The sequence below is a fragment of the Vicugna pacos genome, chromosome 14, assembly GCF_048564905.1.
Source record: "Vicugna pacos chromosome 14, VicPac4, whole genome shotgun sequence".
NCBI lineage: Eukaryota > Metazoa > Chordata > Mammalia > Artiodactyla > Camelidae > Vicugna > Vicugna pacos.
In genome coordinates, this window is record NC_133000.1 from 10,963,569 (window position 1) to 11,251,926 (window position 288,358).

A 288,358-nucleotide genomic window follows, 5' to 3' on the forward strand; every position below is an offset into this window, starting at 1 on the left:
TCATTCTGGGTAAGTCATGGCCACACTTTGTCCAGTGGAGACTGAAGTCTGAAGATTCTCTACATGAGTACTGAGTTGGTAGGATGTTTTGTTTCCTGGCAGGGGCTCTAAATGCTAGACATAGATCTCAGTCCCGACCCAGACTAGGAAGCGTTCTGGAAAACCCAGGCTATCCAGCACTTCCTCCGTCAGGGGCACTGTCAGAACTTTACATCTCACTTCCTTACCCCAGTTGCTCCTCAGAGAACCAGTGCTTTTCAGCTACCCCAAATCTTATCAGGTCCTTAGTGTTACTCTAGACTGAGCCTCCGATGCAAGCTGGACACCTGTGGTCAAGACTGGCATCTTCAGTTTGCTCTTCCTCGGTCTTAAACAGTGTCAGTGACCAGCTTCCACTGCACGGTACAGTGTATTACACTGTCACCACTCGGTTTCTCAGCAGTATGGATTCTCTTCTCTGTTTGCTCTTATCTCAACTAGTCCAATCTAAGGATGATGCTTGTTGAGATCTGAGTAATCAAACTGATCGCCTTCTCATTCTCAGCAAGCAAATATTTTTCTTCCCCTCCTTTGCCATGCAGTAGACTCTTCAAGGCTTAGTTAAGGGCATCTCTGTGGCTCCTTCTATGCTAGCACAAGCCTAGGAATATTTAATTGGTGTATTTGTGCTTGTGTAGTGCTGTTTATTCCTCTGTTACAGCCCGTGGTACACTGCGGATTATTGGTGATTTGTCTCTTTACACTTTGAAGGTAGTAGTTGTCTGATTCATCTTTTGAACCCTCACAATTTAGCACAGTTTCAGGGTTATGTTATATACTCAGCTGATGTTTAATTATTGCTTCATTGTATAATAATTCTTTATATAGCATATAGTTTTAAAAATTCAAAACACACTAGATTCATTCAATTTCCTTTAATGAGTATTTGTTTAAAAAAAGACAGATATAAAGTCCTGTTGACAAGTCCAAACCTCTTATTAACTTAAATCTTGAGTTTTCTGAATAACCCAATTTGAAGTAATTCTCTTTATACCTGAAAAATGGATTTATTGAAATGTTTGAGATAAAAATATGTATTGCAAGAAGCATAAGGCAAACATTTCAAGAGTAAAAAATGAGTTGTAGAAATAGCATAATTTACTGGTAAACCCACATTGTATTAAAAATTGCAAAGCGTTTTGATGTAAAGTTTTGTTTTTGTTATTATTTTTTAATGCTGAGCATCCGCTTTTATTTATCCATTTCCCATGGACCGGTAACTCCTTGCATGCATTTTATCTATCCATTATATAAATTCAAGGCTCCATCTTCTCAGTGGGATAACAGCTCATCACTCTGTGATTTGAATTGTAATGAATCCAGTGACAAGGATTTCCTCTGATGGATTCCAAAGTTAGCCAGAAATTGTAATGTCAGGATGTACAAGCCTGTAAGGTGTTAGGCTCCCCTAACCCACAGGAGGCTAAACCCACAATTTCCCTCATGTTTTTCATTCAGAAAAAAAAAATGCTGTATTTGCATTCAGAATTGTTCAGTGATTGCTTTTTTGTGTTGGCGGTTCGTTTCTTCAGGTCAAAGTGGCTCTCATATTTTTCCTTTAAGATCAGGTTATTGATTTTAGGGTTGCATAAACTTTGTCATCTGGTTTCTGGGTTTTCACTGAGGATGATCTTCCCTTAATCGTCTCCGAGATCCTGATGAGGAAGAAGGGAGAACACATAGATTGTACATGTGATGAAACTTTAATGTTTAAGAATATGATACTCTGTACATAACTAAATCTATAAAAGACCATCATTTCTTGTTCTAATAAATGTTAGATTATGTTTTTAATAATATCTTCTGTTTATGATAATGTTTGGTCAAGTATCTTTTGACCAAAGGTATATAAAAATAATTTGAAGTGATAATTTTAGTTCTTTAGAAAATTTGGATGGATCTGTATGTTTCAAAGAAATTCCTGATAAATCCTTCAGTTAAAACATATTTGTACAATTGAACTTTTAGTTTCAAATGTCTACATTGAACTGGGTTAAACTCAGCCATGCCTATAATGCATTTATAAGCCTTGTGACTTCTTTTGTCTATTAGTATATCATTATCTTAGAAATTCCAAACATGTAACTTATTCTAAGTTCCACAAGGGAAATCTTTGATTTTTGAATGTATCAGAATGTAAAGTAACCTAAGTGGAAGACTACAAAATATACAAGAATGGAGTTATAAAGAAAATAATAGTTCATGCAAGATATATGCCATCTATATAACCTAACGCATTTTTCAAAATTCTGTGCATAGTTGTAGTAACCATTTTCTGTATGTATACATAGAGCTATGAATTTATTTATGTCTCAAACTGTGACCTGATCTTAAATATTTGCAGAGAGTTCATGTCCATCTACAACCTATTTTTACTTGGCTCTGGTATTCAAGAATTTCTTTTCAAATTAACTCTACTTGAGCCTCCCTCAGTGGTTCAAAATGTCTAGCAGTTTACATGAGTATAATTGCCTTTCCTTTAACATTTGTTACTCTTTTTTCTACTAATAGGGAATAACATGAGTAATTTGTTTTCTGACTCACATCATCAAAATACTTTGCTCAAGGTAAAATATATCAAAACACTCTCCTTTTCTTTGGTTTGTCTTAATGTAGCAAAAGGTGTATCGTATATGCAAATTACCATAGTCAGTATATTTACCTTGACCTCTTCTGTTGGCTTGTATCTTCCTCACAGGTGTGTCTGAAATTAAATAGCTGTAGTTAGAAATACTTTGAAATTATGGCTGACATGAGACAGGAGACCACAGTCAAGCAGAAAAGTATAAACTTTTAAATAAACATCACATAAACATGTGAATTTTCTTTTGGAGCAGTGAGACTTTTGCACTGGCAACAAACAGACGTTTCTTTTCCATGTATGAATGTTCACTCTTTGCAAAACATATTGTTTCATTATGGCATGTGGAGCCCTATATGATGTTCAGGTTTCACATGAAGTAAGTGACTTACATGACTTTTTCACCCTTTTTATAAAAAGCATCACTTTATGATGAAGGGATGTCTAACATTCTGTAAAGTTTAGCAGAAGTATCGTCCCAGAGATATCCACTCATTTTTTTCCAGTCATTCCTGCTTGTGATGTGTCAGGCTTCTGCCTCTGTAAAATTCTCATTGTAAATTAATTCATGATCACCTTACAATACATGATGACAACAAAATAGCATTGGCCTAATAACGTTAGAAATATACCAATAAGCAATTGAGGAAGTAAAAGTTAACAGACTCCCAAATTTAATTCCAATCCTACAAGACCATTTAAAAATTAAGTAGTTAAAAATAGTAAAAGCTTTCATATTTTGGAATTTCAGGTGTTTCATAACAATGCAGTTTTTTGTTGTTACAGTCGCAAAATATTTCCCAATCCTCATTTTTCTTTTAACTCATCGACAAGACCACTTAGTTAACCTGTATTCACATTTTCACTCTGTTGTTGGATGTTTGAGATAAAAAAATACATGTAGTTCCTACAGTGATCTCATTTCTCTGCTTATCTTTCTTAATTTTTTTCCAAATTTTGACATCTTGATTTTTATACATTATCTATACTCAATAAGGAAGTCAAAATGTTCTATTATATATATATTCAATTCTCTGAAACCCCATAAAAAAAGTAAGACATGAATCTATCACCAACAGTATTTTGGCTGTCTAATAAATATCAAGATTAAAAAAAGAAGAAGAAAGAAACATTAAGCATTTTTTGAAGAATTCTGTTTCTGTCTACTGAGCACATTTCCAGTATACCTTCCCCCTCCCCTAGAATATAAGATGCATAACCTGTCACATCACATTAATACCAAAATAAAATACAGAACTGTAGAAAACCTCATTAGGTTGGATAGTGGGGAAAAAAAAGTTTACGTGAGATAGAAAAGTCTGAATTACAGAATATGTACCAATTGATATATTTTCCTTAACCTCAGGTTTATTTGGTCACAAAAATGGCTTATCAAATATTGTCAAGAAAAGATGGATGCACTCTTTAATTAGTGAATAAAAGCGTTGTTTGTAATGGACTTAGTAAATTCCAAAAGCCACTTATTATACAATTTAAAAGAAGATCATAGAAGTATTTACAACATTATTTTTCAAAACAAGCACTTAAACCCAGGTTTTCTTGTATAAATTTGGTAGCATCCAATTAAGGGCATCCAATTAACTAACTCATTAATTAATTACTATCTGGCTGTGATAACATCAAAATAAGAAGTGTTTACTGAGGTGAACAAACATCTTTAGAAGAAAAGCCCAATTAAAGAACAGAAAACCAGATTTGCTCTCGGTGGCTCTCTGCCATCTCAAAATGATGGCACATATGTTAGGTCATGTTTAGAGAAGAAAAATGTGGCAAGATAAAACATCTGAATGATCCCACAAAAACACTCCTCTCCACTGCACGTTTCCATTCTCCCAGTTGTTTGCAAGATTTTTGCATTTTTATGTGGCTCTGATTTTGGAAATTTTAAGTCACGTGTACAGTATTACTTTGCTGACCGTGTTAATGTTAACTGACTATAATACTGATAGTGTTACTGAGAGTTTATATGTGCTGAGCATGATTCCAGGCGCTTTTCATATATTCGTTTATATGTAGGTAACGTTATTTATCCTCACTTTTCAGATGAAGAACGCAAAGCAGAAAGAATCAATTTACCTAAGTTGGTTCAGGTTGGAGCCCACATTGGAAGTCAGACCTACAACCGGATCCTCTGTTCTCTACAGAGGCCATAAATCTTTACATGTTATACTGGAACATTTATCAAAACCTTCCCAAATAACCTTTTCTTGTTGTTCCTTTCTCCATAGCCTGCTATTGTCCCTTAATTACTTTAATAGTTTCAGTAAATGTCGTTCTACCTAAGAAAAGCGTGAAAAACAACACGTTTTGTGAAATATTTTTTAGTTAAGGGCTCTGAAGTATTTCAATGACAAATGACAGTATTGGTACTGAAAGGATCACTTAGCCATGCTGAGTCTTGACATTAATGATCAAGGCATACATTCAGTTCATCAAAATGCACTATGTGTCCCACAGCGTGAGCAGTGCAGACAGAAAACTCCAAGCTTTGAGATGAAGACTGTAGTTTAGATACAAATCAGTTATCTATACTCTGGAAGAAAAAAAAGCCAATCTTGCGTGACATAATCTTTATTCATACCAGCTTCTTTGTAAATTGGTGTCTCTTAGGATCTAGACAAGAGGACACCTGTAACTCAGTGTTGACCCAATGGTTTTACAGAGCTGGAAAAAAACCTAAAATGTCCAATTAATGTTCAGATATTAGCACCTATACACTTATATTGTCTTTCTTATGAGAAAAAAAACTTGGAAATGTTTTGATAAAAATTTATGATGTGGTATTGTGGAAACTGATGCTTTACAAATATGTACAGAAATCAAATACTGGGAACTCATGGAATCAACCTCTAGGATGAAGACAAAGCAGAGTTAAAGAAGGATTCCATTAACTAAAGATAGAATACCTTCTTCTTAACTTGTAGCAGGTATTGTCTCTTGGCTGAAGTTATTCTTCAGTACTTAGTTCATTGTTTATAATAGACTTGTTAACAGAAGCTTATTGAAGGGGTGGAAAACATACTTACCTGAAGTTCAAGCCTAAATAAATCAAAGCAATATATACAGGTGCAGCCACTAACTTGGCTCATTCTCTAAAAAGCACTGTCATTCTACAAAGCTGCTTACTATGGCAAGGACTTAAAAAAAAAGAATTCAACTTAATTTTCATAATGTCTTCACCTCTTGCCTCAAATCCCTACCGTTTTTCAGTAGAGAGTTAAGCATTTAGGGGTAAGTGAGTAAATTCTGCGTTAGACCATACGGGAAACTGGTTCTGCTGAGGCTTTGGGTATGTTACCTGCTCCCTGCAGTCTGAAAGGAAATCTTGTATTTTCCACACACATTTTTTTTTTTTCTGTTGAGGGGAAATTCAATCATTGGTTGAATAAAAATTATTTATTTTTACTATCACTCAATAGTCTCAACACTATATAACAAATTCTACCTATATTAAAATAAAGAATAAGGAAATAATAATTGCCAAAAATATATACAGTCTCAAAAGAATTTACAACTTCTTGGACATAGTACTACAATTTTTAAAATTTTTAAGCAGAAAAGCCATCAGGGCCGTACTTTGTATAAATACCAAAATCTTCAGTTGTGTTTCTCAATTCACAGTATATTTCAAGGAGCAAATTTGAGTTTTCTAAACAATGTAAAGACTTGTTTCTCTAAAACAACTTGTCATCTGAGAACTCGTTAAAGTAATGAACTAGAAATTAATTTATTCAAATGCCAATTACTCAAATTATACTTTATTAACATTTGCTATGTCTTTGAATTATTACCAATGAGAGTTTTGGTAAGGTTTTGAATTCTTTTTTTCTTTCTTCTTTCCTTTTAGAAGTAGGTCCTTTTAATGCCATAGACAGAGAACATTCCATATTTTAAAGATTAAGATTAATTTTATATGCAAAATAATTTACAGCTCCAGTATAGATTATCACTCAAACTGTTAGAAGAAACAGATACCCATTCCCAAACATGTAGTTTTGGAAAAGAAAATTACTAAATGCAATTTTTTGGCTACATCTACACACTTAAAAGATTTATAAACATGCCTTATATTATTATTGTAGGAGCAGTGAATACATTTTTTAAATATAAGAAGTATGTCAATTTGCTTCTTTAAACATCTACCAATTTTAAAAATATTTCCCTTTCACATACTTAAAACATCCTTACAATTATCTGTATCAAAGCAAAAACATATTCATTGCTCCCCAAGGAACTTTTTAAAGACTGTTTAAACTACTAATCATTTCTTCACAACTTTCACTACCATTGATCCAATCAGTCTGTTAAGACAGCACATGACATTGTCTTTTTTAACCTAATTAAAAGAAATACCGGAATGCTCAGTCTTTAAAAAGCTGAAGAACTCAGTTATCAGAACCTGTTAAGTGGGTTAGTTGTTTCTCTTTTACTAACCTCCCTGAAGCAGTCTTTTAATTTCTTCATCTTCAAATAAATGACCATCGCCACCTTCAATGAATTTGGTGACCTTGGTGACCTCTGAGAGGATACATGTTTATAGCAGAAATTGGTTTATGTAATAAATAGGCTGGAGACTTGATGTGATATATAATGGTATCTGCCCAACAATGAATTCCAGACCAACACTTGGTTCTTTCTTGCTTTTTAGTGCTATTTTTTGATAAACCAATTTTCTTACAAAGCGTTGAACAATATTAGCAACTATAACAACCAAAACAATCAATATGACTGTCCTCTGAGCTTCATTCCCAGTCTTTGGGCTTCTTTCTTTGGTTGGTATGGAACTTGAGCAAAGGAATGATTTAGAGTGGAAAATGTTAAAGTCCTCAAAGATTATTCTGGACTTTGATAAAGGTAGCTTAAGTCAAGTCACATTCTTATTTTTCTAGACATACTGACCTTCTTGCAACAATTTCTTCAGTGTTTCTTCTGTTTCTCCACCACTAGTTGAAATCCTAGTGTATTTTATTTCAGGACCTAAAGGAAAGACAATTTTTAAAACAAGAGTAGGCAAACTTTCTCTGGAAGGGCCAGATAGTAAGGATTTTGGACTTTATGGGTCACATGGTCTGCGTTACCGCTAGTCAGCTTTGTCCTTGTCCTACGCAAATAGCCATAGACATCATACACATGAATGGTCACACTGCGTACCAATAAAACTTTATTTACATAAGCAGGTGGCACAGGCCAAAGTTGCTGACTGCTTGTTTAAACAAGTACTTCGAAAATAGCTGAATTCAGAATTTTAGGCTAATTGATTAGTGGGAGACTGACAAGAGGTTTACTGAAATTATTAATTGTTTTATACAAACTTGTGTATATTTTGGTGTGTAGATGTGTAGACCTTAAGATTATTGGAAAATGAAGGGGAGAGTGGTTTTTCTTCTAGGATTTAGTAACTCATTAATAAATAGCAAACTGAAGATACTGCATTATATAATACGTTTGCATATTCATAATAAAAACATATGCTGATAGATCTGTCCAAAAACTTTCCAATTCAGAAAAAAACACAAGTTACATACTTAGTATTAGTATGTCTTCTGCCAAAAAAGAATGAAGTTACTTCAGTAATCCCCATGAAAATGACTTAGTTTCTCTAATGATTCTTAGAGGCATTTTAGGATTAAATATGGTTTGCTCTTTATAATCCAGGCAATTAAAGATTACCTGTAATAATTCGTTCTTCCCTTGTCTCTTTTTCAGTTATTTCCACAGGCACTCCATCAATGATTTTGGTGTATTTTTTAATAATTGGCTCTGAAATAGGGGAAGAAAAATGCGTTTGACTTACCCACAATGGTGTCTAAACTATCATAAGCTAGACATTTTAATGATTAAATGTATTTCTCAAAGCAATACCATCTAGAATTCAGTCATAATCATTCTGGGGACATATCTTAAATAAATTCAGGCAACAGAGGTAATAGTTATATGCTGCATCTTGGGTAAGGGAGAGGGCCAACTGATAAGCCAACCCTTCATGTCATACTTGCTTCCTGACTGTGGAATGAGTGTTTAGGGAGAATCCAGAGAATTGCACATCATGAGAATGGGAACCATGTGATAAGTTCTAACAGTGGCTTATTAGTTAGTCTTACAGAATAGTCATTTTTTTCCTTTTAAGTTAGGTTATTATTTTCATTATTTTCCATAACCATGACTTGCATACGCTGAGTAATGACAGTTTTATTGTCTTAATGGTTAAATTAATTCCAACTGGGTCCCTTAAAAGGTAAACTGTGTTTGAATTGACTGCTAATAAGAATCTATAACTGAGAAAAGTTTTCCTACAACTTATATAAAACGAAAGTCAAGAGAAAAAAACATCAGGTATTCAACATATTCAAACCAACACTGTTTCAAAACGTTCCCAGTGACCCTAGCCAGGCTCCAGGAAACACGGGTGACGCACCTCCGTGGATCACTTCAGTTACTGTTTCACCTTCTTTAATCAGTCTGATTTCAGGTTCACCTTCAATTTTGACCTTTGTTATTGTGGGTCCTGAGGCATCATTTTAGGAGACAAATCATCATGTTAATGCAGTCCTTCAAATTTACCAGAACAGGAAACTGTTTTCAACATTTGGTGTTGCTCAAATGTCACAGTGGTTTCAGGCTTCATGAAATTGGTTTTAAATAGTTCCCATTGTCTTCAAATACGCAGTATTTATAAGAACAAATCACTCAGTCCATCGGTGTGCTACTAAAATAACTTTCATCTGCTCTAGCGTTTAAATGGATGTTTATCCATGTATTCGTATTTGTGAAGTATGATCACACAAAGTATTATATGGGGCTATACTCTGCGAATCATGCTGATGTACAAATTAGAGTTGCTTTAATAACTAGTGTAGGTCTTACTTTACCAAACTGATATTGTCTATTACTCTCTTATTAATTTTTTAATTTAATTTTTAGTCGCTCAGTATCTACATTTTTTAATCTACTGGGCATAAGACAACATTAAAAAAAAAGCCCAACTTTATGCTTACCTTTAAAATATGAGTTTTTAGGGAAAAATGGACTTGAGTACTTCCCTTCTGCATGCGAATGATGCAAAATTTACTAATTAATAATTAAACAGTCCTTCAAATGCAAAAGTTAAACAAGTGTTGCATTTGACTTGCAAAATGATTTTGCTCCCAGAGAAAACCATTTTGAATGTTAGAAAGCTGATTACTATATTAGTTAATCAAGACTATTTCTTAGATAAGAGAAAAAATAAAGTTCAGTACATTTAACTCATACTGTAACAGTATGAACAGTTGAATGTAACTATATTTGCTTATCTTTGAGATTTATTTGCTTGTTCAGAAATTGTCAATGTACACCATTACCCAGAATTAAATAGTCTAGGACAATCTAAAATAATGAAAACAAGAGTACAGTTCTTTCAAACAATAAGTATTTCACACCATAATATTTGATTTATGGGGCCAAGGGACATTGCCTATCAAATAAGGCCAGGTTTTTAAGGTGTGGAAATTTCAAAAGGAAAGAACACCTAAGGAGTTTAAAAACAGGAAATGAGTTAATAAAATATCCCAACAGACATTTCTTTGGAAGAGCTTAAACTGGAATTTCAGAAACATCATCTGTCCTTAAGTTCTACGAAAGCAGGATGTACTACAAATGTTTTTTGTTTGTTTGTTTGTTTTTTGGTATTTACTCCTGGCAGGCACCAGAAGAGTACCTAGCACCTTATGGGGCCCCATAAGTATTTGTTGAATTGAATTTTAGTTGATTTATTCCTAGCTCTAAAGTTTGGTTAAGTACTCTTTATAAGAAACATCTTAAAAATTGTGTCTTGGAGTCTAATGTCTTGAGTAAGAATTCAGGAGTCATCAATGAATCAGCAAATGTTTGAACAGTGAAAAGGAGCTGCTGATAGCAATCTCAGAGCTGGACAATTGTAAATAGCTGTCAAGGTGAGTATTTGTCTCCTTCATTATGTTACACAAAGTTAAACTTCTGAAATTTTTAACAGAAGAGTTATTAATGCGTAAGTGACACGACCCCATTTTTCATCCTATTTCCCTTCATAGGAAGAAGCCAAGTAGCTTGATGCTTCATTGTGTTCCTAATTAGAGAAAGGTTAACACAATAGAATCCTGCTGACAAAGACTGGGAAGATAAATGGGTTGAATGAAGAAGCTTGGGGAAAAAAAAAAAAGAGAGAAGAATCTTTGAAAATAAGAACAGTACATGTGAATGATTTCTACTATGGAAGCTGTGTAAAAGTGATTATTCAAATTTTTAAAGAATCTAATTTTAAAAAATGAGAACAATTTTAAAATCAAATGTATTACCAAGGATCACTTTATCATTTTCCTTTAAAATTATTAAGAAACATTTTCTCAACAAAAATTTCTGTGATTTTAAAAAAGCCACAGATTTCAAAGAATACCTCAATTTTAAATCTCAAAAATGTATAAAAGTAGAGATAACTAATTAGCTAAGAATTAAGCTTTTACATATGCATTTCCAGTGTCTACTGTTTAAAGTGATGGCTCACATTTAGCAATAGACAAAAGTATTCATCAAGAAGTTGCCATCTCAATGCATAAAATGAGAAGAAATACCAAAATTGAAGATAATTACAATAATAGTTTTCTTGAGATTCAATTGAAGATATAATCTATTCCTTTTTTGCAAAACTGTTTCCACTCTTCTAACAGAATAAAGAAGATAACCTGGTCTTTTCTCTGTGGCCAGTCACCACATTAAGATGCTTAGACATGGAAATAAAAAATTTTTAAAGTCTGATCCTTTGGAATGAATTAAAATATGTGAAATGAAGATGTCAGAAATGTTGGAGTTGACCAACCTAGAGAGTAGGGGTAGAAAGAAAAGTGGCTTGATTTAATGTTCTAGTCTAAAACAGCAGGAGATAATTATATATTCCTATTTAATGTACTACATATGTATACACATAAGAATATATTTTTGGTTGATGATTTGATATGGTAATTATTATTATCAATGCCCCAGAAACGTCTTTAAAAGTAATTCAGAAACTAAACATAATATATGAGACACTAAAAATTCAATTTCAAGAAAACAAGGCATTCTCAGCTTACAAATTTGGAGAGGAAGTGGCAACACCATGAGCAAAATAATTTTGTAGTGAAAGAATTCATAGCAACCAAGAGTCAAGAGAGTGGATACCAGCCAATTATTGAGAACGTGACCAGGCATATTGCAGAGAACAAAGAAACCATCATGGATGCTTTTGAATGGATGCGTGGATACAATAAAACCATACCAACCAAGAATATATAAGAATGTATTGTATCTATATGTATATATAGATACATATACACACATACATTCAGGAATGGAATTAAGGATTCAAAGGTTGGCTTTACTGCACCAACTACTTATTTCCTCTGTTTCTGGCGGTCTCATTTAAAAAATCTATCATGTGTGGATGTAATTTTAAAAGCTTTCCTGAATGTACAGCTTCTGTGCTTCCTTAGGTTGTTAAATGAAAAATGTCTGCACTGTTTGGAACACCTTGTAACAGTACCAAAGAGATTTATGTGGGGAGACTGGAAACAAAGCTATAAAAAGTGTACTCTCTGCAGGAGTCTAGGTGCAGTATGAAAAAAAAAAAACAGCTCAGGACTGATTTGTTTGGTATCTGGGTACTAGTGCTAATGCAATGGCGAATTAAGTTCAAATGAAATCAAATACAAGCAAATGTACTGAAAGTATTAGGAATGCACCATCTACTCTGCTAAATAATTTGCATTCCGCATTCTGCCGTTAAATGAGCATGCCAGTGGTATAGAAATATTTAGCATGTTAGTTCAAAAAGAATGTAGATACATTCATAGAAATCAATCTATTACATGGATTTTTAAAGCACCATGTATAACAGTGATTTTTACCTTCCGTTTTGATAATAGGCTGAAGACTGCCTTCAATCACTTTAATTTTTGGTTCCACAACTTTGGTTATAATTTTAGTTGCTGAAAGTATAGAAAGTGGAACATAAATGATGTTTACATAAAAACAACCTCAATAAAATTGGTTTTTTTTTTTTGTTCGTGTTGGGCACTGAGGTATCAGATGTGGAAATATGTTAAGGCAGTCAGTATTCATGGTACATCATCTAGTATCTTCTCATGTCCAGGTGATGAACTCTGAAGTCCAGTGACTTAGATTTGTTCCAGTGAAGTATATACTTGCTAAGTGAGGAACTCAACCTAGAAATCTATAAGTCTGAACTGCACCACTAAAGCTCTTTACCTTCTTTTGTACTTCTTGAAAATATTGGCTGCATAGCAACAAAGACAAATAAACATGATTAATGTCATGCAATTCATAATATCTTAAATTGCATTATTGGATTCTTTCTCATGTAGAATACATTAAAAGAAAAAGTCTCAAAATATTTCCCATGCATTTGATAGCAGTGATATAGGAAGGAAAATACAAAAATAGTTCAGAATATTTAAAAGTGAAAATGAATGTCAGCCAGCCAGACATGGGCTCTACGCAACAAACATGATATGATCAGTCCTTAAGTTATAGGCTAAACTGGCTTTAATTTTCAGCTTTGTCATCATTATTATTTCTTATATTGAAAAGTATGTATTTGGAATGTCATTCACCCAACTGAGAAAATTATATGCAAAATGTATTTAAGATAGCAGCCTACTATTTGGTTGGCTTTTGGTTACATAGACAACAGGATTTGTGCCCCTGACACCATACCCCAGAGCTACTGGCTTTTTATCATTTCTAATTAGAGCCATAAAGGACGGATTTTTTTTTTTTAGATAATGCACTAAAGCTATCTATGCAATCATAACAGATAGTGTTGAAACACTAGAGGCAAGATGTTAGCACAGTTTGGATTTCTGTCCCATTCTCACTTGAGGTTTCTGAGATGTTAGCTGCATCAGCTTTTTGAAATCATTTAGACTCTAGGACTTAATGGTGACTGTGTTTCAGTTATTTCAGATTTTATATCTTGAGATCTCAAGGTATGAATCTCTAAAACATATCAAATCTGTATATCCAGTGATTGATTCCAGGGGTGGCCTGGCCACAGAGGAACCATTCCACGAGGGTCAAATCCACAGAGATCTCTGCTGCTACTATCAGATTGTTAATTACTTTTAGTTTAAATTTTCACTTCATGTTAAGGAACTTGAAGTTTAGAATGTTTAGCTGGTTTGTAGCTTTGTTCCAATCTTGCTTTCAGAAGACTTGAATAGTTTTGACAGGTCACGGGCTGAGAATTAAATACTGATTTTATTTGACAACATACACTAAAGAGCATTTTCCCCCCATACAATTTAAAATGCATGGCATTTGGGGGACATGATTAATACATAGGAAATTAAAGAAATTTTATAGACAAGTCAATAAGGAACAGAAAAATGGAATCTTTGGTTTAATTAGTGTCTACCTCTATTTGAACTATGCTGCCAAAAAGCAGCATACACTTCAGAGAAGAGTTAAAGAAATATTCAACATCAGAATGTAAATCTCAGGGCTGTTTCAAGAGCTGTGAGTAGATAGACGAGATTATTAGACTTGCATAATTTCATAAAATGTAGCTTATTCTTTGTGAGTGAGGATCCAATTTAAATAGAGGAAAATTATAATCTTTTGGCTCCTTGTATGCAAAATATTGCTTTGACATACGTGGACAGTGGTGAACCTATCAGGGATAAAGTAGTGCGGATGCACATTCTTAGTTGGGAAAGATGATACAGCATTTCTGATGAATAGAGCCCACAAGCGTTCCCTAATGTATTATAAGAGAGATCTTTAACAAGGTCATATACTTCCATACTGGAGTTTATACCACATTGAATTATAACTCTTTCAACTAAATCTTTGAGATGGTGCTGAGCTGGCCTGACACTAGGATAGCTTATGTTATTATCACATAATTGAAAATCAGTAAGAGCAGCAGACATTTTGTTTTGCTCCTTGACATCACCTTTGCTTCTTGTCCATATCTAGTGTAAATCTTAAGGAAAATTTTCTTAATTAAATAATAGGATGCTCACGGTATAAAATAGAATAATGTCTAGCCAAGACAAACGTGAGAATTGAAGCAATGCTTTAGCTATGGATACGTTTTGAGTGTTTAATTGTAGAGTCAAAACAAAATGAAAAGAATTTCTGCGTTGAAAGATGCAATGAGAGAAAAAAAGACAAAGGAAGAAAAAGCCACATTGAAAAAGAAATGCGTTACATGTATGTAAATGAAAGACCCTTTACCGTTGTTAAATAGTAAAGGTTTAATCTTGATAATCTGGTAGAATCATGAATAAAAAAAACCCTTGGCATCTAGAAACTCTAGGTTTATCACCTGGCAATTTTTTGTTTTGTTTTGTTCCTTCATCCAATTTTGGATGGAGAGAGTTTTTGACCCACCAGCGCATAGACATTAGAATTCTCTGACAGCCTACCCTTGGACGGCTGAGGGTTTGAGAGTGGAGTGAGCTATATATCTTTCAGCATTGTTATTTCTGTGTCCACAGAACTGAATTTTCAGATAGCTTTGGAGCACCTTTTAGCTATCTCCCCTCTTTCTATGTTTGTATGTCTTCTTTTTTACCCCTGCCTGTTTGCCATGTGAGCTATCTTACTTACTGCTGTTCTCGTATCTCATCATGCCTGTTTTTCAGATAAATGGGGAAATGGTTCATGAGAGTTGAAGGGTATAGACAAGGCTGAGGGGTCAAGCTCTGTTCTAAATGGGATGAGATTTGATTTGCCATTGTTTGGCATTCTAAATACCAGATTATCACTCATCTCTGTAAATACAAGGAAAATTACTGTGTTTTCTTTTTTATATATCTTGACACATATATGTGACAAATATTCATTATGTACTTACTGTAGACAGTAATGGGGATTTCTTTGAAGGTGCTACCACGAACAAACTGAAAATAAATATTTATATTTAGTAACATGAAATGTAGTCATTGTATTAACAAAATCATGGCACCATGGTTTTTAATTCTTAATAAAAAAGTAGTGAAGCTATCATTACATTTAATAGAAATGAAGTCTTCAATAAATCATCTTCCAATTCCCTGCTATTGGGCAAGATGGCATAAAATGATTGGATTTGTTGCTCAAGAGTTTTAAAAATTATAGAATAACTAATCCCAAATTAAGTTTATTAAATAATATTTCATATATTGTCTGTTATTTCAGCTTTACCAATATTCAACCCTATATTTATCCCAAAATACTCCTTTGTCTTTAACTATTGTGATTAATGGCAATTTCTTATATGTAAATACTTCATCTTTCCCTTATATTCTATAGCAAAAATATTTGATGATAGAAAGATTATAGTTTTTTATCTACATGTCTTATCTTCCCTGCTGGACTGTAAACTTTTTGAATAAAGGGGCCATATCTGATTCAACATAATGTTTCTCATAATACTTAACACACTTCTTGGCCCCAAGTAGCTTTTATTAGCTATTTCTTGAATAAAACCATGAAGAGATGATGCCAGCGGTGCATCGACAAAGTGCGAGGCAAGTCCAGTGTGCATCTATCTGCTTAGTGTGCACATTTCTAGTCTCTTAGGTTAAACCTGAAATACCTTCTCAGCACATTAGAAATAGATGCATTCACATCTGTACCTTAATTTGGATGTATTTGATCAGTTTATTAAGTATTTCCAGCAGCTGATCATTTCCAACAGGTGTGTCTATGAAAAGGAATAGTAAATGAATATTGGTAAGAATGGGTAAAATAAAAACCTAGTTTTCTATTGAAAAAGAGTTAGCCCATTGATGGGTTCAATAATCACCAACCTGCTGGGTAGAGGAGTTTATCTACAACGTGAATGACACCATTTGTTGTCATGATGTCAGATTCTTTTGATTTCAACTCATTTACCAGAAGTGTATCATTCACCTGTTAAAACAAGGGATAATATCAATGAGAAATATAATGAAATACGAGCACTAGGATAATTGAGTGACAGATGAACACTCTCATAGAGTCGTTCTAGAGAACTTACTCCTTTCAGATAGATCTTGCTTCCTTGTGTGGTCTTTAGAATGTTAGTAACACCAGGTTCGAATCCCTTTCCAATGAAAACTCCTGGTGTCAGGTGATAGAGGATGATATTTTGAAGAGCATTTTTGTCCCCTAGGGAGAAAAATGTACACTTATTTAATAGCATGTCATGTATTTTGACATTTTGGTACTATGAGGACTAAGGAGAAAAATATTTCTTTGTCTTTATTTTGTTCCATACTGTAATTTCTCATAATGTCATTGTTTTCTCAAAGTGATCTCAGTGCTACGTCCTAACATGCAGTCTCTTCAATCAGTTCAATCAAAATATGATCCAGCTTACTGGGAGAAAAAAATCAAATTATTTTGGAAATTGTGACTATTTGCTTCTCTGTCACCTAATTGTGTGGCCTTTAATAGAAATAACATAAGTGAACACCTACCCTACAACCTGACAGTAGGCAGTTAATTAAGAATATTTATGGGTAGCTCTCTGCATATCCCAAGTGGACTTGAAGGAGACCAAGGCTAGTCATGAAATGAGAGAGGGGACATTTAGGGGGCTGATATCTGGGCAAGAATGCTTGAGGAATAAATGAGATCCTGAAATCAAGGGGCAAACGCCTGGTGTTCATGTCTACTCACGCATCAGAATTTCCTTTTCCTCATTAGTCATTCCCTTAAAGGCATCGTTGGTTGGCACAAATAAAGTCCAGTCTCCAGGTTGTGTGAGGAGCTCTTTCAAGTCTGCAGCTTCAAGCAGGCTGAGGAAGATGCTAGGCAGGAAGGACACATGTTTATTTTGTTGGATTTAATCTAGATGTACCTACCCACCGTGCACGGGATACAATAGAATCCCTGAATCTGGAAGCATGATAAAATTGTTCATACAGTTTCCTGTTTCAAATGCAATTTATTTTAAAGTTTTATCATGGGGAAATAATTTAAATATACATATGATTATTAAATTTCATAAGCTCTTTTATCTGATAAAACTTGATGAAGTCACACTTTATAACAAAATAGAAGCATATTTAATTAAATGTTATACAAAATAGCATTTTTTAGAAACATAATTATAAAGAACTTGCAAGGAGTAGTTCAGTCTATTAGATTTTTCAATTTTTCAATTAAATTTTTAACTTGCCAAATCATGTTATGCTGCACTAGGAAGAAAAATAGTGTTAAGAACATATTTTAATTTTGAAAATATTTACATGGGCTTCTTATTCTAAATTCTGTTCTCAGCAGTACTGAATACTAGATGCATTTTGGAATATTCACTGTGAAACAAAACTATGCCGGCAGGTCTCACTCTTCTGTGGAGGTGAAACTAGGATGCTTACCTGAAGCGTTTATCTTGTTTTAATTTTTCATGGAGGGATTTCTCTGCCGGTTTGATGATCTCTCGGAATATGTGAATGGCACCATTCCGTCCTTGCTTGCTTCCTCTCACCATGCATGAATTTTCAATACAGACAGCCTAGCAAAGAAAAGAAAGATACAGTGGTCCATTTCCTTTCTTGAAACTTCTTCTGTGGAAGAAGCTACATAATTAAATTTCTGGATGGTCTCTTCTAAGAGGTCCCCTGGCTTCTGATGCCAGAGCAAACAGTTTCTCTCTTCTGTCTGGAAGGTCTTGTACAATCTGACCTCATCCTTCTTATTCAGCCAGGCTTTTCACTACTAGTCAAGCCATCCTACGTGGGTGGCAGGTAGTTTCGTCAGTAAATCACAAAAATTCCATAGAATTCCACTTCTACATTTTCTGCCGTTCCTCTCCAGGCTCTAATCATTCTTCCAGACCCTCTTTGGTGAAGTTTAACACTTTTAACTTTTTAGGACCTTCTTTAACCATGAAGTTTCATGACTTTATTGACTTTTGTGATCATCACAGGTATTTACTATATTATCTTGACTGTAAGACCCTATCAATTATAAGTCAAATTACTGATTAAGTTAGAGCATTTTTGAACAAATGTAGTATTTATCTGTGTATAATTTAGTTTTCAATTAACAATAATCACACCTGGCATAAACCTCATTGGCTATGATACTGCCACTGCACAAAGCTTATGTGTGATTTAGGATGAAGCCCATTTTCTGCATCAGTTAAAATGTGAGTCTTGGCCTCGTGGAACGGCAGTGAGCAGTGCAGTGTGTCGTATTCAGTTCTAGGTGATGCTTGACTTGCTGTGAATTCTTTGTAACTCGGGAGCTGCAAGTGTTGCTGGGAAGGAAACTGAACAGCACCGCTAGTAGCACTGTAATTTTGGTAAGCAATGTGTTATGGAAGTTTTCCCTCAGATGACGTACATTAGGACCATCTTCAAAACCCTTATTTGCCTATAAAAGTGTATCTTGAAAGTCGCTTGAAAGAGATTTGGTTGCTGAACAGGGATCTTACAGTAAAAGATCCTCCTAAATATTTGACCCAGTATAAAAATTACCTTGTACACAGTAAAGCATGGTACTCTATAAAGCAAAATCTTATTTTAAAGGAGTTTTAGTGATTTGTGGAATTGAAATAATGCTTTAGAAAAACTTATTTATATTGAAACAACTGCAAATTACTAGATTTATTAACACATAGCACTTTTTGATTACTTCCTCAGTCTTTTCAAACAAGCTACTCAGTTCCCTGATCTTCCTATAAATATTTACTACTGAGAACACATTGATAAAATTCTGAGAAATATTTGTTATAAGAACATTCTTTGACAGGGGCATGTTATTTGACATTTAGGCCAGCGTGGGTATTTTATCTTGTTCTGATTCACTTACTGTACGATACACGAAGACTCTGAGCAGTTTGCCTCCAATGGTCTCAAGTTTTTGTCCATTGTAAAGCTCATTAAGGCCAACTTTTACTTTCAAAATGTGATTCTGCAGAATCAATTTAAGAAGGCGCTGATCCATGCTCAGGGTATCATCTATAGATAAATTGATTATGAAAAAGTATTATTTTATTTAGAAAGCATTGAAGTTTCTCCTATAAAAGAAAATCGTGAAAATGGATAATCCCCAATACTACGGATCTTATTGGTCCTACATTAATATAATATATGAGTTGACTAAGTGCTGAAGGCTAGGAATTCTATGCATCAGTTAGAAACTCCATGAGCCATTTCACCAAATGACTAACATGGTATCAAGCTGTCCATACAATGGGTTTCATCTCTGTGAGGACCACGTGGTTTAATGTGGTCATTGACAAAAGTTAAACTCCAATGTTGGCCAAGGTTTTCTCTGAGAATTTGATGTCCATTAGTCACATGATAACTACTGATATATCATCTGTAAATTTTTTTTTATTATTGGAGAGGGAATTGAAGCACACAACCTCTTAAAGGTGGGTTAATGTCAACATGGATGGATATTATTAGTACAAAAAAGAAAAACAGCATTTCTCAGAATTTGAATTTTCTAATTAATTTTCTATATCATAATTTTCTAAATTTTCTAAATTTCTAAATACAAATAATTTAGTATTTGGAAAAAACATAAAAATGTAAAAAGATGATATTTATTTTTTAATTGCTAAATTTTGCCTAATAATTTAAATTCATCTTTGCCAAGTCATTTTTCTGGAAAATGTGGCAGATTCCATTAATCTAAACACAGTCCTTGAGTAGCAGCTGCTAGGTAAAATACTTGAAATAACAGTTCATCTCATAATATGAAAGTGTATCATAGTCTTTTGTTTTTATTTATTTGTACTTTACTTTCAAATTCTGAGCTGCACAATGCGCCTAAGTGTCCCTAAATATTATTATGTTGGTGTTAAGTAAACCACTCAAATTTATTTTTCTTAAGATCTGTTAATATACCCATTATGTGTGCTGGAAATATGATCCAATTCACAGAATAACTGAAGACTCCTTATCACAAACTTTCACTTCCTGTAGGCTATTGTCTATTGAAAGGAAATGTCTTCAAATGAAGGTCATTTTAATAGCGACTACATAGCGCTAACACGTTGTATATGTAGCCAGTTAAGAAACTGATCAACACCTCTCAAAACCTCGATTAGTTCTTAATGCAAACAATCATGGTGAAGAGAAAAGGTGTGTAGAGGAGGAAAGAGCAGGGGTGACAGTGTCCTGTACATACCAGAAAACGCATTGTTCACAGGTGCCAGCAAAGTGTATTCTCCATCTGGCCTCAGAGCAGATGCCAAGCCTAACTGGGCCACAAGGTCTGTGAAAGTGGTCTGCTGATTTCCAGCCAGCTCAATAACTTGTTTGGCTGTAAAATAAACCATCACCATGCCAACAATGTCATCATTGTTACTACCGTCATCATGACATTAGTCTAACAATTCTTGGCCGTTTTCCGTAAGTTATTGGCTGCACTCACTATGTGATAAGACAACCTGCCTTTCCCTAATGAGAGAATGCCAGCTCTCCTTTTTGGTGGTTGATAACCAAAGAATTTCAGAAGGAAGACATCTTTCTGACTTCTTGCTTTTCAGTTTTCATTTCTCTATTGGTCACCTCTTGTCTCTCTGCTCTTGTGATTGCCATAGCTCTTTCATGTATCCAAAAGTAACCATTTGGTTATGTCTTGCCTTCTGTTTTCAAGAAAAACTCTAGCACCATGATAATCTTTATAAATATTAGGTGTTAGAAACTCTAGAAAGCCAATGATCAACACGTGGGTTGCCCATGACTGCATAAGCTACCTGTTTGGTACTCAGCTCACTAGTTTGTGTTTGTGCTTCATAAGTTGGTCCTTATACTGCACGCTTATTTTCCATGCACTTACTCTTGAAGCATCATACTTGGTAAACGAGTAGGTAGAAGAATATGAAGCTGCTGCTCACCAGAATCAGGAATTAGGACTTGGTCAATCAAATGGATAACACCGTTATTTGTCACAATATCTTTTTTGTTCACCATTTTGATTCCATTTACAGTTATGCTCTCCCCGTCACATCCTATCTCAATTGTGTTTCCTTCCAAGGTCTCGAAGACTGCTCCTCCCATGATAGCCTCAGAACACTGCAGGGTGTTTAAAATGTGGTACTTCATGAGAGCTGGAGGACAAAGCAAGAAGAACAAGCTTTCAGATCAAGGAAAACTGCATTTGACGCTGAAGAGATGTGTTTCCCTGTGGAACTAAGTAGGAAATATAATACATGTATAAGACTTAAAATTCTGTTTGTGTTCTAAGAATTTTTTTTCCCATCAACTCTACAATAAAAATAGCTCAGCATGGTAGGAAGTAGGTAGGAGAGAAGATCAGTTGCATGGAATGATTTGTGCAGTTCTAGAAAATGTGTTAGAGCAAGTTCCCAGTATCATAAGAAAATAATTTCTGATGTGAAAGCAAGAATAATTGCTCCTTTCAGAAGGCCTGGAAAGTCATTTGTTTGAGATACCTGTTCCAAAACACCCAAGCAGTATCTTGCATTAGCTACTCATAGCAGAATAACTGTACCTCATTTCACTGAGCTTCACTTTATTATGCTCTGCAGATATTGTTTTTTTTTTTAACAAATTGAAGGTTTGTGGCAATCCTAAAGACAACCTCCAGAAAGTAGCCAAAATGAAGATGATTTCTTGAAGGACTTCTGAAGGTCTCTGTGCCTAAACCATATCCTGTTTATATCTGCACCAGAAGTTCTCATCTTAAATTGGTTAAGCATATTTGGGGTAGGCTGAGTAAGTGAAATGTGCTAGTCACAACGTAAAATCTAGTTGAAAATAAAAAGGGAGACTGGAAAGAAACCAAATTCTGTGTATCTGTAAGTAATGATCAAAGAGAACCGGGCAATTTTCTCAACTCAACTTTAGGGTAAGTTTAGAATTAAAAGCATTGAATAATGTATACACAATAATAAAATTTGATGATCTAATATTTCTTTTCAGCACCTTCTAATTCTTTTTAATGTTGGCTACTTATATACTTGAAAGCACTGCCAAAGAATGTGATCTTTAAGAGACCCTGGTTATTTAGTTACTTTAATTATTAAATTAACCATTTAATTACTTTGCCTACTCCTTCGAGAACTTTGTTTTTGAAGATTTTTATAGTCCATCTCAGAATAAAAGTTTTTCTTTGCCTTTGCTTATCAAAGCTGATAATACTGGCAGGGCTTAATCTCTTTTTCATTTCCTTTTCTTGGAATTCTAGGATGCTTCTCCTAGAGAAGGACACTTGAGTACCTTCAGAAGCCACTTTGTCTCCCATGATCCTTTGTAGAACACCTCGTGGAAGTTTCTCGAAAGCTTCATTGGTGGGAGCAAAGAGTGTGAAGTGACCATCTCTTCCAAGGGCCTCCAATATATCAGATGTGATGGCAGCTGTCTGAAACACAAATGTGCTTTTTAGAGGCTTGTACATTGCAAATCCAGAAGACAATTATAACACACTCAGACATGAGGGAGTCGATTCTATAGAAAACTATAGACATTTGCTTGTGTTAGAGCTTTAAAACATTAATTTTTGGCACAATCAACTATGTGTTTCAACTTTTCCTCAAACTGTATGTAAGATGGGGAATTTTGCCAATGCCTGTGTGACTGAAGCAATACTCAGCAGTAAATGTAGTAACTGACGGACACATTCTAAATGCACTCGATCCACTACAGTCAGGTGACTAATCCTTATCTATTTTGTCCAAATAAATAGTATTTCATATGAAGAGATGATATCTTCTATGTGAAGTAAAAACCTATTCATTTCAAGAAATACACTGATTACAATTCTGTCAGATTTAATAGCTTTTTATTTGTTTGTTTGTTTTTTTAAGATTCTGACAGGGAAAGAAAGGGGATGTCAATGGCCCAAGACAATCTTCTGGTACTTCTTGTACTTACCCTAAAAGATGAGAGGTCATCTTCCGCTTCAATGAAGTCCTGAATTGAGGTACCGATTTGTGTAAGGACGCGGTCAATGACATGCACAACACCATTTGTTGCAATCTGGTTCCCGTGGATGATTCGAGCACAGTTAACAGTGACTACCTGTAATTATTTAAGAAAATCAAATTGCAGAAATCACTGCTATCCACTGACCACTGAGACTGGTAAGCCCCTTTCCTATTTTTCATTTTCATTGGTAAATGTAATGTGAAAGAACTGACAGTCTGACTGTAAATGCTGAGGACGAAGACTTCACATTGTTTTGTCTAAAAACAAAAATACCTAAGACAAAACAGAACCAGTTGAGAACCCAAGTCCAGTTACACTTAAAATATCTAGAAACGCAAGGCAAAAGCATTCTTTTCACTTGAATTATGGCTTTTATTCTTCTCTTTCTTTTATAGAGATAGACATACACTATTTCTAATGTAGGTCAATGAATTTCATAAAGAAATCTAATTAGTTCCAAAAAACAGTTCTGAGATAAATATAATTATTGCATTAATATAATCAGTTCTATTCCAATGATTTCCTAAATATTGCCTCATCACTGACCCTTTTTGTCCCTTGAAATCTGACTGTTGAAAGAGCCCTAAGACTCTGACAGAAGTTTCCCATAAAGATTCTATCTGAACACACAAGAACCTAAATCAGTATAGTAGCCAGAGGGTGGATGAAGGAATACTCATTGTCTGATCATTCTTTGATAAATTCTCTGATAGAGTCTTATTTTTTCCTCTGATTATTAGTTTTTCAAACACATCAAATATTAAAATTTTCTTTTGTAGAACATCTAAGTCTACTGTCAATGAACTGTCAATTTAACTTCTTCCTCGCAATCTTTGGTAGAAATCAGTCCTTGAATTAGATATTTACATGCTCTAGATGTAGGGCAAAGCCATGACATGGCACTTATACTCACTGACATTTTATTATTTCTGTGAACCTTATATAAATGTACAGAAGAAAACTTAAGGGCAATATTACTAAGAAATGTACTTTTTATTAATGAAACTTACCCCATTAGGATAATGGTTAATGAAGAGTCCCAAATTGTTATACATTGAAGGAATAATCATGCCATTTTTCAAATCCTTGGTCAGCATCCTCTTGTTAACCATGTGACTATGCAAAGCATTCAATAATTCAACATTTACATTGCTCTCCAAACCTCTACGGATATCCTAGGAAAAATTGAAATGACAGGCTTTTCTTACTGTAGTTAATTATTACAATTCTCATAATCACTATTTCTACTCTCTTGTTATTTTCTTGTTGAATTACCCAGAAGGTCAAACCAAACTGACATAAATAACTTAAAATTATATTATTATAATTGATTAAGAAATTTTGTAAGTAAAGGTACTCAGTAAAGTGTTCTGGATCTTATAGAGCACTTGAATATTTTTAGAGACAAAACAGATATTTTAATGAACATATTGATGAAAAGATGATCTTGATGTAAAGGCTTAGAGAATATGAAGTTATCGGATATTTTAAATATTTTGAGTGGAAAACAAAACAAGAATGTCATTATATTTGTATACAACATTTGATTTTCAATAAGCATTTTATGTTTATTCTATAAGAAAATTCAAGAATTCAACCATCCTGTACCTTTTTATTTATCCAAAACCATATGATATCACACTGTACTTGGTGTTATGAGAAATACAATAAGTAAAGTGCAGTCTCAACCTCTGAGACACTTATCATTAGCAGCAGGTAGAAATGAACATATTAAGATAAAGAACAGGAGGAGAAACAGATGCTTTCAGGGTCCAATGAAGGTGGCCATCAATTCAAGGTTTGGAGACAGGCCTTGAAGGGTGGATAGGGTAGGAATGGGGTGATGACCATTCCAAGTCCAGCTGCAGGCTCAGGGTGGATGTTGGGGAAGCAGAAGGTGTCCAGTGTGGTTATTATACATGTCTACATTTCTCCGATAATATTGAAAAAGAAATTTAGAAAAGCATGTGGGATAATAACATAGAAGACTTTAATGCCTGAGTAAAGAATAAATTAAACTGGCAGAAGGGAGTCACTGAAGCTTTTGTGGCATTGGAATATAATGATTACCCTGGGCTTCAGGAAGGTTAATCTGGTGGCAATCCATAGCAGAAATGAGCATATTATGAGGATGAAAAATGAGATGTGGGTGACTAGTGGTAGTTTCTAAGAGTTGGAGAAAGAGGAAGTAAGAATGACTCATAATTTTCAAGTCTGAACTCTGAGACTCTGTACTACCAATTATGGAAAAAAGACAGCAGAAAAGCAGTTATTTATGGGGAGGAAAAAATGGGCTATGTTTTAGATAACATTTTGTTTAAAGATACAGATGGTGTATCCAAGGAGAGATATTAAGATGAACATTAGAAATATTCTCCTGGGGTTCAAGAAACACAATTTCATTGTTCTATGCATGAAAGTGGAATGGGAAGCTCTCAGAAGTGCATATAAACTGCAGAGTATAGTTCTGGATAAGAGTTAATAAGCTCCATTCTTAAGGCAAAGACAAAGAGGAACCAGCAGAAGGAGCCAGGAAGGTGGTTAGCAATGTGGTCAAAGACAACCAGAAGGGGAAAAGTTCTATGGTGCAAGCGATTAATCACACAGTTAATGTAACATAGAACAATCTAGGGGAGTCTACCTAAGTTTTACTAGATATTATTTGACTCTAGTAGTAATTGTCAGCTCATCTTCATACCAAGTAGAAAGTAGGAATATGTTTTATTCCAGTCTTACAGGTTTGGATATTGAGTCATAATTTAGTGTCATGTAAACTGGACTATGCACAACAGAAAGCCTGAAAATGTAATGCATTGTTTACAGCCCTTCATTTCAATATCCACACACATTTATAAATCCATCGATCTCTGAGTGGCCACATATATTTACACATAATAAAATGATAGGTATATAAAATATAGCTTATTATGAATTTTAAATTCCACTCGGCGTCTTATCTTGCCTTTCTATGAGAAAGGTCATCTAAAATTACATATATTTCCTCACAGCCATAAGGGAACGAGGAAAGGAGTCAAACAGAACAATAATAAGTGCTTGTTCAGTCTACTATGGGTTTGCCTTTTTTCGTTAGTCCATGAGATGGGCTGTTACTCCATTTATGGTTGTATTACAGTGATTTGCTCCTTGCCCTCAGTATCTCATCCTTTTATATGTCCTCATACAGGAACAACAGAAAGAGATACAATTTCTGTTAACTTCCAAGTTAACAAACCAATTAACATAAAATAACAATAACAGAAAAAATGTAATTTTAAAAATACTGAATTACAGGATCCAAGTTGTCCCAAGCCTCATTACTCGGTGCGAAGTAAGTGAATGATCCTTTTCCTTCAATCTCTTCCCTCAGTTTTGAGACATCAGAGTAGCGCTGCGTGGTGGTGGCTCCCACGATGCCCAGAGTACCATAAACATGGTCAATGGGCAGAACTGAAATAATCAAGAGATGAATAAGTACTTAGGATAATATTTCAAGAATATTATTTTATAATAGTTTAAACTTTACGCTCAGTTCCCCAATACATTTAGCTGATAATTTTAGCAATAAAATTCTAGAAATCATCAATTTTATAGGAAAGTTGCCTTTGAATGTCAAATAATAAAGTACTACTGAAAAATGTCATTTCATATATCTTTTGTATCAAGGGAAAATAGATTTTAAATTATTATCCTAGTTTAACATTTAGTCTATTTAGGTGTCAAATCTATGTCAATAAACGTTCAATTATAATTATCAGTAAGTATATTTGATTACTTCATTAAAAAAAAAGTTCCTCATTTCTCACTGAAAATGGCAAAAGTAATTTTTATTTCATGTTGGATAAAAGCTTCCACACAGTATAATATGTTGAGTATAGGGATATAATTATAAAGATTTGGGTCCCAGAAAGAAATTTGTAGACCTGCTTCTTTTCATCATAATTTCAGGAAGGAAATAGATCAAATATCTAACACTTCCAGAATATATCTCCTGAACTTCAGAAGAAAGATTCACATATGAATGTCACCCTGAAGGTTGTTGCAGCCAACTTATCTTTTATGACCCTGTCTTATTTGAAATTTATTGTGTTTTGGATAATATCATAGGAGAAATGGTTATTACCTTTGTTAATGTAGCAAGACTAGGTACACAATTAGTAAATTAAATTACAAAATCAAGATTTAAAAACAACCCAACAGAATAGGGAAAATGAGTCAAAATTAACAGGTTAAATGTAACAGATTTCCATAGATGTCCTATGCCTCAGTTGGAAAACAAATCTTAGAGAAAGACTTGATTTGATCATGTTCATGGAAAAGAGACTTGTAATCAATTTTAATTAGTTATAAATTCAACATGACATAATGATATGACATGTTTAGCAATGACATTAACCAAAGTTCAGGAGCCCCCAAAACTGAGTTATTTGTCTTAATATTCTTTCAGCTGCTTGGACCCCCATGAATTATAGACACCAGTCTTGGATCACAATCAGAAAAAAAATGACTGAACTAAAGGCTTTTCATGGTTTGTTGCCAATGATGGTAAGGGCTCCCAAGTCTTTACCACATTAGAACTGGGGATGAGGAGCACAGGGAAGGTTCTGTTGGGGAAGAGAGGGTAACTATAGGAAGTGTGTGATGATTTGTGTTAAATACGTGAATGGCTGTCATTTCAAAGAGGAAATAGATGGATTATTTTTTCTCTAGTTGGCGAGTTATAGGAAACTAACTTTCAATATGAGGAACGTTATAAAATCAGAGTTGTTGAATTAGAGAAGATGATGCCTTGATGAGTAGTCAGCCCATGTTTCTAGATAAATTCTAAGACAGGGATTTTGTAGAGGGAATGTTTGTTCTTGAAAGGAAGTTGAACTAATTTAAATTTAGATTAAGCTGTTGCATTGTCCAGCATCCAGTGTATAAGATATATGTCCTCATACTTTATCACCGTGATAAACGCATAATTAACACCAAGCTGTGGGGGATATGTCTTGGATTTATCCTGGTGCTAAATACACACACACACATATAAATCTGGCTTCTCCACAAGCTACTTCAACTCTTTTTTTCTCACACAAGACAAACTCCTCATTTAATTCAATAATTGAAACTTTACCTGCTGGGCAGCCTTTCATGCCTTCCATTCTCATATAACCAGGGCAACATTCATATAACACAGTCCTATACATTGGAAGAAAATTAATATTAAAATGGGGGAACTACGTAGGATACATTTTGACATAAGCTTAGCGAAACATATCACTCATTGCCATGATTTATCAAGAATTTGAAATCAGGTGTTTTTTGTTTGTTTGCTTGGTTCTAACACTAAAGTATTTATACTATTCGCTTGGCGTCTCTCTGTAGCCTCATGGCATGGTGGAAGAGCGCCAAGATCTTGAGTCAGAAGAATGGAGTTTGGCTCCCAGTTCCACTACTTGGTAGATGTGTTGACCTTGAGCAAATAATTTAATAAATTTGAGTCTCAATTTCCTCAACTATTTAATATGAATATAGTAGCTAAAATACCTACGCACAGGATGGCTGTGAATCTCAAAATGATACTTTGGGAATCATTTTGCAAACCATAAATAGCTAGAAATATTTATTAGCATTAGGTTTTTAGGAACTAGAAACATCAGAAAAATACATTAGCCCATTCCAATCAATCAACTGCTATCCCATTGCTAATTAAATAATACTGTTTTTGGTTTGAATTGACAGTAGAGTTATTAATTGTGATCATATTAAAGACAATCTTTACAATATTCTATTCATTTTTATTTTTGTAAAATTTGGTATATATAAATATAAAAATATAATGTTTAAGAAAAATACAGTATTTAAGAAAATGCTATGCTGTTCAAAGTTAGTAAAGTGTGTTAAGTTATATACAGGCAATAATTAATCAAGGCAACAGCCCAGAAAATTCAAGCAAACAAAGATATAGTCAAAATACCTGTCTAGTTTCCTAAATTTTGAGGTAAAATAATAACCTGAAATCATCTAAATAATTGCTTCTGTTTTTCACTTTATTAAAAATATAACTTTGATCTTAATTTTATCAAATTCCATTTGATATTTTATGGACTTCTTCAGGATCCAGTGTAAGTAGTATTTTTTTATTAAAATTTTCCATAATGCTTTTTTTCCCTCTCAGTAGAAATTTGAAGAGGAATTTATGAAACAACAATTGGAAATTGGGGAATATTACAAGTAAAGAGGAAATATAGATCATCTTGTAATTTTTAATAGGTAAATTCGATGTCCTAGAGCTTAAGACAATTACTTACAGACAAATTATCTTGTAATTCAGTAATTAAACATACATTAGCTAATTCAGATTATTGCTTTGCGGCTTTTTATCTATTTGTAATCATTGTACTCAAGAAGTATGAATGAGTGAAAGAATTTGGACATATTTAGAAGAAATATCACCAACTCTAAGAATAAACAACCATTTTTAGTATGATAAAAATGTATAATAAGAGCAAATTTTCAAAAAGTGCTAATTTTAATGATATAAGATATGGTCTTACATAGGTAAAAGGAAATAAATTAGCTTTTCAGATTGAAGCCACATCCATGAACTGATTATCCATGACTTGTGGCCCTGCTTGTGACCTTGGAAACCTATTTCTCTACTTTCTTAACATAAATTTTAAAAGCACAATGTAACGTTGTTTATGGATATACACACCTAGGTAGTAAAATATTAAAATATAGATGAGAATAACATTTCTGTCATGGAATATTGGCTTAAGGATAATCAAAAAATAAGAAGATGTAAATTAAATGAAGTAGGAAATGAAATTTTTAAATTGTTCTCTAATATTAAAATAATTTCAAGAATTGTTGGTATTGGAAACATATGCAAATTATAGGGTAGCCTTATGCAAATATCATCCCTGAAATAATTTTATTTACACGGATACTCATAAAACTAAAGGCAAATATTTGGATGTCAGGGGATTAAGAATTGTTTATATATTAGCTTTAGCATATATTATAAACAATAAAAATGAGATACATAATTTTTAGTTCAGGACTAATAACACTTTAAGTAAAATAGTGACTAGAAGAAGAAATTGCTAATGTAGCAAACATTTCTGTGACATATGCTAATGTAACCCAAGGATCAGCTTTAATGTAAAGAATTAATGCATTAGATGGGATAGAATTCCCAAATAAGCAATTGCAATTTCAGCTGATAGTTGAACAATATGGTTATCTGAGTTGATCCTTTAAAAACAGACCAAAAAAGTAGTTTTTTTAGGAGAATATTTATGCTACACAAAACTCAAAGTTCCCATATTGTCAGTAGGACAAATAAGAGTAAAAAACAAAATCTTTACTGTGCACATCTCTGATTTATCTACATTTTCTGAATAATCTAAAATCTTGTGGAAATACCAACTGAAAATGTTACTGATATCTTTTAAAGGAAGTCTACAAAATAACTAATTTTGTGAGCCAACATTTATTGTGGGAAATATCTTGAACCTAGGGAACTTCATGTCTTTCATTAGACCCAGTTACCTTCCCCAAATCCCCAAAGCATGCATTCAACCAGAAGATCAACCTTTCTGTCAACTGATACATAGAAAGTCCTAAAGATGACTTTGAAAATTTTATCAGCAGCAAGCAGATGGCACACCAGGCATTCTTCCCATCAATATGATTGATTTCTTTGGTTGTTTGAAACCAACAGCTAGCATTTGCATTTATTCCAGAGCACAGATGTAAATGTGTCTGTGAAAATGCAGTTAAGGGAAATAAGCTAATATAATTAAACAAAGGAGACACTGTTATATTTCTGGTAAAAAGCCAGGCTTCAAAGCAGAGAATGTTTTTAATGGAAAGTAAGAAAGAATCTTGGCATATGCTTTGTACAAGCCTTGGCATCTTTATGTTTACATGATTAAGTAAGATTATATCAGACTTCCTTAACTTCCAGGAAGGATGTAATAAAGATTTCCCCTAAATATTTCAGACAGCAGGTCCTTTCTTATGTAGTTAGTATGCGTTCCAAGCAGGCCTCGTGGTAATCAAGAATAGAAAGGAAAGGGGGAGAAGAATTCAGAGCTTCGGAGTTCCCAGCTGAGGCCTGACTTCAGTCTTGGCCAGGATCATTGTAACCACTGGCTTCCACTGTAGTCGTGTGAATGAGTCACAAGTCTAGCAGATGTCTGCAAACTAACAGGTCAAAAAGTAACAGCAGTTGGAAGTCTGTAAGACAATATGCAGGAACAGGCAGCAAGGTCCTGTGATGTCCTAGACTTGGTTACCGTGGGGAAGGACAGCACAGTTAAGATTATATGCCTTGAATACATGATTCTTACTGGAAATAATGGTAACCCTATGCATTTTAAATAGGCATCTGCTCACACCTCCTTTTCCCACCAGCATATATCCAATTTGCTTAAAATAGTTTAAACTTAAAGATAATTGGTATTGTGGGTTAGAGTTACCTAGTCATTTCGTATTTGTTCATTCATTTTATCTTCAGAAATACTATAACTATTAAATCCACATTTCACAGGTAAAGAAACAGACACTCCAAGGATTAAGCGATTCCATATTTGTAACCAATATTTCTAAGTTAGGAATACATTTTTAACAATCCTCCCCATCTTTCCATCTATTTAGGGGAACTGAAGCTGAATGATGATGTGCTAAGCCGGTCCTCCTTCAGATACTCTGGTTCTCAAGGCGTCCATCACTGAGGGTGGGGTCCAACTTAACAGGATGCAGGTAGGAGCCATTTCCACTGTTCTCTTGACTGAGGATGATGCTCTAACCGTTTTAATCTTCATCTTGAAGTGAAGAATTTGCACCACATGAGTAGTTCTTAACCTTCAGATGCCTAGGGTTTATTTCTTCTAATATTGTATAATTGTATTTCTCTAATACTCATTTATTTACCTTTTCCTAATATTTATTAACTGATTAAACCGATAAGCTATCAAGTAATAGATGATGTTTTCCAATTTTAAGTTAATCAGTAAAATATGTAACTAAGTTGAAGAGCAATCATCTTTTTGGCTATTGAAATGGTACATACAGTCACTGGCTTCCATTATCACCTCTAGGGGTCATTGAGGGTCTGGCAGTTCCCCAGACTAGATTAAGTCAAGAGATGAAACTTAAGTCCTGTCCAACTTTAAGCTTTGGTGAAACATCTGGGGTAAACTGGAGTACTTTAGATAATGTCTAAATGACTATAGGCAAATATTAATTTTCACCTTGAAACCTTAATATTTCATATCAATTTGTTCTTCTGGCCCATTTTTAAACTAAAATGATGAAACTGAGGCACAGAGGTTAATTGACTTGCCGAAGAAAGAAGAGGCCAAACCAAGAGTACAGATAACATAGTCAAACTCTTGCACTGATTGTACACCAGATCACATGGCCATTGCCATAGATTCCGGAATAATGAGCGTTCCACCAGTATAGGGGAGAATACTGGGAAAATGTATTTATTCACATTTGATCCTTTTTTTACGCTTACAATTTTGGAGGATATTTTCAAGAAGAGTGATGTGTATGTCCAAGGAAAAGCATGGATGTGATGGAACTGGCACATTAAGGAAAAGGTGAGACTTACGCTTTCTTTCCGCAGATGGCTCCTTGATACCAGTTCCTACAAGTGCTGAAGTATTTCTTTTTGGTGCCCAAAATCTGCTGAAAGGCGCAGACATTTGGGCTGGAAGATAGAGAGAAGGAAGAGAGTTAATGTCCTAATGGCAATTAGTTTTCCATGTCTACAGATCAGCTGGTTAAAAAAAAAATTAACATGTATTTGGTTTTCAAAGATGCGATTCTAAAAAAAAAAAGATGTGATTCTAATCAAGCACAGATCACATTCTTGATTCAATTCTACTGAATCATTGGGAAAACTAAAGCCTATGAGAGACAGAGAGAGGGAGGAAATTGTACATCACTGACAGTAAAACCCCAGTATTTCAAGCTAACCTAATAGAATATTTAAAACACTGTTACATTGAACATAATGTTATTTTCCTGGGTCTTATTACTCTTAATAGTAGATAACGCACTGGCCCCTTTAAACCAAACATGTGCCTATTTGGGGTGTTGGCGTGGCTTTAGGAGTCTGGAACAATAACAGATCAGACAACAAAAGAGATACATTTCACTAAGTTCAAGGACACTGTACTCTGTAATTTTCTAGGAAAGTGATCACAGAAGTAAATGAGTGCTAAGACTAACTTAAATAGCATGGCTGCACAAAGGAAAATTTATTTCTTTGACTGGAAGCAATTAGATCAAAACATCCTCTGCCAGACTTTTAAGGGTTTTTCTCCCTTAAAGAGATGGAAGTCTTCCTTGCTGTGTAAGGCAAGGAAACTTTGGGGCATTATGCAAATCCCTCTGAGACACAGGGAATAGTGCCAAGATCCATTTCAAGAAATAATAATGAATGGTTGGTTAAGTTACTAAATGATGTCTGATAACAGAAAATGCTAAGCTGTGGTTGAATTTATTCCAAGAGACAAACTTTGCAAATTTTACAGAATGCAGAACTTAAAAGTATTCTTAAATGCTTCAAAAAAAAGAAAATCAGAGACTAGTTACATTACCTATTATTTCATTTTCATACATAACTTAAATGAAATTTTCCCTAACATCATGTAAGATACTTCAAAGCTGTTTACATGAGAGTCTCCAACAAAAGATTCTGAAATAGATTTTGAAAACCTCATTCCAGAAATTTGTAAGAAATAGAAATACAAATAAACTGAGTCATAAAAAGGCCTGTTAAATGTTTTTAATTATACTAAATTATGCACAAGTTATTCTGACAGTAATTCTTAAAGTTTAAAACACATTTAAAAATCACAGAATATCCGTTTTTCCCCCTTTTTCTTGTTACATTGTATTAAATAGAAATAAAAACCCCTGAGGTATAAATAAAGAACTTTATGTAGAATTGTACATACAGCAAGCTAAGGGGAAAAAAAAAAGTTTTATAAAATCAAACCACTGACTTACCCCTGATCCCGGCCCCTGATCCGGCTGTGTGCCAAGATCTTGTCATAATGACCATTGGCATCTGCAGGGTTAACAACAACCAGCAAGAGCAGAGAAACTGTGGGTAAGAAAGGAATCATCTTTAGTCTCTCCGCTGTAGTTAGTCCACGAAGAGAACTGGCAGTGGGCTTTGGAGAGCTCGGAGTTTATATACATGCCAGAGTTCTGGGAGGGAGCGCTCTATCAACCTGGGAATCTGAACTCCCTCCAAAAGACATCAGCGACTTCACGTTGCCAGCTTACGTCCTCTTTTGTGAGTTCTGTTCACCAAGCACATTGAGCCTCTTTTTCTTCTCATTATCAAGAAGATACTTATTTTTACATTATTTATCTTTCTCTTTGTTTTACTACCTGACTCATTTCATGTTCATATTTCTGTTTTAGTCTTTTATAACTCAGACGGGAGGGTTTTTTTTTTTTTAATGGAAAAGGGTTTTATTTAGGTTTTAAAGATCATTCTGTAATCCATCCCTTTCAGAGTACATGTTCTCATGCTCACTGAGAGCATTATTTGATCTTATCACATCTTGTCATAGTCCATTCTCTTCAGAACTGAAAGGTTATTATTTTTCACCAGAAAACTAAAGGTAGGTGTAGCTTTGATTATCAGAAGGCAGTAATGGCTGTTGATGAAAAACAAATATTGACCAGATATAAACTTGCACAAAGTATGAAATAAGAATTTTAACTTCCTGATGAGACGTGTAGGAGGAATCACATTTCCCTTGCACTCCTACCACCCTAGGGGGATACCTCCCATTTCACTTCTCTTTTCAAATATCAAGGTATAGAGAGAGTTAACATAGACCTAGTTCTGGCAAGTTTCCCGAACTTTTGAAATGAAGCAGCAAAAAAAAATATATGTGGTTTATTGTTTTTTCATCACATACAGGGCGTAATGTTGACCATCTCTAGATAGCACATCTATTGACAACCACGGGACCAAAAGCTTCCCCTGTAGGAAACAAGGATTACCAATCTAACTGGAATCGAGTAATTCAATACAATGAAGAAGCAGAAGCATTGCCAGAATTATTCTTCTTCTGTTTTATCACGAGGAACTAAAGTCTCTTAATGTTACACAGTGCAATTTCTAGCCAAGGGAATCTGCACTCTCACCGCTCCACACATGGTATGTCAGATATTCAGAACCCTTTGGATAAAAGAAGTCTGAATGTCAGAAGTCACCAATAAGCTGAAATGATAACGGCAATGAATCTCCCTGGATAAACACGAGACACACTACCCTAGGGGAAAAGTGTAATTCAACTACAGCTTGTTACAAATGCTCCCACCGTAATGGCCCAACAGCCCCATTGGCCATATAGAGAGATTTTAGACTATGTTGTCCAATTGGAAGGGCTTTTAGGGTAGGCTGGATCGGGCCAGAGAGGATTCCAAGGAGAGTTATAGAAAGCTTGCTATAGGATTTTTGCCTTGGGACACGAAAATAATCCTGCAACTTGCTGCTTGTTTATTAAGAAAACATACACTGAAATAATAAATTCTTAAATATGATTCAGAGGCTTCTTTTCAATTTGAAAATCTTGACATTAAGGTATAGAACATGAAAGAGCAATTCAAAAGTAGAGCTGGAGAGAAGATGGCATAAAGGTAAGTTATATTTTTTCCCTGGTCCCTTGTGGGAAGAAGAGATTTAATCTATCATTTATATTTCTCTGAATGGAATTATTCTGACTTTATGGTTATGTCACTAGTTTGCCTTATATAATAGGTTTTTCTATTAATCTTAGGTTGTGCAAAGAGTAGGTGGTCAGTACTTGATTATTGAATAGGATAGAAAGGCTTTTATGAAAATAAGTTCTACCTAAAAGATTAGGTATCATTAGAACATTATTGATAATATAGTTATATAAAAGTCTTCAATTCTAGACTGGCTAGACATTATAACATGGATTGCTTATCTTTTAAGATAATGATAGAACTTTGGAATTACAGAGGAATAAGTCTAACTCAAAATACAGCAATCTCTCGAACATCACCACTATAAATAATCATTTATTCTTTACTAGGATGCTCTTAATAGTAATTAATGCAACCCTTTTCATTTTAGACAGCTGCTATTGTTTTATAAGCTTTTCTGTAATGAAGCTGAAATCTCAAATCCAAAGGGGTTTGATTGGTGAGGAAAGAATGAGGTGCAGAGAGAAAGACAGAGCCTTGGATAATATGGAGCAAGAGTAAAAGTGTTCTTTCAGTCCAGTCCAGAATGGTAACAGATAGACTTGATCATGAGGATGGGGTGAAGACAGAATTAATAACTTCCTGTCGTGTTACCTGCTTTCTTAATAGTGCCTATGAATTGAAAATATATTGATTATTTTCAAGAACAGTTTTGACCTAGTTGTTCCTGTGACCACAGTTTCATCCATTGGAATCAATGGCTTCCACTCACCCTGATTCCTTCTGCGGTACAAATGGGTGAATAATTGCATGGGAAAAGTCATGAAAATGGGAATACATTCATTCTTATCTCAAGAGATGACTCCGTTCTGATAGAAGATTGAGGTTTACTTTTTATAAAAAGCATGATACATGCTCATACTATAAAAAAGAAGGTTCTTAGATTTTTCTTTTCAGAATTTCATAAAATGGTGTCTTAAATGTGTCTATCCTGAGCATGCCGTTTGGAACTTGTATAAGTCCCAAAGAAGTCAACAAATGCTAGCCCTCCGCAAATATTTACACTCAGGATGAATAATGCCATCAAAGAGGATCTTGAAACTGAGGGCAGTTGTACATATACATCACATGCAAATTTAGAGGTTGGAGAACCTTCCAAGAGAAGGAAAATTTTAGGACAAATATAAAAAGATAAAAGCAGTGCAACTTAAAATGCTAAGTCCAGCCCAGAAGTGTGATATTGTAAGATGTAATATGGTGGGAGAAAGTCCAAGTAACTAGTTTAGCCAGGATCCTGGCTTCAGGGAGGCTACTAATTGAACCCTGGTCCATAGCTGACAACTTGGGGTAGGGTGAGGGAAGGAAATAGTTCCAGAGAGTGGGAGGAAAGGACAGCCTAAGCTGTAGCGAAAAGATTTAAAGATCTAAAGAGGGACACAGTTCTCTCCTTTCGGAGCATGCATTAAGGGTTAATCTCTCTCTCTTTCTTCCCGCACAGGACCCCTCTTCTTCTGCTTCGTGAAAAGGTCCTGCTCCTGGGTGGGCTACTTCATTTTCTTAGCAGTTTGGAGGAAGACTGAAATCTTGGCAATTAAATCTGACTTTCAGGATTGCAAAGTCTGACCCCAAAATGTAAGTTATTAATGAAAAAGAGATGGTTTATTATGCAAAGAAAGAAAAATAATATGTCTGAAAGACAGAGACATTTGTTTCTAGCTGTTAGGATGCTAATATACTGGCAGCTTGCAAATTACCCAGTGAGACCTTGGTAGCCAGCCTTGTAACCTCTGGAGACCGTAACATCATCAAAACGTCATGCTTTTAGCCAACGTCAGCATGTAGCCAACACTGAACTTGCCCGACACTCTGTAGGATTGGACATGGCCTCTGGAGTCAACAAACCTGGATAACAAGGCCAGGAGCATTTTTTTTTTAAACATGACTTCCTCAGTTTTGAATGATCCAGCGTGGTTATTTGCCCCCCAATAATTTATAAACCCTTGTTTTTTAACATAAGGTTTGTGAGATCTTCACACGTCTTTTATTTTTTCTCTTATTGCCTTTTTGTAAACTATAGGTGATAGAGCTTATCTGTAAAACACGAAAGGCTTTGAAATTAAAGCCACTCTTTCTTCGGGACAACACTACTTAGGGTCCAAACACCTTGGCCTCTGAAGGGTTCAGTCTTCCCTGGTACCTGGGTTTGATTAGCAGCCTTGTGAATTGAAGTTCTGCCAAAACCCAGAGATCTTCGCTTCCTTCGAATGAGGGAAAACGTCTTCTTAAAGTAATTAGATTATGCTGAATTCAGCCAACAGTAGAAAGAATTCATATTAAGCAAAAATTAAATATTGTGATTTTTTTCTCTCATTAAAATATTCATGCAGCCAAAATAAAGTTGAACATCAATAACCAACTGAAAAGAGGTCAAAAGGACAATTCATAGGCTCAGATGTTTGTGGCTGACACGTTGTAAAGTGTCACCTCCCTGTTCACCCATTATATTTCCAATGGATTTCTTCCTTTACTCCCATAGATCCTGCAGGCGTGCTCTGGTTTAACGTATCTAAGATAATGAAATGTATTCAAAGAAAGATGTGACTAGTCTGACCCCAAAGTAAACAGTAAATGTTAATGTCTCTTTAATGTTAATTCATGTAGAAGCGAACAAGCTTTCCATGGTCAATGTAAGCATTATGCCATCTTTCCTGTATACATCGAGACTGTCATTTTCTTTAAAAGCATATGAAGTGACAGATTTCACTCTCAGATTAAGTTATCAGTGTAACTATTTGTCCTTAGCTGAGCTGGGTACTTTTGAAATTGTGAAACTGGGTGTGTATCAGTAGCATTTCTTATTATCCATATTTACTTGCATTTCTCTGGAGACATCTAGTGGAGAAGGTGCAGTATATGTTTCCAGAAGCACAGATAACCGTCCACTACATTTTGATTAAAATAATAATTCATATGTAATTGGTATGAAAAGATCTTCAACATTTTACGTACAATTCAGGATGTCAGACAACTGAAAATTAATAATGGTCTCTTATGTAGTATTTTAAAGCAGATTTAGATTGACCACAGTAAATGATGTCAAATCCAGTGAAAAAACTGGTCGTGCTTCTGTATGTATGTGGCTGAAAAATGAATTGCTAAGCCCTCCACCTGCTAATTGCTTCATTTTTTTTATGTGAGTTTTCATTGTTGTTCTATGCTGACACAGACTAGTAACAAGAATAAGAAGTTGTGACTGACTTTTGTATGTCAAGGTAATGATTGGGAAGGATCAGTTCTGCAGTCGATTTTCACTGATCAATTCTCCCTCCATTTACACATCCTGTAGTTCTCATCTCTGGCCTGCTTGATGCTGCTGGCATGGGCCTTTTATCTTTCCTCTCGCTTAGATGTGGATAACTTTGTTTCAGAGACAATTAAGACCCTAGTCGTTATCTGTCTCCCACTTACAGAAAACTTCTAATAGTCTTTTGGACCAGATTGTAAGATGAAGGGATGGATAATTGCTGCAATTAAAAGAACTCGGGAGACATCCATCCCTTAAAGTGCCAGAATTTCAACATCCCATCTGGCACTTTGGGTCTGCTAAAAGAATGGGCTGAATTAAGATAACACCATAATTCATAATCATCCACTTATCACCTCCTTGGATTCTATCCCTCAGGTCTCATAGTGAGCCCTCCACCTGCTAATATTTCCTCTGTTTGTACTCACATTCTCTTCATCTTCTATTTCCAACATTTGTCATACCTGGTTTATATTCTCTTCTTTTCCTCACCTGAGAAGTTTCCTGTACTTCTCCCCAGGAAAAACGCCAACCAAAGTTGTGTTACTTCTCACTTTTCAACCATCATCTGCCTGCTAGCCTCAAAGACACTGAATATAGTCTGTTCTAAAATAAACTGTATTCTTTTCTAAAATAAACTGTGTTTCTCCACTTCTCCAAATATTGATCTTTAAAAATTATTTATTGAAGTATAGTCAGTTTACAATGCTGTATCAATTTCTAGTGTACAGCATTATGTTTCAGTCATACATATACATGCATATATTCATATTCTTTTTCATTAAAGGTTACTACAAGAAATTGAATATAGTTCCCTGTGCTGTACAGTTTAAACCTGTTATCTATTTTACATGTAATAGTTCGTATCCACAAATCTTGAATTCCCAGTTTATCCCTTCCCACCTCCTTTCTCCTCTGGTAACCGTAAATTTGTTTTCTATGTCTGTGAATCTGTTTCTTTTCGTAAATGAGTTCATTTGTGTCTCATTTTTTTGGATTCCACACGTAAGTGATATCATATGGTATTTTTCTTTCTCTGTCTGGCTTACTTCAGTTAGAATGATGATCTCCAGGTCCATCCACGTTGCTGCAAATGGCATTATTTCATTCTTTTATATGGCTGAGTAGTATTCCATTATATATATACATACATGTATATATGTGTACATATATATATACCACAATTCTTTATCTGGTCATCTGTCAATGGACACTTAGGTTGCTTCCATGTCTTGGCTATTGTACCTAGTGCCGCTATGAACATTGGGGAGCCTTTATCCAGATACTGATCTTCTAAGATGAATTTCTAATTACAGGAATTCAACATTTTTACTATTAGAGATTCTTTCTTCTTGCTGTCCCCATTTGACATGAGAGTTCCTGCTTTCCTTAAAGTTACTGAAAAATGTCACTTCTTCTCCAAATGCATGCACCTGGTAAAGGTTTTTATTTGCTATAATTTTGTTACATGCAAACTAATCTTGGAGTACTATGTTAGAACTGTGAGGGGACAAAAATGGAAAAGACTTTGTCTTCTTATTTTAACAAATGTCCAACATTCTTCACATTTTTATTCTTGTTACCAAAGATACCCATACTTGTGGAAAAAGTAGAATTAGACAAGTCACAGGACCTAAAATCATGTCTACGTGTATGACCTACACAGGGGTTTGGACATGATAGCCTCCTGGTATGTAGTGAACAACAGAGAAGTGACCTCATTAGAAAGAGTTCTAGGGAGGTAAATCATTCAAGCAGACATAGAGACTAATTCTATGGTTCTTATTCCAGAGAAAAATAAATAAGGCCTATGCTAGTTAATGGAAGCTTTCATCTTAAATGAGGAAAGAATTTTTAGTTCTTTAAATCAGCTTTAAATTTTCATAGAAACACACACAGGCAGTTATATATTTTTGACTTCAGCAAATCATTTTCGGTTTAAGTAAAATTAACTCTTTAGTAAGCATACATTGGTTAAAATAATAATAATAACAGATATCACTTTAATGGGTATATTCATGTACATCAGCAGTGTTTTGAATCCATACACAAAGTAAAATGTAGTAAGAAAACCTTATCTTGGGTGGAAGTTGATGGTTCTGGTACAGTAAAACAACTTTGATAGCCAAGCAGCATAAAACCATGGGGCTGTAAATTAATATTTCTTCAGTGTGACACTTTGGGAACCTCAATTTTGGAACAGATTGTGTTAATTTTGCAACTGTATTTAAGCATCTATCAGCACATATTTTTACCGTGCAGCAACGGCTTTTTCTCCAGCTTTTTCCAACCCCAAGTCTTACAAGGTTAATAGCTAAGGGGTAATTGTGAAGAATAAACAAATCATTTTCTTAGGTTGACCCACATTTTGGATATTTCTGTTTGGACAAAAGCCCAGTTGAAGGGTTGGAGTTCAGTTAACTCCTCTGGGTGGTCCCGTTTCCTGGTGCTGCTGAACACACCGTTCCAAACTTAGTGGCATGAAATAGCAATTGAGTCGTTACACTCGTGATTTCTATGAGTCAGGGATTCCGACAGTGCACAGTGGGGACTGCTTATAATCTGTGCTGCTCTGTGATGTCTGCAGCTTCGGCTGGGAAGACCCGAGTGGCTGGGGTGACTCCAATGACTGCCAGCTGCCACTTGGAACACCTTGTGCTGGAGGAAGCCCCACTTCCAAGACGCTGTCTTTGCTCACATGTCTAGCTCATTGGCAGATGATAGAAAGGCTAAGCGAAGCTGGGACTGTCAGCTGGAGCATCTCCCTGTGGCCTCTCCAACATGGGGGCCTCAGAGTAGTTGGACTTTGTACAGGACAGCTCAGCATTCCCTCTAACAAGCAAAATATGCTTGGTTTTTTAACGAGCTGACTCAGAGCGCACATGGCGATCTTCTGCCGCATATGCTAACAATTCAAACTGTCCCAAGTCAGCCCAAATGTAAGAGGTGAGCTCAGACACTCCACCCCTCAATGACAGGAGGATAAAAATACTTCTGACAATGGGAGAATGGCATTGAGGCTCTGGGACTTCTGGTAGACCTAGAAACGTGTACCTAGTCCTCTAACCTGTGGTTATTTTAGATGATGTATGTGGAAGCACTACATACCTGATACCTTCACTTTCTATCTTATTTTTAGAAAATCTTCAGAAAATCATCATGCTGATCACAGTGCTTTGACTTTCTGTACTCCCAGATGGCATTTCTCTTCAGAATTTTGCAGCTTGGATTAAATAGAGTGTAAAACATCCATCCACAGGCAAGGAATGCTTTGAGGTTTTTGAACCAAGGACACAGGTTTTAACAATGGAAGAAAATTTAGAAAATATTTGGAAAATCTTGATACAGAATTCTAAACTGGATGGCTTTAGTATTTGAGCATCATATTGCAGATTGAAATGTCTGACCTCTAGTGGTTGCAGCTAAATTTTGCAACTATGAACTGTTACACATTTTTAGAGATGCATCTTCACTAAGTATTTCAAGCTGTTCGACACTATCACAAACGGTAGACTTTGTCATTTGTCCATTGCTAGTATATGTAAATAAAATTAACCTTGTGTTACATGATCTTGGATATTTACTTTATATCGTTGTTACTGATTGCTACCTAATTTCAGTTTTGTCATGGAACATACTATGTATGATTTCAACCCTTTGATAGTAACTGTGACTTTTTATGGTCCAGCGTATGTTTTTGCTTGGTAAGTTTTCATGTCAGCAAATGTTAAATTCCTTAATATCCTTTTCAATTGTGTGATTAGTTATATTTTTAACCAATTCTTGAGAGAGGAGTGTTGAGAACTGTTCTGATCAGTACACCCAGAGGCAGTATGATTGTCCACGTAGGAATTTATTTGGATGTTGAGACAGATAACACATGCCATTACCAATAAAAAAAGAGCAAAGTTCACTTAGTATTCGCAACAATGGAGGGATTCCCAGTAGAAAGGCTCACCATGGATCTGATAGGTAGGTGAGCAGATGAAGAAGGGGGTGGATTTTACTGTGTTAGGAGGTAAGATCTAAAGGGTGGGAGGTTCCCCTAGAGAATACTTTATTTGAAATCTCAGCAAGACAGCCCACCTTTGGTCCTTCTTTATAGAGCCCACAGGTGGTCCTGGTGGGGGTAGGGGGAGGTGGGGGAGAAGAGATAAGCATCTTGACTGCCAAACTTCTAACTATTCTGATTTGTTTACTCCTTAATTCAGCTCGCTCCATTTTTGTTTCATGTGTTTTGAAGCTCTGATATTAAGTAAACTTATTTAGGATTTCTGTCCTCTTCATGAATTGACCCTTTGATCATTATGAATTATAAATCTTTATCTCTGATGTTTCTTCTTGTTTTGAATTTTGCTTTATCAATTATTATATTAGCAACACCAGCGTTCTGTTGATTGTGATTAAATAGCATATTTTTTCTTTTCTACGTCTTTATGTTTTTTCTTCTTATTTCCAGCTTTATGTAGATATGATTGACATATAACATGATGTAAATTTAAGGTATACAGTGTGATCTTATATATATGTGTGTGTGTGTGTGTGTATACCTACATAAATTGTACGTTGATTTTGTATCCCAAAATTTAAATGAGTTTGTTGATTAGTTCTACAGGTTTTTTGTGGAGTCTTTAGAATTTGCTGTGAGTTTTATTGATAAAATAACAAATCCATGATGTAGCAGATGAAAATATTTTTGTTAAAGTTTTAGTAGCTAAGATCCTAAAAGGTGACTTTTAACTTCTGTATATAGCCAGTGCTAAACCTTTAAAAATGTGAGAGTTTTATACTTCCATAAGGAAAAAATATTTTGACCATTTGGGCTCTAAAGTACTATTATATGAAACATCTACATCACTTCTTGTTGGCCCTAACTGCACATTAGAATGACCTGAAGAACTTTTAAAAACACAGCTGGCCAGACCACCGCCCCAGAAAATAAAAAATCAATCCGGAGAAACAATAATAAACAGTCAGGATTGAGAATCGCTTGTTCAGGTGTTCTGACCCAAAGTGTATTAATTGAATTTTGTTGTTGTTATTTTAAGTTATCCAAAGAAATGCTTTCAGCTTTTAATTAATAAGCACGTAAAAATCTCTTCAACATATAAAATACTTAGAACTCAGTACATGGACAGTGTTTTTTGAGATTAGGTCAAAATAATGCAATTAGATTAGGTAATTCTTAGGATTGCTTTTGATTCAGACAGTGTTCCATCACTACACATGGTTGAAAGGGATGAAAAGTGAGATGAAGGGTGTTTGGGGTTTCCCTGTGGACTGAAGTGACCCAAACCATCAAATCTAAAGCACAGAAAGGAGTTTAAAAAAAGGCTGAGTAGGAAAATTCATCCCGGGTGTGTTCTCAGAGACCAACAGACACACGCTTTCCTTCCCTTCCAAAATTTTTAATGTCCTCCACTCTTTGACATAGCCTGAAATCCAACTGTATGAAAGTGGTTTTTTGTTGTTGTTGTTGTTGTTGTTGTTGTTGTTGTTGTTGTTGTTGTTTCAAAGAATTTCATCTGTTAAGGTACAGATTCTCCAAGAAGCAGGAGTGAAACTTTAACTGATTATTTTTTAAGGTAAAAATGAGTTTTTTACCTTACATATTTTAAAGAGGCTTCTACATCCTTATGCCTCAATTTTCTTAGCTGACTAATCAGCTAATAATAGCTGCCCTTTCAACCCCTCGGAGATGTTTCAGGAGTTATTTTTTAAAGTAAGAGCGAATTTTAAAGTAAATGTCCAAATGGAATAAATTCAGTGCCTTTTCAAGGTTGACAGAAGTGAATAATACTCAAAATTGCCAACTCTGTATTTATATCAAGTGAGACCTTCAAAAGGCAGTAGGAGATACCTGTTTTTCAGTCTTGACAGACATGGCAATTGACCTCAAGAAACTGCAGTGGCACCAAAAATAACAGTGAAAATGCCCAGCGTTGTTTTTGTTAAAGTGGAATGTGTGTAATTGTACAATTTTTATATTGTGCAGCAGGTGAAGGAAGATTTGGAGTCAGAGGACTAAGACCTCTCTTGGGGGAGGAAAGTGCATAGATGTACCCGCTCAACTGACTCAGATAATCAACTCTGGTGAGATACAGAGAGAGCCCAGCTGTAGAGGAGAAAGGGCAGGTCAAACAGACAAAAGACAGAGTACTTGTTGAATAATTTCACTGTTAGGGTTGCACTGTTAGGTTATGATGACCCTAGGATGCTAAACTGACAAGTCTTCAAAATGGAACATTTCCAAATAAAGAGGAAAAATATCCGTATATACACATAGGAATATTATTCAATAATGCATCAGGATCATATACAAAAATTTTACGTATTTGTTTGTAAATAAATGTGCATTGAGCTTTAAAAATCTCTTTTTAGTATTTTGTCGAGAAAGGTACAAGATATTTTGTTGTCGAGGTACGGTTTGGTTTTTGAGTTTTGACTTTTGGACGCCAGGAGACATAGGTAGTTGAGACCGACTTTAACGTAAGGAGTACCTGACAGGGTTTCTGTTCTGCTGATGTGCCCTGAAAAAGCAACTTTGCGCTATATCCCTTCTTATCATGTAATATGCACAGTCCAAAGGAGTTTCTGATTACTCTGCATGATGAATTTGAGGGTAAAGCTTTATATAACCACGTTATGAGATTGCCTTACATTGAGGCTGAGGTGTTCGCTTAAGGTCTTGGCAGGTCTTCTCCGTCTGCCACTGTGGGTACCCAGAGGAAATGAATCCCAGGAGTATGTCAAAATCAGTGTTGCTAATTTTGTTGGGGATCATGTTACCATAGTAATATATTCCCTGTGGCTTATAAAAGACTTATTTTGCTTATGTGCTATTTCTATTTTATTCAAAATGAAATAGAGATAAAGTTAGGAAAATGCACTTCTTTAACGTTCAGCCTTAACGATAATCTCAGATAGAATGATAAAGGTCATCAATGCCTATCTCTCTTTAGCAACTTTCTTTTACTATGTGTTGCCTCCTCAGCCCAGCAGCATCGTCAGAATGATCATGTGAGTGGGAATTAGTGCCTGTGTATATTTTGTTTGCCTTTTTGATTTGTGGTTTCCTGAAGGGGGTGGGGCCACAGGATCGATTCCACGCCTTAGATTTGGTCTGGATGGCAAGACTGGTGATTCCACACATGCGCAAAGAGAGCGTAAAGACTTGTATGACTTACACAAAGAGGCTTTCTCTGGAAAGCAGGGCAGGGTCCCGAGAAAGTTCAAGAGTGATTTGAAAGAGTAGGAAGGGGAAACTGACTTTGACTTTTATTGAAGTTAGAGTGTGGGGCCAGGGTGAGTGGTCTCACATCAGGTCCTGGGTATGCTCGGTTTGAATTTCCCACCAGCGCCAGGGGAAAGGGCTTGTGCGCTTTCTTACTGGCTTATCTAGATGCCAGTCAAGAGGAAAAAGGGAGGGGCGGGGCTTGAAAGCTGTTAGCAGTGAAACCTCAAAAGTGGAGTCAGACTGTTTATAGTCTTTTAATTGCATCTTTTAAGCAGGCAGTAAAGACATGAGTGGACATTATGTGTGTGTGTGGGTGTAAATGTGTATGTACAGGAATACAAATGTCAATAAATGATAATGACAGTTTGCACTTGTCAAAGATTACCGGGATGGTTACTGTGGAGCCGCCGTAGGATACCTTTCTGTACCAGCAGTGAAGACAGGTGAGGCATTGCCAAATTTCAGGCAGGTCTCTCTATTTTTCCTACTCTTTTCCTGTTCTTCCTTCCTTTTTCTTCCTAGTGGACTGATGAGAATGATGTTCATGAAACATTCTCCACATAGGGAAGGTTAAGGCTCCTACCTTGTTCTGTTTTATTATTGCTTTCTTTCTTAAAAACCTCACCCCACGTGGCATTCCTCTTATTCTTATAGAAACTTAATTAACTGTTAATAGATGGTGTGGTAGGAAAAATGTACAATGTTTTGTTCTGTCTGCAGGTGCGTTATGAATTTACACAAATAGTGTTTTGCAATAGATTTGTGTATTTTTAACTGAATACCATGGTTTTAAATTGATCCAGGTAGCTATATGTAGATTTAGTTTGTTACTTCTGACAGACTTATGCTTGTAAGACAATGAGTTATCCATTCTCTTAGTGATAAACATCTAGAAATCTCTTGCTTAGCCTGTGCCTTTTCAATAATGTCCTAGGTTACCATTTTCCCCCAAATCCTCACTTGAAATTAAACATGTTTTCTTCTCCAAGGCTCTATCAGTGTGTGTGTGTGTGTGTGTGTGTGTGTGTGTGTGTGTGTGTGTCTGTGAGGGAGAGAGAGAGAGGGAGAGAGAGACAGAGAGAGAGAGAGTGCGACAGAGAGAGAGAGCACGCACGCAAGTGAGCACACCAGAGAGACAGAAAGACAGAAAAACAGAGAGAGAGAGATTCTGGCATCTTTCAGTGTCTCTCCTGCTTCTGTGGCATCTGTAGGTTGAGTTCAGACAAGAGATCCACCAGGGAATGTTTGTTGAGCACATTTTTGTACCTCAAAGAACTTTCAAACACTTGACTTCATTTGATTCTCATAATTCAGTAAGTCAAGTGCTATGATTAACTCCATTTTATTGCTAAGGCAACGAGCTCTTGTGAAGGGAAGTTAGAATAAGTCCTAAATGATGGGTTCTGGAGTAATACTTAAAAGCTTCTGACTTTGCACACCACTTTAGATTAGCCAGAATATGTCACTACCAACCAAATTGTGATAAATGGGTCCCAGGTTGCACTAGACTATTAGAGCCCTGGTGCTTATTAGTACCCAGGACAAATTCACCAAGGAGACGAAATACTATAAATTATCACAGAATATAAATTCATTCTTAAAATTCCTGAATTTGACATGAGATCAGTGTTACGCCTATCATACTACACCTGGTGTGATCTAAGCCTGATTTAATTGTAGCCATGAGGTATCAGCCTAGCACGGGGTCACATCAGGTTCTGAGCAACCCCAATCAGATCTCATATGTTTATACAGGAAGCTCTAAAATATAGCATTTAACCGGCATTAGGTTCCATTCAGTAGAATTCCACAGGGCTGGTCATGTGGCTAAGACTTAAGATGCTGGCTTAGGAATCTGGAAACTTGGATTCCAGAGTCACTTCCATCTCTAACCTGCTGTGTAACCTTGCAAATGTAATTTCACTTCACAAGACCTCAGCTGAAATTAGTGCTGGAAATGCTTTGAAATATCCCCTTCAACTTGAAATTCTATAGCTACAGTACCTTGTTAATGTAAGTGCGATAACTCTTAACTATTCTCCTGAAGAAGGAATTCAGAATGATAATTTTTATCTTCACACATATTGGTACAAGTCAGAAGTGCAACTGCTTCTCTAGTTTTTTGACAAATGATTTTTATGCACTTGTGTCTTCACTGAAGCTGTAGGTGAAAAGATGCATCATCTGCTCCTTCATACGTGTCTGAGATTCCTCTCACTAGCAGCATTCCTAAATTTAAGCCCTCGGTTCCCCTCGGCTACCATGGACAAAAGAGAACAGTAGCGAGAAGCTCAAGGCATGTAGGATGTGAAAGAAAGATGGTGGAGAGTTTGTTTTTCACAGCAGAGAGTGTGTGATGCTTTCCTATAAAACCCAAGCATCTAGGACATGAATTCTACTGGCTGTGTGACACTGGCCACTTTTTAACCTTTTAACCCTCAGTTTCACCATCTTTACATATTTACACGTATTATTTGCATATATTTAAAGTGAATATTTTTAAAAGATCTGCGGGATATGTATCCCTTCTTGTAGCTTTTCTTATTCTATTCAGTATTAATATCTCTTATAGGGAACTTCATGGTACTGATTAACAGAGAGAATGGAAAACTCGTCAAAGTCCATCACTGTAAACAAATACATCACCTGAGTTTGATGCCACTGCCAAACGTGTCGCCAATGGGAAGAGCAACCTTTGATCATCTCCACTGAACGGGGAGCCAGGCTGTGGTTATCCCCTGCCTATGACACAGACGTGCAGGCGGCAGTGCACAGACTCACACTCAGACATATGTCCCAGGGTCAAAATCAGCTGGAAGTCATCCTTGCACCACTCTCTTTTCGAGTGGAGTTCACACTTCTCCCTTCCAGACTCACAAACAAAGTGTTTAGGAGCTGGACCCATCCCGTGGTGTCTCTTTTGTGAAACAATTCTCTCAGAGATGTCAACATGCTGGAGAGAGGTTGAAAAGAGACAGAGTGCTATTGTAATAACCTATGGGAGAAGACTTACAGCTGTGACAATCGACATTACGTCTCCACTCGAGTCAGGTCAAGAGAGCATTCCTACAGGAGGAAGAAGCCACCATTGACCCTAAGTACTGGTGGCCGGAGTAGGTGAGAGGATGTGGGAGGATGGCAGAGAGGAACAGACAAAGGGCATCTGTGCCCCTGTTTGTTCTCTTCCAAGCAGCCAGGAACCAATTCTCGTCAATAGCTGGAATCATCCTGCACAGGGCTTGGCGAAACTATACTAGTCGTTTTATTTTAGAGTCAGGCAAAGGCTGTGTATCAAAAATTTCATAACAGAAATCTTCAAAATATGACATTTTAAAAATGCAAACAAAAGCAGCATTTGTTAACTTTGCTCTCAGATCAAGTTTATAGAATAAATTTGTATACCTTCCTAAAACATCATGTCATGATATCAGAATCTGCCTTGACTGGATGGTGAGGCACCTGTTCTCTTTTATTCTTCTCCACACAAAGCTAATTTTGGCTTCTGGAGCTTTTGAGTCTTTCATCTGCTGCTATTACATGTATCACTTACCCAAAAATCAAATGATAGAAACCTTTATCAGAGTCTGCAATTATTGGTGGTGATGACATGAATCAATGAAACAGCATGGACGCTCAGGGAAGACAGAACAGATGTGAAAAGTTAGAGTAGGCATAGCTCCTTAAAATTCCTCTTCCTCTATTAATGGGAAATGCAGCAATTCGTATACATCTTTAATGAAAAGTGAACTTAATCTTTTTTTTGTCACATAGATTACTCCTGGGGCTAATTTCTGGGTGCATTTCTTTAGACTCACGTGGTGACTCTACATGACTCTTCTATAGAGGCAGAAAACAAAGGGAAAAAATCGTTCTTTTTGTTTGTATTTATAAAGTGGTTCTCTGACAGTTTCTCTAATATGAGAGGAAATAATTACCATGATGGTAATTATATGTGTAAGGGACAATAGCCTATTAATCATAATTTCCTCCTAATGTTATTTTTAGTACAGTACTGCTATGTAAAATACAAACAATGTAACTCCAGCTAGTGGAAACATAGGGACTGGTGAAAAAGAAGGAACATCATGTCCCTCAGTTTACCATGACTGTCAGAACCAGCCCAAAAGTAGTTTTCTGAAAATCAGTTTGGGTTCTCAGTGAAACTGAATATATTCTGCATTTCATTTCTCTTACTGTCAAAGACTGGGATAAAATCAGAAGAGTACAGGCTTTGGGATTAAAAATACCTTAGTGCAAACCTCAGCTCCACTACCTTCTAGCTCAGCTCCACTACCTCAGCTCCACTACGTTCTGATGATTCAGAACGATCAGAAAAAGTCTATAGGCATCAGTTTTGAATAAAATGGGAATGGAGTTTATCGCATCTAATTCTTGTGAAAATTATGAGATAAGGTGTTTATCCCAAGAAGTATTCATTTTTCTTCCAGCTTCTTTCTCTTCCCCTGTCTCCCTCCTCCTCCCCCCACCTTCTCCTGCTCCTCCTCCGTCTTCCTTCTTCCTCTCTTTGAAATGAGGCACACATGTTAAAATCCATCTTCTTCCACAAACACAGCATTTGACACACAGCAAAGTATAAAAACCTTTCTCAGTCTCTTTTTCCTTCACCTACAAAACTAATTTATTAACAACTGTTAGAAGTTATATTAAATGAAATATGTGTGAAAGTCTCCTGATATGAGTAAGTTAAAAGATAGCTTTCTTTTCTTTCCTTCACGTCTTTGTTAAGTTTTCTTTAAAAACTGTGATCTTAGAAATCCATTGAGTTTGTATACATTCTACCGTACGTACTTCTTTGACTTATTGATAGAGGAAATCGAGGTGGTTAATGAACCTGGTATTATGAAGGGACATTTCAAACTTTGTTCAAAAATGTTTGTTAGGTATATGCTAATATCCTAAGCACTGGTCTAGGCACTAGACGTACGAGTGAACCCGATGGATAAAGCCCCTGTTTTATGGAGTGACGTTTTAGAGAGGAAGAGGCAGAAAATACACAGAGAAGCAACAAATAAGCAAGTTAGTGGCCAGGAAAAAGCTTAGATAGTCTAGTGACTTTTGAAACTATCGTGAAAATTGAGCGCTAGAAAATAACTTACTCAACTTCTTATAAAAATTAATGGATCCATTAACTCCTTTTGAATAAACATGTCATTGTCTTATACAATTTCTCTCTTTCTTTCTTTCCTGGTTCTAGCAACAGTTCTCATAGTACAACAATGCTGGTTTCAGTTGATGCTTTCATTCAGCAAATGAATTAATTTCCTACTACTTACACCCCCTGGGTAGATTCTTAATCTCGAATTAAACAAATGACATCCTGCTCACCAGGATTAAGCTTCTCTCAGAAACACAATAAATCAAAGATGGGGCTGATTTTTCCCAGAAGGTATCGTGATGTAAGTGAAGTTTCTGCTCTCTTCCCAAATCCACCAGGAACCTGGAAAATCAATTATTTGAGGAAATCTTGCAACACACTGGAACTGCTGTGTTTCTATCCTTGTTAAATTGTTAACTTCCCTTCCTGTGTTTCTTCCCACTCACCTCTTCTCTCTCATGACCTCTTCCTCAAACTCTTTTATTTTAAATTCTGGAACAATGATTTCTTTACTTATTTTTTTTTAACATTTTTTATTGATTTATAATCATTTTACAATGTTGTGTCAAATTCCAGTGTTCAGCACAATTTTTCAGTCATTCATGGACATATACACACTCATTGTCACATTTTTTTCTCTGTGATTTATCATAACATTTTGTGTATATTTCCCTGTGCTATACAGTGTAATCTTGTTTATCTATTCTACAATTTTGAAAGACTGGGATTTCTTTACTTATTTCATGGCAAATTAATGAGTTTTAAATAACCACCCACTACTTCGGAAATAATTTCCACTGATTTTCGCTTCCTAAATCCCTGGTTCTCACCCGAGAAAGCCACCTCCGGATGGAGCCCTGTCCTGTGGACGTGATTCATTCTCACATCCCATGGATCTTGAGAGCAGGAAGTGGGGAGTCTGAATCTTTTTCAATTTTTAATACACCTTTCAGAATATTGCTCTTCTACCCTGGGAATCTCATGTTAACTTGTTCTACCCACTCTATTCTTCATTCTTATTCCCAGATTCTATAGTTATGTTACTTGACCCCTTGAAACTCTTTCCCACTATCTTTCTGCCTATGGCCTTTAGATTGTTTTGTTATTTCTCTTCATTCTGTTCATCTGGCCAGAGATGTGAGCATGCTGCTTGAATTCTCCACCTTTCTCACCACCCACCTGGGTAGGTCTTTAAAAAAAGGGATAGGCATAGGTTTTGTTAGCATACACATTTTGTTTTATTTCTGTAAATTTCAGAATCTGATCCAAGCCCAGGGAACGGACAGCATCTGTGATCCTTTTACTTTCTTTGTTTAATAACTTGGCTCTTCAGTGTAATGTGTAAAGTGAGATTTGGCAATGGTAATAATAATAACTATGGATACAGTGATGCAGACCAGTGTGCACCCTGGGAAAGGCCAGCTGGTTGTCCTCCAGGAGATCTCTCAAGCTGGCCTCACTGTAATTAATTGGTCATAATTCAGTGTCTGGCTCTTTGCCTTCAGGCTCTGAAATCTAACTTTGTCAGCAACTCTGACGTGGCCCCATCTCTCACAGACTCGAGTTAATTAAGTTCAGGAGCTGGCTTTCTGTAATCAAGATGCCTACTTCTTATTTCCATGGTTAAAGCTGTCGCATAATCTGGAACACAGGATTCAATGTTAATAGTGCATCTAAAGCTGTGATGGGGGTGGTGTCTGGGATTAGGAAGTAAAATCGGGGAGATGGTGTCAGAGGCGTGAAGCTAACTTACCTTAGTTCATTTACCGCCACCCTGAATCTGCCTTATCCATGGAAACGGAATGGTCCAAATCCATGAGCTAAGGTTCCTTATCTTCCAGGGCAGTATGTGAGCGGGACATGCCAAAACTGGCTGCTCTGACACGCCTTTTTCTTTTTTCTGTGGCATTTGTCCGAATCGTGACTGTCACACCCACTCAGACAGAGACTCTTGCTTTCGCCGCATTGATACATTGGATCCGGTTGTAATGAAGTCTTCTTGGCCGGTGCCTCATTCTGCTGCCTTAGGGTCATTTACATTTACTTTTTCTTCTGTGCAAGTTATATGAGAGGAAACTATATACCACTTAATCCTAAATTCGTTAGGATTCCTTAGTGTGATCCTCATGTAATGAGAAGAAAATCATGCACACATACTTTTCTATGCTTGACAAAATGCTTCTCATTTCTTTTTTCCATTTTGTAAATCATACTGATAACTGAGCTCCTTGGACCAGAGTAAGTTGGTATTTTCTCATTTTACACATGAGCCAGGAAAGACATGAGGATAAAGCTGGAAATTGAGCTTCTTCCCTCCAAGTCCAAGAGCCAAAGCAGAGGATTCTGGCCAACAGATTTGAGGTGGGGGGTGGGGTAGGTTTTGGCTCTTTTATTCATTAGACATGATTATAACTAATTTCCTACTCAGTTTAATGTCATGTGGGTATATATACATACAACGTACATATATGTACATGTGTCTTTTTCCTCTTTAAATTGTCCTGAATAGAGACAGAGGCAGAAAGAGCAAATGAAGGCCAACGGGGGAGGCACAGTCAGGAGCAGAGTGGAAGGTGCAGAGGTGTGCTTGCTGCCACCTTCCTTCTCACCTGTTCTTGTCGCCCCCAGTGGAACAGTAACCATCAGATATCATGGACCTAGTTTTCTGATACAACCACCCATTTTTTTCTTTTCATCTCACTTTTCCAGTTAACCAGTTAGCTTGGTGATGGCCTCATCTAAGGAAGCAATAGAAGCACCAGTGATCCCAAGTAGCTAGACGTTCTTCTTTTTGTCCTGTATAATAAGAGGAATGGAATATCTTGATTCTATAAACTGGTAAAATTTACAAGCATACTTTCCATACTAGACCAAAAAAAAAAAAAAACCAAAAACACTTCTAGATACAGTAAAATTGCAAATATGAAAAATAGTAATAATTTTAATCCACCTCTCTACTCCTCACTCCTCATTATCAGTTAGATTATGATCTATTCATAAATTGTCTCCTATAAAGGCTACATAGTGTCTGTTAGCATCAACAAACTACAATGTATACACACATACAAACCCAGTGCAGTTTGAAACTTCCTTTTTAAGAAGGAACAATGGGAAGTTTGTGTTTACCTTATTGCATGGTGAGATGGATAATCATGGAAGGTTTTTTTGTTTGTTTTAATTTTTTGTTTCTGTTTTTTGGGAGGTATTTGAGAAATAAACCTAAATTATTGGGTTTATTGATTCATTTATTATTATTATTATTTTAAATGGAGCTACTGGGGATTGAACCCAGACAGGACCTCATGCATGCTAACACTACACTCTACCACTGAGCTATGACCCTCCTGCCTTATGTTAGGTTAAGGTGTAAGTACAAACACATTAACACATGTAACTCCACTGAAATTTAAACTGACAGAAGTTATATAGATACTACACAAGGTAATTCAAAGGAGCCATGAGGTAGAATTCTGAATAAGAATGAAGAATTCTATGCTTAAATACATAATACATTTTATTCTTGGCTTTTGCATGTACCATCTTCAAAAACAATTGAGCACTTAAATGGCTTTATCAGTTGAAGAGATTGGGTCCTCAGAGATTGCATCATTATTTAGCTAAAGTTTCTGAGGTAACAGGAGACAGAAATTTCACTTTACTCAGTTTTTAATTGATGAAATTATAACATTGGTGAACTTCTTTTTATATATTTGTGTATCTGTAATTTCTGATTTTTGAGAATCTTAGAAGATAATTATAATTCTTGTTCATAATAACATCATGAAGAGTAAAATACCTAGGATTAAATTGGACAAAAGAAATACAAAACTTATATTCTGAAAGTTACAAAACATTGTTGAAAGAAATTTTTAAAAAAATCTAAAAAAGGGGAAAACATCCCCTATACATGGATTCGAAGATATAACATCCTTAAAATGATAATAGTCCCTAAACTGACTTACAGGTTCAGTGACATCTCTATCAGAATTTCAACTCATTTCTTTTGTAGAAATTGAAAAGTTGATTCTAAAATTCATATGGATTTGTAAGAGACCCAGAATAGCCGAACCGATGCTGAAAAAAAATAATCAAGTGAGATAACTCACCCTTCTTGATTTGAAAACTGCTACAAAGCAACAATAATCAAAACAGTGTGCTAACAAGACATGGATAAAATATATCTCAATGAAATAGAGTTGAGAGTTAAGAAATAAGTCTGTACATACATTTAAGGTCAACTGATTTTTGACCAGGGTAAATGACTTTATGATGGAGGAGGAATTCAACAAACCATGCAGAAGCAACTGGTTAGCCTCAATAAAAGAATAAAGTTGGAACCTTATCTCACTGCATATTCAAAAATTAACTCAAAATGGATCAAGGACCTAAATGTGAGAGCTAAAACTATAAAAATTTAAAAGTAAATATTTGACTAAATATTCATGACATTATGTAAAGATTCTTAAATCTAATGTCAAAAGCATAAGCAACAGAAGAAAAATAGATAAATTGGACTTTGTCAAAATTAAAAATATTTGCCCTTCACAAGACACCATCAGTAAAGTGAAAATATGACCCACAGAGAGGGTGAAGATATTTGCAAGTCATATATATGATATGGAATTTGAATGTACAATTTATAAAGAATTCTTAAATTCAGTAGTAGAAGACAAACAACCCAATTAAGAATGGGCAAAGGATCTGAAGAGACATGTCTCCAAGGAAGTTATACAAATGCCAATAAGCACGTGAAAAGATGCTCAACACCATTAGCCATCAGGGAAATGCAAATCAAAGCCACATAAGATACTACTTCACACCTCATAGGAAGGCTGGAATAAAAAACTCAGGAGAAAGAATGTTGATGAGGAAGTGGAGAAATCAGAATTCTCATGCACTGTTGGCGGGAATTTTAAATGTAAAGTGGTGCAGCCACTATCAAAAACAGTCTGGCTGTTCCTCAAAGAATTGTATGCAAAGTTACCACATGACCTAGGAATTCAACTTCTAGATATTTACTCAAAAGAAATGAAAACATATGTCCATACAAAAGTTTATAGCCACATTATTTATAGCCAAAAGTTGGAAACAACACAGATATCCATCAACAGACAAAAGGATAAAGACAAAATGTGTATAAACAATGGAATGTTACTTGGCCAGACAAAGAAATGAAGTTCTGATACAGGTTACAACACAGATGAATCTTGAAAACGTTGTGTCAGCTGAAAGAAGGCAGTCACAAAATACCAAATATGTGATCAAATTCTTATGAAATTCCAGACTAGGAAATCTACAGTGACAGGAAGGAAACTAGTGGTTGCTTAGGGCAGGGTGGGAGGATAGGATGGTGATGGCCATAGGACACAGGGGTTCTTTTTAAGGTGATAAAAATGTTCTAAAATTGACTGCGGTGATGATTGCAACCTGTGAATATACTAAAAACCATTGAGTTTCACAGTTTAAAAGAATGAATTGTATAGTACGCGGATTATATCTCAGTACAACTATTGAAAAAGATAATTACTCTTCAGATGATTAAAAATGGCCTGAAAATTTAATATGATTGAATATAAAACATAGTCAGCTTTTTAAAAGATAAAATATAAAACTAATTAGAATTGCACTGACTTGTTTTGCTTTAGAAAAACTGAGAAAAAAGTACCCATTTATCATCTGCAGATTGGAGATTAGGCTATTTAAAGCCACGAAGCAAAATCTTTAAAAAAAAAAATCCTCTTTCTCAGAATTGAAAGGACTCACTTCTCTTTAATTTTGTAGTGCAACTGTGATGATTTCCACATCCCTTTCCATTTCTGCTTCAAGAGAAGTTTGTCATGACAAACTCCTACATGAAATTCTTTAATGACTTTCAATTGTGCCCAGGATGAAAACCAACTTCTGAATAACTATTACTCATCTTTGGAAACTGACGTAGACAACACTTGTTCTCCGTACCCGTACTGGGTTAGGTGCCCTCTTACAGGCTCCCCAGGGACCTCGTGGTCATCAGACTGAATTGTGATTTCCAGAAGATTCACCTTTTGTTAGTTCAGTGACTTTTTGGTTGATTATTTTTTTCCTCAGCATGCATTGGAATGCTTTCACAAAACGCATGCTTAATCAATGTTTGTGAATGAAGGAAAAATTGTTGCAAAAGGCAATTTATGAGGTGACTGGGTAAAAATATGAAGATGCTAATTGATTAGCGTACTACCAATTAAATTTTTTTGCATGAAAAAAACTGTTTTCTGTATTTCTTACTACATTTCTACCACAAAGAAGATGAAAATACAGACCTCATTTAACAATATTGTTTCTTTTCACATGGCTTGATGGATGATGAAGAAAAAGAAGTTCAATCTATAAACCTTGACTGCCAGGCACCAGCTGTATGGGGAACAATGCAATTTCTAATCTCTTATAATGTGAAACGTGAGTGAGATTTTCCAGACTTGACTTTGTGAGTTCCTCTACAAAGTATATCTTATCTTTCTACCCCTGTTGTCGACCACAGGGCTGACTCTCTAACGGAGGGTGGTGGATAAGAAATGAAAGAAAGTAAAAGCAAAATTAAAGCTCTACATCACCTTGTGAATTGAGTGCCAGTTTCCAACTTTGTGCTTTGCAAAGTGGCCACTTTGCATTTTATTAGAGCAGAATTCCAATTATTTCCATCACTTAAGCAATTTGATTTCTTGCCATATTTCCATTACAGAATCAAAATCTTGGGATATTATATAGCATAATGATTTAGCCAAAATTCTAGTGTATATTTTTTTTATCGGTATTAGTGACGCTTTTTCTAATGCAAGCCTGGGAAATGCCTTTAATTACCATGGGAATGTTACACCACACTGTTTATCATCCAGTCATTATTTTTTGTGTGCACTAAATCGCTTTGTTTAATGGGTCATATATATTCTCATGTACTTGTAATTTTGTTATCCTCATGTTATAAGTTTATGTTAATGAATTACATTACTTTTATACCCAAATTATTCTTTTTTGGTGATGCACTATTAAAGCCAGAAAGAAGCCTTTTAAACAAACGATTGGTAAGTTTAATGGTATATAACATACTAGCTTCAAATTTAGTGACTAATCTTCAGAAAATGAGGCTCAGATCCTATTTCAACAATCCCAGCCTTTTTCAAACAGCAACTGGATTTTGTGAAGAAGGTGCATATGAACATTTTTTGTGTTTCTGGTTTTCAGTCATTTCACAGCAGTTTTTCTCATTCTTTGTGGCTTCTCCACCTGATTCAGGAAGTTGAGAGGAGTGTAATGAAATTGAAATATTATTTGAGGATTTTTTTTTCAAACTTCAGAATAGTTTGGCTATAATTTCTGGAGAACTAAATCGATTATGTCATAAAAATGATTTACTAAACTTTCTTTCTGTCACCCCAGTTTCACTACTACCTTCATGTTTACCTGTCATCAACCCTTCTCATCATTTCTTCTCTACGTACATGATCTCACTCATCAAGGACTTTTTTTCCTGTGCATCTGAATATATGCTAAAGTACATGGAAAAAAAGAAATATGAAAATAACATTGTTAAATTACTGTTAAATATAAAACATAATGTAAAATATAATAGTATACAGATTTTAGAAAAAAATAACTGAAGACCTTCATGATCTAGGCCGAGACAGGGGCTTCTTAGACCTGCCATAAAACATATGGCTGAAAAAATTGAACTTCACTGAATTTAAAAATTTTGCTCTGCAAAAGACCCTGTTAAGAGGGTGAAAAGATGAGTTACAGGTTGGGAGAAGATATTTGTAACACACGTATCTAACAAAAGACTGGGATCTAGAATATGAAAAGAGCTCTCAAAAGACTCAACATGTTAAAAAAAATAATAATAATCTAATTAGAAAATGTGCAAAAGACATGAACAGAAATTTCACCAGGATGATATACAGGTGGCAGATAAGCACAGGAAAAGTTGTTCAACACCATTAGCCGTCAAGGAAATACAAATTAAAATCACAACAAAATATTAACACAACTATCAGAATGCATGAAATAGAAATTTGTGATGACACCAAATGCTGGCAAAAATGCAGAGAAGTTGACTCACTCATACGTAGCTGGTGGTATGTAAAGTGTGTGGCCACACTGGGATACAGGTTGGCTGCTTCTTGTAAAACTAAGCATGCAGCTGCCATACTACACAGCAGTCCCAGTCCTGGTCACATCAAATCCTATTCATGAATTTTCACTGCATCTCTATTTGTAACAGACAAAAACCGGAAACAGCCCAGATGTCCTTCAGTGGGTGAAATGCTAACCAAATCGTGGTGCACCCACATCACGGAATAAGATTCAGCAAAAAGGAGCACACTACTAATACTTGTAACAACTTGGGTGAATCTTCAGAGAATTAATGTGGCGTGAAAGCCACTCATGTCCCCAGTGATTTCATATGGTATGATTCTGCACTTGTACGACAATCTTGAAGTGACATAATTACAAAAATGGAGAATAAATTATATTCTCAGGGGTTTATAATTAAGGGAGAGGGGCTAGGAAACGGATGTGGTTTAAAAAAGGCAATACTAGGTATCCTTGTATGGATGGAAGTGTTCTGTATCTTGACTATGGTTGTAGATACACAAACCTATACATGTGGTAAAATTGCACATAACTAAATATACACACAAGCCCACCTACACGAGTACAAGTAAAACTGCAGGAATCTGAATAAGAATGGTGGATTATATCTATATCAATATTGCATAATATTGTACTATAGTTTTGAAAAATGTTTCTCTTGGGGGAAAAAATGAGTAAATAGTACATGAAATATCTCTGTATTATATCTTACAATTGCATATGGCTCTATAATGATCTCAAAATTTTTTTTAGGGTGTAATGAAAAACAAAACAGAAGAGATAACCGTTCACTGAATATTTCATGGTATCTTAATTTTTTCCCCACATTTCCACTTTAGTATTTATTTGGTACTTGTAACTTTAGAAGGATGATTTAGCACAGTTTAGTATCATTTAGAGATACATGGGACATTCTCATCCAGAAATTTCAGGCATCAGCAGACGACACCTAAATGAGTGAAATACCCAGTTTGTGGTCGCTCCGCAGAAGCTATGGAAAAAAATACCAGCATCCTGTCTTCTTCTAGACCACAGGGCATGTTGCATCGTGAATGCTGAAGCAACACAGTTAGTTATTTCCTGGGCGTAAATTAAACCTAACTACGTTGATGGTCTGAAAGGAAGTCGGTGCAGAAAACTCTTACTCCCAGAGTGGGGAAGTCTGGGTCATTATGTGCAGGCTCAGGAAAATATGGTCTTTAAGAAAGAAGATGTTTGGTAAAACATTTAGACCTAAAGGAAACCATAAAAAGGATAGATCAGAATTAATTAAAACCCTGTCTTAAAGAAAAAAAAAATAAGTAATAAATGTTTAGTCCAATAATGAGCCAAGCCTGGAAGAATGGTATTTGCAAATGTTGGGGAGAGAGATATATTAATTCTTAAACAGCAAAAAGAAGTACAGTGTGACTGAAGTTCAGTGTGTACGAAAGAATGATGCTGAGAAATTATGCTGGTACCATCACGTGGGGCCACTTTATGAAGGTCCTGCTGTGGAATCTGCACTTAAATACAAGGCAAATTGAAAGCTCTAGGAGACTGCAAATAGAGGAGAGAAGTGAATGTATTTGCCTTTCAAAACACCTCGGTGTAGTCTCTCAAGTGCTCCTCAAAACCTGTTGTTTGGCCCAGTAAGTAACTCTTCCACAGAGCTTTTAGAATAACCTATGGATGTATTTCAAAAGGTAAAACAGCTAGTGCAGAACTTTCTTTGAATGGATTCAAAAGTCTCCGCTCTATTAAATGGCGCTAAGAAAGGCTTCCATGATATCCCGTTTGATGGAAAACAAGTCCCTAAGTTGTAGGTATAATATAATCCCATTCCTGATAAAAACAATAAAAAAAAAACCCATTACCTATACATATTTATGTAATAATATATTTACGAAGGCAAAGGAAATGTATGAAAAACAGCAAATGATCAGCAGTGATTCCATTGGGAATTTGGGAATCCTGGAGAGATGACATTTCAGTCCAGCCACATCAGTGTTTTCTGAGTAGTTGCATACATCAGCTCTAACCTAAGAAATTCGAATGAGGGAAATGCTTGAATTGAGTGAAACAAATAGCACCACTGTCCAAGAGGAATGTCCTGCAAGTCACAAACGCGGGCCACATGTGTCTATTTAAGTCTTCTAGTAGCTCCATTAAAAATTAAAAGAAACTTGGAGCTACTTTAATTAGTATATTTTAACCCAGTGCATCCAAAATATTATCATTTCAACATGTAACCAATATAAATATTAATAAGCTATTTTAGTGGAAGCTGATGGTTTTGCTACTGGTGAATTTCACTGGCGGTGAAGACACAGCTCCACAGTGCATCAGCTCAAGGACAGCATGGCCACAGCCAGCCCTGGTCCCATGGCCTCAGTGTTGGTTTAACTTCCTAGTTTCCAGCTCTATCATTTTGCAGTTAAAAAGCTTTAATGTTAGTTAATATGGTTTATTATTACCCATGTGCATATAGAATTATCACGAAACCTACAGGTTGAAGTGAAAATAATGAACAGTGTATTTTTAGAAAACAGTAGGAAATCAGCTTAAAAAAAATCTGTGAACACAAGTTTGTAGAGAAAAAAAGGTAATATGATATTAGTTCTAAATTTTAGCTGTGGAAAATTTTAACAACTATGATTATTTTCTAGTGAAAGAGACAGCAAAGAAGACAAAATTCCACAAAAATAAGAATTCATTGGCCAAGACTTTTATGACCTTGTGTCTTGTCAGAATATCTAGATAAAGAGATTTTTTTTCTTTAAGCTCCAACTCAACTACTGAGTAGTTGGGTAGATATGGAAATTGTCATAAATGCCCTGAGCCTTAGTTTCTCCAGTTACATATGGAGAAATAATATTTAATATGGTTTTTTAAATTTTGAAAAATCATGTGATAGCACTATATAAACAAAATACATTGTAATATATTGTGAAATAATTAGAATAATATTTTTGAGGTTAAATTTAAGAAGACTGCCAGGTATATTAAATTTTAAATTCTATGGTTACTGAGAGTTCTGAATTTTGGAGAATAAAAAACCAGAAGAAAAAAAAATACAGCTAAACTGAAGAAATAATTTTCAAAATGGTGAAATATAATCATAAATTTGGCTTTTTCAAATTTGAATTTGGGAATAACATATACACACTACTATATATAAAAGAGATAAACAACAAGGACCTACTATATAGCAGAGGCAACTATATTTAATATCTTGTAATAACCTGTAATGGAAAAGAACCTGAAAAAGAATATATGTATATATTCTTATACACATGTATAACTGAATCACTTTGCTGTACGTCTGAAACTAACACAACATTGTAAATCAGCTGTCCGTCAATAAAAAAGGTTTTTAAATCTGAGTCATTGTAAACATTTTTATAGAGACACGTGGATGGTTTTTGCTAGGCTGATTTTTAGGGGTACTACTTAAGCTGTTTAAATCGGCAGATGTCTAAACTGTAGAAGGTTCTGCTACAAACGCAATGCACAAATAACTAAGAATGAATGGATTTCAAGGCTCGATGTCTGCTCTTCAACAGAAAGACATGGGACTGGACAATCATTCACTCAAGTAAATTGCAAAATTACTAAGGATTGTTGAACAGTGGGAGGGTGCATTTTTATACCACTGGTCACCTATATTCCTCCCCCATTGGCTGGAAAGCCTGGGAAATTGGCTGCTTCTTTGAAAATAATAAGTTTACCACCCTTAAATCTTCATCAAATTTTTCTTTCTATTCCAACAGTTACCCGAGAAATTTCATTGTTTGGGTTTGTGTGCTTAATTACTAAAGTACATCAAGTTGCTATCCAGGTCAAGGCAAGAAAGTGAGTATACTTTTGCAGTATTTTAATTGACAGCCTGTAAATAAAATACCTAATTTAAGAAATTTTGATATACAAATATCCGACTTACCTAACAGTTACATTCTGAGGATGATTATCACTTTGAAAAATATTTCTTCATTTTACAAAATAATTCACCACCATTCTTTTTTTTTTTTTTTTTTGACATAGCCAGTTCCCTACTGGAGTTAATACAGATTTATTTACAAAGATATTTGCAGGAATACATCAATCACAAACGATGAGGTACATCTTTATAACATTCTTTCTTGTCAATGGGTTTTCCAAAACATATCTATGATAAGTGAAGTGTTGTGAATTGAACCTAATTCTGTGGAGGTTACACTGAATTTTCTAGATCCTCTTCCACCCAACCCTGGCAATAAGTAAATAAATAAAGGTGAGCAACAAGAAGATCAAGAGGGCAGGAAACACAAGCAGCATTAATTATGAGTCCAAGTGTGATGTCCTACCTCGCTCTTGTGTTGAGGAACTTCTGGTGCCAGAAATATGAATAAAAATGAAAAGAAACTGCAAATTACTCATTTAAAAAACCTCAAAACCCTCTTTACTTTGCAAACCTGCTACTGTTTTATGTTTTCTTATTCTTTCCCTACTGTTCTTCTTCATCAACACTACCCAATATCACTACAGATTTAGAGTAATACTCAATTCTAGGATATCCAGTACAATCAATACCCAGTAGTTTGTTTAAAGTCATAAATGCCTCTATCAGTGACGTCTGCGGGGTGTTAGAAACCATCATTTCCAGAGCACTGAAAAGCGGAATGTTACCTGCGCCGAATAAATCCCTGTAATTATCACCATGTTCACCTGTAAAACATCGGCACCCTAACCTCTGATATAAACAAGCTACTGGGAAAAATTTAAGGGCGCTTTTATTGTTGGTGGTGGTATTTAAAGGAACAGAGGAAATCTGGTACTAAATTCTGACAAAGTATGTATCATGGTGATGTATGTGATCTTCACTGCGGCTGCGAGGCGCGGGGAAACACACACACACACACACACGCACACACACACACACAACAGAGACAGCAAAAAAGGAATCACTGAAAAACACCCCAAGGATTGAGACTAGGACTACAATTTCCCAACTACTGTAGGTCTGACTTAGAAGAACTCAGGTATTTCACTATCTCCGAGGGCTTATTCTGAGCCCCAACATACTTGGGAGCAAGGTGTTCTCAAAGCAGTAAGAACATTCATTAAGCTTATTGGGTTTCTCTAAAACTCCCTGCCTCGTTCTTAAATCCCTAGGACAAAATCCAGATTTAAGAATGAGCAGTATCTCAGTGCCTCTGGCTTCCCCGAAAACTCTAAACTTCCAAGTTGAATTCTGATATCCCATAACAAATATATTTTTAAAAAAATATATCCTAACTTCTGTAATGCAGTTAAATCTAAAGAATCAAATCCATGACATCTTTAATCTTGCTCAATCTTTTGCTTTACAAGAAGGACATGAATTTATGGACTTTACCAAACTCATTCTCTCTCAAGATATAGCATTTCAGAAGTGGTAGTAGTAACCCTTATCTGTGCACATTGTTTTGCTTGGTCTTTGCGCCGTGCGAGGCGGTGCAGGGAAGTGGTGAAGGGCAGGACCTGGAAGGACTCCTCAGGGCTTCATCACTAGCTGTGCACCTCAGCAGAGTTAGTGCTTCTTCCATTTCCTCGTCTGAGGAAGTGGTGACAAGAGTAGCTACTTCTGAGGGCTGTCACGAGCAGTACCTGTGTGTTAACACACGCATAGCGCGTACAACATGGGCTGGCATCGCTGCTGCTGTGCAGCTTTGTATTTGATGTGTGGTTACCAGAAACTGGGTTTTGTCCTACGATGTAGTCCTTGGTCAATGCTAAATCATATATGATTTGTCTAGTCCATGGAGGTAATTTTTGAAGTATAATGAACTCTGCGTGTTTCTATTGATTTGAAAGAAATGCTAATTGCGTGCGGTGAGGAAACTTCTATTTTCGTGATGGCTTAAAGAGACACAGGTCACATAATTTAAATTTTAAGGAGTTGCCAGTACCTTTTTCGTATCCGATGAAAACACTTCCTTTTCAGTGATCCAATGAATGAGTATAATATAAGCTGAATTACTTTGTAAGCAAGAGAAGAAACAAGCAATTAAGAATGTTGTTTCCATGGGGGAAACTGTATGTCTACACCTACTGCTAAAATTAATATTAATTTGGGGGTGATTTCAATTTTAAATAAATATATACCAGTCACTGGGAGGAAGAAGAGACTACTAGGAGTTTGTACTTCTTTTGAATTATAACAATATTGCACTGATTGAAAACAGAATTTAACTTTGCTTAGATTTAGACTGTTAGAATGAATTCATTTTCACCTGGATACTATGAACGTGCAGTCATCTTGCTTTGTTGAAGATGCTTAAACTATTCTAATTTATTGTTACTTTTTTCTAGGGCTGAGAACTTATGCCACATTTTGGAAATTCACTTACCCACAAAGCCGCATACTTAAACTGATTTGCAGATGAATCGGGAAAAAGGCATTAAAAAAACTTGAAGTGGAAAATTTTTCTGACCAAATACCATTAACAAATCGTCAGTCATCAACATTGATTAACACAAACATTTCTTTTACTTACTGAAAGGAAAACCGGGCAACCTAAAACTCTAGAAAGTATCCTTGGCTTCCATTTCAAGAGTTTGATCTGGGCTTGGTGAGAGGAGGCTTGCTCGCTTTGATTGTGCACAGTAATTATTTACATGCTCTTAAGAAATAATTGGATAACATCTGGGTTTTAAAGCCAAACTGTAGGGCTGAATGAAAAGTAACTGAAGGTGCAACCATCCCTAGAGACCCTAAAAAATTATGAAAAGCTCTAATATTTCAGCTACATTTTTTTTGCATATAAAAAACTTATGATAGGAGTCCTCTACCACATGTAATAGTTGCATTTGTTTAATTGAAAAAGAGAGCTAAAAAGTTCCTGTGGGTTATTGCAACAGTACAGGAATACAAGGTGTGTTTATTTATTAACCAAAAAAAAAAAAAAAAAAGTAAAACAAATTGTGAAAGCAAAAGCGGGCTACAAACAAGGGTTGTCGATAGCCTTTGCTTGATTTAAACATCACACGTTAATATACCACGGCTGATAAATGCTATGAAGTGTAAGTTAGCATTGGCTGATTTACTTTTAAACATCTCCCCCCACCCCGCACACACACACCCAAAGCACTATGGAAAATGTGCGTTGTGGATGATAAACGCTTCCTCCTTCCAGGTTCACAGTCTTGTGGTCACATAATCCTCGTGGGTGACCGTGTCTGTGGCCTCGTAGTCTAGACTCGAGTCCTTGTCCTTCGCGTGCTTCTCCTTTGGTATGATCGGAACCGTGTCCTCCACCACCACCTTATCCGACTCGAACGAACCCACTGCCCTGCTTGCCTGTAAACCCAGGGAGTCCGTGCTTCTCTCTCGATGATCTACTAATATACACTGTTCGCTGAGCCCGGGGATGTTCAGGTCACCCCGGGAAGCTAATCCTCGAGATTCCAGGGGGATATTTCTCTCCGGGGGTCCTTCGGCTTGCTGGCGAGCAACCCCTTCCGAAACGGAGAAGATTTGGTTTGCATGTTGCTCGGCAGCGTGGTGTTTTGATCGTCTGTGGAACAGCCCGAAGTTTTTAATATCGGTCACAAAATTGACTCTCCTCGGCTTCTCCCTCGGGGGCTCCTGCACCACGAGCGCCGAGCCATTGCTCATGTGTCTCTCGGAGGCGATGGCGGCCGATCGCGGGTGAATCAGGGTGGTTAAGTCGAAGAGGCTGAAGTTCTTTTTCTTGTCCTTGCTGCTGCCTTCGTTGTCACTCCTCTCATCGGAGTCGACGGAGTTAGAAGACTCCTTCATGCCCTGAGCAGACTGTACCGTGGAGAGTTTGCTTCCTCTTAGTAAGCCCAGGACCTCAAAGCGGAAACTAGAAATGTCTTGTTTGAGTTCCTAAGTGGAAAAAAAAAAAAAAGACAAAATTAGCTTGTGACCTAAATGAATAAACATTAGGAAACATCATGTGCTCCTTTCATATTATGGGTCTGACCTGTCTTCACCCACTTCTGAGAGCTAGGATTCCAGCCTGCTGGGGTTTCTGTTGAGAACTGTCAATTCTCTCACTGGTACTTGGATCATTTCTCTGTTGGAGTTCTGTAGTGACAAGGGACTTCCTAGGGTTGATGTAAAAAGAACCAGGAAGAATTTTCTTTTCCACCACTGTGTAGTGGAGTCTGTTGGTTTCTTTGTTGTTGGTCTTTTTTTAAGTGAATGTGTCTATTTTCTTAAGCTTTTGGGAGGAGGGGGTGGCAGGGGGAGGTAATTAAGGTTTTTTTTATTATTTATTTATAATGGAGGTACTGGGGATTGAACCTAGGACCTCCTGCATGATAAGCCTGCACTCTACTACTGAGCTATACCCACCCCTTCTCTTGTTGGGTGTCTTTCGGCCGACTATTTCACATCCTTTCTCTCCAAAATATTCATCTGCTTTCAAGTCATTTAAGTCTCTCAGGGATGCATTTTTTTAGAGATTTTTTTTTTTTTAAATATTGGCACACTTTGCTGTCCAAAGGAATGCCTAAAACAAAATAATGAAAGTGGAATCTGCCCTTCCAAGAGTTGGCAGTTACTTTCAATTGTTTACTATCCTGGAGTTGATTTTATCCCAACATCTGGGTCTGCCCCTACCCCATGGGAATTGATGCAGAACAGACAGCATTTCCTACATCCATCCCTTTATCTTTCTGGACAACTGAATTCTCAGTCCTAACCTGACAGTGGCCTTTGAGGTGGCCTTCTACCTCTAACCCGTCTCCCAAAGCACCATGAATCATTTAATGCCAAAATTTGGATGTTGTGGCCCCAAAGAACATTTTGGATCCTAGCCACCTTTCAGTCTGTGCTTTTAGTTTTGCAATTTATCTCTTTTTACCTAATTCGCTGCTTATATTTATTCTGTCAAGCCTGCTGTTTTTCTTTGTCAAAAGTCTCCAGTAAGGTATTTCATTTGCCTGTTTTTGCGTCTAAGATCTTATTGACTTCAGTCAATCTTCCAAAATCTCTAAAGACTCATGCAGAATAACAAGGGTATTTTACACACATGATATGAGCAAATGTATATTTCAGGTATTCCACCTGTCTTCTCTGATAGAATTTAAAAAAAAAAAACAAAACCGCAGGGAGAAAAACTATATTTAAAGTTACAGATAAGCTCAAACTTTAAATTTCTTGCTACCAAAGCCATGCAGAACAGAAAGAAGGTTTTTGTTGTCATTGTTTTCAGCACCTTGGTTACTAAATCAGACTGAAAGTTTAAGAGCTAAAGCTTCCTCAGTAGAGTGTGGCCGGGATCAGCAATCAGAATGCCACAGGCACTAGGATTTTTCTCTGCCTCCAGACGGGCCCCCTCCTTCTTTCAAATTAAGTATGTTTGAAAACAATGCACTTTGCAAAGAAATTTCACCACTTTTGTTTTTTTTGATAATTCAGTAGGGCTTTAATTTAAAAATCAGAAGACAGATGGAACACACGGCTAGCTCAGACTTTTAGTGTGCTGTTCCCGGTTCCATGCTCAGTGGAATCTGCATCTCAGTGATGAAGATGGAGGTGGTTACCTTAAAGTTCTCCTCAGTCAGGCCTTCTTCAGTTTTGGCGTCTCTAATCATAGCGGCGACATACCGCTTCACCAGGTTCCTCATAACTTCCTGAGGCATTTAAAAACAACAAAATTGATTTTCAGTGAATAAATATGACTTCTCTCTTGAGTCAGTTCTAAAGACGAGATTGTGCTTTATTTTAATGCAAGTTTCAAGACAGAAGAATAACTTACTTGATATTGGTGATGTCTTCTTAAATTATCAGCCGCTCGCCTCTGAAACAGAGAAGGGACATTTACTTTTCGGTTACAGTGATATTTTATCGTTCTGTAAAACAATTCCTTGTTCTTTTAATCAAGGATATTATTTTTCTCATTCCTCCAAAGTAGGAATTTTACTGGACAATGGACACACTAGAGAGCGTGCTTCATGTTGTTACAGAAAAGACAGGCCAGCCAAGAATCAAGCACCACTCAGAGGGTTGGAGTACTCAGATGTATTACGCCGGCGGGCTCAGAGGGGCTTCTGCTCCGAAGCTCTGAGCACCTCCAAGACGTGCACATGAGGTTTTATAGGGTTAATTACAAGTATGGGCTATTAGCCAATAAGGCTCAAACAACAAAAAGCAAGGAATCAGTACACTGAAGTTTATCAATTCGGAACAGATCACGTTATTGACACTTGTTGAGCTTGGATTTACGAGTTAGCTTGTTAGCCCAGTAAACTGACACTAAACCAGATTTACGAGTTAGCCCAGCAGAACTCAGATCAGTAATCCGACACTTGTTACACTTAGATTTGTGGTTTAGCTTGTTAGCCCAGGTGGGCTTTTCCTTCACAATGTGAATCCAAAGAATGATCCCAAAATGCAAGGTTATAATTCCTGAGGCATTTAATATACGTATGTTAACAATGATGGCAAGATTGTTCTTTTACTATAAAGCGATGGAGAGTTAAGTAATCATAGTTATATTAACTCTATCCCAAATCACTTACAATGATGCTAAGAAACCCAGATGGGACATCTCATATACAAAATGAATGTCAAATAAGAATAATTGATAGCATAAAAAGTTAGCATTATATGAAAGTCTTCATGAATATTAACATAGCAACATTAAGAATTGAGCCATGATACACAACGTGTAATCAGGAACACCGTTAGACAATAAACTCCCCAACACTTAATTTCAAGCACATGTACATTAACAGGAGATTGCTTTTTTTAATTAGATGGTTGAATTTAAAATCAAACCAAATCAAAGATTCTGTTCAAAGATAGTGTTGATTAAATTTTAATTTTTAAAAACAAATGTAAGTCCAAGCTGTCGTTCTGAAGAGGTCAGAATGGTTTGGGAGCAGAGCTGGAGTTAGTACAGAGCCGTGATTATGGAGGGCAGAATGGAGAGAGATGTTTAACGACTTTTTAAAAAATCCATTATAAATTGAGTTAAATAATAAAGAACACTAAAATTATATACTTGCAGATTTCACAAGTATTCTAAAGCTACTAGGAAAAAAGCTCTCATAATCCTAATTTTACACAAGTTGAAATAAATACCAGTATTGATTCTTAAGGAAGAAAATTGGGCAAAGCAATCTAAAATAAAAATATTTCTGTCACAAAGGAATGAATTTGGTAAACTGAGAAAGCAAAAGAGGTAACATATCTTGGGTTTAAACAAGTCTTTTGATCTTGTTCCTTACTAAATACTTAATCATAGGCTGATAAAATGGAATTTTGAAAAGGGCTGTGCGTACATCACTGTGAAATGATACTAGGAAAAAAATCAAATTCAAAAGAAACTCCTTTTTCTCTTTAGGGGAATAGGGGAAAATGACATTTTCACTGGCCATAAGAGTGGATTTGTGTTTCATGACTGTTAGTGACTTTTAGAAACAGATGAGACAGTGCTTAACTTTCTAAAGACCACTAATGATTTGAGTACATTCATTTTTACATGAATCTTAAGAAACAAATTTTCAATATGATTATGGTATTCATTAAAAGACTGAATACAAAATTAGAACATCTTGAAAAAAAATCGTGGGAATTTTACGACTGGGCCACAAGATGGAGATATGTGACCCTTATTGAGATCAGCTGAAATCCCAGACAAAGAGCACTTCTGGAAGGAAACAGGCCTTTGAGAACTTCTTAAGTTTTCTTTAAGTGAACACAAATACTAAAGCAGACCGTGTACTAGCTTCTTTGGCATTCTCGTGTAAATGTCATATAGGAGATCGTATTCCATGATTTAAGTAAATAAAAACTCGGAATTTAATACAGAATTTAGTCAACTTAATTTTTATCATCTTGAGGTTCTATAGCATTTCGCTAGTTTAGTCTTTGAAAAACCAATAAAAAATAGTCAACAGAAAGCAGTTTGAAGTCATGACAGAATTAGAAAATTATGAGCAATAAGTGAACATTATCATGATGCATTTTAGCATTCAAGAGATCACAAATTGTCTTGCCTTTGGTACAACCTTAGTCACATACAAATTTCAAAATTTGAAAACAAATATAAAAAGAGCAAAGATCACACTTTAAAAAATAATTCCAGGTTTTTTTTTTTAGGATAAAAAAATTTAAAACAAAATAGTCTGGCAGAAAGAACATAGAACAAGTTTGCTGTGATAACTTTCAAAAGTTATTCAATATCCACAGCCCAGGTTTAAGGCCAAGCTAATCTAGTTGCTTTTGCCAACCAGTTTGTTACCACACCTATATGGGGATACGACGGAACAAATTTTAGTCTTGTGAGTGAGGTTGTATCAGCCAACTGCACTTGAATCTCTTGAAAATAAGGATGGATGCGGTTAACCATCTTCTGAATGCTGAGAACAAAAATGAATGCAATGAAAAGAGTTTGGAGCAGAGAAAGTTTTACTGCAGGGCCAAGCAAGAGAACGGGTGGCTTGTGCTCAAAAACTCCGAACTCCCCAGTGGCTTGAGGGGGGTAGTTTTTACGGGCACAATTTGAGTTGAGGGCAACGGGGTTTGTGACTTCCTTCTGATCGGTTGTTGATGCTCCAGGACGCCTGTGCTCAGCCTGAAGTTACCATCCTCCACCTGGGTGGGGGCTTTAGTTCTGGCAGAGGAACTCAAAGATACTGTTATGTATATTTCTTCTGGAAGAACCAGGTCCCTGCCCCAGGGCTGCACTTTTGTTTCTCAACTGCTCCTCCTTTGTTTCTGTATTCCCCTGACTCTGCTAGCAGTTGTTTGAATCTGCCCTTCGGAACTCAGAGGAGGTCGTAGGAGGCTGAAGCCTTTTTCCTACAAACCAGAAACAGGGAACAGGGAACAGGGAACAGGTTTGTACGGGGACTGCCCCACATGGTCCTGCTCGGTTTGTCTTGCTCTGAGACTCGGTAAATCCTCCCTTTCCTCTTCCTAGCTTCTGGTGCTGTCTGCCAATCTCTGGTGTTCCTTGGCTTGCTCCTGTACAATTCCAGTGTCTACTTCCATGTTCATATGATGTTCTTCTTGTGTCACCTGGTCACGTTCGTATGAGGTCTCTACTCCAGTATGACCTCATTTTAACTAATCATATCTGCAAAGGCCCTATTTCCAAATAAGGTCATATTCTGAGGTGCTGGGAATTAGGAGTTCAAAATATCTTTTTTTTTATTTGTGAGGGAGACACAATTCAGTCCATAAGAGATGTACTCTTTGCAATAAACATAATGATAATTTTTGGCAATTGGTGACATCATTCAATATTATGTAATAGTGTGACCACCAACAATAACTAGCATGTTTGCAGCCTTTTTATTGGGGAAATTTCAGCTGAGCGTCAAAAAGATTTACAATCATAAGGGAAGGCATTACATCTTATAATTATCACGGGAAGTGACCAAGAACAGAATTGACTGATTTGCATTTATAAAAGTGTGAATGAAAAATGTTGCCTGCCATGTCAGTAACCAAAGGATGCTGCAGCCATCAAGCCTCTACAGCTGCCCCTTCCCCTCTGTGGTGGAGGATGGAGACCAATGGGTTGCTGGCTGCCAAGCCATCAGCCACTGCAGCCACCCCTAACGGTGCACCCTGAGGGGAAAGAACCGATACTGTCCCAGGATAGCTAAGGTGCATATCAAAGGAATGGTTTAAATGAGCCCTGATTCTTGCATCTTCCCACACAAAGGAAAGAGCTAAATTCATTAACTTGAGAACAAAACATAATTCTTAACTTTAAGGTTGTGCATTTTTATTCAGTTGACAAAAGTATTATAATAAAGGACATTTCATTAAAAAAAATCTAAGGGGAGAGGAGGTATTTAATCTTTTCAAGCTATTCAAATGTTAAACTTTAATTGATAAATGACCCTCCATGATTAGCGGTTCTCCAGCTTTACTAAAAAATAATAAACTGGGTGGAATTAGAGCACGGCAAACCTAGGTTAGAAGTAAAGACATTTTCTGTGAATGAGTTCATGTTTGCAACGTTACTGAGAAATTTGTGGAGCTGCATTTGGCAGCTTTTAAAGAAAGTAACTTAGGCTGTGATAACGAGCAGGACCCTGTGGGCTCCCCCGATCTGCCCCAGCCAACCCCGGCCTCCTGTTTATAGAAAAGCTGAAGTCTCCCAGGCCTCCCCGAGTCCCAGAAGAAGAGCAGGCTCCAGCAGTTGATGAGGACAAGCCTGCAGGCACTGGGGGAAGGCAAGGGCTCTCATCACCTACCAGTGGTTAAATGCAGTTGCTCCCCCATCTCCCTTTAGAACTTTCAGGGCTGAACAGAATCTTTGAAAATGTTTCTTTTTAGGGGGGGATGCTGGGTCCACCAGACTGCAGGCATTCTAATTAAAAGCAACTTTTCTTTTTGCTGCCCAGGCTGTTGCCCTTAGGATCATACTCCTGCCCCTCCCTCGAATAGAAACCAAATATTCTTAATCTAAGTCTCAGGAGGCAGCTGCAGAGAAGAAACAAGAACTGGTTAGAACCAGTGGAGCCCAAGATGGTGGTGGGTTTGACTTCCAGTGGACCTTGAGCCTCATTGTACGCTCATTATAATGTATCAGCATGCTGAGTGGCACACCCAGCGGTGCCATGACAGTTGACGATTGCCATGACAACAACGAGAAAAGCCCATACAACTTCCCTTAACCTGATGTCTAGGGTAAGTATTTTGGAGGGAACTGTGGCAGTTTTCTTGATGAATTACATTGGAAGTCTGGCACCGTGTGCAGAATATTCCTTGGCAAGGTGGCTGTCGACACAGGTGCCCAGGGCACACCTGGGCACCACATGAGCAGAGCTCTTGGTTTGCAAGTTCCTCTTGATTCATTAGGACAGGACAATGGCAGTATTCGGATCACAGGGCTAATGATAAAGGAAAAGACCAGCTAGCGAGACGCCTTTGCTGCCGCGAGGTAACTCCGCATTTCAGTGGACGTGTCAGGTTGCTTCAGAGCGGCAAGGGTTTTGCAGCTGTGAAAGGAAAGGCTGGGGGACCAGCTGTGACATTTTTCTCCCTCTTCATCTGTCCTTTTCTCCAGGGCCACCGTGTGAGGTGTCGGGCTCCCTTCAAGTACTGGCTCCTGCGGTCAATTGTCAGCGCCGCTTTCTCTCATAGCCACTCTGGCTTTGGTTTATCACTGGTTTTAAGCCCATGAATTATGCCTTTTATTCTCTGCTTTGCTCAGTGGCTCCCTTAGGGAGGCAGCTTGCTGTGTTCATCTTTTAAAAACAAGAAAAAAGGCAAGAGGCCATTCCAGGATGTGGTCCCTCTGTCACGACTGCAGCTGGGCTCGTCCACAGACGATTCTGCATATTGTTGTCTGTAACCTTGCTTTCTAAGCATATAAAAATAAGTGATGCAAAATGCTAAGGTCGCCTTGTCAAACCAAGTATTCAGGATCTCACTCTTGAAATACCAAGAAGAAATCCCTTCCTCCACGTCCCCACTTGGAAAAGAGAATTTAATTAAAAGGTCCCATCAGCAAATCTTACAGCAGTAAGTGAGGGATTGAGAGGTACTCGTGCGTGAGCACGGTCACGTCTGAAGATGCGTTAGGAGGTAGGCACACTGAAAGTCATGAAGATTAAGAAACTATGTATATTGATAATTATCATTTAAAATGACATCTGACCACATAATCCAGCAATCCCACTCCTGGGCCTACATCTGGAGGGAACTCTAATTTGAAAAGATACATGCACCCCAATGTTGATAGCAGTACTATTTACAATAATACCCAAGACATGGAAACGAGCTAAATGTCCATTGACAGATGGCTGGATAAAGAATTGTGATATATATACAATGGAATACTACTCAGCCATAAAAAGAATAAAATAATGCCATTTGCAGCAACATGGTTGGACCTGGAGAATGTCATTCTAAGTGAAGTAATTCAGAAAGAGAAAGAAAAATACCATATGATGTCACTCATATGTGGAATCTTAAAAACAAAACAAAAGACACAAATTAACCTATTTGCAAAACAGAAACAGACTCACAGGCATAGAAAACAAACTTATGGTTATCAGGGGGTAAAGCGGATGTGAGGGGATAAATTGGGAATTTGAGGTTTGCAGATACCAACTACTATGTATAAAACAGATAAACAACAAGTTTCTTCTGTATAGCCCAGGGAACTCTATTCAATATCTGGTAGCGACCTAGGGTAAAAAAGAATATGAAAACAAATACATGCATGTATGTATGTGTACGACTGAAACATTACGCTGTATGCCGGAAACTGATGCAACACTGTACACTGACTATGCTTAATTAAAAAAAAAAAAAGCAGATCACTAAGAAGTGGGGGGAAATGATGTCTGAAAGGCAAATCCTGTTATCATTTTCCTTTAGTAACAATCCACTCTCTGATCCTAATTCTCTTGCAGTGACTTAACTGAAAGTATTTCTGTGGCAACGGGGCAGGCGTGAGTGTCCCGCCTGGAGTCCCTTAACTGAGTGATGCTAAGTGACCCTAACAGAGAGAATGTTTCATGTTCTTCTCCCTTCGTGCTCAGGAGAAAACTAGAGAGTGGAAAACATAAAACTAAAGAAGTTAAAACCATTTTTCAGGACTTTGTCAAAAGACCTAGTATTTTTGGGTTCTGTATATTGCCCATTAATTTAAGCATTTTGTTTGGAAACCTGGTCTATGGTATTAAAAATGTTTCATATTAGTTGAAATTTTAGCCACATATTATTGCATTTGTCTCTTTTTACTTTAATTAAATGATCCAGACCTCTTGGGGAACAAACATTGGCTTTTAGTTTAAAAAGCTGAGCTAGATACCAATGCTTTTTTTAACAGGAGTTTATCTAATTAAAGTTACAAGCCGGAAATGCTTGTTGAGGTGGAGATCCCTGATGATTGTAGGACACGCTGAATTTTGCAAACCAGTGTTTTAATACTGAGAAGGATATTGACTGATGAAATGTGTTAAGCAAAAAATTCGACAAGCGATATAAAATGCCAGAAGCTAGAAAATGTTTCTTCTTTTGTTACTGAATTTTCAATAGGCTGCCTCTTTGGCGGGATTTTCATGATTTCCCAGACACAAGGCATTTCTCAATAATGAGTTTGCCTCCTACAATAAAGGTTTTGCTCAATAAAGCATTTCTGTTTTATTTATGCTCGCTCCCGTAAAGCGTTCCAAATGAAAGGTTCATTTACCTGGAACTCCCATCTCCCATAAAAGGAAGTCGAAAGTTAAAGAAAAAAAAAGTTAACGAGTTTTCAGGGCTAGCTGTCTCAGTATTATCCGGAAGCCATAAAGAGCAAGGTGAGATCACCGATGACGGCCAGTGCAATTAGCCCTGAGGAGTACTGGCTTCAGGCTTCCAGAGAGCAAGGGAGTGGGCACCAGCGTGACATTCAAGCAGCTGCTGGTGACAAGAGTCAGTGAATCACAAGTGGGAAGGTTTGCAGAAAGTGCCTCCAAGAACGTATAAACTGTACCTCTGGTTCCACTTCAGTTTTCTGCTTCAAAAATGTGGCATAAATATAAGCAAGTTGGGATGAGAGAAGGTAAGGCAGCCTGGTAAGGAGGTCCAGGAATCTCAGAGGCTGCTGGAAACAGTGGTAGGATCTGCAGAAGGTGCTGAGAAAAATCCAAAGATGGACCCACAACCTGGAAGGTATTGTTGCATTGTCATCAGACTCTTCAGGGAACCAAGACAGGACAATAGGAAGCACATTAGATGGGAAACAAAAGACTCAAGTTTTGTTTTTTGTTTCTATTTTCCCCCCAAGCTGAAACACTGGGCAAGGGAAACAAGCTCTTTGTTAAAGGACATGACTGAGCTAAATGATTTCTAAGCTCCTTTTGAAGTGTCATGCGATCTTTAAGTCATGCCTTGGTTATGCAAAGTGACTGTCATTGGTACTTCAAAGCCACCTTTTAGTTAATGGGCAAGTGTACATCTCCTTGTCTTCGTATGTCTACCCAGGGGCCATCAGCTGGATTAACCTAATTGAAAGGAATTCACAGCAAAATCGATTGCTTTCGGCATTATTTTCTTATGTACCTCCTCCTTTAATATTACAACCCTCAATCTACTTCTCATTTATCTTTTACTTTTCTTTATGAATACTTCCTGTTATTTATTTCCATTTACAGCCACGACGGATAAAACTCAACTGAAAGTATGCAAACCAAAATAGGCCCTCATTCTGGAAAAGGAGTCCAGATAACAAGTCCATTTATTGCCTTCAGTTTGGTTAGGTTGGTGATTGCCCAGCGCCTCAGCTTGGCAGAGAGGAGGGAGGACTGAGACGAAGGGGGACGAGAGAGATGACTCACAATGTTTATTTAGCTTTGTCATAGATTCCCAGAGCATGAAAGTATCCATTACCAAAAGTGAGCAGAATTCACACGGCTAGGGAAAAAGGAATGGTTTGAGGTCACAATTCATCGTGACTCCTCTTTCTAAGCCTCAGTTTGGATCTAAATATTCAAAGTTGGAGCTAGAGACTTAAAAAGAAATTTGGTTTTTTGACCAGTAGTATATGAGAAAGCTCTTTAACTTATGCCATTTACCCTTTGAATGGTTGCTTGCATGGGAAGCCCAAATCAATGTTAAGCTCCTCTTCGTATCTAAGAAATGATGGTAACAAGATTCTTAAAAATATGTTAACAGTGGGAGGATGCTGGGGGCGCGGGAGGGAGAGCTAGAAGTCAAACTCTTAGAGTGGTCCTCCATTATTTTGGTGGTAGCACAGATGGATCTCTTAAAATATTAGAGCAGGGCCCTACATTTTGTTACAAGTTCCATGGTATCTTAAAACCCAAGATTCCTTCTGCAATTACCTAAAATGTAAATATTAAAGGCAAATGTCTTTTGGGTGTGGCATTTATTTTTTAGACCCAGAAACCCTTCTTAAATTGAAATACTCCTATGAGAGATAGTATGATAAGCTAGTGTAATAATTAATACTTTTTTCAAGGATTGAGTAAATAAATTTCTGACGAAGTTAAGAATAAGATGAGAAAAAGGACAAAGCTATTTTGATGGGGAAGGGAGTAAGCCAACCTGGCTTCTCTGAAACCCTTTCCTGTCTATCTCAAGGACGACATCAATTATTTGTCACACTGGTCTCATAGCATCTTGAATATAAATATATGGTAATGTTAAATATGTCATGTAACATGTATTATGGTAATACGCTCTCATGTCCTTGTCTCCCACATTAGAAATGATGTCCTCGAGGATGGAAGCTATGCCTCTGTACCGCCTCGCACTCCAGCTCCCACTCAGTTACTGGCAGGTGGAACACTACCATGATTGCTTATTAAACCCAAGTCATTCCATTTATTTTATGCTCATTTTACTAAGTTGAACTAATTTTTTAAGAGTGAAATCAAACATTTGGAGTAAAATAATTTCACCCATTCTAAGGTCAGTGATAAAGTCTATAAATGAGGATGAGGACTGCACGAGAAGGTTGCATTATACTCTGACTTGGGTTTCTAACATCAGATATACGCCCGCACTTCCAGGTTCATGGAGAGACAGTTTATAAGAAAGAACATAAGAGCCTTGCCTAACCACCTCTCTGTTTGCTATACTTTCTTGCCAGTCAATTTGTCTTTAGATTAAAATTGTACTGAGGTGACAGGACCATCAAGGCCATTTTCAGGAGAGAGAGCCCCATTCGATGCTGGTAGCAATGCTGGTGGGTGATGGAGTTAACGAATAAAAATCATCTCTAACAGCATAACTAGATCATAAACTAAGTCAAATAAAATGAGTGAATTAATTTTTTAATGGGGATACTGGGGATTGAACCCAGGACCTTGTGCATGCTAAGCATGCACTGTACCACTGAGCTATACCCTCCCCCCCAAATAAATTAATTTTTAATTAAATAACTAATATTACTTAGTGATTCTAATATAAAGGCATATTAGAATACTTCCAAAGCAACTTCTCTGAGAAGGTCCAAGTGATGAATGAATGTTAGGGTGGTAATTCCCTAAACATCACTAGGAGAACTTTGAAAATTAGGGAACTGAGTGAGAAAGAAATGAAGAATGACCTATCCCAGATCAGTGGGTTGGCTGGAACAAAGCGTTACCTCTTTTGTTGGAATTGCCTCAACTCTTGCTTTCTAATTTGAAAGACATTGTCATGGGAAGTATGATCTTCCAGTAGAACAGAGGCACGGCTCTGAGTGGTCTTAATATTTTTTTAAAACCACAACTTCTTGGCATTTAACATGATTGAAAGTAGAAGCAAGACATTGAGCAATTGAACCTATTCTGGAATCACTGTTCTTGTATACGGCACAGCATTTTCAAGTTATAAACTTTGTTCAATCATTTAGTTGAGGCATTTTAATCAAACATTCTATGCTCTGCTCAGAGACCTATATTAGGCAGTGAGAATAGAAGGTGACTGAAACAGACCCCTTCCTTCCAATCCAGAGAGAGAAACAGACAATGAGAAAGTCATGTCACAAGTGCCCAGAAGCTGGAATTCTGAATAGAGCCCTGAGTTAAGGGTCTACAAGAGAATGTGCTAATTCCCTGAGCCCTGACTGGTGGGGCTGGGAGACGCCTGTGTGAAGCGTGCTTCCTCTTAAAATCACAGTGGCTGCCCTCAGTGGAGGATATGGGTTTGGGAAGCCCTAGTTAATCCCAGTTAACCAGGCAGTTTCTTAGACAAGGTAGCTGTGCAGTAAATGTTCACTGAATGCAACCAGGAGGAACCAAAAGGCTAAAACGCAAAAAATATTCAGTAAGGAATCCAAACAGACTCAAGTACACAGTTTAAACAAACAGGAATGCTAGCATGCTGTGTTCTTACCCCTATGGTTCCAAAACTTTCTGGCTTTCTTCTCATCTTTTTCTTGCACAGGTGCGTCCATATCCATTTGATCAGGTACCAGAGAGACTTGGGGCTCGGGATGACGTTGAAGGGAGTAGGCAGGGTGCCCCCTTCCTCAAAATAACTCATCCAAAGCTTTGTTCGAGCAAATTTCCACTCTATGTCTGCATGGTCCTGAGCAGGAAAAGATGACAACTGCTGACAGGTTTCTTAATTAATAAGGTGAGAGAACCCTCACAGAGAGCCGGTAACCTGACTTTGAGTGGCTCTTGGAACATTAATTAAATTGCTTATCAAAGCACCACCGACTCCCGGAGATAGTCACCTAGACGTTTCAGACAATGGCTGACCGTGGAGAGGAGCCCCCGCTCTCTTGCCACTTTTCACCCCTCCCTCTTCTCAGAAGCGGACATGTAAAGTAATTCCATGTCAAAAAGACTGCAGTGGTGAGTGGTGACTTGAAGATGAATCCTCACTTCACTCAGTGTCATTAGATTCTGGCCACGAGTGGGGCTTTATGTCTTACCCAAGGCCTTGAACCCCGACCTAGGTGCACGCTCACAGATTAGAATTCTGGTGTTTCCAGGAAAAGTCCTACCTGATATGCTTCCATGTGAATCCACCTTGTCCACCTTGAGGCAACAGGCATAAACTCAGAGAGAAGTTCCTCTAACAAATGTGTAAGAGGGCCTCTGACATGGTATTGACCTTGACATAAACTTGGCCAAAGAGGAGCATGGCTAGCAGCTGCCCACAAGCCTGAGGCCGCCCCCCAATTATTTATTAATGATTCTACTTTGTGAGTCTCCTGGAAAAACTTAGGAACATTTGTGGCAATGAGATATGGGCCAGCCACTCTCCTCTTAAATTAGCCACAAAGCTTATTTAAGCAGAAAATCTGGAAAGTAGGAGGTGGTAGAAACTAGGCAAACACACATTTTAAGAATTCAAAATAGTTCATGTTAACCCATTAATAATATCCAAACGAACTCAGAATTTCGAGTAGACTATTGGACTATACTTCGTTCTAATAGTCCTCAATCACTGTCTGCTGATGAATGCAGATGTTGTGCATACATTTCTCCTCTGAACAGTGCGGATTGTAGTCTAGACTGTGCTTTCAACGGGCATCACCGTATCCAGAAAACGCCTGGTCTTCGTTAGCAAATGTTTGATTGATGGATGGATCGATTGTTGGAAGCACAGTTTCCCTCCCTTGTTCTCTCCTCTTCCATTTCGACCTCCTACTCCATCTTTTTTTCTAAGCAAGCTTATAGAGTCTGCTTTAATGAAGAAATGCAGATATGGTTTGCTGCAGTCATGGGGAGTGGGACTGAGTGAAACTGGCTTAAGGTCATAAAAAGGCAGTCACATAGGTGACGTGTTAGCCAGTGAGTAGCTTCAGTTCCTTCTGATTCTCAGGGAGTCACGAGTCCAGGACTATCCTGACCTCATTCTGTTCCCTTCCTGCTGCCGCAAAGCAGACTCTTCCTTTGTTCAAGGTTTGGGATTCTGAAAGGGTCTGTAGCAAAATCTCTAATGGTTAGAAAAACAAGGTGAAAAGTTCCAGGCCCGTGATGGCTAAGTCACCTCGCTACCCACCTTCTAACTCGTAGTCAATATTTAAAGCTTTGCTTAGGTACTTCCTCTCCTAGGAACCTGCCCCGACTCCCATCAGTCTCAGCCGCCTCCTGCCCCCAGTCCACGTCGTGGTCCTCTTTTCTGTACTTGTCTCAATATTGAAATTACTGAATTTTTTTCCCTACTGCATGACTTCTTCCTTGAGGCCAGGGACTTCATTCTTCTGTGTGTCCCTAAAGTCAACCATATTCCTGGCATATACTAGTGCACAATAAATATTTGATCTACAAAGGAGTGAGTGAGAAGCAGCCTTCAGACATAGGCTGCATGATCACTTTTGCCTTTCAGTGACTGCATTCCCCTCTTTTTTTCATGCTTTACCCTAAATCTCTGAGTTAGGGATAGCAGGACAAAAAGAGAGACTTCGGGGTAGATCCCGCCACTGTGGAGCAGGTGAAAATCAAACACTTGGCATGTTCATGCTCCAAGGAGGCATCGTGTGCAGGATGCTGGGGGAACAACTGTCTCAGGTTCTCAGTGCCTGCTCACCTCTCAAGTAGCTTTAGAGTTTGGGCTAAACAAAAATTGAGGTTTGAAGATCATTCTCATCTTTATAAGAAGTCACCTAGAAGGACTTTGCCTCACCCTGAAGCAAAAAGAAAACATTATACTATTCTTGAATAATATTCTCTTCTCGATGAAATTGATGCATTTAATAGCATCCGAATTGTATATACAGCTTCTCTGTATATAGCTTGATAATTAGAGGCTTTCTAATATTTTTGGAAAGGTGATCTGGAAAACAGAATCCACATTTTCCAAATGTGTTGACTAGAGGAATACAGAACTTTTGAAGAAAAAAATATATATATTTGGACTACCTAAGTATATATATGGACTATCTATAAAGTTTCAGTTTGTGAGCTGCTTAAATGGAGTTCCACAAATTCAGATATTTATCCTCAAATCCTAGGACCTAGGTGTATTCAGTGGGAACATTTTAGTCTTGGAATCAGTAAATAAAAATCATTTATTCTTGTGGTTTATGCAGTTTTTCATCTGTGACAGGTGTCTTGCTTCCATAAAGGAATTTTAAGTAAAATTCAGAGTTCTGCTTCTCAAAATAACAATAATAACACCCCAGAGGCTTAGCAATAGATTCAAAGATGCAATATAATTGCAGTTATTTATGGAGTACATGGGTAGCCTGTAATTACTCTTGTAAGATGCTACTTGTCTAAAGTATACATATATAAGTCTTAAGGAATATATTTCATTCCAGTGTAGGTTTGTGCTGTCACTGTTGCTAACGGCCATAGACATGTATCACTAGTACGCAAGCTCAAGGGGATAAAGGGCTTAGCTTCCTTGTTCATCACCGTTATCTTTCGTTCCTAGACCAGTACCTGGCAACAGAGTAAGCACTCAGTAAGGATTTATTGAATAAATAAATAAGCTAAGCTGTTTGGATTCTAGAGTTTCAAATAAAGACATATGGTACTGTGTATTCTGCTACACAACTCAAGGTTACTCCTACATGGCTTTTTTTCCCCCCTCTGGCCTTTAAGAAACTGAAAATCTTGTGCTTTTTCCCTCAGACTCCTCTCTGAGCTGGCTCTTGTATCTTGCTAAATCAGCATAAGTTTGCTTACATCAAGGCTCTAGATTAGATGGTCAAAGACAATGCAAAACTTGGGCACTGCACTGAGTTTCTGCATAAAGACGAATTGCTTGTTCATTATCCATGGCTCACTTACTGTCTGCCACAGCCCATGACTGCCTGGCAGAAGAAGCTGAGTTTATTTCATAATCATCCATAATAGAGAAAAAAACCTAAATTTGTATGTAGCCAAATATGGTGATACTGTGCAGAAACTTCTAATTAACTATTGATATTATAATTCTGATTCATCTCATGATTCAACTCAATGGCAGACTGCATTTCCAATGATAATAGGATGGAGTACAGCAAGGAAGAACACGTTCTAGGGGAAAACTTATTCAACTTACAGCAATAAGTTGGTAGGAATTATTCATCATGGCTATTAGCATGTTGAGCAGGACAACCAGAGAGATGACGTTGTACGTCCCAAACATGGTGGCGCCAACAAACTCAGTGAATTCGTGCTGAGCTTTGACATTGGTCACGTATAAGTTGATGAGACCAAATATTGACCAAAACAGGGACTGCAGAGTCTCAAATAACCTGGAATAAAGATAAAATGACACTCATAGCTACATTAACAGAACCATTATGCAATACAATACAACAAGAGAATATGATTACTATTAGGTTATATTTGATTAATTTAAAATAAACTTAATGAAAAGAATCAAACAAAATTGTTTTCATCACACTAGCACAAATAATGTTCTTAATTTTCCTAAGAGCTTTGGAAACTATTTAGTTTCCTGAGCAGGGATGACAAATAAAACCCACAACCTGTTTGCGTATGGCTCTTGAGTTAAGAATGGTTTTTCCTTTTCCCACTGGTTGGAAAGAAATCAAAAGAAGAGTGATTATTTTGTGACTGTGAAAATCATAGAAATTCACAAGGCAATGCCCATAAATGACATTTTCTGGAAACACAACCATAACAGTTCCTTTTTGCATTGTCTATGGTTTCTTTCATGTTAGGAAGGCAAAGGTGAGCAGTTACAACAGAGAGCTTATGGCCCACAAGACCTAAAATATTTATGACCTGTCCTTGTCATAGCAAATTTGCAAACCCCTGTCCCAGGGCACTGAGTAATAGCTAATAAATGATACATCCTTAGGCTTAGTCTTTGAAAAATAAAAGTTCTTCTACCTGATTTTGCTGTTGGCTGTAGGAGGATTAAAAATAATGTTATCGTTATGGAGTTCCACATTTAGAATTAAACTTGCACAGAGTGAATCCTGCCCAATGACAAAATGTCTCAGAGTGCTCAGATAATAACACTTGCTGCTTCCTTTAGCAAGTATTAGGGAATGTGTTATTCATTCCTTAACTTACTCCCAAAATGGGGTAAAGGGAATAGTATCTGAACCCAGATGAAGAATTGTTTCAGGAGGACCATGATAACACCTTAATGTCATGAAAAGTCAACAGAGCTCTTATACTCTTTGAGAAACGGTTAAAATAAGATTGTAGTTAAATTATATTTTAAGAACAAACCCCCAAACTATCTCACACTCGGCTTGGTGAGCAAGGATGCAGGATTTCAGTGGTCAAGTGTCCCAGGAAGAGCCAGTTCACATGAGGCCAGTGGGTGATGGTATGGCCTGATGTGAAAAGATAAGCCTGAACTGTCAGATTTCCTCTCCATGGAAGTTTATCCTAGAAAGAGCAAGATAATGAGGTAGCTGTGAAAAGGGGCTGAAACGCCAGGAGTTACTATGCAGAATCAGGATCACTGGAGTTATAAGAAGTCAGAGGTTGGAGACAGCACAAGCTAAGAAGCAGAGAATTGAGAATGAATATGCCCTCCACTAATAAGGAAACACTGAAGGGGATTACACACAGAGCAGCTGAGTCATGTTAACCCTGGTTCTCGGAGTGAAAAAGCCCCATAGTCCAGCTGGATGTCCACTCCTGCTCTTCCAGGAGCCAGGGCTTGCTCTGGGCTCTGCCGTTGATAAGATCAATTGTTGCTCAGAGGATCAAAGGACTGTAAGCCTGCGAGTGATTCTAGTACCAAACTCTTGTTACTTGAAACAATCCATGAATTTCTATTCTGTATAAAAAGGAGAATCTAACTAAGGATGCCTTAACTGGTGTTCAGGACTTCTTTTCTCAAATATGTTGTTTTTTTTTTGAAGTAAACAATTTCATTTTTTTAATTGTATAATAAAATTTTAATTGTAGGATATGAATGTAATTTTTTACGTATTGACTTATTTTGCTGGAGCTGTTCAACTCTTCCGGAGGCAAATTATCATAAAGATTTTGGGGTGATTAACCTCAATCAGCCCTTGACTTGCCAGAAGATTGTACATTGTGAGGAGCTGACCATGTATTCTTTTATTTTTATTTTTCAATGTATTTTATTTTTATTGATATATTTATAATAAAATATTAATATAGTTCATTTATTTATTTTTAAATTGAAGTAGAATTGATTTACAATGCTGTACTAGTCTCTGGTGTGCAGCATAGTGATTCAGTTGTACATATGTATATTCTTTTTCATCATAAGTTAATACAAGCTATTAAATACAGCTTCCTGTGCTATCCAGTAGGGCTCGTTGTTTATCTGTTTTGTTTGTAGTAGTTTGACCATGTTTGCCTTTTTTCTTTTCTTTTCTTTCTGGAACATGTATTCTTAAAGGACAACTAGACGTCAGGTTATAACATTGTCAGGGAGAGTTTAATCTAATTTGCCGGCCCCAAACAAAGGCCACTAGAAGTTCTTTTTCAAAAAATTCCTCAGAAAAAAAGTAAATTTGACCCAAGGCCATGAGGTCTTTATTTTTAGTAACTTTAAGGACAATTTCTAAGATTAATGACAGTGTCATTGGATCCAATGTGAAATGATTTTGTTCTTTTTTTCTAAATAGTGTATCTTCTCACTGTGAATATACATACATAATTCAACTGGTTTTCCCCTGACATCAATAGCAGTTCAGCGAGAGAGAAGTTACATGAGAGATATAATAAATTACATAAAATGTTGCCACATTAATCCCATAACAGTTACTTTCCTAAATGTTCAAACGAGGTGATGTGGAATAAAAGAATGGTTATGGCTGACTAATACTGATTTGTTTTTGTATAAATAAGAACTATTAATCATTAAGAAATATTAGCAAACCCATTGGCAAAGCATTTATTTACATTGTTAATTAAAATTTGAAAATGAGGAAATTCAAAACAAGATGACATTTTGTGATTAACTCTGAATTTCATTCTTATTTTTATTTTCCTTTCATTTTTTTCAGTAGAATGAATCAGAAGTAAAATTGGCAGGTTAGTTCCACTTAACCTGAATTAAAGAAGATCTGAGGTGGTAACTGAGTTCTGGGTGCTGTGTGGAAGTTCCTTCTGGATGACAAAGCATGGACTCAGAAGGAGATGGCAGCAGATATGGATGGGGTGGCCTTCGGCAAGCACTTTGCATCAGGGCACAAAGTGCAAAACAACGGGGGATGGTGAGAGATGGAGCCTGCCAAACGGCCCTCCATCAGAAACCCAGGAGGCCAGTCAGCAGACAGACACCATCCAAGAAATTTGTCAGAAGCAGATTCTAATCTGTGAAGGGGGAGGTTGGTGGATTCCACCATTGTAAATCCGTAGTCCTCGTTGCCAGAGGCAAATGACCAAGTCAAGGATCCCAAGTGGGTGGAGAAAGACATGGTCTCATAGGAAAACTGAGACACAATCCATGGCCATTAGTCACCAGGATGTTGCTGCAAGAGGTTTCCCTGAACTGGGCAAGAAAAAGCCTCAGGAAGACGACAAGGCTGAGCAGGCTCGTTGGGCTGGGGGACAGACCGCTGCTTAAGCCCAGAATAGACGGGCTGGGAACAGGCCATGAAGGGACACGGGGGAGCTGAGATGAACTTTGTTTTCTTTATGATTCATCGTTTGTATCAAATCAATTTCTGAATGGATTTGAGGCAGCTAAGGCTGTGATGAAAACTGTGATTATTTATGTATAAATAATCAGATGCTGGTGAATTAAAATGGGGGTTTTCAATACTGGGATCAGAGAAAAAACAAATGCAGAATTGAACCAACAAGAATATTTTCACCAAAAGTGATTCGGTTTATGTGAAGTTATTGATTTTCTCCCACTTGAGAAATGGCTGTACTCTCTTAGATTCCATAAAATTCTGTAATGGCTGCCTGACTTTTAAAGTCATCTACAAAATGACCATGTGTTCATAGGTGTTTACTGTGCAGAGAAAAATCACTTAACTTCTTAATTCATCTATAAATTCACTGCGTGTCTCACAGTGGCCTGTGGGCAGGGAAGAAATGGCCGTGGACGTGGAGAGGCGTTTTCTATCAGGGCTGTGTGAGTGTGGAACACAGTGGTCATGAACCTGTGCTGTTAATGAACCTGACTGAGAATGACCAGAGCTTGACATGAGACAAGTCCAGATGCTCATCAGATGTAAGAGCACAGAAAGTTTTCTGTGCATCATAATAATGGTTTAGATTAGCCTACAGAGTTAGGTCTCTATTTTGCTTAGATTTTTGTGTAGGGAACCCCAGGATAAAAGAGACATGTGAAAGGACTTTAGTATCTGGAAAACGCCTGAGAAAAGATTGAAAAGCATTTGGATTTTCTTCCATGATTGGTTTTACATACATTCCCTCTCTTAATGTCCTCATAAGCTGTCAATGGACACAAGTTTCCTTTTTATTTCACATTTTAAAACAGTATATATAACTGTCTTTTATATGAGGTCATTTAAAAGAAAAGACCATTTTACTAAAACTTAAAATAAATGTACTGGATATTTCTGTTTCTGCACTAAGCACATTTTTTTCTTTGCAAGCACTTGTCACGGTTCAAATTCAATATGTAATACACTCAAAATTCTGCCCAACATTTCCGACAGAAATGTCTGTCCGACTTACGTTGAAAATGCATTGTTCTGCTTTTCACATCGTATGCCTTTGCAGCTTAACCCTTTTGTTTCTTCGTAATAGAAGTACAACTGATTTAGGCCGTTTGCAAATGCTAGCAGCACCAGGCAGTAGATGAATAGAAACTTCAGGATGTCCAGGAGCATTCTTCCCAGAGAGATCTGCAGGGGCCCCAGGTGAGAATTTGCAGTGAACAGTGAGATCAGGCGCAGGGAACTGAATATGTTTGCAATCGCAAATAAAGCTTCAGCCACCAGAGTGGGATGCCACATGTCCCACGATTCTCGGGGATTAAGAGCACTGTACTGGAGGAAAGAGAGAAACAAGGAGAAAATAACATATAAAAGAAGTACAAACAGATGACGTCAAGTTCGGGCCAGGGTGATTTCTCAGGGAGGTCCAGGACAGCCGCTGCCTATCGTGCGGAAGCTGTGTCCCCCTTGATGGGGAGAGCAATACTAACCCACCCCCAAAATAAGAATTTAGTAACGGAAGTTATAACTTATGAGCTTTAATCACAGTGACCTTCCTGGTCTGTCCTTGTCCATTTGTGATGTTTGTGAATCTGTGAATTACATCTGCCCTTGATCTTTCCAGTGGAACTTTGAAAAAAAAGGAAAGGAAACTATTACATATGAAAAAGAAGAGTCTGATTTTACTTTGGGGGAAGAAGACCAATAGGATAATAACAAAGAAAACTACATTGTAAAGGAAAACGATTACATTTTAATCAAAATCAATGGCTTCACTTACCATACTTGGCACACCTGCCTATTGTAGAGGAAGGCCTGTAGGATACAAATCACATATAAAGGAGCGGAAGTGATGGTGTGTTGCCTTGGATATAGTAGTGACTAGTGTGGGCGTAACCGTGAGTGGTTGGTATCTGTTACAACTTAAATGTATAGAAAACCTAACTTGGAAATCATCCCATCATTCAATTAATTGCTAATTTTTAATATTTAATGTGTAGAAAGTGTGATGTTCGTCTGGACATTTTAATTAGATAAACTACGTGATTTTAGAAAAATATTTGCTACATTAAACTTTGACCAGAAATTATTTTAAAAGTATGATTTAATTAAAATGTCAGCTTTGAACTATTAAGCTATGTAAAAAGCACAATGAAAGTTATCCTTTGTCTTGAGGTAAATTTGTATCCTTACCAAAAAAAAAAAAGTCAAATACACTCTTTGAAATATCACATTACGAACCTCTTTAATTAAACCTGTGTAAGAACTGAACAATAAGTTGAATTCGCTTCTTCATACACGTCACTAAAAATACATCTAAACAATTGCATCTTTTTCCTAATGATCATGTCAGGAAAAAAAAATGTACTACTGTGTAAGTCCCATCAGACTATTTCCCTTCCGTTTACATTAGTTTATATCAAAGACCTTTACAAATGTTAATTAATTCTCTTGAAACTAACAGACAGTATATTTTAAATCTCCCTACGGAGAAAGTACAATACAAGCTCTTGATTTTGCTCAACACTCAGACTCTTGCTTGAGTGACAATTTAAAACAATCAAGTTGGAACTAGAAGAGAATTATTTTCTATTTTTAAATCCTGATGACGGTTCTTGAATATTCCCATGCATAGCTTCAGCATAAAATGGCTGAGGACTGAAGATACAGAAAAAATTTAAGTTGTTGGTGGTGTTGATTGTAACAAGTATCAGAGTAAGGGTTTGTGGTATCCAACACTACCTAATTCTCTCCACTCCCCACCCCAACCTTGTATTTGCCACCTTTTCCTTCAAAGACTAAGATAACAATCACCTTCCTTTTCTCATGTCTCTTGAAAGACGCACATATTTTAGTGGAGAACATCTCCCCTTCTGTTGATGGCTAATTGTATTTCTCTCCCTCTCTCCCTACCTAATCCAGCTTAGGACCACATCTCAGAATGTACAAAATACTAAATGGTGAGCATTGTTAAGGATGTGATGGGTTTCTTGAAATTTCGCACAACATTTAACACAATGCCCTGCATGTCATAGATGCTCAAGAGACATTTTCCCCCATCAAGTGTTCTTACATAGTCCAGTGATGAGGACAGGGACAGCTAATTATAATAAAAATGCTTTAACACATTAACACAAAAGCGCTGTGGGATTAGAGAAGAGAAAGTGATGAATTCTATCTGGGGCTAATGGGGCCGGCAATGGATAGAGATGATATGTGGTTCAAGCTCTAATCATCCTCCGAAGTCATGCAGTCTAGTGGAGCTGCCTTGTCTAGGTCTCACAGCCAGCTGGAGCCAGTTGGATATAGAATCCGTCATCACATGGTGACCAACCGCAGCTCTGCTGCTGCCTTACTGTACCTTGGAACCCTTCTTAGCAAATTACCTCAGCTGGGACTTGCAAAATCGTAAGAGGAGGGTTTTCCACTTTACAAATCAGAGACGCTAGTTTCTGCCCCAGTAGAATCTCCTGAGTCTAACTCAGAGTCCAGCACTTCTGTTAAGTGTTGAGAAACAATGCTACATGAGTATGTTCACATTCCTGCATGGTCAGGGCTTCCTGAAAAATATTGCTGGTACTCGGATTAAAAGATATTTGAATGGCAAACAAGCCTTGGACGCTAAAGACATTCCTGAGAAATTTAGAAACATCTCCCCTAGTACCACCTGCTTGCATTCTAAGGATAAAAATCCGAGGGACCTTTGCCTCCACAGAGAGAATCTGTTTACTTTAGGAAGTGAAGGTCTTTCTCTTTCCTTCTCTAGGGGGAAGGCGGGCAGTTGACACAGCTGCACTGTATAAGTGCTGAGATCCACGGTTTCCCAGTTCCTCTCCTGTGGTACAAAGGCGTGTATGTGAAGGATACATCTGGTCGCCCTGTGGGGTCCTGGCACACAGGGAACCAGGGCTGGGATCATTATGTACGTAAACTAGGTACGTAAATAGTTTTTTTGTTCTCTGACCCAGAAACCTTGTTTCCTGTCAGGAAGAAATACAGATAGGAACACTTAGTAATGATCTCTTGATTTCATTCTTTTAACTTTACCTTTTAATTTTTTTCCCTCTTATTCACATCTATGTGCATTTACCTTAGGTCTTTAAATATAAGCATTGTTTTATAAGGTGAATTTTAAAATTCTTACAAACCAGGCTGTTCTGGGACTTTGTAGAGAACAACTGTCATTCTTTAGTTATTAAATGTATTTTCCACAGCCAGTTTCAGGAATTAAAAGATTAACTTGAATTTTAAAGTCTGCTTTGACGCTATTTGCTAAAAATTATCCATAAAATCTATACTCCTATTTCGTCTTTGCTTGTTTGCCTGCAGCCATGGTGATGACTCTTGTCAGTGTCCTTTGCAGGTTCCTCTTCCTCACTTTCCCCTTAAATGTTGAGTTTGAGTCTCAAGATTCGTCTCTTCTCATTCTGTCTACGCTCCCTGGATGTTTCCTGTGATTTCAACTGTCATTTATTAAGCTGATGACTTCCACGACCCAGCCCAGACATCTCCCCCCACAGCCCTATTTGGTATTCTGCTGCCTCTTGACTTTTCCTCTTGGATATTTCACAAGTGTCTCAAACTCACAGGCCAGCATTATTGAAACTCATCTTTTCATCCTCAAACTGCTTCTCAAGGTATGCTTTCTGATCTCCATGAATGGCAGCAAATCCCCCAAGGCAGAATTTGCGGTTGATCCTAGAGTCTTCCCTTTCAAACTCCCAGTCTTTACTCTGAAATCTTATATACGTTGCTTTCCCTTCTACAGGGGTATCCTCTCTGTTAACAACAAGCACCTCTATTCCCCACAGAAATAATGATAATAGCCCACTAACTGTTCTTCCTGTCTTGAACCTTCTCTCTCCAATCATCTATTTCTTCCAGTATCATCTTTTAAAATCAGACCATCACATATCCGGCTTAATGTTCTCCTGTGACTGCAATGTCCTCCTGATGAAATTCTGACTTCCCAGCACATCCCATGAAGCTTCTGGAATATGGGTTTTGACTTCCTTTTGAGACTGGCCTGCCACTTGTACCCAAATAGGTGTGTATGGCAATTCCCAAATGACCCTCACATGTTCACCAAAATGTCTCTTCTATGAATACTGGGCCCTTTGTCTAGAATGGATTTAAATTCTAATTCTTTTGATTCTTTAGCTGTTACTCATTTATCAAATACGTGCTGAGTCCCTACTGGGTGTCAGGCACTATCTTCAGGGTTCACAGTCATGATCAAACAAGATATAATTCACGCCCTGCAGGCTGACAGTACAGTGAAGCAGGTGGACATTAAATAAGGAACGCTAATCCTCCCCTTGAGAAGTACCCTAGACCACAGAGGAGTGGACACTGGGGTCCCGCTGACCAGAGCAGGTAGAGCCACATTAGAGAGACAGACCCAGAGTGACCTTACCCACCTCTAGCCCTTTCAGGACCATCCCTTCCTGTTCTCCTCTCCCTCAAGGATTCGTTTTCTAATATAAAAAGCTTGGTCTTGCCTTAAGCCTTCATTGCTATTTCGATTCTTTTTAAGAGAGTTACTCCTTTGCTGATCTACAAAATAGAATATTTACCCTTGGATTACTTGTCAGATTTCCATGCAGGGTGCTTTGTCTAAAGCATCTTTGATACTGGACATCTAGTAGAGTGTTTTATAGTGATAGGAGCTCAGGAGGCCTAGGTTCTAGGGTGAAGAATCACAGACATATTCAAAAGCATGGTTGTTAGAAAAGACGGACCGTTTGTAGAAATGTGAGTATCTTAATACAGCTGGAATGCAGAGGGCTTGGGAAGAGTGATGACTCAAAGAGGAAGCTGAATCCAGGTCATGAAGACATCAGCAGAAGTGTTAAGAGAGGAAGATGGATTCAATCATAATGTTGGGTTATTACGTTCCTTGAATATAGGAAAATATAGGTATGATGCATACTTATAAAGGTCAAGGAATCCATCAAAATGAGTAAAACTTAAGTTGATGCAAATTGAAAGTATTTTCATATGAAATTAAATAGAAAATGTAGGCTGGTTTTAATGTCTGATTTATAAGGTGAAAACTTTTCCCTTTCTGCAAATTGGTTAGATCATTAAGTAGGGAGAGACAATAACAAAGAATATGATTTTCTCCTGTGGTAGATAATACTAGATTAAACAATTAGTTTTAATATCTACAGCTGTCTGCCATAAAACTAAAGAACACTCAGAAAATTTCATAATTTGAAGAATATGCTACCATTACAGCATTTCTGAAATGGAAACCACATCTGCCTTCTTTCCAGCTGATAAAAATGAGAGAGATCAATGAGAAATACTTAGAACTATGTAGGAGAATGGTACTATGAAAAATTCGACCATGACTATTAAAATAAAATGTTCTTATTCATAGTAATTTCGATTTTTGAAAATGTTATTTATATTACACATTATGTTACATAGTAGCCAAGACATAGGAATCTAATCATTTCTTCCAAATAACTGAAGATAAAAAATATAAAAGACAAGTTGTACACATGAAAAGGGGCTGCGGAATATTTAGGGGAAAACCAGTCCTAATGCAGGTGAAGTAACATTTTATAAGTGTGCCCAGGCAGCCACAAGCCCTGGATTAACTCATATTTTATAGGTGCTGAGAAGAGGGAATGACTGACAAACCATCACCTTCAAAAATAAAGAGCATATTAAAAACAAACAAAAAGAAGCTACAATCCATGAGCTGTGAAATGCTAATGAATCAAGGCAGTTAAAGAGGGACCACAAAGGCTGTGTGGAAGGAGGAGATTACTGAGGGCTAGAAACTTCAGGGCTCTCTTTGCACAAGGTAACACTATTGCATTTTAAGAAAAATTCAAACCAACCGAGTGCTTCTGTTAAGAGCTATCCCGTGGCATTAAATGTGTTTATTAATGTAATCTTCACACACGTTCTATGGGATTTGATTATTAGTGTCATTTTACTAATAAAAAAAATTGAGGCAGAGATTAAGTAACTTGCCCCAGACCACACTGGTAGGACGACAGTGGGACAGGCAGTAGCCATATCACGCATGGATCAGAGCCCAAACTATGGCTTTGGTTAGAAGGTTTCTTTTGTATATTTAAGAAAAGAAAAAATACCCACTCCGGGTGAGTGAATTGTAAGAGGATGAACCAAATCAGCCAGTACGGCCCTTCGGCCTGTTCTAGGAGGTACTCCCCCTGGAAGAAAGGGTTTTTACAGTAAGGGCTGACAGTTCATTTGGTCTGGACCCATGGCTTGGCCACAAAGACTTAGGGTGAGATTCGTGTTACTGCTGATGCACCTGCAGATGGAAGGTAAAACCCATGCAGCTCCAGCAGGGATCCCAGTTGTATCGAACTCCTTGGTCATCCTGCCTGCATCATGCTAAGGCAACCCTTTACCTGCGAGCAGCTTCAGGCATTCATCATCATTTGACTCATTCTCTGTTTTAATCTCATTCGTGGCTCCTCTTTATGTGAAGGGCAAAATCCAAATTCTATCACGGGATATGGAAGGTCCTTCCATCCTCTCCCTGCCCCCATTTCCTGGATCATCCCTCTGAGATGCTGACTTCCTTTACACACTCAGACTCTTGCCCAGTGTGTCTTTTCTCTCTGGAATGAAAGCGCGTGTGTGTTCATGTACATGGTAGATGTCCACTCACTCTGCCCTAAATAATTGCAGAATGATGCAGCAAAGTTTGGTTCCTTCCTTGATGCTGCCATAGCCCCTTTTGGGGACCTGACCACATTGTGCATTTCTCTTTCCTTTCTGTGAACTGCTTAAAGGGCGGGGGCTTTGAAGCTCAGGCATCTTTGCATTCTCAGCAAACAGATGGAGAGCTGGTATCTTAGTGTGACCTCATACATTCCTATTGATTGATTCACATAATGACTATTTGCCTTATTTATAGCAATCTCTTTTTGGACACTAATAAAGTGCCTTTTCCTGAAATAGTAAGTTATAATTTATTAAAAATGAGCAAGAAAAATGGAATGATAGAACACACACAAAAAAAAGGGTAAGGAAGGGTGAGTCAACAAATCAGCGTGACATCACAGACTCCCAAAGTAGGTGTTCTTTCGACTAGCATCATCACTGAGCAGATAATACAATTGAGCCCTATTTTAAGTCACTTGCCCTAATTCACCTAGGTTGCACCTAGTAAAGGCAAGCGTGAATTCAGAGCTCCGACTCTTTTGCAACTAAAATAAAGCAAATGAAGAGGCCCACGAAAGACATTTCAAGAGGCAAGTCCAATGGACTCACAGTATAAGCAGGAGAAGGAACAGGAGTGAAAGAGACAGAAGGATTACTCTTGCACACTTACTGTCTACCCGGCACTTTAAACGTATCGATCCATTTACTTCTTATGCCAACAGCATCGGGGAGACATTGTTACTTTCCTTACTTTACAGGAGAGGCACAGAGAAGTGAAGAAGCAGGTCCAGGTTCACATCACCAGCAAGTGATGGAGGAAACTACTGGGCCCAGGAAACCAGACTCTAAAGTGCATGCCATTAGCACTACCCATGCAACTCAAGCCTTAGTCACACAAGCGAATCATTCAGAAACAACATCTCATAATTTATATTTACAATCCTAGCTGAACTCCTATGACCAAAGTGCATCAACAAACTGCATATTTCCCGAAGAGTCTGTGTTCTCTCCATCATCGTCATCTAAGGTAATTTCTGTGTACGTTTCCATCTCTCTTTTTTCCCCTCATCTCTTTTCCTCTTCATCCCATGGGGTGGGTGAGTTGAATTTTTAACATAAATTTTCCCCTGGTGTAGTATAAAGCACAATGTTTATATTTTAATATTCAAATAGATGTTGCACATGAAGAATTTACATTTGGAGAAAATTCAAATCCAGTATCTAAAACCATCCAGGCAAAAAATCCGCAAGTATCCATTAATTTATGTGACTGTATCCAATAGATAACAGAGTTCTTATATGCAAAAATATATTTGTACTGTAAGTAAACTCATATCAATGGAATTTACAAAAATACTATATTTCTTAGTATAAATATTGTATGAGAGAAGTTCCTTTTGGAATCAGCCCCATGCTTCTCTGAGCGGCAGAATAGAATCTGACAGCCCGCGGCTATTCAAAGTATCTTCCTTAGACCAGCAACATCAATATCACCTGATGAATCTGTAAGAAATGCAAATTTAGGCCCCTCCCTAACATTTCTGATTTAGAATTTCTGGGATTGGAGAACAGGAATCTGTGTTTTAGGAGATATGCACTTAAAAGATACGAACTCAAAAACAGACTGTCCATCTCCCAGGCAGATACATAACCTCCTAGGTTCACATGGTACCTTCTGTCATCTTAATAAGGTCCTCAGGCCATTCACCCTAATGCAGATAGGAAAAATGATCAGAACGTCTTTCCATTCTTAAAACACAGCTTGCTTTCCATGAAATTGGGAGAAAATGCTCAGTCTTAATGTTTTGGCGAGTGCTGGAAACATTTTAATTGAACAATTCAGGAGACAACTTTGGGCAATTTTGACCGTGTTATAGCTGAACATGGCAGGAGCCACGAGTTTAAGAACGAGACTAAATGAATAAGAGTTCACTTACACATTAGCATTTTCCAGTTCAGATCATTAGAGTGCATGAATTATTCATGTACACCCCGTTAAATGCTCTTTATTTTTTTTACTAATTCACGAATCATTTAGAAACAAAATTTTTACAAAGAGAAAAGGAAAGAGGGGGTAAAGAAAGGCAGGAAGGAGGAGATGATAGTACTTATGTTTGAAAAACATCCTCCAAAGTACAAAATAACCCCAGCTGTCATTGCAGAACAAAACCGGTTTATGTAAATTATGTGATTTGGGATAAGACTGATGTTGTACAAAATGTGGGGGAGTGATGGGTGTGTGAGATTTCAGACACTGTCATGTTGAATGGGATGAGAAGAAAGAAATTATATTCTAATTATATCAAACGACATTAGCTTAAACTGAAATAATAATTTCAATGTTTTGAAAGAGTAATATTTTGATCTATGTAATTTCATCGGTTAGTTGTAACTGATAAAAATAGATTTTGGTTACTGAAATGCGAGTGATGTTTGAGGTAGAGTTTTGTTAGAAGTGGAAAGGTTTAGAAACTAGTGCAGTTATCATGAACAATTTTGAGGCATTATTCAGTTTAGATCCCTCCAAAATTGAGTAACAACTTCTAAATGTTTATTAAAATTGGTTTTATGGCTATAAATTGTATTATCTATATATTTTATTCCTATCAATAAAGTCATGAGCTGACAAATTTCACACACAGCTAACACTCTGGGTAACAGTATTAATAAAAATAATAGCAATGGAAGGTGTGTCAATACTTATCGGAACTCATGCTTTTCCCCCAAAATAAGTAGTAGTTACCTTTACAAATGCAACGATTTTCAAGGAGATTGTTGCTAAATATAAGGAGTTCATCACAAAATCCATTAGATTCCACCAATCATGGATGTAATCTTGAAGTCCACCATCCCACATTTGTTTAATTTCTCCCCATATAAAACCTGTAATTATAGAAAGATTCATATAAGGGTGATTTTCAATCAAATCACTAAAAACAGAGATATACAATTAGGAATTAGAGAATCTTGGAGCTGTGAGAAACTATATAGTTACACTAAACGCAGTATCTATTTTTAATAGGTAGTAATAACTGAGTCCCAGTCAGATTTTAAAACTTTCAGAACACTTAGTTAATTTGTAGAGAATTATCTTGAGGCCAATTCACTTTCTTCTCTCCATTTGATAAATTCATAAGAATGTGCAATTTTGAATCAAACTGTAATCCCTCTATACCTATATATTTTTCACACGAAAAATATCATAACATTGATTTGTAAACAGATACTTTAAGACATTTTTCCTCCAAAGTCAAAATGACTCAGAGATTTATGAAAAAACAGCATATCTAGTTCATGTCACTGGTTCAATACCATTAAGCAAAGTACTTTGTTGTGCTTTTGTAAACAATTAGCATCTTCAGAGATCTGATTTCAGTTCTGGATAAAAGACTAGTAATATTCATGATACTTCATTAAAAGACCTTGTATCTAATAATAGCTTTAAAGTGACATCTGTGGAAAATACAAATCCCTTTCCTTTATTATGGTCATGTTTCTAATAGGAAATATTTTAGTTTCAAATTCCGGAAAGTATTTACCAAATGTCATTGTACATCATTATTCTATTTCCATAATCTAATTAAAATTTTCTAAATCTATTTTTAGAGCCAAATGATGAGAAAGAGATCAAAATATCTAGAATTGGGAAATATTAAAAGGATACATATGATCTTATAACCACATTAAAGCAAGCAAACAATGGCTCTTTTAATATAATGACAGTCTGAAATGTCAAATGTGTGTAGCACAGTTTCACATCTGTCTTACACCAGAAGCAAAAAAAAAAAAAAAAAAAGACAAAAGTCACATAGCTATAGAATCAGAACTTTTTATGACCCCATCGGAGAGGTGAGAAACCAAGGACCCTATACTTCAAAGGAAAGCAGGTTCCTGCAAAAAGCATCAGCTCACCTGCGGCTGAGTGCAGGTGAGACACACGGGCACCAGACAAGAGAATAAGGCGATTTCAGAACAAACGTCTTAAACAGACTTCTAAAGGCTGAGTGTGAGCTAGTGTGAGAATCTAGGACCCCCGGGACACAGACAGGAGGGGGGTGTCCACTCACTTGTAAGCTCTTTTCCGTAGACCCCACCACTGCTCAAGAGGCTGGTTCTGGCGGGGAGGCGCAAAGTCCTACCCAGGCACCTCTCCTCCAAGGAACAGAACACGTCAGCCGAGTGGGAGAAGAGGAACAAGCCCTGGGCCCAGAGTGTATGCCAGTATCATTAAAGGCTTCCTACCACGGAGGGAAGGTCAGGAAACGCTCTTCTGCCCATGACCTGCACAGTTTTACTGCCATAAGAAGGAAGGTTTGGACCTTTGAGAAGCTACATCCCTTATGGCCAGACACAGGCTTACTAGGTGTGACCCTAGACAGGGACAACAGACAATTTTCTGGTCTCACATCACCAGGCTGACAAACGCCCAGGAAGGAGCAGAAGCTGATGACCACTGCAGGAGTGATGAACGCACGGATAGAAACCCCTCTGAGGCACAGGTGCACAGGGAAGCCGGAGGCTGTGGGTGGAGCAAGAATTCTGAGACTGGCCCCTCTTTCCTACCTGTCTTACTTCAGGCTGCTATAACAAAGCATCAGATATACAACAGAAGTTTAATTCTCTTTGTTTTGGAGGTTACAAAGTCTAAGATCAGGGTGTCAGGGTCAGGGTCCAGCGAGAGCCCTCTTTCTTGCTGCAGACTGCTGACCTCTCTTTGTATCCTCACTTAGCAGGAAGAGAGCAAGCTATCTCTCTGGTCTGTCCTCATAAGGACACTAATCCCATTCATGAGAGCCACCCCCTCCTGACTCTATTGCCTCCCAAAGGCTCCACCTCCAAAAAGCATCACCTTGTGGGTCAAGATTTCATTGTGTGAATTTGGGGGGCACAAAGACCTGTGGCCCATAACACCACTCTAAGCAGAGGAGTATGGTAGGCTGAAACTGACTGCAGCAACAGCGAAACTCAAACCTAGCTCAGTTCCTGGCAATATTGCCTCAAATTCGTGCACTGATGTCCTAGCAAATGAAGCATGTGCATTTCCTGGCATAAACTCTATATGCTTCTGTCTAGCCTTCTGCACAGGCAGAATAAATACCTTCACAAAATACACACACGAGCAGATGCACACCATGATACACCATATTCAAACTGTTCAAAAAATAAATAAAAAATATTGAAGGTGTGGGGATTGGGGGTGGAGTGGACATAAGAGACACACTGCATTCAAAGGAAAAATATGAGACTGATATCAAACTGTCTGAAGCCGTGCAGGACAGAGTGATAGCATTCAAGTGCTGAAAAGAAAACAGAAGGTCAACTCAGGATTTTAAACACAGCACAAGTATCTCTCATAGATGAAGGTGAACAAAAAAAGTTTATGTTTTAGGGGTAGATTAAAAATAGAGGAATATAATACAGTATTCATTGTGATCTATTGCCAATATATCACAGATGTATTGAATCAAGCACATAGATGTGCTTGAAGATTTTCACAATAAAACTTTGGAAGCAGTAAAAGCCTATTCAACTCTATGGTCCATAATTATTTAGTGAAAACTAGCAATAGTTACTTAATATTATTAATGAAGTTTCACTTTCAAATTTTCTTACATTGAAATTAATAACCCAGACAAGGACTGATTTCAGCTGAATTATTATGGAGTGCATTTTAAAGTCTGTTGTAGGTTAGCGCTTTATTCTAGAGTTGGTGTTTACAACCTAGCTTCCCTTTGAGTTTTCTTTCATAAATAAATCTCTCTTGAGAGTGCAGATAAGTCTGGAGAATAATTGGGGAGGTGTAATGTTCACTGTCTCCATATTCAAGAAGTATATGAGATCTGAATATGAGAGGATGCATGCACAGATTTTAGAGCTTGTGGGAAAGTTACAATTTATATCATCTAATGCAGAAAAGTGTTCATGTATGGAAACACTGTCCCCTTCCACATTCGTGGTGCTTTTTCGTACAGCGTGTGGGTATCATCCCAGAATCCAGCACACAAACAAGACCTACATAAGGTAACTAAGGACCAAAAAGGCCATGTGACAGAAGCTATACTCCTGGTTAATGGAGAAGCCAGAACTGGACCTCAGTGTCCTTCAGCAGTGGCTCTTTGACAACACCTTCTTACTCCTGAGATTTCACAGCGTGACGTATTTGGTTTGTTTTGTTTTGCTCTAAACTCTGCCAGTTTCCAGAGATTAGAAGACGAGTGCATTGCAATTGTTGATTGAAAACAAGTATTTCAAGTTAACTTTTATCAGAAGGCACAGTGATACGAACAGACTGTGCCAGGTGAGTGAGGTGCCAGGCTCAGCTCCACTAGCAATCAGCTTCATGATCTTAGACAATCTCACCCTGTTCAGTTATCTCATTTCAAAAAAAGTTTTAATTATAAGCAGAATTCTGTATATAGAGTCATATAAGATGTATAATTCTACCTTAATGGTATTAATAGCCAGATATTGATTCTTCCTGTTTGGATTATCAAAATTTTATGAAAACCAGTCATCACCATAGCTGCTATGAATGATCAAAAACTGCCCTGTTCCGGAGGGCAGAGAATTGCTTTTATCTGCCCCAGAAAGCAGAACTTGGATCTTTGATATGAAAGTTATAGAAAGGCATGGAAGGGGGATCCCCTGGCAATATGAGTTTGTTCCAGACCTGGAATGGATCACCCTGTGTGGTTGAGATTCCAATCCAGAGCCTGGAGCATCTTCCATCAGTCAGACGACAGAGAAATTCTAGCAATGAGTGGAAACCTGTTCCGCCTGACCTCTAAAGATTGTTTCAACTCTATGAATTTGTGAATCTGGTATTTTCAAAAGTTGTATGTATTCTACAATAAAAGCTATTTAAATACCTGCTAACCAACCAGAGGTTTTATATTCTCTTTCCCTTTATTGATAAGTGGTATCTCTCTCTCTCTCGTTTTTTGCTTCTACTCAACTGGAAAGCCAAATGTGATTAATTAACAGTCACCAAAATAGTTAACTTCAAATATTTTGTGGGTAATTATGTCAAAGAATAAAGATATCAAGGCTGACTGCTTTAGAGGACAAAATGGGAACCATCAGGAAGGAGTTATGAGGAAGCAGTTATGAGCTCAGGACAAAGCAACATTTAACCTGGAGCTCTTTAATATCTGAGCAGACTCTGTTCTTATCACACAGGTTCAAGGAGGTGACGCTTTCATTGGAAGTTTGAACTAGATGACTACTAAGTTTTCCTAAGAGAAAAACAAAAACTCGGAACTCGGATATATCACAGTTCCTTTGGCGTTCAAAGAGTAGACATTAAATCTGACTTGCTGAATCACACAAAAATTACTTACTTCTGACTTTCGAAAGGCACACGTGTATGGAAAAAACAGAGCTCCTGATGAAATTGAGGACTCAGCCCATGAGTGTGTTAACCCGAGCTGTCAACCAGTTTTACTCATGGGCTGATGGGGTTTGGGGTCTTTTGTTTTTAAAGCACCAGGTGACAGTATCACTCCAGAGGGCAGTTTGGGTCACTTTTTATAGCACCTGGTACGTTTCTGATGACCCCTAACTTCTGTTTGTTACGGGCATGTTGGTGAAGTACCAAGTTTCCTCTATTCTGGCAACATTTACGGATATTTATAAAGAAACACTAGGGGGTGTTTTAGAAAAACTCAGTGGTGCTAGTAACTGGCTGAAAAACGCATCCGCGTAGTAAACTATTGGCGGTAACGAAAGAGACTGAAGAGAACAAAGCTCGCGGGAGCTTCTGTCACAGACTGTGCGCCGTTCCCACAATGGGAACATTTCAAAACTGTTCTCCGCTGTTTATAAACAGATGACATGACTTCTCAGCCCGGCGGGGGAGGTTTAAATACAAGCATTTGATGTAAGACTGGGGGCCAACAACAAAAAGATCACAGTGCCAATGAGTCAGAGAACTTCCTTTGAAAAATATTTGTGGATGCCTGGAAGTTTTTACTACCTTTCCCATAACATTTTAATCAGGGCTGTTCAAGTGTGCTGTTCCAGCCTATCAATCATGTGAAGCTGCCTGGGCTGGGGCGCGGGGGCGCGGGGGCGCGTGCTGAAGCGGGCCGACCTCAGATGCTGCATTTAATGGCCAGATTTCATGTGAGAAACGGGTGATTCTGCAAACAGACCTCTGGTCTTCTCCTTTCTTGCTGCCGGTACTCACACAAAGAATAAATAATCCCAAGCAAACAGCGAGCCACCTTTTCACCTCCGGCGCCTCCAAGCGCCTGTTAAGGCGGCACCAAAGCTAATCAAGGGATCTGACCTTGGAAGCCTGTTGATGGAACACGGAGTTCCGTGTGGTGGCACCAAATCAATGAAGATAAAGAGAAGAAAAACAGTTCCTCTTTGGTGTAGGGCTTCCCGCCACCCCCCTCACACACACACACACACACAGTCAGGGAATAAAAAGGTAGTCTCTAGTCAAAATTTTGCTCCTGTTCAAAAAAAAAAATCTAAACACAGTTATTTCCCTCAGTAGAGACTCACGTTAAGTCGGCCCCAGAAGGGGCAGTAAGTTGAGGGGCAGATGCTATTGTCTGTGTCCACTTAAAACCCGAAGATGCAGGTAAAAGCCCCAAGGAGCCACTTTCTGAAGACAGCCTACAGAAAACTGCAGCCTCCTCTTCCCTCGAGGGCTTCCTGAGACGTATGAGTATCATTTCTGTCATCAACCACCGGCCATTCCAACCCCATGGTCTACACGGAGAGAACACTGGGAGGAGGTGGCAGGAAAGTCGTGAGGTCAGGGCACGACGTGTCGGTGCTACTTAGGAACAGCAGAGGGAGAGATGAGGGTGGCCTCACCAGCCACCGAAGTCAAGTGAGGGAGACTCCCAGAAAGTGCCCCGTGAAGATGGGTGACGTCTACAGCAGGAGAAGCTGGCGTCTCAGTTCCTGCCATGCATCTTCCTAGGAGCTTGGCTTGCTCGTCTTTCTGGGTCTAGCACATCAGGAAAAGCAGACAAACGACGGGGCTTGGCAGTGGGACAGCTGGCAGCCGCCCAACCACCTGCCATCTGAGGTAGCGAGGTTTTGCGATCCCTGTGGAGTGAGTATTCATCACAGGAAGAAGCTGGGCTTTAGCCACCTCGCCCCCCTGGCCCTGCTAGGGTCACAGGGCTCCGAAAGAGGCCGAATGCTGGTTACGAGAGTCCGGGGACCGGAAGGAATCAGACAGAGATGAATCGCAGACCCAGAGATCTATGCAGCCTGCAGATACACGGGGCCGTGTAAAGAACACCCATGCACCCATCAGGAGTGTCAGGAGGCCACTCAGGATTAGCCAGAGATGCAGACAAGCAACAAGGAAAGGGCTGTGGCCAGGGTGCCAGTGAAGGAAAGCCCTTTACCTTTTCCTGCCATCCCTTTTCCCTGCAGAAACCAAGGAATGGCAAGAACAGAAATAGTCTGTGTCCCTCCTTCCACTCCAGTGCTGGGGTTAAAGGATGAGCAAAAAGATGAATGTTTCCAGGACCTCTAAGCCACGTGTCAGGCTTTTGGTGAGAAGAGGAGGGAGAGCTTTAAACTGATAGTAAAATTCACTGGAGCCACTTTTTAATAACTCAAAGTCCCAGCAAACTGATGATGCCCATTAGATAGCTCTTGAAGGAACAGGGGAAAGCTATTTGATAAAGGATGGTCGGGGAGTGTGATTGGAAGAAGTAAAAGCATTTCAGGTTTCTGGGTCTCATGAGTCTCAATTTCTCAATAAAGTCTAAATCTGAAATCTGAAATAAACATGAAATCAGCATAAAATTTGGTTTCCAGAATTGTTTCTCAATCTAAACTAAATACTAAAGCACTTCAAGACCTCTAAAATTTCTGAATCAGTCAACCAGGGGGAGAATTCAAAAGCTAAATTTTTCATACAAATCCAGTGATTATTTCTTCACTTCAAGAAACACTGACTTAAAGGAACAGTGAATGGTTAAATATGCTTAGTTTGAAGAAAACCTTTAAATTACATTGAAAACCTTTAAATTACTAGTTCTGATACCATCAGTTTAACATTTAGAGAAAAAAAAATAGCAGTATGCAATTAAGGAAGTACATGTTTTCAAACTGGGCCAAGGAAAGACATTATGTTAGTCTTAGATTAAGATATAAAAAAAATGTAGTACTTGAGAATTCTAGTTCATCTGATCACTTATGACCTAAATGTAATAACTTAAAAATCAAGTAAAAGGTTTCTATCAATGCAGTATTAGACTTTTGATAGGATTTCTATTTTGTTCAAAATTCTCCGTGAGAACTAAGACACTGGATATTTATGTAGATAGAAAACAATGAAAAAGTACTCTTCCAAGTCTTTTTTCAAGTCACCTTTTCAATGGGCGGTAGTAGCTGTTTAATTATATATATATGTATATATATATATTTTTTGAGCTCATTTGCTGAGGTGGTTAGAACACCTTGTCAAGGGGGAGAGTGGGGAAAATCTATAGCCTTGTTTCTTATAATTTCAAAAGTACCTCTTGGGGCTCTTTGAGAAGATGGATAATTCAGGGGTGAGGCTGAAAGTATGAGTACCAGAAGCTATGTGATCTTAATGCATCTTAGAAGATGCAGAAATGGTCCTCGGGAAGAAAGACTATATATAGGATTGTCTGTCTCCGAGTCCTCGTCTAGATGCAAATGTGATCATCATTTTTCATTTTACATTTTCAATTTGGCAGGCCTTGTGGAAATGCTCAGATTTGTTAATATCTACCCTTTGAAAGATAAAAATATAAAATAAATCAGGGAAATGAGAAGCCAAATTTGTTACAGAAAAATTGTTAAATAAGTATGTATGATACGCAAGATGTATAATCTGGATATTATGAGCAAACCCTAATTTATGCCTAGAAATTCACTAAAAGCTATTTTTCACAGAGCTCAGATCTCTTCCTCTGACACATCTTTTCCTCGGTTCACCCTTCTCTTCATCATGCTCAGTGAGCATAGATTTATATCCTAAGTAATTGTGGCCTATTCTTAAGCACACACGTAATAGCAAGTCACTTTGGCAGCCATTTTGTTCCCTCATTGGGAAAAAAGTACTTCCTGCTTTAATTCTATGATAGCTTTCATCAACATTCTCCTTCTTTTGTGAAAAATGTTATCAATGTCATAATTTCTTTTTGCTAAGTGATAAGTCTACATTTTGATATCTTGTATACAGCACACTTGTTTTTTTTTTTTTTTGCAGGAGAATAAGCTATGACATTAGTTTGATTTTTACAATTGAGTTATAATGGATTCTGTGGAAAAATCCAAACTAGTTTTGGGAAGGCCTTAAAAATTAGCATTCCAAAGTATTTCCCCCCACATTTTTCTCCATAGTATCTCCAGAAAGAAATGACATCTATTTGAGATAAATCTTCTACTACAATTTAGATGAATTCTCATAAAACACATTATACATGTAACATGCCATATTTAGTTTCCATGTAAATTTTATGGACAAAGAAACTTCTCACATGAATATTATAGTCATTTCATATCCTTAGGATTATATGTTAAAATCAAACCCTAATAAAGAGCCTCAGGGTCATGGCACAACAGAAAATAGAAGTAATTTTGTCTCTAATCTGGCTCCAGGATTCCTTTAATCCATCATTCTGTCTTTCCACGGACATTCTCTTTCCAGACAATTGAAAAGTAAGGGGGTGGGTATAGCTCAGTGCTGGGGGGGAGGGTATAATTCAGTGGTAGACCGTGTGCTTAGCGTGTGTGAGGTCCTGGGGTCAATCCCCAGTACCTCCATTAAAAAAAAAGTATAGCTCTGTTATCAGGCCCATATGCATGCTAGATAAAGCTATTATTTTACTTTTTACTCTACTCCAAATGGGTAATTTGACAGTCTGAGAGGTAAACTGGTGCCTATCTGTCTAGAATCTACCTTCCTAATGAGAGAATTCACTGAATTATCTGTGATTAGTTTTCTCTGTTGCCTTAAACTGTATATCTCATATGTGAAATCCAAAAAAAAAAAAAAAAGGAAAAAAGAGGACACCATGAACTCATCTACAAAACAGAAACAGACTCACAGATATAGTAAACAATCTTATGGTTAGGGGGAAAAGGGTTCAAAAGGGATAAATTTGGGAGTTTGAGATTTGCAAATGTTAACCACTATATATAAAAACAGCTGAAAAAACAAATTTCTTCTGTATAGCACAAGAAACTATAGTCAATATCTTGTAATAACCTTTAATGAAAAATATGAAATGAATATATGTATATATAAGCATGACTGGGACATGCTGTACACCAGAAATCGACACATTGTAACTAACTATACTTTAATTTAAAAACCAACCAACCAACAAACAAAAAACTGTTTATCTCAAGATGACCAAAATCCTAGGCTTGATCCCTGAATGAGGCTTTTAAATTTCTTTGCTTATATGCTAAAGTCAATACCGACAGCAAACATTTGCAAGAAGCTCTCTTGAGGTGGTCTGATGGGAGAAAAGAAGGGCTGATAACCTTCAATACAAGAAAGTCTGAAGGGAAGACAATTCAAAAAGCCCTGTAGGAGATGAGCTAAGATTTATCAATGACACCACAGCGGAAGAATATAAGGACCATTGTAGACTCTCTTCTAAAGATACCAGATTCAATAGACTTCAATTGATAAAGTCAAAAAGATGTTGAACTTCAACAGGAAAGATGATGAAAATGACATAGAAACATTCTTCTGCCACTGTACTAAATCATAAAGTATCTGGATCCATCTGTAATGCTGAGTAAGTTCTTATTGTTGAAACACAGCAAAGTATACAAAGTAGAAATTCACAAGCAAAACCATACTTCCTCAGAGAAAGGGACTGATCTGAGAAGATTAGCTTTAAAGTTAGAAAACTTGTCTCTTCAGAAAAAGTGAAAATGAATGACATAAATATATCAAACAGATAAAGCGAAAGTCTTGTCAGGATAAACAAAAGGAGAGGTAGCAAAGTAATCATTTCTCTTAAATCATAGTATCAGAGGTCTGGGAAACATCTGAAAACGGAAGGAAAGGAAATTTAGTAAAATGAAAAAAAGTATTTCTTTACAAACCAAGTACCTCACAGAGGTGACATGGGTTGAAAATCTAGGTTGGTTCAAGAACACTTGAGAAAAAACCATGGTTAGAGCTTCAGTCTTTCTTTGGGAAAATTAACATGATGTGGGAAACACAAGCTACACCCTTCTCTATAAGTCGTCCATCTTGTTATCCTAAATCTAGATGGTCTGTGAAGGGACCATAAAGTGCATGGTCATTTACTGTAACAGACAGCAGGACCAAGCGAGGCGATGGAGAAGGTTCATTAGCAGAGTCATCAAATCAGCCCTTGCCTTTTCGAGTCTATCACACTTTTGGTAAAAGGTTAAAGGATTCCCACCCTGTTGTCTTCAGCCCTCCTCTCTTCGCCCATCCCCTTTCCCTCCAACACAAAGACCAGTTTTCTCTGTGCTATTAACACGAGGTCCCCGGTACAGGATAACGGGACCCAGTGGGACTTAAGAAGTCATCACTGACTCTTTCATTTTATTGATGAAAACAGAAAATCCTGAGAGATTGTGACCACTCATAATTTAACAGTCTGGCAGCTGCAGAACTTGGGCATGGGTTCAAACCCAGGGCTTTTTCTGCTATAGCCAAATAATATACAGAATACCCTTTATACTCATGGCTCTAGCAAAGGACTTAGAACTCGTCTTAGACATGAAGCATTCAGAATCCGCCAGGCTTGATGGATAATATAACTGTTTTGACAGATCTACTTGACATAGAAACATTCTTTTCCTCACTCTCTGTTATTTAAGCCTGATGATCATTCATATGTATTTTTTTTATTCTAAAACGTTCCCAGATAAATTAACTCACTGAAGTCAGGATATCTATGGAAAAGGTTGCCTTTAGCAGATATTTCTTTTGGCTGGAATTATAATTCTCACAATTAAATTTATACCTTATTTAACCATTCAGCGGTGATTTAGATAAGATTTCTTCTAGCCAACTTTCACGGAAGATTCTGTTACAAGTTCTGCATGTAGGAGGCAGCCAATGACTGTTGTACTTGTATGAATTATTCAAGGTTTGGAGCTTCTATTTTTAACATTATTTACCATTTTCTGATATCAAATCATGTATCTCATTGTTTATTACCCATTTCTTCTAATAAAATTTAACCTTCACAAAGGCAAGGGCTATTTTCTTTTTTTTTCTCTCATTTAAAAGAAACTTCTATTTTACTATTGCCTTGCACTGACCTTACTACGTAGAAAGTACGCTGCATATTTTCATTGACTACATAAAGAAAAGACCAAAAATGCTATATTTGTTTATGCTGTATTATATTTATAGCATTTTCCAAAATGAAATAGTCTGTATTTCATTTGGGACACCAGGATTTGTAGACTTTCAATGTAAGTTATCCATGATGGGAAATTCAGCCTCAAAATGCCTCCTTCAGAATTGTTCGCAAGAAATCGTCTATGAAGAAAACTCAATGAAGAACATTCCTCATGTGAGATATTCACTCTAAATGGGAACAGGCAGGGGATTTTTATGTTTAATATCAATTGCTAGGTCATGCTTATTTTATTCAAAAAAGCCATTTACGGATTGTCCCTGCCTCCCTTCTCTTTTAAGCAGGATCACGCTTTGTGCGCTTCAGACTAGTGAGTGTGCACTCTAATTCAAAGTTCACTTGAGAAAATTTTTATTTTTTAAGAACTATTTATAAAATATCAAGTCTTGTTCCTATGAACTTTTCTTACGGTCAGTACTTACAGAATTTATCATCTTTAAAAAGTGTCTCTATCTCAGATTCAGATACTGCCCTTTTCTTCTGCCTTTTCCTCGTTTTATCATCTCTCCGGCTGTTCTGACCGTTAACCCAAACTGATCTTCTGTGAATCAGGAAATCTGGCACATGTTTCCTAATTAGTAAGTGATGAGGTGGACATGGTACCAGAGAGGTTTAAAATGATGGGCTAAATTGAGAAAACGTGATTTCTCAGCAAACCGCGGAAGGATAGAAGAGAGAATAATTCAAATGTAAATTTTAACTCTGGCTACAATAACAAAAGGAGAGGAGACCAAGGGTTTAAGCAGCTGCCTTGAGGTTTTCTACCTTACCATGATTTGCTGCAGATCCAAAACAATTTTCTTGCTATGAAAAGAACATGGAGCGATTGGAGGATGTCCTACTGTTTAACTTCCTATTATTTTGATTTCATATCTAGTTTCAAAGATAAACTTAAATGGATTAAGTTAAAAAAATGGTTACGGTTACTTTATGCATGGAATCACCCATTTTGCAGAGTGATTTGTGCTTGTCTTTTAGAGGGACTATCTATCAAAAAAAAATTAGACTAATTATTACACATGGCTAATGAGACATGTTGAAAGGTCTTGAAGAGAAACGTACAAAACAAACATACAAACAAAAAACACCTAACAGATAATCATTCACGGGACCCAGAGTCATTCAAATCTAAGGTTACGTTTCATAGGCCGCATCTGGGGGCAGGTCTACCACAGCTTGGAAAGGATTTATTTAGCTTTGAGGATTAGGTCTTGAAGCTATAACGGTCAGACCCTGTTTTAGGTATTCCTATGTCCCAAACGTTAGTGGTTATTCTTTTCTGAGCAACACAATTCCATGGCAGCAACACGTGTTTATTATATTTTCTATAGTATCACATTTACCCAGGACCCACGGTAATATCATCCACTCCACGATGGTTGGTGGTGGACCTTGCCTGTTCAAGTCTGACCTGTCGATGTGCTGAGAGGCAAGCAGCAGCAGGAACAGAAAAGTCAAATAGGAGGCGGTGTGGCAGATGAACTTGATAAATGGCTTTCTGATGAACAGTCCAAGGGGGCTTTTGGGAGCTATAAGGTAGCACACAGAGAAGACAGGAAAAAGAAGTCCTATTATGAAACACGTCACCATCTTCACGGCCCAGTGTCTTCTCCTCCAGCCGGGGAATTCGTCGTACCAGCGGGATGCCAGCAGCTGTTGACAGTTGGGCTGAGCGACAAACTACAGAGAGAGGAACAGGGAGAGTCAGCGTTACCCGCAGGGGCTCCAGTTCAGCGACAAAAACACAGAGGTTTCAGTAAACTCGGAAGTTCTGTTTGAAAGAGTTTTGCGTTTAAACGATCATAAGGTGCCTGAAGTCGTTCCGAGAATAAAGCCCACTTATGGAACATTTTAAGACCCCAGGCAAAGTGCTATGTGCTCATCCAGACTCGACAGGTGTCAAAATACTAGGGCTGCACCTTAGGAAGCAAAAATAGAGCTGAGAACAGAATACTCATAGGATGTGTCCGTAAGTGAACAAAGCTTGTGCAACAATACACACATATATGTACATATCTAAGAATTGTGGCATATATGACATTCATGTAAAAAAAATGTGAGTAGTTATTTCTTGGTTTACTGGTTATTCTCCGGTTATGACATTTATCTTTTTTTCATTTTTATACTTGGTGTATATTTGATATTTTCTCTGATAAACACTACTGTCTCTATCAGAAAAAGTAAATGTACTGTTTTTTGCAGAGTAATTTGGTTTACTTATTTATGCATTTATTTATTTATTTAATGGAGGCACTGGGGATTGAACGCAGGACCTCGTGTGTGGTAAGCACTCACCCTACCACTGAGTTGTAACTTCCCCCCAAAAGTAAATGTACTTTTAATTGGATTGGGGCAATGAGTCAAGCGCACATGAAAGCATGTTAGGGTTACCAGGGTGTGAATCCTTGGAGCTGAGTTTGGGGGAAATAAAACAAATACCTTACAAGTATAATCAGTTACCACATACAAAACATTTCAGGGACATGACATCATTTTTATCCTTTTTGAGGGTGTAGACTTACTCTACTTTAAGGACGAGGATAGAGAGAGTTACTAGAGTGTGTAAATATATTCAAGAAGTAATATATGATGATGATGATGAAGCAAATGATGAAGTGTATGGCTACCTGATCTGGGATTTTTTCCTGCACATTATCTTTCTCATTGAGACTGACAGCCAAGCATTATATAAATTCAGAGGGAGTTTTCTCTTCCAGATGGGATGGTCCGAAAATGCTTCCCAGTGGGTCTACACTAAACATGGGCAGATTTGTATAAGCCGAGAAGAGAGGGGAAGGCAAGGCATGTCGGGAGAGAGGGAACAGAGGTTGGGGAGAAGGTGCACAGGGTGCTGAAAGGATGCCCTCAGGGGACTTCGGACTGCAGTAGATGCTTTAGTCCTTTGTAAGGGACTCAAGAAAGTTCTGTTGGTGTCAAAAATCGGCCCACCCCAGAAGCAAACTGAACATCTGCCCCTTTCATAGGACTCCCCTGCCCCCTCAATATTTCTCATTGTTCTTCTTCACTCTTGGTTTTTATGGATCTCCCATAGGTAACCCTTTTCTTTTCTGATAGCAATCAAGCAAACAGCCCCTGGGTACACAGAAAGTGGCTTGATTATCATTAAAAAAAAAAAAAAGGTATTTGAAAGTGGAAGGAGAGATGAGGCAATGGATTAAAACAGCAGTTCCACGGCTGAGATGTGGAACCACACGAACTGGACATGGAATGATTTCTTGTGCGACTGTTTCTCTTCATCTTGTCTTAGAGAGCCTGTTCATTAAAAGACACTGTGGGCAAAAAAAGATGGGTACATTGAAGTAACTTTACATCAATAGGTTAAGCAAATACAGCTAGACAAAACAAAACTGCATTTCTTCAAGGCTGGGGTGAAGGGGCTCTCTTCACTACTTTGTAAGTAATTTATTAAAGTAAGTGACAAGCTCCAATGCTGGTAAAGTTAAATTTCATAATCCAAAGAAGCGCTTCTCTTAATACCCTCTTTGCCTTTTAGTTTGGTCAAAGTCACGTGTTTGAAGGTCAGTCAGGGCTGCTGCTGATACACCTGCAGAGCATCAGCAAAGGGAGACACGGGGCGTTAGCACGTCCTGTCCTCTTGGAGTTGGTTCCCCTCCCCTCCCGACACACACACCATCTTCATGTCGGCACTTTATTATCAGAGCATAATCTACCATCTTTTTCCTGGTTTTCATATGAAGCTTTATTTTATTTATTTTTTTTTACGGTATTCTTCATTAGAGTTTAGCACAGGGGAAAGGTCCTAATAGAAGGGAGTTAACAAAGCCTACGGAAAATGCAAGATTTAACGAGCAGTTGCTACATCTCATCAATTCTCAGAAACTGAAGGGCACTGTAAGAAACTGAGCATAAACAACACTGTTCATACAGGCAGAAAAAGTCAAAGGAAGGTTATGTACCTCATTCCACATGGTCTGGGTGAATTTGAGGACTAACATACTCTGACCTTCCTGGCCCAAATCTCATTAAAGCATGAGACACCCCAAGGCAATTCAGCAAATAACTTTATTGGGAGCACTTAAGGGTTGCTTGGATAGATATTTCTGCTCTGTCTATACACACATATAGGCTGTGTGAAATTACCTAGAAGCAGCAAATCATTTAATCCCCACAGAACACCTGCCATTGTCAACCCCTCAGTCAGCTTTAATTTTCACTGACACTTTTTCTCAAAAGACCTTTTTCCTTAATTACCGAAAAGTACACGTCTGTGCTTAGTAAATGAACCGTGTACACAATTTTTTACTAAACACGGCTCCAGTGAAGTTTATGTAGAGGTGAAGAGTAACGACGGGACAATGTAAGAAGAACACGAGGGAGTGTGCGTAATACACAAGTTCCCCAAAATGTGGACACTATGTGGGTACAAATTTGTTCTCATTTTAGGATTGAAATAACTGGCAAGGATCACTGTAGATCTAAGTATTCTCGCCGTGGTTTTACATTCTCTTTCTACCACACCTGCTTGCTGCATGTCTGCACCAGCACTCTCTAAACTGTATCCCATTAATGAACAGATGTTTCCATGAAAAAAAAAATGGCTACCAAGTTAAAGATGAAAAGAAGGAAAACTTTTACACGACAAAAAATTAAAGTGATCACTGCCTTTAATTGCTCAAGAAGATTAAAACATTTCAGTTATCTCTTCCCCCTTCCTTCCTTCTGTCCTTCTCTTCTGTTCTTTGCCTCCTTCCTAGATGTTTCCTTCTTTGTACTTTGTTTTCTTTTTGTCCCCTCCTTCCTATCTTTCTTTCTCTCTTTCTCCCCCACCTCCATTACTTGGATTATTTAGAGGGACACTCAGCTTTATACCAGTCCCCTTTGAAGGACATCATTAAACGGGGCGGCCCTACACTTTGACACTTGCTATTGGTCCGTCGCAGCAACGCTCCCTTCAGATGGCCCTCACTGCCTGCAGCCGTGCTGGGAGCCCACAGCTTCTGCCTCCTCTGCTCCATCTTTCTACTGAAGTCAGTCGCAGCATCACCCCAGGACTGGAGGGAGTGGGGTTTCTTTGCCACACACTGCATTGCAGCCCCTTCTCTCTCTGCAGTGGCTGGCCAGTTCCTGAACAATCCCTGCCTTCACGTTAAAATTCATATTAAAACATTATAAACATTCAAATTCCCATGTGTGCCATGAATTTATAAAAGACACCCTAAAAAAAAAAAAGGAAAAACTTCCTATGCCTCTCTTCCAATAACCTTTAAAATAAAGTTTCAAAAACCTAATCTCATGATTATTTATAAAATTATTGAGTCATGGAATTTTAAATGTTGGAGAAACTGTGAAGATTATTGAATCTAATCTCAGTTTTACAAATAAGTTGAATTCTAGTATCAGTGATGAGAAACACCTATTCAAAATACTGAAACACCTAAAACCATAAAAAAAAAAAAAACCAAAAAATAATGATGAGACAGGAGATAAAGCTGAAAAGTGAAAACAAACAGTCAAAAAAAAAAAAAACCCCAAAAAACAAGAAACCTCACTATAATATGGGGAGAAACTAAACTATTAATTGAATATGGACAAAGCTAGTGGGCAGAGGAGAAATAAAAAATTAATGAGGCCTTGATAATTAAAACAACGATGGATCAGATTTATTTGTTATTTGAGTTTTCTTCCTCTTTTCAGTTTTTAAATATATTTTTCTAGTTTAAAAACTAGTGTCCAAAGTTCAGACTATGGCCATATTCTCTAAAAGAGCAAAATCTAGATTCTGGAACCAACCAACCTACTTTACGCATCTTGACTAAGTCAGATAATCACATGGACGTCTCAGTTGGCTCTTGGGTGATTTAAAAGAGAGTTGAAGCGTTTGGGGTGAATGTATTACACTGATTTACAGAAGCTCAATCTGATTCTTTTGCTTAAAAAGGACCACAGATCCTTATACTTGCCAGTCTCCCCTGGGTCTTGCTGTTTATTCCTTAAAAACGCAAAAGTAACCTATATCCTTTGGGGCTTTATTTCCTCTGCCCGGGAATGTTTTTCAGCAACTCATTTTGTAGTGTTGATAACAAGGCTTAGGAATTATCTGTAGGCAGAAGAGCTTCCGGGAGTTATCTTGTCCCTAGCTGAAAACCCTTTCTTCTGCTTCAGCCCTAAAGTCCCTCATAGCTGCCAGTGGCCTTTCACTGTCTGGGCCTTTCTCTGCTTCCTAAAGATAGCTCTGGTTGTGCTCCTAATTAAAATGATTCTCCGGTCTGCCTGAGCATGGTGATACTGCGTAACTGATCAGACTCTCCCACTTCATCTTTCAAAGCAGCATTTCACCTAGTCCTCCCTATTTTAATTAAGCAATAGTGTTCTGCATCGTCTACGAGTTGGACATTGGCTGGACTACGTGGGGAGAGGACCAAGATCTGTAAGAACCAGATGAATCCACCTTCTGGGATCTCAGAAGATGGTGGAGACTGATCATGTGACTGGGTCGCTTATTACGGAGGATTATGTGACCTCTTAGAAAAGGGGGGAGGGTATAGGAGGAATTATGCCCAACATGAAATAATCAGGGAAAATGAAAGAAAGGAAGCAGAATTGGTTAGTTGAACCTAAGATAACAGAATTTTGACAAGCACAGCTTGGTAGGTTGCTGAGTTTTAGTCTGGTTTAGAGAATACCATGTTAAAAAGGTGAGGATGGAGATAAGGATGTTCAGATGTGCTATCCCTTTATCCCTTGTGCTCCAAGGTTACAATCAATGGTGAATATACTACAGAGAGAGTATAAAGGGAAACTGCAGCTATACTTTGGGATATAGATGAAAAAGTTTATTGAGGCAATTTCTCCAATCTAAGTCCTTGGTGTTCAGTGGAGGCCACGGCCAGCAACAGCCAGAAGCTCAGTAGCAACGTGGGAACCCCAGGCCCCATTTCACACTGCAGTTAACAGTGTGATTCCTCTGAATGAAAATCTGATAAATGCTGGTTTAAAGGAGTTGATGTCTAATGAAGTTATATTTAGCTTCATTGCATCTGATAAAAACTGGAGCAGTCTTAAGTCAGTGTAAATATACATTGAAATACTTATAAATCCTGGGAACAAGTGTGTGTGTGTGTACGTGTGTGTGTGCACACACACACACACACGTACACACATGCATACAGGAGTTTAAGCTAAACTTAGGTGTGCGTAGCATGAGAACTTGGGTGATGGGGACCAGCCACAGAGTGGGGGGCTCTCAAAGCTGGGTCAGCAACAGGATTGCCTGGAGGCTTGTTAAAACACATCTGCCTCAGCCCCACCCCCAGCATTTCTGATTCAGTAGGTCCAGGATGAGGCCCTAAACTTTACATTTCTACCAAGTTCCCAGGGGATACTGATGTTGCTGATCTGAGACTAACTTTTAAGAATGCCTTACAGAAAAAGACTTGAGTAATATAGCATAGTCTTCCAATTTTTTCTAATTTTTCTCTTTTTCTACTTTTTTTGCTCTCCTCATTTAGGCCAGTCCTCTTATTGAGGTTATGAACAGGCCAGCTGAGTAAAGATGCCTTTAAAGGGAGGTGAGTAGAAGACATCTAGCAGATGCTGCATGGTGGTACAGATTAGTGTAATATCTGATTACAGGAATAAACACAAAAATATCAAGAGTAACATCCATCAAGTTGCTGAACTCTAGTGCTGGTAGAAAAGCTGAACACTGGGTGATGGCAGGCAAAGGAAGAGAGCAAACTCATTCACCGTCTAAGCGTGAAGGCCAGAAAGGGACTAGACCAGCATGAAGCAGACTGAGGCACAGTGGATATAAGAGACATGATAAAGAACCTGGACCAGAAAAGGAGAAAAAAAATTATCATACCTAGCTTCTGACAGATCTTTAACCTATGCATCACTCTCTGCCTTCATCACGACCCTAAGGTGAAATGGCAAATAATACTGTCCTTCTATTATACACTTAGATGTTGAGGGGGTTGTGTGAATGTTAATGAATTATTAAATTATTCATGTGTTTTTTTCCTGATCTGTAAAATGGGGATAATAGAAACACTTATCATATAAGGTTATTGTAAAATTACATGAATTAATGCACAAAAAATACAGCAGTTGCTAGATCACGGCATATGGTCAGTAAATACTAGCTGTTACCATTATTGTAGATACACAGATATATTTACACACACAAGGATATCTGCACACACACATATGTCCATTTACATACACACTCGAATCCTCTGTATCTGTGGGTTTCACAAGCATGGATTCAACCAACTGAAGATTGAATTCTTAGTTGGTTGACTCTGGAATGCAAAACCCACAGATATAAAAAGGTGGCTGTACTCGTTGTATTGAGCCATTTTATACAAGCAGCTTGAGCATCTGCAGATTTGGTATCTCCCAGGGGCTCCTGTAACCAGTGGATCCCAAGACATGACTGTACAATCACTCATAGTCCTATACACAAATATATATAATATTTATTCACTTTTATCAATTTACAGAGTATTGTAGCTATGCCCATTTATATATGTTTACATAGTGTATAACCTAAATTCAATGAACATAAAATTGGGGATTAGTTTAAAAGATTTCTTTGAGGAACCTACCTTCAGCAGATAATAATAATTCAAGCATAAGGGAATACCACTAAAATAACTAGTTGACTATGAAGTTTTTAAAAGCCTCATTAAAAGGTAAAAAGTTAATGAAGACTTAATGATATCCAAGAAGACACTGGCTGAAAAGCTTGAGATTAGTAAAGAAGACTGATAAACTTTAAGTACAGTCTTCTACTGATTATTTTGGCCAACAAACCCCCTGGCTCTGTCAAGTTCAAAGACTCTCCAATCCAGTCATCAAATCACCTAATTTTCTTCCTTGGACCTGCATGTCAAACGCAGATCTGCAGACTGCAATTCAAGGAACAACTCAAACACATTACTCGGGAGCCACTTCTGATGTCTACATATGCAGAAGAGAAGATGACAACTAAACTCCCCTGGTAGTGTCAGTGAGACAGGGCAGGATTAAACTTCTTAAATCATTTCTGGGCCTAAATTCAAAATTGGTTTGGCAACTGAGCTGGGATGATGAGTGGGCAATAACGGGAAGCTGAAAATGCAGAGACAAAGGAAATAAGGTGGGAGGTGATAAATCCAACAGTGAATACATTCAACTACTGAACTTGGCAAACAAACAAAATGTGGTTTTGGTAGTGGGAAGGCAGAGTCGATAGACATGGTTCGTTCTGTGAACATCGCAAAGGGTGGCAGTTGGTAGAAATTCATTGTCTATGAGATGAATTTCTCATCTCTTTAGAGGGCACATGAAGAACTGTTTTAAACTATCATGGAAAAGAGATGAAAAACTGCCAGTCATTTCTAGGTGGCTACCTAGATGCTTTCTTAAAAAAGAAGAGAGAGGTGGAGGCAGAAAATGATGCAGTTTTGAAGGAACCATCATTTGACTGTTGGATTATGTAGGTGAATAACAGGTGAGAATGGCAGATGGAAAACAGAAGAAAGTTTGGGCCTCATCCTGGCTGTGGGCTGGCTTTCCAATTAAATTAACTGCTGAACATGACTCAAGGCCTGTGCGTCCATTTAATTAGGCACAAACCACTCGTGTAAGTTCCACAGAACAGCCTGGTTGAAGTCATTAGCCTCAACAATAGGAAGGACACTGTATTCTCTTGCTTGTTCCCAGAAATTGCAAAATTAGCTGCTTCTCCTTCTTCTGAATGTCGTGTAAACTAGTCCAGCAGCCTCCTAGGAGACCCTCGCTGGAGCATAGGGTGGGAAGTCTACCTCGTTCTACCTTCGATGCCAGGCCTTAGCAGCTACTGAAAATCAAGTTGTTCTTGGAAACTCATCTTTACAAGGAGTACAGAGACAGAGTGTTTCAAGAAGTTTTCAAGGAAATATATCTCAGAGAAATGTAGTTCAAGTCCAGGAGAATCAGTGGAAGAGGGGTGGGACCTTGAAGTGGCAACATGGTCTTCAGTTCTCTGTCATCCTCTTGATATTCCTTTAAAAGAAGATAATTATATTCTCTCCCCTACCTTGCTCTTTTGTGCAATCAGAGGTGTATGCATGTCTGATGCTTCTGATGAAAAATGTAAGGAAAAAAAAGATAAACCAATTTCAAGGAATTCATTTCCTTGAGTATAAAACTGTTGATAATGTCCAAACACTGGGAAGAAATAGCAACATTGGACTTTCATGCAAGAAAATGTTGATGTTAGAAATGCATACATACGAACTATCAACTTTTACAAAACATTTTTAGTCTCTATACAGAGGATATGTATTGTTCACTACCCTTAACGCACTGATCTTCATGACACCCAAATCTAGATGAGAGGTGTGTGTCCTCAGGGGCATCCGATCTACAGGGGGTGATCAATGAAATAGATTTTGAAATAGATTCAAAACTTTGTTGTCCTATGTTATTAACATAGATCAGATGACATATATAGATAGGTTAAAGCACACTGTGTGTTTTGACTTGGAATTCTCAATACCCAGTATCACTCTGTTCCAAGAGGTAATTATAACCCGAAACTTCACTTCACCAAGTTCTAAGCTTCTGTAATACAATCTGTTTGTAAATTAGGGATTGTCTCTAAAAGATTTTCAGCAATTATCTTTAAATATCACAAGATGTGAACATTCTGATGCCAGCACCAGTATCCATTCCAACCTCCCCCCGCCACCCCACCCCACCCCACCCCACCGCCAATCCTACCGCAACAGAATTCAGGGAGTCCTACAGCCAGTCATCCAGTAACTCTTGGTCCTCCTGCTAACCTGCGACACCCAAAACTGCATATCTACTTCCAGCAACAGAACCAAGGCTGTCCCTCTAGTTATATTTATATATATTCATAGTTATATTTAACTAGAAAGGGTCTGATTCTGAGATGAAAAGAATTTGTACAAAATTACACTTAATTGGATTCACCTTAATCTTTCATTTGCATTTAAGATATGATTCAGGGTAGTGAATGACAGAGATTGAGGTCCCAGCACTGAAGGAAACTTTCCACCCTGGGTCCTTGTCACCAGTGCTGTCTTTGGTCTGAGTCTCCTGATCTATACTGACTTTGGGAGGAGGAAGGACAAGAGGTCACCTTCAATGCTGGTGCTCTCTTTATCCTAGAACAGGGAGTCAACTTCTTGTTTCAAACAGATGAGAGGCTTCCATACTTGATATTAAATAGAGTTATGATCTTAGAAATAATAAAGATTATGGAAATTGCACAGAATGCCTCTCTCTCTCTCTCTCTCTCTTTTTTTTTTTTGTACCTAGACTTTTATTAGGAGTAAATGAAAGCTACGAGGAGGTTTACAAATGCTCAAGAATTTCTTGCTAAATTCTTCCCTGGGGTGGAAAGTCCATTTGATAGCAAGCAGAACCTATCTGTTTCACTTCATCTAGACATATTGTTGCCAACTCTGAGTAACTATTTAACCACCTCCAAACATTTATAATGCAACTTTTGGTGCATCATACACACAAGGAAGGTAGTTAAAATATTTACTTATATTTCTGTCAGGATAATTTTACTTTACCTAAAACATTGTTGAAAGCTGAAGACAGTTGGAATTTTTTTCCTTTTACTAAATTCAGTAAGACCATGATACCAATTCTGGACACATCCGTAGGTACCTCATTCCCTAATACCAAAGGATTTCAAAAGTCATAATAGGAATTCAAGAAAGGGGTACTCTCATACCTAGTCCCAGAATTTAAGAACAGTGAGCAAGGTTCAACAAAACATAATAGCTCAACTGGGAGTCTGAATTTTAAGTACATCGTTTATTTAGTTAATTGAAACTTAAGGTCCCAAAGAGTGACAAAGACACTTCCTTTTTCTCTCTCCACATTAAAAAAAAAAAAGGCATCCAAGTGATCTCTGCCTTCTCAACACAATGAAGACAGGTTTCTCATGGAGCAAAGGGCTAGAGAAGCCTTTATGACATAATTTCTTGGGGTTGACCTATTCTCGCTATTTCATCGTTAGCACAATAATCTTCCACTGTGTCTACAGAAGTCTGCCCAGAGAAGGAAGTCGCCTCCTCCAACTGGAGCCACGTCCAAGGCAAAATTTTCCACCCCAGGATATTATGGAGGCAGACAACACTGCACTGGGAAACATGGGAGTCTATTTTGAGATAGGTTTTTTTCCCAGTGTCACTGTAATATTGACCTCAAAAGGTCTAAAGACCAAGAATATTCTTGAGTTGAAGACTTGGAACATTCACTCATTATCTAAGAAATGATAATATTTCCTGGTACTGTATGTCAGCATCCAGACACTGCCCAATACCCAGATCTGAAGGGAATTCAAAAGATCACAAAGATCTGTTGATTGCACTGGAGAGATGTCAAATTAGTGTAAAATACAGATAGTCTTGTCCCTGTGAAGAGTGTAGGATTAATAATGAACTAATATTATTGATAATCAGCAATCACTGTAGAATTACTAAATAAGTGAGGAAGGCAAAACTTTGTATGTGAAGCAACTAGAGAATGAAACATTACACCCTCCACCATTCGCTTTTCCTCCTTTCATGTACACATTCAAGCTCTAGGAATCCTCTGTCCCAAATGCTGCCTCCCCCTTACTCAACCACTCCAATCACCACACCATCTTCTTCTCTGGCTGGCTTCATTCTAAGAAAGCTGTCCAGGAGGACCCTTCACAGCAGTGGGCTTCCTCTAAATACTCGTCTATCAGCAACTAAATGTGTAACATGACAGTTAACTCTTTACTGATACCTATCTCTCTGGATACCCCCATGCTAACCTGATACTATTCATTTCTGCATCTACAATGCTTTGCAGAGTTTCTGGTACAAAGAAGATTCTTGAGAAATATTTTTATGGTGAATGAGGAAATATATGAATGGCGACAGTAGCAATCTGACCAACTCTATCTACTGCTTTCAGAATTGCGTCTATGTTATTTCATGACTTTAATGCTGCCATGTAGCACGGCAGGAGAGGCAGAGCCTAAACATATGGCTGAAGGCTAAGGGAAAAAGAGCAGACAATACAACATTCCTTCCTAAGGAAGTCAAAGGAATAGAGCACAGCATGTAACTGACTTTACTACTCCATCCTAAGAATTAGGAAGAAAATTATTTTCTCCATCAATAAACATGATCATGATACATGGAAAGGGAATGACTTACTTTAATTCTGTTACAAATTAATGACTGATTTCTGACTCCTGCTGGATTATGAGACTTCTCCTGGTTTATGCAAACACCGAGATAAAGCTCGGAAGCCGGGCTTATGTATAAGACTTAAAGAGTCAACCAAATCAGTGTTGATTGTGGCAGTATTTTAATAGGCAATGCTTGAAGAATAGAGTTAACCAAAAAATGCACAAAACATTATTTTTTTTTTTTTTGGCTGCTGGTTTTAGTTTTAGAAAGAGCTGCTGATTTATGGTTTTTAGATCTTAAGAGGATAAGTGACTACCCTCACCACCAAGAAAAAGTAGTTTATAAAATTGTCTCCTTTCTACTTTTCAACTACAGTAGAATTAATGTGATAGCTTTGGTGTGAAAATTATTTGTTTTCATATCAAAAAGAAGGACATGCTTAGAAATAGAAATATCAAATACTTATTTCCTAGCTAAATATCCTATCAAATGTATACATTCTGCTTACCAATCATGTTGTTTATCCTTTCTCTTGCTAGAAAAATCTTCAGCTGATGACTAAACGTCTTTAGGGGTCTTGAAATCTGGTGTGTATTTGACACGTGGATCATACTTCAGTTTGGACAAACTACAGTTCGGATGCTTAACTACCTTATGGAGCAAATGGCTGTGTACTGACAACATAAATCTAGTGCTTTCAAGTTACAGACTAATAGATACCTTTTGAAATTAAAAAAAAAAGAACAACTATCTAAGCGGGTCACTGAGCACTGAATGCAGAGAGCAGCCATTTTGTTGTTTCAGTGGCTGTTAATATAAAGCCGATTCTAGAAGAGAGTGACGGTCCCTATTTCCCGGGCTGCCCTTCTCTCTGACGGGTGCCAAGCAGGCAGTCAATTCTATTTAATGATTTTTGCACATCTCCGTCCTCCGTCTCCCAGGGCTATGCAGAGCAGAGGATCTGTACTCCTCTTCCTCTGGGGCGTGCCCTTTCCTTGTAGTGTGGAAAAGAGACTGAACAATGGGGAGGGCCCAGTGGAGGGCCCAGCCTCAGGCCCCTGTTCTTTGCATGTCCTTTGGGGGCAGACACCCCTGCCCCGCAGTGAGGCCGCCGGGCTGCTCCCACACATTTCTCACGGGCGCCCGAGCAATAAGCAATCCCCTGATGTGAGTCATGCCTGTTGTCAGGCGTAAATAACACTGGGGCAGTTCAGCCTATCAGACAGTGTCACCTTTGTGTGTAACATTTTTGAACAGGAAATCAGCTAACTTTTCTCCTTGCTGAGATTATCTTTAAGGGCCTGGGAGGGCCACTCGGTTTCGATCCGGGAGCACTCCCTCACTGGGGTGGCCTGGGAGGGTTTCCGCCTAAGGGAGATGTGGAGAATCTCACGGCCCCGGAGAAGACAAGCCTAGAGACGGGTGAGATGGGGGCATGTCAGCAAACACCTCAGATGCCCGTGATCTTCAAATGGCAAATGCCTGGCTTATTATTTATCTGCTTTTATTCCTCAAAGGAGAAAGAAATATGTCATGTTAGTTTTTTACATTTATGACACACAAGATTGAAAAAGTTGAATGAAAAAAGAAAGGGCACACAGGCTCACACATGCACACTCTGTGTCAGACACACCAGGACTTGTCTTTCTTAGAAAGTCCGAGTGGAAGGTGCTTCAAAAATCATCAAGCGGCACCTCTTTGCTTTACAGGAAATTGAGGTCCAGGGAGGTCAGAAGAATTTTTCAGGGCCATGAAACTAGTTAACAGCAGAGGCAAAGCTAGCTTCCCATCAGATGTGATGCTGATTGGAACTGTGGGGAGGTGGGGCAGGAGCTCAGGACCCCACCCGACCCCCAAATGAAGTCAGACTTACAGAGCTATAATCCCAACTCAGTAATTACAGATTCTGGATCCTACAGCATCACTACATCACCCTCTACCATTCTGCATGCCTTTAAGTAGCCAATGAAAGACAGAAAATCAATAAGACTGGTTTAATCATGATCTGAAAACTGAATGAAATAAAAGTTAGGCATTCAATTCCAAAGTACTGGCTTTGCGGTCAAAAGGGCTTTTCTTTTTTGTTGTTGATCTTATTAGACCCTGAGATGGCTGTAGACTCTGTTTCTCATGCTCTAGATAACTAATAACCTTGAAAGAAAAAAAACCCAAAAGCTCCCTCTAAGGAGAAATGAGTATTTCCACTGCCGAGCCTCTTAAATCTTACTTGGTGTTTTCTGAATGGAATTAAACAATGCCTTCAGGTTAAAGGATGGAGGAAGAGGTACTTTTACATGGGGTGAGACATAGCTGTGTGGATGCAGATTGAGTGAAAAGGAAGAGAAGCCAGACAGAAGGAAAAAAAACCCTTGGGTGCTTTGTCTTGTAGTTTGGTATCGTTTAGCTTTTCTCGAACTTTCTATACAGGGCAGAAATTCTAAAGAGTCAAGTAGAGGAATCACTTATTGATCCCAAGGATAAAATGGGCAACGTTCTACTAAGAGACAGATGTGCTCAGAAAGACGAGGGGAGGAAGGCAGAACCAAGTGGGGACCATATTTAATAAGAATCCGTGTGTCCCTCACTTCAGTTTCAATTCATATAGGAAGCATCCAGGTACAGCTGTAGGCATCCTTTTCCCTCCCTCCACGTATCTGAGCCATCACGGAGAAACATGATTTTTCCCTACATTTCTATTTCTCACTCTCCACTCTCACCACTCTCGCCCAAGCTACCGTTGTTTATGATCTAAAACTCTTCAATCATTTTCCCCACTCTTCTCTAAACACAGCACCTAAAGAGATCTTTTCAGACCACAAATTTAAGCGTGACGTCTCCCAGCTTAACGCCTTTTAAAAGCTTCTTGCAGCTTTTAGGATGAAAACACATCGTTAACAAGGCTCCAGCTGACTTGGCTCCTGCATTTCCACTTGGCAGAGTTTCGCCTCCCGCTCGCCCTGTGGTTCTCTGTGCTCCAGGCCACGGGTCTCACTGTCGGCACAGAACTGCCTCACGTGATGCTCCCTTTGTCGGCAATGCTATCCATCCCCTTGCCCACCCGCCTCCTGTAACTGTCTCCCATTCCTCACTCGCTCTGCCTGGCACATCTGGACTGGTTCAGACTGCAGATTGTCACACAGCTCCCAACATTCTCCTTCACTGTACTTTTCAAGGACTGCACTAGTCCAGTTATTTGGGTAATTCTTTTTTAACATTATTCTTTTCCACTAGACTCCTAGTTACATAAGGGCAGGAACTACGCTAGTCATACTCACCTCTGCATTTCCGATGCCTCGCAATGCCCAGCACATGTAGGAGCACAAACAATGTTTGTTTGGGAAACGATACATAAGTCCAGGTATGCATGCACACATAAATGAATGAAAGCAATGAGAGTCTTTATCTCCTCTCCCCTAAAAGAGTTCTCAGAGTCCCAATAAATTTACAGGATTCTCAGGGTCTGAACCTGGAAGCACTTGTCTTTGCCCAACTTCCAGATTTGTCCACCTTTGTCCTGGGATCGTCACCTGAATATGGCAGGACGGTACAGTATGAAGCACCTGATGCCAAAGCTGAGAGATGTGCCATCTGCAGGCAAGACATGCCTATCCCCTGTGCCAGTATATAGACCTACATGGAAACCAACCAGGTAATTCCTTTTAGCTCAGGTTGAATAAGGAGCAAATGAGTGCAGAAATCTTCTGTTTCATAGATACTAATATTGTGGTATTATGTAAAGTATACAGCCTCCAGAAGCAGAAAGACCTGTCTTTAAAGATTGTAAAAGTAGCTGCCTTTTTTTTTTGAAGAATAAAATGAAACAAAGTATAAGAAGTGCTTATCATAGTATCAGGTGCAAAAATATTATTAGTATAGCCAAGAAGTGGAAGCAACTTAAATGTCCACTGACAGATGATTAGATAAAGAAGATGTGGCATGTATACACACATATATATACACACATATATGGATATATACAATGGAATACTACTCAGCCATAAAAAAGAACAAAATAATGACATCTGCAACAACATGGTTGGAGATTGTCATACCGAGTGAAGAAAGCCAGAAAGAGAAAGAAACATATCATATATCATTTATACATGGAATCTAAAAAAAAATGATGCAAATGAACTTATTTACAAAACAGAAACAGACTCACAGACACAGAAAACAAATATATGTTACCAGAGGGGAAAAGGGGTGGGTGGAGGGATAAATTGAGAGTTTGGGATTTGCAGATACTCACTACTATATATAAAATAGATAAACAAAGAGGTCTTACTGTATAGCACAGGGAATTACATTCAATATCTTGTAATAGCCTATAATGAAAAATAATATGAAAAGGAATACATATATCTGAATCACTATGCTGAAGAGCAGAAATTAACACAGCATTGTAAATAAAAAATTAACACTTCTCTATCAAATCTTTATATATACATATATATATAATTATATAATTATATAATTAGTTCTTTCCTTCCTCCCATCCTCCCTTCTCAATGCATGCATCTGCACTGAAGCACTACACAGCTCAAAACAATTTGCAGATGTTTCAATATTCACTTGCAAATCTGTAATGAGAGAAATGGGTTTACTAAATTCAATCATAGGTTACTCTAGGCATTGCATCTGACCTTATAAGAAAGAAATTACTATTCACTGGATTATAACGTCATAGACAGTTTTGACACACAAGATTCCTGGGAAATGTGCTGATTGACATGTGATCCCAGTAGTCATCCAGAATTGGCAAACATGAAAAACTGTCTCTTTTTTCTCCTATAACTGTATATGGAGGTTTGACTGTGACCGGAATTGAGCTGCTGACTAGAAACTAGCCTTGCCAGCCCATGAAAGATACAGCTAAGTGACTCAGAGAAGCTGTGAGAATGTGCCTTGGGCCCCCCCCACCCCGTTCCTTCTCATGAGCCAAGGTCAAGTCTTAGGCCTCCCATGAATTTTTCACATCGAGGCTTATGGTATGTTCTTAAGAGCCTCTGGACTTGATAAACTTCTGCTAGAATTAAGTATACTGCTTATATGTGTTTGTATTTTTAAGACTAAGAAGAACAAGAAAACATTTCTTCTCTTTCAGCTGCAAATCAAAAGCAGAGAACAAATACTGTTAAAAACAACTTTTATTTTATCTTTTTGCCCAAAAGAAAGTAGCTTCTGTGGCTGCTGCGACTTTCCACGTAGTCTCTCAGGCGGGGTGACTGCCTGGGTTATCACTTTACCCTAAAGGTCTAGGGAGAACCTACTAAAAATGATAAGAATTACAAGTAGGAAGATGAACAAGCTCATTAAAGAGTGAGTAATTCCTGGTATAGGCAAAAAAGAACTAGAAAAAAGTGAAATTGGTGAATGTAGGGTTAAATTAGTGGCTTTCCTACGAAAGAGTGCAGAGATAAGCTTCTATCTTACTACTAAAACTTCCTAATAAAGCTTCTAATTACTCAATTTAAACAAAATTTTAAATTAAACTTTAAATTATAAAATTACAAATCCAGTATCTTCAAGCTTTTCATTTAAATGGACACTTCTATTTCATACCAACATTTCTTTACCATACATTTCCCAACAAGGGATAGTTCATGAACTGTGGTCGCAGTTCACTGGCTTTGAGTTTCTAGCCAAGTTTTATATAAGAAAATTTCTAAATGGAGTTATTCTTTTTCTAAATAAGGTTGAACTCTGAACCTACACAGCATATGAAGAAAGTGGTTGATCTGAACTCTGAATCAATCTCTCCAGCATATTCAGGAAGTGGTTAATACACTGTATGTGGTGGAACCGGCAGGGGACGGGCTGGTTTACTCTGAGGACTTTTAAGACATTACTGGTGAAATATGAATGTTGATTCTTAAATATTTTTGACATGAAATGTCAGATAAACAGATCTTAAAAAAACACAATCTCTCTACTTAAGAGCTATTTTTAATCCTTACAAGTCTCAACAAGCATGGTATTTTTAAACTAGGAAGCTGGAAAAAATTTATTTTTAAATTGTCCTCTGTGAGTTTATTTTCCTCATAGTTGTTTCTCTCGAGCACATCTAAGTTTTGTGGGGTATTTTTTGTAGGTTCATATAGAAGACTATGGTAAGAGAGAAAGGGTTTCTAAACATTATTACTGGTCTTAAAAAAATGGTTAACATCTTGTATTTTGTTGGTGTTCTTTATTTCTGAGTTATTGTTTTCCAATGACATCATTTCAGTCAGAGAACAATGGGAAAGCTAAATAGTGTGTCCATTCAAATTAATTCAACAGATACGTTTAACCATCTATCAGAATCGAGGTTGTATTCTAGACTCAGATTTTGCAATGAGCAAAAATGAAAAATTGTCTTGGTGTAGTTTTATTTCCACTTGAGGGAGACAGGCAATAAGGCAAAACAAAACAACACATGATACATAATAAGTATGTGATGTGGTTAATAAAATGCTAAAAACTTGATTTACAAACTTGGAGAGCACTGTAAAAATTCTGGCTCTATTTGGAGTGAAACTGAGAGCCACCGGGAAGTTTTAGACAGAGAACAGTGAGCAATGAAAGTATACGTCTTGTGCTTCAGTTCAGAGGCAGAGACAGACACAAGAGATACGAAGATAAATTCAGCAAAAGCTGGTCATTGGACACAAGGCATGATGGAGAGAAAACACTTGTGTTTGTTATGTTGCTATTTACTGATTTAGGGCAGGTTGCATTTAGGCTGCCATACAGATTTAATTTTAGGAATTAACATTGTAGTTGACATTGTAGATATTGTGAGTATGTTGGAACAAGGACAGAAAATACGTTTTATCTTGCAGAGCAAGACAAGTTTATCAGTAATGGGGGCCTAGAACTTACAGTGAAAAGGAGTCTGAGACTAAGTTAGAATTCAGAGGAAAAACTTATCTTGCCCAATATTTCTAATTTCCATGGGTGAGTTTCAGTTCTGGCGCAGCTGAAAAATTTCCTTATATATTGTTATGAGCTGAACTATCTTCTCTCAAGATTCATGTGTTAAAGTCCTAACCCCCACTACCTCAAAATGTGACTGTATTTGGACAAAGGGTCTTTAAAGAAGTAGCAAAGTTAAAAAAAAAAAAAATCCTGTCGACACTTTGCTTGCAGACTTCTAGTCTCCAGAGTTGTGGGAAAATACATTTGTTTTCACTCATTTTGTAGTTCTGTTATGGTGGCCCTGGCAGACTAATGCATACACCAACCCTCTTGAAAATAACTATAACTTTATATAAAATACAATGAAAACCTAGCTTACAGTCCTGAGAAATGACAAAGGAAACACAGATTGTGGAAAAGGGTCAAAACTTGGAGGAAAGGACCAGATAAATGAGCCTATCTCTATAACTATCTATCTATCTATCTATCTATCTATCTATCTATCTATCTATCTATCTATCTGTCTATCTATCTGTCTATCTATCTATCTATCTACCTATCATCTATCTATCACCACTATGGTGTAATATAGAGTGGCAAAAACTTTGAAAACTCTGAATTATTCCGGCCTGCAGAAACAGTTGACAGTGTTTAGAGCAATTGGTTTCTAAATTAAAATGAAACAAAACACTTAAATGAGCATACCAGAATCTAGAGTTACCACAACATAACTTTTCCAATATCCAGAATATGATGCAAAACGCTACATAAAAAGGACCAAGGAAATGTTACCCATTCTCCGGAGAAAAGACAGTCCATTGAAGGCTGATCCCTGGGTGATTCAGATGACAGGCTAGCAGATAAGGACTTTAGAGAAGCTATTATTATTCTGCTCAAGAAGCCAAAAATAAATAAATAAATAAATAAATAAATACATAAATACATAAATACATAAGAAATCTCAGCAGACACATAGAAATGATATAAAAGCCATGTAGAAAGCCTAGAACTGAAAAATAAAATATCTAAAATTAAAAAATACTACTGAATAGAAGTCACAGTAAAATAAAGATGACAGAGGAAAAAGTAAGTCAGTTTGGAGACGGAGCCACAGATATCATCCTATCTGAAGAAAAACAGAGAAAACAAATGGAATAAGTTAATAGAACCTCAAGAATCTGTGGAACAGTATCAAAAGACATCACTGAAGCCTCCGAAGAATGAGAGAAAGAGAACGAATCAGGAAAAGAATATCTGAAGAAATAATGGCCTAAATTTCCCCATATTGAAGGGAATCAATGTACAGATTCAGGAATCTCAGAAAACCTCAAACAGGATAAAAATGAAGAAAGCCATGGTAGGCCACGTAATACTCAAATTTCTAAAAAGCAAAGTATAATGAGAAAATCTTAAAAGCATTCTGAAAAAAAAAAAAACCCACCAACAAAAAACGGCACACTGCTTACAGGGAAAGAGCAATGAACATTATTGCTGACTTTTCATCAGAAATTATGAAGACCAAAAGAAGGCGCGACGGTATCTTAAAAGGCTGAAAAGGAGAGGCAAAAACTATCAACCCAGAATCCTATACTCAGCAAAATCCTTCTTCAAGAATGAAGGTGAAACAAAGACATTTTCAGATGAAAGAAAACTGAGACTATCTGTTGGTAAACATGCTAAAGAGAATTCTTCTGGTTGAAAGGAAATAATTCTAGAGGGAAACTCAGGTTGTCAGGAAGGGATGAAGAAGATAAGAAAAGGAAAAGAGATGAATAAAAATTTATTTTCTTAGTATCAAAAAAATACATGCGACTATTGAAAGCAAACATTAAAACACTCTCTTGTGAAAAAAATAAAATAAAACACCCTCTCGTGAGGTTTATAACGTATATACAACTAGACCAGGAAGGACAGTCGTGTGGGGTAATTGAGCCTGTTCTGTGGCGATGCTTCTACGTTTTATATGATGTTCGTACAATATGAACTCTAAATAGATGGTGAAAAAGTAAAGGCCTTATGGTAGGCATAGAAACAGTCCCCCAAACATGCCCACATGCTAAGTCCCAGAAGTTGTAAGCATGTCATGTTCCGTGGCCAAGGATGAATTAGGTGGCAGATGGTATTCAGGTGGCTAGTCAGCTAACCTTAAAATTGGGAAATCACCTTGGATTATCCAGGGGACTCAGTGTGGTCAGAGGGTCTTCAAAAGATGGAAAATGGAGGCACAGGCGGAAGCCAGAGTGGTGCTCAGCAGGACTAAACCTTTTCCTTCTGCTGACCTTCAAGACAGGAAAACAGCGCCATGTGCCAGAGTGTGGAAAATCTCTGGAAGCTCAAAAAGGCAAGGAAACTTATTCCCCACTAGAGCTTCCAGAAGGAATGCAGCCCTGCCAATATACCTCGATATTAGTCCGGGAGACCTGTGTCAGATTTCTGACCTATAGAACTGTAAGATAACACATGGGTGGTGTTTTAAGCTTCTATGTGGTAACTTGTTAGAGCCGCAAGAGAAAAGTAATAAAGGTATATATTGCATTTCTTTGCTTTTGTTTTTGTCTAGAATCTGTCTTTTTATTCTTTGTTTTCTTTCTTGATTTCTATATGCCTAAATAATTAAAGTAAATTAGATAATATGACATGTCAAACATAAAACATTTTTTTCACAACTAACAAAATTAATATCATATACTGAATTCTATCTAACACCCAATTCATACCCAGGTTTCCTCGATTGTCTCAAAAATGGCCTTCACAGTTTTGTTGTTCAAATTATGATCCTGGTGAGAACCGCACGTCGCTTTTCTTTTCCTCTATAGTACATTTTCTCTTTTGCGTGGCAACTGCCTGTGGAAGAAACCAGACCTGCAAAATATCCCATATTCTGGATTTGTCTATCACTCCTGTGATTCTCTTTAATTTTTACTCTAAACTCTGAATTTCTTGAAAATGAGAAGCTGCAGCTAAAGCCTTCATAGGTCTTAAACTAATCATTTTGGTGCTGTAAATGAATACAGGCAATACTATGCTGACCTTTGGTATGCAATTCTTAAAGCAACCACTGAAACATAATGCAGAGATCTACCATGGACCTGAGGAGGGAAGACAATTCCAGAAAATTGTCATTCCCGGCAGAGAGAAGGCTGATTCTGTTCTTTGCTTTGAGCTTGAGAAGTTGAGCAATAAGGCTTTAATTTTCTTTTTGCTTTCTCCTAGAATTATTTTTTTACTCATTGAAAGGAGTGCTCTGAATATTTAACGAAAACTGATTTTAAGTGACATTTTATTTCAGTATCTGACCTTTTACATAGGAATCTTCTCTAGTGGTATAAAATTTACAAATTAAAAAAATAGGACTGATCAGTATTTATGAGTTTTACAAATAAATATTTACTTTTTAATCCTTCTGATAATGACAGATTCTACATAGGCATTGGTAAAACTCACACTTTGCACTTGTGATGTCATGCAATTTCTACTCAGGAGTGGATTTATCTTTCCATTTTTTCATTTGAGCACGTATTTCCCATATTGCTAATGGAAGTTTTACTTGAGCACATTCTGAATACACTCCATCTTCAATTATTCAGGGACATATGTTCAATAATATACAGAGATGCAGTTCAGGACATTTATGCGGCTCAATGATTGGTGGAGTCTAATCTTTAAATGCACGGATGTGCCCATGATTTACACAGCTAACACAGGGGCTAGTGTAAAACCGTGTGCTGCTGCCGGGAAAAATATTTATTATGAATACTCAGAAGAAAATGAAGAAAAGGACCAGGAGGAGACACATTCCCCTCAAAGAACTGCTTCTTTATAACCTCACAGACTAAACACAAAGGTTTCCAAAAGCCAGACTATGAATAGCTCTATTCTATTAAAGAAGGAACGACTGCTTCATTTATAGCCTGCATCTTTTCATTTTTCATAACTGCTTACAAAGAAAACAGCTGCTCACTATTAAAGAAGACTGGAACAAACCTAGTTTCTATAAGGTTCTCCCCGATAACGTCTTACTAAGAAGAGTTTAGTAAATACAGTAGTAAACTCACGTTGTTGTTTTTATCTATTGATCGATCTGTTAATCAACCTTTCTAGCTACCTTTTTAAATTTTTTAAAACTTGTACAGTAAATCACTCCTTGAAAGGCAAAAGACTTTCATCAAAATCCCCCTGGAGAATCTTGTAAAGTGACATTCAAAACATATTTCAATATAATTGTTAAAATCAGTGACATTTAAAACATGTATTTCAATAAAATTGTTAAAAATCAAAGACAGGACCTTGGCGTTTATACTGTTCTATTTTTATTAGAATATTACAAAGAAGTTTCTGCCCACTGTACTCGACCCTACTGTGCATCCAGGAGCATTCAAAAAATCACTCTAGAATGACTAGCCAATCAGATAGGTAGCTTTGGCTGAGCACTGAAAACACTATAATTTTACTTTTGAAAATTGAACTAGATGTTCAAAGACTGACTTCAACTTTGAACTGATTCATTTATAAATAACATCGATGTAATATTTTCCAATTAATTTTATTTGAATAAATTTTAATTTCATTTCATATTTCAATCTCCCGCTGTCAGAGCAATGCAATTCGTGGGCTATTTTAATTTATGACTCTTCAGGTAGAAGGTCCTAGTCAAGGATGGCTATTATCATATTAACATTTATTTGGAGATTGTAGCAGAAGATTATGAATTATTCTCTTTGATAGAACAATTTTAGATGGGCATATGGAGATATATAAAAGGTAATCATAAAATACACCATTTACTGGCATTAATGTGATTGTACATAGACCGTTTACGAACTTCTGCTATGCCCCACGTGGTTTAGATGTTATTTATTATCTTTCCAACAACCTGACAGGATAGATATTTTAATATCCATTTTACAGAGGTGGAACTTGAGGCTGAAAGGTTAAGTAATTTGCCCAAAATTACACTGCGGTAAGTGGCAGAAAAGTGGTTTAGACTTTTCTGTTACAAATCTTATTCTGGTAAATTTCTTATTACATTACACTCTTCTCTGACTCGCTAGCATTAGCAGAATCAGCCTTGGGGATCAATGGTTTGACACACTAAAGTCAAATCAATCACATATAGAAGGCTTTATAATAGCCTTTACCAGTGACTTGTTTGACTATAATTTGGCAGGAGTAAAAACATTTGTTAGGTCAAACTGAAAAAACAAAAAAATTCCAATCTGCTGTGCCCACTTGACTTATGAGATCTCTCATGAGATATCTGGTCGGTCCACTTAATCCAAAAGTTGTTGGATGGATCAATTTCTTTAAAAAAGTACGAGAAGAATAAATTTTAATATAGAAAATGCTTAGATTTTTCTAAGTTCTAACTTTTCAGAGCTACCGAGTTCCTTGTTTTCTACAATGTTCTCCTAGACAAGGCATTCCCATGCTTCCAATATGTACATAAGAAAATATTGGAGTTCCATCCGGGTTTCAAAATCTTTAGTCTTTACACATAGTAATGAATGTATGAAGTTAAGACCAAGGAACAATGACTTTTTTTTTTTTACTTTATTACATTTGGGGGGCAGGGGTAATTAGGTTTATTTATTTATTTATTTTAATGGGTGAAATGGGGATGGAACCCAGGACCCTGTGCTTCTTAAGCACACACTCTACCACTGAGCTATACCTTCCCCCGACAATGACTTCTTTTGATTTTATTTTTATTCATCCTGATGTTAGTGAGTGAGTGAGCACTTGTTATGTGACAATTATTACATGAGGAACAGTCAACATGAGTTAGACAGAATCCATGCGCTTAAGAACCATTCACTGAGGAAACAGAAATGCAATTAAGTAAAAATGAAACACTTGGATGTGAAATTATAGAGATTTGCAGAGTAATATAGGAATATAAAGGAGGGACAGATCAAAGGAGGGACAGCTAATAGAAAGAGTAGGGAGGAAGGTTTGATTAATAAATACTTAGTTGGATTATTTCACTTGGCACAATGTCCACCAGGTTCATCCATGTTGTTGCAAATGGCAGAATTTCCTTTTTTTTAAAATGGCTGAATAATATCATATATATAATGAAATCTGTTAACAAACACTTAGGTTGTTCCAATACCTTGGCTATTGTGAATAATACTGTAATAACACAGGAGTGCAGATTTTTCTTTGAGGTACTAAGTTCATTTCCTTTGCGTATATACCCAGAAGTGGGATTACTGGATCACATGGTAATTCTATTTTTAATTTTTGAAGGACTTCCACACTGTTTTCCATAATGGCTGTAAAGCCAGACACAGAAATACAAATGCTTTATGATCTCACTTATATGTAGAATCTAAAAGAGTTGAACTCACAGAAGCAGAGAGTAGAATGTCATTGCCAGGAGCTCTGGGAGAGGTGGGAAAAATAAGGAGGTTTGAGTCGAAGGAGTAATAAAATACTGCACTGTATTGTATACTATAATTCTGTAATATAAAGTAATAATAATAATAACCTACTGTATATTTGAAATTTGCTGAGAGTAGATCTTAAGTATTCTCATCACACACACAAAAAGGGTAACTAAGTGAGGTGATGGATGTGTTAATTAGCTTGATTGTAATCATTTTGCAATGTACAGGTATATCAAATCAACATGCATACACCTCAAATATATACAATTTTTATTTCTCAATTAAATCTCAAAAGCCAGAAAAATAATCCTAATGTTAAAAAAACCTTAATGGGACCTGTGATAGCTCAGTATTATAAGATTCCCTTAAAAAACCAGTGGCAAGACCTTTCTCTCGCTCTTGTATACATATATAAAGAAAATATAGAGAACATATTTATAATCCTGCATTGGGGAAGCTCTTTCTAAACAAGACAAATATCTGAATATATACAAATACAAATACATATGACTGATAGATTGAATACAGAAAAATGTAAATGATGTACACAAAAACAGCAAACCCAAGACCATCTGCAGTATATAAACAAAAGATTTATATTCACAATATATAAAGTGTATCTGCAAGTCAATAAGAAAAAAAATCCAATCTAATAGAAAAATGGGCAAAGAATATGATCATGCAAAACAACCCCAAATTACAATTGGCTAATGAATATATGAGAATATTATCAGCTATGCTAACATATTATGAAGGCAAATTAAAATAATAAACTCATATTTCCCCTTCTTAGATTGGTAAAATTCAGAAAGAATAAGACTATCCAGGGTTAACAGGTGTGAAGAGAAATTGACATTCCCACTCACTACTGGTAGCAGTGTAAATTATTGTCTTTTTAATAGGAAACAAATTTAGTCTATCAAATTTTATGAAACATATTTATTTTGATGAAACTATTCTTCTTCTAAAAATCTATCCTACAAACATACCAGCTCATAAGTGCAAAGGCATTTTTACAAGGAAGTTCATGAAGACTTATTTATAGTAAAGAAAAACTGGGAAAATTTAAATGTCCACCAATAAAGGATTTTATAAAAATGACAATCCAGTATTTACAAATTTCATACAAAACTTAAAAATAATAAGGAAGTTTGTAATTATGATATTTTAAAAATCTTTAAGACATGGTCATCAAAGGAAAAACTAAATTATATAAAATAATCCCATATATATGCATGTAAATATAAAAATCTAACTACTTACAACTGAATATGTGTCCCTGTACGTATTTAGATGTGTGTGTGTGTGTGTTGTGCATGTGGGTGGGGGTGTGGGGTGTGAGGGTGTGCATACACAAACATCTAGGATACTTCCTGCAATATATTCAGCAAATTCTTAACTTTGAGGAAGGAATTGAGAATGGTAAAAAAAAGACTATAACTTTTACCACTCTGTGCATTGAAATCAGTTGAATTGTGTACATTTAGCACATATTAGGTATTTCTATTGTACTTTTAAGTATATATATGTGTATAAAATGATGATTTTTCTATTGTCATATTAAGCTCGATGGAATAAGGGAGCAGTAACATTTCCTGGAATTGGAAAAACCTAAATTGATACATAAAAATAAGTGAAATTAAATCATGGAAAAAAGGTGGAGGAGCAGAATGTTTTCTGGTTATCAAAGTCAAGATTTCAATTTGGGAAAGAAAATGAGATGGAAGGAGAAAGAGAGAAAGCCAAATTTTAAAAATAAATATAATTAAGAGGCATTTTACATTTGTCTTTAATCCTTGTTTCTTTTGAGCAGAGAAAGGCATCATTTTAACAAGCATGAATAAATTAGTAAAGGGATGAAGAATGGTATTCCAAATAGAGGAGATTCATTCTTGTATTAATTCATACTCATAATTATGCATCATAATATCTTAGGAAAGGTGGCAATTTTATGGCCATATGCTAAATGGATTTTAGAGAATTTTATATTCCATACATAAGGTGATATACTGTAAGACAACCATCTATTTCATTAAAAATTCATCATTGGCTTTATTGCCCATCCTATTTATTCTGCCAAATGATATGCTAATAGAAATTTTAGTGTTATAAATCAGGTGTTATCTGAAGCACTAAAATGGAATAAGACTTCCATTTTGTAACAATATGAGAATGAAGTATAACTTTGTTAAGTCTAGATATGGATCTCCACAACTGAAAATAGTAATAAATAAATATAAAAACTTAAAACTAGTAATACAGTTTTCAGCCACTGAAATATACTATATTTACTAAATATAAAACCTACACATCTGTACTCAAACAACAGTAGCAGAGGAAGAGGATTGGCTATGCTTATGTGGCTTAAAGGGGTTTCACTTAGTGTTTTCATGTAGATTAAAAAAATTATATAAAATAGCATCATTGCAATAACTAATCAAACTAAGGGCAAGTAAATTTTCTCCATTAAACTTTGAATATACAAAGGCAATGAATGTATATTTAATTATTTCAGGTTGTGTTAATGAATATTAATCTTACAACTGGAAAAGTGATCATAGACTTCATTTTGTGAAATAATGTGTTTCCTAATTTAACCTCTCTTTCTGGGCTTCCAATTACTTTGTACTTTAACAACTATTACTAATAATGCATGTCATACTAAAACCAAAATGACAAAGGAACAAAAAGTTCCTACACATTTCTGAAAGTGTCAAGAAATAGCCTGGGATGATGATACCTGTTCAACAATAAAGCAGGGAAGTGTGCATAGTGGTGGATCCATGGACCCTGGACTCGGGCCGTATGGAACCCTGGGTCTGCTGTTTGTAAGCTCCCTGACCTTGCACAAGGTCATACTTCATCTTTTTGAGCCTCATCTCCCAAATAGTACAATAATAATAACAAATAATAATACAACCTCTGGCTGTAGATTTCTTGTAAGTATGCTTTATTGAATCAGGGAAACTCCCCTCTATTCCCAGTTTACTGAGACTTTTTACCATGAATGGGTGTTGGATTTTGCAAAACGCTTTTTCGGCATCTGTTGAAATGATCATGTGATTTTCTTTGTCAACCTGTTGATGTGATCAATTACATTAGTTGGTTTCAAATGTTGAACCAACCTTGCCTACCTGGGATAAATCCTACATGGTTATGGTTTATAATTCTTTTTTTTTTTCATTATCAGATTTGATTTTCTAGTATCTTGTTTGAGGAAAAAGTTTGCTTCTAAAAGCATAATTAGAATTCAGTTTTCATCACAAATCTCAAGAGTTTGCCTTGATTCTTTGATTTGCTTACATGACTTTTGTCCTTAAAGACTAATATCCCAGTTTGTTAGGAGGTTTCAGGACCCTCGCACCCTAGTACAGGATGTATTCAATGCAAAGATTAGTTTATTTTTTAAAGTAATCTTATTCCCTCAAATCTTTTCCTTCATGTTTATCATGTTTCCTTTCAGTTTTATATTTAAAACAAATAATATTAATCCCATAAAGTAGTAACTAGAATTCTATAAGAAAGAGTTGTGAGCAATGCTTAAACTGTCATGTATATACATGTGTAATATGTAATTTATGGGATAGCTATTCATATGTTCGGATTAGTTGCTAATGCTGCCGTTAAAAAAATACCACAGACTTTGTGGCTTAAACGACAGAAAATTATTTTCTCACAGCTCTGAAAGCTAGAATTTCAAATCAAGGTGTGGGAGGATTTGTTTGCTTCTCTGGCCATTCTCCTTGGGTTACAGATGGCTGCCTCCTAGCTGTGTTCTTACGTGGTCTTTCCTTTGTGTTCATGCCCCTTACTATCTCTCTGTACGTCCAAATTTCTTATAAGGACACCGGTCAGATTAGATTAGGGTCCAGTTTAATGGTCTCGTGTTTGATTTAATTACCTCTTTAAAGCTCTACGTCCAACTATAGTCACAGTCACCCCCCCAATACTTCTTTCCAGATGTCTCTAAATTCTTTGCTAATAAAGCCCTCTCTAACAATTTTGATTGCCTATTGTAAAAGCAGTTCAAACCACAGCAATTTCAACATATTTTGCATTTAGATGTGGTGGAGCATTTAATGACCTATTAGAGCAAAAATAAGCCCCAACTTCTAGGTGATTTGGTTTACAGCAAGGAATTAAGTTTATTTATTATGATTACTTAAAAAAAAAACCTCTTGCTGTATTTTGTTTATAATTAAATCATTCTCTAAATGTTAGCAGTGTTTTCCCCATTTGTTCACACGTTGATAACTTCCAATATATTAAGTGTTTGGTTAAATTAATGAAAATTTCTATACTTCCTATAAGGCCTGTAGAAATAGCTCTACATTGTTTAGATTAATTATAGTTTAACTGTCAAAAGGGCTTAACATTTCCATACCATGGAATCATATTTATTTGCACACACACAAGTCCATTTGAAATATAAGTAATTTGTTAGGCAATCTTGATCCATCTGAAACCCATGAAAGTAAAAGTGATCCCAAAGAAGTTGAATAAATGTCACAGTTTTCAGGCATTAAACCTTATGCATTATATTTATAGAGGTGTCTTCAGGCCCTCAGACCGTGTTATTTTCCAATACTTCTACCTGGAGTAGTTATTGGGTTGCTTAATATGAAGTCGATTAAAATAAGCAACTGTAAAAGGGTAGCTGAATTAGCACTCTCCAAAGTTGATCGTTGGAAGTCTGAGAGTGGGGAGAGACTCAGACACTGAAAAGGACAGGTTTCTGCTCCACTTTCATATAGGCCTAAAGAGCTATTAATACCAGTGTTTGTTTAAAAAGTCCTAAACTTGCTAAGACCAAAGAGTATAGTAACTGAGGTACATTGAAAAGCTCTGAATTATAAAGAAAAGGTTGGTTTTTTTTCTGTGAATTTGGTTTAAATGGGAGGGAATACATAAAATCATAGACTTTCAGCCAATAATTTTCACATAAACTGACTACATTATAAACGCACACACACACACACAAAATGCTGCCACTTAAAACTCAACTACTTGGAACGTTACTAGCATTATTTTTAGGTCTCTCCATTCTCTGATATCTTTGGATAACAGATTTTCTTGCATATCCACTTTTGCCCTTTCCGAAATGGTTTGCCAAGATTCTCAGACACCCAATCCACACATTCACCACACTGAAGCTGGATTACTGGCCTTATCTCAAAGCCAAGGTTTCTTACATGTTCTGGGCTATTGATTATTTTTCCTTAACAGAAAAAGCTGCAAAACTTAAAACTCTGGTTCTAAAGCCAAAGTCCCAGCCAAAGCTGTATCAGCAACCAGTAGCCCATAAAGAAATGATACAACAGAAAGCAAAACCAGAATGAGAAGTGGAAAAAGATGAGCGAATACAAAGGAAGGACACAAAATGAAACGGTTCAATACACCAACATCTCAGTTATATTTTAATAGCTATCACAGCATCCTGGCACCTAAACTAATCACCTGATCAGTGCTAAGGGAATAATACTGACATCAACATCTGTCTGAACAGATAAAAATCAAACTGTGTAACAGATAAAGATGGAAATCAATCAATATTATTGAAAGCATTTTATTTTCTTAAAAATAATTATTTAATTCTTTTGCTTAAGATAATGCAAAGCAAACTGATACAAAACAATTGTATTTTTGATATGTTTGCCTGAAAATTACTGTAGTAACTCCCCTCCCCAACTCCCAAGGGAGCTATCTGCTGTGTTTCTGTCTTTTCTGGTTGCGTTTACCAGTGTCCTGAAGATAGGGGGCAGTCAAGAAAAATCATACAGCAAGCTTTGTTACTAGAAAGTAACAACGTAACGTTAGTCACCAATGGCCAAGTTATTCTGCAGCACAAAATCCTTTAGAAGGACTACTAACAAGGTCTTACAAAAATGCATCGACTTGAAGAAAAAAACATTTGTTGAGCTCATACACCATGTGCCAGCGCTATCGTAGATGCTGAACATAGCAAAATAAAAACCCCAGTTCTTTGCTTCGGGAGCTCACAGTCTCATAAAGGGGAAAGAAATGTAAACAACTAATTGCAATATAAAGTGGTCAATGGGCGTGCTTCAGACGTAGGAGAGGGAATACAAACCCAGGCTGCGAGAGGGGATGTAGGAGCTTCTGAAGCCGAGTCGTAACATCTTAAGCAGAGAGTAGAATCTAGCCAGCGGTAATGGTTGTATTTCAAGGTAATAAAACAACAAGAAAATTTCCAGAGGTGAGATTCCCTGAGCACAGCCTAGGAGAGGAAATACTGTCAATCTGGAGTTGCCGAGCACACAGCACGGGTCAGAAAGCAGTGAGAGATGGGACTGGACAGCAAATCAGCGTCCAGATCCAATGTAGACTACTGAGGAGATTGGGTTTTATTTTATAGGATCTACAAAGTTAGGGACAGGGAACCAGGTTACAGGTTTAAAATAACATAATAGAGCAGCATTATCCACAATTGCCAAGAGGTGGAAACAGCCCAAATGCCCATCACCAGATTAACAGTCATTTCTCTTGCGTTCTATCAGTCATGCCGGGAGCCGAGGCAGGCTCTGAATGAAGAGGAGGGTAAGAGATGGCATTTCTCAACTGCAGCCGTCTTTCATCTGCCACATCAAACTTCATCACAACCATCAAACCACATCGACACGCCGTGTTCCTTAGGATTGCAGATCCCAGCCCTTCACAGCTAATTCTTTGTTGTTTCCTCTAATCTCAGCTTCTGCCACCCCTCTAACTTATGATCATTTAGTTAGCACTGTTATGTCCTAAGCCCTGTCCACTGATAGTCAAGTCAGACAAGATAACATTTAAATACAGGTGAAGAAAGAGATAAAAATTATGAAACACACAAATAAATAGAAGGCTCTCCGATTTTGATAAAGGCCATGGTGATAACATTGTGGTGTAAGGGCAACCCCAAGAATAAATGGTGGAGGAAGAGGACAGTAATTAGGTGAGTGTTTTGGGAGTCGTCACTGGGAAGGTGATGACATGAACTGAGACCTGATACAGAAGCCATCCCTGCGTGCTGGGCGGAGGCACAGGCTCGAGTCCATGAGGGGTGGGAATGAGGACAGAAAGAACGAAGGGAGTCTCTAAAACTCCTAGAGGGAAACATAGGCAGAACACTCTTTGACATAAATCTCAGCAATATTTTTTTGGATCCTTCTCCTAGAGTAATGGAAATATAAGCAAAAATAAACAAGTGGGACCTAATTAAACTTAAAAGCTTCTGCACAGCCAAGGAAATCATAAACAAAGCGAAAAGATGACCTACGGAATGGGAAAAAACATTTTCAAATGATGCGACTGACAAGGAATTAATTTCCAAAATACACAAACAGCTCAATATCAAAAAAACAAACAACTCAATCAAAAAATGAGCAGAAGACTCAAATAGACCTTTCTCCAAAGAAGACATACAGATGGCCAAAAGGCACATGAAAAGATACTTAACATTACTAATTATTAGAGATGTGCAAATAAAAACTACAGTGAGGTACCACCTCACACTGGTCAGAATGGTAATCATTAAAAAGGCTACAAATAATAAATGCTGAAGAGGGTGTGGAGAAAGGGGAACCCTCCTGCACTGTTGGTGGGAATAAACATTGGTTCAGCCACTGTGGAAAACAGTATAGAGATTTCTTTAAAAACTTAAACTAGAGCTACCATATGATCCAGCAATCTGACTCCTGGGCATATATCCAGAAAAGACGAAAACTCTAACTGGAAAAGATACATGCACCCTGACGTTCACAGCAGCACCATTTACAACAGCCAAGACATGGAAACAACCCAAATGTCCATCGACAGATGACTGGACAAAGAAGCCTCACAGACATAGAAAAGAAACTTACGGTAACCAAAGGGGAAAGGAGGGCGGTAAATTAGGAGTTTGGGATTAATATATACACACTACTATGTATAAAACAGTTCAAACAACAAGGACCTACTCTATAGCACAGGGAGCTATATTCAGTATCTTGTAATAACTTTTAATAGAAAAGAAACCAAAAAAGTATATATATATATATATATATATATATATATATATACACACACACACACACGCATATATATATTTATCTCACATATGTAATATATATGTATCTCTCTGAATCACTTTCCTGTACACCTGAACATTGTAAGCCAACTGTACTACAATAAAAAAATGAATCAGATGGATCTTAATGTTAAAAAGAAAAAAAAGAATGAAGGCACTCTCCATACTCCATCCTCTTTTTTGCCTCCCTGCATCTGCACATGGTATTTTTGCCCCGTAATGACTTTAGCTTCTCTGCCTGGATGACTCCTGGTTTTCCAGTGAAGCTCAATTAAGGCGCTTTTTTTTGTTTTTTGTTTTTTCCAGGAAGCCGCCCCTAAAGCCCTCAGCCCAAGTTAGGAAGCGCTTTTCCTGGGCTCCAGGAAGACAGCCCTGCGGATCCTCTGCGACCCACACGGACGGTTGTGTTTACCTTCCTTCCTTCCTTCCTTCCGTCCCCGACACCCTGGTAGTTATTTGAGAGCAGGGCTTTTGTCTTTGATTTCAGCATCCCCAGCAAGTAGCAAATAGTAAAGGCTGTCTTAATAAGTGAGTGAAGGGCCTAATTAAGAAAGAAGACAAGGAGGGGAGGAGGGAAGAAAATGAGGGAAACATTGTAAATGAGGGAGGCAGCATGTAAAATGTTAGTGCAATCTAGCTGCACAGATATTTTCAGCTTAGAGTCAGCAGTTTCTGCTTGGTTCAGCACTGCTGTCCACACACACACACACACACACAGAGACTTCATTTTATTATCTAAGCAAGAGTACAATGCTAGATTCTAGGAAACTTCTGGAAGAAATCCAAACTTGGCCTGGGACCCGCTGTCTTCTCATTTTGTCTTCTCTGTCTTTGGCACAGAGTAGGTACCCTGCAAGCATATGTGGCATTGTCCTTGGACAGAGAAAGAGCATCTCTGGGCCAGAGCTCTCTAATCCCATCCGCTGTGTTCCTCATGCCTTTGCTTAAGAGCAGCTGCCAGCAAGATGACCTGCTTCCCCCAGTATCAGAGGAGACTGTGGCCAAGAATGAAAAGGGGTTCTGGGCTGCGCGTTCCACAGCTGCCTGGGGAAAACCCCTGAGCCTAGAAAATGCCACGGGGAGAAACAGCAATAGTGCCCAAGACTGAAAACCGAAGCAGTGTTTTGGAATAAGGGAAAACTGGCCTTTTTACAACATGCAGGGAGCTTGCAACTGGGCAGATGAAGGTAAAGAGAAAACCGTTAAGAAAAGAGGTCTTGGTATTTTTCGGTGGCAGCAGGGGCTTGCCCCCGGGGGCTCCCTGAAGCTAAAGGGAAAAGGGAACATTGTGTGGTACAAAGAACAAAAGCCTCATCCCACGAGATGTCTTCCCAGTTCTGTGTGACCCAGAAGCAACCTGTAAACACGCAGTTTCAGAATCACGAATCACCAAATTATAGCACGGGCGTTATACATCCTCGAGCTTTTCCCTGTTTACCTCTGCTTCCAAGAATTGAGACTGAGACACACACACACACACACACACACACACACACACACACACACACACACCCTAACATTTATTTAGAAAAATTGCGACTATGCCTCAGATGGTCAAAGGAGAATGAGGGTGAGGATAAATTTAAAAGCTCACTCTCATACACATGATTAATAAGGGATCTCAAGCAGGAGGTTATACTGTACCTCGAAACCATCAAATTTTCTGGAGAACAGTAATGTTCCTGTTCCATAAAGATTTAAAGGAAACCTATTGGATTTCTGTATTTTCCAGAAAATACGTGGGTTGGGATAAACTGTTCAATCTATAATTTCAAAAATTGGTAATTCTTAATTTGATTTAGTGATAAGTGATGGAGAAAATATGAGACATTAATGACTCAAACAAAAAGAACCCTCAAATTTAAGTGTGAATTTTGTGCAAAAGAAACGCAAGGAATGGTTCTTCATCATTGACAAAATGAACGATTGGATCTGATTAATGCAAAAGAGCCGGTCTTACCCCTGCTCTTGTTTGTCAGTCATCATGGACTTAGAAGCACCAGTTTTATACAGAAAAGGAATTCATTTGAGGACCAAGAGAAGCCGTCTAACACAAAGTGACATTTTTCAAAGATATTATTGTGACGCTAACGTTTTTACCTTATGTCCGTGGCAAATGAACGTTACATTGGGAAGAGTTGCTTATCCTGCGGACGTAACGCATTTTTGTTAGGTAAACAGGAAAGTATACTTCTTGGAAAATAAATCCTTTAATTGTTTCTTTTTGTATTTTATTAAAGCAATATCAAATATGAGCTACATTTTATATCTAACTTAAAGTTAAAGCTTGCTATTTTATGTCTTTAGAAGACAATTTGTCACGTTCTAATCAGCGCAGCTTAAAAGGATGAATTTATGTGATATTTTGGACACATACAATTTCATAGTTGTGGGAGGAAAAAAACACACTTTCAGATATGACTTAGGAAAAAGTGGTTTCATATCATTAATTAGCTGTAAAGAAACTCATGAAGATTGGATTCCAAGCTCTAAAAACCTAGTGTTAAATTAAATGCCTAATGACCTGTCATAGTTCTGTCAGCCAGCCTGACAAGTCCTCAACAGCCATGGGTTCATCCTTCAGAGGCAGGCGCTGAAACGTTTGGTCCCCAGGAGGGGGAGGGGCTGAGGCGTTAGGGAGCCTTGATCCGTGTTGCCCTTGCCTAGCAACAGCCGGCCTGGGCACCTACACGGAGAACAGAGAGGCAGGGCTCAGCCATCGGTCAGTGATGTACCCCGGAGAACACAGACCGAGGAAACTGAGCTAAAGGAATGCTGCTTTCTATCCCTTTTACAAGTCTTTTAATTATTTAAGTCACTCACTGTAGCCTCATGTATTAAAACCCTACCATCTGCCCCGCATTTTTGATGAGCCCTGCTGTGGTTATCAGTTAGCTCTGCGGTGTAGCACGCAGCAGTCAGGTTCAAAGGGCATACATCATCAATGCCTCAAATGTATTTTTAAAAATGCAAGGCAGAAGGATCAATTAAAATCACGTATGCAGTACATAATCTAAGTTACTTTTGAAAGCCTATAATGGAAGAATTCGAGTATGGACAACCTTAGGGTCTGAGATAAAATTTACACACTATACATTTTTGATGAGAATGCATGTTTTAATATAAATAGTTTAGCACGCTGATTATATTAACAGACTGTAAGAAGGATGATCTTATTTTTCATATTCAAAAATTCAATTACCCGTGCAGTCTAGATAAATATTCGTTACAAATACTAAAACATTTCATGATGAAGCCAACCCTTTTCCCTACATAGTCTACAAAGAATGGTGCACGTCACTTCACCGCATGTGCTTTTATACTGAGGGTCTATGAGGGGATAAACAAAAACAATGAGAATAATAATAACAACTAATTATAATAGAAAGCTACTCTTCCATGGACAAATGTGCCAGGAAGGATGCTAAGCTCTGGACTTGTATTACCACACTTCACTCTTCACTACTGACCTATAATATAAGGTAGGTAGTATTTTCCTGTTTTAAAGGTGAGAAAACAAAAACTCAGAGGACAGTTTGCCTAACATCCTACCTGGTTAGGAACAGAAAACAGAATTGTATCCATTTCACAGGCTTCCTGTGTTTCACACAAAATTTATTTCAATTAGACAGAGATGACTTACTTGATACCAGCAAACAGACGTCTTTCCAACAGTTCTTAGATGCCCGGAAGTTCACCTGAAACTATGACCATGGTGTGTGTACTTGAGATGGAGAGCTTTTATTTCTCTGTCACATGACAGGGAAATATGACCTCTTCCCTTCCATCTTTTCATTTCCTCAGGTCTATTCTCCTTTTTAAGTAGGATTTTTTTTCCCTACCAAACTCTTGGGTCTTACTTTGCACATAGGGGGAATGGAAGCTCCGAGAATCCTGTTACTGGCAGGATAGACATTAAGTAGAGAGGAGGGAAAATTCCTTTTGCCTCTGCTCCATTCATCATCTAACTGCTCTCCCAGCACCCAGCACCCTTCTGGTGCCTCCGCCTTTCCCTCTCCTTCCCTCCTGCTGAGCTGGGGGCCCCTCTGGTTGCACTGGGGCTGGATTCTCTGTGATCCCCCAGTCCCTGAATTCTACCTTCCAGGTATCCTTTCTGATCGTGGGTTTGTCTGTTGATTCCACATCAAGGAGTTTTGAATAAATCAAGAAACAGAAACCCATAAATCTTGAGAGCTTTAAAGAGCTGTGATTGTGGAATATTTGGAGTCAATCCAATGCCTCACGCTGTGGAAGGCATCTGGTTGACCTGAAGCTCTTCACGTTTCTCCCACTGCTCCAAAATGGGATGAACAGGTATGAGTAGAGGGCTGTTTAAGTGCGGGTTGCTCTCCTTCCTCTTTAGCAACTCCCTTCATTTCTAAGACAGAACTCAGATTAGTACCAAAGTTAATGTTGCTTCAACAGCCATGGCTTCATCCTTTATACAGAGGCAGGCACTGAAACATTAATGTTGCAAAACTATTGACATACCTTCAGGAAAAGGGAAAAGTAAATTTAAAAGAACATATGCTGTTGACTATGTAAAGATGATCTTTTTTCTCACTTTAATTTGAACAGCTGTAAAGAGGCTGAATTGTAATCTTTTCATACAAAATAACGTATTTCACTGCTTTCCATTATTCTTCCACATCTAAGCTTCTTTGCTTTTGGACTCGTTACTTCACAATGTTGTCAGCCATGTGGAACTAAAACTAGGTAAGGTCTTTGCTGTAAAAATACTTAAGAAATGTGTCAAGCTCTTCCTCCATGTTCAATAATTTTACTAATATTAGGCAAGAGGAAAGACAGCATGAAAGTAATTTTAACTGCCATAAATTCTGGATCTGCAAAAATTATGCTCGGGACCAAAGGACAAGTTCCTCGTCTAAGGCATTTCTTCAACCACCCCTCAACGTTACCTCACACGTAGCAGGAGAATCAGTTCTAAGGGTATGGATTCTGGTTCTGTATTTTTCTGGCTTCCTTTGACACTATTCGTTTTGATCAGTAACATTGGGATGGGATGCTGGTGTCTAACCTTGGTCAAGGAGACTTTCTCTGTTCCCGTCTCACAATGAGACAATAATGATTATTATCTGAAGCAAAAAAAAAAATTTATAAAGTGAAGTAAGGAAGAAAGCAAGAAGGGCCTCTGCACTCTTTGGAAATATCAAGTCCTTCTTTAAAATGAGAAAACAAAAAAGCTTCCTGTTGAAATTAGGGCTTAATTACGAAGAAGCTGAGCCACGACACACAGTTCTGGGCTCCACTGAACTAGGCGAGGAGCTCCAAGCTGATCAGGTTCACCACACCCTTACCAGGATAGCTAGGTGGAGGCAACTTGGCCTGAGGGTTACAGCAAAACTTTTGTAGTTAAGATCTGGATTTGCATCTGGGCTCCAAGATTTAACAGAGTAACGATGCACCTTATTGAGCAGGCAGATTCCTCACAGGAAAAAAAGAGAGTTTATAGTTCATAGATTTGTTTGGAGGTTTAAGTATTCTAAACCATGTTAACGACTTAACCAAGTCCCTCACATTTACTGATTCAAATTGCTAGCTCCTTGATGGTCTTTCTTTTACCAGAAGGTGATCAACACAGCTATAACATCGTTTGTCTGGTATTAATAGAAGCAATAATTCCTTTTTCTATGCCTGTAAAATGACACACAGTGAATGCAGGCCTTCCTTTTTGGATGATATTAGAGACGTATCAGAACAAGTCTGTAATCAAGTCTTGCTAACATGAATTGTTCTAATATCTGAGTTCAGAGGAAGGCGATTAACCTAAACAAATTAATCAGGCAAAGAAACATGCAGGGACTCTTCCAGAACTAAGAGATTCTGCACCTTCATTCAAGTGCATTCATACTGAGCATATTGAGAGCAACGCATACTGAGTATCTTTTCTCCATCAGGTACTGAGGTATGACTGGTGAACAGGACAGCTGTGTTCCTGACATTTATGGCCTAAAGAAGGCAAGTGAAAGGCAGCAATACAATGCAATCCAGAGTGCGAATGACAAGGGGCATTCATCCCGGAGACCACATGGAGGGGCATTGCTTTAATGGAGTCTCCCTGTGGGTGAGGAGACTAGAGATGTGCTTTAAAGACTGAGTAGCACTCAGCCATGTGAAAACTAATGGGAAGCCGTTCCAAAAACATAAGAGACGGACGAAAGACAAACTTCAAACTTTTTTAGGCTGAAACAAGGAAAACTTGTGGTGAAAAGGTAAAAAGGCAAGACATTTATGTTAAAGCAGAGTTTCATTTAAGACATATGATCTTACTAGAAAATCTTAAATATTTTGAAATCGATAATTTCTGAACAATGTAGGAATATGTTTCATAAAACACAAGCCACACACAATTTCACAGAATTTATACAAAAGTGAAATCTTATTCTTGCTTTTATAATGCTATTAGCCCTCCGAAGTTACTTTGCTTTGGAAAAATGGTCCACTCCAGGGAAATCTGCTCTTTGACAGTGAATAAAAGATACTCTGGAACAACTCTGTAAGAATTTTGTTTTAATTTTTTCTCCACCATAATCTCAGAAGATTTAAAGAGGAAATGCAAATGCAGCATCTTTTTTAAAATGTGTATTTTAAAAGATATTACTAATTCTTATTTTCTTATGATATGTTTTATGATTTGAGCCATCTTTCAGCCTTCAAATTCCACAACTTCATTTTAGCAAAAAGTACAAGCATCTGGAAAGAAGTGTTAGAAATTATCAAACGTTTTCTATTGCTTTGCTTCTGAAACATCTAATGAAGGACTCAATTTGTGGCTTTTTGTTCAACAAGCTTTGAAGTTGAGTTCACTTTGTATACTCCTAACATGTACAAAAGAAACTAAGCAAAGAAAAAAATGTGCAGTTGGAATGAACATTTTTAGTGGTTCAGGAATAAAACAGAGAACAATGTATATTTAATGTTTGATCAGTTCCAATGAATGCAATCACTTTAAATTTTCTAATTTAGTATTTTAAAATCCTTAACCAAGTGAAGTTTCTCATCAGTTTCTTCTAGTTGCGTATTAAAATTATTCTAGTCCTTTTCGAAAGCGGGACCCTGAGTTCTAAACACAAGAACCTAAAAAATGAGGTGATACTGCTGACGTGGCTCAAACCAGTGCCTGTGATTTTAGAATCAGAGGAAATACACACAAAATGAAGCTGTTTCCTTAACTGTTCAGGGAAAAGATCGTTTCAGTTAGTTTCAGGTTCCCATAACAACTGGCCAAAGAACTCCAGGAAAAATTCAAAGCAGCAAATTCTGGTATCGTGAACCTTAAGTATTTAGTAAGCAGCAACAGATAAAGCAGCCAGTGATGATCTGGAATAATCAGGGCCAAGTTGAAAAAAACAAAACACTCTTTTTTATTCAGAAGTTTCTTTTTCATTTCCTTTCTTTTTCATCTTATACACACATATAGTTCTTTCCAACTACTGTTCTTCATTACTGTAATTCACCAGTGAACAGAAAACCAGTACTTTCTGGAGGTAGATGTAAACAGATTTTTGAGAACTTGCTCAAACTCAGCGATGGAAGCGAAAAACCATTATGCTAGGGGATAAGTGTAATAGATCTGAGTTTTTCTTATTTAATACTCAAATCCATGGAAATGTACTGAAAAATTTATTACTCTCCTGTAATTAACTTCATTCACTTCTCATTCCTGTGACAAATCAAGAAACTAAGCCAGACTTGAGAGAAATTTCAGTCCTTTCCTTCTGCTGTTGGCTTTCCTTTGTTAATAACTTCTGATTATGCATTTTATTAATGTCAGACATTATCATTAAGAGCCTTCATACACATCCATTCATTTTACACTCCTAGAAATCTACGGGGAAAATATTTTTTATATATGAAAAAATATACATAATCAAATATTATAAATAAGTCCATTTAAACAGAAGCTTCAGATCTGTGTGACCCTCTAAAGTAACAAGACTTATAAATGACAGAACCAGAACTTTTAGTGCAGAGATTCTAAAATTCAATAGTTTCACTGTTATCCCCCAGTAAATGTGTACATTTTGACACAGATGCCAAAGACCATCACCAATTATTACACCGCTTATTGCCACTCTTCAACGTGTTTCATAATCAGTAACCTGACAAACAACAAATATCATCCCCTTACAGTTAAATAGAAAATGCTTTAAAACCCCAACCTCACCGTGATTTAAATTCTGCGGTATGTGGACGGATAAGGTCTGGCAACACTCACCTCTTTTTGACGGTACTTAATGGCCAATTTGAGTCTCGCGAGATCATTTCCACTCTGCTCTTCTATGAGACTATTGTCATCGCGGTAATTCAGGATGATTTCCAGCTCTCTGGAACTTCTTGTCTGATCCAGGAGGTCCTTAGCAAATTGTTTGCACTGTCGTGACAGCTCCTCGTACTCTGACTTGAATTCATTTTCCACCTTACTCAGTTCCTGGAGCTCCCAACTCAACTGAAAGGCTGTGAGAAAAGGATCTTCACTTGACAGGGCGATGAGGGAGGGGCTGGCCAGCGCCTTGTAGATGTTGAGTCTGGAGCGTGAGTGGCGGAGGCTGTCCACATCCGAGCTGGACACGCATTCAACGCAGTTACAGCGGACCTCGTGGGGCCTGGGCACTGACACCCCTTTCTGGACTAAAAGTTTTATTATCTCGTAGTTATTTGTATGGGCTGCCAAAATGATTGGTGTAATGTCCGGAGTGAATTCAGAGAACTGCTTATCAAGGAGTATGGGCGGCACCTAGAAAGAAGAAAGCAGAAGTTACTCATTTGCTCAAGCTGGTGAATTTCAAACAGCATGCTATAGCAAAGTTGAACAAGATTCATAAATCTTTTGCCAGTACTTTTTTTTTTTTTTTGCAAGGAAGATGGGGCTTTTTTCCCCCTCACAAGACAAGAAAAAATTAGAGGGGGAAAAAAAGCTTTCCAATGTAATGACACAGTCTTCTTTGTTTAATCCAGATTGTGACATTTTATGAAAAATCTGAAAATAAGTGGCTACGAAAACTCTTTACTTGATAAAAGATTTTCTTGCTCCCACCTTATTTCCTGACTGACAGTCTTTGCTTTTCTTTCCCAGAGATGTGGCCTCCTTAAATAATCAAGAAATACACTGAAAAATAGTTATGATCTATTTTAAGCCCAAGCTTTTCATAGAAAAAAAATTTTTTTTTAATTCCTCAATCAGGTTTTCTGCTTGTTTGCTTTATCTTCTGCATTCCTAAAATCCAGCCTATGCTTAAATGTGGCAGCAGAACATAAGAGAGCTGGCCTATCGGCCTTCAGTTTTCATCTGTCCCTTTATAGTATGTTTTCCAGATAACAAGAGATGCTCCAGTGCTAACATCACTGTTTTATTAGAAATAAATGCTTCCCCATAAATCAGGTCCCCATTCATTCCTTCAATAACTTCCTTTGGGTTATACTCTAGGAATAGTAATGTCAAAAATAATTTAGTAGGCGTTATTCAGGAGGCATCTGTTAAGCACATTAAGCCTCACTATTCATTATTCACACTTTATAGACATGGTCTCTCGGTGAGGAAGCAGAAGTCCTGCGGCTGGAACCCAGGTCCATCTGTCTGACACCCTAACCTCTATGTATTGCACTACACCACGCTGCTTTGCAGTTTCTGGTTTAATATTTCTTCCTGCTGGTAGAAAGTCGTAGAGGCATCTATGCAAATGAATGCTACAGAAGGACAAGTGAAACAGACATGGCAGAAAAAGTGACACCACGTGTCATTAAAATATGCTGCTGGTTGAATATGATTGAAAACACAAAAGGATGCAAAGAAAACAAGTATGTAGAGAAAAACAAAACTCATAGGAGACTTTAATTGTACTACTTTTAAGTAGATTAACAATTTTTATATAAGAATAATTCAACTTATATGCTTTTAATTCATCTGGCCATTTTGAATATCCATTTATTTCATAAGACACACACTATATATGTGTATATATATTTTAACATATTAAGTAGTTTATTTATTTGGCAGACAAGGACCTGCTGGGACTCTGAGCAGCCAGCCCAGCAGGCATATATGTTCATCCAGGTCCCAGAATGTAGGCTTTGGGGCTTCTCTCATTGCATTGAAAAATAATGATAAAACAAAAACACTTCATCAGTTGCCTGTGACTGAGTACTAACTACACGCCAGCATCAGTTACATGTTTGAAAATTGGGGCTTTTCTTATTCTACCATCCCTTCTAAGTTTAATATCTTACATTCTTCTGTATGTACAATTTTGCCCTCTTCTTCTTTTAATTATTGAGTATTACTCCTGGACCCATGGGTTCTTCCTTTATTTCATTCAATATATTATAATTCACTGCAATGATTATTCATTTTGAACTTGCTACTGAGGTACGGCATACCTAATATGGTAAATGCGTAAATATCACTGTACAGCTTGATATCTTTTTAAAATGTAAATACACCTGCGTGACATGACACAGATAAAAATCTAGAAGAGGATCTGCTCCCCAGGAACCTCCCTCTTGTCACCTCCCAGTCATTACACGTTGTAGTCACCAATCTAAACTGCTATCACCACAGATAACCTGCACGTACTTTTTGACTTTATATAAATGAATCATAAAGCACACACCTTTTATGTCTATCTTTTTCTGTTCCAAACTAACTCATATGGTTAGTAGTATTCGTTTTTGTTACTTCTATTCTGCATAATATTTTGATTTATAAATATGGCACAATTTATCATTCTATTTTTGATGACACATGTGTGGTTTCCATCTGTGACTATTAAGAATATTGCTCCTATGCACATTTTTGTCCATGTCTGTTGGCCCGGTATCTAGGAATGGCATTTCTGGGTTAAAGAGTTTTCTTAAGCAGTGATACCAATCTTTATGGCCACCACAAATTATACGTGGTATTTCAGTTACTTGTCAGTCTTTCTAGCCACCTATTTATTAAGGCCATTCATTATGTCAAGCAACCATTTTGAACTGCTTTATTTATTATTTATTATGAGAAATGGATGTTGAGCTTGACTAAGGCCTTTTATACTTCATAATCACATAATTTTTCTCCTTAGTCCTAAAATTATGGTGCACGCACACGTACACATGTACACACACACACACACACACACAGTAGAATACTATGCAAATGATTTTAGCATACGAATTTAGTAAATTCCCTAAGGAGAGTATGAATAAAGCACAAGGGAAATTAATCTAGAGACAAGATTATTTTTACTAGGTAGAATCAGAAAAGGATTTTAGGAGGAATTCATACTTAAGACTGTTGGAACAAGCAACGTAGGAAAGTTACAGGAAAATGACAGCAACAAGAAGAAAATAAGGAAGATGAAGTCATAGAAAATAATTTAGAATATGGGATAAGTCATATAGAGATAAATAAATGTCAAGTGCCTTCATGCAGATGAGGGCAAGACTAGGGAAGGTTCTGAATAGCATTATTTTATAAACATTAGTGGAGTCATAGAAGAGTTGAACCAGAAGGGTAGTGGGATAATTCCGAAGTATTAACGTTACTCTAGCATATTTTGATTAATGAATTTGAAAGTAGACTGGTTGGAGGCAGAGAAAGGAGCCTGGTAACGATTGCTATGTGAACAATGGAAAAGGAAAGGCCGTGATTATGAGCTGTCAAGCAGGTGAGGTAGGGGTCTGGGAGAAGGGGAATAGAAGCATGGACTAAGACGTCAGAGAACAAGAGAGGTGCATCCAGATGCCCTGAGCTAGTTTCCAGTTCAGATTTCAGTTTCTTTAATATCTACTTTTCTGGGAGGGAAAGCTGGACGTAAACAGAAGTAAACAATTCAAAGTTCCATTACAGAATGGCAATGTTCTAATGACACATTTGCAAAATCTAGCACTGACATGGGGGCTTCTAGAGAAGTTCTAAATCCAAGAAGGGCCCTCCTTCTCCTCTCTTCTGCCCTTTAGCTGGCTCTAAATGAAAGCTGATAAAAGGACACTTCTGACTTCTTGCGAAAATGAGAGAGCCCTCCCAAACTACCTCTTGCCTTGGAAGATGGCATTACCATGGCCAAGAAGAGGACAGCAAAGAACTGTGACTGAGAGACTCCTATTGGCTCAGTGGCTGCAGCTGAGACATTTACCAAGTTGATTATCAGCGTGACTATCTACTCAATACTCAGAAATTTAAAGAAGTCTAACACAGAAGGCATCTGAGCTCAGAAACATCTAGAATAATCCAGAAAATGGACTTGCTCCCTCTTCTTCATTCTTCGTTCACCAGCCTATTTTCTGTCTCCATCCTTTTCTTTGTTTTATTCGGTATCTTCAATATACAACTGTCTCTCTTTCCTTTTATGGTTCCAATTTTATAAGTGAAGATCATATTTTTCTAACATTAAATAAATAGGTCACTGTAAGTGCTCGGTAGCTATTACTTAAAACTGGTTTTGACTGAGACCTTTTTTTCCAAGTTTTTCAAATTTACCATTCAGAATATTGAAGGATAGATATGAAAATCAGGAGCATAATGCTGAAGATAAAAAAAAAATCACACTCTGCTTGACTTAGCTTAGCTGACGTAAGCTCTATAGACATGAAAGCATTACACCCAAGCAAACATACATGCATTGAGATATATACTCACATTACTCATAAACAACACACTCACGCATCAAAAAAATTTCAGCTGATTGAATTATATAATTCACCCAGTAATCTACAACTAAGTAGAAGAAGCAGTTAAAAGATGATCCTGAGACCAAATTCATGTCCCTGTTTCTTACATTGCATAACTGGAAGTTCACTCTTTTTCCTCTGTTTAAGCTTTATGAATGCGTATTTGTTCAATGACTTTTTCTCAACCTTGCCATAACATTAGTTACACTATTAACTGAATCTTTTTCATGTCACATAGCATTAAGGATGATTGACATACGCATAAACTGATTAACTCACATTAATTAGTTTAACTGGTTACTCTTAACTCAGACATGGATAGCTTTTCTCAAATTTATCCCCAAATGCTTTATCATGAAGTGACTCAACACCAGTGTGAGGCATAAACTGTAAAATCTAGAGTGTGACATTTTATCCAAATATAGAAATGTCTCTTTGTCACGAACACATGCATTTTTTGAACTATTAATGCTGAAGTATACATTTCTAGGAGAGAAATTCATCCTGGAGTGACATTCATCCAATTTAAGAGTATTCATTTCCTTAAGTTCAGCATTTGTTAAAGTAGGTTGCATAAATTGATTAAAAGAAATGTACTTATATAATATTATTTGGTGTATCCTAAATTATTAAGACTAAATAGGTCCATATTCTGATCTGTACTCTTAATTAGTTATATTGTGAAAGTCTCCTAAGATCTGTCCTACTGTCATATGAAAGAGGCTATCCCCATAACATGAAATGGCTGTGACCTTAAAACCTTATTCATACTACAGTTGATAGCACAATAATTGAAAGTTTATGAGAATTTTTTTCCAAATGCTTCAACAAAAATGTGTTGAATTCTTTAGTTTCATCTTGCTTTTCACTTCAGCATTTTTTATCTAATGAATTAAAACTTCATTTCTTAAAACTCAGGACTACAAATATATTCACCCATGAACTTACACAAAAATCCAGCGGTTGTCATATGAATGAATGAAGAGACAGATGGATGAATGAATGAATGAATAGTTAAGTAACAATCTTATCTAAACAAAGTCAACTTTACTTTTTTTTTAGGCCCAAACTGTTTTCTGGAAAGACTCAACAGAATTCAAAAATATTACTTGAGCAGAAAAAGGAATTCCCTGTTGGTCCCAGCATAGAGCTAATAATTTACCAGTATGTTCACAGCCCATCTTTTAGAGGAAACACTCTTGTGCCTTCTACTGCTTCTGAGTGGCTAAGATTTTAAAGATGCTAATAGTCTGACATCTAATGAAAACTTAATCCAGAAAATAATTATAAAAAGCAGCTCAAAAGGGATCAGTTACCATACATACATATGGGTACATATGGCTCTAAATCAGGGCTTCTTAAATATTCGTGTGCCACTAACTCTCTCGGGTCTCCAGAGCAGTCTGTGGATGCTTATTCAGAAAGAATATTTCTAAACATTAGTGCACAGTATTATGCCAGAAAAAAAGTATTTAACTATAGATTTGAAATATATTTAAAAACAAGTATGTGATGTGGTAACATATATGCTCTATTAATGCATTAAATGAAACACTTTATTTGCAGGTAATTAGACTAATTTTGAAGTCAGGATCAGCATACAAATATATCAAATATACAGTAAAATTGTGATCTGATAGGAAGATATCTATAATTTTGGCTACTGACAAAGACACAGAAACTGTTTTCAAAGCTAATATTTTGGCCTATGTCCATAATTGAAGGAAAGTATATATTCTGTTTAGAAGTTAGTAAGAATATAGATGTAATTTTTCCATCCTAGTTCACAGATATCCTTGAATTTTCTCCATTGCATCCCTAAGTTAAGGAACTCTTCAAGGCTGATTAAGCTGGATTCAGAAAACTCAAATGAGAATTTTAACTAAAAAACACTAACTAGAGAGTGGTTTTCTAGGAGAGGCAATTAGAGAATTAGAAAGACTTTTTGGAAAGGAAAGAAAGAAAGCATTATTTTTGAAATAAAAAAGATATTCATCTTAATTCAAAGACAGAGTGTTGTATGATTATAAATGTCTTTGAATATCAAGCAGAACAAATAGATCACAAGACAGACACAGACACACACATGCACGGACACACACACATTCACATACACGGACACACATGGGCATTAACTTCAGGAGGGAGAATTCTGGAATTTTAGGGAAAGATCTAGAAGACTTAACATGTAAATAAGTGATATTTTAGGCGACAATAAAGAGCAATGAAGAAAATGCATATCAAAAAAATGAGGCATAAACAGCAAAGGAAATTTTGCTGTTCTAAGGAAATTTAGGTCTGTAGACTGAGAGGTTTCATCAGGTCTTTTGCTGAAAAAATGAAAACAATGGTATAGAATAGACACATCCTGCGGATAGCCCCTACTCCCAAGGTTTTATAAAAGAGGAATAATGTAAAGTCATCAGATACACAGTATAAGTGGGTACCAATGGAAATGCAACTACCATCAAATTTCTCATCTTCACTTATCAAAATCTGCAAGACAGTGTAACTGCATCTACAAATAATTTTTAACAAAAAATGTGACTGAAGAATTCTATACCCAGGCAAGTTCTCACCCTATTAGGATAAAAGAAAAATATCTGTGTCTTGGTTATCCTGGAATTCAGAAGGAACATCACACATATGCTTTATAGGAGCAGATTTTCCAGAAGGTATTGTAACCAATATTAATGATATTCCCCTCCAGATGGGAAAAAGAAAAAAAGGCTGAGCCATGAATCTTGCAATATCTAGAGTTAATTCAAATGCTTATTTGTATTGTGCTTGGAATTTAGTCATATGGTTGATAAATAAAGATACTTGAAGGAAAAGGAAAAAGAATATCCAATAATCATTTCAAAGTCAGTTATAAACTCTCTCCCTGTAACCTAGGAACTGGGGGGATAGGGTTTGAGATTAGAAAATAAAAAAAAAATATATCACTTTATTTTACTGAGTCTCTTAGAAGCAACATAGATCTTCCTTAATTCAGCTCATATGTATGTGAGCCTCTGTCTTTTAATTAGGGGCAACTGGCCTATTCATATTAATGTGATAATAAATAGTATTAGTTTTGGTTTCCATATTATTTTATACTTATTGTTTATCTTGGATTTAGCTCTCTCCTTTACTTTTGTATTTTTTTTAATTTAGGTATAGTCTGTTCACAATGTTGTGTCAATTTCTTACTTTTGAATTTTAAATAAGCAATAAATAACCCAAACCTTAGGAGTTAACAAAGTAAGAAATTCCATTCTAAAAAACCCAAGGATCAAAAAGAAAATGAAAATGAAGTTAAAAATTCTCTGGAAAGGAGACCACCAGAATAACTATTAGCAAATCCAACTGTGTATGAAAATAATAAAATATAGTGTAAAAATAGGGCTTATTTCAGAACTGTAAATCCTTTTATTATACTTTTCACTATAATTCATTACAATGAATTATTTTTCACAGACACCGGAGTCAGATTGCCTGGATTTACTGCAAGTTTTTACTTTACACTCCCTGTGTGGCCTTGGTCAAATTATTGAATCTCTCTGTGCTTCACTTTCCTCATCTGTAAAATGGGCCAATAAAAGTACCTACCTGTGGCACTGTTATGAGAGTCACATGGGTTTATGTAGTAGAGCACTTAGAGCAGGGCATGGCCCTTAGTGGGAGCTTGATACATGTTTACCTGATTGTAACTGTCTGTCTCTGCGTTGGAATGTAAGCTCTGTGAGGGCAGGGACTGCACTGGTTTTGTTCACCAACTTGAGCCTAGCTCTAATGCTGGCATATGAATAATAAATAATGCTACATGAGCCAACAAACAGTTATTAAAGGAGTGAATGCATCTATGAGTGGTGCAGTGAAGTGTTTCCGAAACTTTCAGGTATTTTTTATCAAATGTGATGCTACCACACATGAACAGGTGTTGGATCAATTCCATCACCATTCCTATGATGAAGTCTATTTACCAAAAATCAACAGCAAAGCTCATAATAAGGACTGAAAGGTTTTCCTATTAAAATTAGAAATAAGACTATAATATTCATTCTCACCATTATCAGTCACTCTTATTTTGGATTTCCTACCTAATGCAAAAGATTAGAAAAATAAAATATTAGTAAAAAATATTAAGAAACAACACGAAATTATCTCTATTTGGCACAGCCTTGCTGGAAAGTATCTGGCACTTACATAAATTCAGAGAACCATAGTCTTACTTCCAGGAACTTTTCGTACAGAAAACCAACCACCGTGAGACTATTACTTTGTATTTATAGTTCAGCATTATCTATTATGATAGAAATTTGGGTATCACCTGAAAGCTTCTCCTAAGGGAAAGGTTGAAGTAACCGTGGTATTTCCCTACATAAAACGCTATGATGCTGTTGAATATTTGAACTTGAATGAATGCTGTATGTGTCAATCCGGAGCGCTGGCGCTGAGTTTCATTTTGTCCTTTTTGAGAGTTCTAGCACAGTCGGTCACAGAAAGGCTCCTCGTTTTAGGTTCTTTAAGCATTAATTGAGAATCTGCTCTATATCAGAGACTGTCCTTGGAATCACCTAATTATATCTGAACTACTTTATCTGATGAACAAAGACCTGTAGAATCAAGCCCATGCCTGTATTACAATCTACTTTATAGTCCACCCCGACATACAGCCCGCGGCCCGATGATTTCAGCATCGCATTTCCATTCATGGTCTTCTTGTTGGCTTCTGCCTCTTCTCTCCCACTCACCCAGGTCGACCAGACATTCAGGACCCACCTCAACCTTATTATTTTTCTGCTGCCTTTTAGTGAAACGGAACTGTCATAAACCTGGCACTTTTTTCTGGCAGAGGAAAGGGAAGGATATTATTATTTGTATTTCACCAGAAGAGATAAATATCCATTTTTTAAAAATTAAGTTATAAAAAAAATAAAAAGGGAGTTTCTGAGAAAAGCGAGGGAGTGCAAATTGTACAATTTATGATTCTCTTACCTTCTTTAAATGTGCTCATATGAACTACTTATAACTTTACCCAAACTTTGGTTAGTGATCCATCCAGTATAAATACAAGTAATGTAATATCAATAACTCTTTTTACTTTGTTAAAGTTAACATTGATCTTAAATTGTGTTGGCTATATATTTTATCGTGAGTCGATTTCAAGTCTACTCTGAATTAAAAATATCAGCAAATAGATACAGTGCGTATTGATTTGAAGAGGTGTAGGAGGCACATAGTAAACATAATTCTATGATAACATGGATGACTGATCTCTTTGACAATTATGATACACACTTGAGCCCAGTAAATGAGGATCTGGCAAAACATCATTTTGACTCATTGACACCGTTAGGACCAGTGTGCTTGGAGTCCCATTATAGTGACATAAGCAGTAACTAACAGGTGTGAAGCACTCACTGTGTGCCATGCCCTGTGTGCTAGGACCTTTCCATTTCTCATCTTAGTCAATCTTCAAAACCACTTTTGGAAGTACGTATTATTGTAATCCTCTTTGGACAAATGAGAACACTCCTTACAGAAGTTCAATAGCTTACCCGTGGTCACGCAGAAATCTATGCAGCTTGATACCAGAGTCTAAATTCTTAATCAACAGACTATATGTCTTGCAGGTACAGCAGCTGTGAGATCCTGGAAATAGCTCAGGCATCAAGTGTAGGCATTAAATCCTGCCTCCACCATTTTCGGTTGCATGAAAATGACAAAACCAGTTAATTTCTCTGCATTTCCGTGTTTCCATTTTGAAATGTGGACATTCATTCAAGATATTTCTTCTCCTCGTGGAGTAAGAATGGGAGAAATACATATCCAAGGCTTCTCGAAGTTAATACTCACAGGGCTGCAGTGAAGATTAAATGTGAAAGCACATTGTAATCTATAAATCACTAAATAACAGGAAGGGACTAGTGTTATGTGACAAGCCCGAGATTGTTAGGAGAAAGAGTAGAAAACTGTCTTGCTCAGTTTTGCTGGATTGATCTGCTTCTTCTCACATAAACACAGTCCAAATTATTGTGCTTGATTCATCGGAAAGGTAGAACAATAATTTCCTGGCCAGCCAGTCCCGTGAGTGTAGAGGTCAAAGCTGGGAGCGTGTACTTTTCATTACTGAACATTTACATTGTGTATCTCCTAAAACAGCATGGGCTCTTTGTTGTGTTCTGCTATAGACACGCTGTAATAACTATAATGTCATTTGCATCCTGGATAAAGAACTAGAGAAATTCATTTCAACTCCTAAGGAGTCATCGAACAAATAGGAACTTTTTTTACTGAGCATAGTTGATTTACAATTGTCATGTTAGTTTCTAGTGGACAGCAAAGTGATTCAGTTATATGGACATATATACATAATCTTTTTCATATTATTTTCCATTATAGTTTATTACAAAATATTGAATGTAGCTCCCTGTGATATACAGTAGGACCTTGTTGCTTCTCTATTTTTATAAATAGTAGTATGTACCTGCTAATCCCAAACTCCTAATTTATCCTTCCCCATTGCTCTGGAAACCATACATTTGTTTTTTATGTCTGTGAATCTGTTTCTGTTTTGTAAATAAGTTCACTTGTATCATATTTTAGATTCCATGTATAAGTGATATCATATTATATTTGTCTTTCTCTGTCTGACTTACTTCACTTAGTGTGATAATCTCTAGGTCCATCCATGCTGCCACAAATGGCATTATTTCATTCCTTTTTATGGCTGAGTAGTATTTCATTGTGTGTATGTGTGTGTGTGTGTGTGTGTGTGTGTGTGTGTGTGTGTGTGTGTACACTATATCTTCTTTATCCAGTCATCTGTCCATGGACATTTAGGTTGCTTCCACATATTGGCTATTGTAAATAATGCTGCTATGAACACTGGGGTGCACATATCTTTTCAAATTAGAGTTTTCTCCAGATATCTACCCAGAGTGGGATTGCTGGATCATATGGTAACTCTATTTTTTGTTTTTTAAAGGAGCCTCCATACTGTTTTCCATAGTGGCTGCACCAATTTACATTCCCACCGACAGTGTAGGGGGGTTTCCTTTTCTCCACACCCTCTCCAGCAAAACAAATAGCAACTTTAAATCACCATCAGCTTTGGCTAGATTTAATCACTCAAATAACTAGAGGATTACTATCACTCACTTCCAGATCATTCAATTCATAGACATCACTTTTATTTTTAAAACTCTCTCTTTTTATATCTGTTACACTGAAGGAGAATCTATTAAATGATATCTAAGTGAAATCTTTCTTCTTTGAAAATATAGCTCACAGGTCAAGTTTCTACTTAATTTTATAAGAATTACACATAAATTCTGATCAGAGATTCTAGTTGACGGTATTTATGAGTGTCTCCTTTTTGAAAGCCACCAGTCTTTTGATTTCCATGACTTGGTAGCTTATGGGCTCAAATACAGGCTGTCCAAATGATGGTTTGTAGCTTTGGAAACATTATTTAACACTCCTTAAACTTCACAATTTTTCTCATCTGTAAAATGGAGATTATTACAGTCTTTACCCACTAGGTTTCTTTTAAGGATGAAAAGTCATGATGAACATAAACGTGTGCTTTCCATAATGTCTGATGACACAAAATATCGTGTGATTATTATAATTACCATCACCACTATCATCATCATTTTCTTTGGTCGCTCTTTCTCAGTCCCACTTCCTGGGGCCCCATCACTGACTCATCCCTTGGCCACTGCTTCTTCAGGGATCAGACTTAAGTCGAGCGTTCTCCTCATTCTACATATATGAACTCCTGCATGTTAGCTGTTCTCATGTTAGTTATAGTCTGTCTGTGCCAACTTGTGTTCCTCCAGCCATTCAGTAATACTTTGAGGCACCAATTTTATGCCAATCTTCAGCATTTGGAGAATATAGCAGTAAACAAGACAGATAAAATCCCTGCCTTTACTCAAATTGCATTCTAGAAAGAGAGGAGAGGGTTTCAACACACAGCATGAACATTTGAATGAATACATCAGTGAGTGATGGAATGTCAAATGGTAATGGTTCTGGAGAAAAGCCCAGTAGAGTAAGAGGAAATAGTGTCAGAAGCAAAGAGAGACTGCAGCCCTATATGCAGTCACAGGGAAGTCCTAGTGGTATGGTGGCATTTGAATAAAAGGCCGAAGAAACTTAAAGAACAAGCTAAGCTTCTATCTAAGGGCAGAGCATTCCTAGAAGAGGGAACAGCAAGTGCAAAGATCCTGAGGCATAAATTATGATTAAAGTATCTAGCCAATTTGATGGAAGTTGAGTTATTGAACAGAAGAGCAGCAGGAGACAAGGTTAAAGGAAAGTGGCAGGTGAGGAGCAGACGAGGCATTTTAATCCATTTTAAGCACTCTGGCTTTTCCTTCCAGTGAGATGAAAAATCATTGGAGCATTTCAAGCAGAGAAGTGGCACTCTAACCATCTTTACAAGACTACACTGTGGTGAGAATGGACTAAGGGTAACTGAGGTGGAAGCAGGAAAAATGAATAATAATCAAGCAAAATTTTCAATAATCAAGGCAAGAGTTCTAGATGGCTGAAATAGGGGGCAGGGTATAGCTCAGTGGTGAGTGCCTGCTTAGCATGCACGAGGTCCTGGGTTCAATTCCCAGTACCTTCATTAAAAAATAGTCGTAGATGGCTGAAATAAATTGCAGTACAGAGTTTGAGAAGTGGTCCAATATTGGATATATTACGAAGGCAAAGGCAACAAATTTGCTAATGGACTAGATATTGGGTATGAGATATAATATCACAAAGAGAGATCAATGATGACAAAAGATCCTGGCTTAGGCAGATGGAACTGTGATTTACCGACGACACCCTGGAAGAAGAGCTTTGGCAATAAATAAAGATTAAGATTTGTTTTTTGCATGTTAAGTCTGAGATGTTAGAAATCTGGAGACAGACATTTGAGAGTCATCTGCATAGAAACAGAATTTAAAGTCATAAGCTTAGGTGCCATGTCGCAAACGAGAAGTGAGTGGAGGTAGAAAAGAGAAGTCGGAAACTTGAGCCCCAGCATATTAGATTTTAGAGGTTAAGAAGAGGAAGAATGACCTGCAAAGGATATTGAGAAATGCAAGAAGAGTGTGAAATCCTCGAATAGTAAGGTACGTATTTGGGCAGGTTGGTAGCTATGGTGGTGGAAGCAAATGAATGTTCTCTAGTGATTGATTCTGTCTTCTTAGTAAATTAGGAGATAAAGGCATCACTTGAGAGAGAGGAGGGGAGAGGAGCTGCAGACTTGTTGGGTGTTTGAGGAAAAAGAGGAAAAAATGAACTCATCATCGAGGAAGGTGGGGGAGTATACGTACCCTGGAAATGTAGTAGGATCGCCAGACTCCACTAAGTATCCATTAGAAATTAGTGATTAAACATTTGGAGTTAAAGTAATTGAAAGGGTTCTGTTTTTCTTAAGGCCCCTCTGGCTAGCCAGGTACGTGCTATACCAGAAATGGGATTTTACCAGATAATATTACAAAGGGAGTAAAGGAAACTTGTCTGTAGAGAGGGGCACCAGGGATGGACTATCAAATTTTAATTAAGGAAGTGACATTATGAGGGTCAAGGACCCAAGAAAAGTTTGGCTTATGGGCACTAGGTAGAGTGAGCAGGAAAGAAACTGCAGCCTTGCACGTTGTATCACTAATGAGAATAACATTTCTTGGTATGGCCAGGGGAGCAGGTGGTTGAGGTGAGGTGGCGTTAAAGATAACTGTCTGGGAAGGAAGGAAATAGGTTTAGAAAAGCCAGGGTAATTCTAGGACTAACCATGTGTATCATCAGAGAAGTTGGACAAGACCTTGTTGAGCAGTGTGACCATGTCTGAGGCCAAAATCTTTAAGTGATGGGAATACTGTATAGCACAATTCAACTGGGGCGGAGGGGCTGGAATGAAAGAGAGAACAATGCTATGAAATAGCCACCGAGGAACCAAACCCAGTGGTGTGACTGAAGCTGCCAGAGAGACTCAGATTTCAGTTAGGAACGAAGGGGCTTCAAATAACCTTTTATAATTTTCCCCTTGAAACTCCTGCACATATTATGTAAGACATAGCCTAGACAATTTATATTTTTGTTACTGTTAAAAATGTTCCCCTTTTACAAGTACCTACTACACATATTTGTTTGTACACTCATTTAAAATTTTAAACTCTAATTTGTTAGAGCTAGTGTTAGTAACATATAGGCCAACTTTGATTAGGGTCTAAAATGCCTTTGAGTTTTCTGGAATAATGTTTCATATCATGACTCGGATAAGCTTTCTAATTAATTATAATAATTTACAGATTACATTTTGGTTTAATGTCGACACATTATGTGAATATACTTTTTATCTCTTCAAGTCTTTATACTTTTTATTTTTACACTTTTTGTTATCCAAAACAGAGCCTCCAGTAGAGTAGTGTCTGGAGAAAAAATATTGAGAATCCTTGTTTTGTTATTGATACTAATAAAAATGTTTTTAATATTTCACTCTTCAGAATGATACAAGATTTAGATTTTTTAATAGATTCTCTTAATCAAGGAAAGTCTTTTGTCTGTTTCACTCCTGGTTTGCTTAGTTGGTTTTTTTTTCCTTATCATAGAAGGATAAAAATTTTATCAAAGGCTTTATTTTTTTGGCATCTAGTGAAGTAATCATTTATTGCCTTCTCCTTTACCTGTTAAGGTAGTGAATTACATTAATAGGGTTTTCTAATAAACTGCTTGAGATTTTTGCATTTATATTTTTGTTGGGCCAGAATTTTCCTTTCTCACACTATCCCCTCCTGATTTTTGATGCCAAGGCTGTATTAGTCTCATAAAGTTAGAAATGTCTGTGAAAGACTGGAATAATATGTTTCTTGAATGGTAGAATTCACCTGTGTTTCTTCACCATTATTTTTAAAATATACTTATTAACCTTTTGAAAAATCTGTATTTATTTCAAATATTTCCATGTTTTAGGTTTTATGTAAATTTTTATTATAAAGACTGTTAATGTTATTTTCATCTTACTAATCAGATGTATCAGTCTTTCTTCCCCCTAACATTGCTCAGTGTAACCTGTCACTCATTCATTAAAATAGGTCTCCAAACTTTGAGGATGAATGAATGTCATGTGTATAGGGTTTCATATAAGCTAAATATCTACTTTACTTTTGTGCTCAGAAAGTCTTATCCACATGAAAACCTCTAATGCTTGCTAAAGAGACTTAGCATTCACATCATATTTAAATTAATTACGACATTATTTAATCCTCATGATATTCAGTTGGTATTTGGTATTTATCCCTTGATAGATTTTAAGTGTTCTCAATATTATTGCAATGGTTGTGCAATATTTTAACTTGTACAGTGTTAAAATACACTGTAATTTACTTAATCATCTCCATTTTGAATGCATGAAAGAGTGATTAATTATGACTACCTTTTTCTTTGGTTTTGCTTTTGCTAAACTTTACTAAGCTGGTTTTTCAAAAGGATTTAGTTCCAACAAAAATAAAGGGTGCTAGTTTCACCACCTAGATGGAGCATAAAATACAGAAAATTGCATAATTGCCTTCTCGTTCTTTGTCGTCAGTCTGCATTACATAGAATTATTTTTATCAGTTTTTGTTTTATGTTGTATAAGTTCTTTTCTCTTTTTTGATTGTATCATTTTATTTTAAATACTTTTTAAACACATTTTAAACTGTCTGTATTAAATACAAAGGAATACATACTATCAAATCATTATAAAGATAATTTTGAAATAAAACACATCTTTCAGAGGTTAAAAATCACACCGTGGTTAACTTTCATTTTCTTCTGTTTTATAGTTTTCTCCAAAGGTTTGTTTAAAGTCTGCTGCACATGATTAATGTAGATTTACATGAATAAATAAAAGTTGACATAATTATGTCAAGTCCTGTCATTTGAGGTTCCAATGAAGTGTCCATGGAGTAAAATGTATCTTCGTTTGTGTTAAATTTAAACAAACACTATCAAGCTTGCCCATACTTTTCAAGCAGCCTGAGACTCTTAGGAGGGTAGGAAACACAGCGCCAGACTGTGTCCTCCTAGTTGGATGGAGCATGTTTGGCAGGAATGTAGGGACAAATGACATGAATCCTCACATCTTAATCCACTTTGATTGAAGAGCACTCAAAATATGGGGAATGTGGAGGCATGGGAACAAGGTGTCATCAATCCAGCATGGCAAAATACCATTGCATACTGTGCTTAATGCCTCGATTTCTTTAAACAATCTATGCTTCAAGTGGAAAATTCACTCTGCTTTTTCTCTGTCACAGCACCCATTTAACAAAGAAAATGATAAAAAAAAATTTCATATGGATCCTTTCTTGGCAGGGAGAGATGCAGCAGAATTACATGGATGCGGTGTCCTAATGGGAAAACACACTGGTCCAAAAGCCCAGGGTGGGAACCAAAATAGTTCCCATGAATGAGAAGATAATATGGCAAAGTGAAAATATGGAACCGGTAGTTGGAGCTGAGAAGATGTGAATGGCTGCAGGTTGGTAAGGCTGTCTAGGGTGGGCAGCCCGAATGCCTGGCAATTGTGAGTTGGCCACAGCTGAATGTGTGGCTGGATCAGTTACACCTTAAAAGGAGCAGATGAGATAGAACTGAGGAGTTAGGTGATCTTGGCTCATCCACTGACCCTCAGCGTGGCCTCCAGGACGACGTTCACTGGCTTCACGCTTAGTCATAACAGCATTGCCTGTTTACTCGGAGGATCGAGTCACCTTAGTATGAAGAAAGAGCTCTGAGCTCCAACACTGAGTTGCAGTGATGCACAAATGAAAGGAGGAGAAAGTACCCTTTACGTTTGTGATCTTAGATGTGAAAACAGATAATTATTACAATTGTGGGTTTTATTTTTCCGTTAATAATGAGAAGTTAAATTTAAGAATACTAAAGAAAAATTTTTATTTCCTTTATGAGCAATAAAAGAATGGGCCTGTTGAGTGAGTATAAATTTCCTAAATTTTACGTCCCTTTCATGGATAACTCTAATAGTATAATTAAAGATTTCCAAAGAAAGAATTCTAACTTTATATTCATGTTTAACCTGCCCATACATTTAATAACTGCTTTCTCATTGTTGCCTTTGTCTGTTGTGATATGCAGAAGCATTATAATCTGTGAGAAAAGCGCTGACTCTTTCCAATTATAAAAGCTGTATATCTTTATTGCATAAAGATTTTTAAAATGTCAGAAGTACAAGGGAGACACAAAATTCACCCTAACTCCCACTACTCAGAGATACACGTTGTCTCTCTCTCTATCCAGACACACATTCTCTCTCTTTCTCTCTCTCTCAATATGTATAAAATTTCAGGTGTGTTTTATTTTTTAACAGTTGCCGGCTGTTATGGAAATAGTGCAGTCAAGGAAGGCTGCATTGCATGTTCCATATGGAACTTTAACTTTTTAAGATGAGATGAGGCTTCTCAGGATGCAGTACTTCACTTACAATCCTACACAGCATCGTGGGGAGAGAGAGGCCAAATTAAAAACAACAACAACAAATCCCATAAAACGTTATAACAAAGATATTAATTCTGAATATGGTCTAAGTGAGAATTGCTACCTTAACTAAATAAAGCCTCTAAGCTCTTGATGTTCGATTTTATCTTGCCAGATTGTTCTTTGCCCGATTTATTTTCAGTAGTGATGACGGGGTTTTTAATCAGCCATGTTCATCCATCCACCATCTACTGGGCAGACTGTTACTTAATACCCAGCACGTGCACAGTATTATGTAGCCAGGAGAAGAAAATGCGACTACAATTTGATTTGGTTTGAAGAGTAAAAGATGCCCAAGGAACACACTGACATTCACAAGTTTGAAAAGAAGGTGACTCACAAAGACCATCACAGGATAACAGGCTCAAAAGCAATTTTGTTTTAAAAGACCCAACTATAACAACCAAGGCTAATAGAGTTTTTATATTTATATATTTAGTATTCACTTGAGGGAAAAGGAAAAGGAAAAAAAAGGCTTCGTTAAGAAGAATCAGCAAATTTATGCAAATGAGGAAAATCTGTTGAGCTATCACTGTCACACGATGTATTGTGTTGCTAAGTATCCAGGAAGGTCAAGGCCACAAAAACATAGCCCTTTCAGGATTAAAAACATAGCTATGAAACCAAGGAGTGCTACGGAAATAACTTGCTTTTCAAAACTCTTCCTCTGAGGCTGCATAAAAATAACTGAACTAACGCTTGGAAAAATTCTAGGAAGTGACAGTGTGAAGCTAATGAGAGAAGACAGGAGCTAAGTCGTGGCAGCCCTGCAGCCCGGCTTTCTGGGCACGAGAAAAGTGATGGGCACTTGGTCCTCCTGATGGAATGATGGCTTCATTCTGCCCACGAGTAAAGAAAGTATCACCCAGATTTTTGACTGGATGCTGAAAAACGCACATGGGAAGGGAAAAGATCATGCTGTTCTATTCTTTCCTCCACTGAGTTTCTTTAGCTGTGAACTTAAATCTTTAGATACAAGAATGAAAGACTTCAGCAATTTACGAGTTCTGTAGCCACCAGCCAAGAGACTTCTTAACCTCTGTTTTAAAGCATCCGAAATGTGTCTAGCAGGATAGGTGCAGGGGCAACATGTTACTAGAAGAAGAAAACTTGGGGGATAAATTCCACAACTCTCATGCCTCAGATGAAATATACAGAAGAGGCTGAGTCTCAGGGAAAATCAAAACAGACGCTGAGCGCAGCACTAGTTACAGAATGAAAAAAATCACTTCCTCTGCTCCTTGCTTTTTGGATCAGATTTGTAAAGAATGGAATGTATTAGCATTATCGTAATCCCCAGATATCATTTTAATCATTTGCTATAGAATTAAGTAAAGAAGAAATCCAAAGAAGTGTATCATGGTGGTCCATGAATTTGTGTTTGCTTTTTTGGGGGGTAACATTTAATCTGAATTACATCACCCATAGAAGAGGCATCTGTACCAGGTAAAAATGGACAAATTTCATGGAAACTGGTGATGTTTGTGGCGCCTTACAAAACCTCTGCTAATATTGTGGCATGTAGAACTGTAATCTATTGAAAAGTAAAGAAAAATACTAAAAAGTATATGCCTATTATTTTTGAGTTCACGCCAGATGGTTAAAGCTAATACACGTGTTTCCAGAGGCCGCCAGTATTCACCAGGTGGCAGTCTTTTCCTTGAATGTGGTCAAAACAAACTTGATCTACTTTACCTCATCTTTATTAAAAGAAACAGTGTGACTTATGTGAGGAGATGTTCTACATTTATTCTCATAATGTTGAATTTAAATGACCTGTCTCTTCTGAAAACATACTCCCTCAAATATCCCTAAGGGAACCTGTTTATTCTTCCATGAGATCATCTCCGATCATTTTCTTTAATCATGATTGTTCCTTTTCTCTCTCTGTATTCAGAGTGAAACGACATTGTATTTGATGATTAACAACATGTTTAGATTGTATTATATATGTAGACTTGACTGTGGTCTTAGAAGGCTCATCCATTTCCTCTCTCCTGGCTTCCTGACATCTCTGGGGAAACGGTCAGTTTTCCTGGGTCCATCTGACCCCTCATCGATTCACAACCCTCCTAACCATTGTGCGGGTGTTTAGGATGCCTGGCCTCAGAGATTTCATCACGAGGATTCAACAAGTTTGCCCCCAGGGGTCTGCATCAGCCTATCTGGAACCGAATCATGACAACATAGAATCATGATTCCAATGTGAATCTCTAGACAGATCAAATTAGCATAGTTGGTTCTGAAATAAGTGAATGATGATGACGACGATAACAACACTACATCAAAGGTAAATACACGAGGCACTCACTGTACACGAAGTATTTCGAATTTCCAGTTCTCACAGTAATTGTGAGAGGCAGCCATTCGCGCTTTTTTGTTTCAAGTTAACAATCACCATTGGGTCATGCCAGTAGTAAGGGATGGGGCTACGACTTGAACTCCTGTCTGTCTGATTCCAAATCTGATCCTTTTCCAACAGGAAACGGTTTCTGTTACGCAAAACTAAGCCTTAACACATTTATTTGTATTTCTATTTTCCCCTTGTTCTACGCCATGCTTAAGGCTGGAATGAAAGTAATGTTTATGATAAATACTTCTATTTGATTCTCGACCCCCAAAAAGTGAACTTTAATCCTGGCTCAAGAATGAATAATCTCAGTAATCTTTGGCAAGTTTCCTAAATTTCTCTAAATTTCACTTTCTTCAGACTTGTAATGGTTCCAGGAGTGTGTGTGTGTGTGTGTGTGTGTGTGTGTTGTGGCAAAGGTGGGGGGATGTGGGATCAGTATGTATGATATCAAAATGCTCTCTGATTTCACAAAGTTAAACCTGAGTCTTTGCTTTTTTTGGTTGAGAGAACCAGGCAGCCTAGGCCAGGGTTAAGTAGCACATGGTACAGTAAAGTAAAAGTCGTCTAAAGCAGGAGTTAGAACACATGGTTTAATCTACCTGCAAGTAAGGCATTAGATCGAGGCTGAAAAGCACTTCAAGTATACTTTTCAGAGTATAGTGAAGTGCAGGTTGAAAAGCCCTCGACATGCACTTTCCTAAATATACTTGAAGTACACTTTCCTCAGGCTGGTAGTTGAAGGTCAAAAGACTCAAAAGCTCCTCAGATAATAAAAAAAAAGATTAATGGGCTCTAATATTCTAGGGTAAAGTATACAAGAGAAAAGTGAACTAGCAACATTTAACATACACTTAATTGATCAATAAAATTTTTTAAAATCTTGAGCATTTCATTGATAAAGCTCATAGTTATATGTGTGCAAAGCAAAAACATTTCAAACTGATTCTATTTGGGGTGGAGAGAATGGTATCATACCATTGTGCACAAAAGAAGCCTTCTAATATATCAACATATTACACTTTCCCAAATCCACCGAATATTTTTTAGACACGTTTATCCTTTCACAGAAACATTACAATAATTGTCTCTTTCTTTTTTTTTTTAATAATCTTAAATTTCTTCAATTTTGGGGTCTTGCATAATCTAATGTGGATAATTCTGAGATGTTAAACACTGTGCCCCTCCTCCCACAACAGTAGAGATGTAAATACAATTGGAAATTCAATCTTGTATAGAGAACAAAATGAATGACGACACCTATTCTATATTATTACTTTTATTTATCTTGAAGCTGCAATTGATTACTAGATTTAGTTCCCTCAGGTCAAGGACTATTTTGTGATCACATTTTAACAATTTTCGGTCACAGTAGGAGGCCAAGAAAACTTTAAAGATAGTAGATAAAGGGGAGAAATTGAGACAGGAACGGGGCAGGGCACAGCCATTCAAAGAATGCTACAGCCATTAACATCAAAATGGTGGAAGATTCAACCTCCAGTAGGCCTTGAGGCTCAAGGCAGTGGGAGATTTGACTTCTAGCAGATCTTGAGCTTCATTATGCACCCATTGTAACACTTTAGCATGGTGAATAACATGCCCACAGGCACCAGGGCAGCCCCAAGGCTAGCCGCAAAAGGTCAAAGAGTGGGAAACGGCCAACTTCCTGGGAATCCCAGACTAGTTAGACTGGTCCTTCCACTTATTTGCATATGAAGCTACCAAAGCCCATAAAAATGGGCAACACTGCCCCTCACGGCCTCTCTCTCCCCATCCCCAACTCCGCACCCCACCCCCACCCCAGCCGTTGGGAGACGGCCCGCACTCTGTCTATGGAGTGTGCACCTACATTGACTCTAATCTGAGCACCCAATTCCCACCCCTCGTGGCCTTTCTCTTGCCTTTCAATGGATCTCTCTGAATAAACCTACCTTTACTCAACTGTGGCTCGCTCTTGAATTCTTTCCTGCGCAAAGCCAAGGACCCACGCTTGGCGGGGCACATCCCAGGGGCTCAACCGAAGCCTGGGACATGGCCCTCCTCACACCCCACATCCATTTTTTCCTGCATCAAAATGAAGAAATACAGGATTCCTTTACTGAATCTTTGCTCACCCAAACCATTCTCCCAGCCTCCCTGTCTGTCTCTTCATCGTGAGTTTCCCTTGCTGCTTTGCTCCAGCGGAGCTGAAGCAGGTGCGGAAGTCATGGTTCTGTACCGAGAATAGTATAGTGAGTCTACACTGCTGGGTCTGTCAGTGTAGATAATGACATACATACCCAGTTTCTCCACGATAAACGTTTCTGTACATAAATATACATAGATGTATAGACACATACAGATTGAGACACATATTTCTCTCTGATTTGAAAATAATATATGTTCATTGCAGAGATTTTAGAAAAGACAGAAAAGCACAAAAAGGAACAGCATACCCTTTATCCCAATATCCAGAGATAACTCATGTTAATGTTCTGCTATGTATTTGTGGCTGGCCTGCAAGATGGCATCCAGTCGCCCTCAGCCCCTGGTACTCATGCCCTTGTGTAAACAGCCTCCTTTCATACTGACTCAGGCTGATCTGTGTGAGCATTAAAATCATTTGAAAGGAAAAGAAAAGGAATAATTCTATATTGCTCATGCTTAGCACAAATAATAAACACTGTATGGGTGATAGTTTCAGACAGACTTTAGAATCTCTTCCAAGCCTAAGATACTGTCGATGATTTTAAGAAAAGCAGTCCCATTTTCCATTATTCTTATTGTGAAACAGTGTGAGTGCCTGCATAAATGTGTGCACATGTGTGTACATATATATGCGTGTGTATCTGTGTATGTATATGTGGGTGCCCCCGGTATCTGTGGGCAATTGGTTCCAGGACCCTAGATCTGGATCCCCAAATCTGAGAATGCTCAAGTCTTTTATATATAATGGTGTAGTGTTTGCATATAACCTACACACATCCCCCCATATACTTTAAATCTTCTCTAGATAACTTGTAATACCTAATACAATGTAAATACTATGTAAATAGTTGTGAATACAATATAAATGCTATGTAAAAAGTTGCCAGCACAAGGCAAATTTAAGTTTTGCTTTTGGGAACTTTCTGGAATTTTTAAAATATTTCCCTCTGTCACTGGTTGAATCCAAGAGTGCAGAACCTACAGAGAGGGAGGGTGCACACACACACACACACACACACACACATACACACACACACACACACACACTCTTACTTCCTGGTATTGTGAGATTTGCATAGGAGGGGAAAGTGATACCTATTTACATACTGTCGGCACAAGGTATACAGGATATGATGGTAGTAAAGAAGAGAGGTATTTAATTGGATCAGGGTTTCATAATTTTGGTCACGTATTAATAGGAAAAGGATTTGTGTTGTCTCCAAAATAACCTCCTCCAGTCTGGGAGGTAGGGTCTGTCTCTGCAGAGTCTCAGCCATCGGGTCCTCTCTGAGTCCCTCCAGCTCCGTGTCAGACCCACCCACGGGACAATATAAAGTGCACATTGGTTGACATGTAATCACCTCCCGCTTCCCAGCAGTTTCTCAGCCTCTAGCGTTTCCTCATTACTGCCAATGGTTGCCTACAACAATCTAGGAGGAACTGAGGGCATCGGATAGCCAGTTTTGCTAAATGAGTCATTTGAAAGCACTAAAGATTTGCTCAGCAGCCTCTGGCTAAAGGAATTTTCAGGATAATTTGGAGAAGTCAAGGACCTGAAGAAATCTTTCTATGCTGCTCCAGGACCAAGTTTTTGCTCCTAGGAGGTGGCAGTTCTGAAGGGCTGAGATTGCGCGACATCTGATGGACAAAGTAACCAGGCAGTTTGGCAAAAGAAGAGTTAAGTCCATGAAAACAGAGAAACCTATATTCAAATCTCTCTAGGGCAAGTAACTCAATTTCTCTGAGCTTCAATTTCCTTGTCTAGGATGGTTCAGGGTAACTGGGAGGAATCCATTAAATAAATGTGGAAATATATACCGGACAGTCAAAAAGAAAGTTTGAGTATACCCTACTGCCGCACTCATGCATTTAATCCTCATTAAAGCCCTATTATTTAGTAACTGCTTCCACATCTGTTAAACAAAGATTCTAAGGCTTTTTTGAAGATTAGCAAGAACGCAGTCTGCAATTGTTAGTGGCATCCACACGGGTTGCCAGAGGGGAGAAAGCAATTTAAGTCCTTAGTTACTGACGGTGACTTTGGGTAAGTTAACTTTAAAAAAATAGCAATAATAAAGACTGTTATGAGGTTTAAATGAGGTAACAGCGTAGAATGGCCTTGAGAGAATACGTGGCACATTGTAAAGCTCAATAATCACCAATAATGTTTTTATCCCTTGCCTACAACCACGAAGGTAAAATGTAGTAGAAATTTACAGTGTACCTCAACCTATTAATTTTTCAAATTGAGTATTGTTTTTGAGGAAAATTATTCAATATACCACTAGTTGAGGATTCTCTGATATTCTGGACAGTGGATAACACGTAAAATCTAAATAAATGCATAATTATTTCTAACTTATACTTTACTCATCATGATATTATTGCATTAAAAATTCACATTTTTACTCGATGATGCTGGTATTGCTTGACAATTAAGCCTGTGTCTCGAAATCAAACAAATCTAAATACTTTCTCTGGGAGATTCCAGAAGCTAAGAAGTGTTGCAGTTCGGTTACACAAGTGAGGGGGTGAGGATCTTGCAAAGTTAAACCCACTCCACTCACCCAGCATGATCTCCTTTAAGAGAAGAGACATTATGCATTCATTAGGTAAATTTGTAATTATGAATTGTTCTTTCCCTCCAAAAACCACCCACTCCTTCTGGGTGAATTTGAGCATTCTCTAAGAAGGCTGTGTTCTATAAATCGACTCTTACCTGCTCAAAACACACAGTTTGGAATTATTGTCAAGAGTTTCCAACACACGATTCAAATACTGGAGACTTGACACTGAGATATCTAGAAATGACTTGATTCAGAAAATCATTTCATCAAGAATAAATTGTGATGAAATTGAGAGCATGTCTTTTTTCTGAGTGCTTGAAAAATTGGTTCTTGAAATTCTGCATAACTTCAGTCCTCATTTTCTTGTGCTTCAGATATTCAAGCAATAAAAACTTAACTCATTTTGCATCTAATCAGAGTACAAGTAAATATGAGGTGGAAAGGGCATTCTGAGAACAGTTCTGAGACATTGTAATCACAACATGTCTTTTTAAAATTCCCAATTATATTAACACCTTATCCATTCAATTAATTACAACTGTTAAGTGGCATCTCAATATTCCTCAACGATTAATTTTTTAATTATTACAATGAATGAAGTTCAATTAATATATTGCCTACTGAGACATCATGTAATAGTTTTAGATTTAATCACAACATTTATGATGGATTGGGGGGATTTAATAAAAATGACCCCCCAAAAGCTTTTCACCAAAGCTCACATTTGAAAGATGAGTTTTCCTCTTTCTTATTTTAACATACACTCACTCCTCATAGCAGCATCCAGTACTTCACAAAGCATTTGCCTTGAGGACTTTTTAGACTCTTCCATGTACATATGCACTTTTAATTAAATTGAATTTAATAAGTGTAAAATGCTCAGACAGCATCGAAGTGGAGGAATCAGCAGGTAATGAGCTTTCTTAATGCTCATCACATTGGTGTGTTAACTGTCTAATCTTAACAACAACCTGGTGAGCAGGGACAATAAACCCCCTCTTATTTATGAGAAAGTCAAGGCTCAAAAGGCTTAAATAAGTTGTCTGAGATTATAAAATAGGATTTATATCTCTCAACTCTTTTCACTATTTCTCACTCCTTCCTTGTCCACAAACAGAGTATAAGAGCCCTGTCTTGTATTTTCTTACTGTGTGATGGAAATGCCTCAGTGCTTACTTACTGCTTTGCTTCAGATTGTTTTTTGCTCCTTTCTCTTTTCACTTGAGTTTCAGAAAGCGCTAAAAGCCTTCTGCTCTTGTGGGTTCCAAACATATTTAATAATGATGATGATGATGATTTTTACTTTCATAATAAGTGTGATACACTGAGAGCAAAGAGCAAGAGAACATGGTCCCGAAGGATTACTTCTCTATAATTTACTGGCCTTCAAGAAGAATACAATGTCAACGTGTATTATTTTATGAGTCAGAATGACCAGTTAGCTTAAGCCACTTTATCATATTAACAGTGTAACATAGCCCATCTTTTAAAAACTCTTCCATGTAAGGCAGAATTATTCAGATCTCTCATGATTGCCATTTGCCAGCTGATTAAACACAATCTATGCCCTATGTTGTAATACCTTTAAAAATCCCTGCTGTGGGAAAATAAGACTCGACTGAATTTTCAGAGTACTTGTTAATAAAAATACTTTATACTGGTTACTACTTTACTTTATAAAGATCATATTTAGGGATCATTTTCAGCCTTTTCATTTTTTTAAAATTATGTTTTTATTGAAATGTAGTTGATTTATAATGTTGGTTTCAGGCATACAGCAAAGTGATTCAATTACAGATATACATACATACATCTACATATATTTTCAGATTCTTTTCCATTATAATATATTACAAGAAGTTGAGTATAGTTCCCTGTGCTATACAGTAGGTCCTTGTTTATCTATTTTATCAGCTTTTTCATATCAATGGTGGATTTAGACAATATTATAAACAACTTTTCTATTGATATTTTACATCAAAATATAAAGAGAGGATTATTGATGATTGGTTGAGCCATGCCTCACAATAGGATAAGTATTTTGGGGGGAGAACATCTTTAATATTTTACTGTAGTTCTCTCTCTTGCTCTTGCTCTCACTCTCAGTCTGAATCTTGGTAGTGACTAAGATTATGATTATACATTTATTTAGTTTCACTTACTGTCGATATCAAGGATCTAATAAAGATAAATAGGAAGGTGTAACTCCCATTGGTTAACCACCAAGGAAGTTATTAACATGTTTTCATTCTGCAAGGGGCAGCTCTAAAGCTTCGAGCATATTGGCTGTCTTGACATACAATGTGACTGAAGAGGGGCCATATGAATTTCATGGGACTGTAGAAGGTACATTATTTGTGAAGCCTAAAGAGGAAAATCAAAGAAATGCAAGAGATAAAAGCAAACTTTTTCTCTGCCCAGTAGCCAGGGGTATATTTATTAGCATCCATATCAACTGAAAAAATGTTCTTTAATTTTAGTCAGCAGGATGTATTTCGGGTTGGAGATATATTTGCATTAACCTGCTAACGCCAACCTCCTATTTCTCTCTTTGATTTTCTGATCACTTCATAAAAGTGATAGGTACTGTTTCTAAAGCCACAAATTGTATTAGCACATCTATAGAAATTAGTATTTTTTTTTAAAAATTTCCTATGTGCACTGAGATGGAAACAAAAAAAGGTAAACTGAATTAAATTCTCCTTCGCTCTCTCTAAGCAGGGTTTCTATTTCTAATGATTGTATTTTTCAAATGAAAAGGAAGTCATGCTCTCGAGAAGGAAAGTTGGCCAGTGCTTACTCAGCTCCTTCTTTTCAGCGTTCTGTTGTATTATTTGTATCTTTGTTTGTTAAAGGAAGGCAGAGATCGTGGCATAATACAGTAATAACCGTATATGATGTTGTTATTACATGTTACCCTATAAAACACTTTAACAAAATTTTACCTCCACCAGACTTTAAGAAGCAAGTAAATTAATTCTATGATTAATTCCAATTAATAGCCAAGAAAACCAAGGCTCAGAGAGATTCAGAGACTTGTCCTGTTTGCAGGTGGTGAACAGGGTAGAAGTCAGCACTTCTGTTACTCAGCTCTGCTCTTCCCTGGCATTTCAGAGCTTCTAATGTCTTAGTATTTATTGAGCAACTACATGATAAATGGCATCATGGTATTCAAGATAGAGACATAGCCTAAATATGCAGCCCTGGAGGCTTCTTTTAAATGTATCTAGCTCATATTGTAAATTAGGATAATTAACTAATCCTTTAAATGATCCCTGTTCCAATGGGTGCAATGGCTAACGCTGGACAGCACGGTGGTCATCTTTTGTGACTCCTGTGTTTTAACAAGCCCCCCCCAGTATTTCTGATGATGCTGAAGACTAAGTACCACTGTCTAAATGAAGAGAGAAAAAGAAAATTCTGTTTCTGATAAACATTTACTGGAGCCGCTAAAAAACTGAAATGGAATCTGGCTTTAGAAGACATCAAAGAGAAAGGTCTTCTAGAAATAATTAAAAGTCAAGGAACCCATCAATTGACTGAAAAGTGGGACTAAGAAGTCACTCTCAGTTATTCTCCGTAGAGAAAGAAGGTATTAAGGTTAAAGAAAAGTTCAAGTCATCGGAGAATATCAGAAGAGTGATCCTAGCAAGGGAGCCGTCCCAGTACGAATACATAATGTCCCATCGTCCTGCCGAGCGTGGAGCACGGAGGCTGTGTCTACTGCAGGACAGAAATCAGTTATTACTCTTCCCACTCTTTACAGTAAAAATGAAAACAAAACCCTAAGAACTCGATGCCCTGATTTATGAAGATCTACATTAAATATGGAAGGGAGTAGTTAATGATCTATGCCCATCTGTGTATCTGGCAAAACCTAAGTATCTTGATTAGATGCTGTGTTGAGAAAATAACATAGACATTTAAACAGTATACATGGGAAAGGAGAGACAATCAATGTCACAGTGACGGAGGACAGATGATTTTATGTGCATCAATGTCCTCCCTACTGTCTGTGTATCAATCCCAGACCCCTTTCTTAAGTCCAAAATTTCTAATTATCTCCTACATGTCAATTTCAACCAAAATCAAAAACTGAGTATATCCAACCAGGTCCCACAAACCTTTCTGATACTCTTGATCTTAGTTAATGGAATGAATTTTCCCAGCGATAAACCCTTAAACATTCTTCCTCCATCTTGGCCTTTCTCCTGCTCCCCTGACACCCTCTACACAGTAATATTTTGTATTTACCGAGTCCATTTAATTCAAGTTCATAATTAGCCAAGGATTCATTTCTCTTTTTCCTTTTCCATTGTGATCACCTTTATTCATATCCCCATGATATTTTCCCCAACTCTCTTCACAACTAGACCTTAAACCTCTAGAAAACAGGAGTAATGTCTCTTCCCCAGTGCTCAGCTAACGCCCTGCACAGTAAGCATGTGCCAACTGTAAATTGCTCCCAGGCGAATGTACTGGATTAATGTGCAGATTAATCTGAAGTCTCACAGCCCCCAGGATTTCAGGATGCCAGCACACATTGCAGCTTCTTCCAGAGAAAGAAACAAATATGTGACAGATTTGTAAAAGAAGAATATATTTTCAGATCCACATTCATCACATTTTAAGTCCTAAGTATTCTAATCATGAGATTTGTATGCTTTTTTAAAAATATTAGATCCATTTTTTTTGACTCATTTTAAGACAAGCTATGTTTATTTTGTCCACTTGGATATTATTGTGTTCAAGTTTTAACCACTGGCGTCAGTAATCTCAACACGATGAATAGTAATGTTTTCTAGAGCCTTGAGGGTTGCCCATGAGAGTGGAAATTAGGTAAATTATAATAACACACAAAATAACTTTCAACAATCATGAGTATCATCTAAGGAATTACACTGTTTGAGAGAAAAAAATCCTGTCAAGAACTTACTTGTTACCTACAAGACACTGGTTTATGGAAACTGCTATTCCACAAGATGGTGGCCGTACTTAGGAGATGCATAATCTAAGTAAATCACAGATAAACAGCCAAGCTCTCATGGGGTTTGCCTGCCCTCCCCCCACCCGACCCCTGAGGCCATCTTTTGCGCACTACACTGTAGAAATGTCATGATATAACAACCTCACTGTCATTGTTCAAGACACCATGGACTTTGAGGTAGACTGGATTTTCTCTTTCCAAATTATAAAGTTTGAAGAAAAAGATACAATTCCTTTTGTTTGTTTATTCTCAGTACCTTCGCTGAAAAGGGATTCCAGAATGTGCAAATAGGAAAGAAAAAATCTTGGCTTGCAAACTGATCCAAGAGAAATCTTCCAGAAACACATGGCCTGGGATATTTCAGACTCCTGGCAGATTGCAAACCTTTACTGCCTTTTATTAAAACTCAGGGTTCAAATCAAGTGCCTCTAAGGAGCCAGGACCTACTTGTCAGACTAGAATTTAGCTCAGAAGTTGAACATCTTCCAACAAACACTCTCATAATAGCAGATATCTTCTCCAGACACCAAATTACTTTGGCTGGCACAAATGTCATTGTCTAAAGAGACACTGAAATGTTTGGTCAATATTCTCTAGAAAATAGAATTAAGAAGGTTATGCAGTAATAAACAGGAAAAACACCAATGGCCATTTTGTTCTAAAGACTTGCTGTGGTCTAAAATGATCCAGACCCACAGACATTAATACCTATCTTGTGGTGGTCTATAGAGACATAAAACAAGAGGGTGTACACTATAAAATCACTGTTATTAAAAAATGCAAGTACTTCAAGACATGATCATGGAAGAAACTTCCAAATCACAAGGTGACTGAAAGTAGCACCTGAACCTACACAGATAAAAACAGACTTCTACTCTTTCCTGCCTAAGTGTCTTTGCATTTCTCCAGTGGTGAAAAACTTGGATGTAACATAACAAGTATCTTCAGAAATTCCATTACCTGTCCATCCCTGTCGAGGGTTTGTACAAGTTCGGAAGGATAAATGAAACAAATTTTTCTATCAGTAAAGTTTTACCAGTATGTTGAGAAGGTAATCCACAAACAACTGGCTGTGAAACAAACAAGAAAAAGCCAGGAAAACAACAAGCAATGAAATAGGGGTCTTGTGGAGTGTTGTTTTATCAAAGCTTGGGGTCCGTTAAGGAAAAGGGGGTGCATGGTGGGGAGACATAAGAATGGGCCATAGAACGCGGGCTTCTGGAGAGGAGTTTTCAGGAGATGTGCAGCTAAGAAGTTCTCTTACTAATGGCGAGGAGTCTGCTGAAAGTCCTCCAGTAAAGCAAAGACAATAAGAGCTACAGCAGAGCTCGTCTTCAAAGACTGCAACGTCTCCTAAGAGCCTATCATTTGCAGAGAACTGTTGGCGCATTAACAAACAGAACAGAAGTTGCTAGAGCTGCAATGGCACAGATTTGTGTAAGATTTTACTTTAAAAGGCAGATTTTGAGCCACTGCAGTACATGCGGTGTCTCTGCAATTAGTCAATTAGACTTGAAACAGGGAAGGAAGAGTTCAGTGTGAAAGGATAGAGGATCGAATAGACAATTCAGATACAGGCCAGTAAGAAACAGAAGGAACTAGACAGACAGAAATAGATGCCTCATTCATTTCTGTCTATGACATCGCCACTTCCTTGGTGGTTTAAAAAAAAAAAAGAAGCAGGGAGAAAACAGGAATAAAAACCACATTGTATTTATAATTTTGTGCCATTTTAGTTTATTTTCTACTGATGACATAAAGATAAAGCGACATTTTGCCATCAGTGAACTTGATATAGTTAAGCCTGCGGTCAGAGTTCAGTTATTTTCTAGTAATCTTTTTAGATTTTTAAAAAAAAATATGTAAGTCTCAATTTAAAACCATTTAATGGGGTTTGCTAAAGAACCATATCAAAATTAGATGTACAATTCGCTTCTGCAGTAAGAGGCAGAATTCCTGAACAGGCAATGAGGTTAAACAGGAAAATAGCAAAATATTGTAGAATATCAAAAAACGAAGATGAGAAAAAACACCCACCCATACCTAGGAAGCCCTGAACCTTGTATCTTGACTCTCACATAGAAATGTCTCCAGTGTACGGGAAGCCAACATAGGTGACCTCGTTTTGCTTTAGTTCCCACTGAAGTCTGACTTGCCAGGGTGGGAGGGGCAGGTGGTGGTGACTGCTGGAGAGTATAAACTGGGGGCTTAACGGTACTCTTCTGTCATAGCGGTTCTGATTGCAGGTTTTCTGTTCCTTAAAATTTGGGGAGAATCTGAGCATCCACAGAAACTTTCTGCAAGCAAAAGAAACTGAAAAAAGTAGTTTTGCACGTACCTGTTTTTCTCCGCTGGGCTTTTTGTGGTTCAGGAGCAGCTCCACAGCTCCGACGACCTCTTTCCTGATGGCGTGTAACAGAGCATCCCCGACGTAGACGTTAAAGCTTAGGAGCAGTTCGATGAGCTCCAAGTTCTCATTTTCGATTGCGATGAGGAGAGCAGTTCTTCCAAGAGGATCAATGCAATTAATGTTGATTTTAAAATAGATTTCAGCTTCCTCGAGGGATTTCTTGACACTTGCATAGTCTCCCTTTTCCACCGCGTTTAAGTAGGCTTTCTCCGATGGTGAGAGTTCCGACTCTGCTCGGACTATCCTGAGGGGGATGCGGTCTCTGTAGGGGGCATTAACATTTCTCTTGTAATAGAACTGAGCCATGTCTCATGCCATGCTATTTCTTTGTCCCTGAAAGTGCAAACAAAAACCAAAAAAACCCACAAGGATTAGGGTTAGCACTTTTTATTTTAAGGATGACGCATCACACTTAACGATGATGCCAATAACAGCAATGAAACCATAATTATTAAGTACTAAGAGTTATTTTCCCTTTAAACAATGGAAGTAGACCATAAGTACTCGGTTATTTAGAATTACAGGGTACAAAGTTCTTATCTAAGAGGAATAAACAAAGGCTAGTATTCAGCAAGCTATTTTTAAAAGTTACTTTCAAAGTGATATTTGTCAGAGGATGCACCTGTAATTTTTAAAAATTATTTTCAAAATTTATCATAAATATATGCAGTTTTTCGCAGAGGACCTTGAAAATCAAAAGCTGTCTTTGACGTCCCTAAACTGGACCAGGGATATTCGAGTATGTCATTCACTGTCAATTTTGCTCATCATGGAGATGCTGTTTAGATGACGGAATATCACTAAGTGGGCAAAATGCTTTTCATTTGTCATGTATTCTGTTCTTAATGTTTGGAAGTACTGATGTTAAAGTTTATGTGAATTAATGATACTAATAGCAATAAAACACCATGCTGAGCCTGGCAGGCATAATTTTATTTTTTTTCCTTTTGTAAGTAAATTCACTGAGGAAAAAAGAATGTGTACCAATGGTATTAATTATTAAGAGGAATCTAGGCAATTCAATTTCCAAAGAAAGAATTTTAGAAAAAGACTATATAGAGAGTTTATGATGAAAATGCTATTTTCTTAATTCTATGACCTCTCTATAATGAAACAATAAGCCACAAGGCAGGAATATATTTGTTGTGAAATGGATTATGATTTTGAAGTTACAGTAGACACACAACTGAAGATGAGGAAATTATTTAATAAGAGATAATAATAAATAAGAGATTGTCATCTTGAACGAGATTAATTAAAAGTCTCACGTCGCTAGAAGTCATATTGATTTGGTAATCATCTTAGTGATACAGATTTAGTGAAAAATGTAATATGTTTTGAATATCATTTCTTTACTGCTGTTAGTTCCTGATTTCTTACTTACGGTCTGAACTATTTTATTATTCTCTGTCATTTATATTCAACTCACATGTTTATTTACATATATTTACTACATCAAATTAAAATGAATGGGGCATTCAAGGTACCTGAACATGCATATTCATCTTAATTGATCTTTTTAGACTTAATCACTTTATAAGTAAATTAACCTGATTTGAATAATGCTTTAACTGTAGATTAAACATGCACTGCATTAACAAATGTGATTATATTTAATGTAATGTTCTCAATTTGGGGAATTATGCATTGTTTGCATGCTACCTCATTTAACAGTAATTTCAGTTTTCAAGTAAAGTTTTATCTTTTGATATCCAGACTATTCATCATGGTTTTGCAAATATCTAGATTTAGGATCTAATACACAAAACTGTGATTTCATAATTTGTTCCCTTCTGGCATGTTACATTCAACATTTTATTAAGGCCTCTTCATAGACTAAGCAAAAATGGTAATCTCATAATCCAGAATATTTTTCTCAAATATTTCCAATTTTATTAGTCTTGGTGTTTTAAATGTATAATGACCAACTATGCAGAATGGTCTAAGTTTATTTTCATAACTGCAAGCAAAGGGTGTTGTGAGTTTTTAAATGCCAATATTACTTTTTTAGAGGAAGATGAAAAATGATACTGGTGTTCAAATATGCTAATTTTAAATGTGCAAATTTCTTACTGGAAGCTTGATTATAATTTTAGTAGCTGGAGGATGCTTTCACTCACCAGAACAATGGGAATAAAATTTATATTATCAGATAACAAAGACAGTTTAATGTTCCTCCAGTATAACTAAAAATTCAGCAAATCAACATCATTCTAGATGCTACATATCTCATTTTAATTTTCTGATTCCAAATGTCCCATATATGTATCAGTGGTAACATTAAAACACCTGCCTCAGGAAACTAGCTGTCAGCTCACTTCTATACATGTCAGCATCCGTTAAGAGTGTGTGGCATCAGTGTTGTGGTTTATTTTACCAGGACTACAATGTAAATGCTTCATAATGATAACAACTGGCATTTATAGCCAATCTCAGCAGTATCCATTCTCTGTTACCTCCCTTTGCCCTTGCCCATGGCTCTTGGAAAACTAGATGGATTTTCCTTTTTTAGAGTTGAATTTGAGGTTTCCCATCAATAATATTTTTGCTTAAGACTGATTTGATTGGAGCATACCCAAAATTCAGGTTAAAATCAAAGTATGAACCCCCCACACACATATTTACAGTCTCAGAAATTCATCTGAATTATGGCTCAATCAGGATCAGAAATCAACCTAGAGGATGCAAAAACTCTATTCTATGTTATTTTATTTCATTTATTTTATTTTATTAATGATGGCATCAAATTAAAAAATTAGATGGCTAAACAGCATTTGATTTCTCATTTTCAGAGGGCAAGATGTTGGTGACAGTGAAGGGAATGGTGGACAACACAGAAGACACTGGAGAATTTGGGCAAGGGGAGGGGACAGACAATGAGAAACTAGACATTAAAATTTATGTCATTTAATCCCGGTAACTGTCATAAATGTAAACTATGTATGTACTTTCAAAAGGAGTAATGCAATATTGAGAGATACATTCTACTCAATGCTGTATTTAAGATGCGAGTTGGACATGAGATTTTCCACTATATAACCTGTCTCTCCATCTATAACAAGAGAAAAACAGCACTGATGAAGGACTGGGTGAGAAGAGTCAAAGGGTCAGCGCTAAGAAAGACCTTTTATCTGCTGTCCTCTTTCAATGTCTTGGATTTGAAAAAAAATATAACAATTCATGGTGGGAAGGCCAGGTAGATTTGAAATATACTTAAAATGTAATACATTAAATAAATAAAGTTTAAATATTTACAACAGAATAGTAAAACAGAGAGAGAGGAAATGGAGCAACTCCGACTGATGCTAAAAATTTAAAAGAGTAAGGCAGATCATATAATTTTTCAGTATATCAACTCGTCCTTCTGGATTACCGGTGATGCAGCGATACTGTGGAAGGACAAAAACCAAGTTTAACACTTTAAAACTGTGATACACGAATGTAATTGCAAGTGTTGAGGAGGCTGACAGTGTTCCTGAGCTGACACGCTTATCAGGGACTCAGGAATTGCTACCAGATAGAAAGTCTGTAAAAAAAAAAACAAAAACAAAACAAAAAAAAAACCAGGGGATTTGGGGCAGCAAACGCTGTGACCTAAAATGTGGAAACAGAAGTCTGTTCCTGGTCCTGCACTTTCAGAATGAACTTCCTGGTGGGAAAAATGATACTGTTCTCCCCGTAAGTTATAGATTTAGCATATGATTTCAGTGTCCTCTTTATAACACATACACCAGAAGTGAACAGACAGCTTCATCAAGTTATGTTTCAAGGACTTGGAAGAGATATGGAGAAAGTGATGGAGAAAAAAATCAAATCTTGCAATGAGAATTTTTAATTAACCTAACACTTATTTTCCCTAAATGTTTTAGGGACTTAAGGAACAAAAATGTGGGGAGAGCTGCACCTTGACATAAATCCCAAGACAAACTTTTATGATTTTTGTTTGTCTGTTTGCTTTGTGGGAGGAGATAATTAACTTATTTATTCAATTTTTTTTTTTTTAATGGAGGTACTGGAGATTGAACCCAGGACCTCGTGCATGCTAAGCATGCACTCTACCCCTGAGCTCTACCTACCCTCCTCCCTCCAAGAGAAATTTTTAAAAAACTGTCACTAAATATGAAAACGAAAATTACCTAAACAACATGAAGATCCACAGGGAAACAAAAGTTCTAGATATTTTTAGGGATCTGAAGGCATATTCCCCAAAAACTAAACTTAGTTGTACAGTGGAGAGAACAGTGAACTTGAATTTCAAAGAACACAAAGGAAACAAAATACACAGAAATCTCCACTCTTGAGTAGACATTATTAAAAGTAAAATAAAATTTCTCCATGCACCTTTTTTTGTTTTTTTGCTTTTTGCTTTTTATTCCCTAGTTCACTGCTAAAAGATACGTTTGTGCAGTATGATCTCATGACAGAGTGAGAAATAAAAGATCCTTTATTTTTTGTAGGGATACTCCTGAACATACTTAAGTTGCATTTGTACTTTTTCTGAAATCTGACATGAAATAACACTTTCCCAGATAACTTATTCACACTCAATCCAATTTGGGTTTTCTCTTGCTGTTGGTAGAGTATATTATCTCAGCAATAATCACTGGTATAATGCGGAGTCCACATAAAAACACGATGCCCTCATGTGTGCTATCCTTCTGAATTCCAGACCCTTTTTGGCTTTCTTTAGGCAGGATGCTACATGTAACCTTAGTAGCTGCGAGTCTTAGGCCAAAAATGCCACATATTGACTGAAACTCAGCCTGACCAAAAATTAACTGCCAATTATTTTTTTCTCTTGCTTTGATGTTTAAAAGCATAACAAACTACCAAACTTCTTTAAAAGGTTTTGGAGACATTTCTATGAACTCCAAGAAGACGATGTTCTCTTACTCAATGAAAGAAAGAACACTACTTTAACTAAAATATTATGACATACTAGGATCTTAAGGAAAGAGTTGGGATTAAACTTATTTTTAAAATGGAAGTCCTTTATGATCTAAAAAGACCAAACTTTAAACACTAAATATCCCCATTAAAAAATACACACATACTGAGGAGAATGGCATATGCAGGGCAAATTTTTTAAGACCCCACCTCCAAACACCATCACATTGGGGGTTAGGACTTAAACATGAATTTGGGGGAATACAAATATTCAGTCCATTACAGACAGCGACCTAATTTTTTTTTTTTCTTCAGAAGCTCCTTTATGACTGTACACTCTTTAGGAGGGGTAGGCGAGTCAATTTTTTATGTCATCCTTGTAAGCATGCCTGGCAAAGAAAGTTCTGCTCTAAGCTATTTACTTTTATTATTATTACTACTTATTTAAACATTTTTTATTTGCCCCAATTTTTATCTCATAGGATTTAGAAAACCCATTTGAGAAAACACTTGTAGCAAGCAAAGTTGGAATCTCCACCCTGAGAGCTGGCACGTGTCCATTGATCTATTTCCTTTTCCTCGCCAAATTCAAAGCCAAAGATGCTCTCTCCCCATCCGCGCTGCTCATCCTGCCATCTGAGCTGTCCTCTAAAACTTCCCATCAGTCCTCTCCATCTTTCATGCGTTAAATCTTTTTCTGCAGACTGACTCCTTCCCCTCAAACTACAAATGTACTGACCTCTCACAGAGGTATTTTTAAATTCTATTTATCTCTGACAGTGCTCTCTCTCTCTCGTCTGTTTTTCTTTACTTTATAAACTTTAAGCTCATCTCTCATTTGCTCACTTTCTCTCTCTAATGTGGTATTTACCTCTCTCACAGAATACATTTTATTTTTCTTTAAATCATGCGTGTCCTGCTAGTTGCCAGATCCACTTTGGCTTCATAATACTCGACTTCTCAGTAGCCCCGGGTGACTGAGCCCTTTGACATGGAAGGCATCCTGCTTTGAGCTCTGCCACCCTCTTCTCTCATGCTCTGCCTCGGTCTCAGCATTACCTCTCCCGGTAGCTCACCCAGCTCCGTCTAAAGCCAAAATACTGTTACCGGGGCTCTGCTCATGGCTCTTTTGTCCACCTTATTCCCATTCATCATTCTCATCCATTACTCATGATTCAAAATGCTCCATAAATCCCATATGCATTTTAAAATGTTGCCAGACCACCTCTCTTTCTTAAGTTCTAGACCCACACTGTCCAACATGGTAGCCATTAGCCACATGTGGCCATTTAAATGGAAACTAATTAACATTAAATGATAATAAGAGTCATTTCTTAAGTCTTTTTCGCCACCTCTCAACTGCTCAGCTGCATTCCCTCTGTAAAGCTGACTTACTTTATCTGCTTATCATCTTTTGCGTGGCTACCCCAGTGTCCTCCTTCTCATCTCACTGACGTGATGCCTGCATCCTCCCTATTGGCCTCCACGATGCCAAGTGCCTCTTATCTCTCAAATGTAAAGCTGACTCAATCCCTCTTCACTGAGAAGCCTTAAACGACTGATAACCACTCATGGGACGACTACCAACCTCTTCTGGAATCCTGGACCTCCGTGATGTGGCTTTTAAGTTCCTTCTTAAATGGATCTCCCAAGACAGTCCTGGGAAAACTTACTTTGCACGGACAAGAATACCTGAGTACCGGGCCGCTTAAGTGCTAAGCATTTTCTCACCTTGTCCTTTGCAACAGAAATGTGGTTCCTCCCTTTCAGCCTCTGGCAGCTCCTGCCAAGTTTTAAAATCTGTGAAGCATTACGGCCTCTAAGAACTTTCTTCCTCTTCCTCTTAAGGCAGAGTTAATGGCCTTTTTAATGCGTCTTCATAAACCCTGTGGGCCTCTTAAGACGAAGAACATTTTTTCCTGTATAAGAGACTCCGACTTATCCAGTGTTGCATCCACAATGCTAAGCAAAATGGTAAGTGCCCCAAGTTTGTTGATGAATCGGTGAATTAACGACTATACTTTTAGTGCTATTCCTCTGTCATTTTGGGTAAAGGAATAAAATGAACAGGGCAAAATTGCTGGAAAAATGGTTTAGCACTTGTAGGTCCACTGAATGCAGCAATGAATGACTGGACATCCAGTCAACAGTCCTGAAGCTACTGAACAGCCTGCGTAAAGCGCCTTCACTTTTTACCTGTTTTTCTTCTTTACAGGTCTTTTTTGATATGAAAAAGTCCCAGCTGTTTTCAGCTGTATGAAGAATTACAACTGTAATGTGTAAATCAACACATCGATAGCTCTCTGCTCTGGTATACGCTTCCCCTATCACTACTACCTAAAATCACCAGAAGGGACAAGACTCTGGTCACTTGGCTGATACTTCCAGGGAAACATGAGCACAGAGGGAAAAAAAAAAATACAAGACCACTTAGGGACAGCAAACTGAAGAAACAGCTGTTAGCAAACAGAAGAAATAGAGTTAATATACCAGCTAATGGGAGACTAAAATATGTACCTTAATATCAACAAAATTATAAAGAGGATGGGAGAAACACTGAGGAATGAGAAATCCTTAAGAAGAAGTAACTGGAGCTACCGGTAGAATGACAACAGAATGAATCAGCAAACTGAAATTTCAGGTCATGAAGTTCTCCCAGTTTGGAAACTATAAAAGTTGAGAAAAAGAGAATCAATGTATAAGAGCCAATGTCTATAAAACAGCAAGTGAATAAAGAGAAAAGAAAAATAGCGGAGTGTAGGAAATACTGTTAGTAGTAATGACCAAGGATATTCATAATTATAAAAGATGTAAGACTTCAGATGGAAAGACTCCATAGTGCCACATAAGATATATAAGAACAACTCCTCCAGAGATTAAAACAATTATACAGGAGAAAAAATATCCCCTCTGAGAACTGCTACCACATACATCATAAAAAATAGCCATGTCAACATTAACTTTTGTCCTAAAAAACTTTGCCTGGGGAAGATAAGATGCTAAATCAGTAAATACTCAGTGTTTCCCTGTTCACATCAAGAAACTCTTGCATATAAGTTTACCTGAGATAACATTCTGCTCACCTGGGCAAATAGCTCCTTTATCAAACACTTTCCTTATCAAAACTCTCTCCAGAACTCTCACTTGGCTAAATCTACCAATCCTAAGCTAGTATGCCACAAATATTGCCCAATCCTGATCATTCTCCCACCTAGAAAGATCCACCTTAAGCCACTTGCAGCCAGGGCAGAAATCTTATAAATATTCTCCCTCATTGGCCTCTTTGGTGGCACACTGCTCTTTCAGTGTGATAGTTTCCCCACTGCTGGGAGCTCTAATAAACTTATCTAGAAAATTGTATAATAATACTTTGTGAAGTTTGATACATTAAAAAAAATGAAGAATCAGATTAACATCAGACCTCTGAACAGCAAATTTGGAGGTTAGAATATAATGCGGTATTATTTGAAAAATAGAGAAGGAAAAAAGCCCTCCAAAACAGAACTTTGAAGCTCGAATTTCATTTCTTATTAAAGTTACTTAAATGCAGGATGGAATAAAATTAGTCTCATGCATACAGGCTCAGAAGATTGTCCACACAAAGACCATATTTCATCACAGGAGGGCACTATAATATATGGAAAGTATAGATAGAAATATAAAAAGAAAAATTTCTATTTAAATAGTTGAGAGTTTCATCTCTTTGGCTCACTGATGTATGCACGGTGCATAGAAAAGTTTCTGCTATGTAAAAAGTGCACAATAATTATTTGTTAAATGAACAAATATCTATTAAACATGTGTAGGTCAAATGCATATACTAAGCCGTGGCAATACCATGGGGAGTGAAAGCCAGCATCCTTGTACTCACAGAACTTATGATCCATTGGATGGGACACTCAAAGATTTATAAAAGCAAAGGCGTGCACAGAATAATTGCAATTTGGTGAGGGCTAGAATGGAAACAAATGATGAGAAGAGGTGGAGAAACATGGCAGGACGGGAAAGAGATAGAGATCTACTTTAGGTAGGGGAGTTAAGGGGTAGCCTCTCTATGACACAAAAGATGACAAATGCTAGCTAAGAAAAAAGAAAAAGCGAAGAAAAGTCCATGACGGTAAAGCAATCTGAAAGTGAGAAAGGGATGAGGCAGGAGGATTTTCTAAGATGCAGAACAGGGGCAGCCTGCCTAGCGCACTGGGAGGAAGGGAAAGGGTGAAGGAAATGAGTCTGTAGCCAGGAAATGCAGTGCAAAGATTCTGGAATGTATCTGAAACATAATAAGAAGTTATTGAAGGGATCTGAGTTGGGGGATTATTGACATAATCCAATTTCTGCTTTTAATGGTCACTTAGGCTGCTGATTGATTTGGAAATGTTTAAGAGTGAAAACTAAGAGTTCAACTGCCAAGAGACCAAGCGAATGCTGTCAAGAGTCTATATCATGAAAGAGGAAACATTAACCCCTAGGGTTATGATGCAAAATTCATAGATCCTGAAGGTGGTATGTTTGTGGAGACAAACGTCTGCTCATGTTTCACTGAATTTATAAATATTTTAGTAGTGCTCCGATTGAACATACTTTGAGTAATCTTACTCTAACCGTTCTTACCCACATCCCTAATTTTCTCGTAACTTTGTAGAATGTGAAGATTGTAAGGAATACGTGTGTCATCTTGTAACAAGAACCTGTGTATACATACTGCTGTTACTGCACCAGAAACACTTTGCTTCTTTCATTGTGTCAAAGATGTCACTACTTGTCTTGTTGACAGTGAAAGCATAACTTGTCAAAAAGGAAGCAATATTAAGAAGAAATGCGGGGGGAAAGCCATGCATGTTGCAAACAAGTCGTTTACGGGATTAGACAAAAAAAGACAAAATAACCTAGTTTCAAAAATGACATAGTCAACAGCAAAATGTGTTCAAAGTGCCCCAGAACAATCAGATCCCCCAGTCCACAGCTCACCTTTTGTTTCTGATATTGTATGTGTGCACGTGTGTGTGTATGGATGTGGGTGTACGAATGGTCATGGCGGTAATGGTGAGTCTTTGGACCAAAACAGAAAGAAACAAATCTTGTAGTGATAGCAAAATAATATAAAAATGTTTAAATTTGTATGCACATATAGAATTTTTGATAATATATGATCCTTTTATTTAAAAAAATACTAATTAGATTATTGCAGAGGTAAGGATACCATGTGGCTTAGATATTATTGTGGTTGGTGGTGATGGTGTTGGCAGTGGTGGTGCGTGTGAGAAAAAGAGAGAAAGTAATTGAATGCATATTTCACAGTAGCATAACAACAGAGAAGCATGAAAAAATCAGAGCAGGAAATGGAATAATAATAAACAATGTTGAGACAGTTGGTTAGAAGTTTTGGAAATAATTATTTTGGAATACCATGAGAGAGGATTCTCAGGGCATTTAAATGTTAATATTGAAACAAATAAAATAACAGAAAATGTCAGTAAATATTAATCTGTCCATTCAGTGGGGAAGAGTTTTCTAAACAAAAAACAATGGAGAAATGACTATGAGAAAGACTCATGGTATGCATACATAGAATTCAACAAATCTTAGTACTAGAACATAATACACATTAATTTTGGCAAAGCATCTAAGAAAATTATTCAGAATAAATATGACTGAGAAGAGGCTATTACATAGAAAAGGAAAATTACTAGGATTCAAAGAATAAAAAGAACAGCCCCTTCAGAGAAAAGGAAATATAATTGGAAAATATAATTGGAAAATGCCTTCTACTTTACTGACCTCTAAAACTGAGAAGTCTACCAGTAAGATGAAAGCGATCGCATGCCAAATGTGATCATATTACATACAAAAGAACTACCAGTACGAGAAAGGATAAGGTGAAAATAGTATCTCTTGCTAATTGCTGGTGATAGTTCAAAGTGAAAAGGAATTAGAAATGTGTACATCAGTCTTTCAAAAGGTTCAAGCCCTTTACCCTATGAGCATCTCTTCCAGGAATCTACCCTAGAGCTGCATTTTACAAGGCAGGCAATGATGTGTACACAAAAGGAAGAAGGACTCTGTAATCTGTTGTTAGGAAAAACTGGAGACATTCAAAAAGCAATTAATTGTCAGCTAGTTCAGTTAAGAGCTAAACATCTATTTAATAGAAAAGTGAACCACTATGAAAACAATATGTACTAAAAATTAATGTCATGCAAAATAATCATATTATGATATGTATTACTCATGGATAAAATTTTAAACCCAGTAAAATTAGCATCTACAACAATGATAAAATATGTAAAAGGAGGTAACTACACATAATTGAGAGAGGTTACCTATGGGTAATTGGTGATTTTTGTTCTTGCCTACATTTTCTAAGTTTTTATTAAGGGAATATTTTACTAAAAAAAAAAAACCCTCATTAATCACAAAGTAAGTTCATTTTATAAAAAGAACACTCAATTGTCCTCGATAATTAGCAGAACTCTCGTGCTTAAAAGGTATTTGACTTGTTTTTCATGACTCGAAAAGCTAGAACTAGGACTAATGGGTAGAAATTTAAAGAAGAAAAAGCTTTCTTCTCAGGTACAGGGTGATCAGTAGCAGAAATATTTGTTCAAAGATTCAATGTGTATCTCAGAGGCTCGTAAACTCTGTTTCTGACAGGATCCAGGCATTGAGGAGACAACTCAGAGGGAATATTGGAGACAGAAGTCAAGGACTAGACGGATGGTTAAATGGGATAAACTTTCGTAACTGTGCTAATTAGACTCTGTGATTCTATTAGTCTCTGCTTTTGTCATTGTCTCTGCCAATAAACCATGTGACTTTGGACACATGACTAACTGTCACTCTTTCTATTCTTCTATTAAAGTTCTACTACATCATCTTCATGTTTTCATAAAGCTCTAGAATTTCTGACTTAATTTTTATAAATACTAGGTCATTTGTATTCTGCTTTGAGAGATGACTTTTTTGCTCTTGGTTATAGGCTGGGTGTCTCCTCATTGTACACCACTGAGGTTTCTAAGGAAACGGTTTCCAAAATATATCAGTTGTTTAGATAAACACAACTACAAGATGAGTTTCAAATTTACTTATTTTATGATAACTACAAAGAGAAATTAGGTATTTGGAGATCATACAATTTTTAGAATTTTCCACTGTAGTCTTCACTCTATTAGGTTATGAAGTTAATTTGGTTATTTTTATTTCTAAAAAGCACTACTTTTATTATTAAAACTAAAATCTGTATTTTCATTTGGATAATGAAGATATATGGGTTGGCCTATATATACAGGAGCTAGAAAGAATTTTTTTATTAGGGGTATAACTTTAAAAATTTACACATGTATTTTTATTTGTTATATTTGTAAATAAGACAATCTACATTAATTTTTTTCTCCTAAATGGTAGTTATTATATGACATTAATTTGCCATTTAGTCTTCATCTGAGGCATTTGGAGGAAACACAGAAGTAGAAATCAGTGTTTCCTGTACTTACTGAGTTTATGATCCGCTTCATTTAATGTGACAACAAGAACTCTTAGCATTTTGGGGCACACAACTAGACTCTCCTATAATTATTGATACATAATTTCTAAAAATTTTTTTACTTTTAGAAGTTTAATCCATGAATATTTTCAAATCCATTGTTCTCTATATTCCTAAAGCAATCTGTCCTGATATAAAATATGAAGAGGAGAAGATAGACTGTTTTAGTTTCCCAATTTTCAGTTACTGAAGACGGCATGGTGAGACGGTTCTCAAGGTCCCAAGCTGTAAATCCTGAAGCTAACTTATTTCTGTTTATTAGTCCACTGCTGTTTCAGGAAAAGGGTCACCTTTGGTGAAACGATGTCCCCTCCTCTATCTGAAGGGACATCCTTGAAAGGAAAGGAAAGGAAATACAGGAAGTGAGTAAGAATGACAGAGGACACCTGATTGACTGACTTATTCCTAAAGACAGATGAGTTAACTGGGGTATGTCAGTTTCACATCTGCTTGGTGGCCACTGGAATATTTGGGTTCCATTATTCAGAAAAAGATTTACTGAGACTTATTCTATATCAGATCAGGACTATTTTGAATCAAGTAATACACAATCCCGGTGGGTGAATTTTATGGTTCATAAATTATATCACAGTATAGCTGCTAAAACAATAGCAAGAAATCCCTGACTTCAGAGAGGACGGTACCTAGTGGAGGAGGAGTTCTGTTGATAATCAATAATGCCATGTGGCAAGTTCTCCAGTAGATATTTATAAAATGTCTCTTGGGGATTCCAAAGAGAAAGCTGTTAGTTGTACCTGGGGGGAAAGAAATGCTTGCTAATCAAAATTTACTCAAGTATTTAACTACAAGTAGGTGTTTCCCCAGTGACTCCTGCAAGCAAGGAATTCCAGAAAGACAGGGCAGTTTTTTTTTTAAAGGAATGGGGATGAGAAAGAGCTCCCCATTTTATGCTGGTTTCTGTTCCTAGAATAACTGTTAGTGTTCATAAGTAGTCAGATTTTTACACAATGGCTTTCCTAGTATGCCTTTCAGAATTTTGGTCATGCCAATTTTATTCTAAATTACTTAGTGACCCTTATTATTTCCCACCAAATACTGAACTTTTCAGTGATTGTATAAATTTGGGGATACGAAAAGACTATACAAAGTCACAGGAAAAGGTAAGTTTCTGTGGCTCAGAAAAGGTTAAACACTTTTGCAAGATCTCATAGGCACTAAGTGTTGCATCCAGAAGATACAGCAAAAGGGCGAGATATCAAAATGCTGATGGTAGCAGTGAGAAGGCAGAGTCACCTTCAGTCTGAATTGTCTTCCATATTCCCCACCAATTTTTGGTCCAGGCAGGCAGGTGCAAGACTTCTGTTGGCACTGCTCCTTACTGAGACTTGTCCCTTCGCATGCCTAGGAATTTTTTTCTTGCTTTATTGCTTAGGTCTCCAGAGACTGAGTCTACTTTAAACCTCAATCCCCTGTAACAACAAAAACAATGCAACAACAAAAACCACCACACTTATTGAACACTTAATACATGCCAGGGGCTGTGCTAAGTTTCACATGTATGAACTCAGTCCACAGAAACCCACCCCCCTCCCTGGGGTAAGCACTGTCATTAGTGACTCTTGAGGAGGATACTGAGATAACTTGACAAGGTCCCAAGGGCTTGATAAATGTGTCCCCTATCCTATGCCCACTTTTCTTTATCCCATATCATACATTTTTCTTTTCTTTCTGTTGACAAATGGACATTCAATTTCCCACTGACTGGGTTTTGATCATGTTCCCTAATTTTCCAGTGGTTGTATTACCTGTGTAGTTGGTCTCCTAACTCTGAACTCAGTTTCCTCATCACTAGCTCTCAGAGAGTCCTGTTGGGTCCTTGTCAACAGGGACTCCCTGAACATCAGCCCCTCAGATCTTAGGTTTCTTTGCAGATTGAGTCTTGGCTGCCATATTAACCTACACTCAGGGCCATGAGTCCTGTTTGTCACCCTCAATTGGCTCTTCTCCTCTTTGGAGAATATTTCCCAGGCTCACAGATGTCTGCTAAAAAGGCAAGTCATAATCACCTCATCTCCCCCAACCCACTCCAGTCACAGAATCTCAAATAATCTGCTTCAATCCACTACAAACGCAGCCAAGAAAAGATAACATAGTCTAGTCCCTTGCTCATATAAGACGTAGCAATTAGTAAATAATTAAGTGTGGGTTTCACTCTCCATGTTAAATTAAGCCCAGAAGGTTAAAACTCAGTAAGACTGCACAGCAGGCACTTCTCACTTCCTTTGCTGTTTCTGGATAGTAATTCAGATTGAGTAACAACTTAAAAGCACTATACAGGTAACAGAAAAGTCAAAGGCATAAATATTATAAAAGGCAATCTCTGCCTTTTGCCTTGAACTTTTAAATCTTTTACTCAATCTTTTCAGATCCTTTCAATTTACCAAGTGAGTTTATTTCCACCCTGAACTCACACATCGATTATGCAAATCAAAACAAATTAGCTTTTTTTTATACTAGACTGCTTATAAGACTCTTCATAGAAGTTCATTATGCACAAGGAATCCAGAATCTCCTAAATATCTCCAACGAGTACAGTAATTACCCAGAGCAACTTAAAAGATTAAATTTATTTCACAAAGCAGTTTTGACAGCTTACTTGGTTATTGTCCAAATTTATGATAGATTTGCCCCCCCCAGAGGATTTTGTTATTTTGTACAGTCATTTGCCCTATAACACTGTGATCACTTTTTAATGACATAAAGCTGTATTATGATTTTAAAGTACTCATCCTAGAAGTTTATCTTCTTAGTACATTGGCATTGAAAGACTTAAGACAATGCTTAAAACGGCTTTTATCAGCAGGCACGTGAGCAATTTCTTCCAAATTCAATCAGCTCTGTGTCTTTGGAAGTTTAACAGATACGACAGGATTATTTACGTAAGTGGGATGGCTTATTTTCCATCAAGGTTTCATTTACCCTTTAACTAAATGAAACTAATTTTCATTCAGTCATCATTCTCCCGTTATTCTAGGAGCTGGCATAGACTAATTTAAAGTATTAATTTAAGAGATGAGAAAGAGCTATGGATTACTTCATAGACGCCTCCATTCTGACTCTGGCTCCATTACAAACAGCCCTTGGATCTCTGCTAATTTTCTCTGCTTCCTGGAGACTCAATTGCCCTAAGGAAATTGAGGAATTAAACTACCAAGATCTACTCTAATTCTAATAGATGATCCCACATTACCTCAGGTAAAACAGTTTATTAGTTTCGTAAACAATTGCTGATTTATTAAAATTACCATGAAAGTGAAGCTGGTAGTTGATATTTTAGTTGTCAGTTTTCCATTTTCCATTCAAAATTGTAATCTCAAAGGGCCATGATGTTAATAACCTCACAGGCGCTCTGTATGCACTGATGGAACATTTAGATGAAAAGTAAAAAATCCCATCTATCAATTAAATATTTTGTCTACAGACTATCAGAAATTGGAATATCAATAAATATTTATTTTTCTTAAACTAGATGTTTGACACATTGTAATTACAGCCTTCTGCCACTGAAACCAACATTGTTAGTGTTTGGAAGTAAAATAATCATTATTATGCAAATTCTACAATGTATTTCTGTGTAAATTTTTACTGCAGAAAAGATATACTGTTCTAGAATTGTATTTTAGTCAATAATTATTTTGATCTCCTCTTTAAATGTTATATAATGAATAAACACAGTGGAAGACCGTCTTAACTCAAGGTAAACTTTAGCATCGATACCTAATCAATGCTATATTTTGGGGATTAAACAATAGTGTAGTGCTTAACTTGCCCTCTGCTAAATTCCTGCAAAACTGATTTCTCTAGTTGATAATTTTTAAAGTTTTCTGTATATGTTAATTCTATGTGTCACTTGGCTGGGCCAAGGGATGTCCAAATATCTGGTTAAACATTTCTGGGTATGTCAGTGAGGCTGTTTCCAGAAGAGATGAGCATTTGAATTGATGGGCAGAGAGAAGCAGATCCCCCACCCCTCCCTGCAACATGGGTGGGCAGCAGCATCCAATCTGTTGAGAGCTTGACTAGAATAAAAAGACAAAGGAGGACTGAATTCTCTCTGCCCACCTGTTGAGCTGAGGTATCAGTCTTCTCCTGATCTTGGACTGGACTGTATTCCTGATTCCTAGGCCTTCGGACTCAGGCTGGAATTTATGCCACCAGCTCCCTTTGGTGTCCAGCTTGCAGATGACTGATTGTGGGACTTCTCAGACTCTGTAATTGTGTGAGCCAGTTCCTTATGATAAACATCATTTCTTTCTATCTATCTGTCTGTCTGTCTGTCTGTCTGTCTATCTATCTATCTATCTATCTATCTATCTATCTATCTATCTATCTATCTATCTAACTATATCTATCTCTATGTCTCTTATTGGTTCTGTTTCTCTGGGGAACCCCTAATACACTGTACCTTCAGCTGCCCCTTCTTTGTCAAAATTTTAGAAATCCTCTTGAGTGTCTGCATTTTGCATTTTTAAAGGACATAAGATTTGCACTCAGCAAGAGCTTGTTTGTACCCCAATACTGATGCCTTCAACCAGTGTGGTCTACACAAAATTTACCTCAAGAGCTATGTTTTCTCCTGCATAAAATTGAGATAATACTGACTATCTCAGAATCCAATGTTAAAGAGTCAAGATAAAATATATTAAGCTTGAACGGTGCTTGGATTGAAGATACACAGTAAATGCCTATTCGGTTTCAACCTTGAATTTTTTTTTCCTTCTTCTATAGTTTTGGAAGTTCAGGACTTGAATTAACCTTCAATTTACTATAAGCACATTGTAATACACTAACTCAATTTCACGACCCAGGAAGTTTTGGTCTAAGGGACTTCAAGTGGTTTTACTTTTTTCCTAAGGATAAAGCACTTGAGCTTTAGGACTCTGGCTTCTAAACGGACAATAAAAGATGTTGATTTGGGAGGCTACACAAATAGGTTTTTGCAGTCTCCTTCTGTCTCTCAGCCCCAGGTTAGTTATTTTCTCTCCTCCCAGACTCAGTCTCCCCATCTATCAGCGTAGATAATGATGCTCACATGCAGGGTTGTTGCTATGCAAACATGATTCAATGTACAAGAGTGGCTGACCCGTAGGTATTCATTTGATGGTGACTGTCTTTAGTTTCACTGAATTTCTAACTGGCAAAATTTCTAGATGTAAACTCATGCAAATTATTTGGCAATATTTGTTAAAAATGAGCTTAAATTTCTCTAAATTAAGACATAAATTAGCATATATATCCCATGGTATATATAATAAATATGTAATAATCATGATACAGTATTATTTTTTAATGCAAAATATATTTAAATTCATTTTATAAAATTAATTTCCAGACTATTGGAGATACTAAGTTCACAGTTTAAGAGACGACTAGTTTCTAATAATCTACTATCATGCTATGCATTTAATACTTACCTGTCAGTTTTATAACACTGGGGAAATATAACTGTGTCTCATAAAATTAATGGAAATATGGATGAATAATTTGTATTAGAAATATTCTCCAAGATGCAACATATACAGGCAGGTAGACAGACAGGTTTAAGAGCTACTAAGATAGAATACATGTATATATAAAGAAATGCATTTTTACCAGTCATTTAATATATGAATAAAATAGAATGAACAAGACACAAAATGAGAATAATTACTATAATATGAACCAATGTAAGTCATAAAATGACGATACAACCTTGATACCTTAGCCTTCATGATGTAAATTAATATGAATTTTCATAAGCCTATATTTTAAGTAAAAGATCCCACAAGAAGAGTATTTCCCTTTTATTTAGTGGCTTGATTTTTCTAAGTTAAAAATCAATCAGAATATTTAAACAAAATAAAAATGGTCAATATTTTGTTTGTGAGTAGAATAATAAATACAAATAAATCATATATACAATAGTGACTTCACCATACTTTAGCTAATCAAGCATTTTAACACCTCCCTGACAGGAAACACTTGGAAGACATGTGTCTAAGCATGAGGCCAGTCCACATCTCATTTGTGCCATGAAAAGGGCAAGATGCCCAATATGCGAACATACTTTTTTTGTTCCTGTGGAGAGCAGCATTGTTTATCCAGGTGGGGAAAGATAGTTCCATTGTGGCAAATATTTTAAAAAGTGGGCATCTCACCCCTTTTGCAGAGGATCTATGTATGCTGCCCTAAAAGAGAATATAAAATTCCTCACCAAAGAGCCAGAATGAATGACAAGATCACAGTAGATGTTCTATTACATCATCCTTCACTCCGCTCTACTCGAATGACAACTGGAACCATAATTGGGTAGCAGTAAATGTCCTCCTTACACTGGGTTTATAAGGCAATCACTCACATATACAAAATGAATCTTAATCATGGGTTCTGGTGAATAAATAAAACAAAAAATATAAAAAAGGAAAAACATGGATATTTTACTCCAATATCCCATAATCAAATAAAATAATCAAGTCAGATACTTAGAACAGTTAATCATTTATTCTCTTATTTATTCATCCATGGAAACTTTATCAAAGTTCTACTATCTTTGGGTACTAAACTGAGAATTAAAAAATACAACAATATGCTCTTCCTTTTAGAAAGCTCATATTTTTAGATGGTGAGAAAACCATCTAAAGTATCAGGTATGATATCATGAGTGCAAATGTATATTTAGAAAGATTTATAGATACTTAGAAAACTTCACAGAAAGATAATATTTGAACTGCATTTTGAAGGATGAAAAATTTATAAGGTAGGGGAAAAAAAGTGGCCATTTCTGGAAGATGGAAACAGCAAAACGTGGAATCATAAAAAGTCCATGTATACTTTAAGAAAATGATTTGGCTAGAGAGGGGAGTTTTGGAATCACATATAAATCATGGAGGATAATTCTATGGTTATGTACATTTTTTACTGCCTAATATGTTAATTAATTCCTTTTAAAAATTTTGGTGAATGCTTAATCTATGCTAGAAAATGGATTTAAACCATTTCTATTCTTTTCTTTAACTTTCTATTTTGAAATAATTTTAGATTTACAGAAGAGTTGCGAAGACTCTTCAGAGAGTTCCCTCAGCTTCCCCTAATGTTAATATCTTAGATAAGCATGATTTTTAGCAAAAATAAGAAATCAACCTTGAAAAAAATACTATTAACTGAACTACAGGCTTGATTACCATTTTTTTTCCCTTGTAATATTCTTCTTTCAGGATCCATCCCAGAATACCACATTACACTTAGTCACTGTGTCTTCTTAATTGAAATCCATGCCAGTTTCTCAATCTTTCCTTGTCTTTCTTGACCTTGACATTTCAGGAACACTGGGCAAGTATTTCGTAGGATGTTCCTCAATTTTGTTCGCCTGCTTTTCCTCGTGCTTAGACTAAGGTTATGGATTTGGGGAAAAATGTCACAGTGGTCATCTGTATCATCCCACAATATCAACATGACTTATTAACGATGGTGGTGATTTTGATCACTCGATGAGCCATGCCTGCCAGCTTTCTCCACTATTCACTTGGGTACAAACAAATCAACACATCTGACTCATGTTCAAGGTGAGGGGAATTAAGCCTCGCCTGCAGGGAGGATTATTAAAGAGTTTTTGGACATATGTTAAAGCCACCACAATAATGAATACTTATCTCGAGGAGATACTTTGAGGCAATGCAAATATCCTTCCTCCCCTTGAAGTTTTGTCCACTGATTTATTTCAGCATCCATCTGTGTTTCCTCCCTGAAGCAATCATCACCCTGTTCTAATGGTATTTTTTCTCTTTCTCTCATTCCTACAGTTATTACTTGGAATTCTACTTCAAGAAAAAGTGTCCTTTTGACTCATTAATTTATCTATCCAATTGTTTATTTATATCATTATGGCTTTGTAAATATTCTTCTTATTTTTGAGTTATAACATCACACTGTTTTTTCTGTTGTTGTTCAAAATGTCTCAGCTTTGGTCATTGGGAGCTCTTTCTGGTTGGCACTGGTGTTCTTTTGTCACATACTTAGACTTTTTATTTATTTACTGAGCATGTCCTTACTTTCTACAAGATGCTCCAGGCTCATCTTATAATTTCCTTGCCCTAGTCCCAGAAGCAACCGTTTTTCAAAGGAGCCCAGATCCTTTGATCAGATCATGGTACTTAGAAATTAATATCTGGGTGTTAGGTGTGCTTGCTGCTACCGGGGTGTCACTGATGTTCATTCTAGTATTCCCTTTGGTTATTTGTGACTTCTTTTTCTGACAATAAGAAACCTGGCTCTTATTTAGTTACACGATATTAACCTATTTGTTGAACCTTAATATGCATATAATGTAGTTTCCGAATTACTAGACCACACCCCTGAGAGAAACAGAAGGACCAACCAGAGCACCATGTTTGTGTATACAGTTCCTTGCATCTCAGCCTTGTACTATCTGGACAAACTGTTCATTTCCAATGTTACTTAGCTCCTCCTTTCTTCCCTACCATTCCATTATTTTTTAATGTTCACAGTTCAGGGGAGATTGATCATTAACAAATTACTGTGTAGAACAAAAGATGTAAAGCTTATGCTAGATCCCATAAAGGGAAGTGAAGAGCTCTTACTTGTGTTAATAACAATGAAGAAACACCTGCTAAACCAAACTACAACACGGAAATATTAATGAGCATCCTGGTGCATGAAAACCAAAGAATATTTATCCTAAAATATCATGAAAGTGGCATTTGGTAAAATAATGAAATATTTATTCACTCAAAGAATATTACTGAGATTTTTAACACGTATTGACAATGGGCTAGTGAAGTTTAAGGTAGATAGGATATGGTCCTTCCTCAAAAGAAGTGTCTATATGTGAAACCCCACTGTTCTAGGGGTATGCACAGCAGGAAGTGGCTGTGAGGTCTCGCCCAGTAGCCATGGGATACTTAGCACATTTGTAACCTCTTACAGCCTAGAGATGCATTTAAGTGCGTGAGACAGAAAGGCTCTCAGCGTCAACAACTTTCACGTCATAGGGTTCTGTTTTCAGCGTGGATTCTATTTGGAAATTGTTCTCTTCCTGCCAAAGATCACAAACATTAAAATCTTCTCAACATTGAAACAACATTCAGAGGAAGAGCGTCCTCACACTGTTTGCTCATAGAATAGATGAAGTAAAGAGGAAGAGAGCCTGAGAAAATGGAAAGTCAGTACTTTGTAGAAAACATATTGGCCACTCCAGCACTGGGCATCTCTGTTCGCAGCCAGGACTATGGGAATACAATTGCTCACCTTGGTTGTCTCTACCTGAATGTCAAGACGTAGCTCAAGCATCACCTACTCTTTTTTTTTTTTTTTTTGGTTTTTGGTTTGGTTTGGTTTCTTTGGTGGGGGGAGGTAATTCGGTTTGTTTGTTTGTTTGTTTATTCATTCATTCATTTATTGATGGAGGTACTGGGGATTGAACCCAGGACCTCGTGCATGGTAAGCACACAGTCTGCCACTAAGCTATACCCTCTGCTCTCAAGCATCACATATTCTTGAAAGAATTTCCTGACCCTCTTTCCCCCTAGCAATGGCAGGTTCAGGTAGAATTTCATTTCCACGTCCTGCAGCTAGTGTCTCATACTTTGAGCAAATGGATTCTCTGAGCATTTAAAATCTCCATGGTACTCACTGATGTTCTATCTTCCTCTCCCACCCTAGCTCCATACATATACTAAAGGATTTAATAATATAGAGCCTCCTTAACAGCAGGGACTGTTTTGCTATTCCCTGTATCCCCACTACCTACCCTATAATAATCAGTTCTGTTCTGTCAAATGAATGAATGAATGAAGAGTGTGTGTTTGAGTTATTTACAAGAGCAGATGGAGATTAAGTATCCTTACAATTTTTTGTTAGAAACCTCTAGACAAAGAAGAGACTGTTCCAAAGCAGAACTGCTTGCAACACCAAAGTGGATAAACAAATGATGATAAATAGATTGTCAAAAAGAATCTAAACTTCATCAGAAACACTACAGTGTGTCACGTTTATCAAAGGCTTCCCCCAAGTTTTTAGTTAAAAATAACTGAATGTTAAAAACCAGTACATACTCTATGTATAAGATTTTGTAAACAGAAATATGCTTGTTAGAAAAATCTTTAAAAAAAAAAAAAAAGCAAAAGAATCTCCCTCAAGCTATATGGGGCAAGCTCCATCAGAAAACTGCATTACAGCCCTATATGGGCCAAGCGCACAAGCAGCTCCTTACAAAATCATCCCTAACAAAGGCCTTTGCATCTAAGGGAACCGTACATTACAGGAGAACATAGGAGAGAGACTAATTTTTCCCGGTGTGAGGCTAAAAGCACAGAATAGGGATGAGTGCAATTTTGACAAACAGAGAAATGTGGGGAGGATATTCCAGATATATGAAAATTGCTCTGGCATTTTATTTGAAGTACATGATTCATCTTTTTCATTTCCGCATTCAGTAAATATGTAATGCATAGTTAGCAGGCGACACTGTATAATATGGAGAATACTGCGGTAAGTGAGCAAGTCAGTTACAGGCACTGGAAGCAGCTTTTGGCAGGAAAGAGCTCTCTGCAGGAGGTCCCTTTTGTCTGGTTACTAACCTTAAACCAGGCACCCCCCAAGCACACTTTTCAAATTTTTTGATCACACAATACCTGGCCTAGCTTGTCGGTTCTTTCCATAGGTCAAAGAAGTAGGAATAAAGAATAAGTAATTAGCAGATGACCAGATCTCTTCTCCAGCTTTCCCTTCTGTGATCTGACAAACTGTGCGAACAAGACAGCATCTAAGGAGAGGTCACAAGAAGTCGACAACTCTGTACGCAGTTAGGGGGTGAGAGTGGCTCGGACCGCAGGGCATTTCTCAATGATCAACCGAGATTACTTCCTGTTTGCACTTTAATAACTTTCACGGCTGAGCAGAATCTTGGGGGATGGTTTCTGGGGGACACTGAGTGTACCATCTCCCCAGCTTGCCGGCATTCTGATTAAAAGCAACTTTCCTTTCTACCAACACCTGTCTCTCTCTTGGGTATTGATTTTCGAGCACTGAGTAGCAGGACCAGAGTTCAGTAACACCATTGTTTTTATGGAACTTCTACCTCACGATGCGGAAGGAGACACAGAACAAACTTAACAAGATAATCATGAGGACCACGAGGAAGTGCAGACAAGTAGAAGTGGTGACGTCATACCTAGAACCTACGTGGCTACTTCAGTTCCATTACTGTGTTGGGGGAAGCCTGTCGGAATCTGAGTGACAAAAGGAGTGAGCTTGGGAAGATGGAAGAGGACGACAACACCAGCAGAGGAAGGAAACTGAGTGAAGGGTCTGAGACTAGAAGGAGGCGGGCTTGCTCACTCCGGGTTCAGCATGAAGGCCCGTGTTGCTGGAGCGCTGGGAGAAAGAGCTGAGCTGAGATGTGTGCAGGGGCCATGACGAAGGCCATCAAGACAAACATCTTGTTAATGCTGGACTTCAAAATCTTCTAGCTAATTGGCCATGGCTCCTGGGGGCTACAGTCTAGAGGCCACAAAATCACGCGCCAGTGCGGAAGTGCCTGGAACGTTAAATGTAGATGGTAGGATTCTTGATGGTCCTCATGTTTGAGTAACCCTTCTTGTATTAAGAAGAAGGAACTATATGGAGGAGGGAACTGGTTACAAACTTCCAGAGAAAGACCACAGTGAAAAAAACTGACACTCACTGGTACTTAATATGCTCTAGTATGTTCTAAGCCTTCCCACACACTTTATATACACTAGCTCATTTGATTTTTACAACAACTCCAAGAGGAAGTAATAAGTACTTTATAGAAGAGGAAACTGAAGCACTGAGAGATTAAGGCATTTCCCTAAGATCATACACCTAGGAACTGGCAGAACCAAGGTACAAACCCAGGCAGTCTGGGTTTATAAACACACTCTTTACAGTATAAACAAACAGTATAAACACACTCCTTACTCCTGCATTGTTTTGCTCTTCAGTACGAACTGAAAAGATCTCTGAAGAGTGGATGGCAGTTCTTATTAAAAGAAACAAAAAAGGAATTATGATGGATTTATAACGGGTCATTACTTTTATTGCAAAATAGTTGTGACTAAAAAAGATTTATATTGTATTTTATAGGGTACAAAGATTTTTACATTTCTTCAAATTTTACTTTGTGAATCTATAATAACAATAAAATGCTTGCGTATTTTAAAAAAATATGTAAGATTACACTTGATACTCTGAAACGAACTATAATGGCAAAGTGAGTAACAATTGTAAATATAATTTGAATATCTACACATAATATTTTACTGTTTCAAAGTGTTTTCACTTACATGAATCTTTCTAAAAATCCCGGGAGGAAGTATATCCATTTTAGAGATGAGGAAACAGGTTTAGAAGTAATGTGTCCAAATGATTTCACACATAAAGACACATAAAAGATAATTAGAATATTTCCATAAGGACATGTCTTAACAGCTAAGAGCTGTATTAACAACCTGTAAATGAGAAATGAATTATATATGATTCTTAACTGCCAAAAAATGCTCTGACAGTCTCAAACTGTTGGTACTTTATTTTTATATGGCATAGATTATTATAAATACATCATTTAAAAGATCACAGGATGTCAAATCTGGAAGGGAACACATGGATCTTCTTATTTAACCCCCTTAGAATACTCTGTGTGAAAGAATTCAGATTTCTACTGCTTTTACTGAACATGCTTTACACTATTTTTATTAACGTGGTAATGGACGCTACTGATTAGTGCTCCTTGTTCTATAAGCAGGAAGTACTGTCTCTGAGTGTGTGTTGCTTCACATGATGGATTCTGGCAATGCACATAGACTTCAGGCAACCTGTTTCCATCAATGGCAAATTGCATGTCACTTTACACAATAAAGTGAATATATCTTTACTGCTGCTACCATGTTGTATAAATGGTCTCCTCTCAATAAAGCCTTCTCTGAGGGATTTTTGAGTTAGCAATCTCTACTCCTTTAAACATGAGTCCATGATTTTCATTTCCATTTACGGTAAGGATGCCTATGTACAGAACGCCTCCAGCGGACACGAGTTTCTAGTGCCTGGTTGGAAAGAGACTCTTTTCTTGATAATATGTGACCCCTAGGTTTTGTTCTTTTGTAGGGTACGTTTTGGAAGATTGTGATTTTATAAAGTTGGGATTCTGGATAATAGTAATCTGGGTATTATCAAATATACCCAAAATTCTGAACCTATGATTTAAAATTTGCTGTCAAGAGCCTTGCGTATTATATTTCACAATGAACTTCGTGATAACAAGTCAGAAGAGCCAAATGAATGTCAACTCATCAGGACGTTTCCTAAGAGTGAAATCTTGCAGTCAAGCCCGGCAAGTAGAGTTCTTTCTGATGTCTTTAGCTATGAGAAATTCCACTCTTTAAACACTGTCTCATTGAGAAATAAAAACATTTTCCTTGAGATCAAGGTAAATGCATTCCTAAGTGGAATTGGAAAGAATCAGAAATGTCACTGAAACAGTAGGTAGAGTAAGAAGACGACAAAGCCAGAGAAGGAGTAAGTGTGTAGTCTAACACTGGGAAAATGGAAGGGAAGTTTGACAGAGAATGAATGAGGCCTTGGTTGGGTTTGATGAGTTCAGTTAGAAGCCTAATGGACATTGATCTAAATAGAAAATATGAAAAGATTCTGGAGTAGGTACTGATACAGGAAAGTGTGGGGTGAAAGGACAGCCATTTTCCAGGTCTCCTTTGAGTCCCTGGGATGCACCCCACCCAGTGAGGGTCCTTGGCTTTGCACAGGAAGGAATTCAAGAGGGAGCCATAGCAGAGTGAAGGCAGATCTATTCACAGAGATACATACTCCACAGATAGAGTGCAGGTCGTCTCAGCAGGCCAGAGAGAGTGACAGAGGGGCCAAGAGATACACATTCCACGGGCAGAACGCAGGCCATCTTCCTCAGAAGGGAGAGCGGCCCTGAGGTGTGGGGATTGCTACTTTTTGTGGGCTTGGTAACTTCATATGCTAACAAGCGGGAATATTATTCCAACACCGTGTTGGCTGGGATTCCCAGGAATTGGGCCACCACCCACTTTTTGACCTTTTATGATCAGCCTTGGAACCGTCATGGTGCCCGTGGGAGTGCCATTTACTACATCAGTACATTACAATGAGCATATAATGAAGCTCAAGGTCTACTGGAAGTCAAATCTCCCGCCATCTTGGGCCTCAAGGTCTACAGGGAGTAGGATCTCCTGCCATCTTGGTGCTAATTGCTGCGTCATTCCTTTAACGGCTGTGCCCTGCCCACTCCCCTCCTATCTCAGTACCATGCAGTATTGCTAGTATATAAGGATATCAGACAAGAATATTGCAACTCAGAGTTATCAAGTATACTTTCTTCCTCCACCTTCATCTTTGACATACTGCACTGTTGCCAATAGGAGTATTGGCAGTGTAATCTCCATGTGTTCACTTCAATTTTAGTACAGATCAAAAGGTGGCCTCTTGATATTACTGTACAGAACAAAGTAATTATTGAATCTAATTAAAGGAAAAAGACAAAATAAGCTAAAATTGGGGGGGGGGTGGTTTGCAGTTATTATTCCCCGGGGAACTGCTGGTACTTTATCAAACCTTTATTGATACCAAATATGCTCAGATATACAGTTGCAAACATGTGTACTGGGAAGTTAGAATACAAATAATGAATAATTCCTTGGACAATTATGATGACATCCATGTATCTGAAAAACTCTCCCCCTTGTTTCTGTTAATTTCTCAGGCCTGTGCATCTGACTGATGAAAACTTTTGTGTTTTGCAGTTAAAAAGAGAATTAATTGAGGCTGCATGATCATTAGAGCCAAAGGGAGGGGTCAGCAGAATGATTATAACCATTGGTCTTCCCAATTTGACCTGATGAATCAGGGAGATGGCATGTTCCTTTACCAGCATCAAGTCTAAACTTAAGCCTCCTGTGTCTTCCTTTCACACTCCACCAGGCTCGGGCCCCTTGGCCCCGGGTCCTTGTAGTGCCCCTGGCCAGCCTCTGCTGACTCGGGATCCCCAGGATGTACCAACGCGCTATTCTTCACCTTCTCGAGTCCTGACACTTTCAGTCCCTATTCCCAAAGAACTATCTAATCAAAACTCTAACCTTAGTAATGTCCATGAAAGAAACTGCAAAAAAATTGCTTAAGTCAGTTTATAGGAAAAAATGATTTCTGGGGCACTTTATAAATTCAGATGCTCTATGAAAAAGTTGCAATTATTATACGTGCCGACTTCTCTCCCTGCCCTTTCTTCATACTTGATGAAGACTAAACTGAGTCAAACACACTTCCTTCCCCCTCTGCCTCCATCTCCCCTATAGACGCAGAGCTTGTCGAATTGCTATAATAGTTCTTCCCACACCTCAAACCCTTCCTTCCTGAGGGGCCATCAAAGCTCATAATAATCTCATCTCTCTGCACAGAAGAGTGGCTGATTCTTACGCAAATGTTCCATTTGAGCATTTAGATTGGAAACATCAAAAACAGTTCCCTACATTATGGATGCTTAAAAGTGTCACACTCACTTTTCAGCCTCTGCCAGCAAAATAATCATGTTAATACAAATATTAATAATAGTAACAGTGTTGTTACTTAGACTAGTTGAAAATCAAGAATTCCATCCAATTGCACCTGAGGCATAATCAAAATCATAAAATCCTAGTATCTTTTTAAAGAAAGACACACGGGGACTATAAAACAACGTGAAACGTTACAAACTGCTTGAGGACACTTGGTTCTTTGTCCACTGTCCTACCCACATTATGGAACAGCTCTGTTCTGGACCCACTATAAAGGGACTAAATCAACTTATGTTAAGTCAACAGACATTCACTGTGTTGCCACATCCAAAGAGAAACAAACAGAAAACTCTTTTCATCCTTCCAAATGGAATCGTGATCACTTACTGCTCTCACTGGTGTCAATTCTGTTTCTGAAATAAATGACAAACTGTTTTAAAGGCGATAAAAGCGTCTATCCTACGGTGACTAACGAAAGGCTTAAGAAGCCCTTTGAAATAATACTTTGAGATCTTCAATTAAATGATGCAAATCTAGGTTTGCAAATTGTTGATTTGCAAATGTGATTTTTACTTATTTTCAAAGGAGACTCTGACAGCCTCTTGGTCATAGGAGGTCTGATTACAGACTCCTTTCAGTCTGACAGGTGCTAAAAAGTCTTGTTGCTCTCACATTTATTTCTTTTCTTCTTCGACTGCTTATTTAGAAGTACATTTGTAAGATTCTGTTCTCTTTCTTAAGAATTTAAAGGAAGAGATGAGCATAACTATGAAGGAAATAATGTTCTATGAATTCAAAGCCATGCTTCCCAATTATTATCTCAGCATTATGTTGAAAAGGTTCACTGGAGTGCCTAACATCCATGACCCTTTAAAAGGTCTTTAATGAAACTGAAATGAAAATGAAAACGTTGGCATTAATGAACTTAAAGAAGTAGCAGAATCACTACCCACCCCCGACCCCATTCCCTTAGGAAATAGCTATTGCCAAAGAGAAGAGATAGACACTGTTGTGCCTTGTGATACCGGGGGAATGTGGTTTGCAGAAGAATTGTTTTCTTAATCAAGTTGGAGTTTCAAGGGATATCAGTGTTCAATCATGTCATCTCTCCAGTTCGAAAATGGTTCTCCTCCATTCTAGACATTTGAAATATGCAATTTGAAATTCTTAATAAATTTGCATTTAATTAAAACAAACAAACAAACATTGGCAGGCTTGTCTCAGAAAATTACATTTTTGAGTCCTTGGAAGAGAAGTAAATGATGCTCAGTAGATATTTTGATCCTCAGTAGATATTTAGATGAGAAACCTGAGGACTAGAAATATTAAGTAATTTATACCAGGTTATCCAGCTAGTGAATGTGAGGGTCAAGGATTAACCTGGGGCCTCTGTCCATAAAATCTGAGGCTTTTAATCACTTTCTCCTAAACGACTAAGGTGGTTTAGCAAAATTCAAAATGACAGACATTGTGTAAGTGTGTCATTATGCTATCATTGTTTTCGAATGCTGTTAACCATAATATTCCATCAACTAGAACATTCCATCTGCCTTGGGTAATTTACTGTAAAAACAATCAGATTTGAGTCTGAAACATGATCTTTTATTAGCCAGATCATCAATAATTAATTTTCAGACACAAATTTGACCTCAAGCAGAATTTTTGCAAGCAGAAAAGAATATGCGTTTTCTTGTGTTTTGATGCCTTTGCTTTACTCGACAACTCTGGTTGACAGGTCATGTCAGTGAAAGTGCTGGGAAGACAAATCAAGTCAAAGAGAGGTTGGTTCCAGAAGAAACCACATCAATTATTTAATTCTGCCTTTTCATTGTTACCATTGTCAGGTATCTGGTCCTACAGGAAAAAGCATTTCCAGCCATTTCAGATAAAAGGCTTTAGAAACGCAATGCTTCAAATGAAGAGGATTATTAAAAATGAGAAATCTTTAATGCAGATATTATTCAAAGAAGATAAAAGAAGTGTTTGTCTTCAGATATTCATGTGTTTCCTTAAAAAGTTAAAAATAGGACCACCATATGACCTATGGGAGTAAATGTCCAAAGGAAATGAGAAGAGGATGTCAAAGTGTTATCTGAACTTCCATCATTTCCATGTTCACTGTAGCGTTATTCACCATAGTGAAGATACAGGAACAACCCAAGTGTCCATCAATGGATAAAATGGACAAAGAAGAAGATGAGAGATATATGTGTACACACACACACACACACACACACACACACACACACAATGGCATATTATTCAGCCACGAGAAAGAAAGAAATCCTACCATTTGTGGCAACATAGATGAGCCCTGAGAGCATTACACTAAGTGAAATGAGTCAGACAGAGAAAGATACACACTTAATGGTCTCACTTATAGGTGGAATCTAAAACAAAGTCAAACTCATAGAAATAGGAGAGAAGTGGCTGATAAGGGCTGGGATGTGGCAGTGGGGAAAATGAGAGGTTGCTAAAAAGGTATACACTTTCAGCTCTGCTATGGATAAAATCTGAAGATTTCCGTATAACATGGTGACTGCAGTGGGTAAAACTGTACTGTATAGTTGAAATATGCTAAGAGAGTAGAATTTAAATGTTCTCACAAAAGAAGAGGAATATGTGGGGTGGTGGATACTTCTGCTAAATGGAAGGGATCCTTTCACAACGTATACACATGTATCAAATCACCACAATGTACATTTTAAATATCTTACAATTTTATTTGTGATTATACCACAACAAAGTTGAAAAAATATTTAGACAGTTGTGAGTATAAATTTGATTGGTATATGAAAGTTAATTTCAAAGGTTAATTTTGTAAGAAAAATATTTTGATGCAATTCTTTAGACACTTTTCTATTGATACGCTGCTATGAAGTATAAAAACCTCATTCACCTAAACCATCTCTTCTCATCCTTCTCTACTTTTTCCTTCTAATGTTGATAATCATTTTAGCATTAGGTTGAATCATATGACGTAGTCATTTTTGTATAAAAAATCATCATATATAGGCAGTTTCATATGGTTCAAACTATAGTGTATTTTAGTGAAATAATATTCATAAATTTATATTCAATGTACTGTTCTTGTTTTAACTTTTACTTCCTGACTTCAATGAGCTATAAATTTACTTACACATTTTCAACTTTATAACGTTTCCAGTAGGTCCTGTCACCAAAGCTGGCCTTCTATCTTTTGTCTAAAGTTGGATTCTACAGTTGAAAATCATTGAGATTCATTTGCATTATAATAACTATATGAGTATCGATCACTACAGAGTTGAGTATTGGCCTGGGAATCTATTTTCTGCCCTATGAATCCACAGTCATTTTTAATGGAATTTTTTTGCTACTCGGTTAATGATTTCATCTAGAATCTGGAATTCAAGACAGACCCACCTACTTCTAATCACCATGAAAGCAACAATGTTATATCAGTGGCTTGAGATGATGCATTGTAAATACTTTTGAAATGATGCAAAATAAAATAAAAAACAGTTAAAACTATACTGAATTGTACCTAATGACAGGTGATTTACAGATGATCATAATAAGCATATGTTCATTTAATCAAAAATATATTAAGACAAAATTTTCTCTTATGCTACACTAGTATGTCAACAGAAATGCGAGTGGCCTAGGAGTGAGCAGATGGCTGGGGACAGCTGACTGATACCCAGCTCAGGAACACTATGACTGGAGGCAAGAGAAGAAGGCAGGAAGCTGGTTGTCAATGCTGTGAGGATCTGAATAAATCACTTATTTTTTCTATGTTTTATTTTTTTCTTTTTAAAAGAAAGTGCTATAAAGGAAAAAATGATACGTTGAATTTCATCAAAATTAAAACTTTTACTCTGCACATGATTTCATTAAGAAGCTGAAATGACAAGCTACAGACTTGGAGAAAATACTGAAAAACCACATCAGATAAATGATGAGTACATAGATATTTAAATTAACTCCAAATCTCAACCCTGAAAAGCAAAAACAAAAACACCTTAGATAATGTGCAAAATACAGGAAGAGACATTCCATGGAAGAGGACATACAGATGCCAATAAGCTCATAAAGTGATGTTTGACACCATAAGCCATTGGAGAAATGCAAATTAATGCTACCATAGATATCACTACCAGAAGAATGGCTGAAATGGCTGAAATGAAAAACAGTAATGACATTGAGGCAAGGATGTTAATTTCTCCCACGTTTCCACATCCTTGTGTGGTAAGAATGTGGAGAAACTGGACAATTCATACATTGCTGCTCCGAGTGTAAAGTGGGACAGTCACTCTGAAAAATAGTTTAGTAGTTTCTTAAAAAGATAAAACATGCAACTATAATTTGACTCAACAATTACACTCTGGGCATGTATCCCAAATAGATGAAGACTCATGTTCACGGAGAAATCTGTACACACATGTTTAGAGCAGTGTTACTGGTGATGGCAAAAACCTGAAAAAACCCAGATGTCCTTCGGTGGGTGAATGGTTAAACAACGTGTGGTTCATCCACACTATGGGACATTGCTCATCGATAAAAAGGAACAAATTACTGATGGACACAATAACACGGATGCATCTCAACAGCATTATACTGTGTGAAAGAAGCCAAGATCAAAATGTCAAATACTGTATGGTTTCAGCTATATTACACTCTCAAAAATGACAAAATTATAGTGATGGGAAATAAATTAATGGTTCCTAGTGGTTAGAGATGGTGTCTTTCAAAACACACACACACACACACCACATGTTTAAACATAAATCAAGGGGCAGATCTTGGAACAATCCTGTTTAAAATACACTTGAAAAGAGTATGAAAGATAAAGTTTTGGTGACCCTTCCTGAAAGTGACATTGATAACTATGGATAATAAATAAAAAGTAAGGAATAAGGACACTGTGTTTTCCTAGACATGGTACAAGTGGATTTAAATCCAGTCCTTCAAAAGTTAATACCTTTAGCAAGTGCTATAAAACCAAGAAAGGCTTTTGGAAATGGGATGTCATATGCTCTAAGGCTGACAGACAAAACCAAAGGTTGCTCAGTGGCTCACGTGGGCACTTTGAGAAAATGCTTCAAATTTCAAACTTGCATTATAATTGTTAAGAAACTTGGTTGTGGAATTTGTCAGGTTTGGGTTTAATTCAGGGCTATACTACATAATAATTAGGTGACATGGGAAAGCTATTTAACCATTCTAAGCCTTTATTTTCCTCGTCTGAAAAATGGGGTTGATGATTACTGTCATGAGGCTGATAAGACAAGATCATGTAGGCAAACCAATCAGCTTAGGAGCCGCCATGACTAATCACTCATTAAATGTTAGCTCATGTTACATTGCTACCATTTTCAGAAAAAAAAAGTTGGAAAATTTCATTCTAGCCACCGTCAGAGCACCTTAAACTTCCCATACTCTGAGCTGTTGAAGTCCCAGAATCTTGGAAAGCCAACTAATTACTTAGCATGATAACTGTGTATTCAGGGGCTTGCAATGTGACTGTAAGCTCCATCGTGATATTACAAAGCAAAGGACTAGAAGATCTGAGGAATACATATACTCGGTGTGAGACTCTTTACAAAACACAGAAATTGAACTCAACAGGGTTAAAGTTTCAGCTACTTAATGGCACAAAGAGGATTTCAGTCCTGAGGCTTTGCAATTAGGCTGTGGCAGAATTATGTCTTGAAAGTGATGTTTGTAAAAAAAATATGTACAGCATAAATTTTTTTGGCCATCAAGAAACTTCAGTAGAAAAATTTGTAATATACAAACTGCAGTCATGACAGCATCCTTGGAGCATCACGGCTGACAGAAAAAGCAGACAAGGAAGGAGCAGAGATGGGCGTGTATAAAGCGGGGAGGAATTCAAGTTCCTGACTTCTCCCTTTGTCTGCACTATTCTTGTTGCCTGTAAGAGCAGAAGGTCTCACCAGAGGGCATGTCATAGCATACAGAGAAGGATGGGCCTTGAAGTCTTTACTAAGAAGACCAGAAACAGAGAATGGGCCCCTCCAATTCTATACCCTGCCCTCTGTTCCATCATCTGGGGAAAAGCAGAGCCAGTTAAGAGATCACTGAGAGGCTACTGAAGTCATTATCCAAGAAAGCCTTCAGATCTGTGAGGTGGTGTACTGATAAAAGTGGCGTGATGGCCTTCCAGCAAATCTACATGATGTGTAGAGAAGAAAGAAAGTGGTACTCAGGTCACAAAGAATTGAAGACGAAAGTATTTGCTTTTTTACAGGTCTGTGGAGTAGAAATGAAGTCGCTCTCTGATTCAGGTTAGAGAGAACCCAAATATCTGCTCTTTCCACAAGGACTGTCTTGGGCAAAGGTTATATAACCCCAAAGTCCTCCAGATGGCACCCCACAACTTTTGGGGAAGCCTGGCTATCTCCCTCCGGATATGCCAGGAAACTGACTGAAGTCCTAGCACAGCCCACCCTGTGGGCCTGAATTCCTGCAGGTAGATGAAATCTGCGGGCTTCCGGGGTTGAATACTGGGTGTGTAGCTACGGAGGCTCATGTCCTGAGCAGGAAGGTAGCCCAGTGGGGAAGTGAGATCCTGGATCTTCATGCCTTTCAGCCTGTCCATGGCATTGTCCCAGCTGATATGAAAACTGTGTTCCATCCACACCATGCAATACTACTAAGGATAAAAAAGAACAAGCTCGCTATACACACACAACTTGGATGAATCTCAGTCTTGGATGAATCTTGGTTGGTGGCCAACATGTTCCACGGGAAGGAAAGTCTGGCTTTAGGATGGGTTCTCCTGATGCTCGGAGATGGCACCCTTGTTGCTGACTATGAGATGAACTCTTTTCCAGGTGTTCAGGACCATGGACACAACCATGGCATAAGACTGTGGGCTGAGGGACAGGTTAGGAATGTCAGCCCAAAAGACAAATGTGCGTCTCACTTCTGGGACACAGCCAACCAGCATCCAGTATAGAATTTAATCTAGCTCCTCATTCTTTTCTGAGCAAACATAAATGATCCTTTCCCCAGACCATCTAATAAAATCCTATTTTATTTAAAGCCAATTATTAAGCTGGAAGGGGCTGTGGAAAAAAACTTAAGCTTTTCCAGCCATAGAAAGTTCAGTCCTGACAACTTCTCACTTGTCAGGCTGGAGCTGAGACCACTCTGTGTTGGGACTCAGTGTTGAGTCTGTACACTGTGTATTAGGAAGACAGCCCACCCTCATCCACTCCAGAATCCCTTTTGCACAGAATAAAACTACAATGTGTATATATTTTTTTAAAAGACAATAACACACATCTCAGGGTAAGCAAGGTCTGATCTGGACCATATGAACACAACCAGCAGATATATTAATCATATGCTGCAATGATACTGATGGTAAATTCAGAGATGAGTTTCCACAGGTAGGTTTGAATGATGTCTTAAGTTATATGATCTGGTGTCCTATGGTGTTGGTACATCTGCAGAACATCTCCAAGAAAATATATTCTATCAGGCCTTAAGGCAATTTTAGCAACAACAGTTATAAATGTAACACTAACAGCAGTGAGCAATGACATTCTCCCACCCTTGTATAATGGACTTCAGATGGGAGAAGTAAAGATTACTCAGGAAACCACAGGCCTGAAAAAAACCTCACCTCAGTAACAAAGAGGTCAAATTGCTACTGCATTATATTGCTTCTCCTTTTTGTTCAGTTAACAGTGTGTTTGTTATTCAATAAGAAAGAGCTATTAGTTGGAACTTAATTACAACTGATTTGAGCCACATTAATATGGTTTTATTTAGAATTTTTTCTTTTATACAAAATAACTTTAAAATGGTCGTTTAGTATCTAAGGTCAAAGTCTTGGTAATTTTGCAATAATGTTACTTCTGAGCTAACAACAACAACAAAAGAATTCAGGTTAAAGATTCCAAGACTCCTTTGCAATAGCTGTATTCATCCCTCTGTGGGTACAATTATGCATCTGCACTATACTATTCTTTTAAACATTTTGACAAAATTTTTCAGCATTAAGTTAAAAATATGAAAGAAGTACTGCTTCTATGACTGAATGGCATGTAATGAACTAACATCCCTTCTAACATTTAGAAAAGCTGGGTAAATATAAACAAACAAGCAAACAAACCTCTGCCTAAAGAAGAGTTGCAGAGATAACTAGGACTTGAGCAGCCAAGATCTCATTAGAGAGAAACCACAGAGAGATGGTTTGACCTTCCACAAACCACGTTTCCCCTCAAGGCATCTGCCAACGCAAATACAAAGTTCTCATGTCCTGGTAAGGAGGGAGACAGATGGAAGTGTGTCTCACACTCAGCAGCTCGTTTTGAAAAGCATTTGTTAAAATCTTAAGCTTTGTAGGAAAATAAGCGAGGCACTTAGCAGAAAGCTGCTGAAATTCAGAGCAGGGTATTCATCAATCTCACAAAAATGCAGAGACTGAATTCCTTATTTGGGAACCTGCAAGGAGAAGTGGTCTTATTTAACTGTCAAAGTTCCCAGACCCTGGGATCCTATAATGTATCAATGAGGTCAACCAGGGGTTCATAGGGACTTGCAAAATCTGAAAATTAGCTTCCCATGAGCTCAGGTTACGACTGGACTAAGATGTTTGCTCCATCTTATCTGCCTGCCAGACCACAGAGTGTATCCTCAAGAATTCAACAATTGTTGATAAATGTTTTTCACCTTTAAATAAAAATGTATGTGGCATTCTAAGAAAAAATTAAGAACATCCAGTCAACACATGACCCTGTAATTGGAGTTATCACAATCAATCTTTAAATGTGTTATTCAACAATATTCAGAAATTAGATGGAAAAACAGAAAATTTTATGAGGCGGTCTAAAATGTATGAAAAATAATTAAAATACTGAAAGCAAAAAAATGCAGTATTGAAATTAACAACTTAATAAGTGACTTTAGCAGCAAGTAGGACATGATGAGAAAAAAAAAGGATTCATGGATGGGAAGATAAAGCTATTAAAATTGTCCAGATTACAGCACAGAAAGCAAAAATGTATGGAAATACATTAAAAGGAAAATTAAAAGAAGACAAGAAATATGGCACAAACCAAAAAGGAAAAAAAGTGTAATTGAAGGCGTTTGGGAGGGAAACGTAGGTGCAATACTACCCCTGAAGGGATAATGACCAATAATTTTACACAAGTGATGAAAGATATCAAGCCATATTTAAGAAATGTTTCAATAAGCAAGTCTAACTGTATAGCACAGGGAATTACACTCAACATTTGGTAGCAACCTATAATGAAGAAGAATATGAAAGGGAATATATGTATGTACACATCTGACTGAAACATTATGCTGTACACCAGAAATTGATACAACACTGTAAACTGACTAGACTTCAATGAAAAATAAGAAAATTAAAAAAAAAAGAAATATTCCAAATGCCAAGCAGCAGAAATCCAAAGAGATCACTTTGGTACATTATTGTAAAACTACTGAAAATAAAAGATTAAAAGGAAACATAAAAGCAACCAAAAATACAGACCACATTGCTCTCAGTGGAGCCACAATCAGACTGACGGTTGAGGTTTCAGCAGAAATGGTGCAAGTCAAAAGTCAACTGGGTGGCATAAAGTGCAGAAAGAAAATAAATTCTAATCTGGAATACTCTAACCAATTAAAAAAGCTTTAAAAGTGAGATCCAGAATAAGAACATTTTCAATCAAACAAAAGCTGAGAAAATGTTTTGCCAACATACTAACATGAAACATGAGGAAGAGAATCCTTGGCTACCCACAGAGGCATGGAGGTACAAAGGAGCAAAGGGTATCTAAAGACAGCAGGGGTAGTATCTGCAATTATAAAAAGGGAAAAGAAAACTGAAATAAAAAAATAAAACCGGTTTATAATTGTTCTTGAAAAAAAATTAATTTATTCAGCTCAGCCCACACCCCCACCAAATGCATGTAGGTCAACATGTATAAAATTTTATTTTTTAAAAAGATCCCCCAAATTTATTTCCACCTACTTCTATGGTAAGAAGTAAAGACAGTAGCTTATCAATAGCTCATCAATAATCAGATAAATATTTTGTATTGGTTGGTCTTAAATTTATATTTCAAATAAATAGCAAGAAATTTCAAAGCCCTGCTAAGAATTTCAAGAAGATAAATGGAAGACTAGGAATAGACTTACCATATGACCTAGTAATCCTACTCCTGGGCATATATCCAGAAGGAACCCTACGTCTAAAAGACGCCTGCACCCCAGTGTTCAAAGCAGCACTATTTACAATAGCCAAGACATAGAAACAACCTAAATGTCCATCAACAGATGACTGGATAAAGAAGTTGTGGTATATTTATACAGTGGAATACTATTCAGCCATAAAACCCGACAACATAATGCCATTTGCAGCAACATGGATGTTCCTAGAGAATGTCATTCTAAGTGAAGTAAACCAGAAAGAGAAAGAAAAACACCATATGATATTGTTCATATGTGGAATCTAAAAAAAAAAAAAAAAAGACAAATGAACTTAAATATAAACCAGAAACAGACTCAGTGACATAGAATACAAACTTGTGGTTGCCAGAGGGTAGAGGAGTGGGAAGGGACAGACTGGGAGTTCAAAATTTGTAGATACTGACAGGTATATATAGAATAGATAAATAAGTTTATACTACATAGCACAGGGAAATATATACAAGATCTTGTGGTAGCTCAAAGTGAAAAAGAATGTGACAATGAATATATGTATGTTCATGCATGACTGAAAATTTTGCTCTACACTAGAAATTGACACAACATTGTAAACTGACTACAACTCAATAAAATAAAATAAAAAAAAGAAGACACATGGAAAGTATTTGTTGCATGAATTAAAATTAAAAGGTTAATTCTTTTTAAAATGAATGATTGGCTATGATTAATAAATTAGTAGTATATCTTTAGTATTTTGCTATTTCAGACATTTAAAATATTCATATAGAGTTTTATAGTGAATTCATATAGTGTTTATCCTTGTGATTGTTGTCAGCATTCATCTTAGTGCAAAACACAAAAATGGCTAGAAATTCCAGAACCAGCCATGTAATGATTTTCCTCTCATAATGCAGCAGAGAGTATAATGGATCATTCTTAAACACAGTAGTTTACGTTAATTGTACAACTTGCTTGTACAACAAGAAAGAATATAATGATATGAAGTCTCCTTTCTTAAAATCCTTCATACAAGCCCTTTTGATATGAAATTTTCTTAAATATATTGGAAAGAAACTTTATGTCTAACCTAAAGAAAAGAAACTGGTAATAGTATTTTATCAAAGGTCATATCAACAGACGTTGCAATTAAATTTTAACATGAACGCAAAATCTTACCACAATTTTATAAATGTTCAGAGAAATCAATGTTCATCATACTTGCCGTCTACCTATGGAAGTACCCTGATCTGGTAGAGGCCGCAGGGAATGTGGGTTCCAATATGGCCAGTCCTCTGTCATAAGCCTCCAGTCTACGTGGGAGCAGCCTTAAACACTGGACCAATAGACAACTGAAAATGCTCATCTGCAGATACAAGGACTGAGGGCGTGCAAGCAGTAGGTAGTACTGAACACTGCACTGGAATTAGACCAAAGGGTAAATGAAACTCTTTGAGCAGTCACTGGGTTTGTTATACCTGCATATCCATTTCATCATGATTAAAATCAAAATAAATTCTGGCAGACTCTGAAACACTCCTAAAAGCTATTGAATACCGATACGTATTATGAGTAGAGATTATCTGTAATCATATTAAACATATGACACATAATCCTTGTATATTTTTATAGATGAGAAAATCTTGACTCTTAAAACTATTGTGAGTGGCCCAGCTTTCAAATAGCTTTCTTTACATGAACGGAAATGAACTGAGGTTATATGTTTCGAACATATCCTGGGTTATTCAACAATAGATCCTTCCCTTTAAAATACTCAATTTGTTTACTTCTTAATCAAATTGTCTCCTACCTCTATTTTATTTTGTAGCGATCTATGTTCAAAAATAAATCAGAGGCTAAAATATTGCAATATAAAGCAAATCTTATACATTCTGCGTTGTCAAAAATTATTACCATTGACCATTAATCTAAAAAAGAGGCAGTTTCTAAGATTTCATTGTACCCAATATTTCAACAATAGCAGTGTAATAACTAGAAAGAAAGTATTTAAGTAGGCTGGAAAGTTATGCTTTAAGCTCTGGTTTTAGTGGTTCACTGCTAAGTACAACAGAATAGAACCCGGTTTTTGTGCTTCAGGTTAAAGTTGTTGCTACTTTATATGCTGGAAAAAAGTCTTTATCATAAGAACTATTATGATGAAATGTTTTTTCATTAAGCCTTTTTTATTCGTGAAAGGGCAAAATCATTTGCTGGTTCACTTTGTTCCAAGAACGTGCTGAAGTACTAAATAGAAATACGCTGTTCGGTTCTCTAAGTAGCTTGCCTATTACAAATCAAAATGTTAAGCTGTGAGGTTAAAATGAACCAGATAAGCAAATAAGTCTTTTCCCTCTGCCAACGTTTTCTTTTTATACAGCACATACAGAGAGACATATCTTTTTTTTTAGATACAAAGCTATTTAATATCCTATAGAGCATAATAACCCTAACATTTGAGTGTTCTATAAAAATATTGCTTTCTTTTTAATTATCAAGGCTCTCAGAGGCGTAGAGGTAGGCACTTGATTATATCACACGACGATTCTCAGAAGATAAAAACTTCTGGTAAAGACTGGGTAATACTAGGAATGTAGTTCCCCAAAAATCCTGTTTTAAAAAGATGAATATAGCTTGGTCCAGTCCTTTTTTTGTTCGCCATATTTAAGACTAGGAGGTGGATGCCCTCTTTCTAGTTGTTAGATACATTCTCAGCTGTAGACAAAAGAGCTTTCTCGAAAACAATCCCAGGATATACTGAGAACTCCTAGAATGGGTCCATCTGTCTCAGACTGTCTTGAGCCAAAGTTTTTTATGCCCCAAAGCAAAGGGTAAGGGGGTGAGGATTCCAAGTCACTACACCCCTAGTTCTGAAACTGGCTTCTTCTCTTAGGTTTGCGTCTTTGGTTCAAAGGGGGATGACAACATGTGGATGCATCACCGTAAGTCTGTCAAGACCATGGAAAACAGCTGATCTCCCAGCGTAAGTCACCTTTGAACTATAATTCAATGACATCTAAGTACAAAAGGAAAGTATCCTCTTTAAGGGTGTCAATAATGCCATTTAAAGTTAATATAAATTTAATTGGAAATTCTAAGTCCTACTCTTAAAGGAAACAATAATTTGAGGCAAAATGGATGCATTTGGATTTCTTCCAACACGACCCAATGTTATTTTTTTTTTAATTCCAAGTATAGACTCTATTTATTTTAGCATGACTTGTGTTATTTCCTTAATGAGTTCTCCATTTCCAGGAGAAGAGGACAATAAAACAGCCAAACATCGACAAGATAATATGCGACACCAGGACACGCTAAGAGGTTTTTGAGAATCCTTTGTTTGAAATCTTAAACAAAAAGATAACATGTGCCCCTCTGTATTCGCAGCATCTAGAAGAGTTACTCGTATGCTTTACATAAGTCCTTCAGAAAGCATTCCACATGTGTGTATGTATTACATATATTATATATTTCAAAAAAATCACTTAGTAAGATTTGAGAGTCTTGCTTAAAAAAAACTTTTGACTTTGATGACCTTCCAAGTCGTTCATTACATATCTAATTATTCTACAGGGACACTAATACACTGGCAAATAACTTCTGTTGTCTTTTAGGGGCTATGCTATGCTCTTTGCTAACAATTTTTATGTCACTGTCTCTGATCATTATTACTCTGCAGGCAGTACTGTAAGAACCCTTCCACGAGAGCTGTCTCCCATTCTTTATCTTTCTTTATTACTTATATGGCATTATATATTGCTCTATGTGTATGTTTATACACACACACACATATACAGTATATACAGATGGGCATACATATGTATACTTTATGTTTAATTAAAGAATTTAAATGCAGGTTTTAAGTGCTAGTATATATTCAAATGTAGATACATATAGATATATATATATATATAGATATGTAATTAAACAAGGTCCAAAATTGCTTGTCAAGCTACAACTACCACAGAAGAGGATTCATTTAAAGCATAGCCTTCAATGTGATCTGAGGGGTGGGCACCTTCACTGGACTGGTCGTGAAAGAGATCCTTACGTAAGATGATCGCCAGCCTGTCACAAACAGTAGGGGTGACTGTATATAAAGCAGGATGGATCCTCCATCCTCCACTCAAGGTACACTATGTTCCTGCCTGTCCTCTCATCCCTCCATCACATTCTTGGGGATTCACTATTGGGGTGTTACCAGTTCTTTGAAAGAACAGCATATTAAAATACAGAGGCTGAGCACAGTAGCTGACAACAGACCCATCACCCATGCATTCATTTATTCCATTCACTCCTTCAATAAGCCTGTGTTGACCACTAATAACCCTAATTCTATGAAAGTGAAAATTACAATGCAATGAGCTATGAACTATAAGCCTGGTGCACAGGATCTTAAGCTTCCTCAACGGTGTTATTTCTCCACTATTCTTTAGAGGTAAAAGATACTAGAAGTGTAGCAGAGTATCTGAACACTGGTCATAAACCCTCATTTGTAACAATTTTACTCTCAATGAAGTAGAATAAAAAGACTATAAAATCTCCCAAACCCTCCAAAAGCAAAAGCTCATGTCATCCCACAACAGGACATCAGATACTATTTAGCCACGAATTCTCAGCTTAGATTACCGAATGTAATCACTCAAACGTCTCTGGCTTTCTTCGGTTCAGTACGTATTCCTGAGAAACACTTGTTCTAGCCACACTTCTCATGATGTAATAGAAAAAAACTGCCCTTTCAGAATTCCAGTACAGCACCACTTAAACTAAAGCACATTAATAATTGGTTATATAAGTCCGGTGAAGACGAGAATTATGGAGTAACTAGGTGACTGGACGTTATATCCATTAAATGACGGCAGGTTATATTTATAACACAGGAAATAATATGGTACGCACTGTATCGCATAAGCACAATGTTATTATTATAATGGCTTCAGTCGATAAACAGGCTCACAATTCAGTCAACTTAGGAATTAGAAAACTGTGAAATAAATTGAGTATGCTTACTTACAAACACATAATACTTATGACAATCTAATTCAGTTAAAAACACATTCTTTGAGAACCCTCTGGGTTTCTTAAAGGAGTCTGCGTCTAGTTCAGGAGACAGACCTCTACCCATCTGCAATGCAGAACATAACAAGGATTGGCTTGTATTTATACTTGCGACACCTGGAGACATAAAGGAAACTTTCAAGGAGACAGTGAAATTGAGCTAGGCTTTGGTGCTTGGAGAACATTTTGAGGAAGCAATAAGGTAAAAGTTATTCTGCACAGAGGGAGCTTTGCCAGAAAATGCAAAGATGAAGAGCTAATTTGTGTCTCATTCATCTATTTCTTCAATGATTCATTTACTAATACTCAACAAACAGCTCCTGAATGGATACCACTTCAATGCTAATTTTTTGTAATGGTATTACATATATTCCAAAAAGTCATTTCCTCAACTTCAATGTCAATAGGTTTTTGGACATAAGCACATCAGTTTTCAATGCAGGTGTATGTTTAAAACAAAAAAACCCATGCACATTTGTTAAAATGTGCCACCAGCTGACAGATGTCTTTGGGCTATATGAAGTAGTGCTCCCTCATTAAATATCAAGGGACATTCAAAATAATTAGGCAATTAAAATTAAGACAAAAACAGCTTGTCTAGAAATTTCTCATGACATTGATAAGATGCAAGAGAAACCTAACAGGTCTTAACATGACTGTGTTTTGTGTAAACCAAGACATGTTATCAACAGCCTATAGATGTTCTAAAGTTTTGAATGACAATTTTTTATGTAGTAATTATGATCTCCTGACTATTAAAAAATGTGCTACCTTGAATTTTACTCATGAAAATAAACCTTGTTCCTCCCCGTCTATATGACACGTAGAGTTGGGAGTAAGAAAGGAAATAATTCCGAGAACGACTTGCTTGAGCTGAGCAGCGCATCTTCTGCTCTGCTCAGAACTGATGAAGTTTTCCTGAACAGAGTATTGTTTCAAATTCTAGCCTCCTAAAGGGGTTGTTTACGTCCTGTGTTACAACATTTGAAAAATTAAAGAAATAAATAGCTGTAAGAATCCGATGAATTTCTGGATTTTGTTCAGATACTACATATTTTGTTTTAGAAACCGTGAGAATCAAGTCAAAGGAGTCTGGGCTACAGAATCAAGTAGACATGGGTTCAAATCCTGACTCGACCACCAAACAGCTTTGTGGTTTTGGTTTTTGTTTTTGTTTTAGTCATTTAGTCTTTTCAGCTCCTTTAAAAGATGGTAATAATACTTCAGTGTTAAGGTAGCTGTGAAGATAAACAGGAGAAAAAAAATATTTTAAGTTCTTAGCCTGGTTCCTGGCAGACACCAAGTACCCATAAATATTAACCCCACCCCCATTTTCCTCCTTTTCTTTTTTCATAATAGTTCCAGTTTCCCTGTCTTAAGGAAATCTTACCCTTGATAATATTTGTCAAGGAAATTACTTATGGTAAATTTTTCAACACATTTCAAAAATGTAACAGCAAACTACAGGCAGGCAGAGTATAATGAATGTATATCTGATTCATTACACTTCACTTGCCAGTTCTCAAAAAGAATGCAGTGTGCTAGATAAAGCTATCAAGGCGTATTTTTAAATTAATGTTTTAATTAACATTTCTAATTTTTATGCGTAAAACTGTGCCCGCGTGTCATCTGTTGCTTCTCACAGAGTTGTTACTCTAGGACACTGCTGTATTTCAAAGGAAACATTTCTTAAAGGATCAACAAAATATATACTCATGTTAATGGGGAGCATCCACAGTCTAGTTACAAGAGAAGATCAAGTACTGAAACTATTCTCTCTGTTTCATTTCCTATTTAAGTGAAACTGAACTTTCAGAAGAATTGTTGAGATTTAAAAAAAAAAAACCTTAAGTATATCATCTCATTTATTGAATAGTTCATGGAACTGTGTAGTTTTAAATGGGTATATTTTCAGTGCATGTGTCTTTAATTTTGTTTCCCAAATGAATGGCTTCTTTTCCTACGTGTATTTTTTTCATCATAGCATTATTTTGGTAGTACTCATGTTCTCAGAGATCAGGTCTCTATTTGTGCTGATTAAAAAGATATAGCCGTGGTCTGACATCCCTGATGAAAATATTCTCAAATCTCTTAAAATAGTGAGGTCTTGACGCATCTGGGAAGATTAGAACTAGAAGACATAAGAGGGAGGATGTTCGAAAGCAATTTTTCATCACAGCTAGCTAGCAAATGTCCAATTTAATTGGGTTGAATTAACCAGATTTAATGTCTATTTGGTGTGAGTGTGTTTGGGGGGAGGGGAGTGATAAAGCACAACTTAAGCTAAAAGACAAGGTTTTTATTTTGAGTTGTCCCTCAACATCATTTTCAATAAGAATCAAAATGCTTGTTGTGGGTTTTCCATAGATGTTAAGGAGGTAACACTGGTTTCAGTTTAACCCAGACAACACAGAAGTAAAGACGCACACTAGACTCTGATCTCATAAAATGCTCAACAAATATGATTTTGAAAAAAGGAAATTTAATACTTTATTATATTGCCTTCACCTAGCTTGTTTTTAAAAATAAAACAATTCTGTTTTCATAAGAAAATATTCAGTCCAGAGTTTTATTCTCCTAGCTAATTTTAATGTTCAGCATTTCTTCTACATCTTTATTTCCAAAATCCTTTCTCTCTTTGAGCACTGATACTCACATATTAACTACTGAACAAATGTGTGCATATCTTTATTTTTGTTGCAATATATGAATGAATTAGAAAAGGTAGATTATTTTAGCTTTCAGTTGCTAGATACAATATGGATAACCTGAATTGCCATAAGTTATCCTGGCAATTAAACCTGCAGTCATAAAATTCTGACACTATTTTCAACAATAAATTTGTGAAAGTATTTTTAATTCAGTAGGGTTAATCAGCACATCCTAAAGGTTATTATTATACTTCAATAGAAATGTATCATGTTTATAACAGAATTTAAGTTTAAAAGTAAAATGTGTGATCTGAATAAGATTCAAAGTTCTTCCAAATCAGAAGGAACAAAAGCAATGTTTCTGGCAATTTTCCTACTTATGTAAAGTATACATTAATAAAGGTTATCTTATGTGGAAAGTTATTTGAGCTCTTATATTTTAATAACCAGAGTGGCTATAAAATTCACATAGAACTTTCATTTTCTCATGGTTTTCTCATTGCATTTTGAGCTTGACTTTCCAGGAATAACTGCCACAGAAAAATAAATCATGTAAAAATTACAAAATTTTAAAGTTTATAGATAATGGACATCAATTCCACCATTTGTATCTTTGAGAATGACCATTAAGCAAGTAAATGGAGACTCATGTTATTTTTCAAGATCAGAGATTTTCAGAGTATTAATATTTAACAGATTTTTCTAAAGAGACACGTTTCTTATACCTGTTGAGCTTAGATCTTTTATGCTTTGATAAAAGCCCATGTTTCTTTAAGTTCTTACTTAAGTGGAAGAATGTTTCTAAATTTGCAATGACAAATCTCCCTACGCCTTAAACAGTTTTTCTTTCTACCTCACTATATACTTATTCCCTCAGTGAATATTAAACACTACTTATGTATCAATTTCATTAACCTGTGGGTATTTCTCTTTGTAACTTTCTTGGCATAAATCTATTGGCTCTTCACTCTACAACAGCAAGCTTAGCAGAGCAGCTGAGCTCTGTGAAGGCTCTCCAGCTCTGTGGTCTCTTATTCACAAATGATACAAGTGCTTTCTTTTTTTCTACCTGTGCTGACTCTCCATTAATTCAAGACATTTGCATGAAATGCTTTGACAAAGCCAATTTAACCTCTACTATATGTTGCTTTGCATTAATGACATTAATTCATAAATAGTTTTTAAAGAGCTTCTTTAACAATATCTACTGAATTTAGATACTAACATTCGAATTATTAGGTATCCCTGTATCTTATTAATTTTTTGCCTTCAATACATAAAGGAGGGGTGTTTCTTGTCTACTGTCCAGGTGAATAGAAGTAGGCATTACAAATGCAAGTTTAAACAGCCAACCAGAACACAGTGAGGACGATTTCGGTGTTTTCACATATCCACCCACTCTTACTCTCGCTAATTCAGTTTTTCTTAATAAAAAAAAAAAAAAACTCGTTACCCTATTTTCTTAAAGAATTTGTAATATATTTTGTGCAGTAATTACTATGATAGAAATCCAGAAATTATATGAGACCTGATTTTTTTTTTAAGTTTTACAAGTCTGTTCTAAATTTCCTTTTCATAAAACAAGTAAACCTTGTTTCTGCCTCCTTGCACTCCTTTGGCTTGGTGCTTACTTGCTAAGCAACCTGCTGCATTTTATAGCTGTGGATCTTAATTGGAAAGGGCCCCCCTAAGACACCATGTGAACAGGGATACGCCAAAAGTGGATACAGCATGGTGACCCAGACGAGACACGGAGGTCCCTTTCCGCAGTTTGTCCCACCCTCCTTCCCCTTCGGGTATTCTCTGGTTATCTCATCACAAAAGACAGCTGAGTTCACAGCTGGAACAACAAGTTGTGCTGCGAACGCCAGTGATTCAGCCAAGCCGCCAAGAGGGTCACTGGCTTAATGGGAATTTCAGTTGCCAAGCGAACTAGGAACCCCTAGCCTGGGTCCAGCCACACACGGATAAAAGTGTTGCTGCCTTTTGATAGAGGATGGAAATGACGCAGAGGGTAATTGGGCGACAGAATACTGATCCCACTGCTTTCTCCATTACCCCAGTTTAGGTACCAGAGTCTAGGGCTCACTTACATACACCCAGGGGCCACCAAGATCTCCATCTTCCCTAAATGCATAACAGGCTGAAAGCAGCCTTCCTCCCAGCTCCGCGGCGCGGCTGCTGCTGCTTTGTTTACCATGTAAGTCACACCGGGGGTTCACTCTTGCCCTCTCCCCTGCTTTAAAGTGGGGTACGGCCAGAGGCTGAGAAGCAGCCCCAAACTCCCGCGGAGCCCGGTCAACCAGAGAAACCTTCGCAGACCCGGTCCCGAGCCTTAAAGAGAAGCCGCGCAGCCGGAGCCTCTGAACTCGGAACCCCCCGGGGACGTCCGCCTCACGAGAGCGAGCCGGCTTCCCAGGCGGCTTGAGAAACTTAACGGAGATCCCAGGGCGGAGGCGAGGTGTATGCAGCTCCTGTCACACGGAGCTCCGAGGCGACACCCTCTTTACCTGCAAAGTTGCAACCTTCCGGCTGAAGAGGGAGCGATTCCAGGCCGGCGGCGCGGGTGCTATGCCCGGGGAGCGCACGCCCGGCAAATTCCAACGGGATTTCCTTGGTCTCCGCCGAGTTTTGGAGCATTCCAAGGAAAACGCACGAAGCCGGAGCCCACGCAGCTGGCACCGAGCTGGGCGGAGTGATGATGCTCTGAGAGAGATGCCACGGGAGGCGGGGGAGGGGAGGCCCCGAAGGGGAGGTGAGCGCCGGGGGAGGAGAACCTCGCCCACCCCCTCCCTTGCGGATCCCTCCGGATAAAGTTAGCGTTCCCACGGCTGCCAACGGATGAACCCAGAGGGAGGCACTCCGCCCTCCGTCTCCCACGGCTGCCGGACTCCGGGGCCGCACAGACCGGGTCCGCGAAGGGCAGCTCATGAGGATGCGCGTCCCACGCACCGCTCCGCGCCGCGGTGAGGGACCCGCGCGCGGGCAGGACCTCGAATCGGCTGCCCAGGGAGAGCCTCCGCCTCCCTGGGCCAAAGGTTTGCGGTCAGCCAGTTGGGCAGGAGAGCTCACCTCAAGCCAGCGGTCACGCAGCCACGTCCGCGGAGGGAACCCACCCTGCGAGCCTGGGTGACAGCCAGACACACCTCCAGGCTTCGGGCGGGCTCTGCCGGCGGTCCGACCTCAGTTCGCGTCCGGAGCCAGCTTCGGCACACCCGGCTCCCACCCCAGTAAGCAAGCACCCGGGCGGCAGGTCGCCCGACTTGAGAAAGTAACCCCCACCCTCACCCCGTAACTCTCAAAGCCTCTCCCACTCCGCTGCTCTGGGGTCCCGGCACCCCCTCTCGCGTCCTCAAGGTGTCAGACTTCCCCTGCAAGAGCAGGCGTTTGCGGCTCGCGGCTAGTGTCAACAATGGAGACAGTCGCAATGAATAAATGATGAGGAAGCGTCCCACCCACCCGCCCCCAGCTCGCGCCTTCCAACAGGCCCAGGAAAATCAGTAAGTTTCCAAATATTAAGTAAAACCCCAAAGGCGCACCAGCCTAGGAGCGCGAGGTTCGGTGGCTTCAGGTGGGATGTGTTGAGTGTGTGTGTGTGTGTGTGTGTGTGTGTGTGTGTGTGGTGAGTGATGCACCCAACAGCGTAGCGAGATTGCAGGATAAAAGTTCTCTCTTGACAGTCACTTGGATGTTCCTACCTGAAGATAATATTAACGTGCGTATAGAGGAAAAGATCTGTATAAGCAAAGTTGGCAATAACTTACTCGCTTGTCACTGCGACGCGGTGATTCCCAGCTTGTCACCCGCGGAGGCTTGGTTGGTCTCGACCTTAAGGACTGGAGAGTCTATTTGTAAAATAGAGTGGCGTCCATGCGGAATCTTACCTAGCGGTTACTTGGCTTGCGACCCTCGGGTTCTCCTTGATTTCTTTTATTTTCCGAAAACCCTGGGGTGATTGCTGGTCGCTGGTCCCATCTCGGCAGATGCCTGCTCCAGCTTCGCGCTAGTGCAACAGATGAGTGACAGCCCTTCCTCCCGGTCCCAGCCACGCGTCGTTACACCTTCTGGGAGTCAGTGCTCTGCCGACTGCCGGGAGGATCAGTTTCTCCCCAAGAACTAGCCCGCAGGGGAGTTAAGGGTAGGCGGCAAGCCGGACCCACGCGCAGACTCCAAAGCGCCGAATTAAAGAATTTCCTTCTTGGCTGTCTTTTATTTTTCCCTCCTTAGTTCACAAGAGTTGAGGGTTTTTTTGTTTGTTTGTTTGTTTGTTTAACCACTTTCCTTGTTTCTAAATTTCTCTTTCTCTCTAGCTTATTGCTCTTCTCATGAGTTTATCCCAAGCCCAGACTTGACCCCTGCTGACCCCTGTTCTAAATTTATCTAAGTGCTTCCTCTAGGTCATCTCCTCCCAGGTACTGAGGCAAACTTGCTTCCTATAAAGGCTCTCCAGAAAACAAGTAAATGTGCAAACAACAAAGGAATTCCTTTCTTTCCTCGAACATTTTTGCTTTTTAACACAAAAATACTTTAACATCTTTAAACAGTTTATAAAATGTTTTAATGTTAAACAATGACGTTTATGAAACATGCAGGAACACGTGTACCTGTAGACAAGGCAATGGACTTTATAATAAATACAAGTCCACTTTCTACCTAACAGGGGAGGGGAGGACAATGTATATAAAAATCTGTTTTATGCAATGCAACAGTAAATGTGTTTGTATTTTTTTCTGAAATAACATACTCCCATTAATCATCATTAATTTAAATGTTTTAATGCCTAAGAAACAAAAGTGAAGCCAACAGTTATTGAGGTAATGTCTTGCCTCAGCCTGATACACAAAATTCTACATATTCTGAGTGTGTGTCTTTAAAAATAAACCCCTAATAGAATTCCACATACTGAGATGACTGTACGTCTTTATCCTATGTTTAAAAATACATTCAAAGGAAAGTGGATCAGCAACACACATCCACTGATAAAGGGTGAAGAACTTTTTACTTTACAACCTTGTAAAGTACTCTGTACCAAATTATATGCCTGTTCCTGCCTCTCTTACGTTATGTTCTTTATAACAAATAGCATCTCCGTCATGACGTTGGTGAGGGGTGTTTTGTATTATTATTTCCCTAAGCTGTTATTTTTTCCATAAGAAATGTGCCTGTGAATCTGCAGTAAATACAAAACAGAAAGGAACAGTGAGGACAGCCATCAGAGTAGGCTATGTTCTATTGATCCCTGAGCGTCATTGCAACATGTTCACTTGATTATTGATTGCTAACCTCATGTGACCTCCTAAAATGATTAGCAATTACAAGAAAATTATTTGAAATCTACTTAAACAACACACTGAACTGTGTATACTACAGTCATTAGCCATAGATAAGGAGGACAGCTTGTTTTTGTTTCAATTTTAAAATATAAATCTGGCTTCATTCCACAAGCCTGCACTGCACTTAACATGCAATTCACTGAAGTCACAGAAACTTACAATATAAAGTTATATGATGATCGGGAATTACTTTTTAATACCTTAGTCAGAAAAACAAGAAAGTACTTTTCTTTTGAAATTAGCAAGAGACAAGTGAGTGACCCAAGAAATGATAGCAGTGAAACAATCCTCCCCAATGCCTGTTTATTTATAGCAAAAATGTATCATGGAACTGGAGTTAACAATTGTTTCAGGAATTCAACTTTCAACTTATTTCTGAAAATTATTCTTCCACTTAGGAGTTGATAAGTAACATATGATGTTTCTTCCAAAGACTCTGACTATGACTCTGACTTAGAGACAATCACAGGACAGGTATTTGGAAAATTTAGTTCTGCACATATGACACTCCTGGGATCTTCTGTGACAGTAATTATATATAGTGATACCACCATCATTAAATGATCATGGCCTTTGTTTATCTTAGGCAAATTTGAGAAATAAATTTGCATTGTCTTTCAAGTCCAAGGGACCTGTCTTCTACCTACGTAACCAGGACTTCCGCTGATTCTGCACAAGGTTCATTGAAGGCCCTTCACTGAAAGGCGTAGGTCTGCTCAGATTGCCTTGTAGAGCAGACCCTTCTCCAGGTTGTTGTGTCCTCTGTTTCACCATCAGTTGTAACTAGACTTTGATCCAATCCACATGGACCATGCTATCGACATAGCTTTTTACTTGCTTTAAAAAAAAATGTTATTTTCTAAGTTTCCAAGTTTTCTTCAAAGACATTCATTTTAATGAATTATTACACATTTGTACAAAATACTGAAGTATTTCTCAAATCTTCAAAGTGTGGGTTGTTTTTATAGTCTTATTCCCTAGAGTAAGACTTTGTTGAAAGCCTTTGTACACGCACTTTTCTCTGTACATCTGATTATGTCCTCAGAATGGATTCTTAGAAATAGAGCCACTGTATCCAAATGCGGGAATAACTTAAAGCTCATGGTATGTTAGATATGATTTATTGAGCCCTCATCAGCATGCGGCATATATAATCTGCTTTTTACTCTTTTCTTTCTGCATTTTTGGTGACTTTCTGTTTTTTTTAAATGACATCTCAATGTAATGAGTTGTGTTATTAAGAAATATGACTTTCTCTGTATTCATTACTTACAGAGGTTTTAATGCTTTTTTCCCAATTTGATTTGTAATTGGTAATCCCTTACTATATGTATAGTAGATACTGCTCATTTTTATTCACTGTTAACATTTTGGATAATATTATATTTTTAAAAAGATTTAGTTCTTCTATACTTTTAACTGTTAGACTTTTCCTGAATAATTTCTTTTAGTATTTTAATACTCCTAAAGCCTTTTCCCCTCCCATGTATACCAATTTGTTAGACATTTTTTGAAATAATTTTTTATGGAATAGCTTAGTCATTAATTTTAGGGACTCTAGACTCATGCTGCTTATGTTTGAAGTCCTAGTCTCAACATTCATTCAAAAAATATTTGTAGAGTCTCTATTAAATGTGAGGCACTGTGCTAGGTGCTTAGTATACATCTGTGAACAAAACCGAGAGGATCCTGGCTAGGATCTTATACTTTAGGGAAGACAAACAAAAAAATAATAAGTTTATTATATATCATATGACAGTGATTAAAAGAATGAAGTGTGGGGATTAGAAGTGCCTGTGGGGACAGATGGTGATGGTGGGTTGTAATTTTAGGCAGCTTATCAGGTTAGCCTTCATTAATACGGAGACATTTGGGCAAAGAGCTGAAGGTTAGGGAGCTGGCTGTGGGGGTTAAACTGGGAGCGGTGTTTCAGGTAGAGGAGTAATCTGACTGATGTACGTTTTAAAGGATTATGCTGGCTGCTTCACTGAGCATAGACTGTAAGGAAGCAGGGTTCTGGAGGCAGGGAGACCATTTAGGAGATTCTTGAAACAAATTAGAAAATAGGGTGTGGACCCACTTAGTTAGATCCACCTGAATTTTTCAACATGCTTGTGTGCAGGATGTGAGTCAGAAGAGTTGAGGATGGTTATGAGATTTTTGGCTTGAGTAACTAGATGACTCTAAGTAAATTATGATCTGAGATGGAGATGATAGAGGATGGCATTGTTTTTTTTAGAAAGAATGTGAAGAATTTGCATGTGGACATGTTAAATCTGAGATGCCTATTGGAACAGATAAGCTGTGTGACCTTGGACAGTGTTACTTAACCTCCATCCACGCTGGTTTTCTTACCCGTAGAAGAGTGAAATAATTGTTCCTACCTCATAGGATCTTATTATGAAGACCAAAGCATTTTTATTTGTAAAGCACTTATGGTAATTATCAACACAGAGTATGCAATATGTCGGTTTTGTCTATTAATATTAATACACTTAATCCTAACATATCTGAGAATGATTTTAGCACGCAATATTTAGTGAAGATCCATTTTTCTTTGACAAAATAGGGAACCAGAACTCTTTATTATGACTAGCAATTCATGAATTAATTCTTTCTTCCTACACTGATTGATAAGGTAACTATCAACAGGTAATCAACAATCAATCACAACTAATTATGAACCAAATTCTTTTGCCAATCCCTCTTTCTGAGTTATCTACTTGGTTCTACCGATACCTCCATTTTTATGAATTAGCCCTGATTGCCTTTTGTCTCATTCCTTATATTTTTTGGAGTTAGTCAGTTACTATATACCACAGCTGGAAGGCTGGTGTTGGGCAGACCTGCCATCAGTCCCCAGTGTCTATATGGGCACAGCCAGTGAAAGCCATTATCATGAGGGTGACATGACCTAATACCTGTAAAGTGTTATTAACAGGGATGAACATGGTCAACAAATGTTAGCTGATGTCCACGTTATCCGTACCCATCAATGAATGAGGCTCTGCTGCCCCTAAGATGGAATAATTGTCTACCCGCCTGCCCTCAGCCTAGCACTCCATCACATACAGAACGTGGCGGACTCCTATCCCAAGTATGCCCTACGCATCCCCGAATGTCTGTTCTCAGCTCTAACTTGGAAACACTTTCACAGCATACAGTTCATCTTTATTAACTACACTTGTAACAGAGAAGAACAAACCTGACTCCATATTGGATCTATTCCCTTAGCACTAACCCTGTGCTCTGTCGCCTGTGCTGAGTCGTGGTGGCTCTGCCCCTCTGTAAAAGAATGTGGCCTAAAGCCTGAAATGTGCTTGCGAGCCCATCCTCATGGTCCTGCCTCCCAGGCTTGCCCTTTAAAGGTGCGACCCCTTGCCATTCATATAGAGACAAAAAGTTGCAGAACAGAAAAATAACATTTGTCTTGTTGGAGGTTTATAGGAACATGGTGACCAGACCTATATGACCAGCTGCAAGAACCAAGGATTTCAGCACTAAGAAGTTTGCCACAACCAGCCACGGCCCCTCCCCTTTTAGTATAAAAGAAGCCTGAATTCTAACTTGAGTAAGATGGTTCTTTGGGACACTAGACCACCACCTTCTAGGTCTGCTGGTTTTCTGAGTGAAGTTGCTATTCTTTGCCTCAGTACCTCGCCTCTTGACATATTGGCCTGTTATGCGTTGAGCAATGTGAGCTTGCGCTTGGTGACATGCTCTTCCACAAGCCCTGCTAAGTTATGTTCTGGAGATTGCAGTCTTTTCCTAGATCTAGAATGGAAGTAAGTACCACGGGGGGGGCCCAAGAGAAACATTTTGACTGTCTCAAGAAGCAGGAGTAGACTTGCAGAAGGCCACTAATGGAGACTAAAGGTACCTAATGTACGCAATGCGTACTAATTAAAAAAAAGGAGACCATGAGCTCTGGCTAAAGGATCTTCCTCCTGGTTTCAGGAGGATAGCTTTGCACAATCCCTGAAGCAAAGCATTGGTACACCATCCATTTTGTTGTACAATTTGTGTTCTGTTCTACTATTTTTGCATTTAGTGCAAATCCTTCCACTTCTGCTGACAGAGCAACAGTCAGTCCTACTTAAGTTCAATATTGTTATGAAATCTCCTTTCTGAGACATGAATTTGGGGAAAGTTAAGAGAAGTTGTAAAAGGGTGGCTAGTCAGATGCTATTTCAGGCTGGAACATTTTACCTAATCTTCAAAATCAGACCATTCTTGAAAAAGAGAAAAAAAAGAAAACATATTGTTATTGGTTAGAAACAGTCCTTCTTACCAATTGTATGTATGGATTTATCTGGGCCATCACTGTTTTTTAATAAGGATTAAAAGTTTCTGAGGAAATAAGTGAATGTTAAATGAAATGGCTCTTACCTATGTTAAGAGTATCAAATAAAATAGTATACCAGGAAATAGCAGTTACGTTACACTAACTCATAGCAATTACTGCTGTGTGATAACCTTTAGTCTGTAGAGACTGATCCAGATACATCACCTGATCGAATGACTTTTAAAAGAAGATGAAGTGGGCAATTAGCACAGTGGACAAAGACACGTGTTCTACAGCCAGACTGCCTAGAGTTGAATTCAAGCTCTAACACTTACCATTTGTACGACTTTGGGCACATCACTCTACCACTCTACCTCAGTTTTTCATTCCTACAATGGTAAACATAATAGTACCTCCTCTGTGGGATTGGTAGAGAAATCAGTGTAAATAAATGTAAAATAATGAATGTAACTTGCTTATAGTACCTACCATGATCCATGTTATGTGTTGCTTTATTTTTCACTTTACCTAGAAGTATGTTCCTGTTCTGATTTTGCACAGAGGGGGAATCTATTTCCTAAAATGTTCATAAAAATATGGTTTATTCAAGAAAGTTAAGGCTTATTTTCATGGACTTCTTGACATGTATCAGTGCAGAACAAAGCAGAGTCAAGGTTTGCAATTTATCAGCAAATTTAAGCAGAGAAAAGAGCCAATTCAAAGAACTCAGAGCTGTAAGGGCAATTCAGTCCTGAATTGTCTGGATTGCCTGGACTTCCAACTACACTGGAAAAGCTGGTTAACCTGTAGCAAACAGTACCAAACCAGGGGAAGTTATGTCTCAGAATGAGAGTTGAGTTCTGAGCTCAAAAAATAGCTTTGAGGTTTTAACACACAGATATACATTTGTCCTCAAACATAAGACTTTTGGGTAGCTTATCTTTTATGAGTTCTTTAGGATGCAAAGTTTTAAATTATTTCATGTTCTTTTCAAGTATTGGATATTGTGTGGTGTCTAATTGCATGGGCACTAGAGTCAGAATATCTGGGCTCAGATCTTGCCTTTACCCCTTTCTAACCAAGTGAACTTGGGCAAGAATCACTTAATCATTCTGTGACTCCAGGTCCTCATGAGGCAAATGAACAGATTAATAGTATTTGCTTTCTGTGGTTGTTATGAACAGTAAATGTGGTGGTATTTATAAGGCACAAAGTAAGAATTCAATAAACATAGTGAATTTTATTCCTTCTTTTCTATCCCTGAAACTTATTTTAAGAGCTTACAAAAAGAACAATACACAAAACATAATATGTAAGACCTAAAACTATAGTTTTTGTGTGAGTACAAATTGTCTTTGAAGTGAAGACAGCCAATGAAAGCATGATCAGCTCTACTTAAGAAATGAGCAGAAGCATTTTTTTCTGTAACATATGATGAAGATACGGAGTTCAATTGTTCATAGTGCTCAAAAGCAAACACTGGTGATTTGTCATTGAAGCCAACACTGGTATCTGGCTTGGTAATTTGTGTGTGTATCAACCTTGCTTCCCGAATGGAATATGGGATTCCCCATTTGTTTTATTCTTTCTGATTCAACAGCAGTGGAATTCCATTATACATGCTGACAATTATATACGCCATCAAAGAAGGATATCCCTTTCTTAACATGCTAATCATGGCACAAACTTCTCTGGTTTCCATTCTTCAAGGAACTCAAATTTCTTTTATTGAGGTTTTCACAACCCTGTATGATTTCATCCCTTTGTAATCAGTTCATCCTGGTTTTCCCAAGACAGTCTCAACTTTAGCATTTAAAGTCTTGGCCCCTGAAAACTCCTCCATCCCAGGTAAATTAGGAAAGTTGGGCACCCTACTTCTTTGTTGACAATCTCAACCTTGAATAACGTTTTTTGCTTCTAAATTTGTTATGTAATATGCTTAGCATGTTACATTCATTTGGTACTTACAGAGTTCATATTTTGTCACATGTAAAGGGTTTTGCCACTTTGGTAGATTTTAATTTCTCAAGGAAGCAACACAATATATGTAGATTTGACATGAAGCCAATGTACCTGTGTTCAGATACTGCTGATTCTTTGAAATAATTACTACATTTGTATTGCATTTCTTTGACTTTTTAAAATTGTATTGTATTTCTTCTGACTCTTTAACTGGTGAGCTCTAAGCATCATGACCTGCATCGATCGAGGTTCTTTAAGATTAATTTGCATTTCCTAGGTACTACTTTTCAACAGTATGAAGATTCCTCAAAAACCTAAAAATAGACCTACCATATAATCCAGCAATCCCACTCCTGGGCATATATCCAGAGGGAACTCTAATTCAAAAAGATACATGCACTCCAATGTTCATAGCAGCAATATATACAATAGCCAAAACATGGAAACCACCTAAATGTCTATCAACAGATGACTGGATAAAGAAGCTGTGGTATATTTATGCAATGGAATACTACTCAGCCATAAAAAGAATAATGCCATGTGCAGCAACATGGATGGACCTGGAGATTGTCATTCTAAGTGAAGTAAGCCAGACAGAGAAAGAAAAATACCATATGATATAACATATGTGGAATCTTAAAAAAAAAAAAAAGACAAATGAACTTATTTACAAAACAGAAACAGACTCACAGACATAGAAAACAAACATGGTTACCAAGATGGAAAGGGTGTGGGAAGAGATAAATTGGAAGCTCAAGATTTGCAGATTCTAACAACTATACAGGAAATAGATAAACAACTAGTTTCCTTTGTATAACACAGGGAACTATATTCAATATTTTGTAGTAACCTATAGTGAAAAAGAATATGACAATGTATGTACGTGTATCACTGAACTATTATGCTGCACACCAGAAATTGACACAACATTGTAAATTGACTATACTTCAATTAAAAAAATCATTAATTGAAATGAGATTAAGAAAACTCCCAATCCTGCCACTGCATAATGTGAAAAGCTACTTAAGGACTTTGAGGAGGGTTACTGTTTGCTTTATGAGTTATAAACTGAAGGATGCCAATGAAAGTAACACAAAGATTCAGTTGAATTACATAGTACCTGTAATTGTGCTGACAGCCAAGTTAAATGCCAAGGTAGCTGCTTTCTGGCTGGTGGTAGTGCCGGTTATTTTTATTGCACCCATCTTCATATTTCTTTTGGGAGAAAATACAGCAGCTATTAGTTGCTGCTAAGGACAAAATACTTAGAGAAGAAGAGAGAGGGAGAGAGGGGAGGGAGGGGCGGGGGGATGAGGGGAAGGGAAGGAAGACCTGTATTTCGACATCTGAGAAATAGTTTACCCTCCCTAGTATGTCAAGCTCCCTCATGTTTAAGAACATAAAAGATAAAAATATACTTCCATGTTTTACCGAATTGATGCATTTTATTATTCTTTGACCATGCAATGATGGTTTCAGATCAATGGTGTCATTTTTCTGCCAGAGGTCCCTTGAATTAAATTCAAGTTGGCTGCTGTAAGCATGGCCTCTGCCATGTCTCTTGTCACACACTGATGCCAGAAGTGCTTGTGGTTGAGATGTAAATTTTTGATGTAGTGGAATATAACAAGGCACTTCGGCATCTCTAGAAAGGGAAATGTTATGTTGACTTTCACCCTCCCCCCACTGCTTGTTTCTTTTGGAGTATCTTTTCCCTTTAGGAGAAACTGTAAATTCGGTTGCATGTGTGAAAAGCAGACTTTTGCTAGTTCTGTTTAGAGGGGGGTGGAGTGTGTGTCTGAAGAGCCAAAAGAGTTGTTTTTTTCAAAAGGAGAACCTGTGTCCTTCTCAAGGTGGACTTAATGCTACCCATAGTTGTGCATTAGCATGTTGTGATTATTTTTACTGTTGAAATATTTTAAGTTTCAGGAAAATTACTGATTTTCTAAAGAATGTAAGCACTTATTAGAGAACTACAAAAATATATTTGTAAAGATAACATGACCTTATTTCTGTTAAGTCATTGGTGTGGACAAAGTTTGGTTTACACCACATACAATAAAACCATGAGTTTATTTAGCAAACATGGCTAAATTTGACAAACCTCAGGTGTCTCATTGGTAACTTGAAAGTAACAGTATCATGCATGATAATCTCACAATGTTTTGATCATATAACTGAAACATACTTACAAAATACATAGAACTATATCATAACTATCCATCTACCCTACATTGAAATAATTTTACATCTCATTTAGGCACATGAATACTATACCGAACTATACTAAACGTTATTTCAAGGATATAAATCATATGCAGTAGAACTAGTTTCAAAGGTGTTTATGATAAAAAAAATTCTATGTATAGGAAAAAGCTTGTTTTTTGGATGGAGTGACTTATTTTTATAGGGTTACTATTAATATTAATTCTTATTCATGAAAGAGGAAGCAGATGATTGATATTCAGTAGATAAAGATTTAGGAACATCTATTTAATGAATTATGTGATGGATGCGAGTGGATGATTCAAATAATAATGGTTTATGTAGAGATCAATGCAACAGAGTGTGAACTAACGAGAATTTAGTAAACAGCTGCTACCTGGAGAATTTCTGTTGCTCACGTGAAAAGCAAATGTGCTTCCTTGAGTCATAGACCCCAGTAAGAAAAGATAGGGTTAAATTGCTCGTCTGGAGAACTAAAAGCAACACACCTGAGCAGCTCCAACAACAACAATCGTATGTAAATGTGACATTAGTGTCAGGCATGCCAGCCGTGCAGTTTGATCACTTGGCTATTAACGACTGTGCACAGCGCATGTGACTCGTGCTCTGCACCAAACTCCAGAATCCCTTTCTTCAGTTTGATGACTTTCAGTGCCCCTTCCCAGTGTGACCCAAAACTCTACCCTTCTTAGCTCTGAGATGCCTTTTTGCAAATAAAATCAAAATATAGAGATAAATACTATGAAAATGCGTTTGATATTTAGGATTTGTTAAGATGTCATAGATGCCTTCTGTTGCCTTTTCTCCCACTAGAATCATAGTTTTTCAGGAGTTCTTTGGAAATATATACATACACATATATATGTGTGTGTGTATATGTATATGTATATATACACATATCATGTGTATATACATATACACATGATCTCAGTCAAGCAGAATAATTCCTAATGGAGAGTTACTGAATCGGATTATGGAATATAGATATACAAATCTTTTAATTTTCACACTAAGTGTAAAAGGTTCTTGCAGGTGGAAACTGGTAAGGAACAGTGCCGTAGATTGAAAGTAATACCAGGAAAAGAGAGATCACTGTTTAGTCATTTAGTACAAATTATACCCTCAGATGCCAAAAGCTGGTCAAGAGAAAGTGAATTCAGTTTTAAGAATTAAAGTTATTACGATTCCATAAATGAGTAATTTGATTTTAAAATTCTCTGGCATTATTTATACATACATTTTTGTATGCTTGGCTCTCTTGCAAGATAGTTCTTGAGTAATGGGGCTCAGTTTTATAATTTGAGAAGTTCAGATCAGGTCATTATTATTGGAGCCAATCAATCATTGATTTTTAAGGTTGAATATGACAAAATGTTAATGACAAACAAAAAATGTTTCTTAATTAATTAACACTGAAAGCAAGCAGTGGGGTGGCTGATGTGACAACTGATTCAATAGGCCTATAGGTGGTGCTGTGGAGGAAATTTATGTTCTACACCTCTATGTCCAGACACCACATTTCCATACTGACACGAAAAGGCGGTAGATATTATTGAGTTTAAAAAATGATCAGCTAGAAAAGCCAGAGGATATTTAATTCCATCTCTAGGTTTTACAGGGGGAGGATCTGAGAAGAAATAAGTCCCCCAAGGACATATAATAAAACTGGTTAGCCCACTTGCCAATGCTATAAAATGGAGAAAAAAAGCAGGTGGCAAATGATGAGCGGAAAGGCATATGTGAGACTAAGTAGCAAAAACAGGGTCAGTTTTGGTTAGTTATTGGTGTGAAATACTAGGTCACAAAATAGAATTAATAAAAGGAAAATGTGGAAATTACTGAGATACAGAGAACCAGTCTGAGGAGTTCTGTATTTGCCATCCTTTTAAGGTGATTCAATGCATTTCCTTTTTGTTAATTGGCTTATCTGAGTTTTGTCTTCTGTTAAAACAGTTTATAATTGGGATCTGGTCACTTAACAAAGTCCTGATTAACCGAAAGACAAAGGTGTACAAAGAGTGTGAGGACTTCAAATCTCACTAGAATATCAGATCCACCACTTTTTGACTTGAGATCTTGGAAAAGTGACTCATTCTGTCTTAATGTCGGTCATTTATTAGTAAAATGGGGTTGCTAAATTTTGTCTCATAGACTTTCTGGAAAAATCAAATGTGATTCAAAGGAGGAAGGGAATATCTAATCTTTCTGAACTGATCTGGAAAGTCATTATGTCAGAAAACTGAGCTAGAAAAGGAGGTACAGTGGGGAAACGAAGAAAGAGTGGATTGATGGTTAAGATGCTCCTGGCTACCTTGATGAGGATGCTTCATGGTGTGACATCATTGGTGCCCTCAATGGTTACTCTTTGGAATAGGAAGCCCCCTGCCCAGAGGAACTGTCTCTACAATTCTCTCTCACGGAAGTGCAGACCTGTTTGCTCTTGAATAATCCAACACTCTTCTTCTTTCCCTTAATTCTTCCCAGTCTTTTAAATCAACAAATCTATAATACCATCTTCTCAATCACTTTATTATTTTTTGCAGGCTTTGCAGATCTTTCTGTTCTTTAAGAGAATGAGCACTCGAAATCCATTTTACGACTCTTAAAAGAAAGCTTGACTCTTCCTTTTGTTTCTTTTGTATTTTGATTCACAGCATTTGGTGACATTTAATGTAGAATATTTAAAAAATTTTTTTTCTATTTTATTTAAAGAAGGCTTTTCTTTGGTTACTGTTATCAATGATTTTGATTAGACTGAATACCCAAAGTGAATGAAGTGGGTGGGTGTTTGCTGTGTGGTTCTGGATAGAAGCAAGAAATGAGATATTAGTCACTAGGACAAGTGACACCCGTGACACGTAGGAACGGCATTTCACCTATCATATTATTTCATTGTTGATGGTTTAAAGACTGCAGTAAAGGAGAACGCAGAGTGATCACACAGTTTCCTCCGAGTCGCCTGTGTCTGAGCTTAGCTATCCTTTCTGTTTACCTAAGACTTCTGAGAAGAGGCAACTGTTCTGCCTGCTTAGTCCGATTATGTGCGAAAGGGCAACAAGAATAGAGGAAGAGGGATGGAACAAGGCTGCTAATGGGCCTCCCTCCATCAAGTTTCATTGCTTTTCCTCTTTTTCAGCTTTTCACTTTCAGCGCCTTCTGTCCTGATGTACAGCAACAGTGGATACAATGTGAAACCAAATGTGAGTAATAAGGAAGCGTGCTAAGATGAGCCCAAGGTTGCATTTCTAAAATGAAACCTTTTAGATGAATTCTTTCACATCGCATCACTTTCTCAACTACTACTTGTTTGTGTAGAACTTATATAAGGAGAACTTAATCAGAAAAGCAAGAAACCTCTAAAAGCTAGGGAGGAAGGATTTTGACGAATCAGAAAATGTCTGCGTTTGGGTAACAGCAGCAGAAGAATTTTCTATACTCTAAAATGAGTTACTTGTTGAACAGAATACTGGCCAAGGGCAGGTTTCCACAGGCAAAAAAAGCATGTGCCCCAAATCACGATAAAATGTTGAAATATGTCATTGTAGCTTATACTCAATAGCTGAAACTGGAAATCTGTCGATCTCAAGTGAGTTTGGACTTGTTTTTCATACTGTTTAAATACCGTCTCTATGTTGTTAAGCCGTCTATAGGATATTTTGATGATGACGATGATAATGATGATTTGCCTAATAGTGTAACTAATCTCAATTTTAAGTTTCTTGTCTCAGAGGGTATTATTTCCTATTTTTCTCCCTCAGTACCAAGCACTGAATACAAAAAGAAAACCCAGCAAAACAACAAATAGAGCTCAAAGAGAATAAAAAATATGAATAGTTTTGACGAGGAAACTAAAACAGAAAGAAGAGTTCAATGTCTCAAAGTCACATTACTTGTTAGTAATAAAATCTGGGGCTTTTGATACCTAATCATTTGCTTAACGATCAGTAATTATTGATAAATAATGCTAATCTCAATGGTCTTTATATCTGGAGAAAAAAAAAAAAACCTTCCCCCCTTGTGACCTGCTGAATAGTCAGTCAGATTTCTGCAAACTCGTATCCCAGTTCTAGGATGTTAAGAAAAGTCTTTTTTTTTTTAACAAAAAGATATTTATTTCAGTTTAGAAGCAGATGAGTCATACTTCTGGAAGGACTTTCTCAACTAAACAGCTCCAGTCCTTCCCAGTATAAGGCCATGCTTTTATATGGAATGACTCAGTAGGATTTATCAATGTTTAAAATTCTATGAGGCTATTTTGCATATATTGTACATGCATTATCTAAACTAAGACTACCCCTGCAGGATTAATATTTCCATTCTCGCTTTACAGACAATTCGGACAACTGAGGCTCAGAGAACTTAGGGAACAGTTTGGGATCCCAAGGCAGTACCACAGAGCCATTCAGTGCCCAATGCAGATTTTCTGATTTCAAGGCTCCGTTCCCCTGTGCTACTTCCATAAAGAAGAGTGAATCTCAATCCTGCCCATGTATTAGGATCACTTGAGGAGCTTAAAAAAAATATACTCCTGGCAAGACTCTACCTACAACTGATTCATTTGGAATCTCTGTTGGTGAAGCCTGGGCACAAAGCTTGACAGGTGATGCCAGTGTGCACCCAGGTGTGTGAACCTTTGTTCCAGAAGATAAACAGGAGAGGCATGTGTTCATGAAAAGGAAGGAGCCGTAAGAGCAATTCCTCATTGTCATAGAAGTCGTAGGGTGGATGTATGATTTATCATCCAAATTAGGGCACATTAGAGACTGCAGTGAGAATGGCATTAATAAAGAGCAAGGACAACCAGAATAAACCAGGTCTGTCTGGGCCAATGAATCAGTATTTCACTTTCATGACCCCAAACTGAGTCCCAGGGCATTGCAGTCCAATGGCGAGAATTGGCTTTATTTAAGTCTGCCTGTTACAGCATGTTGCCCAAAGGATACACACGGTCTTTGAAAGATAAATACACTCAAATTGTTTCGCCCCTCTATGTTAAAGAATATCATTCATTTTATCACTTAAAAAAATTGCTAAAATTCTATGAGGTGGCTGAAACAATAGCTATTGTTTTCCAAATCAGAAACCAAGAGCTTAAATAATATTTCCATTGTGATAAAGCTTTCTGGACAGGAGCTGGCCAAATGCCCTGCCTAACTTGGCTCTGTTCAGTAGAATATGTCATTTACTCCAGGGGTTTTCAGAATTTTCTTTCCCCTACTTTATAGATCTGGGTTTTCAGCTGAGTTAAAAAGACATATAGACACTTTATCTATTTTAATGGCAACGTAATTACATTTACACTCAAAAAAGATAGGGGTGGTTTTGTAAAAATAACAATCCTAAGGAAAGTACATAAGAAATAAGGGGATGTATTTTTGATGGATAATGAACTAATCCTTTTCACCCAAAGCAGCAGGCCATATCGGATCTCCATGCCTCTAAGTGGCAATTCAAAAGGAACACTCATAGCAGTAATGAGACCAGTATAATTGTTTTGAGAGTATCTAAATCACCATAAGTAAGCTTCATAACTTAAGATATATGGAAAACTATTTACTTTGAATACAAATGTTAGAATATTTAAATGGCAAGGATTTATTGGGCCCTAATGTACACTTAAAAGAAGCCTGGGGGCTATGTGCTCATCTGAGCCTGTTTTAATCTTCCAGTTGATAATTTACACCGCTAAATTAACATAGAAGCAAATGCGCTTTTCCTATGTGCCACAGAGAGTAACAGATCACAGAGGCCTTCCAGAGTATTCAGTTTGATGAAAGGTGCATCTAACTCAAATCTCCTTCCAATCATAAAAGTTGGTGAATTCTTGATTGAAAACATAACTCTAGACAAAGTAATGCTAGTTCAAGTGTTTCTTGTTCAGTGCATTCCATGAGAGTTTTTACCCAGGTTTATTAAGTGGTAAAAAGACACCAAACTTTTTCTAGAAAATTATTTCATACAATTATATTGTACTAGCCCATTTAAGACACTCCTGAGAATATATTAATAGTCATATGATAAATAATAAAAATACTTACCTAAGAAGAAAACTATAAATTATCCATCTACGTTCTAAGTTCAAAGTAGAAACTGAGAAATAATTTAAACATATATAATTCTGGTCCTTCACTGACTTCTGCCTTTGTCTTTTCTTTTCCTTCTTGATGCTCCCTGCAATTTCTGAAGGGTTCGCCCTCAAATCTCCTTACTCTTAGGAGAATACCATGCTGTATTTATCACCGCCAAGCAGATGCCTCCCAAATCTGCGCTTCAACTCCTCTTTCTTGCTACAGTCTCTCCTTTGATCTGCAATTTCATATCCCCAAGTGAAACCCTCACTGGGCTGTCCCTTGCTAATGTGAAACAATGAACCTAGACTCCATCATAAAAGTTAGAGATAAACACACAGTCTTTGATGATCTTGTCCAATATTTTCTGTGATGCTCAGTTTCCCTTTGTAGAATCCTCACTAGTCACCCTCACTATTTTGCATGGACTTCTTAACCTCACAGCTTCAATTTTTTTAGCCCCACTCTCCTCCCAGAGCCATGTTTTCTCTCCTACAAACACATCCTGGAAACAGGCTTCTAGGGCATGCACGGGCGGGGGTGGGAGGAGGCATCTAATTAACCCTCTGTGATGGCATCTTCACTTCACTGATAATGATAATTCTGCCTCCATTGTTGTTTTCTTCAATTTCTCTGCTGGAAAAAAATTGCTATCTCCTGTAACAACAGCAACAGAAACATGCCTTTCTCTGCCTCTGCCCTCAGATTTAATTTCCCATGAATCACTGAAAGAGAAGTACGGCATAGTTGAGATTTAGAAATTTGCAAGTGGACCGAAGGAAATGACAGTCAACCCCCTTTCTTTGCCCTTCTTCTACATACTGTGTGACAAGCTGTTAAATACTTTTTTTTCCCCCTCAAGAAATAAGGGCTACCGTATTCCAAAGGATCTAAGTGTTATTTTAAACCAGCTTTTACTTTATTCTTTGGAGTAATTTAATGAAAGGAAAGAAGTCTAGTTTAGCTGTATCCTAGCTGGGTTAAAAAATAAAATGGAAAGTGGAATAATGCAACCACCCATGGTGGGCAGGGGAAGAGGGTTTTATAAGATTATTCAATCTGGAGATTTTATAGATAGCCTAGTGAGCTGTCGTCAAGTCACAGGAAGGAGTCCGTTAAGACCAAAGATCAAGTTGTACCACTGAATACTTCGTGTACTAATAACATCTGACACCATGGAAGCATTATGTAGTTAAATAAAAAAAAACCCATTCTGCTACACCTCAAGGGGTAGCAAGCAGAGTGATCATTTCTGCAGAAGCCAAAAGACATTCTGCTGTGACTTAACCTGGAAGTTACACTTCTCCAAAATGAAGGGTAGTCTAGGTAACTTGGCCTCCACTGCACAGAAATAAGGAGGGTAGTCCTGGAAGGTAAATCATGGCAGCAAGGAATCTGTAGTCAAAAGAGACAGAAATCCCTAGATTTCCAGAAATTCATCGATTTGTCCAATATCCAATTAAGAACAAGGATAGCTAAAGCTATGTGCAGAGTTGATGGAGATGTTAATAAAAGAATTATCCACATACTCTCTGTATCCTTTGACAGACTGCAGTTTCATGAAGGCCATTCTTGTTTACCACAACATACAGCCCAAGTTTTTATCATAGTGATGAGTACATAGTAGACCCTGAATAAATAATTCTGAGGATATGCTGAGAATTTTCTGATAAGTCCTGGTAAGAAGGACTCTTGGCATGGATGCTACAAAAGATGACTAGCAGATAATAGAGAAGCAAGTGACACAGGAAAAATAACAGCAAACTTTTAAATAGTGCTTACTGGGGACCTGGGAAGATTATATATGTACATTTATTCTGTCCTATAATAGATATTATTATATATAAGAAAAAATTAAAGGTATAAAAAGTGAAAGTGAGAAGGCAATGTGTTTTAGCTTGGATAGGGTGTGATTGTTGCACAAGGAACAATCAGAAAAAAAACAAAATAACTATTTAAAAATGAGAGATTCAGTATATAACAGACACTAAATAAATAATTCTAAGGTACACAACTGATATACATATTTAATAGCTTCCATACATGAAATAGCATCTTTGTAGAACAGAAAATGAAAGATAAGACCCCATCTGAAATATTAACAATAAGGATAGGGTTATTTAGGAATAAAATATAAGATAAATTAACAAAACCACCGGGGAGAAAATAAAGATATTAAAGAGGGAAAAATGAGAAGCTACATAAGTAGATTTGAAATATGCATAAAGAAACTCTGAAAGACTACATGATAAACTCTCCAAGAGCAGCTGTGTGTATATAAGTTGGGGACAATGTGGGAACTCGAACCGTGGAGTCCAGGAGGGAAGGAAGATGTTCATTATTTCTCTTTATGTACTTTTTGGCCTTTGAATCTGTGAGTGGCTCACCCGCCCGAAACTTAAGAAATAAGTTTAACCAAACCGTGAGCATCTTTATCTGATTAGAACAAAATTCTCAGCATACATATCAGCTAACAAATGTCCGAAATTCACTGCCAATCTTCTTCTCTTTTATATGTGTATACACAGTATATGTGTGTAATGAATATTTCAGATGATGGCAATCATTGTCTATACTGAGTACACAACAGATACATCACTCGGAGTAAATCTGGCAGGAATGTGGGCTTGCAAATAATTCTCAGTGCAGGGGGTCTAGTGAGAGTTCGCTTCTCATCATGAGATGAAGCAAAATGAGGAATTTAAACGAACAGTGAAATTAGCTGAAGATCGACTTTTAAGGTCTTGCTTTAGAGAAGTGATTTTTCGAAAAATGCCTTTCAGAAGATTTCAGCAGCAACCTGCGAATATATCTCTACAGCTTTGCTGACATCCTTTGGACGGTACCAAGAACACTAACTTCTTTAGTAATGTCAATTTTATGATTGCCATCAGACAGATGCAGTAACTGCTAAGCAGGTTTTTGACTAGAGTTTTCACAGAAATAATGAAATAACTCCCACTAGGAAACAACCCAGGGAGATCAAGCTCTGAAGATGAGGCTGACAATGCAGTGCTCCTGGTATCCAGGAAGGAAGCGGGTGTCTGGGGACCTTCAGGGCACTCAGGGAGAGTTAGGACTGGCCGCGCAAGTGAGAAGAGGAGCAGCATGCTTGAGAAAGTGCCTTCTCTCTTGGTCCACACTTAAGGAGGTGGACCACGGTGTTTCCATGTGAATTAATTTTCATCTAGTTGGGTGATTGTCACCTGATAAGGTTAGTTCTTTATTAGGTCTATGAAACACATTTATTCCTTTAAAAATTCATCTTCCAGATGAAATTAGCATCAAATGTAAGAACTAATGTTTATGACAAATTAGGATAGCAGTGGAATTGTCACGTATTTTTTTTCCTGCATCAATTTTGTCCAAAATTGAGATGAAATCTATGAAATGTGGATATATTCTGACTGCTGAAAGTAGAGGAATGTAATAATATTCTAAGAGCTATTCTAAGAGCTATGGAGCATACAATTTGGAAAATTCATAATGTTGGACATCTTTTGAAATCACCATGTTCAAATGATTCCTCATATTTATTTGTTAGAAAATCATATAACATCTAATCAGCTGCAGGTCAGACTTCGGTGACAACTAAGTTTAATGTAGCAGTTGGGAGCGTGAACCCTGGAGTTCGACCGCCTGGATTTAGAGCCTTGCTCTGTCACCAACCGAGCTGTTGAATCTCTCTGTGGCTACCTTTCCTCATCTGCAAAGTGGGGATTATAATCGGGTCTTTTTCATAGGGTTGTTGTCGGTCTTAAAGGAATATTTTTATTATTAAGAAATGATTTTTTGTCTCAAATAATCAGGTTGCTACCTGGCAAATCTGAGATACAATTAAAGAGAAGATATTAGAGAGATGTAATTTAACATAGAAAATTCGAGAGGCAGTCAAGCACTCGGGCAGTAATTGAGATGTGGTTGTGTTTGAATCCCGGTTGCTCTGCTCACTGCGTAAGTGCTTTATGGCAATTTACTTAACCTTTGCGTGACTGGGTCTCCTCGTTTGCAATAATTTGAAAATTCATCTGCAGAAGCTACCTCATCATGTTCTTGAGAAAATGAAATGTATTAATAAATGAATGAATGCTTGAAATAGTCTCTGGTACACAGAAGAGCTTAAATAAATATTAATAATGATTCTTATTATATTTCACCTCTTAAATTGACACAATTAGTCATTCAGCTAGTCATCTTTTTTCTCTTAAAAGCACAGAGAACTATATTCAATACAAAATGAGAACAAATACTGTGAGCAAGAAAAAGTCTTGGAACATTTGCGAGAAAGAAAGGAAGACTGGCCGTCTGGAATACAACCCATGAAGAAGAAAGAGGTAAGAGATGAAGTCAAAGACAGGTTCAAGTGTTACAGCAAAGTGTGTTACAGCTCAGTGTTACAGCAACCTGGATCCGGGCGAGGGACCAAGCAGCACTCAGAGGGTTGGAGAACTCAGGTTTATTACGCTGGCGGGCCCAGAGGAGTTAACACTCCAAGCTCTGGACCCTGTCTATCGGTTTACGCAGGCTTTTATAGGCTACCAGTCAAGACTTTGCAACATTTTGCAACATCATATGCAAATAAGGTGTTAGAAATGGACCAATCAGGAATGAGCTTTATGCAAATGAGGTGTTAGAAATGGACCAATCAGGACTGAGCTTTGGGAACCAATAGAATCTTAGGGGTTTCTTTCTCCTAGAGGCAAGCGGTTTTACAGAAGCGCAAATGCGAGATAATGCCAGCGAGCCAGGGAACTGGATGGCACCGGCGGGAAAGTAGTGGCCCTGTCTATGGGTCCTGCCAGTCTTTTCATGGGGCTTCCCACCTCACAAGGAGCAGTTCCACTCTGGCTAGTCCTTCGTTATTACTCACAGTTCAGCTTAAAAATGTAAAATAATAGTTTATCCCTCTGTGTCCAGAGGGAGATGGTGAGGTCAGCTCTTGGCTGGACATGAGATTCCAGGAAATTTCTGGAGTTCTCAGCTGCCTTCTGCAGCAAAGCTTGGCATTCTAAAGCAGGTGTCAGAGCAAGCAGTTAGGATGAACAAGAGAGGAAGATTTTGATGGGATAATCTACTCTTCTTTATATTTTTCTGAGACACATTTACAATATCTCTTCAGACTGAGAAGTAGGGAAATTTCTCTGCTTGTGGAAGCACAAGATTTTGTGCTTTAGCGTAAGAGTTGACTAAGATTTTGTGTAACAGAAATGTTTGTTTCTAAACATTGTAAATAGTCCCCCACAGGCAACTGCAGGTGCATTCAGTGATTCCTGGTTCTTGTCAGCTCTCATCTATTATGATCATTTGAAACCTGGATCCAGCAGTAGCAGGACTGAGATGAGGAACTGTTACAATCTCAACATATCCAGAATCAGGTAAAACTTCAGAGTTTGTGAATAAGAAAAGTTCTCAACAACTTTGTAGAACAATGCAACAAGATAATGGATAATGAGCAGAGGGGAGTCTGGAGAGGCACTGAGCTCCCCAAAATTCTGTGTTTAAGGGAAAAATACCTATTCGTGGACTCTTGAATTCCATATCAGAATTCTAACAGCTAGAAGAAAGGGCTAGTTAGGAAATGGATTTGGGAGCAATATTATAATGGACTGTTGATCCAAATGGCAGCTTTGAATGAAGCACCCTGATTGAGACTATAATTGACTTAGACAACTAGCCTATCAGCCTTCTTTGGGTCTTTCAAAAATTTGAACATCAGTTGCAAAGATCATTCCACTGAAAGGAGAGATTTGATGCATTGTAAACTTGCCTTAATGATAATTTTTCTCACACAAGTCAGGAGAAACATAGAGAATATTTTTTTTTAGGTTTATGATGGCCAAGTGGAGGGATGGTGCCATCTTGTTGTGAGACACAGAAAGGGAGAAAAACGTTATATATTTAGGCTAAATGTTATTTTAAAAATACAACTTTAAAAATTTGGTATTGTAAAATACAATGACTGGACTCCAAATAATATCACTCAATAAGAATAAAAAATATGAAAATTCTCGATCATAGAGCTCAAGAGAAGAACATTATGTTGGATAGATAAAAAATAAATAAATGCATAACTTTGATAAGGCAGTGCAAGGAGAACTCTGAAGAGCACAAATTTCAAAAGGATTTGTAGGAAATAAAGAGGGATAATTTTATAGACTCTGCAAAACTTAATGCTGAAAGCACTTACTGAGCAATCAATATTAATTACACTAAAGGGAAGAGCAAATTAAAATGTATGACAAAAGACGTATTATGAAGGCTAAAACCAAGGACTCAATTTATTTGGTTGATTAAAGAACAGGTACATGTAGATTGTCTTGTACTTTAGGTAGGGTATTTGGCATTTAGGTTTATGAAGATTTATACACCAATCAATAAAAGTTGTTTTCAGTCGTGTTTGGGAAGATAACACAACAAACACACAAATACATAAGCAGACCTGTGATACATCCGTTGCCCGAGTAAACTACTATTATCTTATGAGAACAATCAAAGGAGATGGAATGCATAGATTCCATTTTTTTCAACCTTGTTCTTAAAGGAAATGAGCCACAAACTGTAAATATCAGAACAAACCCAACTATTTGGGAATTAAAATTTTGGGTTTATTACCATTTGGCAAATGGTCCCTGATGTAAACAGTCCCAAGTACTTTATCTCCAAAGTACTCATGAATATAGAAAGAAGTACTCACCCCAGCACCAATAACAATGAATTCGCTAAAAGAATCTTAGAAGAATTTCCACCAAAAAGAGGGAAAAAAGCTGAAAAGTGACAGAAATGGAGCAAACTTCCTAGAATGAAAAATCTTGACAACTCCCGCTGGGTGTTTTCCATGATCTCTTCACCTATTCCAGAAATGTAAAGTCTGTACTAAGCATACAAGCCTGTTTTCACTTCGTGGATATTAAAAATTTGTGGTGTTATTTCCTTGGTTCAGAGAACACTGTCTGGAAATCATCATTCCTGATGCATCATCACGGGAGAAATTTTTACAGGGCAGTATGATCGCTGTGGTGGGCTGAATAATGGCCTCTGAACATGACCGTGTCCTCATCCTTGGAACCTGTGAGTCTTACCTTATATGGCAAAGGGACTTTGTAGTAGGAATTAAACGAAGGATTTTGAGGTAGGGAGTTTATCTCTGCTCCGCCCTGGGAGCGCAGTGTAACCGGAAGGGTCCTTATAAGGTGGACGCATGGTCTCAGTAAGAGAAGAAGGCAGGGGATGGCCTAGTCTGAGACTGGAGGGATCCGCTTTGAAGACAGAAGGGGCCACAATCAAGGAATACAGGCAGCCATGAGAAGCCAAAAAAAAAAAAAAAAAACACACAAGGAAATGAATTCTTTCCTCAGAGCCTCTAGAAGGCTCCAGCCTTGCTGACACCTTGACTCTGGCCCAGGGAGACTGATTTCAGACTTCTGACCCTCAGAACACTGGGAGGTTTTTGTAAATGTTTGTTGTCCCTAAGTTTTGTAAATGCTTGTTGTCACCGTGACTGGGTCAGGAGATGAGGCTGGAGAATTAAGTAAAAGCCGAATCTTGAAGGTATTCTGCTTCATGCTAAGATTTGGACTTTATTCTGAGCAAAGACAGAAGACATTAACAGAATTTAAGGAAGGAAGTAATGTGATTAAAAAAAATCATAAAATAGACTTCTGCTTCCACTAAGCACAATGGAAAAACTGGACGTTATATGAAACAAACCAAAGGACATTTTGAAACAAGAGAACATAGACCAGGTAGGAACCTCAGGCCCCAAGGAACAGAACTGTTGTCAGTTTTTTCGTTTACCTTTGCCTTATATATTCCAGACTTGGGGCTGAAGAATCTGGCAACCTGAAAAGGCCAAAAAGCACAGACAAAACTAGCCCTAGTAAAAGCCTGCTCTTCGGCTAAAAGGACCAGGAAAGGAGTAACCCAATAAGACAGAAGATGTTAAGAAAACAATCGCTCTACTCAAGTCAAATATCACAAGAAAAAACCGGCCCCACCATCAATCCTGCCAGCAGAGGCTGAGTGAGGAGCTTGGAGGACTCCCCCAGCCAGACTGTTAACAAGGCACTGGACCGCCCTCGCTGCTGAGTAAGGAAGAGGGACTTCTATTCCTGGAGGGCAGTGATGCCCTGCTCCCTCTCGTCAGTAAGAGAAGGGGATCCTGGATTCCCACTGCCACCCTGCAGTAACAGATGCTACCTCTCACTGCTCGAAGCACCCTCCCACCCTGTCCCCACCCACCCTCCAAACAGGAGTAAGAACCCCCTCACTGGGGATCAAGGGGGGCTGAATGGGGAATCGAACCTGCCCGGGGCAGTTACCAGAGGTTGCCCCCTTTCTCCTGCATCCTTGGGGAATGAAGTGGAAATTAAGAATGCTCAGATGAAAGAAAGTTAAGAACAGTTCTCGCCAGCATACCCACCCTAAAAGGTTAAAGAAAGTCCTTGAGCCCAAAAGGAAACTGTAAGGTTAGTCATCTTAAAAAGTCAGATGGAAAGAACAACAAAAAAAAGTCAAAATATGGGTCAATACAATATTTTCTTTTCATCTTGAGTTTTCTAAATGATGTTTGATGGCTGTATAATATAGCCTGATTTGGTTCTAAAGAGAGGAAATATTTGTGACAGTTACATCATGAAAGGGAGAATTAAAAGAATGTAAAGGCACGTACTTGAACTGGCACAAAGTCAATCCCAGTCATAGACTCACAAATTACCTACAGCAACCCCGAAAAAGCTCTGCAAAGAAAAAAAAAAGACACTGTAAGTAAATCAAAATTGTATTCCAAAAAGAATGATACATACAGGAAGGTAGGAAAAGGAAAAGAGGGAAATTAAAACAAGCAAAAAAAAAAAAAAAAAGGAACAACCCAGCAAATGAAAATAATATGGAAGACTTTACTCTTTATCAGTAATTATATGCAAATGGCATATACATCAAAGACAGAGATTGGCAGGGTAGGTATTTTTTAAAAAGCATTAACGGCGCCAGGCTGTCTATAAGAAACTCCGTCTCCCCAAGGCGAAATCTGTAGGCAGAGCTCTGGAGCTCGGGGCAGGGACAAACACAAGCTTCTCTCTGAGAGACAGCTGGGCTCTAGGCGCTGAGAGCTCAGTGTGAGAACGGGCAGCAGCCAGATGCCCTTTGGGTTGTGGCCGCTGGTGCAGAACCATTCCAGGCTGGGGCAATGGTTACCTGAGGCCCAATATTCTCAGTATAATGAGCCCGAGAAAGAGCTCCTGTTTCACAAATGCGGGCTGAGTGCAGGAAGGGAGCTCCCAGTTCTTACTCAGCTGCACTAGCCTAGGAATAGGTAGCTGGGGGCAAGATGAGAACTGCTGACTTCTCTTTCGTCCCCAGAAGAGACGCCTCTGACTGGGAGCTGGGGAAGGGGCAGGACAGGGAGGCTGTGTTCTTGGCTGTGCCCTTTCCGGTGGACTGTCCCCCTTGCTGAGCTGGGAGTGGGGAGGGAGGGCCTTGGTTCAAACACTGAGAAAGGACGGAAGGGGGCAGGGCACAACCCCTGAAGGAATGACACAGCAGTTGAGGACAGAATAAACTGGTTACCACCAAGATGGCAGAAGATTCGACTTCTAGTAGACCCTGAACCTCATGGCACACCCTTGGGTGCCGTGACAGTTCCTAGGCTGACCATCAGAGATCAAAAAGTAGGTGAGGGGGAGGTGCTGTTTCCTGGAAACCCCTGCCCCTCCTCCAACATAGTTGGAATAATCCTCCTACTCATTAGTACATAAAATTACTAAGCCCATTAAAACTAACACCTCTGCCCCTCGTGGTCACTCTGTCTCTTGCCTCCTGAGACAACCCACACCCTCTATGGAATGTGCATCTACTTTTACTTTAAGCTAAATAGCTCTTGGTCTCCCTCCCTCTTACCTTTTGAGATGGCCTGAATTCTGCTTATGGAGTGTCCCTCTGTCTAAATAAACCTGCTTTCACTTTACCATGCCTTGCTCTTGAATTCTTTCCTGCGCAAGGCAAGAACCTATTCTCTGGCAACAACATCACAGACTTTCTTACATACTCTTCATAAGTTATCTTGAATTGAGCTTTCTTCATTTTCAGTTTTCTTCCTGTTTTCCCTTAGGACAATTTCCAGAGACTTTAAATATTGTTTTAAAAATAATCTTTATCAGTTTCGCTGGGGAGCAAGTCAGATGGAGTGCCTCACACTTACATCACTCACCGAATTGCTCTAAGTTGATCATCAGTGTATTATTTTTTGCAACTGTATGTGAATCCACAATTATCTCAAAATTAGAGGTTTATTTAAAAAATCGTAGACAAACAACACAAATAGCTATGCAGGAGAATTATTCTGTCCATTTCTCTGTTTCTAAGCAAGCTTTCAGTAGACAAGCAAACTAATTTTCTTCTGGAATCTCAGCAGAGAAAGAAATTCTCTTTCCACTTCTGCAATCCGGGAATGTATCGTAAACAACGCATTCCGCTTGTTAACGTGAAGAGTTCACATGATCAAGTTTACTGGTGACGGACTAAAGGAGAAAACTAAGGTATATATTCTGAGCATCCAGCACTTAGGATTTTCATCAATTTTTTAAATTAATGTTTAAGTGAATTACTGAATTTCCAAGACAAGGAACAGAATCAGTTGGGCCAGTATCAACGATGCTGACTTCTCAGGCTTCCTTCACTACCACCACCCTCCTCTTCCTCATTCTCTACCGCCACCATCATCTAAAACTCAGTCAGAATGTCATGAGCATGGTGTTGTGTCAGGGTCACTCAGAGACAGTCAGTAGTGACCCTGCTGGAAAGGTGGTGATGGTCTATTTTGTGACCTTGCTGTATGGAATGAGAATGATAGGTGGGCTATTTTGTAGATTTTTATCCAATGCGCCTGTGTACCCATGACAGTCTGTTTCAGACATACTTATTTAATGGCTTCTTTTTTTTTTTTTTTTTTTTTTGCCTATCCTCTGTTAGAGAGATGAGGGCCCCAGAAGCGTGCAGAAAATTGCAAAGAGACAGATCAGATGCTGAGTGCAGCCTGACAAGCAAGACACCAGAGCAAGGAAGGGGAGAAGATGTTGCTGAAGAATAGGTTCTTGCCTCGCGCAGGGAAGAATTCAGGAGTGAGGCATAGTACAGTGCAAGCAGGTTTATTTAGAGAGATACACATTCCACAGACAGAATGCGGTCTGTCACACTCAGAAGGGAGAGCAGTTTAGGAGATACATACTTCATAGGCAGAATGCGGGCCATCTCAGAAGGTGAGAGGGAGAGAGGTTGAGAGGCATAGGTGATTAGTTTAAAGTAAAAGTAGATAACATGCGCTACAGACAGAGTGTGGGCCGTTTCAGAAGGCAAGAGAGATGGACCGTGGGGTGCAGAGGTGTTAGTTTTATGGGCTCAGCAATTTCATATGCTAATGAGCAGGAGGCTATTCCAACTATGTTGGGGAAGGGGCAGGGATGTCCAGGAATCAGGCCCCTCCCCCCACTTTTTGACCTTTGATGGTCAGCCTAGGAACTGTCACGGCACCCAAGGGTGTGCCATGAGGCTCAGGGTCTACTAGAAGTCGAATCTTCTGCCATCTTGGTTGTTACCAGTTCGTCCTGTCCTCAGTGGTTGTGCCCTGCCCCCTTCCCTCCTGTCTCACCTAGAGCTGACAGACAGGAGAGTCTGGGACTTGCCAACTGTTGTCTAATCAGAATGTAAAAGCGTCCGCCTTGCCTCTAGTCCTTTTGCATCTTTTTTTTTTCCTTGGTCTTCTGGGCCAAACCTAATTTGCCATTTGAAATATAACGTTATCAAGCTTAGAATATTATTCAGTGCTGTACAGGTGGATGGTATGGGCAGAAAACAAACAGAATTAAAAAGGACTAAATCATTTTTAACTGCAAAAGAGAAAGCTGTTTGGAACTGCAGACGACCAACACTCAATAATTTCATCTCACTGCACACAGCGTGTTAACTGAGAAGGCCAACTGGCCAGGCGGTGACTGAAGGGTGTCTTCCCAGTGCTTGCTTTGTCTCACTCTCTCTCTCTCTTTTTTTTTTCTCAAATATGTTCTTTGATTGCAGTAACTGATAAATGAAGTTCTGACTGCATGGACTTCTAGCACAAACTACAGAGATTTTCTGGTTATCTTATTTAAAATCCAGTTGGAAAATGCAGGGAAAAACATATTTCTGTCTAAGGATTCAAATGAACTCCATTCGATATTCACATCAGATAAACTAGAAAATCCTCAAATCGGATTTTGCTCTCCACAGACAAAGCATAAATGGATAGAAATAGTTTCAACCAGAACAATAACACTTTTTCTTAACTAGAAGGTTTTATTACAAAACATTATCCATTATAAAATTGGCCACATGGTGGAAAGTGAGAAAAAAAAATGAATATTTTAATTGATGCATGGGGAAGCCTTCAGGTTTTCATTCTCAGTCTACTGAATTATAGATTTAGAACAAAAGATTTAAAACAGCATTCCTTCTTGAAGCTGCTTAGGAGTAATTAGAAATCAGAAGAGGGAGACAAGAGGGCTACTGGGGCAGAGATACTGACAATGCTATTTGACTTCTCATTTTCGTCGTCTGTTAAATCTGTCCTCCCTGCCAGGTTCCAAGCTCGCGCTTACTCATTGCTGAATCCACAGTTTTAAAAACACTGCCCAAAACACATTAGCTATAATAAACAAATGAATAATAGTCAACAATATTTCCAGTGAAGCAAATAATGTTTGGGAGGTAAAACTGAGACATGAAAATGAATGTGAGGCATGAGGAGGGCCATGTCCCAGATCTCAGTTGAGTCCCTGGGACATGCGCCACCAAGTGTGGGTCCTTGGCTTCATGCAGGAAAGAATTCAAGAGTGAGCCACAGGTGAGTAAAGGTAGATTTATTCAGAAAGATGCATACTCTGTGTACAGAATGCAGGCTGTTTCAGAAGGCAAGAGAAAGGCCATGAGGCGTGGGGGTTGTTAGCTTTTATGGGCTCGGTGACTTAATATGCTAACAAGTGCGAGGATCATTTCAACTCCTTTGGAGAAGCGGCTGGGATTCTCAGGAATTGGGCCACTGCCCACTTTTTGACCTTTTATGGTCAGCCTCGCAACTGTTATGGTGCCTGCTGGAGTGTCATTTACCATGTAATATATCACAATGAGCGCATAATGAAGCTCAAGGTCTACCAGAAGTCAACGCTCCAGCCACCTTGGGTCTCAGGGACTACTGGGAGTTGACTTTCCTCCATCTCGGTATTAATTGCTGTGTCCTTCCTTGAATGGCTGCCCTCTTCCTTCCTGTCTCACAGCCCCAGATTGTCATCTTTCCTTGGTCTTCTAGAGTCAGCAGTGTCAAGAGAAAGTCATGTTTGAGTCCAAATGGGACAGAGTGCCAGCTTATTAGCTTGGGAGCCAGGTTATAAACCTGGTGCTAGAGTCTTTAGAGTGACACAAATCTGTGTCTTCTCCAGCCAGGAACATGACAGACTTGCCCTTTCTCACTTCCCTTTAAAATATGATTGTTTTCACCAGTGACCTGTGAAGAGAAGTGCACTGCTGCATTCCTGAGGGACTGTCCACGGTTCTTCATGTTTCCCACCATGGGCATCCTGGAAGCCTGTATCAAGTTGGGATCTCCATCAATCAAGGTCCCTGAGTGACCAGGAAGATAAGAACCTCTCAACCCCTGGACACGAATTCTTTCAAAAGTTATTGCCTGCTTTCAATTCTACAACTGAAAACACTATTGTTGTCTCTACTTTTTTTTTTCAAAACTAAAAAAAGGAATGGAAAATCAGTTAAAACAGTACAGAAAAGCCAATGAGTGGCATGCTGAACTTATAAGACTCAGTTCACCCACACAGTCTCTCCAGATAACATCCTGAGTGCTTATCTGGCAGTTTGGACAGTTGGTTAGATATCAAAAAGAACACTGATTTCCTGTCCTTAGACCCATTTTATGTCCAGTTTCACAATTTGTCTTACATTTCCCTATAATGACTGTCACAAATCACTTTAAAATTTTAATTAAAGTATAGTTGATTTACAATGTTGTGTTAGTTTCAGATGTATAGCGAATTGATTCATTTATATGTATACATACACATATATATATATTCTTTTTCAGATTCCTTTCCCTTATAGGTCATTACAAGATACTGAATCTAGTTCCCTGTGCTATACAGTAGGTTCCCGCTGTTTATCTATTTTATGTATAGTAGTGTGCATATGTTAATCCCAAACTCCTATAGTCATAAACTTTTAACTGCAGTGTACTGGTGAAGTTTCTAAGGAATATTCTATAGCTGGTAAATATACAAATACTTTATATATAAAACATTACAAGAATAAAAATGCTTATAACATACCAACAAAGACGGTCTTGTAAAAAGAGACAAATTATAGGATTTAATAATTTTTTTCTTTACCCTTAGGGCATTCTGCAAAGCTTAGAGGCAGAAATAAGTACAAATATAAGTACAAACAAAAACCCTATTTAACAATATCCATAGGAATAACATGATAATTTAAGGGCTCATTCTTTTACAAGAACAATCCACTTCGAAATTCTTGATTTAATTGTGTGTTTCAGATAGCTTTGGGAAAGCAATTAGGTTGAGGTTTTTGACTTCATGTGTAGCTGAAGAAATGCATCTGGACACCTCTTTCCTACTTTTGCTCTTTTTCCTAAACTAAATTCCCAGGAACATTAATCTTCACATACTTAGTAAGAATAATCATAACAACAGCAATATACATTCACCTCCTAACATACGATGTCAATGACAGAAATATCTCATTTTTATTTTGAACTTTATACAACTTACAGTCAAAATCAGTTGTGTCCCATAAGAACCTGATGAGGTAGGAGCTACTGTTGTTTTTCAATTTTAATGATAAGAAACCGAGTTAAAAAGAATGAATGAGGCTCTTGGAGCACCATGGCTTTGCTCTGTCTTTCTGACTTTCCCTTACACCTGCCATACCAGCCATCTGCCCCCACACGCTAGAATAAGGAAATGTGGGACCTAAAATTTGAACTAAGACACCTGCATGGTAATTCGTGCTCTTCCAGGTACCAGCTATCCTTATTCTAAAATGGGCAAAAATCACCACAGTAGGGTCTTTATGAGAATTAAATGAGATAATATAAGTTAACCCCTCAGCTCAGTGCCTGCCACCCAGCAAATTCTCAACAAATTGTATCAACCATGATAAATTCTTGCTTCTCAGCCACTAAAAATATTTCGGCTATGAAGAAACTATGCCAGTTGATCCATTATGAACGACTGCTATGTAATGACTGCAGACTTGGAGCTCATCTTCTGTGTACTATTTAAACTATTTGCCAAAGCAGTATTTCAAATGTTATTCATACTGTAGCCTGTGCTAGACCTCTCATAGTTTGCAACGAAAGTCCCAAGTCATCTGGCATGACTTTCTTTATCCACAAGGCATAAATTAATTGGGTTTACAAGCGGGTGGTATGACGTAGATGTTAAGAGCTCAGCCTTTGGAGCCAGATCACCCAGTTCTAATCCCAGCTCGGCTACTCTTTGTACTTCATGTTTTTGTTTCTAAAATAAAGATACTCATAATTTCTGCTTAAGAGGTTTTTTTGAGGCTTGAAGACATGAATATAGGGAAAGTATTTTGAACAGTGCCTGACATACAGTAAGCATTATGTAAGTATTTTTTAACTGAAGCACAGTTGATTTACATTATACTAGTTTTAATTATATAACAACTTTTGCTAATATTAGTTAATCAAAACTACTAGATATGAACTACGAGCCAATAGGCTATAGCTCAAGATTCAAAGGAAAAGGATTATAATCCATATATAACATCTTCTCTCAAAGCATTTAGAGTCTTTGGGGAGTTAGATACAGTAACCCAACTAGAAGACCAGGTGGTACATGCAATAGAAGAAGATGTGTGAAATATGGCCGGGAGGCAGCCCGGTGCACTGCGATGGTAGAGTAGTGAGGATAGAGAGGGCTATTATTTCCACTTTATGGAGAGGAGAATCAGATCTTCAGAAGATGAAATGGTCATGCAGCTACTGATTGTTAGAGGAGACATTTGAACCCAAACTTCTAACTTTGGACCACAGTGTTTCCACCACCTTGTTCTGTCTTCCCTCCATTACTCCTTTTCTCACTCACAAATTTTTCTAAAAAAAAAAAAAAAATAGAAGAGAGTCTTTTCATCTTGCCACCAAAGGAACCAACCTGTTTATATTTGCAGTAGTTTATTGTAGTAACAATTCACTCTCCTACGTAAGGCCAGCTCCTCAATTTGGGGAGTTGACCCAATTTTCTCTCAACTACTCAAGTATTTTGCTCCTGAAATTCTTCCCTTTGTCCCCTGCATTCTTGTTTTCTCATTTTTCAATTGCGCCTGCTGGAAATCATACCCTCTCCAGGTTCTATCCTATTTTTCTGCTTCATTTTATAGAAAAATTTCTCCAAGTAACTTGCAGTCATTGTCCCCTCTTCCTTACCTCACTCATTCTGTCTTGAGCCCATTAAAATGAGATTCCTTTCTCACTACTTTGATGAAACTGCTTGTTAAGGTCATTTATGAGCTCTATTTAAATCCAGTAGTTATTTTCCAGTTTTTATTTCATGCAACAGGGAAATGGATAAATAAATGAAAAGTCGAAAGCCCTAGAGGCTCCCAGAGGAACCTGTTGACCTGAGTTGATGAAAAAGAAGAGCACCATCTTGGCGAAGTCTTAGTACGTCTCGAAAGGGGGATTTAGAAAGGGGTACTCCTAGGATTTCTGGCGGGGTTTAGTCACAGGGTCTTTGTAGAGTGGAAATTTCTCAGTGTGGTATACGGAAGGTCAGAATTTGTAAGTAAGTGAGTTTAGAGGGGGCAGGGGGATGGACCCACAGGAGCTGTGCAGAACTTCTCTCTGGTCTTGTCTTGAAAAACGTGCATTTCACAGGGCCGCTGTTAAAATTTCCGGGCTAGGACAATTTTGTTGCACATCACCCTTTAGTACAGGTTATCTGTTTTGAGAATCATAGTATAGTTTGTTTTGCAAGAAGGGACTTTCATTCTGTCTCAGAAGGATTCTTAGCTCTTTCATATCTAAGGAAACTGGAAGAGTTTGTGACTCAATTACCTAGACAACCCTGGAGAATGTTTTGGTTCTTATCCTGACACTTAAGCCCACCTACAAGCATGCCGATCTATATATTTTTGCCTCTAAGAAGCAATATTTTTAGACGCATTTTCAAGCATATGTCCCTATTTCCTTGTACTGTGCCTCTTCAATTATATAAATAGCGTCCCATCTGAAGTGGAAACATAGCCATGACCCGAACGAATGATTGTGGCTGTAACAGTTGCAGGCGTCCTCTCACCTCAGCCTTCTGGAACATTCCTAAAATCCTAAAAGTAACAACAACAGCAAAATCCTCCAAGAATGGAAGCAGACTTAATGTTCTACGGCTTGTAGAGTTTTCCGCATAGAAAAGACTCAGGCCAGTGGATGATTACGTCACTTCAGTTATCTTATTTTCTATGCCACAGAAGTGTAGAAGCTGAAGATTAGAAATGAGAGGAGGTCCTACTGGTACTCTGTCAGCAGTGAGTAGATATCACTGGTTATCTCCCAGCAAAGAAAGACAGAAGAAAGGGGAAAAAAATCTAAAAGCCTAATAAAACTCATTTGCTTTTCTGATAGGCATTGCATATTTTATGACTCCTGCTAAGACTGCATATAATCTAATTTAATATTTTCTTGATGAGTCAAAGTTATCATTGCTATCCAGTATTTTAATTATGATATTATAGTGCACGAAAGTGCTCAGAAGCTGGCTAAACTTGTTTCATTTCATCCTAAATAAGTGATTTCCAAAGTTCTCACTATATTGTGAGACAGTATAAAAATAAACAAAAGTCATAGAAATATGGAATGCATTTCAGGAAGATTTTAATAAAAATGAAAATAATTTTACAACAGACAATATCAGGGCTTAAAGAATTATGCATTGATGACCTGGAAAATTTTCTTGAGATTAAGATTTCATTTCCCAGTAGTGCCAGAGAGCTGACTGCTGGCTCTATCTGAGAATTTGAATGCAAAATGCAGGGGGAACAAAAAAAAAAAAAACCCACCAAGAATGTTGTATTGGACTATCAGCATGTATTGTGATCTATCTTGAACAAAAGCCAGTAGGGCTGCTATCATCTTCCAGTAGTTAGAGCATCATTACACGGTTTCTACAAATAGATAGCTGTTATTTTGATGCAATTCTATTAGAATCTGCATTTGCCATAATAAGCTATGTAGGCTAAGAACACTGTCAACAAAAGTGTTAATCAGATGGTTATTGTAACCACTGTATTTGAGCCCTGTTTAAAGCTGTTCTGCAGCTTACCAGACATGTGTCTGGCAGGCTCTTCCTTTGCCAGTGGCAGGTTGTAGTCACTGATGGACAGTAAAGTTTACGGAAGGAGAAACTACACATCTTTGTGCTTTAACTTTTGCTACAGCTGTGCTTTGTTTAAAGATTATATACGTATGCGGCTGTTTCACGGTTCCTTCCCCTCTGTACCTGATGGGAAATATTGGTACTTTGACTTAAAAAAAAATGCCCTACTTTCCTTTTCAACATCTTATAATACTGAGCACAACTGCCTTTGTTAACCTTCACTCGCGTTACTTCCTAGTTCATTATAAATATAAATTTTGCAATAACAATATTGAACTTATGCTTTTCTGTGGGTAACTTTTATTCTTGTCTATAATCCATATTTTGATTGTGTACTGCTTTGAGTCTTCCCATGTTTGTAATTTATCCAGCAGTCATTATCTGCCATTGTAGACAATATATTTTTATTATCCGACTTGGTGGAATATTTCCAAGAATTGGCCTGTTCCCCTCTGCTAACATGCCTTCAGAAATACAAACGTGGACAAAATAGCCCTGATTCAAAATGTTAAACATCCTTGTATGCTGTAAACTCGACAGAAATAGAAATTAACTTGTCATCTACCCTTTAGAAGTAAGGCACTTTAAGAGAAACATTAGTGAACTAAAAGAAATGTCTTAATACTGTGTATTAAAGCAGTGCTTTGTTTAAGAAACTCTGATGAGGGGAAAAATATTACATCTATGAAAATATGAGTCTACAATTCTGTTTAGGTGCAATCACAAAATGGGCTATTTTGAAGTCATTTATTTTTTCTGAGCAAAATTGACAGTCATTCTCTGTAGAATCAATTGGACAAATCTATAGTATGTCCAACTCAGCATGTATGATGACAAATAAATGACCCACCTTCAGGGCTGGTATTAGATTAAAAAATGTCGTATATTAAGGCAAAATCTTACTGGAAAGCCTGACTAGTGCCTGGAGCTAGATTTTATCGAAATATTTCAACGCACATCACAAATATGAAATGTATTTTCTTCAAATGCACATGAGCAATGGATTGAGAAAACTCTATATGCGGCCAAAAAGCAAACTCTGGGAAGTACGCCAAAACCTGAAGGGAATCGGGGGTGAAAACGGGAGTCAAAGAGCAGACCTCAAAGGATGTAGTGTACAATGGCTCGCTCTGTTTTATCTTCATAGAAACTCATGTCAGCTTCAACTGGGAGACATAGCCCAGGCCCTGGACCTTGTGCTTGACACCTGGCTTCAGCGCCAGTAAACGCCTGCAGTGTTGACTCTGAGTTACTGTAAGGCTCTGAAACTTTTCTGGACCTTTCACAAGGTGGTAATTTTTGTAAAATACAAAGTGGGCACCTCCCTTTTGAAATACAGAGCTCCATTATATAAGCAGACGAAAGCAGACACCCCGCAGTAAAATCGCAGATGACAACTTTTGTGCATCATAGAGGATCTGCTGGGCTCCCTGAACTATAAAAACCACCAGGAGTGCAAGGGAGGCGACGTGGTGTAGTGATTGGGAGAACAGATGGTCTGGTCTGGAACCTGAGCTCTGCCATTTTTCAGCCATGTGAGGCCACGTACGTCATCTACCTTCCCTATACCTTGGTTTCTGCATCTGTAATTTAGAGTTATGAGAATGAAGTGGGTTAACATTTGTAAAGCGTTCAGAGTTGTCATGTATGTCTTTGTCTGAAAAAAAAAAAGTCTTCCTTAATGTATTCATTTTAATGTTCTTTGAAATGAAGAGTGAGGACATGTACTATGGCAGGATAAGGTTTTATTGCCTAGGATATTATGTTTCCTAAGATTATTACTCCTCAGTCTACTCTCCATTGGTTGGTCTTATCCTAGAGAAGTCAATCACCAATGCGATTCCAGACGTGGACTTGCAAGTTTCGTGTGTATTCCTGTGTGATCCCACGGGGGGTAAATCATGCTCCATTCATTTTTGAAGACTAATGAGAATTTTGCAAAACACTATGAAAATAATTTCTTCTAGTTTAGAATCCCTTCTCAATTTGCTTTTCTCTAGCTTTCTCTCCACAGTAACTTAATTAACCCCTAGTCTAATACAGCGTCAGTATTATCTCCCCCCAAAAATCTCAAGGCATTTTCAATGGCCTCCAGCGATCATTGTGCAATTTTCACTCAGTCTGAAGTCAAGGTTGGCCAAGCAATAGTTTTTGATCAACCAAGCTGTGTTTTCTACTTCTGCACCTGGAGTTGGAAGAAAGCCATTATAAATCAGGCAGGCTTACAATTCAGGATGTAATCATAGTGCTTAGTTTTCATTAGGTTTTCTGTGTGTTCTGTTTTGTTTCTGTGACAGCCTGTAAACCATTTACGTAGACCGAATACAGCCAGGTACGGCAGGACAGATGAGGGACGACTATGCCCGTCACGCAGAAACGTCTGCGTGCCATCACTAACTACCTGCCACGCGCTGGAAATGCCTCTTACTTCCTAGCTGACAAGTGGCTATTTGGGGTCTGTCATTCTCCGCCTCACAATGTAGATTTTTAATTTTGATGACTGTACAGCCCCTGGTAGGGTGTAACGTTTCTGACATAGGAGAGAGAAACAGGGCATTTAATAGCATTTATTTCTGGGGAGAAATTACAAGAATTTGCATTGAATTGGAGAAAATGACTGCAAAACAGGGAGAGCACACTGTGCTACCAAGAGCAAAAAGCACGTTGTGTCCCTGCACATTCATCACCCACTGAGTCCAAACGGAACACAGCTCTTTCTCCAGAGCCGCCTCCATGGTTAGGGCTCTAAAGGATGGTGGCACAGTCAAATAAAAAGCTGATTGGGATAATTACTAGTTGGTAGAAGGCATGTTTGAAGTTTTACTGCAGATACTGGACTTACATAATGTCATCATTACCTGTGACTGCATCTGCATACGTCTGGTTAGAAAAGGTCATTTAATTTCTGATTCATCTCAGGAAAAAAAATCGGCTAGAAGAATAAGATGGATACATTATTAAAATAACGCCAATAGCTATTCAAAACGGCATGCTTTCAGTTGCTTTAATACCGCACTCTTGGCTCAAAGCAAACATTTCCCATTTCATTCTGCATAAAGGTATGCTTCGTGTTGGAACAAGCAAACGAACAGGAAAACAAACAAAATACTACAAAAAGAAACTAGTTCCTAAATTCTTATTTATAAGAGAATGCATATTTTTCTGATTACAAAAATGATATGTGTTCATTGCATAATACATAGAAAAAATAATCATAAGGAAATAAAAACAACCAGCAATCTACTGCTACTAATTAAAGTAGATCCGTTTTTCTGTGCATGTGTGTTGGAAGGATATGAGAATTAATATTTCTATACCCTTTTATTTTACTAAAACTATACCATAAAACTTCAGCACATCATATATGTTTATGATACCCATATATTATATTAATATATTATATATTATATTTATGGCACATTATAATTTATTTATTTATACTTTTTGCAATTCTGGGCACTTACATTGAAATTTTTATGAAGTGTTATGCTGTATTATGATTAATATTGATGTGCAACTATCCTGTACATAAGTTATTTCTCTCAGATAAATTATCAGAAGTGTCAATGTGCTGTCAAAGTGAGTGAGCATTTATATGGCTTTCAATAACTTGACACCCCTTTCCAGATAGGTTAATCAATTTATACTCACACCAACAACCTACGCCCCAAGTTTCACCATGTCAGCCGACTATTATTATTAGATATTTATGCATCCATATTTATGGAAATACTTATTTTCCAGTTTGAATGAACAAAACCCCAATATCATCCTGTTTTAATTGGCATTTGATTTCTATCCTAATCTTTATGTTTCAGGTTTAGGTAACATGATAAGGAAACTCATCACCTGCGAGTAAGTGATTTGCCCATAACACACAGCGACTGGGTACTGTGTGATGTGCTCTCTCTCTCATGAATATGTACATATATACATGTATGAGATATACACACACACACATAAACATACACGTGCAATATGTACACACATCATACATGCACGCAATACATATACACACATATGTGTTAAATACATATACAAATATATGTATATATTTGACTTAGGTGTTTAATGAATTCAAATGTGTGTGTGTCTTATGTTCGTGTATATATATATTTTACAAAGAACAGCATTTCAGAGCTTCAGAAATGTTCTAGCATTCACTAAAGACTAGATATGATAAAAAAAAGAAAGGGTCACAGCTTGTTGATTCTGTCCAGTTTTTAAGTTATCTGTACCTCATCTTCAAGATGAACTTGCTTGCTCTTCATTAATTGCTGTATAAGTACATGCAGATCAGAGAATGTCTGTCTTGGTGTCTTCCTGCGCTCGGAAGAGGACGCCAGGCGGATATCTGTGCCTAGAGTCTGTTCAGTTCAGTCACCGTCAGCAGATCCAGACAATTCCATTTGCATAATGAACTCTCCGAGCTGTCTTTAAAGCCTCTGCCGGCAATGATTAGGAAGTAGCTGCCTAAGGATTATTGCCACGTTCCATTCAATGAGCTCTCAGATGCTGTCCGCTCTCAGCTGAATCGCTGACCCCTAATTTGAGGTCTAAATGAGTGTTAGTGGTTTTCTAAGAGATCTGAAAGTGCCGTGACCTTTGGCTCTCTCGTTGACACCTGGAGAATGGTGGGTGGGAGGGCAGGAAGTCAAGCCAGGCGACGTGGGTAAGATAAAAAGGGGGTCTCCATGCTAACTATGGGACAAACAGGCAAGAAGTTGAATTGCAATGTTTAATAAATATTTATTGAGTACCCAATATAGAAAAATTTGGCCAGACAGTTTTGGAAAGGAAAAATTCCCTTTTTGCTGGTATCGGAACCCCCTTTACCATGTAAACGCATCATCCCAGAGGTCATTAGAGTAAGGTAGATACTGAGACATATTTAAAGGTGAATAAAATCCATTATTTAAAAAGATATTTCAAATTATAATGAAATTATGTGTACGTATATATAATGAATGTGTACGTATATATATAATGAAATTAGTGTACGTATATATAAATGCAAACAGAGAGAGCTATAAAAGGGAAATCAAAACTCTTCCTGGGAGAAAGCGTCCTTGACTGTTTCCATTTTAGTACCCCTAACCTTAAACTCAGCAACTCTAAGTAATGCCTATAAACCATTAGTTCTTGATTTATAACTCTAGTTACATTTATTTATTATCTATTATGAAAAATACTTTATTCACAATACCCCCTGCAGCCATCTCTCCTCCCAAAGTCTTTTTAAATACACATGGTTGTTTTAGTCTGTTATGGTCTGTAAATTTTTAAATAACCTTAATATTTATGTGTTGGTGCAGGAACCTTAGCTAGGGTCTCCATTTCCTCTTGTATAAGGACAAACAACAACTCTGTACTTCCATCTACTCTTCTTTCCTCATCCACCATCACTCAGATTCTCCCAGCTGTACCCTTACTCTAAATTTAAGATTTATCACATTTATATAATTTTTGATATTTAAACATACTTTCATGCTTCATCTGTAGTAGCAGTTCTCAGCCAGAAGCAATTTTGTCACCTTGCTGTGAAAGGACATTTGGCAACGACTGGAGACGTCTGAGCCTGTCACAGCTGGGGTGTTAAAGGCACCTAGTGGGTAGAGACCGGGGAGGTTACCAGACATCGTACTGTGAGCAGGACAGCCTCCTGCAGCAAAGAATGTATCTGGCCCAAATGTCAACAGTGCTAAGTTAGAGAAACCATGGACTCTCTCAGGCTATTATGGAACAATGAAAGCCATAAGGGATCATTTTTAAAATATCATGCAGTAGAATCCATTGAAGAGCCAAGTAAGAAGTTCTGTGTTGTTTAGAGGAGAATCTTGTAAGCACCAAGGCTGAACGACATCCACTTTCTTAAATTTCGTCACTCAGTGCCACATCGTTTCTGACTTGGATCATGATTTTTAATACATTTTGGTTATCCCTGGTATTTCTAATTGCTTATTTTAATCTTGTTGAACAAAAGAAATATATGCTTATTATATAACTAGGATTATGCAGCTTCTCGATAAAAAGTCAGTATTAGACAGAATGCTTTGATGACTGCCGTATAGCTGTCATTCAGGGATTTTTTTTCTCTCTGCCTCCCTCATATCCCTCCCCAATCTTTCTTAGATTTGATATCTTTGTATCTTAGATTCCTTTTTAATTTTGCTGATATATATCGGCATTTAATTATATCAAGGAAGATGTAAGAGAGACAGAAAGGTTTGAATACCTTCATAGTTGATGGTTTTTCTTTCTCTTTCTGGCTTATTTCACTTAGAATGACAATCTCCTGGTCCATCCATGTTGCTGCAAATGGCATTATTTTATTCTTTCCTTGGCCGAGTAGTGTTCCATTGTATAAATATACCACAGTTTCTTTATCCAGTCATCTGTCGATGGACGTTTAGTTTGTTTTCCATGTCTTGGACATTGTAAATAGTGCTGCTATGAACATTGGGGTGCATGTGTTTTTATTGAATTAGAATGCCCTCTGGATACATGCCCAGGAGGGGATTCCTGGCTCATATGGTAAGTGTATTTTCAGTTTTTTGATCTTCCTCTTTCTCTTAATCAGAAAGAAATGATTTCCCTCAAAACCCCCTTTAGCCAACTGCCCCTTTCATATCATTGGCCATAACTGACAAACACTGGTGCTCAAGCACTGCTCAGCCCGGCAGTATATGGCTTTTCCCCTGTAGATGCAGAGCATCAGGCTTCTCTTACGATGTTGCCTTCCACTAGGCATATGAACACGCTCAGATTCTTCTAAGTAAAACAGAGAAGACTATCCCGGGACCAAGTGACAATATCTGCCACAAAGTGTTTTGGAATTTCATCACTAACATCGTGTAGGGCTGTTCTTCATTATTCTTCTTTGGTATGCAATGGGTCCTCTCAATCAAAGGAGTCGTATTTTCATTACCCTTGGGAAATTTTTTCCCTACAATTATGCTCCCCATAATTCCTTTCTCCTCTTTTGCAGGAACAACTAATAGAGAGATGCTAGCCCTCTTGGACTGATTCTCTTTGGCTTTTATTTTTCTCTCAAATTGTTTTTATGTCTCTTTTGTGAACCATGTTCTGAAAAAGTTCTTCTAACCTTTCTTTCTTATTTTCTGATGATATTGAAGTATCATCACCAGATGAGTTTCAATTCCACAAAGTCTCATGGCTCCTTTTTTCAATGAAAAATCATAAATCTGTCAGAAAAGTGCTATTTAAGTTTTTTGAAGCTTTATTTTCTTAGAAATTGTCTGTATTTGCACATGTCTCGGTTGACTAAGTCTGGGTCTACTCTCTCACGCTGAGGGTTTTTCTCCCATCTTTGGTGACCTTGGACCATTGATTCCATGGATAGTTTCTCTCCTCTCACCTTCCCACCCCTCCCCTCAAGGATTCCTGGCCTTTGACGTGAATGAGAACCACCCAACAGACAGTGTCCCCATTTCACCATCAATGCCGTAATGGGGAGGGTCCTGTTCTGGGACACCAAGCCCCATTCTGAAAGCTTTATTCACTTTCAAAAAATTTATTTGGTTTTTTTTTGAAGATATTCTTCACATTTAAAGCAAAAATATATAAATACATATACAGATTTTTATATATATTCATACATATATATATATGTATATGTATACACACACACACACACACACACACACACACACACACACACACGGTATGTTCTTTGCTTTGGGGATGGTTTAAAGGAAGTGACAGGCTGCAGTTCATTCATTCACTTACATTTCTGCCCTTCTTTCCACCTTCAGTCTTCTTACCTGTTGAATCTCAGGGCAATCTGTGGAAAATGACTCCAATCTCCACTCAAGACTTCTCTGCACATTATGACTCTGACTTTCTCTGCTACCATCATCCAGAAATCATACCACAGTAGCCTTCTGTCTTCCTGAAATTCATCACAATCTTTGGTTCATTCATGACCTCTTCCTCCATTCATATTTTTTAAAAACAATAGCACATAATCCATAGTCATGTACTTTCTAGTTAACAATTCAACGATTATTGGGGAGACACAGAAAATAAAAACTGGTATTTTTCTGCCATGGTGAAAAAGAAATCAAATTTTATTTTATTGGCTGCATACTTTATCCATGCTGAGAGAACAAATTTTGAATACATGGGTTACACGACTCCTGCGTAACCACGGAAGACCGTGTGTAACTGACTCCACAGTTCTGTTCTGTGCTCACATATCAAGCCCACGTTCCTCTAACCCTCATAACGTCGTCCTCACTGCGTTCTGTAATGTGCTTACATTGCTTACACCAAAATGGCACCTTTTAGCACAGTGACTGGCACATAGTATAAGCTTGAGACAGGCTGGGACCTGGGACCTGGGGCCCTTTGCTGGAGTGCTTGCACCTGGACAAACATCTCCAACAGGATATAAAGAAACTTTAGAAGGGACTAAAAGTATCTGCACACATGCTCAGTTGGGACAATTATGAAAAATAAGACAAAAACAGGCCACAAATCAACTGCTGTTTCTGAGATGCTGGGAGCAAAAGCGGGGACTGTGCATGATCCCCGCACACAGCACCACCAAGGGGGCGGGCCGACCACCTAGGCCAGCCCTCTGTTCGACCCACTGATCTGTCCCTATCCTCATCCCTTTTAAGGGACCAGCCTGCCCTCCTGAGAGAGCGAGTGAGGGCACCTGTTACTTGTTCTTGCTCCCTCCTGCTGCAGCTCGAGTCCCAGCAAAGCCTTGCCTCAATTTCTCATCTGGCCTCATCAATTTCTATTGATTAAGGAGTCCAAGGACCAGAGTTGGTAACAAGCTTAAGGCATATTATCTATCATAATGGATTAATAATGCTCACCAATCCCAAAATATTCCAGGAGAAAGGCTAGGACTGATGGTTGCTCAGACGCAAAACAATTCATGAAATATTATATAAATATTTTCAAAAATGTATCTGTGTGCCCTGTAACTGTCAATTGCTATTGTTATTGGTTCTCCTTTGGTTTTCTAATTGTTTGTGCACATTGCCATGCGTCTTCACTAAGTAGCTTCTCTTTGTCTTTAACCTAATGCAAATTATTTGTCCCCTATTTTGGCGAAAAGTCCCAAACATTTTCTTCTTTGAGATTTCCCTTGCCCACTGTCTTAAATTCCCAGTATTTCCAGGAAAATGGAGGTGGTTCACAGCAATATTTGTAGGGCTCAGTAGTCAGATGACCTTTTGTCTGCTCTGCCACTTACTACATATGTGAATCTGGGCAATTACTAAGCCTCTCCCAGCTTCAGTTCCCTTTTTCGGCAAAGTATGGATACCAACAGCACACGGTGGTGCACCATCTACGGCAGTGAGAACCAAATGAGCTATTAGATGCCGTTTCTGCCATATAGTTAGTGCTGAAGAAAGTCAGACAATTACAGAGCAAGTGTCAAGGCAGTCTACAAAGAGAAAATCGCAGTCATATTACCTTTAGCACCAAAGAGAAAAAAAAAGATAAGAGGCCATCTTTCACGTACTATGCAACAATAGCATTTGCAGACTTGACTGTTTTTGTGTCTTTGCAATCCCTCTCTCCAGACTGGAAGCATTCAGTAGAGTTTGACTTTTGTAACCGCCCTGGTCTACTTTCCCTGTTAGTGCCAGATTTGCTCTTAAGCATCACTTTCATCAGGGCTCTTTACCCTTTATCCATCAAGCTCAAGCACTTAAGCCTGGCTTTGACTGCTCCGCATGCCATGGATTCAACTCCATCTGCAGTTTTGTTTGCCAAACCTTTCATGCATTTCTGCAGGTCTCCAAGCCTTCAGTTGTGCACCATATGTGTATTGAGCCCCTCCTGCACACCTGTTGTAGTGTGAGGTGTTAAGGATTCATAAGTTCATAAGACATGCGTCGATGAACTAGCAGTCAAGTGTAGGAAAATAGATACGGAGACAGATTATCCCATCCAGGGTGATAAAGACTCTAATGAAGTTATGAATGAGGTGCAGCAAGAAGGGATGATCCTTTCCTGGCCACTGCTCTTATATGAATAAGGACACGTCACTGAGGCCTTTAGCAGTGTTTTACTATTTCAATGTCTTCACGGTCCTTAAAATGCCAGCCCGTGGAAAGGTTTTGTTTCAGAAACGAATCTGCCCTGATGGTTAGTTTAGAGGAAAAGTGCGGCGGGCGGTGTGACGCCCGTGCAAACGCTGAACAGGTGAGTTCCCAAACGTGATTAACTTACCGTGTGGCACAGAGGAAATCATTTCACTACTCTGGGACTCCGCTGTCTCATCCGCAAAATAAGGACTTGGGCCAAGTCATCTGTAATGACCATTTCTGGATTAGCAACTTGTGGTTGCGTATTTGGCCCCTGTGGCCACTGCCCTTCCAGCTGCCTACGTAAGAATATTTATTGCCAGTTCCAAACAGGTGGACTTGGGATCTGGGGTCCTCAGATAGGGGTAGTTTTGAAATACACTTGCACCGGGCTTCCTAACTGCATGTATAAGGGAATCGGCCAGGAATGGTAGGAATTGCAAAGTGTCACGTGCCCCCTTCCTTTCTCAGGATTGGATGCAGGAGGCAGCACTGTGGAGCACAAGGGAATGGAGCAGACTGTGGGATGCTCGCCTCCTCTTGGCCTTTCCAGATGAAGCAGCAGCACTGTTTGCTGGGAAACTTTAAAGGAGGATGCTCATTGGAATTGGAATGAGCTGCGGGTGTTCTAAGGCAGAAGCTTTAAAGCTGTTGGCTATTCCACACCTGGCCGAGTCTGGCTTCCTTCTCCATTTTGTTTCCTTAAATCCTCTTAAAGTTTCTAATATTTTGTATATTTTACCCACAGATGGTACTTTCCAAAAATAACTTGCATTTCCCTATGAACGTTTTAAAGTCTTTTTTTAAGATTAGAGAATGGTCTGAGCTCGGTAACTTTACTGTGGTCTTTGTATTAAATGTCTATATATGTACTAAAATAATAAAATGCACTAATTTGAAATGGACTTGAGCCCATTCTCAAAATGTGTGCTAACCCCACCAAAAATTCGTATTAATCCTGTCCTGAGCTGTGACAGAAAGACCATGGCTAGTCTAGCTGGCTAGAGAAAAACCTCTTGGGTGCAAAACATGTTTAGATCTTGTGAGAGCTAAGGTTGAGGTTTAACAGAGAAAGTGAATAAATCCTCAGGCAGGACCTGGGGAGGGAGCAGGACCAAGCCACACCTGGGACACAGGAGAGCATGGAGAAGAGGCAACATGGGTTGCCAACATGAGAGTAGGGGTCTGGGGTAGATGTCTGTAACTGGAATATGAATCCAGGGGGAAAAAAAAGATGAATGGAACGCAGACCCAGCAGTCCAAATGGGCAAGCGGGTCTGGTTGTTAAGGCTGAATGCTGGATGCCGGCTCTTCCCCAAAGTCACGTTCGTTTACTCCCTCTGGCTGTCTGACTCCACCTAAAAAGCCAGGACTTACCAATCATGTTCCAAAGTACCGTGATGAGGGCTGGATGCTAGGAGAGTAACTCCCACCCGGAGAGAACACTTTCTGGAGTCTGAGTCGGTGCAAGTGTCACCGTGGGCGACGGCAGGGCCGCCCCTGACCTCGGTTCTTGTTGTCGGTGCAACAAAGAACTGAGGAGCCACACCGGCAGCAGAGTACCGCAGGGTGTATAGGGAAGAACACACTTCGAGAGAGAAGCGGGCCAAGCCACGGGAGGCAATGGCCCCGACAGCAGAGGGATTTAGCTTCTTACGCTTCCGTTTTGCCTGGGGAACCACAACACTTTTGATCGATAGTTGAGAACTCTGTGATGGGTGCCCGAATTGCGCGTTTTCCCCAGAATTCGCTTTGTTATGATGAGACTAGTATGTGGGCAGAAGATGGAGCAGGAGACAGCGAGTGTTCCAGGGCGGTCGGGTCATCTGAGGACACGGCGCCCCAGGCTTTGCGCATGCTCGCCCAGGGCGGTTTCCCGCTGTGGGTCTCAGTCTCTTTTCTGTGGTTGGTGGTTCGTTAGGCGTTACCCGTAAGGGGTGGAGCAGAGTCTCTTTTGGGTCCTCCCAGGATACCATCCTCCTGGGTCTCACCGCTCATGTCTAACTAACTGCCTAACAGAAAGATGTGATGGATGACGTAATTTTCCTAAGAATAAATTTAAATCCCGGTGGGGAAAAAAATGGCTATAGAGATTATACAGGTGCCAGAGAACAATATCTGTAAGAGACAGAAATACAGGAAAGTAGGTAAAGAAGAAAACAAACAAACAAACAAACAAACAAAAAAAACCAAGGAAATATCAATGGACAAATAAATATAAATAAATAAATAAATAAATAAATAAATAAAAGTCCAACTAGAAAGACTATCAGAGAAACAACAAGACTAGAAACAGGGGTAGACATGTCAAAGGCGAGTTCTTTCCTTCTATGTCTTTTATATTCTAAATAATGTGAGGGACAGTGGGTTTGTATTTGGGGCAAGAGGTCAAAAGAGCCCTGCCCATGTGGTAGCTCTTAATGATAACTAGAACAGAATGGTCAGACTAGGATAGGATTTTAAAATGTTAGCGACTCTCTCGCCTGTACTTTTGTCAAAAATTTTTGATTTTACAAGTAATGTATCTACATAAAATGCTATGAATATGAATCTATTTAATAATTTTAGAAGATATGTATTATAATATTTAAAATTGTATCTGTAACAGATATATAATGTTTGTGTTTTGTTTCTCACCAGCAGCCTGATCCACCCCTCAATGCAATCCACGTAGTTCCAGAGGCCAGATATAGGACTCTGTCTCCACCATTGATTTAGGGCAGTCCATGTGACTCAAGAGTATTCTATTCCCCTGGCCACAATAGTTGACCCATGGATGCTATATGATTTAATTCAGACCAATCAGGATGTTACTCTAGAGTTTCCATACCAACACTGGAATGGAAAGTCTACAACCCACCGCCTGATACCCTCAGATAGAGTTGAACACGCATCGTTGCTTAGCCGGAATGATACAGCCCTAGGGGCGTATTCCAACCCCAGGGTATAAAGCTTTGTGTAAATACCCAGTGTGGAAGGGAGAGGAATGAAGAGTAGTTGAATAGAAGCTAAAACACATTTAAGTCTCCAGATCCTAATGTTTCTTAAAATCAACATCACGCCCATCCTTTGGACTTTAACTAATAGTTAAAATTATCTGCCTTCATTTTTCACTAAAATTAGTTTGAATCATATTGTACGTGTACATGAAAAAAATTGTGAAAGCATGGTACCTTGAAGGTAAGTCATTGCTTCTGAAAAGATTGCATTTTTTGATTTATACCAGAGTCAATCTGTACCAGAACTAAACAATTACAGTAAATACAATACAGTGTCTTTATGACAATGACATAATTCTACTGGAAAAAACATCTAATTTGGTGCCTTTTATAGGATGGAAATAGAAGTAGGCAGGCAAACGAACAAATAAACACAAAAAATAAGCGCTAATCTTTCTTACTCATAAAGTCAATTTGCTTACCTCTCAAGAAAACATTCAGCACCGAAGTTCTTGCTCTATTAAACCTATTAATTATCTTGTGGTGTGCCCCTGCAATTTGCAAATCAGCAAAAACGTGGAAGATGTCGAACCATTAATTTGTAATTACTCTTAAAATAGTAGTTTCCTTTGCTGTAGATAATACATCTAGGCTTTTCTCCATTGTCTAAGATAAAGATTCCTTTATAACAAGTTCTAAACAGTTTTCTGAAGGTTAAGGTCAATGATATTTTTGTGAAGTCACTTGTCAGAACTCATTTAATGAAATATTTTTCAGCATTTTTGCAAGCTAGCCTGGTCTTCTGGGATCTTTAATCCCTGGCTGAAAAAAAAAAAGTAATGAACATCCTTGACATTCATGTTCCCATTAGATAATGACATATTTTCATCTTGCATTTTACTCATGGACAATCAAAGGAGTTGTATATTTATCAAAAAACTTAATGAGTGTGTAAATTCCTTCTACATCTTCAGCATCTGCTAATTGCCAGCCCTTCTTTAGAGTTCTTGAAGTTGACACCAGGGAAATATTGGAGAAGAACGGGGAGATGCAGTGCACTTGTTGACTTGTGATAGCTCCGTGGTTGCTTGGTCCTCACCAGGCATGCCCAGGCCCCGGCCTCGGGCTGCTGTGCACATACAGGTGCTTAAAGATGCTTACTAGCCTGCATGGTCATGAATCTGGCACAGTCTTAACTGATGTTCTTCCTTCTGTCTTTGCCCTTCTGCTTTCTCTGGCCAGCCTATTTAAGGAAGCCCTGAAAAGAAGTGATATTTCTGCACAAAATATCCATATTTAAAATTATACAGTATTTGTTCATTTGATTAGTATGACGTGTAAAGTCACGAGAGTAGGCAACTTCCTTGGTTTGTTCATTGCTGTAGCTATGGGAAGCTATCTTGGGGAGTGACATAGAAAGCTTTTGATAAGTACTTTCTTTTTTAAAATTTTTAAATGTATTTTTATTGAAGTATAGTCAGTTTACAATGTTGTGTCAATTTCTGGTGTGCAGAACAATACTTCAGTCACCTTAACAAATGAAAAAAAAAAGAATTGATAGATATAGTTTGAAGGAAAGGAAGGAATTGATGCAAGAAACATCAAGATGGGAAATTTTGTAACACTGGGAACTTCGTTGTATAGAGAAGGTGAGATAAAGTTCAAGCTATCTACAAAAAAATCACTAGATATTTGGGATAATGAGATCATCAATTTCTGAGATAGAATGCAGATATAGAGGAGAAAGTGGGAGAAAGGAGAGGAAAAAGTGCTTATTTTGGGAGCCTGCCTACCTGTCTTCCTGGGGAAATCCATTAGCTAGGTTGAAAGGCATCTTTGAAGCCCAGGGAGACATGACTAGAAAAGTAGATTGAAATATTATTATCATAGTACTCATAGCTTAAATGTTTTCATGTATTATTTCTTCTGCCTGGAATAATCACCTTTTCTTCATACGTTCTGACAAATGTTCTATTTGTTCTTCATGGTCCAGATCAATGGCATTCTCGTTTGGGAAGTCTAACTGACAGAAGAATATTTGTTTTCCTTCGTACCATCATTATATTATTCCTTGAACACAGTGATACATGTATGGCAAAGCAATACAAACAGTAAATCATATTCTTGTCTGCTCTAATCCTCATGTCCATACATACTTAGCAAAATCATGATGGCAAGAGAGATATTTATCATTGAATAATAGTAATAAAACTTTAATTATAGTAATGAGCGTTTTATAGACGAATGAGTGAAAGCAGTAAGTGGAATCAATAAGCAAGAGGTTGAAGAGATGCTGATATTGGAGCATGGGGGAACACTATATTCAAATGGATAAAGAAATGGAATTTATGATGGATGAAGAGAGAACAGTAAGGAATATTGAGATGGAGCAAAGGGGTAGGACATGAAGCAAGAAAGTGAAGTGACTTCCTACTTCTTAGGGAGGGAGCCTTCAAGAACAGGGTCACGCAGAAAGGTCAAGTAGTACGTTGCCAGAGCAAGGCCCTTGGGTTCTAGTGACTCAGGGCACTAGGGACCTACAAGACAACTATTTAGTGGAATAAAGGCGATAGAATCAAGGCTGAAGGGCGAGTGAGAGAAATGCAATAATGAGCAGAGGATGAAGTCCAGTCTTCTCCCAGGGTATGAGCGCCTGATGAAAAGAGCTGTAATAATTCAAACAGCTGCAGGATCCTCAAAGATGTTATCTTCTCAGTTTACTCTCAATACAGAGGAGAACTGAGATACGATGTTGTTTAAAAGAAGGTGCCCAATGTAAAAGCAGAAGCCAAAACTGCAAGAGAAGAGACACTTGATGGAACAGTTATCTCAGAGTGTGTGGGAGAGGAGAGGAACAGGAACGAAGGTGAGGGGGGTAGAATGCCATTGGCTTTGGGAAAAAGGGAAGGCTGACTCTTTGAAATGGGTGGAAAGAGGAAATAGTGACAGTAGAGGGATTTTTATTTTCCTATTGGAAGGAAAAATTGAGGACATTGCATTAAAAGAAGGATTTGCAAAATCAGTGTTATTAGGTAGATACAATGGCAATTGTTTTATTTGTGTCAAAAAAAGATTGCCAGTTAGATGTGAATAGAAATGTACAAATACTAATAGTTTTCCTATGATGTAACTAAAATACAGTAAAAATTTTAACGACATTTACAGAATCTTTCAGAAGCCCAGAACACCCCTTTTGAGCTTTTGATTATCTTAGTATTTTAATATTATAATTACAGCATGTCAGTTACTCTATTTAAAGTGTAATTATCAAAACTCAGAGGAAACTGATTCTTGTGCATCCATAATTTTACACATTATAATTTTAGAGCTTGAGCTATTTTTATGTTATCATTTTAGTCACAGAAACATAGTTAGAAGTCTAAGGACTTGTATTTTTCAATAGGCTTTTAAAGATAATCTTTGCTTTTAAAGTGGCCTTGTCACTGAATACACGTTTATCTGAGATAGATCAAATTGCTTCTGGTGGAATAAAATGGTTAATGTAGTTTTCATAAACGTATCACAACAAAACTATATCCTCCAAAAAACATGTCTTATAAAACTCTTTGATGGAGGCCACTTGACCGTATAGGAATGAGGAGGGCATTTTACATTATATTGACCGATGATGATTTACTGATTTCATTTGAGTATTTACTGAAATGTCATCTCAAAGTGGCCTTCCTCAACTACTCTATTTAAAATTATTCCTCCACAAAAATGTAAGCTCCCTGATATCTGGGGCTTTGCTTTGTTCACCGGTGTATCTCAAGGGCCCAGAAAGAAATCTTTCTTGCTGAATCAACAACTGTGTTTAGATGATGTATCTACTTAACGACTATGATGTTATCCTTGAATAAAACAATAGTGGTTCCCAAACTGGCTGATAGCAGAATCAACTGGAGAAACTTTTAAATACTGAGATTTCCAGTCCCCACCTCCCACAGACACTACTTTGGTGGGTTTAAAGTGGAATTTAAGATTTAAAAAATAACACTCTAGGTGTTTCACACAATCAGTTGGAATGGGAATGACAGTCAAAAGCAACATGTCTAATTTCTTTCTTTTTTTTTTTAGTATAGAATTGCATAGTTTATGTCTCTTTTCCCTGCCTTCTCTCCCTCTCTCCCTTAACTTCCTTCTTCCAACTCATGTTATTAAGCACACTAAATACTAGGCATTGCAGATACCAGAATCAAGTAACTAATGGTCCCTGCCTTTAAAATGCATCCAGTTAAGCAGGGAAAAGTTTTTACACTTTGAGAGGCAATATGCTTTTTGCAGAGTCAAATACGAACAGATAATGAGTGATGAAGCTGGTTAATATAGCCTGTGTGTGTGTGTGTGTTTCAAAAATGAAATGGGAGCGAATAAAGGAGCTAATCTTCTCATGAGATTTATGACAGACCCTGGAGAGAATCCAAAAGAGACACTGTAAACATATTATGAGAAAAAGCACAGTTTTGGGAATAACTGTAGGAAAATGTTTTGAGCCGGTCTCCTTCCTAAAGCACAGATTCCCTATACAAACTCTGCATTTACTAGAAATATATATGGTGGTTTGGTTCTCTGACCAACGGAGTCTAATTTATTAACTGCTTGAAATAAGTAGGAGCCCAGAACTTAGCATGTTGAACAACGCTCCCCATCACATTACATTCAAGGCACTGACATAAGAGGGCAGGAACCTGTTACTTTTCCTCGCAGCTCTGACCCAGAAGAGGGTTCTTCTCTCCTTCCCATGACTTCCCTGCTGAACAGTTCTCGTCACAGTGCTCCGCGCAACCTTAATAAGCTAGAGCGTAGTTCACGGCAACGTGGTGACTTGGGCACAAACATGGGCCGCAGAGGGAAGGGCCCTGCCTCTTGTGTCCTTTGTCAACATCCTTTCCCTGTAGGCGTTCCCTCTCCTGCACCAAAATGATCAGCTTTAAAACAAGGCAAGCAGAGGGGGTTAGGGCTAAAGAGTCACGACTGAAGTTGCTCTGTGCTGGTAAAAGAGAAGAAAATGACGTGAAAGGAGGTGTGGTAGTCCGCACTGAGCACAAGGGGAATCAGCCAATTTTGAGTCAAGACAGAATTCAAGCGCTGCCCATAGTTGGCAGAACAGAATTCATGTGGATACGTAAGCTCGGGCTTACTAACAACCAGTTTTGTTATCTTAACACCTATTAGTAGCTTCGAGGATAATAAATGATTCTTCATTTAAAATAAAATATATGGAAGAAAGCTATTTTCAGGTCATACAAAAGGAGAAGTTATTTCACTAAGACAGGGAGTTTTATCTTGTTTTGTCTCAGGGTTGCTGTGTTAGTTTGAAGTCAGATCTGTTTACCACAGGTTAAAGCGGAATAACAGAAAATTCCAGAATAATTTGATTTGCAGAGAATGTCAACTTAAGAGGCCAAATAACCATCGACAAAGCTGAGAATCTTGAGGACTGAGTCCGAGGGGTTCTCATACATCTGTCCTGGTCTATGGGGCCCTGACTTGTACCACATTCCAATTTTTTAAGGGCAAATATGCCTACCACCACCGATTTCAAGTTACCAAGGGTTTAACCATGACCTCAGAATTCCTCAACGTTTAACTACTGGCTCCAGCGTGTGACTGGCTGGGAAAGAATCTGGGTGCCATCACACCCAACACAGAGCAGACTCTCATGGAGTAAACAGTCGCTGAATTCTAGTTGAGAGAGTTTTAAAACAACCATTATGAGAATATTGCTTCTTCCAGTTCCTCCATTGTTTTACTTCAGGGCATGCCAGTTATTATGAAAGCAATTTTACCTTCTCCAGCCTATAACATGCCCTTTTATAGCCTGTAAGGGATGAAACGATAGAGGTTTAGGAAGATAGAGTCCTACATACTATATCACAAAGTCCATGGACATTTCCAAATGCTGTAGATTTCAAAAGGCTGCTTTGATAGTTAAGGCAGTTTCGTCTTATGTCATTAAATGGATAGAAGTCAATCACATAAATGG

General features: G+C 37.6%; 2 protein-coding genes and 1 pseudogene across 7 annotated transcripts; all 3 read right to left on the reverse strand.

Moving 5' to 3' along the window:
- Positions 1-899: 899 nt before the first annotated feature.
- On the reverse strand, positions 900-34,783 carry POSTN (periostin). Of its 6 annotated transcripts, XM_006210113.4 has the most exons (23): positions 34,552-34,723; positions 33,146-33,244; positions 28,652-28,716; positions 26,825-26,982; positions 24,546-24,710; positions 23,482-23,628; positions 22,828-22,969; positions 21,483-21,695; positions 20,771-20,905; positions 19,442-19,590; positions 18,004-18,140; positions 17,303-17,433; positions 16,659-16,789; positions 16,450-16,552; positions 16,276-16,343; positions 15,513-15,558; positions 12,538-12,618; positions 9,057-9,146; positions 8,312-8,401; positions 7,541-7,618; positions 7,076-7,159; positions 2,702-2,743; positions 900-1,694 (listed from the first exon to the last, which is right to left on the reverse strand). In XM_006210113.4, exons 1-23 carry the CDS (start codon positions 34,668-34,670, stop codon positions 1,657-1,659), a joined length of 2,511 nt encoding a protein of 836 aa, XP_006210175.1. In that variant the 5' UTR covers positions 34,671-34,723; the 3' UTR covers positions 900-1,656. The 6 variants fall into 6 exon arrangements, with proteins under 6 accessions (XP_006210175.1, XP_006210176.1, XP_015099785.1 ...); XM_006210114.4 differs by lacking the exon at positions 12,538-12,618 and having other exon boundaries at positions 34,552-34,722; XM_015244299.3 differs by lacking the exon at positions 7,076-7,159 and having other exon boundaries at positions 34,552-34,722.
- Positions 18,600-18,731, reverse strand: LOC116283390 (U4 spliceosomal RNA; annotated as a pseudogene).
- Positions 34,784-67,075: 32,292 nt separating the features above from the next.
- Positions 67,076-233,624, reverse strand: TRPC4 (transient receptor potential cation channel subfamily C member 4). Its single transcript, XM_031684604.2, has 11 exons — positions 233,554-233,624; positions 185,106-185,510; positions 152,720-153,238; positions 111,319-111,655; positions 98,347-98,486; positions 88,966-89,279; positions 84,407-84,602; positions 80,795-80,989; positions 69,750-69,791; positions 69,535-69,624; positions 67,076-67,870 (listed from the first exon to the last, which is right to left on the reverse strand). The coding sequence occupies exons 2-11, from the start codon at positions 185,481-185,483 to the stop codon at positions 67,157-67,159; spliced, it is 2,925 nt and encodes a 974-aa protein (XP_031540464.2). The 5' UTR covers positions 185,484-185,510; positions 233,554-233,624; the 3' UTR covers positions 67,076-67,156.
- Positions 233,625-288,358: the final 54,734 nt, after the last annotated feature.

Bases quoted from the DNA above. Each gene is read 5' to 3' on its own strand.
- POSTN (XM_006210113.4), bottom strand. From the start codon at position 34,670: ATGATTCCTTTCTTACCCACAGTTTCTCTGCTCTTGCTGGTTGTTGTT. The intron at 23,629-24,545 runs GTAAGTTTCATT...AAATAATTACAG, and splicing joins TTAACCATTATCCTAATGGG to GTAGTCACTGTTAACTGTGC. The intron at 2,744-7,075 runs GTTAGTAAAAGA...ATTTAATTTCAG, and splicing joins TAAAAGACTGCTTCAGGGAG to ACACACCTGTGAGGAAGATA.
- TRPC4 (XM_031684604.2), bottom strand. From the start codon at position 185,483: ATGGCTCAGTTCTATTACAAGAGAAATGTTAATGCCCCCTACAGAGAC. The intron at 153,239-185,105 runs GTACGTGCAAAA...TCTTCTTTCTAG, and splicing joins AGCCCAGCGGAGAAAAACAG to GTGCCGCCCATACTCCTTGA. The intron at 67,871-69,534 runs GTAACCACCTCC...TTTTCCACTTAG, and splicing joins TGACTGAGGAGAACTTTAAG to GAACTCAAACAAGACATTTC.